The sequence below is a fragment of the Cornus florida genome, unplaced genomic scaffold (genome assembly GCF_030987335.1).
Source record: "Cornus florida cultivar Cherokee Brave unplaced genomic scaffold, ASM3098733v1 CherokeeBrave_3.0.0_Hap2_Chr02, whole genome shotgun sequence".
NCBI classification, from domain to species: Eukaryota; Viridiplantae; Streptophyta; class Magnoliopsida; order Cornales; family Cornaceae; genus Cornus; species Cornus florida.
Genome location: NW_026775572.1, coordinates 97583121 through 97867790, shown reverse-complemented (window position 1 = coordinate 97867790; position 284670 = coordinate 97583121). Strand labels below are relative to the sequence as shown.

The 284670-nt window shown below is 37.4% G+C and overlaps 28 non-coding genes and 116 pseudogenes across 28 annotated transcripts; all 144 read right to left on the bottom strand.

The window, feature by feature from the left end:
* Positions 1 to 162793: 162793 nt before the first annotated feature.
* On the bottom strand, positions 162794 to 162912 carry LOC132297352 (5S ribosomal RNA). The gene has a single exon (XR_009479210.1). It is a non-coding gene; the product is annotated as a 5S ribosomal RNA (ribosomal RNA).
* Positions 162913 to 163059: 147 nt separating this feature from the next.
* LOC132297370 (5S ribosomal RNA) lies at positions 163060 to 163178 on the bottom strand (annotated as a pseudogene).
* A 146-nt stretch (positions 163179 to 163324) lies between these two features.
* LOC132297353 (5S ribosomal RNA) lies at positions 163325 to 163443 on the bottom strand. Its single transcript, XR_009479211.1, has one exon. It is a non-coding gene; the product is annotated as a 5S ribosomal RNA (ribosomal RNA).
* A 145-nt stretch (positions 163444 to 163588) lies between these two features.
* Positions 163589 to 163706, bottom strand: LOC132297530 (5S ribosomal RNA; annotated as a pseudogene).
* A 147-nt stretch (positions 163707 to 163853) lies between these two features.
* LOC132297377 (5S ribosomal RNA) lies at positions 163854 to 163972 on the bottom strand (annotated as a pseudogene).
* Positions 163973 to 164119: 147 nt separating this feature from the next.
* On the bottom strand, positions 164120 to 164238 carry LOC132297312 (5S ribosomal RNA). Its single transcript, XR_009479173.1, has one exon. It is a non-coding gene; the product is annotated as a 5S ribosomal RNA (ribosomal RNA).
* A 146-nt stretch (positions 164239 to 164384) lies between these two features.
* LOC132297386 (5S ribosomal RNA) lies at positions 164385 to 164503 on the bottom strand (annotated as a pseudogene).
* Positions 164504 to 164651: 148 nt separating this feature from the next.
* Positions 164652 to 164770, bottom strand: LOC132297400 (5S ribosomal RNA; annotated as a pseudogene).
* A 144-nt stretch (positions 164771 to 164914) lies between these two features.
* Positions 164915 to 165033, bottom strand: LOC132297371 (5S ribosomal RNA; annotated as a pseudogene).
* A 147-nt stretch (positions 165034 to 165180) lies between these two features.
* On the bottom strand, positions 165181 to 165304 carry LOC132297531 (5S ribosomal RNA; annotated as a pseudogene).
* Positions 165305 to 165451: 147 nt separating this feature from the next.
* Positions 165452 to 165569, bottom strand: LOC132297521 (5S ribosomal RNA; annotated as a pseudogene).
* Positions 165570 to 165716: 147 nt separating this feature from the next.
* Positions 165717 to 165835, bottom strand: LOC132297477 (5S ribosomal RNA; annotated as a pseudogene).
* A 147-nt stretch (positions 165836 to 165982) lies between these two features.
* On the bottom strand, positions 165983 to 166101 carry LOC132297409 (5S ribosomal RNA; annotated as a pseudogene).
* Positions 166102 to 166247: 146 nt separating this feature from the next.
* Positions 166248 to 166366, bottom strand: LOC132297430 (5S ribosomal RNA; annotated as a pseudogene).
* A 147-nt stretch (positions 166367 to 166513) lies between these two features.
* On the bottom strand, positions 166514 to 166632 carry LOC132297410 (5S ribosomal RNA; annotated as a pseudogene).
* A 4150-nt stretch (positions 166633 to 170782) lies between these two features.
* On the bottom strand, positions 170783 to 170901 carry LOC132297429 (5S ribosomal RNA; annotated as a pseudogene).
* Positions 170902 to 171313: 412 nt separating this feature from the next.
* Positions 171314 to 171432, bottom strand: LOC132297463 (5S ribosomal RNA; annotated as a pseudogene).
* Positions 171433 to 171579: 147 nt separating this feature from the next.
* Positions 171580 to 171698, bottom strand: LOC132297297 (5S ribosomal RNA). Its single transcript, XR_009479159.1, has one exon. It is a non-coding gene; the product is annotated as a 5S ribosomal RNA (ribosomal RNA).
* Positions 171699 to 171845: 147 nt separating this feature from the next.
* On the bottom strand, positions 171846 to 171979 carry LOC132297486 (5S ribosomal RNA; annotated as a pseudogene).
* Positions 171980 to 172124: 145 nt separating this feature from the next.
* On the bottom strand, positions 172125 to 172242 carry LOC132297471 (5S ribosomal RNA; annotated as a pseudogene).
* A 148-nt stretch (positions 172243 to 172390) lies between these two features.
* LOC132297360 (5S ribosomal RNA) lies at positions 172391 to 172509 on the bottom strand. The gene has a single exon (XR_009479217.1). It is a non-coding gene; the product is annotated as a 5S ribosomal RNA (ribosomal RNA).
* Positions 172510 to 172923: 414 nt separating this feature from the next.
* Positions 172924 to 173042, bottom strand: LOC132297442 (5S ribosomal RNA; annotated as a pseudogene).
* A 148-nt stretch (positions 173043 to 173190) lies between these two features.
* On the bottom strand, positions 173191 to 173308 carry LOC132297406 (5S ribosomal RNA; annotated as a pseudogene).
* A 419-nt stretch (positions 173309 to 173727) lies between these two features.
* LOC132297350 (5S ribosomal RNA) lies at positions 173728 to 173846 on the bottom strand. Its single transcript, XR_009479208.1, has one exon. It is a non-coding gene; the product is annotated as a 5S ribosomal RNA (ribosomal RNA).
* A 420-nt stretch (positions 173847 to 174266) lies between these two features.
* Positions 174267 to 174385, bottom strand: LOC132297435 (5S ribosomal RNA; annotated as a pseudogene).
* Positions 174386 to 174532: 147 nt separating this feature from the next.
* Positions 174533 to 174651, bottom strand: LOC132297336 (5S ribosomal RNA). The gene has a single exon (XR_009479196.1). It is a non-coding gene; the product is annotated as a 5S ribosomal RNA (ribosomal RNA).
* Positions 174652 to 189765: 15114 nt separating this feature from the next.
* LOC132297498 (5S ribosomal RNA) lies at positions 189766 to 189884 on the bottom strand (annotated as a pseudogene).
* Positions 189885 to 190031: 147 nt separating this feature from the next.
* LOC132297439 (5S ribosomal RNA) lies at positions 190032 to 190150 on the bottom strand (annotated as a pseudogene).
* A 146-nt stretch (positions 190151 to 190296) lies between these two features.
* Positions 190297 to 190415, bottom strand: LOC132297414 (5S ribosomal RNA; annotated as a pseudogene).
* A 147-nt stretch (positions 190416 to 190562) lies between these two features.
* Positions 190563 to 190681, bottom strand: LOC132297510 (5S ribosomal RNA; annotated as a pseudogene).
* Positions 190682 to 190828: 147 nt separating this feature from the next.
* LOC132297348 (5S ribosomal RNA) lies at positions 190829 to 190947 on the bottom strand. The gene has a single exon (XR_009479207.1). It is a non-coding gene; the product is annotated as a 5S ribosomal RNA (ribosomal RNA).
* Positions 190948 to 191094: 147 nt separating this feature from the next.
* Positions 191095 to 191213, bottom strand: LOC132297425 (5S ribosomal RNA; annotated as a pseudogene).
* A 148-nt stretch (positions 191214 to 191361) lies between these two features.
* Positions 191362 to 191480, bottom strand: LOC132297528 (5S ribosomal RNA; annotated as a pseudogene).
* Positions 191481 to 191609: 129 nt separating this feature from the next.
* LOC132297342 (5S ribosomal RNA) lies at positions 191610 to 191728 on the bottom strand. Its single transcript, XR_009479201.1, has one exon. It is a non-coding gene; the product is annotated as a 5S ribosomal RNA (ribosomal RNA).
* A 145-nt stretch (positions 191729 to 191873) lies between these two features.
* Positions 191874 to 191992, bottom strand: LOC132297389 (5S ribosomal RNA; annotated as a pseudogene).
* An 87-nt stretch (positions 191993 to 192079) lies between these two features.
* Positions 192080 to 192198, bottom strand: LOC132297428 (5S ribosomal RNA; annotated as a pseudogene).
* Positions 192199 to 192345: 147 nt separating this feature from the next.
* LOC132297536 (5S ribosomal RNA) lies at positions 192346 to 192464 on the bottom strand (annotated as a pseudogene).
* A 147-nt stretch (positions 192465 to 192611) lies between these two features.
* On the bottom strand, positions 192612 to 192730 carry LOC132297453 (5S ribosomal RNA; annotated as a pseudogene).
* A 147-nt stretch (positions 192731 to 192877) lies between these two features.
* LOC132297330 (5S ribosomal RNA) lies at positions 192878 to 192996 on the bottom strand. Its single transcript, XR_009479190.1, has one exon. It is a non-coding gene; the product is annotated as a 5S ribosomal RNA (ribosomal RNA).
* A 147-nt stretch (positions 192997 to 193143) lies between these two features.
* On the bottom strand, positions 193144 to 193262 carry LOC132297468 (5S ribosomal RNA; annotated as a pseudogene).
* Positions 193263 to 193411: 149 nt separating this feature from the next.
* LOC132297524 (5S ribosomal RNA) lies at positions 193412 to 193529 on the bottom strand (annotated as a pseudogene).
* Positions 193530 to 193676: 147 nt separating this feature from the next.
* LOC132297454 (5S ribosomal RNA) lies at positions 193677 to 193795 on the bottom strand (annotated as a pseudogene).
* Positions 193796 to 194208: 413 nt separating this feature from the next.
* Positions 194209 to 194327, bottom strand: LOC132297308 (5S ribosomal RNA). The gene has a single exon (XR_009479170.1). It is a non-coding gene; the product is annotated as a 5S ribosomal RNA (ribosomal RNA).
* A 147-nt stretch (positions 194328 to 194474) lies between these two features.
* Positions 194475 to 194593, bottom strand: LOC132297408 (5S ribosomal RNA; annotated as a pseudogene).
* Positions 194594 to 194741: 148 nt separating this feature from the next.
* Positions 194742 to 194860, bottom strand: LOC132297333 (5S ribosomal RNA). The gene has a single exon (XR_009479193.1). It is a non-coding gene; the product is annotated as a 5S ribosomal RNA (ribosomal RNA).
* A 147-nt stretch (positions 194861 to 195007) lies between these two features.
* On the bottom strand, positions 195008 to 195126 carry LOC132297506 (5S ribosomal RNA; annotated as a pseudogene).
* A 147-nt stretch (positions 195127 to 195273) lies between these two features.
* Positions 195274 to 195392, bottom strand: LOC132297318 (5S ribosomal RNA). The gene has a single exon (XR_009479179.1). It is a non-coding gene; the product is annotated as a 5S ribosomal RNA (ribosomal RNA).
* Positions 195393 to 195739: 347 nt separating this feature from the next.
* On the bottom strand, positions 195740 to 195858 carry LOC132297534 (5S ribosomal RNA; annotated as a pseudogene).
* Positions 195859 to 196005: 147 nt separating this feature from the next.
* On the bottom strand, positions 196006 to 196124 carry LOC132297404 (5S ribosomal RNA; annotated as a pseudogene).
* A 147-nt stretch (positions 196125 to 196271) lies between these two features.
* Positions 196272 to 196390, bottom strand: LOC132297436 (5S ribosomal RNA; annotated as a pseudogene).
* A 147-nt stretch (positions 196391 to 196537) lies between these two features.
* On the bottom strand, positions 196538 to 196656 carry LOC132297392 (5S ribosomal RNA; annotated as a pseudogene).
* A 364-nt stretch (positions 196657 to 197020) lies between these two features.
* Positions 197021 to 197139, bottom strand: LOC132297515 (5S ribosomal RNA; annotated as a pseudogene).
* Positions 197140 to 197532: 393 nt separating this feature from the next.
* On the bottom strand, positions 197533 to 197651 carry LOC132297487 (5S ribosomal RNA; annotated as a pseudogene).
* A 147-nt stretch (positions 197652 to 197798) lies between these two features.
* Positions 197799 to 197917, bottom strand: LOC132297459 (5S ribosomal RNA; annotated as a pseudogene).
* A 146-nt stretch (positions 197918 to 198063) lies between these two features.
* On the bottom strand, positions 198064 to 198182 carry LOC132297517 (5S ribosomal RNA; annotated as a pseudogene).
* A 146-nt stretch (positions 198183 to 198328) lies between these two features.
* LOC132297322 (5S ribosomal RNA) lies at positions 198329 to 198447 on the bottom strand. Its single transcript, XR_009479183.1, has one exon. It is a non-coding gene; the product is annotated as a 5S ribosomal RNA (ribosomal RNA).
* Positions 198448 to 198594: 147 nt separating this feature from the next.
* On the bottom strand, positions 198595 to 198713 carry LOC132297452 (5S ribosomal RNA; annotated as a pseudogene).
* A 147-nt stretch (positions 198714 to 198860) lies between these two features.
* Positions 198861 to 198979, bottom strand: LOC132297509 (5S ribosomal RNA; annotated as a pseudogene).
* Positions 198980 to 199124: 145 nt separating this feature from the next.
* On the bottom strand, positions 199125 to 199243 carry LOC132297494 (5S ribosomal RNA; annotated as a pseudogene).
* A 148-nt stretch (positions 199244 to 199391) lies between these two features.
* LOC132297508 (5S ribosomal RNA) lies at positions 199392 to 199510 on the bottom strand (annotated as a pseudogene).
* A 147-nt stretch (positions 199511 to 199657) lies between these two features.
* Positions 199658 to 199776, bottom strand: LOC132297448 (5S ribosomal RNA; annotated as a pseudogene).
* Positions 199777 to 199923: 147 nt separating this feature from the next.
* On the bottom strand, positions 199924 to 200042 carry LOC132297368 (5S ribosomal RNA; annotated as a pseudogene).
* A 180-nt stretch (positions 200043 to 200222) lies between these two features.
* Positions 200223 to 200341, bottom strand: LOC132297443 (5S ribosomal RNA; annotated as a pseudogene).
* A 137-nt stretch (positions 200342 to 200478) lies between these two features.
* On the bottom strand, positions 200479 to 200597 carry LOC132297513 (5S ribosomal RNA; annotated as a pseudogene).
* Positions 200598 to 200660: 63 nt separating this feature from the next.
* LOC132297538 (5S ribosomal RNA) lies at positions 200661 to 200779 on the bottom strand (annotated as a pseudogene).
* A 147-nt stretch (positions 200780 to 200926) lies between these two features.
* Positions 200927 to 201045, bottom strand: LOC132297324 (5S ribosomal RNA). Its single transcript, XR_009479185.1, has one exon. It is a non-coding gene; the product is annotated as a 5S ribosomal RNA (ribosomal RNA).
* Positions 201046 to 201192: 147 nt separating this feature from the next.
* Positions 201193 to 201311, bottom strand: LOC132297516 (5S ribosomal RNA; annotated as a pseudogene).
* A 147-nt stretch (positions 201312 to 201458) lies between these two features.
* On the bottom strand, positions 201459 to 201577 carry LOC132297440 (5S ribosomal RNA; annotated as a pseudogene).
* Positions 201578 to 201724: 147 nt separating this feature from the next.
* On the bottom strand, positions 201725 to 201843 carry LOC132297397 (5S ribosomal RNA; annotated as a pseudogene).
* Positions 201844 to 201990: 147 nt separating this feature from the next.
* On the bottom strand, positions 201991 to 202108 carry LOC132297346 (5S ribosomal RNA). Its single transcript, XR_009479205.1, has one exon. It is a non-coding gene; the product is annotated as a 5S ribosomal RNA (ribosomal RNA).
* A 147-nt stretch (positions 202109 to 202255) lies between these two features.
* LOC132297383 (5S ribosomal RNA) lies at positions 202256 to 202374 on the bottom strand (annotated as a pseudogene).
* Positions 202375 to 202523: 149 nt separating this feature from the next.
* LOC132297446 (5S ribosomal RNA) lies at positions 202524 to 202642 on the bottom strand (annotated as a pseudogene).
* Positions 202643 to 202789: 147 nt separating this feature from the next.
* Positions 202790 to 202908, bottom strand: LOC132297519 (5S ribosomal RNA; annotated as a pseudogene).
* Positions 202909 to 203054: 146 nt separating this feature from the next.
* Positions 203055 to 203173, bottom strand: LOC132297407 (5S ribosomal RNA; annotated as a pseudogene).
* A 15272-nt stretch (positions 203174 to 218445) lies between these two features.
* On the bottom strand, positions 218446 to 218564 carry LOC132297316 (5S ribosomal RNA). The gene has a single exon (XR_009479177.1). It is a non-coding gene; the product is annotated as a 5S ribosomal RNA (ribosomal RNA).
* A 147-nt stretch (positions 218565 to 218711) lies between these two features.
* Positions 218712 to 218830, bottom strand: LOC132297412 (5S ribosomal RNA; annotated as a pseudogene).
* Positions 218831 to 218978: 148 nt separating this feature from the next.
* Positions 218979 to 219097, bottom strand: LOC132297401 (5S ribosomal RNA; annotated as a pseudogene).
* Positions 219098 to 219243: 146 nt separating this feature from the next.
* LOC132297522 (5S ribosomal RNA) lies at positions 219244 to 219362 on the bottom strand (annotated as a pseudogene).
* Positions 219363 to 219509: 147 nt separating this feature from the next.
* Positions 219510 to 219628, bottom strand: LOC132297310 (5S ribosomal RNA). The gene has a single exon (XR_009479171.1). It is a non-coding gene; the product is annotated as a 5S ribosomal RNA (ribosomal RNA).
* A 147-nt stretch (positions 219629 to 219775) lies between these two features.
* On the bottom strand, positions 219776 to 219894 carry LOC132297490 (5S ribosomal RNA; annotated as a pseudogene).
* Positions 219895 to 220597: 703 nt separating this feature from the next.
* LOC132297393 (5S ribosomal RNA) lies at positions 220598 to 220716 on the bottom strand (annotated as a pseudogene).
* A 147-nt stretch (positions 220717 to 220863) lies between these two features.
* LOC132297484 (5S ribosomal RNA) lies at positions 220864 to 220982 on the bottom strand (annotated as a pseudogene).
* A 147-nt stretch (positions 220983 to 221129) lies between these two features.
* On the bottom strand, positions 221130 to 221248 carry LOC132297427 (5S ribosomal RNA; annotated as a pseudogene).
* A 148-nt stretch (positions 221249 to 221396) lies between these two features.
* Positions 221397 to 221515, bottom strand: LOC132297366 (5S ribosomal RNA; annotated as a pseudogene).
* A 404-nt stretch (positions 221516 to 221919) lies between these two features.
* On the bottom strand, positions 221920 to 222038 carry LOC132297451 (5S ribosomal RNA; annotated as a pseudogene).
* Positions 222039 to 222186: 148 nt separating this feature from the next.
* LOC132297520 (5S ribosomal RNA) lies at positions 222187 to 222304 on the bottom strand (annotated as a pseudogene).
* A 130-nt stretch (positions 222305 to 222434) lies between these two features.
* On the bottom strand, positions 222435 to 222553 carry LOC132297476 (5S ribosomal RNA; annotated as a pseudogene).
* Positions 222554 to 222700: 147 nt separating this feature from the next.
* Positions 222701 to 222819, bottom strand: LOC132297365 (5S ribosomal RNA; annotated as a pseudogene).
* A 413-nt stretch (positions 222820 to 223232) lies between these two features.
* On the bottom strand, positions 223233 to 223351 carry LOC132297373 (5S ribosomal RNA; annotated as a pseudogene).
* A 147-nt stretch (positions 223352 to 223498) lies between these two features.
* LOC132297405 (5S ribosomal RNA) lies at positions 223499 to 223617 on the bottom strand (annotated as a pseudogene).
* Positions 223618 to 224537: 920 nt separating this feature from the next.
* Positions 224538 to 224656, bottom strand: LOC132297514 (5S ribosomal RNA; annotated as a pseudogene).
* A 63-nt stretch (positions 224657 to 224719) lies between these two features.
* Positions 224720 to 224838, bottom strand: LOC132297488 (5S ribosomal RNA; annotated as a pseudogene).
* Positions 224839 to 224986: 148 nt separating this feature from the next.
* Positions 224987 to 225105, bottom strand: LOC132297399 (5S ribosomal RNA; annotated as a pseudogene).
* A 147-nt stretch (positions 225106 to 225252) lies between these two features.
* LOC132297394 (5S ribosomal RNA) lies at positions 225253 to 225371 on the bottom strand (annotated as a pseudogene).
* A 149-nt stretch (positions 225372 to 225520) lies between these two features.
* LOC132297533 (5S ribosomal RNA) lies at positions 225521 to 225639 on the bottom strand (annotated as a pseudogene).
* Positions 225640 to 225786: 147 nt separating this feature from the next.
* On the bottom strand, positions 225787 to 225905 carry LOC132297283 (5S ribosomal RNA). Its single transcript, XR_009479146.1, has one exon. It is a non-coding gene; the product is annotated as a 5S ribosomal RNA (ribosomal RNA).
* Positions 225906 to 226052: 147 nt separating this feature from the next.
* LOC132297503 (5S ribosomal RNA) lies at positions 226053 to 226171 on the bottom strand (annotated as a pseudogene).
* A 149-nt stretch (positions 226172 to 226320) lies between these two features.
* Positions 226321 to 226439, bottom strand: LOC132297532 (5S ribosomal RNA; annotated as a pseudogene).
* Positions 226440 to 226853: 414 nt separating this feature from the next.
* LOC132297523 (5S ribosomal RNA) lies at positions 226854 to 226972 on the bottom strand (annotated as a pseudogene).
* Positions 226973 to 227119: 147 nt separating this feature from the next.
* On the bottom strand, positions 227120 to 227238 carry LOC132297492 (5S ribosomal RNA; annotated as a pseudogene).
* Positions 227239 to 227385: 147 nt separating this feature from the next.
* Positions 227386 to 227504, bottom strand: LOC132297329 (5S ribosomal RNA). The gene has a single exon (XR_009479189.1). It is a non-coding gene; the product is annotated as a 5S ribosomal RNA (ribosomal RNA).
* A 147-nt stretch (positions 227505 to 227651) lies between these two features.
* LOC132297381 (5S ribosomal RNA) lies at positions 227652 to 227770 on the bottom strand (annotated as a pseudogene).
* A 150-nt stretch (positions 227771 to 227920) lies between these two features.
* On the bottom strand, positions 227921 to 228039 carry LOC132297500 (5S ribosomal RNA; annotated as a pseudogene).
* A 413-nt stretch (positions 228040 to 228452) lies between these two features.
* On the bottom strand, positions 228453 to 228571 carry LOC132297356 (5S ribosomal RNA). Its single transcript, XR_009479214.1, has one exon. It is a non-coding gene; the product is annotated as a 5S ribosomal RNA (ribosomal RNA).
* Positions 228572 to 228718: 147 nt separating this feature from the next.
* On the bottom strand, positions 228719 to 228837 carry LOC132297457 (5S ribosomal RNA; annotated as a pseudogene).
* A 147-nt stretch (positions 228838 to 228984) lies between these two features.
* On the bottom strand, positions 228985 to 229103 carry LOC132297493 (5S ribosomal RNA; annotated as a pseudogene).
* Positions 229104 to 229516: 413 nt separating this feature from the next.
* LOC132297469 (5S ribosomal RNA) lies at positions 229517 to 229635 on the bottom strand (annotated as a pseudogene).
* A 142-nt stretch (positions 229636 to 229777) lies between these two features.
* Positions 229778 to 229896, bottom strand: LOC132297441 (5S ribosomal RNA; annotated as a pseudogene).
* A 147-nt stretch (positions 229897 to 230043) lies between these two features.
* Positions 230044 to 230162, bottom strand: LOC132297483 (5S ribosomal RNA; annotated as a pseudogene).
* A 147-nt stretch (positions 230163 to 230309) lies between these two features.
* LOC132297343 (5S ribosomal RNA) lies at positions 230310 to 230428 on the bottom strand. The gene has a single exon (XR_009479202.1). It is a non-coding gene; the product is annotated as a 5S ribosomal RNA (ribosomal RNA).
* A 146-nt stretch (positions 230429 to 230574) lies between these two features.
* LOC132297497 (5S ribosomal RNA) lies at positions 230575 to 230693 on the bottom strand (annotated as a pseudogene).
* Positions 230694 to 230840: 147 nt separating this feature from the next.
* LOC132297437 (5S ribosomal RNA) lies at positions 230841 to 230959 on the bottom strand (annotated as a pseudogene).
* A 147-nt stretch (positions 230960 to 231106) lies between these two features.
* LOC132297424 (5S ribosomal RNA) lies at positions 231107 to 231225 on the bottom strand (annotated as a pseudogene).
* Positions 231226 to 231373: 148 nt separating this feature from the next.
* On the bottom strand, positions 231374 to 231492 carry LOC132297499 (5S ribosomal RNA; annotated as a pseudogene).
* A 147-nt stretch (positions 231493 to 231639) lies between these two features.
* On the bottom strand, positions 231640 to 231758 carry LOC132297185 (5S ribosomal RNA). Its single transcript, XR_009479054.1, has one exon. It is a non-coding gene; the product is annotated as a 5S ribosomal RNA (ribosomal RNA).
* A 147-nt stretch (positions 231759 to 231905) lies between these two features.
* Positions 231906 to 232024, bottom strand: LOC132297527 (5S ribosomal RNA; annotated as a pseudogene).
* A 147-nt stretch (positions 232025 to 232171) lies between these two features.
* Positions 232172 to 232290, bottom strand: LOC132297491 (5S ribosomal RNA; annotated as a pseudogene).
* Positions 232291 to 232688: 398 nt separating this feature from the next.
* LOC132297433 (5S ribosomal RNA) lies at positions 232689 to 232807 on the bottom strand (annotated as a pseudogene).
* Positions 232808 to 232952: 145 nt separating this feature from the next.
* LOC132297525 (5S ribosomal RNA) lies at positions 232953 to 233074 on the bottom strand (annotated as a pseudogene).
* Positions 233075 to 233659: 585 nt separating this feature from the next.
* On the bottom strand, positions 233660 to 233778 carry LOC132297456 (5S ribosomal RNA; annotated as a pseudogene).
* A 147-nt stretch (positions 233779 to 233925) lies between these two features.
* On the bottom strand, positions 233926 to 234044 carry LOC132297511 (5S ribosomal RNA; annotated as a pseudogene).
* A 146-nt stretch (positions 234045 to 234190) lies between these two features.
* On the bottom strand, positions 234191 to 234309 carry LOC132297380 (5S ribosomal RNA; annotated as a pseudogene).
* A 145-nt stretch (positions 234310 to 234454) lies between these two features.
* LOC132297413 (5S ribosomal RNA) lies at positions 234455 to 234573 on the bottom strand (annotated as a pseudogene).
* A 147-nt stretch (positions 234574 to 234720) lies between these two features.
* On the bottom strand, positions 234721 to 234839 carry LOC132297512 (5S ribosomal RNA; annotated as a pseudogene).
* A 147-nt stretch (positions 234840 to 234986) lies between these two features.
* Positions 234987 to 235105, bottom strand: LOC132297382 (5S ribosomal RNA; annotated as a pseudogene).
* A 164-nt stretch (positions 235106 to 235269) lies between these two features.
* Positions 235270 to 235388, bottom strand: LOC132297291 (5S ribosomal RNA). The gene has a single exon (XR_009479154.1). It is a non-coding gene; the product is annotated as a 5S ribosomal RNA (ribosomal RNA).
* Positions 235389 to 235535: 147 nt separating this feature from the next.
* On the bottom strand, positions 235536 to 235654 carry LOC132297475 (5S ribosomal RNA; annotated as a pseudogene).
* A 148-nt stretch (positions 235655 to 235802) lies between these two features.
* Positions 235803 to 235921, bottom strand: LOC132297465 (5S ribosomal RNA; annotated as a pseudogene).
* Positions 235922 to 236068: 147 nt separating this feature from the next.
* Positions 236069 to 236187, bottom strand: LOC132297416 (5S ribosomal RNA; annotated as a pseudogene).
* Positions 236188 to 236335: 148 nt separating this feature from the next.
* LOC132297450 (5S ribosomal RNA) lies at positions 236336 to 236454 on the bottom strand (annotated as a pseudogene).
* A 147-nt stretch (positions 236455 to 236601) lies between these two features.
* Positions 236602 to 236720, bottom strand: LOC132297479 (5S ribosomal RNA; annotated as a pseudogene).
* Positions 236721 to 236867: 147 nt separating this feature from the next.
* On the bottom strand, positions 236868 to 236985 carry LOC132297472 (5S ribosomal RNA; annotated as a pseudogene).
* Positions 236986 to 237132: 147 nt separating this feature from the next.
* LOC132297305 (5S ribosomal RNA) lies at positions 237133 to 237251 on the bottom strand. Its single transcript, XR_009479167.1, has one exon. It is a non-coding gene; the product is annotated as a 5S ribosomal RNA (ribosomal RNA).
* Positions 237252 to 237398: 147 nt separating this feature from the next.
* Positions 237399 to 237517, bottom strand: LOC132297385 (5S ribosomal RNA; annotated as a pseudogene).
* Positions 237518 to 237664: 147 nt separating this feature from the next.
* On the bottom strand, positions 237665 to 237783 carry LOC132297431 (5S ribosomal RNA; annotated as a pseudogene).
* A 146-nt stretch (positions 237784 to 237929) lies between these two features.
* Positions 237930 to 238047, bottom strand: LOC132297478 (5S ribosomal RNA; annotated as a pseudogene).
* A 549-nt stretch (positions 238048 to 238596) lies between these two features.
* LOC132297470 (5S ribosomal RNA) lies at positions 238597 to 238715 on the bottom strand (annotated as a pseudogene).
* Positions 238716 to 238862: 147 nt separating this feature from the next.
* On the bottom strand, positions 238863 to 238981 carry LOC132297467 (5S ribosomal RNA; annotated as a pseudogene).
* A 147-nt stretch (positions 238982 to 239128) lies between these two features.
* Positions 239129 to 239247, bottom strand: LOC132297421 (5S ribosomal RNA; annotated as a pseudogene).
* Positions 239248 to 239394: 147 nt separating this feature from the next.
* Positions 239395 to 239513, bottom strand: LOC132297489 (5S ribosomal RNA; annotated as a pseudogene).
* Positions 239514 to 239657: 144 nt separating this feature from the next.
* On the bottom strand, positions 239658 to 239776 carry LOC132297332 (5S ribosomal RNA). The gene has a single exon (XR_009479192.1). It is a non-coding gene; the product is annotated as a 5S ribosomal RNA (ribosomal RNA).
* Positions 239777 to 239922: 146 nt separating this feature from the next.
* Positions 239923 to 240041, bottom strand: LOC132297304 (5S ribosomal RNA). The gene has a single exon (XR_009479166.1). It is a non-coding gene; the product is annotated as a 5S ribosomal RNA (ribosomal RNA).
* Positions 240042 to 240189: 148 nt separating this feature from the next.
* Positions 240190 to 240308, bottom strand: LOC132297135 (5S ribosomal RNA). The gene has a single exon (XR_009479007.1). It is a non-coding gene; the product is annotated as a 5S ribosomal RNA (ribosomal RNA).
* A 146-nt stretch (positions 240309 to 240454) lies between these two features.
* Positions 240455 to 240573, bottom strand: LOC132297369 (5S ribosomal RNA; annotated as a pseudogene).
* Between the last annotated feature and the right edge of the window lie 44097 nt (positions 240574 to 284670).

The window sequence follows — 284670 nt, the reverse complement described above, 5'->3', positions numbered from 1 at the left end:
TGACGCATAAAGATTGAATCTTTGAAAGAAAATGAGAGTTTTGAGTTACAGTTATTCGAGTTCCCTTTGACGTCACAAAGAGTGTTTTAATGAGTAAGGATTGAATATTTGAATGAAAATACCTCAATCAAGGTACCTGTTATGTCACTTGACCTTTTTAATGCGGAAAGATTGAATCACTGAAAGAAAATGAGAGTTTTGAGTCAAGCTTATTCGAGTTCCGTTTGACGTCACAAAGAGTGTTTTAATGAGTAGAGATTGAATCTTTGAATGAAAATACCTCAATTAGGGTACCTATTATGTCACTAGACTTTTTAAATGTATAAGAATTAAATATTTGAAAGAAATTTAGAGTTTTGAGCTAAACTTATTCGAGTTCCCTTTGACGTCACAAATAGTGTAATAATGAGTAAAGATTGAATGTTTGAAAGAAAATACCTCAATCAAGGTACCTTTTATGTCAGTAGACCTTTTTAATGTATAAAGACTGAATGTTTGAAAGAATATGAGAGTTTTGAGTTAAATTTATTCGAGTTACCTTTGACGTCACAAAGAGTTTTTTAATGAGTAAAGATATAATCTTTTAATGAAAATGCCTCAATCAAGGTACCTGTCTTGTCACGTGACCTTTTTAATGTATAAAGATTGAATCATTGAAAGAAAATTAGAGGTTTGAGTTAAATTTATTCGAGTTCCCTTTAACATCACAAAGAGTGTTTGAATAAGTAAAGATTGAATTCTTGAATGAAAATACCTCAATCAGGGTACCTGTTATGTCACTAGAACTTTTTAACGTATAAAGATTGAATCTTTGACAGAAATTGAGAGTTTTGAGTTAAACTTATTCGGTTTCCCTTTGACGTCCCAAAGAGTGTTTTAATGAGTAAAGATTGAATCTTTGAATCAAAATACCTCAATCAACTTACCTGTTATGTCACTTGACCTTTTTAATGCGGAAAGATTGAATCATTGAAAGAAAATGAGGGTTTTGAGTTAAACTTATTCGAGTTCCGTTTGACGTCACAAAGAATGTTTTAATGAGTAGAGATTGAATCTTTGAATGAAAATGCCTCGATTGGGGTACCTATTATGTCACTAGGCTTTTTAAATGTATAAGAATTAAATATTTAAAAGAAATTTAGAGTTTTAAGCTAAACTTATTCGAGTTCCCTTTGACGTCACAAAGAGTGTAATAATGAGTAAAGATTAAATCTTTGAAAGAAAATACCTCAATCAAGATACCTGCTATGCCAGTAGACCTTTTTAATGTATAAAGACTGAATCCTTGAAAGAAAATGAGAGTTTTGAGTTAAATTTATTTGAGTTCCCTTCGACGTCACAAAGAGTGTTTTAATGAGTAAAGATATAATCTTTGAATGAAAATACCTCAATCAAGGTACCTGTCATGTCACGTGACCTTTTTAATGTATAAAGATTGAATCATTGAAGGAAAATGAGAGGTTTGAGTTAAACTTATGCGAGTTCCCTATGACGTCACAAAGAGTGTTTGAATAAGTAAAGATTGAATTCTTGAATGAAAATACCACAATCAGGGTACCTGTTATGTCACTTGAACTTTTTAATGTATAAAGATTGAATCTTCGATAGAAATCGAGAGTTTTGAGTTAAACTTATTCGGTTTCCCTTTGACGTCCCAAAGAGTGTTTTAATGAGCAAAGATTGAATCTTTGAATGAAAATACCTCAATCAACTTACCTGTTATGTCACCTGACCTTTTTAATGCATAAAGTAATAATCTTTGAAAGAAAGTGAGAGTTTTGAGTTAAACTTATTCGAGTTCCATTTCATATCACAAAGAGTGTTTTAATGAGTAGCGATTGAATCTTTGAATGAAAATAACCTAATTATGGTAACTATTATGTCACTCGACTTTTTTAAGGTATAAGGATTGAATCTTCGAAAGAAATTGAGAGTTTTGAGCTAAACTTATTCGAATTCCCTTTGACGTCACAAAGAGTGTTTTAATGAGTAAAGATTGAATCTTTGAATGAAAATACCTCAATCAAGGCACCTGTTAAGTCACTAGACATTTTTAGTGTATAAATATTGAATCTTGGAATAAAAATAAGAGTCGAGTTCCCTTTGACGTCACACAAAGTGTTTGAATGAGTAAAGAGTGAATCTTTGTGTGAAAATACCTCAATCAAGGTACCTGTTATGCCACTTGACCTTTTTGACGCGTAATGATTGAATCTTTGAAAGAAAATCAGAGTTTTGAGTTTCAGTTATTCGACTTCCCTTCGACGTCACAAAGAGTGTTTCAATGAGTAAAGATTGAATCTTTGAATGAAAGTACCTCAATCAAGGTACCTGTTATGTCACTTGACCTATTTAATGTATAAAGATTGAATCTTTGAAAGAAAATGAGAGTTTTGAGTTAAACATATTCGAGTTCGCTTTGGAGTCACAAAGAGTGTTTTAATGAGTAAAGGTTGAATCTTTGAATGAAAATAGCTCACTCAAGGTGCTTGTTGTGCCACTTGACCTTTTCAATGTATAAAGATTGAATCTTTGAAAGAAAATAAGAGTTTTGAGTTAAACTTATTCGAGTTACCTTAGACGTCACAAAGAGTGTTTTAATGAGTAAAGATTGAATCTTTTAATGAAAATAGCTCAATCAGGGTAGCTGTTATGTCACTTGACCTTTTTGACGCATAAAGATTGAATCTTTGAAAGAAAATGAGAGTTTTGAGTTAAAGTTATTCGAGTTCCCTTTGACGTCACAAAGAGTGTTTTAATGAGTAAGGATTGAATATTTGAATGAAAATACCTCAATCAAGGTACCTGTTATGTCACTTGACCTTTTTAATGCGGAAATATTGAATCACTGAAAGAAAATGAGAGTTTTGAGTCAAGCTTATCCGAGTTCCGTTTGACGTCACAAAGAGTGTTTTAATGAGTAGAGATTGAATCTTTGAATGAAAATACCTCAATTAGGGTACCTATTATGTCACTAGACTTTTTAAATGTATAAGAATTAAATATTTGAAAGAAATTTAGAGTTTTGAGCTAAACTTATTCGAGTTCCCTTTGACGTCACAAATAGTGTAATAATGAGTAAAGATTGAATGTTTGAAAGAAAATACCTCAATCAAGGTACCTGTTATGTCAGTAGACCTTTTTAATGTATAAAGACTGAATCTTTCAAAGAATATGAGAGTTTTGAGTTAAATTTATTCGAGTTCCCTTTAACATCACAAAGAGTGTTTGAATAAGTAAAGATTGAATTCTTGAATTAAAATACCTCAATCAGGGTACCTGTTATGTCACTAAAACTTTTTAACGTTTAAAGATTGAATCTTTGACAGAAATTGAGAGTTTTGAGTTAAACTTATTCGGTTTCCCTTTGACGTCCCAAAGAGTGTTTTAATGAGTAAAGATTGAATCTTTGAATGAAAATACCTCAATCAACTTACCTGTTATGTCACTTGACCTTTTTAATGCGGAAAGATTGAATCATTGAAAGAAAATGAGGGTTTTGAGTTAAACTTATTCGAGTTCCGTTTGACGTCACAAAGAATGTTTTAATGAGTAGAGATTGAATCTTTGAATGAAAATGCCTCGATTGGGGTACCTATTATGTCACTAGGCTTTTTAAATGTATAAGAATTAAATATTTAAAAGAAATTTAGAGTTTTGAGCTAAACTTATTCGAGTTCCCTTTGACGTCACAAAGAGTGTAATAATGAGTAAAGATTAAATCTTTGAAAGAAAATACCTCAATCAAGATACCTGCTATGCCAGTAGACCTTTTTAATGTATAAAGACTGAATCCTTGAAAGAAAATGAGAGTTTTGAGTTAAATTTATTTGAGTTCCCTTCGACGTCTCAAAGAGTGTTTTAATGAGTAAAGATATAATCTTTGAATGAAAATACCTCAATCAAGGTACCTGTCATGTCACGTGACCTTTTTAATGTATAAAGATTGAATCATTGAAGGAAAATGAGAGGTTTGAGTTAAACTTATGCGAGTTCCCTATGACGTCACAAAGAGTGTTTGAATAAGTAAAGATTGAATTCTTGAATGAAAATACCACAATCAGGGTACCTGTTATGTCACTTGAACTTTTTAATGTATAAAGATTGAATCTTTGATAGAAATCGAGAGTTTTGAGTTAAACTTATTCGGTTTCCCTTTGACGTCCCAAAGAGTGTTTTAATGAGCAAAGATTGAATCTTTGAATGAAAATACCTCAATCAACTTACCTGTTATGTCACCTGACCTTTTTAATGCATAAAGATTGAATCTTTGAAAGAAAGTGAGAGTTTTGAGTTAAACTTATTCGAGTTCCATTTCATATCACAAAGAGTGTTTTAATGAGTAGCGATTGAATCTTTGAATGAAAATATCCTAATTATGGTAACTATTATGTCACTCGACTTTTTTAAGGTATAAGGATTGAATCTTCGAAAGAAATTGAGAGTTTTGAGCTAAACTTATTCGAATTCCCTTTGACGTCACAAAGAGTGTTTTAATGAGTAAAGACTGAATCTTTGAATGAAAATATCTCAATCAAGGCACCTGTTAAGTCACTAGACATTTTTAGTGTATAAATATTGAATCTTGGAATAAAAATAAGAGTCGAGTTCCCTTTGACGTCACACAGAGTGTTTGATTGAGTAAAGAGTGAATCTTTGTGTGAAAATACCTCAATCAAGGTACCTGTTATGCCACTTGACCTTTTTGACGCGTAATGATTGAATCTTTGAAAGAAAATCAGAGTTTTGAGTTTCAGTTATTCGACTTCCCTTCGACGTCACAAAGAGTGTTTCAATGAGTAAAGATTGAATCTTTGAATGAAAGTACCTCAATCAAGGTTCCTGTTATGTCACTTGACCTATTTAATGCATAAAGATTGAATCTTTGAAAGAAAATGAGAGTTTTGAGTTAAACATATTCGAGTTCGCTTTGGAGTCACAAAGAGTGTTTTAATGAGTAAAGGTTGAATCTTTGAATGAAAATAGCTCACTCAAGGTGCCTGTTGTGTCACTTGACCTTTTCAATGTATAAAGATTGAATCTTTGAAAGAAAATAAGAGTTTTGAGTTAAACTTATTCGAGTTCCCTTAGACGTCACAAAGAGTGTTTTAATGAGTAAAGATTGAATCTTTTAATGAAAATAGCTCAATCAGGGTAGCTGTTATGTCACTTGACCTTTTTGACGCATAAAGATTGAATCTTTGAAAGAAAATGAGAGTTTTGAGTTACAGTTGTTCGAGTTCCCTTTGACGTCACAAAGAGTGTTTTAATGAGTAAGGATTGAATATTTGAATGAAAATACCTCAATCAAGGTACCTGTTATGTCACTTGACCTTTTTAATGCGGAAAGATTGAATCACTGAAAGAAAATGAGAGTTTTGAGTCAAGCTTATTCGAGTTCCGTTTGACGTCACAAAGAGTGTTTTAATGAGTAGAGATTGAATCTTTGAATGAAAATACCTCAATTAGGGTACCTATTATGTCACTAGACTTTTTAAATGTATAAGAATTAAATATTTGAAAGAAATTTAGAGTTTTGTGCTAAACTTATTCGAGTTCCCTTTGACGTCACAAATAGTGTAATAATGAGTAAAGATTGAATGTTTGAAAGAAAATACCTCAATCAAGGTACCTGTTATGTCAGTAGACCTTTTTAATGTATAAAGACTGAATCTTTGAAAGAATATGAGAGTTTTGAGTTAAATTTATTCGAGTTACCTTTGACGTCACAAAGAGTTTTTTAATGAGTAAAGATATAATCTTTTAATGAAAATGCCTCAATCAAGGTACCTGTCTTGTCACGTGACCTTTTTAATGTATAAAGATTGAATCATTGAAAGAAAATGAGAGGTTTGAGTTAAATTTATTCGAGTTCCCTTTAACATCACAAAGAGTGTTTGAATAAGTAAAGATTGAATTCTTGAATGAAAATACCTCAATCAGGGTACCTGTTATGTCACTAGAGCTTTTTAACGTATAAAGATTGAATCTTTGACAGATATTGAGAGTTTTGAGTTAAACTTATTCGGTTTCCCTTTGACGTCCCAAAGAGTGTTTTAATGAGTAAAGATTGAATCTTTGAATGAAAATACCTCAATCAACTTACCTGTTATGTCACTTGACCTTTTTAATGCGGAAAGATTGAATCATTGAAAGAAAATGAGGGTTTTGAGTTAAACTTATTCGAGTTCCGTTTGACGTCACAAAGAATGTTTTAATGAGTAGAGATTGAATCTTTGAATGAAAATGCCTCGATTGGGGTACCTATTATGTCGCTAGGCTTTTTAAATGTATAAGAATTAAATATTTAAAAGAAATTTAGAGTTTTGAGCTAAACTTATTCGAGTTCCCTTTGACGTCACAAAGAGTGTAATAATGAGTAAAGATTAAATCTTTGAAAGAAAATACCTCAATCAAGATACCTGCTATGCTAGTAGACCTTTTTAATGTATAAAGACTGAATCCTTGAAAGAAAATGAGAGTTTTGAGTTAAATTTATTTGAGTTCCCTTCGACGTCACAAAGAGTGTTTTAATGAGTAAAGATATAATCTTTGAATGAAAATACCTCAATCAAGGTACCTGTCATGTCACGTGACCTTTTTAATGTATAAAGATTGAATCATTGAAGGAAAATGAGAGGTTTGAGTTAAACTTAAGCGAGTTCCCTATGACGTCACAAAGAGTGTTTGAATAAGTAAAGATTGAATTCTTGAATGAAAATACCACAATCAGGGTACCTGTTATGTCACTTGAACTTTTTAATGTATAAAGATTGAATCTTTGATAGAAATCGAGAGTTTTGAGTTAAACTTATTCGGTTTCCCTTTGACGTCCCAAAGAGTGTTTTAATGAGCAAAGATTGAATCTTTGAATGAAAATACCTCAATCAACTTACCTGTTATGTCACCTGACCTTTTTAATGCATAAAGATTGAATCTTTGAAAGAAAGTGAGAGTTTTGAGTTAAACTTATTCGAGTTCCATTTCATATCACAAAGAGTATTTTAATGAGTAGCGATTGAATCTTTGAATGAAAATACCCTAATTATGGTAACTATTATGTCACTCGACTTTTTTAAGGTATAAGGATTGAATCTTCGAAAGAAATTGAGAGTTTTGAGCTAAACTTATTCGAATTCCCTTTGACGTCACAAAGAGTGTTTTAATGAGTAAAGATTGAATCTTTGAATGAAAATACCTCAATCAAGGCACCTGTTAAGTCACTAGACATTTTTAGTGTATAAATATTGAATCTTGGAATAAAAATAAGAGTCGAGTTCCCTTTGACGTCACACAAAGTGTTTGAATGAGTAAAGAGTGAATCTTTGTGTGAAAATACCTCAATCAAGGTACCTGTTATGCCACTTGACCTTTTTGACGCGTAATGATTGAATCTTTGAAAGAAAATCAGAGTTTTGAGTTTCAGTTATTCGACTTCCCTTCGACGTCACAAAGAGTGTTTCAATGAGTAAAGATTGAATCTTTGAATGAAAGTACCTCAATCAAGGTACCTGTTATGTCACTTGACCTATTTAATGCATAAAGATTGAATCTTTGAAAGAAAATGAGAGTTTTGAGTTAAACATATTCGAGTTCGGTTTGGAGTCACAAAGAGTGTTTTAATGAGTAAAGGTTGAATCTTTGAATGAAAATAGCTCACTCAAGGTGCCTGTTGTGTCACTTGACCTTTTCAATGTATAAAGATTGAATCTTTGAAAGAAAATAAGAGTTTTGAGTTAAACTTATTCGAGTTACCTTAGACGTCACAAAGAGTGTTTTAATGAGTAAAGATTGAATCTTTTAATGAAAATAGCTCAATCAGGGTAGCTGTTATGTCACTTGACCTTTTTGACGCATAAAGATTGAATCTTTGAAAGAAAATGAGAGTTTTGAGTTACAGTTATTCGAGTTCCCTTTGACGTCACAAAGAGTGTTTTAATGAGTAAGGATTGAATATTTGAATGAAAATACCTCAATCAAGGTACCTGTTATGTCACTTGACCTTTTTAATGCGGAAATATTGAATCACTGAAAGAAAATGAGAGTTTTGAGTCAAGCTTATCCGAGTTCCGTTTGACGTCACAAAGAGTGTTTTAATGAGTAGAGATTGAATCTTTGAATGAAAATACCTCAATTAGGGTACCTATTATGTCACTAGACTTTTTAAATGTATAAGAATTAAATATTTGAAAGAAATTTAGAGTTTTGAGCTAAACTTATTCGAGTTCCCTTTGACGTCACAAATAGTGTAATAATGAGTAAAGATTGAATGTTTGAAAGAAAATACCTCAATCAAGGTACCTGTTATGTCAGTAGACCTTTTTAATGTATAAAGACTGAATCTTTCAAAGAATATGAGAGTTTTGAGTTAAATTTATTCGAGTTCCCTTTAACATCACAAAGAGTGTTTGAATAAGTAAAGATTGAATTCTTGAATGAAAATACCTCAATCAGGGTACCTGTTATGTCACTAGAACTTTTTAACGTATAAAGATTGAATCTTTGACAGAAATTGAGAGTTTTGAGTTAAACTTATTCGGTTTCCCTTTGACGTCCCAAAGAGTGTTTTAATGAGTAAAGATTGAATCTTTGAATGAAAATACCTCAATCAACTTACCTGTTATGTCACTTGACCTTTTTAATGCGGAAAGATTGAATCATTGAAAGAAAATGAGGGTTTTGAGTTAAACTTATTCGAGTTCCGTTTGACGTCACAAAGAATGTTTTAATGAGTAGAGATTGAATCTTTGAATGAAAATGCCTCGATTGGGGTACCTATTATGTCACTAGGCTTTTTAAATGTATAAGAATTAAATATTTAAAAGAAATTTAGAGTTTTGAGCTAAACTTATTCGAGTTCCCTTTGACGTCGCAAAGAGTGTAATAATGAGTAAAGATTAAATCTTTGAAAGAAAATACCTCAATCAAGATACCTGCTATGCCAGTAGACCTTTTTAATGTATAAAGACTGAATCCTTGAAAGAAAATGAGAGTTTTGAGTTAAATTTATTTGAGTTCCCTTCGACGTCTCAAAGAGTGTTTTAATGAGTAAAGATATAATCTTTGAATGAAAATACCTCAATCAAGGTACCTGTCATGTCACGTGACCTTTTTAATGTATAAAGATTGAATCATTGAAGGAAAATGAGAGGTTTGAGTTAAACTTATGCGAGTTCCCTATGACGTCACAAAGAGTGTTTGAATAAGTAAAGATTGAATTCTTGAATGAAAATACCACAATCAGGGTACCTGTTATGTCACTTGAACTTTTTAATGTATAAAGATTGAATCTTTGATAGAAATCGAGAGTTTTGAGTTAAACTTATTCGGTTTCCCTTTGACGTCCCAAAGAGTGTTTTAATGAGCAAAGATTGAATCTTTGAATGAAAATACCTCAATCAACTTACCTGTTATGTCACCTGACCTTTTTAATGCATAAAGATTGAATCTTTGAAAGAAAGTGAGAGTTTTGAGTTAAACTTATTCGAGTTCCATTTCATATCACAAAGAGTGTTTTAATGAGTAGCGATTGAATCTTTGAATGAAAATACCCTAATTATGGTAACTATTATGTCACTCGACTTTTTTAAGGTATAAGGATTGAATCTTCGGAAGAAATTGAGAGTTTTGAGCTAAACTTATTCGAATTCCCTTTGACGTCACAAAGGGTGTTTTAATGAGTAAAGATTGAATCTTTGAATGAAAATACCTCAATCAAGGCACCTGTTAAGTCACTAGACATTTTTAGTGTATAAATATTGAATCTTGGAATAAAAATAAGAGTCGAGTTCCCTTTGACGTCACACAAAGTGTTTGAATGAGTAAAGAGTGAATCTTTGTGCGAAAATACCTCAATCAAGGTACCTGTTATGCCACTTGACCTTTTTGACGCGTAATGATTGAATCTTTGAAAGAAAATCAGAGTTTTGAGTTTCAGTTATTCGACTTCCCTTCGACGTCACAAAGAGTGTTTCAATGAGTAAAGATTGAATCTTTGAATGAAAGTACCTCAATCAAGGTACCTGTTATGTCACTTGACCTATTTAATGCATAAAGATTGAATCTTTGAAAGAAAATGAGAGTTTTGAGTTAAACATATTCGAGTTCGCTTTGGAGTCACAAAGAGTGTTTTAATGAGTAAAGGTTGAATCTTTGAATGAAAATAGCTCACTCAAGGTGCCTGTTGTGTCACTTGACCTTTTCAATGTATAAAGATTGAATCTTTGAAAGAAAATAAGAGTTTTGAGTTAAACTTATTCGAGTTACCTTAGACGTCACAAAGAGTGTTTCAATGAGTAAAGATTGAATCTTTTAATGAAAATAGCTCAATCAGGGTAGCTGTTATGTCACTTGACCTTTTTGACGCATAAAGATTGAATCTTTGAAAGAAAATGAGAGTTTTGAGTTACAGTTATTCGAGTTCCCTTTGACGTCACAAAGAGTGTTTTAATGAGTAAGGATTGAATATTTGAATGAAAATACCTCAATCAAGGTACCTGTTATGTCACTTGACCTTTTTAATGCGGAAAGATTGAATCACTGAAAGAAAATGAGAGTTTTGAGTCAAGCTTATTCGAGTTTCGTTTGACGTCACAAAGAGTGTTTTAATGAGTAGAGATTGAATCTTTGAATGAAAATACCTCAATTAGGGTACCTATTATGTCACTAGACTTTTTAAATGTATAAGAATTAAATATTTGAAAGAAATTTAGAGTTTTGAGCTAAACTTATTCGAGTTCCCTTTGACGTCACAAATAGTGTAATAATGAGTAAAGATTGAATGTTTGAAAGAAAATACCTCAATCAAGGTACCTGTTATGTCAGTAGACCTTTTTAATGTATAAAGACTGAATCTTTGAAAGAATATGAGAGTTTTGAGTTAAATTTATTCGAGTTACCTTTGACGTCACAAAGAGTTTTTTAATGAGTAAAGATATAATCTTTTAATGAAAATGCCTCAATCAAGGTACCTGTCTTGTCACGTGACCTTTTTAATGTATAAAGATTGAATCATTGAAAGAAAATGAGAGGTTTGAGTTAAATTTATTCGAGTTCCCTTTAACATCACAAAGAGTGTTTGAATAAGTAAAGATTGAATTCTTGAATGAAAATACCTCCATCAGGGTACCTGTTATGTCACTAGAACTTTTTAACGTATAAAGATTGAATCTTTGACAGAAATTGAGAGTTTTGAGTTAAACTTATTCGGTTTCCCTTTGACGTCCCAAAGAGTGTTTTAATGAGTAAAGATTGAATCTTTGAATGAAAATACCTCAATCAACTTACCTGTTATGTCACTTGACCTTTTTAATGCGGAAAGATTGAATCATTGAAAGAAAATGAGGGTTTTGAGTTAAACTTATTCGAGTTCCGTTTGACGTCACAAAGAATGTTTTAATGAGTAGAGATTGAATCTTTGAATGAAAATGCCTCGATTGGGGTACCTATTATGTCACTAGGCTTTTTAAATGTATAAGAATTAAATATTTAAAAGAAATTTAGAGTTTTGAGCTAAACTTATTCGAGTTCCCTTTGACGTCACAAAGAGTGTAATAATGAGTAAAGATTAAATCTTTGAAAGAAAATACCTCAATCAAGATACCTGCTATGCCAGTAGACCTTTTTAATGTATAAAGACTGAATCCTTGAAAGAAAATGAGAGTTTTGAGTTAAATTTATTTGAGTTCCCTTCGACGTCACAAAGAGTGTTTTAATGAGTAAAGATATAATCTTTGAATGAAAATACCTCAATCAAGGTACCTGTCATGTCACGTGACCTTTTTAATGTATAAAGATTGAATCATTGAAGGAAAATGAGAGGTTTGAGTTAAACTTATGCGAGTTCCCTATGACGTCACAAAGAGTGTTTGAATAAGTAAAGATTGAATTCTTGAATGAAAATACCACAATCAGGGTACCTGTTATGTCACTTGAACTTTTTAATGTATAAAGATTGAATCTTTGATAGAAATCGAGAGTTTTGAGTTAAACTTATTCGGTTTCCCTTTGACGTCCCAAAGAGTGTTTTAATGAGCAAAGATTGAATCTTTGAATGAAAATACCTCAATCAACTTACCTGTTATGTCACCTGACCTTTTTAATGCATAAAGATTGAATCTTTGAAAGAAAGTGAGAGTTTTGAGTTAAACTTATTCGAGTTCCATTTCATATCACAAAGAGTGTTTTAATGAGTAGCGATTGAATCTTTGAATGAAAATACCCTAATTATGGTAACTATTATGTCACTCGACTTTTTTAAGGTATAAGGATTGAATCTTCGAAAGAAATTGAGAGTTTTGAGCTAAACTTATTCGAATTCCCTTTGACGTCACAAAGAGTGTTTTAATGAGTAAAGATTGAATCTTTGAATGAAAATACCTCAATCAAGGCACCTGTTAAGTCACTAGACATTTTTAGTGTATAAATATTGAATCTTGGAATAAATATAAGAGTCGAGTTCCCTTTGACGTCACACAAAGTGTTTGAATGAGTAAAGAGTGAATCTTTGTGTGAAAATACCTCAATCAAGGTACCTGTTATGCCACTTGACCTTTTTGACGCGTAATGATTGAATCTTTGAAAGAAAATCAGAGTTTTGAGTTTCAGTTATTCGACTTCCCTTCGTCGTCAGAAAGAGTGTTTCAATGAGTAAAGATTGAATCTTTGAATGAAAGTACCTCAATCAAGGTACCTGTTATGTCACCTGACCTATTTAATGCATAAAGATTGAATCTTTGAAAGAAAATGAGAGTTTTGAGTTAAACATATTCGAGTTCGCTTTGGAGTCACAAAGAGTGTTTTAATGAGTAAAGGTTGAATCTTTGAATGAAAATAGCTCACTCAAGGTGCCTGTTGTGTCACTTGACCTTTTCAATGTATAAAGATTGAATCTTTGAAAGAAAATAAGAGTTTTGAGTTAAACTTATTCGAGTTCCCTTAGACGTCACAAAGAGTGTTTTAATGAGTAAAGATGAAATCTTTTAATGAAAATAGCTCAATCAGGGTAGCTGTTATGTCACTTGACCATTTTGACGCATAAAGATTGAATCTTTGAAAGAAAATGAGAGTTTTGAGTTACAGTTATTCGAGTTCCCTTTGACGTCACAAAGAGTGTTTTAATGAGTAAGGATTGAATATTTGAATGAAAATACCTCAATCAAGGTACCTGTTATGTCACTTGACCTTTTTAATGCGGAAAGATTGAATCACTGAAAGAAAATGAGAGTTTTGAGTCAAGCTTGTTCGAGTTCCGTTTGACGTCACAAAGAGTGTTTTAATGAGTAGAGATTGAATCTTTGAATGAAAATACCTCAATTAGGGTACCTATTATGTCACTAGACTTTTTAAATGTATAAGAATTAAATATTTGAAAGAAATTTAGAGTTTTGAGCTAAACTTATTCGAGTTCCCTTTGACGTCACAAATAGTGTAATAATGAGTAAAGATTGAATGTTTGAAAGAAAATACCTCAATCAAGGTACCTGTTATGTCAGTAGACCTTTTTAATGTATAAAGACTGAATCTTTGAAAGAATATGAGAGTTTTGAGTTAAATTTATTCGAGTTACCTTTGACGTCACAAAGAGTTTTTTAATGAGTAAAGATATAATCTTCTAATGAAAATGCCTCAATCAAGGTACCTGTCTTGTCACGTGACCTTTTTAATGTATAAAGATTGAATCATTGAAAGAAAATGAGAGGTTTGAATTAAATTTATTCGAGTTCCCTTTAACATCACAAAGAGTGTTTGAATAAGTAAAGATTGAATTCTTGAATGAAAATACCTCAATCAGGGTACCTGTTATGTCACTAGAACTTTTTAACGTATAAAGATTGAATCTTTGACAGAAATTGAGAGTTTTGAGTTAAACTTATTCGGTTTCCCTTTGACGTCCCAAAGAGTGTTTTAATGAGTAAAGATTGAATCTTTGAATGAAAATACCTCAATCAACTTACCTGTTATGTCACTTGACCTTTTTAATGCGGAAAGATTGAATCATTGAAAGAAAATGAGGGTTTTGAGTTAAACTTATTCGAGTTCCGTTTGACGTCACAAAGAATGTTTTAATGAGTAGAGATTGAATCTTTGAATGAAAATGCCTCGATTGGGGTACCTATTATGTCACTAGGCTTTTTAAATGTATAAGAATTAAATATTTAAAAGAAATTTAGAGTTTTGAGCTAAACTTATTCGAGTTCCCTTTGACGTCACAAAGAGTGTAATAATGAGTAAAGATTAAATCTTTGAAAGAAAATACCTCAATCAAGATACCTGCTATGCCAGTAGACCTTTTTAATGTATAAAGACTGAATCCTTGAAAGAAAATGAGAGTTTTGAGTTAAATTTATTTGAGTTCCCTTCGACGTCACAAAGAGTGTTTTAATGAGTAAAGATATAATCTTTGAATGAAAATACCTCAATCAAGGTACCTGTCATGTCACGTGACCTTTTTAATGTATAAAGATTGAATCATTGAAGGAAAATGAGAGGTTTGAGTTAAACTTATTCGAGTTCCCTATGACGTCACAAAGTGTGTTTGAATAAGTAAAGATTGAATTCTTGAATGAAAATACCACAATCAGGGTACCTGTTATGTCACTTGAACTTTTTAATGTATAAAGATTGAATCTTTGATAGAAATCGAGAGTTTTGAGTTAAACTTATTCGGTTTCCCTTCGACGTCCCAAAGAGTGTTTTAATGAGCAAAGATTGAATCTTTGAATGAAAATACCTCAATCAACTTACCTGTTATGTCACCTGACCTTTTTAATGCATAAAGATTGAATCTTTGAAAGAAAGTGAGAGTTTTGAGTTAAACTTATTCGAGTTCCATTTCATATCACAAAGAGTGTTTTAATGAGTAGCGATTGAATCTTTGAATGAAAATACCCTAATTATGGTAACTATTATGTCACTCGACTTTTTTAAGGTATAAGGATTGAATCTTCGAAAGAAATTGAGAGTTTTGAGCTAAACTTATTCGAATTCCCTTTGACGTCACAAAGAGTGTTTTAATGAGTAAAGATTGAATCTTTGATTGAAAATACCTCATTCAAGGCACCTGCTAAGTCACTAGACATTTTTAGTTTATAAATATTGAATCTTGGAATAAAAATAAGAGTCGAGTTCCCTTTGACGTCACACAAAGTGTTTGAATGAGTAAAGAGTGAATCTTTGTGTGAAAATACCTCAATCAAGGTACCTGTTATGCCACTTGACCTTTTTGACGCGTAATGATTGAATCTTTGAAAGAAAATCAGAGTTTTGAGTTTCAGTTATTCGACTTCCCTTCGACGTCACAAAGAGTGTTTCAATGAGTAAAGATTGAATCTTTGAATGAAAGTACCTCAATTAAGGTACCTGTTATGTCACTTGACCTATTTAATGCATAAAGATTGAATCTTTGAAAGAAAATGAGAGTTTTGAGTTAAACATATTCGAGTTCGCTTTGGAGTCACAAAGAGTGTTTTAATGAGTAAAGGTTGAATCTTTGAATGAAAATAGCTCACTCAAGGTGCCTGTTGTGTCACTTAACCTTTTCAATGTATAAAGATTGAATCTTTGAAAGAAAATAAGAGTTTTGAGTTAAACTTATTCGAGTTCCCTTAGACGTCACAAAGAGTGTTTTAATGAGTAAAGATTGAATCTTTTAATGAAAATAGCCCAATCAGGGTAGCTGTTATGTCACTTGACCTTTTTGACGTATAAAGATTGAATCTTTGAAAGAAAATGAGAGTTTTGAGTTACAGTTATTCGAGTTCCCTTTGACGTCACAAAGAGTGTTTTAATGAGTAAGGATTGAATATTTGAATGAAAATACCTCAATCAAGGTACCTGTTATGTCACTTGACCTTTTTAATGCGGAAAGATTGAATCACTGAAAGAAAATGAGAGTTTTGAGTCAAGCTTATTCGAGTTCCGTTTGACGTCACAAAGAGTGTTTTAATGAGTAGAGATTGAATCTTTGAATGAAAATACCTCAATTAGGGTACCTATTATGTCACTAGACTTTTTAAATGTATAAGAATTAAATATTTGAAAGAAATTTAGAGTTTTGAGCTAAACTTATTCGAGTTCCCTTTGACGTCACAAATAGTGTAATAATGAGTAAAGATTGAATGTTTGAAAGAAAATACCTCAATCAAGGTACCTGTTATGTCAGTAGACCTTTTTAATGTTTAAAGACTGAATCTTTGAAAGAATATGAGAGTTTTGAGTTAAATTTATTCGAGTTACCTTTGACGTCACAAAGAGTGTTTTAATGAGTAAAGATATAATCTTTTAATGAAAATGCCTCAATCAAGGTTCCTGTCTTGTCACGTGACCTTTTTAATGTATAAAGATTGAATCATTGAAAGAAAATGAGAGGTTTGAGTTAAATTTATTCGAGCTCCCTTTAACATCACAAAGAGTGTTTGAATAAGTAAAGATTGAATTCTTGAATGAAAATACCTCAATCAGGGTACCTATTATGTCACTAGAACTTTTTAACGTATAAAGATTGAATCTTTGACAGAAATTGAGAGTTTTGAGTTAAACTTATTCGGTTTCCCTTTGACGTCCCAAAGAGTGTTTTAATGAGTAAAGATTGAATCTTTGAATGAAAATACCTCAATCAACTTACCTGTTATGTCACTTGACCTTTTTAATGCGGAAAGATTGAATTATTGAAATAAAATGAGGGTTTTGAGTTAAACTTATTCGAGTACCGTTTGACGTCACAAAGAATGTTTTAATGAGTAGAGATTGAATCTTTGAATGAAAATGCCTCGATTGGGGTACCTATTATGTCACTAGGCTTTTTAAATGTATAAGAATTAAATATTTAAAAGAAATTTAGAGTTTTGAGCTAAACTTATTCGAGTTCCCTTTGACGTCACAAAGAGTGTAATAATGAGTAAAGATTAAATCTTTGAAAGAAAATACCTCAATCAAGATACCTGCTATGCCAGTAGACCTTTTTAATGTATAAAGACTGAATCCTTGAAAGAAAATGAGAGTTTTGAGTTAAATTTATTTGAGTTCCCTTCGACGTCACAAAGAGTGTTTTAATGAGTAAAGATATAATCTTTGAATGAAAATACCTCAATCAAGGTACCTGTCATGTCACGTGACCTTTTTAATGTATAAAGATTGAATCATTGAAGGAAAATGAGAGGTTTGAGTTAAACTTATGCGAGTTCCCTATGACGTCACAAAGAGTGTTTGAATAAGTAAAGATTGAATTCTTGAATGAAAATACCACAATCAGGGTACCTGTTATGTCACTTGAACTTTTTAATGTATAAAGATTGAATCTTTTTGATAGAAATCGAGAGTTTTGAGTTAAACTTATTCGGTTTCCCTTTGACGTCCCAAAGAGTGTTTTAATGAGCAAAGATTGAATCTTTGAATGAAAATACCTCAATCAACTTACCTGTTATGTCACCTGACCTTTTTAATGCATAAAGATTGAATCTTTGAAAGAAAGTGAGAGTTTTGAGTTAAACTTATTCGAGTTCCATTTCATATCACAAGGAGTGTTTTAATGAGTAGCGATTGAATCTTTGAATGAAAATTCCCTAATTATGGTAACTATTATGTCACTCGACTTTTTTAAGGTATAAGGATTGAATCTTCGAAAGAAATTGAGAGTTTTGAGCTAAACTTATTCGAATTCCCTTTGACGTCACAAAGAGTGTTTTAATGAGTAAAGATTGAATCTTTGAATGAAAATACCTCAATCAAGGCACCTGTTAAGTCACTAGACATTTTTAGTGTATAAATATTGAATCTTGGAATAAAAATAAGAGTCGAGTTCCCTTTGACGTCACACAAAGTGTTTGAATGAGTAAAGAGTGAATCTTTGTGTGAAAATACCTCAATCAAGGTACCTGTTATGCCACTTGACCTTTTTGACGCGTAATGATTGAATCTTTGAAAGAAAATCAGAGTTTTGAGTTTCAGTTATTCGACTTCCCTTCGACGTCACAAAGAGTGTTTCAATGAGTAAAGATTGAATCTTTGAATGAAAGTACCTCAATCAAGGTACCTGTTATGTCACTTGACCTATTTAATGCATAAAGATTGAATCTTTGAAAGAAAATGAGAGTTTTGAGTTAAACATATTCGAGTTCGCTTTGGAGTCACAAAGAGTGTTTTAATGAGTAAAGGTTGAATCTTTGAATGAAAATAGCTCACTCAAGGTGCCTGTTGTGTCACTTAACCTTTTCAATGTATAAAGATTGAATCTTTGAAAGAAAATAAGAGTTTTGAGTTAAACTTATTCGAGTTCCCTTAGACGTCACAAAGAGTGTTTTAATGAGTAAAGATTGAATCTTTTAATGAAAATAGCTCAATCAGGGTAGCTGTTATGTCACTTGACCTTTTTGACGCATAAAGATTGAATCTTTGAAAGAAAATGAGAGTTTTGAGTTACAGTTATTCGAGTTCCCTTTGACGTCAGAAAGAGTGTTTTAATGAGTAAGGATTGAATATTTGAATGAAAATACCTCAATCAAGGTACCTGTTATGTCACTTGACCTTTTTAATGCGGAAAGATTGAATCACTGAAAGAAAATGAGAGTTTTGAGTCAAGCTTATTCGAGTTCCGTTTGACGTCACAAAGAGTGTTTTAATGAGTAGAGATTGAATCTTTGAATGAAAATACCTCAATTAGGGTACCTATTATGTCACTAGACTTTTTAAATGTATAAGAATTAAATATTTGAAAGAAATTTAGAGTTTTGAGCTAAACTTATTCGAGTTCCCTTTGACGTCACAAATAGTGTAATAATGAGTAAAGATTGAATGTTTGAAAGAAAATACCTCAATCAAGGTACCTGTTATGTCAGTAGACCTTTTTAATGTATAAAGACTGAATCTTTGAAAGAATATGAGAGTTTTGAGTTAAATTTATTCGAGTTACCTTTGACGTCACAAAGAGTTTTTTAATGAGTAAAGATATAATCTTTTAATGAAAATGCCTCAATCAAGGTACCTGTCTTGTCACGTGACCTTTTTAATGTATAAAGATTGAATCATTGAAAGAAAATGAGAGGTTTGAGTTAAATTTATTCGAGTTCCCTTTAACATCACAAAGAGTGTTTGAATAAGTAAAGATTGAATTCTTGAATGAAAATACCTCAATCAGGGTACCTGTTATGTCACTAGAACTTTTTAACGTATAAAGATTGAATCTTTGACAGAAATTGAGAGTTTTGAGTTAAACTTATTCGGTTTCCCTTTGACGTCCCAAAGAGTGTTTTAATGAGTAAAGATTGAATCTTTGAATGAAAATACCTCAATCAACTTACCTGTTATGTCACTTGACCTTTTTAATGCGGAAAGATTGAATCATTGAAATAAAATGAGGGTTTTGAGTTAAACTTATTCGAGTTCCGTTTGACGTCACAAAGAATGTTTTAATGAGTAGAGATTGAATCTTTGAATGAAAATGCCTCGATTGGGGTACCTATTATGTCACTAGGCTTTTTAAATGTATAAGAATTAAATATTTAAAAGAAATTTAGAGTTTTGAGCTAAACTTATTCGAGTTCCCTTTGACGTCACAAAGAGTGTAATAATGAGTAAAGATTAAATCTTTGAAAGAAAATACCTCAATCAAGATACCTGCTATGCCAGTAGACCTTTTTAATGTATAAAGACTGAATCCTTGAAAGAAAATGAGAGTTTTGAGTTAAATTTATTTGAGTTCCCTTCGACGTCACAAAGAGTGTTTTAATGAGTAAAGATATAATCTTTGAATGAAAATACCTCAATCAAGATACCTGTCATGTCACGTGACCTTTTTAATGTATAAAGATTGAATCATTGAAGGAAAATGAGAGGTTTGAGTTAAACTTATGCGAGTTCCCTATGACGTCACAAAGAGTGTTTAAATAAGTAAAGATTGAATTCTTGAATGAAAATACCACAATCAGGGTACCTGTTATGTCACTTGAACTTTTTAATGTATAAAGATTGAATCTTTGATAGAAATCGAGAGTTTTGAGTTAAACTTATTTGGTTTCCCTTTGACGTCCCAAAGAGTGTTTTAATGAGCAAAGATTGAATCTTTGAATGAAAATACCTCAATCAACTTACCTGTTATGTCACCTGACCTTTTTAATGCATAAAGATTGAATCTTTGAAAGAAAGTGAGAGTTTTGAGTTAAACTTATTCGAGTTCCATTTCATATCACAAAGAGTGTTTTAATGAGTAGCGATTGAATCTTTGAATGAAAATACCCTAATTATGGTAACTATTATGTCACTCGACTTTTTTAAGGTATAAGGATTGAATCTTCGAAAGAAATTGAGAGTTTTGAGCTAAACTTATTCGAATTCCCTTTGACGTCACAAAGAGTGTTTTAATGAGTAAAGATTGAATCTTTGAATGAAAATACCTCAATCAAGGCACCTGTTAAGTCACTAGACATTTTTAGTGTATAAATATTGAATCTTGGAATAAAAATAAGAGTCGAGTTCCCTTTGACGTCACACAAAGTGTTTGAATGAGTAAAGAGTGAATCTTTGTGTGAAAATACCTCAATCAAGGTACCTGTTATGCCACTTGACCTTTTTGACGCGTAATGATTGAATCTTTGAAAGAAAATCAGAGTTTTGAGTTTCAGTTATTCGACTTCCCTTCGACGTCACAAAGAGTGTTTCAATGAGTAAAGATTGAATCTTTGAATGAAAGTACCTCAATCAAGGTACCTGTTATGTCACTTGACCTATTTAATGCATAAAGATTGAATCTTTGAAAGAAAATGAGAGTTTTGAGTTAAACATATTCGAGTTCGCTTTGGAGTCACAAAGAGTGTTTTAATGAGTAAAGGTTGAATCTTTGAATGAAAATAGCTCACTCAAGGTGCCTGTTGTGTCACTTGACCTTTTCAATGTATAAAGATTGAATCTTTGAAAGAAAATAAGAGTTTTGAGTTAAACTTATTCGAGTTCCCTTAGACGTCACAAAGAGTGTTTTAATGAGTAAAGATTGAATCTTTTAATGAAAATAGCTCAATCAGGGTAGCTGTTATGTCACTTGACCTTTTTGACGCATAAAGATTGAATCTTTGAAAGAAAATGAGAGTTTTGAGTTCCAGTTATTCGAGTTCCCTTTGACGTCACAAAGAGTGTTTTAATGAGTAAGGATTGAATATTTGAATGAAAATACCTCAATCAAGGTACCTGTTATGTCACTTGACCTTTTTAATGCGGAAAGATTGAATCACTGAAAGAAAATGAGAGTTTTGAGTCAAGCTTATTCGAGTTCCGTTTGACGTCACAAAGAGTGTTTTAATGAGTAGAGATTGAATCTTTGAATGAAAATACCTCAATTAGGGTACCTATTATGTCACTAGACTTTTTAAATGTATAAGAATTAAATATTTGAAAGAAATTTAGAGTTTTGAGCTAAACTTATTCGACTTCCCTTTGACGTCACAAATAGTGTAATAATGAGTAAAGATTGAATGTTTGAAAGAAAATACCTCAATCAAGGTACCTGTTATGTCAGTAGACCTTTTTAATGTATAAAGACTGAATCTTTGAAAGAATATGAGAGTTTTGAGTTAAATTTATTCGAGTTACCTTTGACGTCACAAAGAGTTTTTTAATGAGTAAAGATATAATCTTTTAATGAAAATGCCTCAATCAAGGTACCTGTCTTGTCACGTGACCTTTTTAATGTATAAATATTGAATCATTGAAAGAAAATGAGAGGTTTGAGTTAAATTTATTCGAGTTCCCTTTAACATCACAAAGAGTGTTTGAATAAGTAAAGATTGAATTCTTGAATGAAAATACCTCAATCAGGGTACCTGTTATGTCACTAGAACTTTTTAACGTATAAAGATTGAATCTTTGACAGAAATTGAGAGTTTTGAGTTAAACTTATTCGGTTTCCCTTTGACGTCCCAAAGAGTGTTTTAATGAGTAAAGATTGAATCTTTGAATGAAAATACCTCAATCAACTTACCTGTTATGTCACTTGACCTTTTTAATGCGGAAAGATTGAATCATTGAAATAAAATGAGGGTTTTGAGTTAAACTTATTCGAGTTCCGTTTGACGTCACAAAGAATGTTTTAATGAGTAGAGATTGAATCTTTGAATGAAAATGCCTCGATTGGGGTACCTATTATGTCACTAGGCTTTTTAAATGTATAAGAATTAAATATTTAAAAGAAATTTAGAGTTTTGAGCTAAACTTATTCGAGTTCCCTTTGACGTCACAAAGAGTGTAATAATGAGTAAAGATTAAATCTTTGAAAGAAAATACCTCAATCAAGATACCTGCTATGCCAGTAGACCTTTTTAATGTATAAAGACTGAATCCTTGAAAGAAAATGAGAGTTTTGAGTTAAATTTATTTAAGTTCCCTTCGACGTCACAAAGAGTGTTTTAATGAGTAAAGATATAATCTTTGAATGAAAATACCTCAATCAAGGTACCTGTCATGTCACGTGACCTTTTTAATGTATAAAGATTGAATCATTGAAGGAAAATGAGAGGTTTGAGTTAAACTTATGCGAGTTCCCTATGACGTCACAAAGAGTGTTTGAATAAGTAAAGATTGAATTCTTGAATGAAAATACCACAATCAGGGTACCTGTTATGTCACTTGAACTTTTTAATGTATAAAGATTGAATCTTTGATAGAAATCGAGAGTTTTGAGTTAAACTTATTCGGTTTCCCTTTGACGTCCCAAAGAGTGTTTTAATGAGCAAAGATTGAATCTTTGAATGAAAATACCTCAATCAACTTACCTGTTATGTCACCTGACCTTTTTAATGCATAAAGATTGAATCTTTGAAAGAAAGTGAGAGTTTTTAGTTAAACTTATTCGAGTTCCATTTCATATCACAAAGAGTGTTTTAATGAGTAGCGATTGAATCTTTGAATGAAAATACCCTAATTATGGTAACTATTATGTCACTCGACTTTTTTAAGGTATAAGGATTGAATCTTCGAAAGAAATTGAGAGTTTTGAGCTAAACTTATTCGAATTCCCTTTGACGTCACAAAGAGTGTTTTAATGAGTAAAGATTGAATCTTTGAATGAAAATACCTCAATCAAGGCACCTGTTAAGTCACTAGACATTTTTAGTGTATAAATATTGAATCTTGGAATAAAAATAAGAGTCGAGTTCCCTTTGACGTCACACAAAGTGTTTGAATGAGTAAAGAGTGAATCTTTGTGTGAAAATACCTCAATCAAGGTACCTGTTATGCCACTTGACCTTTTTGACGCGTAATGATTGAATCTTTGAAAGAAAATCAGAGTTTTGAGTTTCAGTTATTCGACTTCCCTTCGACGTCACAAAGAGTGTTTCAATGAGTAAAGATTGAATCTTTGAATGAAAGTACCTCAATCAAGGTACCTGTTATGTCACTTGACCTATTTAATGCATAAAGATTGAATCTTTGAAAGAAAATGAGGGTTTTGAGTTAAACATATTCGAGTTCGCTTTGGAGTCACAAAGAGTGTTTTAATGAGTAAAGGTTGAATCTTTGAATGAAAATAGCTCACTCAAGGTGCCTGTTGTGTCACTTGACCTTTTCAATGTATAAAGATTGAATCTTTGAAAGAAAATAAGAGTTTTGAGTTAAACTTATTCGAGTTCCCTTAGACGTCACAAAGAGTGTTTTAATGAGTAAAGATTGAATCTTTTAATGAAAATAGCTCAATCAGGGTAGCTGTTATGTCACTTGACCTTTTTGACGCATAAAGATTGAATCTTTGAAAGAAAATGAGAGTTTTGAGTTACAGTTATTCGAGTTCCCTTTGACGTCACAAAGAGTGTTTTAATGAGTAAGGATTGAATATTTGAATGAAAATACCTCAATCAAGGTACCTGTTATGTCACTTGACCTTTTTAATGCGGAAAGATTGAATCACTGAAAGAAAATGAGAGTTTTGAGTCAAGCTTATTCGAGTTCCGTTTGACGTCACAAAGAGTGTTTTAATGAGTAGAGATTGAATCTTTGAATGAAAATACCTCAATTAGGGTACCTATTATGTCACTAGACTTTTTAAATGTATAAGAATTAAATATTTGAAAGAAATTTAGAGTTTTGAGCTAAACTTATTCGAGTTCCCTTTGACGTCACAAATAGTGTAATAATGAGTAAAGATTGAATGTTTCAAAGAAAATACCTCAATCAAGGTACCTGTTATGTCAGTAGACCTTTTTAATGTATAAAGACTGAATCTTTGAAAGAATATGAGAGTTTTGAGTTAAATTTATTCGAGTTACCTTTGACGTCACAAAGAGTTTTTTAATGAGTAAAGATATAATCTTTTAATGAAAATGCCTCAATCAAGGTACCTGTCTTGTCACGTGACCTTTTTAATGTATAAAGATTGAATCATTGAAAGAAAATGAGAGGTTTGAGTTAAATTTATTCGAGTTCCCTTTAACATCACAAAGAGTGTTTGAATAAGTAAAGATTGAATTCTTGAATGAAAATACCTCAATCAGGGTACCTGTTATGTCACTAGAACTTTTTAACGTATAAAGATTGAATCTTTGACAGAAATTGAGAGTTTTGAGTTAAACTTATTCGGTTTCCCTTTGACGTCCCAAAGAGTGTTTTAATGAGTAAAGATTGAATCTTTGAATGAAAATACCTCAATCAACTTACCTGTTATGTCACTTGACCTTTTTAATGCGGAAAGATTGAATCATTGAAATAAAATGAGGGTTTTGAGTTAAACTTATTCGAGTTCCGTTTGACGTCACAAAGAATGTTTTAATGAGTAGAGATTGAATCTTTGAATGAAAATGCCTCGATTGGGGTACCTATTATGTCACTAGGCTTTTTAAATGTATAAGAATTAAATATTTAAAAGAAATTTAGAGTTTTGAGCTAAACTTATTCGAGTTCCCTTTGACGTCACAAAGAGTGTAATAATGAGTAAAGATTAAATCTTTGAAAGAAAATACCTCAATCAAGATACCTGCTATGCCAGTAGACCTTTTTAATGTATAAAGACTGAATCCTTGAAAGAAAATGAGAGTTTTGAGTTAAATTTATTTGAGTTCCCTTCGACGTCACAAAGAGTGTTTTAATGAGTAAAGATATAATCTTTGAATGAAAATACCTCAATCAAGGTACCTGTCATGTCACGTGACCTTTTTAATGTATAAAGATTGAATCATTGAAGGAAAATGAGAGGTTTGAGTTAAACTTATGCGAGTTCCCTATGACGTCACAAAGAGTGTTTAAATAAGTAAAGATTGAATTCTTGAATGAAAATACCACAATCAGGGTACCTGTTATGTCACTTGAACTTTTTAATGTATAAAGATTGAATCTTTGATAGAAATCGAGAGTTTTGAGTTAAACTTATTTGGTTTCCCTTTGACGTCCCAAAAAGTGTTTTAATGAGCAAAGATTGAATCTTTGAATGAAAATACCTCAATCAACTTACCTGTTATGTCACCTGACCTTTTTAATGCATAAAGATTGAATCTTTGAAAGAAAGTGAGAGTTTTGAGTTAAACTTATTCGAGTTCCATTTCATATCACGAAGAGTGTTTTAATGAGTAGCGATTGAATCTTTGAATGAAAATACCCTAATTATGGTAACTATTATGTCACTCGACTTTTTTAAGGTATAAGGATTGAATCTTCGAAAGAAATTGAGAGTTTTGAGCTAAACTTATTCGAATTCCCTTTGACGTCACAAAGAGTGTTTTAATGAGTAAAGATTGAATCTTTGAATGAAAATACCTCAATCAAGGCACCTGTTAAGTCACTAGACATTTTTAGTGTATAAATATTGAATCTTGGAATAAAAATAAGAGTCGAGTTCCCTTTGACGTCACACAAAGTGTTTGAATGAGTAAAGAGTGAATCTTTGTGTGAAAATACCTCAATCAAGGTACCTGTTATGCCACTTGACCTTTTTGACGCGTAATGATTGAATCTTTGAAAGAAAATCAGAGTTTTGAGTTTCAGTTATTCGACTTCCCTTCGACGTCACAAAGAGTGTTTCAATGAGTAAAGATTGAATCTTTGAATGAAAGTACCTCAATCAAGGTACCTGTTATGTCACTTGACCTATTTAATGCATAAAGATTGAATCTTTGAAAGAAAATGAGAGTTTTGAGTTAAACATATTCGAGTTCGCTTTGGAGTCACAAAGAGTGTTTTAATGAGTAAAGGTTGAATCTTTGAATGAAAATAGCTCACTCAAGGTGCCTGTTGTGTCACTTGACCTTTTCAATGTATAAAGATTGAATCTTTGAAAGAAAATAAGAGTTTTGAGTTAAACTTATTCGAGTTCCCTTAGACGTCACAAAGAGTGTTTTAATGAGTAAAGATTGAATCTTTTAATGAAAATAGCTCAATCAGGGTAGCTGTTATGTCACTTGACCTTTTTGACGCATAAAGATTGAATCTTTGAAAGAAAATGAGAGTTTTGAGTTACAGTTATTCGAGTTCCCTTTGACGTCACAAAGAGTGTTTTAATGAGTAAGGATTGAATATTTGAATGAAAATACCTCAATCAAGGTACCTGTTATGTCACTTGACCTTTTTAATGCGGAAAGATTGAATCACTGAAAGAAAATGAGAGTTTTGAGTCAAGCTTATTCGAGTTCCGTTTGACGTCACAAAGAGTGTTTTAATGAGTAGAGATTGAATCTTTGAATGAAAATACCTCAATTAGGGTACCTATTATGTCACTAGACTTTTTAAATGTAAAAGAATTAAATATTTGAAAGAAATTTAGAGTTTTGAGCTAAACTTATTCGAGTTCCCTTTGACGTCACAAATAGTGTAATAATGAGTAAAGATTGAATGTTTGAAAGAAAATACCTCAATCAAGGTACCTGTTATGTCAGTAGACCTTTTTAATGTATAAAGACTGAATCTTTGAAAGAATATGAGAGTTTTGAGTTAAATTTATTCGAGTTACCTTTGACGTCACAAAGAGTTTTTTAATGAGTAAAGATATAATCTTTTAATGAAAATGCCTCAATCAAGGTACCTGTCTTGTCACGTGACCTTTTTAATGTATAAAGATTGAATCATTGAAAGAAAATGAGAGGTTTGAGTTAAATTTATTCGAGTTCCCTTTAACATCACAAAGAGTGTTTGAATAAGTAAAGATTGAATTCTTGAATGAAAATACCTCAATCAGGGTACCTGTTATGTCACTAGAACTTTTTAACGTATAAAGATTGAATCTTTGACAGAAATTGAGAGTTTTGAGTTAAACTTATTCGGTTTCCCTTTGACGTCCCAAAGAGTGTTTTAATGAGTAAAGATTGAATCTTTGAATGAAAATACCTCAATCAACTTACCTGTTATGTCACTTGACCTTTTTAATGCGGAAAGATTGAATCATTGAAATAAAATGAGGGTTTTGAGTTAAACTTATTCGAGTTCCGTTTGACGTCACAAAGAATGTTTTAATGAGTAGAGATTGAATCTTTGAATGAAAATGCCTCGATTGGGGTACCTATTATGTCACTAGGCTTTTTAAATGTATAAGAATTAAATATTTAAAAGAAATTTAGAGTTTTGAGCTAAACTTATTCGAGTTCCCTTTGACGTCACAAAGAGTGTAATAATGAGTAAAGATTAAATCTTTGAAAGAAAATACCTCAATCAAGATACCTGCTATGCCAGTAGACCTTTTTAATGTATAAAGACTGAATCCTTGAAAGAAAATGAGAGTTTTGAGTTAAATTTATTTAAGTTCCCTTCGACGTCACAAAGAGTGTTTTAATGAGTAAAGATATAATCTTTGAATGAAAATACCTCAATCAAGGTACCTGTCATGTCACGTGACCTTTTTAATGTATAAAGATTGAATCATTGAAGGAAAATGAGAGGTTTGAGTTAAACTTATGCGAGTTCCCTATGACGTCACAAAGAGTGTTTGAATAAGTAAAGATTGAATTCTTGAATGAAAATACCACAATCAGGGTACCTGTTATGTCACTTGAACTTTTTAATGTATAAAGATTGAATCTTTGATAGAAATCGAGAGTTTTGAGTTAAACTTATTCGGTTTCCCTTTGACGTCCCAAAGAGTGTTTTAATGAGCAAAGATTGAATCTTTGAATGAAAATACCTCAATCAACTTACCTGTTATGTCACCTGACCTTTTTAATGCATAAAGATTGAATCTTTGAAAGAAAGTGAGAGTTTTTAGTTAAACTTATTCGAGTTCCATTTCATATCACAAAGAGTGTTTTAATGAGTAGCGATTGAATCTTTGAATGAAAATACCCTAATTATGGTAACTATTATGTCACTCGACTTTTTTAAGGTATAAGGATTGAATCTTCGAAAGAAATTGAGAGTTTTGAGCTAAACTTATTCGAATTCCCTTTGACGTCACAAAGAGTGTTTTAATGAGTAAAGATTGAATCTTTGAATGAAAATACCTCAATCAAGGCACCTGTTAAGTCACTAGACATTTTTAGTGTATAAATATTGAATCTTGGAATAAAAATAAGAGTCGAGTTCCCTTTGATGTCACACAAAGTGTTTGAATGAGTAAAGAGTGAATCATTGTGTGAAAATACCTCAATCAAGGTACCTGTTATGCCACTTGACCTTTTTGACGCGTAATGATTGAATCTTTGAAAGAAAATCAGAGTTTTGAGTTTCAGTTATTCGACTTCCCTTCGACGTCACAAAGAGTGTTTCAATGAGTAAAGATTGAATCTTTGAATGAAAGTACCTCAATCAAGGTACCTGTTATGTCACTTGACCTATTTAATGCATAAAGATTGAATCTTTGAAAGAAAATGAGGGTTTTGAGTTAAACATATTCGAGTTCGCTTTGGAGTCACAAAGAGTGTTTTAATGAGTAAAGGTTGAATCTTTGAATGAAAATAGCTCACTCAAGGTGCCTGTTGTGTCACTTGACCTTTTCAATGTATAAAGATTGAATCTTTGAAAGAAAATAAGAGTTTTGAGTTAAACTTATTCGAGTTCCCTTAGACGTCACAAAGAGTGTTTTAATGAGTAAAGATTGAATCTTTTAATGAAAATAGCTCAATCAGGGTAGCTGTTATGTCACTTGACCTTTTTGACGCATAAAGATTGAATCTTTGAAAGAAAATGAGAGTTTTGAGTTACAGTTATTCGAGTTCCCTTTGACGTCAGAAAGAGTGTTTTAATGAGTAAGGATTGAATATTTGAATGAAAATACCTCAATCAAGGTACCTGTTATGTCACTTGACCTTTTTAATGCGGAAAGATTGAATCACTGAAAGAAAATGAGAGTTTTGAGTCAAGCTTATTCGAGTTCCGTTTGACGTCACAAAGAGTGTTTTAATGAGTAGAGATTGAATCTTTGAATGAAAATACCTCAATTAGGGTACCTATTATGTCACTAGACTTTTTAAATGTATAAGAATTAAATATTTGAAAGAAATTTAGAGTTTTGAGCTAAACTTATTCGAGTTCCCTTTGACGTCACAAATAGTGTAATAATGAGTAAAGATTGAATGTTTGAAAGAAAATACCTCAATCAAGATAACTGTTATGTCAGTAGACCTTTTTAATGTATAAAGACTGAATCTTTGAAAGAATATGAGAGTTTTGAGTTAAATATATTCGAGTTACCTTTGACGTCACAAAGAGTTTTTAATGAGTAAAGATATAATCTTTTAATGAAAATGCCTCAATCAAGGTACCTGTCTTGTCACGTGACCTTTTTAATGTATAAAGATTGAATCATTGAAAGAAAATGAGAGGTTTGAGTTAAATTTATTCGAGTTCCCTTTAACATCACAAAGAGTGTTTGAATAAGTAAAGATTGAATTCTTGAATGAAAATACCTCAATCAGGGTACCTGTTATGTCACTAGAACTTTTTAACGTATAAAGATTGAATCTTTGACAGAAATTGAGAGTTTTGAGTTAAACTTATTCGGTTTCCCTTTGACGTCCCAAAGAGTGTTTTAATGAGTAAAGATTGAATCTTTGAATGAAAATACCTCAATCAACTTACCTGTTATGTCACTTGACCTTTTTAATGCGGAAAGATTGAATCATTGAAATAAAATGAGGGTTTTGAGTTAAACTTATTCGAGTTCCGTTTGACGTCACAAAGAATGTTTTAATGAGTAGAGATTGAATCTTTGATTGAAAATGCCTCGATTGGGGTACCTATTATGTCACTAGGCTTTTTAAATGTATAAGAATTAAATATTTAAAAGAAATTTAGAGTTTTGAGCTAAACTTATTCGAGTTCCCTTTGACGTCACAAAGAGTGTAATAATGAGTAAAGATTAAATCTTTGAAAGAAAATACCTCAATCAAGATACCTGCTATGCCAGTAGACCTTTTTAATGTATAAAGACTGAATCCTTGAAAGAAAATGAGAGTTTTGAGTTAAATTTATTTGAGTTCCCTTCGACGTCACAAAGAGTGTTTTAATGAGTAAAGATATAATCTTTGAATGAAAATACCTCAATCAAGGTACCTGTCATGTCACGTGACCTTTTTAATGTATAAAGATTGAATCATTGAAGGAAAATGAAAGGTTTGAGTAAAACTTATGCGAGTTCCCTATGACGTCACAAAGAGTGTTTGAATAAGTAAAGATTGAATTCTTGAATGAAAATACCACAATCAGGGTACCTGTTATGTCACTTGAACTTTTTAATGTATAAAGATTGAATCTTTGATAGAAATCGAGAGTTTTGAGTTAAACTTATTCGGTTTCCCTTTGACGTCCCAAAAAGTGTTTTAATGAGCAAAGATTGAATCTTTGAATGAAAATACCTCAATCAACTTACCTGTTATGTCACCTGACCTTTTTAAAGCATAAAGATTGAATCTTTGAAAGAAAGTGAGAGTTTTGAGTTAAACTTATTCGAGTTCCATTTCATATCACAAAGAGTGTTTTAATGAGTAGCGATTGAATCTTTGAATGAAAATACCCTAATTATGGTAACTATTATGTCACTCGACTTTTTTAAGGTATAAGGATTGAATCTTCGAAAGAAATTGAGAGTTTTGAGCTAAACTTATTCGAATTCCCTTTGACGTCACAAAGAGTGTTTTAATGAGTAAAGATTGAATCTTTGAATGAAAATACCTCAATCAAGGCACCTGTTAAGTCACTAGACATTTTTAGTGTATAAATATTGAATCTTGGAATAAAAATAAGAGTCGAGTTCCCTTTGACGTCACACAAAGTGTTTGAATGAGTAAAGAGTGAATCTTTGTGTGATAATACCTCAATCAAGGTACCTGTTATGCCACTTGACCTTTTTGACGCGTAATGATTGAATCTTTGAAAGAAAATCAGAGTTTTGAGTTTCAGTTATTCGACTTCCCTTCGACGTCACAAAGAGTGTTTCAATGAGTAAAGATTGAATCTTTGAATGAAAGTACCTCAATCAAGGTACCTGTTATGTCACTTGACCTATTTAATGCATAAAGATTGAATCTTTGAAAGAAAATGAAAGTTTTGAGTTAAACATATTCGAGTTCGCTTTGGAGTCACAAAGAGTGTTTTAATGAGTAAAGGTTGAATCTTTGAATGAAAATAGCTCACTCAAGGTGCCTGTTGTGTCACTTGACCTTTTCAATGTATAAAGATTGAATCTTTGAAAGAAAATAAGAGTTTTGAGTTAAACTTATTCGAGTTCCCTTAGACGTCACAAAGAGTGTTTTAATGAGTAAAGATTAAATCTTTTAATGAAAATAGCTCAATCAGGGTAGCTGTTATGTCACTTGACCATTTTGACGCATAAAGATTGAATCTTTGAAAGAAAATGAGAGTTTTGAGTTACAGTTATTCGAGTTCCCTTTGACGTCACAAAGAGTGTTTTAATGAGTAAGGATTGAATATTTGAATGAAAATACCTCAATCAAGGTACCTGTTATGTCACTTGACCTTTTTAATGCGGAAAGATTGAATCACTGAAAGAAAATGAGAGTTTTGAGTCAAGCTTATTCGAGTTCCGTTTGACGTCACAAAGAGTGTTTTAATGAGTAGAGATTGAATCTTTGAATGAAAATACCTCAATTAGGGTACCTATTATGTCACTAGACTTTTTAAATGTATAAGAATTAAATATTTGAAAGAAATTTAGAGTTTTGAGCTAAACTTATTCGAGTTCCCTTTGACGTCACAAATAGTGTAATAATGAGTAAAGATTGAATGTTTGAAAGAAAATACCTCAATCAAGGTACCTGTTATGTCAGTAGACCTTTTTAATGTATAAAGACTGAATCTTTGAAAGAATATGAGAGTTTTGAGTTAAATTTATTCGAGTTACCTTTGACGTCACAAAGAGTTTTTTAATGAGTAAAGATATAATCTTTTAATGAAAATGCCTCAATCAAGGTACCTGTCTTGTCACGTGACCTTTTTAATGTATAAAGATTGAATCATTGAAAGAAAATGAGAGGTTTGAGTTAAATTTATTCGAGTTCCCTTTAATATCACAAAGAGTGTTTGAATAAGTAAAGATTGAATTCTTGAATGAAAATACCTCAATCAGGGTACCTGTTTTGTCACTAGAACTTTTTAACGTATAAAGATTGAATCTTTGACAGAAATTGAGAGTTTTGAGTTAAACTTATTCGGTTTCCCTTTGACGTCCCAAAGAGTGTTTTAATGAGTAAAGATTGAATCTTTGAATGAAAATACCTCAATCAACTTACCTGTTATGTCACTTGACCTTTTTAATGCGGAAAGATTGAATCATTGAAAGAAAATGAGGGTTTTGAGTTAAACTTATTCGAGTTCCGTTTGACGTCACAAAGAATGTTTTAATGAGTAGAGATTGAATCTTTGAATGAAAATGCCTCGATTGGGGTACCTATTATGTCACTAGGCTTTTTAAATGTATAAGAATTAAATATTTAAAAGAAATTTAGAGTTTTGAGCTAAACTTATTCGAGTTCCCTTTGACGTCACAAAGAGTGTAATAATGAGTAAAGATTAAATCTTTGAAAGAAAATACCTCAATCAAGATACCTGCTATGCCAGTAGACCTTTTTAATGTATAAAGACTGAATCCTTGAAAGAAAATGAGAGTTTTGAGTTAAATTTATTTGAGTTCCCTTCGACGTCACAAAGAGTGTTTTAATGAGTAAAGATATAATCTTTGAATGAAAATACCTCAATCAAGGTACCTGTCATGTCACGTGACCTTTTTAATGTATAAAGATTGAATCATTGAAGGAAAATGAGAGGTTTGAGTTAAACTTATGCGAGTTCCCTATGACGTCACAAAGTGTGTTTGAATAAGTAAAGATTGAATTCTTGAATGAAAATACCACAATCAGGGTACCTGTTATGTCACTTGAACTTTTTAATGTATAAAGATTGAATCTTTGATAGAAATCGAGAGTTTTGAGTTAAACTTATTCGGTTTCCCTTTGACGTCCCAAAGAGTGTTTTAATGAGCAAAGATTGAATCTTTGAATGAAAATACCTCAATCAACTTACCTGTTATGTCACCTGACCTTTTTAAAGCATAAAGATTGAATCTTTGAAAGAAAGTGAGAGTTTTGAGTTAAACTTATTCGAGTTCCATTTCATATCACAAAGAGTGTTTTAATGAGTAGCGATTGAATCTTTGAATGAAAATACCCTAATTATGGTAACTATTATGTCACTCGACTTTTTTAAGGTATAAGGATTGAATCTTCGAAAGAAATTGAGAGTTTTGAGCTAAACTTATTCGAATTCCCTTTGACGTCACAAAGAGTGTTTTAATGAGTAAAGATTGAATCTTTGAATGAAAATACCTCAATCAAGGCACCTGTTAAGTCACTAGACATTTTTAGTGTATAAATATTGAATCTTGGAATAAAAATAAGAGTCGAGTTCCCTTTGACGTCACACAAAGTGTTTGAATGAGTAAAGAGTGAATCTTTGTGTGATAATACCTCAATCAAGGTACCTGTTATGCCACTTGACCTTTTTGACGCGTAATGATTGAATCTTTGAAAGAAAATCAGAGTTTTGAGTTTCAGTTATTCGACTTCCCTTCGACGTCACAAAGAGTGTTTCAATGAGTAAAGATTGAATCTTTGAATGAAAGTACCTCAATCAAGGTACCTGTTATGTCACTTGACCTATTTAATGCATAAAGATTGAATCTTTGAAAGAAAATGAGAGTTTTGAGTTAAACATATTCGAGTTCGCTTTGGAGTCACAAAGAGTGTTTTAATGAGTAAAGGTTGAATCTTTGAATGAAAATAGCTCACTCAAGGTGCCTGTTGTGTCACTTGACCTTTTCAATGTATAAAGATTGAATCTTTGAAAGAAAATAAGAGTTTTGAGTTAAACTTATTCGAGTTCCCTTAGACGTCACAAAGAGTGTTTTAATGAGTAAAGATTAAATCTTTTAATGAAAATAGCTCAATCAGGGTAGCTGTTATGTCACTTGACCATTTTGACGCATAAAGATTGAATCTTTGAAAGAAAATGAGAGTTTTGAGTTACAGTTATTCGAGTTCCCTTTGACGTCACAAAGAGTGTTTTAATGAGTAAGGATTGAATATTTGAATGAAAATACCTCAATCAAGGTACCTGTTATGTCACTTGACCTTTTTAATGCGGAAAGATTGAATCACTGAAAGAAAATGAGAGTTTTGAGTCAAGCTTATTCGAGTTCCGTTTGACGTCACAAAGAGTGTTTTAATGAGTAGAGATTGAATCTTTGAATGAAAATACCTCAATTAGGGTACCTATTATGTCACTAGACTTTTTAAATGTATAAGAATTAAATATTTGAAAGAAATTTAGAGTTTTGAGCTAAACTTATTCGAGTTCCCTTTGACGTCACAAATAGTGTAATAATGAGTAAAGATTGAATGTTTGAAAGAAAATACCTCAATCAAGGTACCTGTTATGTCAGTAGACCTTTTTAATGTATAAAGACTGAATCTTTGAAAGAATATGAGAGTTTTGAGTTAAATTTATTCGAGTTACCTTTGACGTCACAAAGAGTTTTTTAATGAGTAAAGATATAATCTTTTAATGAAAATGCCTCAATCAAGGTACCTGTCTTGTCACGTGACCTTTTTAATGTATAAAGATTGAATCATTGAAAGAAAATGAGAGGTTTGAGTTAAATTTATTCGAGTTCCCTTTAATATCACAAAGAGTGTTTGAATAAGTAAAGATTGAATTCTTGAATGAAAATACCTCAATCAGGGTACCTGTTTTGTCACTAGAACTTTTTAACGTATAAAGATTGAATCTTTGACAGAAATTGAGAGTTTTGAGTTAAACTTATTCGGTTTCCCTTTGACGTCCCAAAGAGTGTTTTAATGAGTAAAGATTGAATCTTTGAATGAAAATACCTCAATCAACTTACCTGTTATGTCACTTGACCTTTTTAATGCGGAAAGATTGAATCATTGAAAGAAAATGAGGGTTTTGAGTTAAACTTATTCGAGTTCCGTTTGACGTCACAAAGAATGTTTTAATGAGTAGAGATTGAATCTTTGAATGAAAATGCCTCGATTGGGGTACCTATTATGTCACTAGGCTTTTTAAATGTATAAGAATTAAATATTTAAAAGAAATTTAGAGTTTTGAGCTAAACTTATTCGAGTTCCCTTTGACGTCACAAAGAGTGTAATAATGAGTAAAGATTAAATCTTTGAAAGAAAATACCTCAATCAAGATACCTGCTATGCCAGTAGACCTTTTTAATGTATAAAGACTGAATCCTTGAAAGAAAATGAGAGTTTTGAGTTAAATTTATTTGAGTTCCCTTCGACGTCACAAAGAGTGTTTTAATGAGTAAAGATATAATCTTTGAATGAAAATACCTCAATCAAGGTACCTGTCATGTCACGTGACCTTTTTAATGTATAAAGATTGAATCATTGAAGGAAAATGAGAGGTTTGAGTTAAACTTATGCGAGTTCCCTATGACGTCACAAAGTGTGTTTGAATAAGTAAAGATTGAATTCTTGAATGAAAATACCACAATCAGGGTACCTGTTATGTCACTTGAACTTTTTAATGTATAAAGATTGAATCTTTGATAGAAATCGAGAGTTTTGAGTTAAACTTATTCGGTTTCCCTTTGACGTCCCAAAGAGTGTTTTAATGAGCAAAGATTGAATCTTTGAATGAAAATACCTCAATCAACTTACCTGTTATGTCACCTGACCTTTTTAAAGCATAAAGATTGAATCTTTGAAAGAAAGTGAGAGTTTTGAGTTAAACTTATTCGAGTTCCATTTCATATCACAAAGAGTGTTTTAATGAGTAGCGATTGAATCTTTGAATGAAAATACCCTAATTATGGTAACTATTATGTCACTCGACTTTTTTAAGGTATAAGGATTGAATCTTCGAAAGAAATTGAGAGTTTTGAGCTAAACTTATTCGAATTCCCTTTGACGTCACAAAGAGTGTTTTAATGAGTAAAGATTGAATCTTTGAATGAAAATACCTCAATCAAGGCACCTGTTAAGTCACTAGACATTTTTAGTGTATAAATATTGAATCTTGGAATAAAAATAAGAGTCGAGTTCCCTTTGACGTCACACAAAGTGTTTGAATGAGTAAAGAGTGAATCTTTGTGTGATAATACCTCAATCAAGGTACCTGTTATGCCACTTGACCTTTTTGACGCGTAATGATTGAATCTTTGAAAGAAAATCAGAGTTTTGAGTTTCAGTTATTCGACTTCCCTTCGACGTCACAAAGAGTGTTTCAATGAGTAAAGATTGAATCTTTGAATGAAAGTACCTCAATCAAGGTACCTGTTATGTCACTTGACCTATTTAATGCATAAAGATTGAATCTTTGAAAGAAAATGAGAGTTTTGAGTTAAACATATTCGAGTTCGCTTTGGAGTCACAAAGAGTGTTTTAATGAGTAAAGGTTGAATCTTTGAATGAAAATAGCTCACTCAAGGTGCCTGTTGTGTCACTTGACCTTTTCAATGTATAAAGATTGAATCTTTGAAAGAAAATAAGAGTTTTGAGTTAAACTTATTCGAGTTCCCTTAGACGTCACAAAGAGTGTTTTAATGAGTAAAGATTAAATCTTTTAATGAAAATAGCTCAATCAGGGTAGCTGTTATGTCACTTGACCATTTTGACGCATAAAGATTGAATCTTTGAAAGAAAATGAGAGTTTTGAGTTACAGTTATTCGAGTTCCCTTTGACGTCACAAAGAGTGTTTTAATGAGTAAGGATTGAATATTTGAATGAAAATACCTCAATCAAGGTACCTGTTATGTCACTTGACCTTTTTAATGCGGAAAGATTGAATCACTGAAAGAAAATGAGAGTTTTGAGTCAAGCTTATTCGAGTTCCGTTTGACGTCACAAAGAGTGTTTTAATGAGTAGAGATTGAATCTTTGAATGAAAATACCTCAATTAGGGTACCTATTATGTCACTAGACTTTTTAAATGTATAAGAATTAAATATTTGAAAGAAATTTAGAGTTTTGAGCTAAACTTATTCGAGTTCCCTTTGACGTCACAAATAGTGTAATAATGAGTAAAGATTGAATGTTTGAAAGAAAATACCTCAATCAAGGTACCTGTTATGTCAGTAGACCTTTTTAATGTATAAAGACTGAATCTTTGAAAGAATATGAGAGTTTTGAGTTAAATTTATTCGAGTTACCTTTGACGTCACAAAGAGTTTTTTAATGAGTAAAGATATAATCTTTTAATGAAAATGCCTCAATCAAGGTACCTGTCTTGTCACGTGACCTTTTTAATGTATAAAGATTGAATCATTGAAAGAAAATGAGAGGTTTGAGTTAAATTTATTCGAGTTCCCTTTAATATCACAAAGAGTGTTTGAATAAGTAAAGATTGAATTCTTGAATGAAAATACCTCAATCAGGGTACCTGTTTTGTCACTAGAACTTTTTAACGTATAAAGATTGAATCTTTGACAGAAATTGAGAGTTTTGAGTTAAACTTATTCGGTTTCCCTTTGACGTCCCAAAGAGTGTTTTAATGAGTAAAGATTGAATCTTTGAATGAAAATACCTCAATCAACTTACCTGTTATGTCACTTGACCTTTTTAATGCGGAAAGATTGAATCATTGAAAGAAAATGAGGGTTTTGAGTTAAACTTATTCGAGTTCCGTTTGACGTCACAAAGAATGTTTTAATGAGTAGAGATTGAATCTTTGAATGAAAATGCCTCGATTGGGGTACCTATTATGTCACTAGGCTTTTTAAATGTATAAGAATTAAATATTTAAAAGAAATTTAGAGTTTTGAGCTAAACTTATTCGAGTTCCCTTTGACGTCACAAAGAGTGTAATAATGAGTAAAGATTAAATCTTTGAAAGAAAATACCTCAATCAAGATACCTGCTATGCCAGTAGACCTTTTTAATGTATAAAGACTGAATCCTTGAAAGAAAATGAGAGTTTTGAGTTAAATTTATTTGAGTTCCCTTCGACGTCACAAAGAGTGTTTTAATGAGTAAAGATATAATCTTTGAATGAAAATACCTCAATCAAGGTACCTGTCATGTCACGTGACCTTTTTAATGTATAAAGATTGAATCATTGAAGGAAAATGAGAGGTTTGAGTAAAACTTATGCGAGTTCCCTATGACGTCACAAAGAGTGTTTGAATAAGTAAAGATTGAATTCTTGAATGAAAATACCACAATCAGGGTACCTGTTATGTCACTTGAACTTTTTAATGTATAAAGATTGAATCTTTGATAGAAATCGAGAGTTTTGAGTTAAACTTATTCGGTTTCCCTTTGACGTCCCAAAGAGTGTTTTAATGAGCAAAGATTGAATCTTTGAATGAAAATACCTCAATCAACTTACCTGTTATGTCACCTGACCTTTTTAAAGCATAAAGATTGAATCTTTGAAAGAAAGTGAGAGTTTTGAGTTAAACTTATTCGAGTTCCATTTCATATCACAAAGAGTGTTTTAATGAGTAGCGATTGAATCTTTGAATGAAAATACCCTAATTATGGTAACTATTATGTCACTCGACTTTTTTAAGGTATAAGGATTGAATCTTCGAAAGAAATTGAGAGTTTTGAGCTAAACTTATTCGAATTCCCTTTGACGTCACAAAGAGTGTTTTAATGAGTAAAGATTGAATCTTTGAATGAAAATACCTCAATCAAGGCACCTGTTAAGTCACTAGACATTTTTAGTGTATAAATATTGAATCTTGGAATAAAAATAAGAGTCGAGTTCCCTTTGACGTCACACAAAGTGTTTGAATGAGTAAAGAGTGAATCTTTGTGTGATAATACCTCAATCAAGGTACCTGTTATGCCACTTGACCTTTTTGACGCGTAATGATTGAATCTTTGAAAGAAAATCAGAGTTTTGAGTTTCAGTTATTCGACTTCCCTTCGACGTCACAAAGAGTGTTTCAATGAGTAAAGATTGAATCATTGAATGAAAGTACCTCAATCAAGGTACCTGTTATGTCACTTGACCTATTTAATGCATAAAGATTGAATCTTTGAAAGAAAATGAGAGTTTTGAGTTAAACATATTCGAGTTCGCTTTGGAGTCACAAAGAGTGTTTTAATGAGTAAAGGTTGAATCTTTGAATGAAAATAGCTCACTCAAGGTGCCTGTTGTGTCACTTGACCTTTTCAATGTATAAAGATTGAATCTTTGAAAGAAAATAAGAGTTTTGAGTTAAACTTATTCGAGTTCCCTTAGACGTCACAAAGAGTGTTTTAATGAGTAAAGATTAAATCTTTTAATGAAAATAGCTCAATCAGGGTAGCTGTTATGTCACTTGACCATTTTGACGCATAAAGATTGAATCTTTGAAAGAAAATGAGAGTTTTGAGTTACAGTTATTCGAGTTCCCTTTGACGTCACAAAGAGTGTTTTAATGAGTAAGGATTGAATATTTGAATGAAAATACCTCAATCAAGGTACCTGTTATGTCACTTGACCTTTTTAATGCGGAAAGATTGAATCACTGAAAGAAAATGAGAGTTTTGAGTCAAGCTTATTCGAGTTCCGTTTGACGTCACAAAGAGTGTTTTAATGAGTAGAGATTGAATCTTTGAATGAAAATACCTCAATTAGGGTACCTATTATGTCACTAGACTTTTTAAATGTATAAGAATTAAATATTTGAAAGAAATTTAGAGTTTTGAGCTAAACTTATTCGAGTTCCCTTTGACGTCACAAATAGTGTAATAATGAGTAAAGATTGAATGTTTGAAAGAAAATACCTCAATCAAGGTACCTGTTATGTCAGTAGACCTTTTTAATGTATAAAGACTGAATCTTTGAAAGAATATGAGAGTTTTGAGTTAAATTTATTCGAGTTACCTTTGACGTCACAAAGAGTTTTTTAATGAGTAAAGATATAATCTTTTAATGAAAATGCCTCAATCAAGGTACCTGTCTTGTCACGTGACCTTTTTAATGTATAAAGATTGAATCATTGAAAGAAAATGAGAGGTTTGAGTTAAATTTATTCGAGTTCCCTTTAATATCACAAAGAGTGTTTGAATAAGTAAAGATTGAATTCTTGAATGAAAATACCTCAATCAGGGTACCTGTTTTGTCACTAGAACTTTTTAACGTATAAAGATTGAATCTTTGACAGAAATTGAGAGTTTTGAGTTAAACTTATTCGGTTTCCCTTTGACGTCCCAAAGAGTGTTTTAATGAGTAAAGATTGAATCTTTGAATGAAAATACCTCAATCAACTTACCTGTTATGTCACTTGACCTTTTTAATGCGGAAAGATTGAATCATTGAAAGAAAATGAGGGTTTTGAGTTAAACTTATTCGAGTTCCGTTTGACGTCACAAAGAATGTTTTAATGAGTAGAGATTGAATCTTTGAATGAAAATGCCTCGATTGGGGTACCTATTATGTCACTAGGCTTTTTAAATGTATAAGAATTAAATATTTAAAAGAAATTTAGAGTTTTGAGCTAAACTTATTCGAGTTCCCTTTGACGTCACAAAGAGTGTAATAATGAGTAAAGATTAAATCTTTGAAAGAAAATACCTCAATCAAGATACCTGCTATGCCAGTAGACCTTTTTAATGTATAAAGACTGAATCCTTGAAAGAAAATGAGAGTTTTGAGTTAAATTTATTTGAGTTCCCTTCGACGTCACAAAGAGTGTTTTAATGAGTAAAGATATAATCTTTGAATGAAAATACCTCAATCAAGGTACCTGTCATGTCACGTGACCTTTTTAATGTATAAAGATTGAATCATTGAAGGAAAATGAGAGGTTTGAGTAAAACTTATGCGAGTTCCCTATGACGTCACAAAGAGTGTTTGAATAAGTAAAGATTGAATTCTTGAATGAAAATACCACAATCAGGGTACCTGTTATGTCACTTGAACTTTTTAATGTATAAAGATTGAATCTTTGATAGAAATCGAGAGTTTTGAGTTAAACTTATTCGGTTTCCCTTTGACGTCCCAAAGAGTGTTTTAATGAGCAAAGATTGAATCTTTGAATGAAAATACCTCAATCAACTTACCTGTTATGTCACCTGACCTTTTTAAAGCATAAAGATTGAATCTTTGAAAGAAAGTGAGAGTTTTGAGTTAAACTTATTCGAGTTCCATTTCATATCACAAAGAGTGTTTTAATGAGTAGCGATTGAATCTTTGAATGAAAATACCCTAATTATGGTAACTATTATGTCACTCGACTTTTTTAAGGTATAAGGATTGAATCTTCGAAAGAAATTGAGAGTTTTGAGCTAAACTTATTCGAATTCCCTTTGACGTCACAAAGAGTGTTTTAATGAGTAAAGATTGAATCTTTGAATGAAAATACCTCAATCAAGGCACCTGTTAAGTCACTAGACATTTTTAGTGTATAAATATTGAATCTTGGAATAAAAATAAGAGTCGAGTTCCCTTTGACGTCACACAAAGTGTTTGAATGAGTAAAGAGTGAATCTTTGTGTGATAATACCTCAATCAAGGTACCTGTTATGCCACTTGACCTTTTTGACGCGTAATGATTGAATCTTTGAAAGAAAATCAGAGTTTTGAGTTTCAGTTATTCGACTTCCCTTCGACGTCACAAAGAGTGTTTCAATGAGTAAAGATTGAATCATTGAATGAAAGTACCTCAATCAAGGTACCTGTTATGTCACTTGACCTATTTAATGCATAAAGATTGAATCTTTGAAAGAAAATGAGAGTTTTGAGTTAAACATATTCGAGTTCGCTTTGGAGTCACAAAGAGTGTTTTAATGAGTAAAGGTTGAATCTTTGAATGAAAATAGCTCACTCAAGGTGCCTGTTGTGTCACTTGACCTTTTCAATGTATAAAGATTGAATCTTTGAAAGAAAATAAGAGTTTTGAGTTAAACTTATTCGAGTTCCCTTAGACGTCACAAAGAGTGTTTTAATGAGTAAAGATTAAATCTTTTAATGAAAATAGCTCAATCAGGGTAGCTGTTATGTCACTTGACCATTTTGACGCATAAAGATTGAATCTTTGAAAGAAAATGAGAGTTTTGAGTTACAGTTATTCGAGTTCCCTTTGACGTCACAAAGAGTGTTTTAATGAGTAAGGATTGAATATTTGAATGAAAATACCTCAATCAAGGTACCTGTTATGTCACTTGACCTTTTTAATGCGGAAAGATTGAATCACTGAAAGAAAATGAGAGTTTTGAGTCAAGCTTATTCGAGTTCCGTTTGACGTCACAAAGAGTGTTTTAATGAGTAGAGATTGAATCTTTGAATGAAAATACCTCAATTAGGGTACCTATTATGTCACTAGACTTTTTAAATGTATAAGAATTAAATATTTGAAAGAAATTTAGAGTTTTGAGCTAAACTTATTCGAGTTCCCTTTGACGTCACAAATAGTGTAATAATGAGTAAAGATTGAATGTTTGAAAGAAAATACCTCAATCAAGGTACCTGTTATGTCAGTAGACCTTTTTAATGTATAAAGACTGAATCTTTGAAAGAATATGAGAGTTTTGAGTTAAATTTATTCGAGTTACCTTTGACGTCACAAAGAGTTTTTTAATGAGTAAAGATATAATCTTTTAATGAAAATGCCTCAATCAAGGTACCTGTCTTGTCACGTGACCTTTTTAATGTATAAAGATTGAATCATTGAAAGAAAATGAGAGGTTTGAGTTAAATTTATTCGAGTTCCCTTTAATATCACAAAGAGTGTTTGAATAAGTAAAGATTGAATTCTTGAATGAAAATACCTCAATCAGGGTACCTGTTTTGTCACTAGAACTTTTTAACGTATAAAGATTGAATCTTTGACAGAAATTGAGAGTTTTGAGTTAAACTTATTCGGTTTCCCTTTGACGTCCCAAAGAGTGTTTTAATGAGTAAAGATTGAATCTTTGAATGAAAATACCTCAATCAACTTACCTGTTATGTCACTTGACCTTTTTAATGCGGAAAGATTGAATCATTGAAAGAAAATGAGGGTTTTGAGTTAAACTTATTCGAGTTCCGTTTGACGTCACAAAGAATGTTTTAATGAGTAGAGATTGAATCTTTGAATGAAAATGCCTCGATTGGGGTACCTATTATGTCACTAGGCTTTTTAAATGTATAAGAATTAAATATTTAAAAGAAATTTAGAGTTTTGAGCTAAACTTATTCGAGTTCCCTTTGACGTCACAAAGAGTGTAATAATGAGTAAAGATTAAATCTTTGAAAGAAAATACCTCAATCAAGATACCTGCTATGCCAGTAGACCTTTTTAATGTATAAAGACTGAATCCTTGAAAGAAAATGAGAGTTTTGAGTTAAATTTATTTGAGTTCCCTTCGACGTCACAAAGAGTGTTTTAATGAGTAAAGATATAATCTTTGAATGAAAATACCTCAATCAAGGTACCTGTCATGTCACGTGACCTTTTTAATGTATAAAGATTGAATCATTGAAGGAAAATGAGAGGTTTGAGTAAAACTTATGCGAGTTCCCTATGACGTCACAAAGAGTGTTTGAATAAGTAAAGATTGAATTCTTGAATGAAAATACCACAATCAGGGTACCTGTTATGTCACTTGAACTTTTTAATGTATAAAGATTGAATCTTTGATAGAAATCGAGAGTTTTGAGTTAAACTTATTCGGTTTCCCTTTGACGTCCCAAAGAGTGTTTTAATGAGCAAAGATTGAATCTTTGAATGAAAATACCTCAATCAACTTACCTGTTATGTCACCTGACCTTTTTAAAGCATAAAGATTGAATCTTTGAAAGAAAGTGAGAGTTTTGAGTTAAACTTATTCGAGTTCCATTTCATATCACAAAGAGTGTTTTAATGAGTAGCGATTGAATCTTTGAATGAAAATACCCTAATTATGGTAACTATTATGTCACTCGACTTTTTTAAGGTATAAGGATTGAATCTTCGAAAGAAATTGAGAGTTTTGAGCTAAACTTATTCGAATTCCCTTTGACGTCACAAAGAGTGTTTTAATGAGTAAAGATTGAATCTTTGAATGAAAATACCTCAATCAAGGCACCTGTTAAGTCACTAGACATTTTTAGTGTATAAATATTGAATCTTGGAATAAAAATAAGAGTCGAGTTCCCTTTGACGTCACACAAAGTGTTTGAATGAGTAAAGAGTGAATCTTTGTGTGATAATACCTCAATCAAGGTACCTGTTATGCCACTTGACCTTTTTGACGCGTAATGATTGAATCTTTGAAAGAAAATCAGAGTTTTGAGTTTCAGTTATTCGACTTCCCTTCGACGTCACAAAGAGTGTTTCAATGAGTAAAGATTGAATCTTTGAATGAAAGTACCTCAATCAAGGTACCTGTTATGTCACTTGACCTATTTAATGCATAAAGATTGAATCTTTGAAAGAAAATGAGAGTTTTGAGTTAAACATATTCGAGTTCGCTTTGGAGTCACAAAGAGTGTTTTAATGAGTAAAGGTTGAATCTTTGAATGAAAATAGCTCACTCAAGGTGCCTGTTGTGTCACTTGACCTTTTCAATGTATAAAGATTGAATCTTTGAAAGAAAATAAGAGTTTTGAGTTAAACTTATTCGAGTTCCCTTAGACGTCACAAAGAGTGTTTTAATGAGTAAAGATTAAATCTTTTAATGAAAATAGCTCAATCAGGGTAGCTGTTATGTCACTTGACCATTTTGACGCATAAAGATTGAATCTTTGAAAGAAAATGAGAGTTTTGAGTTACAGTTATTCGAGTTCCCTTTGACGTCACAAAGAGTGTTTTAATGAGTAAGGATTGAATATTTGAATGAAAATACCTCAATCAAGGTACCTGTTATGTCACTTGACCTTTTTAATGCGGAAAGATTGAATCACTGAAAGAAAATGAGAGTTTTGAGTCAAGCTTATTCGAGTTCCGTTTGACGTCACAAAGAGTGTTTTAATGAGTAGAGATTGAATCTTTGAATGAAAATACCTCAATTAGGGTACCTATTATGTCACTAGACTTTTTAAATGTATAAGAATTAAATATTTGAAAGAAATTTAGAGTTTTGAGCTAAACTTATTCGAGTTCCCTTTGACGTCACAAATAGTGTAATAATGAGTAAAGATTGAATGTTTGAAAGAAAATACCTCAATCAAGGTACCTGTTATGTCAGTAGACCTTTTTAATGTATAAAGACTGAATGTTTGAAAGAATATGAGAGTTTTGAGTTAAATTTATTCGAGTTACCTTTGACGTCACAAAGAGTTTTTTAATGAGTAAAGATATAATCTTTTAATGAAAATGCCTCAATCAAGGTACCTGTCTTGTCACGTGACCTTTTTAATGTATAAAGATTGAATCATTGAAAGAAAATGAGAGGTTTGAGTTAAATTTATTCGAGTTCCCTTTACTATCACAAAGAGTGTTTGAATAAGTAAAGATTGAATTCTTGAATGAAAATACCTCAATCAGGGTACCTGTTTTGTCACTAGAACTTTTTAACGTATAAAGATTGAATCTTTGACAGAAATTGAGAGTTTTGAGTTAAACTTATTCGGTTTCCCTTTGACGTCCCAAAGAGTGTTTTAATGAGTAAAGATTGAATCTTTGAATGAAAATACCTCAATCAACTTACCTGTTATGTCACTTGACCTTTTTAATGCGGAAAGATTGAATCATTGAAAGAAAATGAGGGTTTTGAGTTAAACTTATTCGAGTTCCGTTTGACGTCACAAAGAATGTTTTAATGAGTAGAGATTGAATCTTTGAATGAAAATGCCTCGATTGGGGTACCTATTATGTCACTAGGCTTTTTAAATGTATAAGAATTAAATATTTAAAAGAAATTTAGAGTTTTGAGCTAAACTTATTCGAGTTCCCTTTGACGTCACAAAGAGTGTAATAATGAGTAAAGATTAAATCTTTGAAAGAAAATACCTCAATCAAGATACCTGCTATGCCAGTAGACCTTTTTAATGTATAAAGACTGAATCCTTGAAAGAAAATGAGAGTTTTGAGTTAAATTTATTTGAGTTCCCTTCGACGTCACAAAGAGTGTTTTAATGAGTAAAGATATAATCTTTGAATGAAAATACCTCAATCAAGGTACCTGTCATGTCACGTGACCTTTTTAATGTATAAAGATTGAATCATTGAAGGAAAATGAGAGGTTTGAGTTAAACTTATGCGAGTTCCCTATGACGTCACAAAGTGTGTTTGAATAAGTAAAGATTGAATTCTTGAATGAAAATACCACAATCAGGGTACCTGTTATGTCACTTGAACTTTTTAATGTATAAAGATTGAATCTTTGATAGAAATCGAGAGTTTTGAGTTAAACTTATTCGGTTTCCCTTTGACGTCCCAAAGAGTGTTTTAATGAGCAAAGATTGAATCTTTGAATGAAAATACCTCAATCAACTTACCTGTTATGTCACCTGACCTTTTTAATGCATAAAGATTGAATCTTTAAAAGAAAGTGAGAGTTTTGAGTTAAACTTATTCGAGTATCATTTCATATCACAAAGAGTGTTTTAATGAGTAGCGATTGAATCTTTGAATGAAAATACCCTAATTATGGTAACTATTATGTCACTCGACTTTTTTAAGGTATAAGGATTGAATCTTCGAAAGAAATTGAGAGTTTTGAGCTAAACTTATTCGAATTCCCTTTGACGTCACAAAGAGTGTTTTAATGAGTAAAGATTGAATCTTTGATTGAAAATACCTCATTCAAGGCACCTGTTAAGTCACTAGACATTTTTAGTTTATAAATATTGAATCTTGGAATAAAAATAAGAGTCGAGTTCCCTTTGACGTCACACAAAGTGTTTGAATGAGTAAAGAGTGAATCTTTGTGTGAAAATACCTCAATCAAGGTACCTGTTATGCCACTTGACCTTTTTGACGCGTAATGATTGAATCTTTGAAAGAAAATCAGAGTTTTGAGTTTCAGTTATTCGACTTCCCTTCGACGTCACAAAGAGTGTTTCAATGAGTAAAGATTGAATCTTTGAATGAAAGTACCTCAATCAAGGTACCTGTTATGTCACTTGACCTATTTAATGCATAAAGATTGAATCTTTGAAAGAAAATGAGAGTTTTGAGTTAAACATATTCGAGTTCGCTTTGGAGTCACAAAGAGTGTTTTAATGAGTAAAGGTTTAATCTTTGAATGAAAATAGCTCACTCAAGGTGCCTGTTGTGTCACTTAACCTTTTCAATGTATAAAGATTGAATCTTTGAAAGAAAATAAGAGTTTTGAGTTAAACTTATTCGAGTTCCCTTAGACGTCACAAAGAGTGTTTTAATGAGTAAAGATTGAATCTTTTAATGAAAATAGCTCAATCAGGGTAGCTGTTATGTCACTTGACCTTTTTGACGCATAAAGATTGAATCTTTGAAAGAAAATGAGAGTTTTGAGTTACAGTTATTCGAGTTCCCTTTGACGTCACAAAGAGTGTTTTAATGAGTAAGGATTGAATATTTGAATGAAAATACCTCAATCAAGGTACCTGTTATGTCACTTGACCTTTTTAATGCGGAAAGATTGAATCACTGAAAGAAAATGAGAGTTTTGAGTCAAGCTTATTCGAGTTCCGTTTGACGTCACAAAGAGTGTTTTAATGAGTAGAGATTGAATCTTTAAATGAAAATACCTCAATTAGGGTACCTATTATGTCACTAGACTTTTTAAATGTATAAGAATTAAATATTTGAAAGAAATTTAGAGTTTTGAGCTAAACTTATTCGAGTTCCCTTTGACGTCACAAATAGTGTAATAATGAGTAAAGATTGAATGTTTGAAAGAAAATACCTCAATCAAGGTACCTGTTATGTCAGTAGACCTTTTTAATGTATAAAGACTGAATCTTTGAAAGAATATGAGAGTTTTGAGTTAAATTTATTCGAGTTACCTTTGACGTCACAAAGAGTGTTTTAATGAGTAAAAATATAATCTTTTAATGAAAATGCCTCAATCAAGGTACCTGTCTTGTCACGTGACCTTTTTAATGTATAAAGATTGAATCATTGAAAGAAAATGAGAGGTTTGAGTTAAATTTATTCGAGTTCCCTTTAACATCACAAAGAGTGTTTGAATAAGTAAAGATTGAATTCTTGAACGAAAATACCTCAATCAGGGTACCTATTATGTCACTAGAACTTTTTAACGTATAAAGATTGAATCTTTGACAGAAATTGAGAGTTTTGAGTTAAACTTATTCGGTTTCCCTTTGACGTCCCAAAGAGTGTTTTAATGAGTAAAGATTGAATCTTTGAATGAAAATACCTCAATCAACTTACCTGTTATGTCACTTGACCTTTTTAATGCGGAAAGATTGAATTATTGAAATAAAATGAGGGTTTTGAGTTAAACTTATTCGAGTACCGTTTGACGTCACAAAGAATGTTTTAATGAGTAGAGATTGAATCTTTGAATGAAAATGCCTCGATTGGGGTACCTATTATGTCTCTAGGCTTTTTAAATGTATAAGAATTAAATATTTAAAAGAAATTTAGAGTTTTGAGCTAAACTTATTCGAGTTCCCTTTGACGTCACAAAGAGTGTAATAATGAGTAAAGATTAAATCTTTGAAAGAAAATACCTCAATCAAGATACCTGCTATGCCAGTAGACCTTTTTAATGTATAAAGACTGAATCCTTGAAAGAAAATGAGAGTTTTGAGTTAAATTTATTTGAGTTCCCTTCGACGTCACAAAGAGTGTTTTAATGAGTAAAGATATAATCTTTGAATGAAAATACCTCAATCAAGGTACCTGTCATGTCACGTGACCTTTTTAATGTATAAAGATTGAATCATTGAAGGAAAATGAGAGGTTTGAGTTAAACTTATGCGAGTTCCCTATGACGTCACAAAGAGTGTTTGAATAAGTAAAGATTGAATTCTTGAATGAAAATACCACAATCAGGGTACCTGTTATGTCACTTGAACTTTTTAATGTATAAAGATTGAATCTTTGATAGAAATCGAGAGTTTTGAGTTAAACTTATTCGGTTTCCCTTTGACGTCCCAAAGAGTGTTTTAATGAGCAAAGATTGAATCTTTGAATGAAAATACCTCAATCAACTTACCTGTTATGTCACCTGACCTTTTTAATGCATAAAGATTGAATCTTTGAAAGAAAGTGAGAGTTTTGAGTTAAACTTATTCGAGTTCCATTTCATATCACAAAGAGTGTTTTAATGAGTAGCGATTGAATCTTTGAATGAAAATACCCTAATTATGGTAACTATTATGTCACTCGACTTTTTTAAGGTATAAGGATTGAATCTTCGAAAGAAATTGAGAGTTTTGAGCTAAACTTATTCGAATTCCCTTTGACGTCACAAAGAGTGTTTTAATGAGTAAAGATTGAATCTTTGCTTGAAAATACCTCATTCAAGGCACCTGTTAAGTCACTAGACATTTTTAGTTTATAAATATTGAATCTTGGAATAAAAATAAGAGTCGAGTTCCCTTTGACGTCACACAAAGTGTTTGAATGAGTAAAGAGTGAATCTTTGTGTGAAAATACCTCAATCAAGGTACCTGTTATGCCACTTGACCTTTTTGACGCGTAATGATTGAATCTTTGAAAGAAAATCAGAGTTTTGAGTTTCAGTTATTCGACTTCCCTTCGACGTCACAAAGAGTGTTTCAATGAGTAAAGATTGAATCTTTGAATGAAAGTACCTCAGTCAAGGTACCTGTTATGTCACTTGACCTATTTAATGCATAAAGATTGAATCTTTGAAAGAAAATGAGAGTTTTGAGTTAAACATATTCGAGTTCGCTTTGGAGTCACAAAGAGTGTTTTAGTGAGTAAAGGTTGAATCTTTGAATGAAAATAGCTCACTCAAGGTGCCTGTTGTGTCACTTGACCTTTTCAATGTATAAAGATTGAATCTTTGAAAGAAAATAAGAGTTTTGAGTTAAACTTATTCGAGTTCCCTTAGACGTCACAAAGAGTGTTTTAATGAGTAAAGATTGAATCTTTTAATGAAAATAGCTCAATCAGGGTAGCTGTTATGTCACTTGACCTTTTTGACGCATAAAGATTGAATCTTTGAAAGAAAATGAGAGTTTTGAGTTACAGTTATTCGAGTTCCCTTTGACGTCACAAAGAGTGTTTTAATGAGTAAGGATTGAATATTTGAATGAAAATACCTCAATCAAGGTACCTGTTATGTCACTTGACCTTTTTAATGCGGAAAGATTGAATCACTGAAAGAAAATGAGAGTTTTGAGTCAAGCTTATTCGAGTTCCGTTTGACGTCACAAAGAGTGTTTTAATGAGTAGAGATTGAATCTTTGAATGAAAATACTTCAATTAGGGTACCTATTATGTCACTAGACTTTTTAAATGTATAAGAATTAAATATTTGAAAGAAATTTAGAGTTTTGAGCTAAACTTATTCGAGTTCCCTTTGACATCACAAATAGTGTAATAATGAGTAAAGATTGAATGTTTGAAAGAAAATACCTCAATCAAGGTACCTGTTACGTCAGTAGACCTTTTCAATGTATAAAGACTGAATCTTTGAAAGAATATGAGAGTTTTGAGTTAAATTTATTCGAGTTACCTTTGACGTCACAAAGAGTGTTTTAATGAGTAAAGATATAATCTTTTAATGAAAATGCCTCAATCAAGGTACCTGTCTTGTCACGTGACCTTTTTAATGTATAAAGATTGAATCATTGAAAGAAAATGAGAGGTTTGAGTTAAATTTATTCGAGTTCCCTTTAACATCACAAAGAGTGTTTGAATAAGTAAAGATTGAATTCTTGAATGAAAATACCTCAATCAGGGTACCTGTTATGTCACTAGAACTTTTTAACGTATAAAGATTGAATCTTTGACAGAAATTGAGAGTTTTGAGTTAAACTTATTCGGTTTCCCTTTGACGTCCCAAAGAGTGTTTTAATGAGTAAAGATTGAATCTTTGAATGAAAATACCTCAATCAACTTACCTGTTATGTCACTTGACCTTTTTAATGCGGAAAGATTGAATCATTGAAAGAAAATGAGGGTTTTGAGTTAAACTTATTCGAGTTCCGTTTGACGTCACAAAGAATGTTTTAATGAGTAGAGATTGAATCTTTGAATGAAAATGCCTCGATTGGGGTACCTATTATGTCACTAGGCTTTTTAAATGTATAAGAATTAAATATTTAAAAGAAATTTAGAGTTTTGAGCTAAACTTATTCGAGTTCCCTTTGACGTAACAAAGAGTGTAATAATGAGTAAAGATTACATCTTTGAAAGAAAATACCTCAATCAAGATACCTGCTATGCCAGTAGACCTTTTTAATGTATAAAGACTGAATCCTTGAAAGAAAATGAGAGTTTTGAGTTAAATTTATTTGAGTTCCCTTCGACGTCACAAAGAGTGTTTTAATGAGTAAAGATATAATCTTTGAATGAAAATACCTCAATCAAGGTACCTGTCATGTCACATGACCTTTTTAATGTATAAAGATTGAATCATTGAAGGAAAATGAGAGGTTTGAGTTAAACTTATGCGAGTTCCCTATGACGTCACAAAGAGTGTTTGAATAAGTAAAGATTGAATTCTTGAATGAAAATACCACAATCAGGGTACCTGTTATGTCACTTGAACTTTTTAATGTATAAAGATTGAATCTTTGATAGAAATCGAGAGTTTTGAGTTAAACTTATTCGGTTTCCCTTTGACGTCCCAAAGAGTGTTTTAATGAGCAAAGATTGAATCTTTGAATGAAAATACCTCAATCAACTTACCTGTTATGTCACCTGACCTTTTTAATGCATAAAGATTGAATCTTTGAAAGAAAGTGAGAGTTTTGAGTTAAACTTATTCGAGTTCCATTTCATATCACAAAGAGTGTTTTAATGAGTAGCGATTGAATCTTTGAATGAAAATACCCTAATTATGGTAACTATTATGTCACTCGACTTTTTTAAGGTATAAGGATTGAATCTTCGAAAGAAATTGAGAGTTTTGAGCTAAACTTATTCGAATTCCCTTTGACGTCACAAAGAGTGTTTTAATGAGTAAAGATTGAATCTTTGAATGAAAATACCTCAATCAAGGCACCTGTTAAGTCACTATACATTTTTAGTGTATAAATATCGAATCTTGGAATAAAAATAAGAGTCGAGTTCCCTTTGACGTCACACAAAGTGTTTGAATGAGTAAAGAGTGAATCTTTGTGTGAAAGTACCTCAATCAAGGTACTTGTTATGCCACTTGACCTTTTTGACGCGTAATGATTGAATCTTTGAAAGAAAATCAGAGTTTTGAGTTTCAGTTATTCGACTTCCCTTCGGCGTCACAAAGAGTGTTTCAATGAGTAAAGATTGAATCTTTGAATGAAAGTACCTCAATCAAGGTACCTGTTATGTCACTTGACCTATTTAATGCATAAAGATTGAATCTTTGAAAGAAAATGAGAGTTTTGAGTTAAACATATTCGAGTTCGCTTTGGAGTCACAAAGAGTGTTTTAATGAGTAAAGGTTGAATCTTTGAATGAAAATAGCTCACTCAAGGTGCCTGTTGTGTCACTTGACCTTTTCAATGTATAAAGATTGAATCTTTGAAAGAAAATAAGAGTTTTGAGTTAAACTTATTCGAGTTCCCTTAGACGTCACAAAGAGTGTTTTAATGAGTAAAGATTGAATCTTTTAAGGAAAATACCTCAATCAGGGTAGCTGTTATGTCACTTGACCTTTTTGACGCATAAAGATTGAATCTTTGAAAGAAAATGAGAGTTTTGAGTTACAGTTATTCGAGTTCCCTTTGACGTCACAAAGAGTGTTTTAATGAGTAAGGATTGAATATTTGAATGAAAATACCTCAATCAAGGTACCTGTTATGTCACTTGACCTTTTTAATGCGGAAAGATTGAATCACTGAAAGAAAATGAGAGTTTTGAGTCAAGCTTATTCGAGTTCCGTTTGACGTCACAAAGAGTGTTTTAATGAGTAGAGATTGAATCGTTGAATGAAAATACCTCAATTAGGGTACCTATTATGTCACTAGACTTTTTAAATGTATAAGAATTAAATATTTGAAAGAAATTTAGAGTTTTGAGCTAAACTTATTCGAGTTCCCTTTGACGTCACAAATAGTGTAATAATGAGTAAAGATTGAATGTTTGAAAGAAAATACCTCAATCAAGGTACCTGTTATGTCAGTAGACCTTTTTAATGTATAAAGACTGAATGTTTGAAAGAATATGAGAGTTTTGAGTTAAATTTATTCGAGTTACCTTTGACGTCACAAAGAGTTTTCTAATGAGTAAAGATATAATCTTTTAATGAAAATGCCTCAATCAAGGTACCTGTCTTGTCACGTGACCTTTTTAATGTATAAAGATTGAATCATTGAAAGAAAATGAGAGGTTTGAGTTAAATTTTTTCGAGTTCCCTTTAACATCACAAAGAGTGTTTGAATAAGTAAAGATTGAATTCTTGAATGAAAATACCTCAATCAGGGTACCTGTTATGTCACTAGAACTTTTTAACGTATAAAGATTGAATCTTTGACAGAAATTGAGAGTTTTGAGTTAAACTTATTCGGTTTCCCTTTGACGTCCCAAAGAGTGTTTTAATGAGTAAAGATTGAATCTTTGAATGAAAATACCTCAATCAACTTACCTGTTATGTCACTTGACCTTTTTAATGCGGAAAGATTGAATCATTGAAAGAAAATGAGGGTTTTGAGTTAAACTTATTCGAGTTCCGTTTGACGTCACAAAGAATGTTTTAATGAGTAGAGATTGAATCTTTGAATGAAAATGCCTCGATTGGGGTACCTATTATGTCACTAGGCTTTTTAAATGTATAAGAATTAAATATTTAAAAGAAATTTAGAGTTTTGAGCTAAACTTATTCGAGTTCCCTTTGACGTCACAAAGAGTGTAATAATGAGTAAAGATTAAATCTTTGAAAGAAAATACCTCAATCAAGATACCTGCTATGCCAGTAGACCTTTTTAATGTATAAAGACTGAATCCTTGAAAGAAAATGAGAGTTTTGAGTTAAATTTATTTGAGTTCCCTTCGACGTCACAAAGAGTGTTTTAATGAGTAAAGATATAATCTTTGAATGAAAATACCTCAATCAAGGTACCTGTCATGTCACGTGACCTTTTTAATGTATAAAGATTGAATCATTGAAGGAAAATGAGAGGTTTGAGTTAAACTTATGCGAGTTCCCTATGACGTCACAAAGAGTGTTTGAATAAGTAAAGATTGAATTCTTGAATGAAAATACCACAATCAGGGTACCTGTTATGTCACTTGAACTTTTTAATGTATAAAGATTGAATCTTTGATAGAAATCGAGAGTTTTGAGTTAAACTTATTCGGTTTCCCTTTGACGTCCCAAAGAGTGTTTTAATGAGCAAAGATTGAATCTTTGAATGAAAATACCTCAATCAACTTACCTGTTATGTCACCTGACCTTTTTAATGCATAAAGATTGAACCTTTGAAAGAAAGTGAGAGTTTTGAGTTAAACTTATTCGAGTTTCATTTCATATGACAAAGAGTGTTTTAATGAGTAGCGATTGAATCTTTGAATGAAAATACCCTAATTATGGTAACTATTATGTCACTCGACTTTTTTAAGGTATAAGGATTGAATCTTCGAAAGAAATTGAGAGTTTTGAGCTAAACTTATTTGAATTCCCTTTGACGTCACAAAGAGTGTTTTAATGAGTAAAGATTGAATCTTTGAATGAAAATACCTCAATCAAGGCACCTGTTAAGTCACTAGACATTTTTAGTGTATAAATATTGAATCTTGGAATAAAAATAAGAGTCGAGTTCCCTTTGACATCACACAAAGTGTTTGAATGAGTAAAGAGTGAATCTTTGTGTGAAAATACCTCAATCAAGGTACCTGTTATGCCACTTGACCTTTTTGACGCGTAATGATTGAATCTTTGAAAGAAAATCAAAGTTTTGAGTTTCAGTTATTCGACTTCCCTTCGACGTCACAAAGAGTGTTTCAATGAGTAAAGATTGAATCTTTGAATGAAAGTACCTCAATCAAGGTACCTGTTATGTCACTTGACCTATTTAATGCATAAAGATTGAATCTTTGAAAGAAAATGAGAGTTTTGAGTTAAACATATTCGAGTTCGCTTTGGAGTCACAAAGAGTGTTTTAATGAGTAAAGGTTGAATCTTTGAATGAAAATAGCTCACTCAAGGTGCCTGTTGTGTCACTTGACCTTTTCAATGTATAAAGATTGAATCTTTGAAAGAAAATAAGAGTTTTGAGTTAAACTTATTCGAGTTCCCTTAGACGTCACAAAGAGTGTTTTAATGAGTAAAGATTGAATCTTTTAATGAAAATAGCTCAATCAGGGTAGCTGTTATGTCACTTGACCTTTTTGACGCATAAAGATTGAATCTTTGAAAGAAAATGAGAGTTTTGAGTTACAGTTATTCGAGTTCCCTTTGACGTCACAAAGAGTGTTTTAATGAGTAAGGATTGAATATTTGAATGAAAATACCTCAATCAAGGTACCTGTTATGTCACTTGACCTTTTTAATGCGGAAAGATTGAATCACTGAAAGAAAATGAGAGTTTTGAGTCAAGCTTATTCGAGTTCCGTTTGACGTCACAAAGAGTGTTTTAATGAGTAGAGATTGAATCTTTGAATGAAAATACGTCAATTAGGGTACCTATTATGTCACTAGACTTTTTAAATGTATAAGAATTAAATATTTGAAAGAAATTTAGAGTTTTGAGCTAAACTTATTCGAGTTCCCTTTGACGTCACAAATAGTGTAATAATGAGTAAAGATTGAATGTTTGAAAGAAAATACCTCAATCAAGGTACCTGTTATGTCAGTAGACCTTTTTAATGTATAAAGACTGAATCTTTGAAAGAATATGAGAGTTTTGAGTTAAATTTATTCGAGTTACCTTTGACGTCACAAAGAGTGTTTTAATGAGTAAAGATATAATCTTTTAATGAAAATGCCTCAATCAAAGTACCTGTCTTGTCACGTGACCTTTTTAATGTATTAAGATTGAATCATTAAAAGAAAATGAGAGATTTGAGTTAAATTTATTCGAGTTCCCTTTAACATCACAAAGAGTGTTTGAATAAGTAAAGATTGAATTCTTGAATGAAAATACCTCAATCAGGGTACCTGTTATGTCACTAGAACTTTTTAACGTATAAAGATTGAATCTTTGACAGAAATTGAGAGTTTTGAGTTAAACTTATTCGGTTTCCCTTTGACGTCCCAAAGAGTGTTTTAATGAGTAAAGATTGAATCTTTGAATGAAAGTACCTCAATCAACTTACCTGTTATGTCGCTTGACCTTTTTAATGCGGAAACATTGAATCATTGAAAGAAAATGAGGGTTTTGAGTTAAACTTATTCGAGTTCCGTTTGACGTCACAAAGAATATTTTAATGAGTAGAGATTGAATCTTTGAATGAAAATGCCTCGATTGGGGTACCTATTATGTCACTAGGCTTTTTAAATGTATAAGAATTAAATATTTAAAAGAAATTTAGAGTTTTGAGCTAAAGTTATTCGAGTTCCCTTTGACGTAACAAAGAGTGTAATAATGAGTAAAGATTACATCTTTGAAAGAAAATACCTCAATCAAGATACCTGCTATGCCAGTAGACCTTTTTAATGTATAAAGACTGAATCCTTGAAAGAAAATGAGAGTTTTGAGTTAAATTTATTTGAGTTCCCTTCGACGTCACAAAGAGTGTTTTAATGAGTAAAGATATAATCTTTGAATGAAAATACCTCAATCAAGGTACCTGTCATGTCACGTGACCTTTTTAATGTATAAAGATTGAATCATTGAAGGAAAATGAGAGGTTTGAGTTAAACTTATGCGAGTTCCCTATGACGTCACAAAGAGTGTTTGAATAAGTAAAGATTGAATTCTTGAATGAAAATACCACAATCAGGGTACCTGTTATGTCACTTGAACTTTTTAATGTATAAAGATTGAATCTTTGATAGAAATCGAGAGTTTTGAGTTAAACTTATTCGGTTTCCCTTTGACGTCCCAAAGAGTGTTTTAATGAGCAAAGATTGAATCTTTGAATGAAAATACCTCAATCAACTTACCTGTTATGTCACCTGACCTTTTTAATGTATAAAGATTGAATCTTTGAAAGAAAGTGAGAGTTTTGAGTTAAACTTATTCGAGTTCCATTTCATATCACAAAGAGTGTTTTAATGAGTAGCGATTGAATCTTTGAATGAAAATACCCTAATTATGGTAACTATTATGTCACTCGACTTTTTTAAGGTATAAGGATTGAATCTTCGAAAGAAATTGAGAGTTTTGAGCTAAACTTATTCGAATTCCCTTTGACGTCACAAAGAGTGTTTTAATGAGTAAAGATTGAATCTTTGAATGAAAATACCTCAATCAAGGCACCTGTTAAGTCACTAGACATTTTTAGTGTATAAATATCGAATCTTGGAATAAAAATAAGAGTCGAGTTCCCTTTGACGTCACACAAAGTGTTTGAATGAGTAAAGAGTGAATCTTTGTGTGAAAGTACCTCAATCAAGGTACCTGTTATGCCACTTGACCTTTTTGACGCGTAATGATTGAATCTTTGAAAGAAAATCAGAGTTTTGAGTTTCAGTTATTCGACTTCCCTTCGGCGTCACAAAGAGTGTTTCAATGAGTAAAGATTGAATCTTTGAATGAAAGTACCTCAATTAAGGTACCTGTTATGTCACTTGACCTATTTAATGCATAAAGATTGAATCTTTGAAAGAAAATGAGAGTTTTGAGTTAAACATATTCGAGTTCGCTTTGGAGTCAGAAAGAGTGTTTTAATGAGTAAAGGTTGAATCTTTGAATGAAAATAGCTCACTCAAGGTGCCTGTTGTGTCACTTGACCTTTTCAATGTATAAAGATTGAATCTTTGAAAGAAAATAAGAGTTTTGAGTTAAACTTATTCGAGTTCCCTTAGACGTCACAAAGAGTGTTTTAATGAGTAAAGATTGAATCTTTTAATGAAAATAGCTCAATCAGGGTAGCTGTTATGTCACTTGACCTTTTTGACGCATAAAGATTGAATCTTTGAAAGAAAATGAGAGTTTTGAGTTACAGTTATTCGAGTTCCCTTTGACGTCACAAAGAGTGTTTTAATGAGTAAGGATTGAATATTTGTATGAAAATACCTCAATCAAGGTACCTGTTATGTCACTTGACCTTTTTAATGCGGAAAGATTGAATCACTGAAAGAAAATGAGAGTTTTGAGTCAAGCTTATTCGAGTTCCGTTTGACGTCACAAAGAGTGTTTTAATGAGTAGAGATTGAATCTTTGAATGAAAATACCTCAATTAGGGTACCTATTATGTCACTAGACTTTTTAAATGTATAAGAATTAAATATTTGAAAGAAATTTAGAGTTTTGAGCTACACTTATTCGAGTTCCCTTTGACGTCACAAAGAGTGTAATAATGAGTAAAGATTGAATGTTTGAAAGAAAATACCTCAATCAAGGTACCTGTTATGTCAGTAGACCTTTTTAATGTATAAAGACTGAATCTTTGAAAGAATATGAGAGTTTTGAGTTAGATTTATTCGAGTTACCTTTGACGTCACAAAGAGTGTTTTAATGAGTAAAGATATAATCTTTTAATGAAAATACCTCAATCAAGGTACCTGTCTTGTCACGTGACCTTTTTAATGTATAAAGATTGAATCATTGAAAGAAAATGAGAGATTTGAGTTAAATTTATTCGAGTTCCCTTTAACATCACAAAGAGTGTTTGAATAAGTAAAGATTGAATTCTTGAATGAAAATACCTCAATCAGGGTACCTGTTATGTCACTAGAACTTTTTAACGTATAAAGATTGAATCTTTGACAGAAATTGAGAGTTTTGAGTTAAACTTATTCGGTTTCCCTTTGACGTCCCAAAGAGTGTTTTAATGAGTAAAGATTGAATCTTTGAATGAAAATACCTCAATCAACTTACCTGTTATCTCACTTGACCTTTTTAATGCGGAAAGATTGAATCATTGAAAGAAAATGAGGGTTTTGAGTTAAACTTATTCGAGTTCCGTTTGACGTCACAAAGAATGTTTTAATGAGTAGAGATTGAATCTTTGAATGAAAATGCCTCGATTGGGTACCTATTATGTCACTAGGCTTTTTAAATGTATAAGAATTAAATATTTAAAAGAAATTTAGAGTTTTGAGCTAAACTTATTCGAGTTCCCTTTGACGTCACAAAGAGTGTAATAATGAGTAAAGATTAAATCTTTGAAAGAAAATACCTCAATCAAGATACCTGCTATGCCAGTAGACCTTTTTAATGTATAAAGACTGAATCCTTGAAAGAAAATGAGAGTTTTGAGTTAAATTTATTTGAGTTCCCTTCGACGTCACAAAGAGTGTTTTAATGAGTAAAGTTATAATCTTTGAATGAAAATACCTCAATCAAGGTACCTGTCATGTCACGTGACCTTTTTAATGTATAAAGATTGAATCATTGAAGGAAAATGAGAGGTTTGAGTTAAACTTATGCGAGTTCCCTATGACGTCACAAAGAGTGTTTGAATAAGTAAAGATTGAATTCTTGAATGAAAATACCACAATCAGGGTACCTGTTATGTCACTTGAACTTTTTAATGTATAAAGATTGAATCTTTGATAGAAATCGAGAGTTTTGAGTTAAACTTATTCGGTTTCCCTTTGACGTCCCAAAGAGTGTTTTAATGAGCAAAGATTGAATCTTTGAATGAAAATACCTCAATCAACTTACCTGTTATGTCACCTGACCTTTTTAATGCATAAAGATTGAATCTTTGAAAGAAAGTGAGAGTTTTGAGTTAAACTTATTCGAGTTCCATTTCATATCACAAAGAGTGTTTTAATGAGTAGCGATTGAATCTTTGAATGAAAATACCCTAATTATGGTAACTATTATGTCACTCGACTTTTTTAAGGTATAAGGATTGAATCTTCGAAAGAAATTGAGAGTTTTGAGCTAAACTTATTCGAATTCCCTTTGACGTCACAAAGAGTGTTTTAATGAGTAAAGATTGAATCTTTGAATGAAAATACCTCAATCAAGGCACCTGTTAAGTCACTAGACATTTTTAGTGTATAAATAATGAATCTTGGAATAAAAATAAGAGTCGAGTTCCCTTTGACGTCACACAAAGTGTTTGAATGAGTAAAGAGTGAATCTTTGTGTGAAAATACCTCAATCAAGGTACCTGTTATGCCACTTGACCTTTTTGACGCGTAATGATTGTATCTTTGAAAGAAAATCAGAGTTTTGAGTTTCAGTTATTCGACTTCCCTTCGACGTCACAAAGAGTGTTTCAATGAGTAAAGATTGAATCTTTGAATGAAAGTACCTCAATCAAGGTACCTGTTATGTCACTTGACCTATTTAATGCATAAAGATTGAATCTTTGAAAGAAAATGAGAGTTTTGAGTTAAACATATTCGAGTTCGCTTTGGAGTCACAAAGAGTGTTTTAATGAGTAAAGGTTGAATCTTTGAATAAAAATAGCTCACTCAAGGTGCCTGTTGTGTCACTTGACCTTTTCAATGTATAAAGATTGAATCTTTGAAAGAAAATAAGAGTTTTGAGTTGAACTTATTCGAGTTCCCTTAGACGTCACAAAGAGTGTTTTAATGAGTAAAGATTGAATCTTTTAATGAAAATAGCTCAATCAGGGTAGCTGTTATGTCACTTGACCTTTTTGACGCATAAAGATTAAATCTTTGAAAGAAAATGAGAGTTTTGAGTTACAGTTATTCGAGTTCCCTTTGACGTCACAAAGAGTGTTTTAATGAGTAAGGATTGAATATTTGAATGAAAATACCTCAATCAAGGTACCTGTTATGTCACTTGACCTTTTTAATGCGGAAAGATTGAATCACTGAAAGAAAATGAGAGTTTTGAGTCAAGCTTATTCGAGTTCCGTTTGACGTCACAAAGAGTATTTTAATGAGTAGAGATTGAATCTTTGAATGAAAATACCTCAATTAGGGTACCTATTATGTCACTAGACTTTTTAAATGTATAAGAATTAAATATTTGAAAGAAATTTAGAGTTTTGAGCTACACTTATTCGAGTTCCCTTTGACGTCACAAATAGTGTAATAATGAGTAAAGATTGAATGTTTGAAAGAAAATACCTCAATCAAGGTACCTGTTATGTCAGTAGACCTTTTTAATGTATAAAGACTGAATCTTTGAAAGAATATGAGAGTTTTGAGTTAGATTTATTCGAGTTACCTTTGACGTCACAAAGAGTGTTTTAATGAGTAAAGATATAATCTTTTAATGAAAATGCCTCAATCAAGGCACCTGTCTTGTCACGTGACCTTTTTAATGTATAAAGATTGAATCATTGAAAGAAAATGAGAGATTTGAGTTAAATTTATTCGAGTTCCCTTTAACATCACAAAGAGTGTTTGAATAAGTAAAGATTGAATTCTTGAATGAAAATACCTCAATCAGGGTACCTGTTATGTCACTAGAACTTTTTAACGTATAAAGATTGAATCTTTGACAGAAATTGAGAGTTTTGAGTTAAACTTATTCGGTTTCCCTTTGACGTCCCAAAGAGTGTTTTAATGAGTAAAGATTGAATCTTTGAATGAAAATACCTCAATCAACTTACCTGTTATCTCACTTGACCTTTTTAATGCGGAAAGATTGAATCATTGAAAGAAAATGAGGGTTTTGAGTTAAACTTATTCGAGTTCCGTTTGACGTCACAAAGAATGTTTTAATGAGTAGAGATTGAATCTTTGAATGAAAATGCCTCGATTGGGTACCTATTATGTCACTAGGCTTTTTAAATGTATAAGAATTAAATATTTAAAAGAAATTTAGAGTTTTGAGCTAAACTTATTCGAGTTCCCTTTGACGTCACAAAGAGTGTAATAATGAGTAAAGATTAAATCTTTGAAAGAAAATACCTCAATCAAGATACCTGCTATGCCAGTAGACCTTTTTAATGTATAAAGACTGAATCCTTGAAAGAAAATGAGAGTTTTGAGTTAAATTTATTTGAGTTCCCTTCGACGTCACAAAGAGTGTTTTAATGAGTAAAGATATAATCTTTGAATGAAAATACCTCAATCAAGGTACCTGTCATGTCACGTGACCTTTTTAATGTATAAAGATTGAATCATTGAAGGAAAATGAGAGGTTTGAGTTAAACTTATGCGAGTTCCCTATGACGTCACAAAGAGTGTTTGAATAAGTAAAGATTGAATTCTTGAATGAAAATACCACAATCAGGGTACCTGTTATGTCACTTGAACTTTTTAATGTATAAAGATTGAATCTTTGATAGAAATCGAGAGTTTTGAGTTAAATTTATTCGGTTTCCCTTTGACGTCCCAAAGAGTGTTTTAATGAGCAAAGATTGAATCTTTGAATGAAAATACCTCAATCAACTTACCTGTTATGTCACCTGACCTTTTTAATGCATAAAGATTGAATCTTTGAAAGAAAGTGAGAGTTTTGAGTTAAACTTATTCGAGTTCCATTTCATATCACAAAGAGTGTTTTAATGAGTAGCGATTGAATCTTTGAATGAAAATACCCTAATTATGATAACTATTATGTCACTCGACTTTTTTAAGGTATAAGGATTGAATCTTCGAAAGAAATTGAGAGTTTTGAGCTAAACTTATTCGAATTCCCTTTGACGTCACAAAGAGTGTTTTAATGAGTAAAGATTGAATCTTTGAATGAAAATACCTCAATCAAGGCACCTGTTAAGTCACTAGACATTTTTAGTGTATAAATATTGAATCTTGGAATAAAAATAAGAGTCGAGTTCCCTTTGACGTCACACAAAGTGTTTGAATGAGTAAAGAGTGAATCTTTGTGTGAAAATACCTCAATCAAGGTACCTGTTATGCCACTTGACCTTTTTGACGCGTAATGATTGTATCTTTGAAAGAAAATCAGAGTTTTGAGTTTCAGTTATTCGACTTCCCTTCGACGTCACAAAGAGTGTTTCAATGAGTAAAGATTGAATCTTTGAATGAAAGTACCTCAATCAAGGTACCTGTTATGTCACTTGACCTATTTAATGCATAAAGATTGAATCTTTGAAAGAAAATGAGAGTTTTGAGTTAAACATATTCGAGTTCGCTTTGGAGTCACAAAGAGTGTTTTAATGAGTAAAGGTTGAATCTTTGAATGAAAATAGCTCACTCAAGGTGCCTGTTGTGTCACTTGACCTTTTCAATGTATAAAGATTGAATCTTTGAAAGAAAATAAGAGTTTTGAGTTAAACTTATTCGAGTTCCCTTAGACGTCACAAAGAGTGTTTTAATGAGTAAAGATTGAATCTTTTAATGAAAATAGCTCAATCAGGGTAGCTGTTATGTCACTTGACCTTTTTGACGCATAAAGATTAAATCTTTGAAAGAAAATGAGAGTTTTGAGTTACAGTTATTCGAGTTCCCTTTGACGTCACAAAGAGTGTTTTAATGAGTAAGGATTGAATATTTGAATGAAAATACCTCAATCAAGGTACCTGTTATGTCACTTGACCTTTTTAATGCAGAAAGATTGAATCACTGAAAGAAAATGAGAGTTTTGAGTCAAGCTTATTCGAGTTCCGTTTGACGTCACAAAGAGTATTTTAATGAGTAGAGATTGAATCTTTGAATGAAAATACCTCAATTAGGGTACCTATTATGTCACTAGACTTTTTAAATGTATAAGAATTAAATATTTGAAAGAAATTTAGAGTTTTGAGCTACACTTATTCGAGTTCCCTTTGACGTCACAAATAGTGTAATAATGAGTAAAGATTGAATGTTTGAAAGAAAATACCTCAATCAAGGTACCTGTTATGTCAGTAGACCTTTTTAATGTATAAAGACTGAATCTTTGAAAGAATATGAGAGTTTTGAGTTAGATTTATTCGAGTTACCTTTGACGTCACAAAGAGTGTTTTAATGAGTAAAGATATAATCTTTTAATGAAAATGCCTCAATCAAGGTACCTGTCTTGTCACGTGACCTTTTTAATGTATAAAGATTGAATCATTGAAAGAAAATGAGAGATTTGAGTTAAATTTATTCGAGTTCCCTTTAACATCACAAAGAGTGTTTGAATAAGTAAAGATTGAATTCTTGAATGAAAATACCTCAATCAGGGTACCTGTTATGTCACTAGAACTTTTTAACGTATAAAGATTGAATCTTTGACAGAAATTGAGAGTTTTGAGTTAAACTTATTCGGTTTCCCTTTGACGTCCCAAAGAGTGTTTTAATGAGTAAAGATTGAATCTTTGAATGAAAATACCTCAATCAACTTACCTGTTATCTCACTTGACCTTTTTAATGCGGAAAGATTGAATCATTGAAAGAAAATGAGGGTTTTGAGTTAAACTTATTCGAGTTCCGTTTGACGTCACAAAGAATGTTTTAATGAGTAGAGATTGAATCTTTGAATGAAAATGCCTCGATTGGGTACCTATTATGTCACTAGGCTTTTTAAATGTATAAGAATTAAATATTTAAAAGAAATTTAGAGTTTTGAGCTAAACTTATTCGAGTTCCCTTTGACGTCACAAAGAGTGTAATAATGAGTAAAGATTAAATCTTTGAAAGAAAATACCTCAATCAAGATACCTGCTATGCCAGTAGACCTTTTTAATGTATAAAGACTGAATCCTTGAAAGAAAATGAGAGTTTTGAGTTAAATTTATTTGAGTTCCCTTCGACGTCACAAAGAGTGTTTTAATGAGTAAAGATATAATCTTTGAAAGAAAATACCTCAATCAAGGTACCTGTCATGTCACGTGACCTTTTTAATGTATAAAGATTGAATCATTGAAGGAAAATGAGAGGTTTGAGTAAAACTTATGCGAGTTCCCTATGACGTCACAAAGAGTGTTTGAATAAGTAAAGATTGAATTCTTGAATGAAAATACCACAATCAGGGTACCTGTTATGTCACTTGAACTTTTTAATGTATAAAGATTGAATCTTTGATAGAAATCGAGAGTTTTGAGTTAAACTTATTCGGTTTCCCTTTGACGTCCCAAAGAGTGTTTTAATGAGCAAAGATTGAATCTTTGAATGAAAATACCTCAATCAACTTACCTGTTATGTCACCTGACCTTTTTAATGCATAAAGATTGAATCTTTGAAAGAAAGTGAGAGTTTTGAGTTAAACTTATTCGAGTTCCATTTCATATCACAAAGAGTGTTTTAATGAGTAGCGATTGAATCTTTGAATGAAAATACCCTAATTATGGTAACTATTATGTCACTCGACTTTTTTAAGGTATAAGGATTGAATCTTCGAAAGAAATTGAGAGTTTTGAGCTAAACTTATTCGAATTCCCTTTGACGTCACAAAGAGTGTTTTAATGAGTAAAGATTGAATCTTTGAATGAAAATACCTCAATCAAGGCACCTGTTAAGTCACTAGACATTTTTAGTGTATAAATATTGAATCTTGGAATAAAAATAAGAGTCGAGTTCCCTTTGACGTCACACAAAGTGTTTGAATGAGTAAAGAGTGAATCTTTGTGTGAAAATACCTCAATCAAGGTACCTGTTATGCCACTTGACCTTTTTGACGCGTAATGATTGTATCTTTGAAAGAAAGTCAGAGTTTTGAGTTTCAGTTATTCGACTTCCCTTCGACGTCACAAAGAGTGTTTCAATGAGTAAAGATTGAATCTTTGAATGAAAGTACCTCAATCAAGGTACCTGTTATGTCACTTGACCTATTTAATGCATAAAGATTGAATCTTTGAAAGAAAATGAGAGTTTTGAGTTAAACATATTCGAGTTCGCTTTGGAGTCACAAAGAGTGTTTTAATGAGTAAAGGTTGAATCTTTGAATGAAAATAGCTCACTCAAGGTGCCTGTTGTGTCACTTGACCTTTTCAATGTATAAAGATTGAATCTTTGAAAGAAAATAAGAGTTTTGAGTTAAACTTATTCGAGTTCCCTTAGACGTCACAAAGAGTGTTTTAATGAGTAAAGATTGAATCTTTTAATGAAAATAGCTCAATCAGGGTAGCTGTTATGTCACTTGACCTTTTTGACGCATAAAGATTGAATCTTTGAAAGAAAATGAGAGTTTTGAGTTACAGTTATTCGAGTTCCCTTTGACGTCACAAAGAGTGTTTTAATGAGTAAGGATTGAATATTTGAATGAAAATACCTCAATCAAGGTACCTGTTATGTCACTTGACCTTTTTAATGCGGAAAGATTGAATCACTGAAAGAAAATGAGAGTTTTGAGTCAAGCTTATTCGAGTTCCGTTTGACGTCACAAAGAGTATTTTAATGAGTAGAGATTGAATCTTTGAATGAAAATACCTCAATTAGGGTACCTATTATGTCACTAGACTTTTTAAATGTATAAGAATTAAATATTTGAAAGAAATTTAGAGTTTTGAGCTACACTTATTCGAGTTCCCTTTGACGTCACAAATAGTGTAATAATGAGTAAAGATTGAATGTTTGAAAGAAAATACCTCAATCAAGGTACCTGTTATGTCAGTAGACCTTTTTAATGTATAAAGACTGAATCTTTGAAAGAATATGAGAGTTTTGAGTTAGATTTATTCGAGTTACCTTTGACGTCACAAAGAGTGTTTTAATGAGTAAAGATATAATCTTTTAATGAAAATGCCTCAATCAAGGTACCTGTCTTGTCACGTGACCTTTTTAATGTATAAAGATTGAATCATTGAAAGAAAATGAGAGATTTGAGTTAAATTTATTCGAGTTCCCTTTAACATCACAAAGAGTGTTTGAATAAGTAAAGATTGAATTCTTGAATGAAAATACCTCAATCAGGGTACCTGTTATGTCACTAGAACTTTTTAACGTATAAAGATTGAATCTTTGACAGAAATTGAGAGTTTTGAGTTAAACTTATTCGGTTTCCCTTTGACGTCCCAAAGAGTGTTTTAATGAGTAAAGATTGAATCTTTGAATGAAAATACCTCAATCAACTTACCTGTTATCTCACTTGACCTTTTTAATGCGGAAAGATTGAATCATTGAAAGAAAATGAGGGTTTTGAGTTAAACTTATTCGAGTTCCGTTTGACGTCACAAAGAATGTTTTAATGAGTAGAGATTGAATCTTTGAATGAAAATGCCTCGATTGGGTACCTATTATGTCACTAGGCTTTTTAAATGTATAAGAATTAAATATTTAAAAGAAATTTAGAGTTTTGAGCTAAACTTATTCGAGTTCCCTTTGACGTCACAAAGAGTGTAATAATGAGTAAAGATTAAATCTTTGAAAGAAAATACCTCAATCAAGATACCTGCTATGCCAGTAGACCTTTTTAATGTATAAAGACTGAATCCTTGAAAGAAAATGAGAGTTTTGAGTTAAATTTATTTGAGTTCCCTTCGACGTCACAAAGAGTGTTTTAATGAGTAAAGATATAATCTTTGAATGAAAATACCTCAATCAAGGTACCTGTCATGTCACGTGACCTTTTTAATGTATAAAGATTGAATCATTGAAGGAAAATGAGAGGTTTGAGTTAAACTTATGCGAGTTCCCTATGACGTCACAAAGAGTGTTTGAATAAGTAAAGATTGAATTCTTGAATGAAAATACCACAATCAGGGTACCTGTTATGTCACTTGAACTTTTTAATGTATAAAGATTGAATCTTTGATAGAAATCGAGAGTTTTGAGTTAAATTTATTCGGTTTCCCTTTGACGTCCCAAAGAGTGTTTTAATGAGCAAAGATTGAATCTTTGAATGAAAATACCTCAATCAACTTACCTGTTATGTCACCTGACCTTTTTAATGCATAAAGATTGAATCTTTGAAAGAAAGTGAGAGTTTTGAGTTAAACTTATTCGAGTTCCATTTCATATCACAAAGAGTGTTTTAATGAGTAGCGATTGAATCTTTGAATGAAAATACCCTAATTATGGTAACTATTATGTCACTCGACTTTTTTAAGGTATAAGGATTGAATCTTCGAAAGAAATTGAGAGTTTTGAGCTAAACTTATTCGAATTCCCTTTGACGTCACAAAGAGTGTTTTAATGAGTAAAGATTGAATCTTTGAATGAAAATACCTCAATCAAGGCACCTGTTAAGTCACTAGACATTTTTAGTGTATAAATATTGAATCTTGGAATAAAAATAAGAGTCGAGTTCCCTTTGACGTCACACAAAGTGTTTGAATGAGTAAAGAGTGAATCTTTGTGTGAAAATACCTCAATCAAGGTACCTGTTATGCCACTTGACCTTTTTGACGCGTAATGATTGTATCTTTGAAAGAAAATCAGAGTTTTGAGTTTCAGTTATTCGACTTCCCTTCGACGTCACAAAGAGTGTTTCAATGAGTAAAGATTGAATCTTTGAATGAAAGTACCTCAATCAAGGTACCTGTTATGTCACTTGACCTATTTAATGCATAAAGATTGAATCTTTGAAAGAAAATGAGAGTTTTGAGTTAAACATATTCGAGTTCGCTTTGGAGTCACAAAGAGTGTTTTAATGAGTAAAGGTTGAATCTTTGAATGAAAATAGCTCACTCAAGGTGCCTGTTGTGTCACTTGACCTTTTCAATGTATAAAGATTGAATCTTTGAAAGAAAATAAGAGTTTTGAGTTAAACTTATTCGAGTTCCCTTAGACGTCACAAAGAGTGTTTTAATGAGTAAAGATTGAATCTTTTAATGAAAATAGCTCAATCAGGGTAGCTGTTATGTCACTTGACCTTTTTGACGCATAAAGATTGAATCTTTGAAAGAAAATTAGAGTTTTGAGTTACAGTTATTCGAGTTCCCTTTGACGTCACAAAGAGTGTTTTAATGAGTAAGGATTGAATATTTGTATGAAAATACCTCAATCAAGGTACCTGTTATGTCACTTGACCTTTTTAATGCGGAAAGATTGAATCACTGAAAGAAAATGAGAGTTTTGAGTCAAGCTTATTCGAGTTCCGTTTGACGTCACAAAGAGTGTTTTAATGAGTAGAGATTGAATCTTTGAATGAAAATACCTCAATTAGGGTACCTATTATGTCACTAGACTTTTTAAATGTATAAGAATTAAATATTTGAAAGAAATTTAGAGTTTTGAGCTACACTTATTCGAGTTCCCTTTGACGTCACAAAGAGTGTAATAATGAGTAAAGATTGAATGTTTGAAAGAAAATACCTCAATCAAGGTACCTGTTATGTCAGTAGACCTTTTTAATGTATAAAGACTGAATCTTTGAAAGAATATGAGAGTTTTGAGTTAGATTTATTCGAGTTACCTTTGACGTCACAAAGAGTGTTTTAATGAGTAAAGATATAATCTTTTAATGAAAATGCCTCAATCAAGGTACCTGTCTTGTCACGTGACCTTTTTAATGTATAAAGATTGAATCATTGAAAGAAAATGAGAGATTTGAGTTAAATTTATTCGAGTTCCCTTTAACATCACAAAGAGTGTTTGAATAAGTAAAGATTGAATTCTTGAATGAAAATACCTCAATCAGGGTACCTGTTATGTCACTAGAACTTTTTAACGTATAAAGATTGAATCTTTGACAGAAATTGAGAGTTTTGAGTTAAACTTATTCGGTTTCCCTTTGACGTCCCAAAGAGTGTTTTAATGAGTAAAGATTGAATCTTTGAATGAAAATACCTCAATCAACTTACCTGTTATCTCACTTGACCTTTTTAATGCGGAAAGATTGAATCATTGAAAGAAAATGAGGGTTTTGAGTTAAACTTATTCGAGTTCCGTTTGACGTCACAAAGAATGTTTTAATGAGTAGAGATTGAATCTTTGAATGAAAATGCCTCGATTGGGTACCTATTATGTCACTAGGCTTTTTAAATGTATAAGAATTAAATATTTAAAAGAAATTTAGAGTTTTGAGCTAAACTTATTCGAGTTCCCTTTGACGTCACAAAGAGTGTAATAATGAGTAAAGATTAAATCTTTGAAAGAAAATACCTCAATCAAGATACCTGCTATGCCAGTAGACCTTTTTAATGTATAAAGACTGAATCCTTGAAAGAAAATGAGAGTTTTGAGTTAAATTTATTTGAGTTCCCTTCGACGTCACAAAGAGTGTTTTAATGAGTAAAGATATAATCTTTGAATGAAAATACCTCAATCAAGGTACCTGTCATGTCACGTGACCTTTTTAATGTATAAAGATTGAATCATTGAAGGAAAATGAGAGGTTTGAGTAAAACTTATGCGAGTTCCCTATGACGTCACAAAGAGTGTTTGAATAAGTAAAGATTGAATTCTTGAATGAAAATACCACAATCAGGGTACCTGTTATGTCACTTGAACTTTTTAATGTATAAAGATTGAATCTTTGATAGAAATCGAGAGTTTTGAGTTAAACTTATTCGGTTTCCCTTTGACGTCCCAAAGAGTGTTTTAATGAGCAAAGATTGAATCTTTGAATGAAAATACCTCAATCAACTTACCTGTTATGTCACCTGACCTTTTTAATGCATAAAGATTGAATCTTTGAAAGAAAGTGAGAGTTTTGAGTTAAACTTATTCGAGTTCCATTTCATATCACAAAGAGTGTTTTAATGAGTAGCGATTGAATCTTTGAATGAAAATACCCTAATTATGGTAACTATTATGTCACTCGACTTTTTTAAGGTATAAGGATTGAATCTTCGAAAGAAATTGAGAGTTTTGAGCTAAACTTATTCGAATTCCCTTTGACGTCACAAAGAGTGTTTTAATGAGTAAAGATTGAATCTTTGAATGAAAATACCTCAATCAAGGCACCTGTTAAGTCACTAGACATTTTTAGCGTATAAATATTGAATCTTGGAATAAAAATAAGAGTCGAGTTCCCTTTGACGTCACACAAAGTGTTTGAATGAGTAAAGAGTGAATCTTTGTGTGAAAATACCTCAATCAAGGTACCTGTTATGCCACTTGACCTTTTTGACGCGTAATGATTGTATCTTTGAAAGAAAATCAGAGTTTTGAGTTTCAGTTATTCGACTTCCCTTCGACGTCACAAAGAGTGTTTCAATGAGTAAAGATTGAATCTTTGAATGAAAGTACCTCAATCAAGGTACCTGTTATGTCACTTGACCTATTTAATGCATAAAGATTGAATCTTTGAAAGAAAATGAGAGTTTTGAGTTAAACATATTCGAGTTCGCTTTGGAGTCACAAAGAGTGTTTTAATGAGTAAAGGTTGAATCTTTGAATGAAAATAGCTCACTCAAGGTGCCTGTTGTGTCACTTGACCTTTTCAATGTATAAAGATTGAATCTTTGAAAGAAAATAAGAGTTTTGAGTTAAACTTATTCGAGTTCCCTTAGACGTCACAAAGAGTGTTTTAATGAGTAAAGATTGAATCTTTTAATGAAAATAGCTCAATCAGGGTAGCTGTTATGTCACTTGACCTTTTTGACGCATAAAGATTGAATCTTTGAAAGAAAATGAGAGTTTTGAGTTACAGTTATTCGAGTTCCCTTTGACGTCACAAAGAGTGTTTTAATGAGTAAGGTTGAATATTTGAATGAAAATACCTCAATCAAGGTACCTGTTATGTCACTTGACCTTTTTAATGCGGAAAGATTGAATCACTAAAAGAAAATGAGAGTTTTGAGTCAAGCTTATTCGAGTTCCGTTTGACGTCACAAAGAGTATTTTAATGAGTAGAGATTGAATCTTTGAATGAAAATACCTCAATTAGGGTACCTATTATGTCACTAGACTTTTTAAATGTATAAGAATTAAATATTTGAAAGAAATTTAGAGTTTTGAGCTACACTTATTCGAGTTCCCTTTGACGTCACAAATAGTGTAATAATGAGTAAAGATTGAATGTTTGAAAGAAAGTACCTCAATCAAGGTACCTGTTATGTCAGTAGACCTTTTTAATGTATAAAGACTGAATCTTTGAAAGAATATGAGAGTTTTGAGTTAGATTTATTCGAGTTACCTTTGACGTCACAAAGAGTGTTTTAATGAGTAAAGATATAATCTTTTAATGAAAATGCCTCAATCAAGGTACCTGTCTTGTCACGTGACCTTTTTAATGTATAAAGATTGAATCATTGAAAGAAAATGAGAGATTTGAGTTAAATTTATTCGAGTTCCCTTTAACATCACAAAGAGTGTTTGAATAAGTAAAGATTGAATTCTTGAATGAAAATACCTCAATCAGGGTACCTGTTATGTCACTAGAACTTTTTAACGTATAAAGATTGAATCTTTGACAGAAATTGAGAGTTTTGAGTTAAACTTATTCGGTTTCCCTTTGACGTCCCAAAGAGTGTTTTAATGAGTAAAGATTGAATCTTTGAATGAAAATACCTCAATCAACTTACCTGTTATCTCACTTGACCTTTTTAATGCGGAAAGATTGAATCATTGAAAGAAAATGAGGGTTTTGAGTTAAACTTATTCGAGTTCCGTTTGACGTCACAAAGAATGTTTTAATGAGTAGAGATTGAATCTTTGAATGAAAATGCCTCGATTGGGTACCTATTATGTCACTAGGCTTTTTAAATGTATAAGAATTAAATATTTAAAAGAAATTTAGAGTTTTGAGCTAAACTTATTCGAGTTCCCTTTGACGTCACAAAGAGTGTAATAATGAGTAAAGATTAAATCTTTGAAAGAAAATACCTCAATCAAGATACCTGCTATGCCAGTAGACCTTTTTAATGTATAAAGACTGAATCCTTGAAAGAAAATGAGAGTTTTGAGTTAAATTTATTTGAGTTCCCTTCGACGTCACAAAGAGTGTTTTAATGAGTAAAGATATAATCTTTGAATGAAAATACCTCAATCAAGGTACCTGTCATGTCACGTGACCTTTTTAATGTATAAAGATTGAATCATTGAAGGAAAATGAGAGGTTTGAGTTAAACTTATGCGAGTTCCCTATGACGTCACAAAGAGTGTTTGAATAAGTAAAGATTGAATTCTTGAATGAAAATACCACAATCAGGGTACCTGTTATGTCACTTGAACTTTTTAATGTATAAAGATTGAATCTTTGATAGAAATCGAGAGTTTTGAGTTAAACTTATTCGGTTTCCCTTTGACGTCCCAAAGAGTGTTTTAATGAGCAAAGATTGAATCTTTGAATGAAAATACCTCAATCAACTTACCTGTTATGTCACCTGACCTTTTTAATGCATAAAGATTGAATCTTTGAAAGAAAGTGAGAGTTTTGAGTTAAACTTATTCGAGTTCCATTTCATATCCCAAAGAGTGTTTTAATGAGTAGCGATTGAATCTTTGAATGAAAATACCCTAATTATGGTAACTATTATGTCACTCGACTTTTTTAAGGTATAAGGATTGAATCTTCGAAAGAAATTGAGAGTTTTGAGCTAAACTTATTCGAATTCCCTTTGACGTCACAAAGAGTGTTTTAATGAGTAAAGATTGAATCTTTGAATGAAAATACCTCAATCAAGGCACCTGTTAAGTCACTAGACCTTTTTAGTGTATAAATATTGAATCTTGGAATAAAAATAAGAGTCGAGTTCCCTTTGACATCACACAAAGTGTTTGAATGAGTAAAGAGTGAATCTTTGTGTGAAAATACCTCAATCAAGGTACCTGTTATGCCACTTGACCTTTTTGACGCGTAATGATTGAATCTTTGAAAGAAAATCAGAGTTTTGAGTTTCAGTTATTCGACTTCCCTTCGACGTCACAAAGAGTGTTTCAATGAGTAAAGATTGAATCTTTGAATGAAAGTACCTCAATCAAGGTACCTGTTATGTCACTTGACCTATTTAATGCATAAAGATTGAATCTTTGAAAGAAAATGAGAGTTTTGAGTTAAACATATTCGAGTTCGCTTTGGAGTCACAAAGAGTGTTTTAATGAGCAAAGGTTGAATCTTTGGATGAAAATAGCTCACTCAAGGTGCCTGTTCTGTCACTTGACCTTTTCAATGTATAAAGATTGAATCTTTGAAAGAAAATAAGAGTTTTGAGTTAAACTTATTCGAGTTCCCTTAGACGTCACAAAGAGTGTTTTAATGAGTAAAGATTGAATCTTTTAATGAAAATAGCTCAATCGGGGTAGCTGTTATGTCACTTGACCTTTTTGACGCATAAAGATTGAATCTTTGAAAGAAAATGAGAGTTTTGAGTTACAGTTATTCGAGTTCCCTTTGACGTCACAAAGAGCGTTTTAATGAGTAAGGATTGAATATTTGAATGAAAATAGCTCAATCAAGGTACCTGTTATGTCACTTGACCTTTTTAATGCGGAAAGATTGAATCATTGAAAGAAAATGAGAGTTTTGAGTCAAGCTTATTCGAGTTCCGTTTGACGTCACAAAGGGTGTTTTAATGAGTAGAGATTGAATCTTTGAATGAAAATACCTCAATTAGGGTAGCTATTATGTCACTAGACTTTTTAAATGTATAAGAATTAAATATTTGAAAGAAATTTAGAGTTTTGAGCTAAACTTATTCGAGTTCCCTTTGACGTCACAAAGAGTGTAATAATGAGTAAAGATTGAATGTTTGAAAGAAAATACCTCAATCAAGGTACCTGTTATGTCAGTAGACCTTTTTAATGTATAAAGACTGAATCTTTGAAAGAATATGAGAGTTTTGAGTTAAATTTATTCGAGTTACCTTTGACGTCACAAAGAGTGTTTTAATGAGTAAAGATATAATCTTTTAATGAAAATGCCTCAATCAAGGTAGCTGTCTTGTCACGTGACCTTTTTAATGTATAAAGATTGAATCATTGAAAGAAAATGAGAGGTTTGAGTTAAATTTATTCGAGTTCCCTTTAACATCACAAAGAGTGTTTGAATAAGTAAAGATTGAATTCTTGAATGAAAATACCTCAATCAGGGTACCTGTTATGTCGCTAGAACTTTTTAACGTATAAAGATTGAATCTTTGACAGAAATTGAGAGTTTTGAGTTAAACTTATTCGGTTTCCCTTTGACGTCCCAAAGAGTGTTTTAATGAGTAAAGATTGAATCTTTGAATGAAAATACCTCAATCAACTTACCTGTTATGTCACTTGACCTTTTTAATGCGGAAAGATTGAATCATTGAAAGAAAATGAGGGTTTTGAGTTAAACTTATTCGAGTTCCGTTTGACGTCACAAAGAATGTTTTAATGAGCAGAGATTGAATCTTTGAATGAAAATGCCTCGATTGGGGTACCTATTATGTCACTAGGCTTTTTAAATGTATAAGAATTAAATATTTAAAAGAAATTTAGAGTTTTGAGCTAAACTTATTCGAGTTCCCTTTGACGTCACAAAGAGTGTAATAATGAGTAAAGATTAAATCTTTGAAAGAAAATACCTCAATCAAGATACCTGCTATGCCAGTAGACCTTTTTAATGTATAAAGACTGAATCCTTGAAAGAAAATGAGAGTTTTGAGTTAAATTTATTTGAGTTCCCTTCGACGTCACAAAGAGTGTTTTAATGAGTAAAGATATAATCTTTGAATGAAAATACCTCAATCAAGGTACCTGTCATGTCACGTGACCTTTTTAATGTATAAAGATTGAATCATTGAAGGAAAATGAGAGGTTTGAGTTAAACTTATGCGAGTTCCCTATGACGTCACAAAGAGTGTTTGAGTAAGTAAAGATTGAATTCTTGAATGAAAATACCACAATCAGGGTACCTGTTATGTCACTTGAACTTTTTAATGTATAAAGATTGAATCTTTGATAGAAATTGAGAGTTATGAGTTAAACTTATTCGGTTTCCCTTTGACGTCCCAAAGAGTGTTTCAATGAGCAAAGATTGAATCTTTGAATGAAAATACCTCAATCAACTTACCTGTTATGTCACCTGACCTTTTTAATGCATAAAGATTGAATCTTTGAAAGAAAGTGAGAGTTTTGAGTTAATCTTATTCGAGTTCCATTTCATATCACAAAGAGTGTTTTAATGAGTAGCGATTGAATCTTTGAATGAAAATACCCTAATTATGGTAACTATTATGTCACTCGACTTTTTTAAGGTATAAGGATTGAATCTTCGAAAGAAATTGAGAGTTTTGAGCTAAACTTATTCGAATTCCCTTTGACGTCACAAAGAGTGTTTTAATGAGTAAAGATTGAATCTTTGAATGAAAATACCTCAATCAAGGCACCTGTTAAGTCACTAGACATTTTTAGTGTATAAATATTGAATCTTGGAATAAAAATAAGAGTCGAGTTCCCTTTGACGTCACACAAAGTGTTTGAATGAGTAAAGAGTGAATCTTTGTGTGAAAATACCTCAATCAAGGTACCTGTTATGCCACTTGACCTTTTTGACGCGTAATGATTGAATCTTTGAAAGAAAATCAGAGTTTTGAGTTTCAGTTATTCGACTTCCCTTCGACGTCACAAAGAGTGTTTCAATGAGTAAAGATTGAATCTTTGAATGAAAGTACCTCAATCAAGGTACCTGTTATGTCACTTGACCTATTTAATGCATAAAGATTGAATCTTTGAAAGAAAATGAGAGTTTTGAGTTAAACATATTCGAGTTCGCTTTGGAGTCACAAAGAGTGTTTTAATGAGTAAAGGTTGAATCTTTGAATGAAAATAGCTCACTCAAGGTGCCTGTTGTGTCACTTGACCTTTTCAATGTATAAAGATTGAATCTTTGAAAGAAAATAAGAGTTTTGAGTTAAACTTATTCGAGTTCCCTTAGACGTCACAAAGAGTGTTTTAATGAGTAAAGATTGAATCTTTTAATGAAAATAGCTCAATCAGGGTAGCTGTTATGTCACTTGACCTTTTTGACGCATAAAGATTGAATCTTTGAAAGAAAATGAGAGTTTTGAGTTACAGTTATTCGAGTTCCCTTTGACGTCACAAAGAGTGTTTTAATGAGTAAGGATTGAATATTTGAATGAAAATACCTCAATCAAGGTACCTGTTATGTCACTTGACCTTTTTAATGCGGAAAGATTGAATCACTGAAAGAAAATGAGAGTTTTGAGTCAAGCTTATTCGAGTTCCGTTTGACGTCACAAAGAGTGTTTTAATGAGCAGAGATTGAATCTTTGAATGAAAATACCTCAATTAGGGTACCTATTATGTCACTAGACTTTTTAAATGTATAAGAATTAAATATTTGAAAGAAATTTAGAGTTTTGAGCTAAACTTATTCGTGTTCCCTTTGACGTCACAAATAGTGTAATAATGAGTAAAGATTGAATGTTTGAAAGAAAATACCTCAATCAAGGTACCTGTTATGTCAGTAGACCTTTTTAATGTATAAAGACTGAATCTTTGAAAGAATATGAGAGTTTTGAGTTAAATTTATTCGAGTTACCTTTGACGTCACAAAGAGTGTTTTAATGAGTAAAGATATAATCTTTTAATGAAAATGCCTCAATCAAGGTACCTGTCTTGTCACGTGACCTTTTTAATGTATAAAGATTGAATCATTGAAAGAAAATGAGAGGTTTGAGTTAAATTTATTCGAGTTCCCTTTAACATCACAAAGAGTGTTTGAATAAGTAAAGATTGAATTCTTGAATGAAAATACCTCAATCAGGGTACCTGTTATGTCACTAGAACTTTTTAACGTATAAAGATTGAATCTTTGACAGAAATTGAGAGTTTTGAGTTAAACTTATTCGGTTTCCCTTTGACGTCCCAAAGAGTGTTTTAATGAGTAAAGATTGAATCTTTAAATGAAAATACCTCAATCAACTTACCTGTTATGTCACTTGACCTTTTTAATGCGGAAAGATTGAATCATTGAAAGAAAATGAGGGTTTTGAGTTAAACTTATTCGAGTTCCGTTTGACGTCACAAAGAATGTTTTAATGAGTAGAGATTGAATCTTTGAATGAAAATGCCTCGATTGGGGTACCTATTATGTCACTTGGCTTTTTAAATGTATAAGAATTAAATATTTAAAAGAAATTTAGAGTTTTGAGCTAAACTTATTCGAGTTCCCTTTGACGTCACAAAGAGTGTAATAATGAGTAAAGATTACATCTTTGAAAGAAAATACCTCAATCAAGATACCTGCTATGCCAGTAGACCTTTTTAATGTATAAAGACTGAATCCTTGAAAGAAAATGAGAGTTTTGAGTTAAATTTATTTGAGTTCCCTTCGACGTCACAAAGAGTGTTTTAATGAGTAAAGATATAATCTTTGAATGAAAATACCTCAATCAAGGTACCTGTCATGTCACGTGACCTTTTTAATGTATAAAGATTGAATCATTGAAGGAAAATGAGAGGTTTGAGTAAAACTTATGCGAGTTCCCTATGACGTCACAAAGAGTGTTTGAATAAGTAAAGATTGAATTCTTGAATGAAAATACCACAATCAGGGTACCTGTTATGTCACTTGAACTTTTTAATGTATAAAGATTGAATCTTTGATAGAAATCGAGAGTTTTGAGTTAAACTTATTCGGTTTCCCTTTGACGTCCCAAAGAGTGTTTTAATGAGCAAAGATTGAATCTTTGAATGAAAATACCTCAATCAACTTACCTGTTATGTCACCTGACCTTTTTAATGCATAAAGATTGAATCTTTGAAAGAAAGTGAGAGTTTTGAGTTAAACTTATTCGAGTTCCATTTCATATCACAAAGAGTGTTTTAATGAGTAGCAATTGAATCTTTGAATGAAAATACCCTAATTATGGTAACTATTATGTCACTCGACTTTTTTAAGGTATAAGGATTGAATCTTCGAAAGAAATTGAGAGTTTTGAGCTAAACTTATTCGAATTCCCTTTGACGTCACAAAGAGTGTTTTAATGAGTAAAGATTGAATCTTTGAATGAAAATACCTCAATCAAGGCACCTGTTAAGTCACTAGACATTTTTAGCGTATAAATATCGAATCTTGGAATAAAAATAAGAGTCGAGTTCCCTTTGACGTCACACAAAGTGTTTGAATGAGTAAAGAGTGAATCTTTGTGTGAAAGTACCTCAATCAAGGTACCTGTTATGCCACTTGACCTTTTTGACGCGTAATGATTGAATCTTTGAAAGAAAATCAGAGTTTTGAGTTTCAGTTATTCGACTTCCCTTCGGCGTCACAAAGAGTGTTTCAATGAGTAAAGATTGAATCTTTGAATGAAAGTACCTCAATTAAGGTACCTGTTATGTCACTTGACCTATTTAATGCATAAAGATTGAATCTTTGAAAGAAAATGAGAGTTTTGAGTTAAACATATTCGAGTTCGCTTTGGAGTCACAAAGAGTGTTTTAATGAGTAAAGGTTGAATCTTTGAATGAAAATAGCTCACTCAAGGTGCCTGTTGTGTCACTTGACCTTTTCAATGTATAAAGATTGAATCTTTGAAAGAAAATAAGAGTTTTGAGTTAAACTTATTCGAGTTCCCTTAGACGTCACAAAGAGTGTTTTAATGAGTAAAGATTGAATCTTTTAATGAAAATAGCTCAATCAGGGTAGCTGTTATGTCACTTGACCTTTTTGACGCATAAAGATTAAATCTTTGAAAGAAAATGAGAGTTTTGAGTTACAGTTATTCGAGTTCCCTTTGACGTCACAAAGAGTGTTTTAATGAGTAAGGATTGAATATTTGTATGAAAATACCTCAATCAAGGTACCTGTTATGTCACTTGACCTTTTTAATGCGGAAAGATTGAATCACTGAAAGAAAATGAGAGTTTTGAGTCAAGCTTATTCGAGTTCCGTTTGACGTCACAAAGAGTGTTTTAATGAGTAGAGATTGAATCTTTGAATGAAAATACCTCAATTAGGGTACCTATTATGTCACTAGACTTTTTAAATGTATAAGAATTAAATATTTGAAAGAAATTTAGAGTTTTGAGCTACACTTATTCGAGTTCCCTTTGACGTCACAAAGAGTGTAATAATGAGTAAAGATTGAATGTTTGAAAGAAAATACCTCAATCAAGGTACCTGTTATGTCAGTAGACCTTTTTAATGTATAAAGACTGAATCTTTGAAAGAATATGAGAGTTTTGAGTTAGATTTATTCGAGTTACCTTTGACGTCACAAAGAGTGTTTTAATGAGTAAAGATATAATCTTTTAATGAAAATGCCTCAATCAAGGTACCTGTCTTGTCACGTGACCTTTTTAATGTATAAAGATTGAATCATTGAAAGAAAATGAGAGGTTTGAGTTAAATTTATTCGAGTTCCCTTTAACATCACAAAGAGTGTTTGAATAAGTAAAGATTGAATTCTTGAATGAAAATACCTCAATCAGGGTACCTGTTATGTCACTAGAACTTTTTAACGTATAAAGATTGAATCTTTGACAGAAATTGAGAGTTTTGAGTTAAACTTATTCGGTTTCCCTTTGACGTCCCAAAGAGTGTTTTAATGAGTAAAGATTGAATCTTTAAATGAAAATACCTCAATCAACTTACCTGTTATGTCACTTGACCTTTTTAATGCGGAAAGATTGAATCATTGAAAGAAAATGAGGGTTTTGAGTTAAACTTATTCGAGTTCCGTTTGACGTCACAAAGAATGTTTTAATGAGTAGAGATTGAATCTTTGAATGAAAATGCCTCGATTGGGGTACCTATTATGTCACTAGGCTTTTTAAATGTATAAGAATTAAATATTTAAAAGAAATTTAGAGTTTTGAGCTAAACTTATTCGAGTTCCCTTTGACGTCACAAAGAGTGTAATAATGAGTAAAGATTACATCTTTGAAAGAAAATACCTCAATCAAGATACCTGCTATGCCAGTAGACCTTTTTAATGTATAAAGACTGAATCCTTGAAAGAAAATGAGAGTTTTGAGTTAAATTTATTTGAGTTCCCTTCGACGTCACAAAGAGTGTTTTAATGAGTAAAGATATAATCTTTGAATGAAAATACCTCAATCAAGGTACCTGTCATGTCACGTGACCTTTTTAATGTATAAAGATTGAATCATTGAAGGAAAATGAGAGGTTTGAGTAAAACTTATGCGAGTTCCCTATGACGTCACAAAGAGTGTTTGAATAAGTAAAGATTGAATTCTTGAATGAAAATACCACAATCAGGGTACCTGTTATGTCACTTGAACTTTTTAATGTATAAAGATTGAATCTTTGATAGAAATCGAGAGTTTTGAGTTAAACTTATTCGGTTTCCCTTTGACGTCCCAAAGAGTGTTTTAATGAGCAAAGATTGAATCTTTGAATGAAAATACCTCAATCAACTTACCTGTTATGTCACCTGACCTTTTTAATGCATAAAGATTGAATCTTTGAAAGAAAGTGAGAGTTTTGAGTTAAACTTATTCGAGTTCCATTTCATATCACAAAGAGTGTTTTAATGAGTAGCGATTGAATCTTTGAATGAAAATACCCTAATTATGGTAACTATTATGTCACTCGACTTTTTTAAGGTATAAGGATTGAATCTTCGAAAGAAATTGAGAGTTTTGAGCTAAACTTATTCGAATTCCCTTTGACGTCACAAAGAGTGTTTTAATGAGTAAAGATTGAATCTTTGAATGAAAATACCTCAATCAAGGCACCTGTTAAGTCACTAGACATTTTTAGTGTATAAATATTGAATCTTGGAATAAAAATAAGAGTCGAGTTCCCTTTGACGTCACACAAAGTGTTTGAATGAGTAAAGAGTGAATCTTTGTGTGAAAATACCTCAATCAAGGTACCTGTTATGCCACTTGACCTTTTTGACGCGTAATGATTGTATCTTTGAAAGAAAATCAGAGTTTTGAGTTTCAGTTATTCGACTTCCCTTCGACGTCACAAAGAGTGTTTCAATGAGTAAAGATTGAATCTTTGAATGAAAGTACCTCAATCAAGGTACCTGTTATGTCACTTGACCTATTTAATGCATAAAGATTGAATCTTTGAAAGAAAATGAGAGTTTTGAGTTAAACATATTCGAGTTCGCTTTGGAGTCACAAAGAGTGTTTTAATGAGTAAAGGTTGAATCTTTGAATGAAAATAGCTCACTCAAGGTGCCTGTTGTGTCACTTGACCTTTTCAATGTATAAAGATTGAATCTTTGAAAGAAAATAAGAGTTTTGAGTTAAACTTATTCGAGTTCCCTTAGACGTCACAAAGAGTGTTTTAATGAGTAAAGATTGAATCTTTTAATGAAAATAGCTCAATCAGGGTAGCTGTTATGTCACTTGACCTTTTTGACGCATAAAGATTGAATCTTTGAAAGAAAATGAGAGTTTTGAGTTACAGTTATTCGAGTTCCCTTTGACGTCACAAAGAGTGTTTTAATGAGTAAGGATTGAATATTTGAATGAAAATACCTCAATCAAGGTACCTGTTATGTCACTTGACCTTTTTAATGCGGAAAGATTGAATCACTGAAAGAAAATGAGAGTTTTGAGTCAAGCTTATTCGAGTTCCGTTTGACGTCACAAAGAGTATTTTAATGAGTAGAGATTGAATCTTTGAATGAAAATACCTCAATTAGGGTACCTATTATGTCACTAGACTTTTTAAATGTATAAGAATTAAATATTTGAAAGAAATTTAGAGTTTTGAGCTACACTTATTCGAGTTCCCTTTGACGTCACAAATAGTGTAATAATGAGTAAAGATTGAATGTTTGAAAGAAAATACCTCAATCAAGGTACCTGTTATGTCAGTAGACCTTTTTAATGTATAAAGACTGAATCTTTGAAAGAATATGAGAGTTTTGAGTTAGATTTATTCGAGTTACCTTTGACGTCACAAAGAGTGTTTTAATGAGTAAAGATATAATCTTTTAATGAAAATGCCTCAATCAAGGTACCTGTCTTGTCACGTGACCTTTTTAATGTATAAAGATTGAATCATTGAAAGAAAATGAGAGATTTGAGTTAAATTTATTCGAGTTCCCTTTAACATCACAAAGAGTGTTTGAATAAGTAAAGATTGAATTCTTGAATGAAAATACCTCAATCAGGGTACCTGTTATGTCACTAGAACTTTTTAACGTATAAAGATTGAATCTTTGACAGAAATTGAGAGTTTTGAGTTAAACTTATTCGGTTTCCCTTTGACGTCCCAAAGAGTGTTTTAATGAGTAAAGATTGAATCTTTGAATGAAAATACCTCAATCAACTTACCTGTTATCTCACTTGACCTTTTTAATGCGGAAAGATTGAATCATTGAAAGAAAATGAGGGTTTTGAGTTAAATTTATTCGAGTTCCGTTTGACGTCACAAAGAATGTTTTAATGAGTAGAGATTGAATCTTTGAATGAAAATGCCTCGATTGGGTACCTATTATGTCACTAGGCTTTTTAAATGTATAAGAATTAAATATTTAAAAGAAATTTAGAGTTTTGAGCTAAACTTATTCGAGTTCCCTTTGACGTCACAAAGAGTGTAATAATGAGTAAAGATTAAATCTTTGAAAGAAAATACCTCAATCAAGATACCTGCTATGCCAGTAGGCCTTTTTAATGTATAAAGACTGAATCCTTGAAAGAAAATGAGAGTTTTGAGTTAAATTTATTTGAGTTCCCTTCGACGTCACAAAGAGTGTTTTAATGAGTAAAGATATAATCTTTGAATGAAAATACCTCAATCAAGGTACCTGTCATGTCACGTGACCTTTTTAATGTATAAAGATTGAATCATTGAAGGAAAATGAGAGGTTTGAGTTAAACTTATGCGAGTTCCCTATGACGTCACAAAGAGTGTTTGAATAAGTAAAGATTGAATTCTTGAATGAAAATACCACAATCAGGGTACCTGTTATGTCACTTGAACTTTTTAATGTATAAAGATTGAATCTTTGATAGAAATCGAGAGTTTTGAGTTAAACTTATTCGGTTTCCCTTTGACGTCCCAAAGAGTGTTTTAATGAGCAAAGATTGAATCTTTGAATGAAAATACCTCAATCAACTTACCTGTTATGTCACCTGACCTTTTTAATGCATAAAGATTGAATCTTTGAAAGAAAGTGAGAGTTTTGAGTTAAACTTATTCGAGTTCCATTTCATATCACAAAGAGTGTTTTAATGAGTAGCGATTGAATCTTTGAATGAAAATACCCTAATTATGGTAACTATTATGTCACTCGACTTTTTTAAGGTATAAGGATTGAATCTTCGAAAGAAATTGAGAGTTTTGAGCTAAACTTATTCGAATTCCCTTTGACGTCACAAAGAGTGTTTTAATGAGTAAAGATTGAATCTTTGAATGAAAATACCTCAATCAAGGCACCTGTTAAGTCACTAGACATTTTTAGTGTATAAATATTGAATCTTGGAATAAAAATAAGAGTCGAGTTCCCTTTGACGTCACACAAAGTGTTTGAATGAGTAAAGAGTGAATCTTTGTGTGAAAATACCTCAATCAAGGTACCTGTTATGCCACTTGACCTTTTTGACGCGTAATGATTGTATCTTTGAAAGAAAATCAGAGTTTTGAGTTTCAGTTATTCGACTTCCCTTCGACGTCACAAAGAGTGTTTCAATGAGTAAAGATTGAATCTTTGAATGAAAGTACCTCAATCAAGGTACCTGTTATGTCACTTGACCTATTTAATGCATAAAGATTGAATCTTTGAAAGAAAATGAGAGTTTTGAGTTAAACATATTCGAGTTCGCTTTGGAGTCACAAAGAGTGTTTTAATGAGTAAAGGTTGAATCTTTGAATGAAAATAGCTCACTCAAGGTGCCTGTTGTGTCACTTGACCTTTTCAATGTATAAAGATTGAATCTTTGAAAGAAAATAAGAGTTTTGAGTTAAACTTATTCGAGTTCCCTTAGACGTCACAAAGAGTGTTTTAATGAGTAAAGATTGAATCTTTTAATGAAAATAGCTCAATCAGGGTAGCTGTTATGTCACTTGACCTTTTTGACGCATAAAGATTGAATCTTTGAAAGAAAATGAGAGTTTTGAGTTACAGTTATTCGAGTTCCCTTTGACGTCACAAAGAGTGTTTTAATGAGTAAGGATTGAATATTTGAATGAAAATACCTCAATCAAGGTACCTGTTATGTCACTTGACCTTTTTAATGCGGAAAGATTGAATCACTGAAAGAAAATGAGAGTTTTGAGTCAAGCTTATTCGAGTTCCGTTTGACGTCACAAAGAGTATTTTAATGAGTAGAGATTGAATCTTTGAATGAAAATACCTCAATTAGGGTACCTATTATGTCACTAGACTTTTTAAATGTATAAGAATTAAATATTTGAAAGAAATTTAGAGTTTTGAGCTACACTTATTCGAGTTCCCTTTGACGTCACAAATAGTGTAATAATGAGTAAAGATTGAATGTTTGAAAGAAAATACCTCAATCAAGGTACCTGTTATGTCAGTAGACCTTTTTAATGTATAAAGACTGAATCTTTGAAAGAATATGAGAGTTTTGAGTTAGATTTATTCGAGTTACCTTTGACGTCACAAAGAGTGTTTTAATGAGTAAAGATATAATCTTTTAATGAAAATGCCTCAATCAAGGTACCTGTCTTGTCACGTGACCTTTTTAATGTATAAAGATTGAATCATTGAAAGAAAATGAGAGATTTGAGTTAAATTTATTCGAGTTCCCTTTAACATCACAAAGAGTGTTTGAATAAGTAAAGATTGAATTCTTGAATGAAAATACCTCAATCAGGGTACCTGTTATGTCACTAGAACTTTTTAACGTATAAAGATTGAATCTTTGACAGAAATTGAGAGTTTTGAGTTAAACTTATTCGGTTTCCCTTTGACGTCCCAAAGAGTGTTTTAATGAGTAAAGATTGAATCTTTGAATGAAAATACCTCAATCAACTTACCTGTTATCTCACTTGACCTTTTTAATGCGGAAAGATTGAATCATTGAAAGAAAATGAGGGTTTTGAGTTAAATTTATTCGAGTTCCGTTTGACGTCACAAAGAATGTTTTAATGAGTAGAGATTGAATCTTTGAATGAAAATGCCTCGATTGGGTACCTATTATGTCACTAGGCTTTTTAAATGTATAAGAATTAAATATTTAAAAGAAATTTAGAGTTTTGAGCTAAACTTATTCGAGTTCCCTTTGACGTCACAAAGAGTGTAATAATGAGTAAAGATTAAATCTTTGAAAGAAAATACCTCAATCAAGATACCTGCTATGCCAGTAGGCCTTTTTAATGTATAAAGACTGAATCCTTGAAAGAAAATGAGAGTTTTGAGTTAAATTTATTTGAGTTCCCTTCGACGTCACAAAGAGTGTTTTAATGAGTAAAGATATAATCTTTGAATGAAAATACCTCAATCAAGGTACCTGTCATGTCACGTGACCTTTTTAATGTATAAAGATTGAATCATTGAAGGAAAATGAGAGGTTTGAGTTAAACTTATGCGAGTTCCCTATGACGTCACAAAGAGTGTTTGAATAAGTAAAGATTGAATTCTTGAATGAAAATACCACAATCAGGGTACCTGTTATGTCACTTGAACTTTTTAATGTATAAAGATTGAATCTTTGATAGAAATCGAGAGTTTTGAGTTAAACTTATTCGGTTTCCCTTTGACGTCCCAAAGAGTGTTTTAATGAGCAAAGATTGAATCTTTGAATGAAAATACCTCAATCAACTTACCTGTTATGTCACCTGACCTTTTTAATGCATAAAGATTGAATCTTTGAAAGAAAGTGAGAGTTTTGAGTTAAACTTATTCGAGTTCCATTTCATATCACAAAGAGTGTTTTAATGAGTAGCGATTGAATCTTTGAATGAAAATACCCTAATTATGGTAACTATTATGTCACTCGACTTTTTTAAGGTATAAGGATTGAATCTTCGAAAGAAATTGAGAGTTTTGAGCTAAACTTATTCGAATTCCCTTTGACGTCACAAAGAGTGTTTTAATGAGTAAAGATTGAATCTTTGAATGAAAATACCTCAATCAAGGCACCTGTTAAGTCACTAGACATTTTTAGTGTATAAATATTGAATCTTGGAATAAAAATAAGAGTCGAGTTCCCTTTGACGTCACACAAAGTGTTTGAATGAGTAAAGAGTGAATCTTTGTGTGAAAATACCTCAATCAAGGTACCTGTTATGCCACTTGACCTTTTTGACGCGTAATGATTGTATCTTTGAAAGAAAATCAAAGTTTTGAGTTTCAGTTATTCGACTTCCCTTCGACGTCACAAAGAGTGTTTCAATGAGTAAAGATTGAATCTTTGAATGAAAGTACCTCAATCAAGGTACCTGTTATGTCACTTGACCTATTTAATGCATAAAGATTGAATCTTTGAAAGAAAATGAGAGTTTTGAGTTAAACATATTCGAATTCGCTTTGGAGTCACAAAGAGTGTTTTAATGAGTAAAGGTTGAATCTTTGAATGAAAATAGCTCACTCAAGGTGCCTGTTGTGTCACTTGACCTTTTCAATGTATAAAGATTGAATCTTTGAAAGAAAATAAGAGTTTTGAGTTAAACTTATACGAGTTCCCTTATTCGTCACAAAGAGTGTTTTAATGAGTAAAGATTGAATCTTTTAATGAAAATAGCTCAATCAGGGTAGCTGTTATGTCACTTGACCTTTTTGACGCATAAAAATTGAATCTTTGAAAGAAAATGAGAGTTTTGAGTTACAGTTATTCGAGTTCCCTTTGACGTCACAAAGAGTGTTTTAATGAGTAAGGATTGAATATTTGAATGAAAATACCTCAATCAAGGTACCTGTTATGTCACTTGACCTTTTTAATGCGGAAAGATTGAATCACTGAAAGAAAATGAGAGTTTTGAGTCAAGTTTATTCGAGTTCCGTTTGACGTCACAAAGAGTGTTTTAATGAGTAGAGATTGAATCTTTGAATGAAAATACCTCAATTAGGGTACCTATTATGTCACTAGACTTTTTAAATGTATAAGAATTAAATATTTGAAAGAAATTTAGAGTTTTGAGCTAAACTTATTCGTGTTCCCTTTGACGTCACAAATAGTGTAATAATGAGTAAAGATTGAATGTTTGAAAGAAAATACCTCAATCAAGGTACCTGTTATGTCAGTAGACCTTTTTAATGTATAAAGACTGAATCTTTGAAAGAATATGAGAGTTTTGAGTTAAATTTATTCGAGTTACCTTTGACGTCACAAAGAGTGTTTTAATGAGTAAAGATATAATCTTTTAATGAAAATGCCTCAATCAAGGTACCTGTCTTGTCACGTGACCTTTTTAATGTATAAAGATTGAATCATTGAAAGAAAATGAGAGGTTTGAGTTAAATTTATTCGAGTTCCCTTTAACATCACAAAGAGTGTTTGAATAAGTAAAGATTGAATTCTTGAATGAAAATACCTCAATCAGGGTACCTGTTATGTCACTAGAACTTTTTAACGTATAAAGATTGAATCTTTGACAGAAATTGAGAGTTTTGAGTTAAACTTATTCGGTTTCCCTTTGACGTCCCAAAGAGTGTTTTAATGAGTAAAGATTGAATCTTTAAATGAAAATACCTCAATCAACTTACCTGTTATGTCACTTGACCTTTTTAATGCGGAAAGATTGAATCATTGAAAGAAAATGAGGGTTTTGAGTTAAACTTATTCGAGTTCCGTTTGACGTCACAAAGAATGTTTTAATGAGTAGAGATTGAATCTTTGAATGAAAATGCCTCGATTGGGGTACCTATTATGTCACTAGGCTTTTTAAATGTATAAGAATTAAATATTTAAAAGAAATTTAGAGTTTTGAGCTAAACTTATTCGAGTTCCCTTTGACGTCACAAAGAGTGTAATAATGAGTAAAGATTACATCTTTGAAAGAAAATACCTCAATCAAGATACCTGCTATGCCAGTAGACCTTTTTAATGTATAAAGGCTGAATCCTTGAAAGAAAATGAGAGTTTTGAGTTAAATTTATTTGAGTTCCCTTCGACGTCACACAGAGTGTTTTAATGAGTAAAGATATAATCTTTGAATGAAAATACCTCAATCAAGGTACCTGTCATGTCACGTGACCTTTTTAATGTATAAAGATTGAATCATTGAAGGAAAATGAGAGGTTTGAGTAAAACTTATGCGAGTTCCCTATGACGTCACAAAGAGTGTTTGAATAAGTAAAGATTGAATTCTTGAATGAAAATACCACAATCAGGGTACCTGTTATGTCACTTGAACTTTTTAATGTATAAAGATTGAATCTTTGATAGAAATCGAGAGTTTTGAGTTAAACTTATTCGGTTTCCCTTTGACGTCCCAAAGAGTGTTTTAATGAGCAAAGATTGAATCTTTGAATGAAAATACCTCAATCAACTTACCTGTTATGTCACCTGACCTTTTTAATGCATAAAGATTGAATCTTTGAAAGAAAGTGAGAGTTTTGAGTTAAACTTATTCGAGTTCCATTTCATATCACAAAGAGTGTTTTAATGAGTAGCGATTGAATCTTTGAATGAAAATACCCTAATTATGGTAACTATTATGTCACTCGACTTTTTTAAGGTATAAGGATTGAATCTTCGAAAGAAATTGAGAGTTTTGAGCTAAACTTATTCGAATTCCCTTTGACGTCACAAAGAGTGTTTTAATGAGTAAAGATTGAATCTTTGAATGAAAATACCTCAATCAAGGCACCTGTTAAGTCACTAGACATTTTTAGCGTATAAATATCGAATCTTGGAATAAAAATAAGAGTCGAGTTCCCTTTGACGTCACACAAAGTGTTTGAATGAGTAAAGAGTGAATCTTTGTGTGAAAGTACCTCAATCAAGGTACCTGTTATGCCACTTGACCTTTTTGACGCGTAATGATTGAATCTTTGAAAGAAAATCAGAGTTTTGAGTTTCAGTTATTCGACTTCCCTTCGGCGTCACAAAGAGTGTTTCAATGAGTAAAGATTGAATCTTTGAATGAAAGTACCTCAATTAAGGTACCTGTTATGTCACTTGACCTATTTAATGCATAAAGATTGAATCTTTGAAAGAAAATGAGAGTTTTGAGTTAAACATATTCGAGTTCGCTTTGGAGTCACAAAGAGTGTTTTAATGAGTAAAGGTTGAATCTTTGAATGAAAATAGCTCACTCAAGGTGCCTGTTGTGTCACTTGACCTTTTCAATGTATAAAGATTGAATCTTTGAAAGAAAATAAGAGTTTTGAGTTAAACTTATTCGAGTTCCCTTAGACGTCACAAAGAGTGTTTTAATGAGTAAAGATTGAATCTTTTAATGAAAATAGCTCAATCAGGGTAGCTGTTATGTCACTTGACCTTTTTGACGCATAAAGATTAAATCTTTGAAAGAAAATGAGAGTTTTGAGTTACAGTTATTCGAGTTCCCTTTGACGTCACAAAGAGTGTTTTAATGAGTAAGGATTGAATATTTGTATGAAAATACCTCAATCAAGGTACCTGTTATGTCACTTGACCTTTTTAATGCGGAAAGATTGAATCACTGAAAGAAAATGAGAGTTTTGAGTCAAGCTTATTCGAGTTCCGTTTGACGTCACAAAGAGTGTTTTAATGAGTAGAGATTGAATCTTTGAATGAAAATACCTCAATTAGGGTACCTATTATGTCACTAGACTTTTTAAATGTATAAGAATTAAATATTTGAAAGAAATTTAGAGTTTTGAGCTACACTTATTCGAGTTCCCTTTGACGTCACAAAGAGTGTAATAATGAGTAAAGATTGAATGTTTGAAAGAAAATACCTCAATCAAGGTACCTGTTATGTCAGTAGACCTTTTTAATGTATAAAGACTGAATCTTTGAAAGAATATGAGAGTTTTGAGTTAGATTTATTCGAGTTACCTTTGACGTCACAAAGAGTGTTTTAATGAGTAAAGATATAATCTTTTAATGAAAATGCCTCAATCAAGGTACCTGTCTTGTCACGTGACCTTTTTAATGTATAAAGATTGAATCATTGAAAGAAAATGAGAGGTTTGAGTTAAATTTATTCGAGTTCCCTTTAACATCACAAAGAGTGTTTGAATAAGTAAAGATTGAATTCTTGAATGAAAATACCTCAATCAGGGTACCTGTTATGTCACTAGAACTTTTTAACGTATAAAGATTGAATCTTTGACAGAAATTGAGAGTTTTGAGTTAAACTTATTCGGTTTCCCTTTGACGTCCCAAAGAGTGTTTTAATGAGTAAAGATTGAATCTTTAAATGAAAATACCTCAATCAACTTACCTGTTATGTCACTTGACCTTTTTAATGCGGAAAGATTGAATCATTGAAAGAAAATGAGGGTTTTGAGTTAAACTTATTCGAGTTCCGTTTGACGTCACAAAGAATGTTTTAATGAGTAGAGATTGAATCTTTGAATGAAAATGCCTCGATTGGGGTACCTATTATGTCACTAGGCTTTTTAAATGTATAAGAATTAAATATTTAAAAGAAATTTAGAGTTTTGAGCTAAACTTATTCGAGTTCCCTTTGACGTCACAAAGAGTGTAATAATGAGTAAAGATTACATCTTTGAAAGAAAATACCTCAATCAAGATACCTGCTATGCCAGTAGACCTTTTTAATGTATAAAGACTGAATCCTTGAAAGAAAATGAGAGTTTTGAGTTAAATTTATTTGAGTTCCCTTCGACGTCACAAAGAGTGTTTTAATGAGTAAAGATATAATCTTTGAATGAAAATACCTCAATCAAGGTACCTGTCATGTCACGTGACCTTTTTAATGTATAAAGATTGAATCATTGAAGGAAAATGAGAGGTTTGAGTAAAACTTATGCGAGTTCCCTATGACGTCACAAAGAGTGTTTGAATAAGTAAAGATTGAATTCTTGAATGAAAATACCACAATCAGGGTACCTGTTATGTCACTTGAACTTTTTAATGTATAAAGATTGAATCTTTGATAGAAATCGAGAGTTTTGAGTTAAACTTATTCGGTTTCCCTTTGACGTCCCAAAGAGTGTTTTAATGAGCAAAGATTGAATCTTTGAATGAAAATACCTCAATCAACTTACCTGTTATGTCACCTGACCTTTTTAATGCATAAAGATTGAATCTTTGAAAGAAAGTGAGAGTTTTGAGTTAAACTTATTCGAGTTCCATTTCATATCACAAAGAGTGTTTTAATGAGTAGCGATTGAATCTTTGAATGAAAATACCCTAATTATGGTAACTATTATGTCACTCGACTTTTTTAAGGTATAAGGATTGAATCTTCGAAAGAAATTGAGAGTTTTGAGCTAAACTTATTCGAATTCCCTTTGACGTCACAAAGAGTGTTTTAATGAGTAAAGATTGAATCTTTGAATGAAAATACCTCAATCAAGGCACCTGTTAAGTCACTAGACATTTTTAGTGTATAAATATTGAATCTTGGAATAAAAATAAGAGTCGAGTTCCCTTTGACGTCACACAAAGTGTTTGAATGAGTAAAGAGTGAATCTTTGTGTGAAAATACCTCAATCAAGGTACCTGTTATGCCACTTGACCTTTTTGACGCGTAATGATTGTATCTTTGAAAGAAAATCAGAGTTTTGAGTTTCAGTTATTCGACTTCCCTTCGACGTCACAAAGAGTGTTTCAATGAGTAAAGATTGAATCTTTGAATGAAAGTACCTCAATCAAGGTACCTGTTATGTCACTTGACCTATTTAATGCATAAAGATTGAATCTTTGAAAGAAAATGAGAGTTTTGAGTTAAACATATTCGAGTTCGCTTTGGAGTCACAAAGAGTGTTTTAATGAGTAAAGGTTGAATCTTTGAATGAAAATAGCTCACTCAAGGTGCCTGTTGTGTCACTTGACCTTTTCAATGTATAAAGATTGAATCTTTGAAAGAAAATAAGAGTTTTGAGTTAAACTTATTCGAGTTCCCTTAGACGTCACAAAGAGTGTTTTAATGAGTAAAGATTGAATCTTTTAATGAAAATAGCTCAATCAGGGTAGCTGTTATGTCACTTGACCTTTTTGACGCATAAAGATTGAATCTTTGAAAGAAAATGAGAGTTTTGAGTTACAGTTATTCGAGTTCCCTTTGACGTCACAAAGAGTGTTTTAATGAGTAAGGATTGAATATTTGAATGAAAATACCTCAATCAAGGTACCTGTTATGTCACTTGACCTTTTTAATGCGGAAAGATTGAATCACTGAAAGAAAATGAGAGTTTTGAGTCAAGCTTATTCGAGTTCCGTTTGACGTCACAAAGAGTATTTTAATGAGTAGAGATTGAATCTTTGAATGAAAATACCTCAATTAGGGTACCTATTATGTCACTAGACTTTTTAAATGTATAAGAATTAAATATTTGAAAGAAATTTAGAGTTTTGAGCTACACTTATTCGAGTTCCCTTTGACGTCACAAATAGTGTAATAATGAGTAAAGATTGAATGTTTGAAAGAAAATACCTCAATCAAGGTACCTGTTATGTCAGTAGACCTTTTTAATGTATAAAGACTGAATCTTTGAAAGAATATGAGAGTTTTGAGTTAGATTTATTCGAGTTACCTTTGACGTCACAAAGAGTGTTTTAATGAGTAAAGATATAATCTTTTAATGAAAATGCCTCAATCAAGGTACCTGTCTTGTCACGTGACCTTTTTAATGTATAAAGATTGAATCATTGAAAGAAAATGAGAGATTTGAGTTAAATTTATTCGAGTTCCCTTTAACATCACAAAGAGTGTTTGAATAAGTAAAGATTGAATTCTTGAATGAAAATACCTCAATCAGGGTACCTGTTATGTCACTAGAACTTTTTAACGTATAAAGATTGAATCTTTGACAGAAATTGAGAGTTTTGAGTTAAACTTATTCGGTTTCCCTTTGACGTCCCAAAGAGTGTTTTAATGAGTAAAGATTGAATCTTTGAATGAAAATACCTCAATCAACTTACCTGTTATCTCACTTGACCTTTTTAATGCGGAAAGATTGAATCATTGAAAGAAAATGAGGGTTTTGAGTTAAATTTATTCGAGTTCCGTTTGACGTCACAAAGAATGTTTTAATGAGTAGAGATTGAATCTTTGAATGAAAATGCCTCGATTGGGTACCTATTATGTCACTAGGCTTTTTAAATGTATAAGAATTAAATATTTAAAAGAAATTTAGAGTTTTGAGCTAAACTTATTCGAGTTCCCTTTGACGTCACAAAGAGTGTAATAATGAGTAAAGATTAAATCTTTGAAAGAAAATACCTCAATCAAGATACCTGCTATGCCAGTAGGCCTTTTTAATGTATAAAGACTGAATCCTTGAAAGAAAATGAGAGTTTTGAGTTAAATTTATTTGAGTTCCCTTCGACGTCACAAAGAGTGTTTTAATGAGTAAAGATATAATCTTTGAATGAAAATACCTCAATCAAGGTACCTGTCATGTCACGTGACCTTTTTAATGTATAAAGATTGAATCATTGAAGGAAAATGAGAGGTTTGAGTTAAACTTATGCGAGTTCCCTATGACGTCACAAAGAGTGTTTGAATAAGTAAAGATTGAATTCTTGAATGAAAATACCACAATCAGGGTACCTGTTATGTCACTTGAACTTTTTAATGTATAAAGATTGAATCTTTGATAGAAATCGAGAGTTTTGAGTTAAACTTATTCGGTTTCCCTTTGACGTCCCAAAGAGTGTTTTAATGAGCAAAGATTGAATCTTTGAATGAAAATACCTCAATCAACTTACCTGTTATGTCACCTGACCTTTTTAATGCATAAAGATTGAATCTTTGAAAGAAAGTGAGAGTTTTGAGTTAAACTTATTCGAGTTCCATTTCATATCACAAAGAGTGTTTTAATGAGTAGCGATTGAATCTTTGAATGAAAATACCCTAATTATGGTAACTATTATGTCACTCGACTTTTTTAAGGTATAAGGATTGAATCTTCGAAAGAAATTGAGAGTTTTGAGCTAAACTTATTCGAATTCCCTTTGACGTCACAAAGAGTGTTTTAATGAGTAAAGATTGAATCTTTGAATGAAAATACCTCAATCAAGGCACCTGTTAAGTCACTAGACATTTTTAGTGTATAAATATTGAATCTTGGAATAAAAATAAGAGTCGAGTTCCCTTTGACGTCACACAAAGTGTTTGAATGAGTAAAGAGTGAATCTTTGTGTGAAAATACCTCAATCAAGGTACCTGTTATGCCACTTGACCTTTTTGACGCGTAATGATTGTATCTTTGAAAGAAAATCAAAGTTTTGAGTTTCAGTTATTCGACTTCCCTTCGACGTCACAAAGAGTGTTTCAATGAGTAAAGATTGAATCTTTGAATGAAAGTACCTCAATCAAGGTACCTGTTATGTCACTTGACCTATTTAATGCATAAAGATTGAATCTTTGAAAGAAAATGAGAGTTTTGAGTTAAACATATTCGAATTCGCTTTGGAGTCACAAAGAGTGTTTTAATGAGTAAAGGTTGAATCTTTGAATGAAAATAGCTCACTCAAGGTGCCTGTTGTGTCACTTGACCTTTTCAATGTATAAAGATTGAATCTTTGAAAGAAAATAAGAGTTTTGAGTTAAACTTATACGAGTTCCCTTATTCGTCACAAAGAGTGTTTTAATGAGTAAAGATTGAATCTTTTAATGAAAATAGCTCAATCAGGGTAGCTGTTATGTCACTTGACCTTTTTGACGCATAAAGATTGAATCTTTGAAAGAAAATGAGAGTTTTGAGTTACAGTTATTCGAGTTCCCTTTGACGTCACAAAGAGTGTTTTAATGAGTAAGGATTGAATATTTGAATGAAAATACCTCAATCAAGGTACCTGTTATGTCACTTGACCTTTTTAATGCGGAAAGATTGAATCACTGAAAGAAAATGAGAGTTTTGAGTCAAGTTTATTCGAGTTCCGTTTGACGTCACAAAGAGTGTTTTAATGAGTAGAGATTGAATCTTTGAATGAAAATACCTCAATTAGGGTACCTATTATGTCACTAGACTTTTTAAATGTATAAGAATTAAATATTTGAAAGAAATTTAGAGTTTTGAGCTAAACTTATTCGTGTTCCCTTTGACGTCACAAATAGTGTAATAATGAGTAAAGATTGAATGTTTGAAAGAAAATACCTCAATCAAGGTACCTGTTATGTCAGTAGACCTTTTTAATGTATAAAGACTGAATCTTTGAAAGAATATGAGAGTTTTGAGTTAAATTTATTCGAGTTACCTTTGACGTCACAAAGAGTGTTTTAATGAGTAAAGATATAATCTTTTAATGAAAATGCCTCAATCAAGGTACCTGTCTTGTCACGTGACCTTTTTAATGTATAAAGATTGAATCATTGAAAGAAAATGAGAGGTTTGAGTTAAATTTATTCGAGTTCCCTTTAACATCACAAAGAGTGTTTGAATAAGTAAAGATTGAATTCTTGAATGAAAATACCTCAATCAGGGTACCTGTTATGTCACTAGAACTTTTTAACGTATAAAGATTGAATCTTTGACAGAAATTGAGAGTTTTGAGTTAAACTTATTCGGTTTCCCTTTGACGTCCCAAAGAGTGTTTTAATGAGTAAAGATTGAATCTTTAAATGAAAATACCTCAATCAACTTACCTGTTATGTCACTTGACCTTTTTAATGCGGAAAGATTGAATCATTGAAAGAAAATGAGGGTTTTGAGTTAAACTTATTCGAGTTCCGTTTGACGTCACAAAGAATGTTTTAATGAGTAGAGATTGAATCTTTGAATGAAAATGCCTCGATTGGGGTACCTATTATGTCACTAGGCTTTTTAAATGTATAAGAATTAAATATTTAAAAGAAATTTAGAGTTTTGAGCTAAACTTATTCGAGTTCCCTTTGACGTCACAAAGAGTGTAATAATGAGTAAAGATTACATCTTTGAAAGAAAATACCTCAATCAAGATACCTGCTATGCCAGTAGACCTTTTTAATGTATAAAGGCTGAATCCTTGAAAGAAAATGAGAGTTTTGAGTTAAATTTATTTGAGTTCCCTTCGACGTCACACAGAGTGTTTTAATGAGTAAAGATATAATCTTTGAATGAAAATACCTCAATCAAGGTACCTGTCATGTCACGTGACCTTTTTAATGTATAAAGATTGAATCATTGAAGGAAAATGAGAGGTTTGAGTAAAACTTATGCGAGTTCCCTATGACGTCACAAAGAGTGTTTGAATAAGTAAAGATTGAATTCTTGAATGAAAATACCACAATCAGGGTACCTGTTATGTCACTTGAACTTTTTAATGTATAAAGATTGAATCTTTGATAGAAATCGAGAGTTTTGAGTTAAACTTATTCGGTTTCCCTTTGACGTCCCAAAGAGTGTTTTAATGAGCAAAGATTGAATCTTTGAATGAAAATACCTCAATCAACTTACCTGTTATGTCACCTGACCTTTTTAATGCATAAAGATTGAATCTTTGAAAGAAAGTGAGAGTTTTGAGTTAAACTTATTCGAGTTCCATTTCATATCACAAAGAGTGTTTTAATGAGTAGCGATTGAATCTTTGAATGAAAATACCCTAATTATGGTAACTATTATGTCACTCGACTTTTTTAAGGTATAAGGATTGAATCTTCGAAAGAAATTGAGAGTTTTGAGCTAAACTTATTCGAATTCCCTTTGACGTCACAAAGAGTGTTTTAATGAGTAAAGATTGAATCTTTGAATGAAAATACCTCAATCAAGGCACCTGTTAAGTCACTAGACATTTTTAGCGTATAAATATCGAATCTTGGAATAAAAATAAGAGTCGAGTTCCCTTTGACGTCACACAAAGTGTTTGAATGAGTAAAGAGTGAATCTTTGTGTGAAAGTACCTCAATCAAGGTACCTGTTATGCCACTTGACCTTTTTGACGCGTAATGATTGAATCTTTGAAAGAAAATCAGAGTTTTGAGTTTCAGTTATTCGACTTCCCTTCGGCGTCACAAAGAGTGTTTCAATGAGTAAAGATTGAATCTTTGAATGAAAGTACCTCAATTAAGGTACCTGTTATGTCACTTGACCTATTTAATGCATAAAGATTGAATCTTTGAAAGAAAATGAGAGTTTTGAGTTAAACATATTCGAGTTCGCTTTGGAGTCACAAAGAGTGTTTTAATGAGTAAAGGTTGAATCTTTGAATGAAAATAGCTCACTCAAGGTGCCTGTTGTGTCACTTGACCTTTTCAATGTATAAAGATTGAATCTTTGAAAGAAAATAAGAGTTTTGAGTTAAACTTATTCGAGTTCCCTTAGACGTCACAAAGAGTGTTTTAATGAGTAAAGATTGAATCTTTTAATGAAAATAGCTCAATCAGGGTAGCTGTTATGTCACTTGACCTTTTTGACGCATAAAGATTGAATCTTTGAAAGAAAATGAGAGTTTTGAGTTACAGTTATTCGAGTTCCCTTTGACGTCACAAAGAGTGTTTTAATGAGTAAGGATTGAATATTTGTATGAAAATACCTCAATCAAGGTACCTGTTATGTCACTTGACCTTTTTAATGCGGAAAGATTGAATCACTGAAAGAAAATGAGAGTTTTGAGTCAAGCTTATTCGAGTTCCGTTTGACGTCACAAAGAGTGTTTTAATGAGTAGAGATTGAATCTTTGAATGAAAATACCTCAATTAGGGTACCTATTATGTCACTAGACTTTTTAAATGTATAAGAATTAAATATTTGAAAGAAATTTAGAGTTTTGAGCTACACTTATTCGAGTTCCCTTTGACGTCACAAAGAGTGTAATAATGAGTAAAGATTGAATGTTTGAAAGAAAATACCTCAATCAAGGTACCTGTTATGTCAGTAGACCTTTTTAATGTATAAAGACTGAATCTTTGAAAGAATATGAGAGTTTTGAGTTAGATTTATTCGAGTTACCTTTGACGTCACAAAGAGTGTTTTAATGAGTAAAGATATAATCTTTTAATGAAAATGCCTCAATCAAGGTACCTGTCTTGTCACGTGACCTTTTTAATGTATAAAGATTGAATCATTGAAAGAAAATGAGAGATTTGAGTTAAATTTATTCGAGTTCCCTTTAACATCACAAAGAGTGTTTGAATAAGTAAAGATTGAATTCTTGAATGAAAATACCTCAATCAGGGTACCTGTTATGTCACTAGAACTTTTTAACGTATAAAGATTGAATCTTTGACAGAAATTGAGAGTTTTGAGTTAAACTTATTCGGTTTCCCTTTGACGTCCCAAAGAGTGTTTTAATGAGTAAAGATTGAATCTTTGAATGAAAATACCTCAATCCACTTACCTGTTATCTCACTTGACCTTTTTAATGCGGAAAGATTGAATCATTGAAAGAAAATGAGGGTTTTGAGTTAAACTTATTCGAGTTCCGTTTGACGTCACAAAGAATGTTTTAATGAGTAGAGATTGAATCTTTGAATGAAAATGCCTCGATTGGGTACCTATTATGTCACTAGGCTTTTTAAATGTATAAGAATTAAATATTTAAAAGAAATTTAGAGTTTTGAGCTAAACTTATTCGAGTTCCCTTTGACGTCACAAAGAGTGTAATAATGAGTAAAGATTAAATCTTTGAAAGAAAATACCTCAATCAAGATACCTGCTATGCCAGTAGACCTTTTTAATGTATAAAGACTGAATCCTTGAAAGAAAATGAGAGTTTTGAGGTAAATTTATTTGAGTTCCCTTCGACGTCACAAAGAGTGTTTTAATGAGTAAAGATATAATCTTTGAATGAAAATACCTCAATCAAGGTACCTGTCATGTCACGTGACCTTTTTAATGTATAAAGATTGAATCATTGAAGGAAAACGAGAGGTTTGAGTTAAACTTATGCGAGTTCCCTATGACGTTACAAATAGTGTTTGAATAAGTAAAGATTGAATTCTTGAATCAAAATACCACAATCAGGGTACCTGTTATGTCACTTGAACTTTTTAATGTATAAAGATTGAATCTTTGATAGAAATCGAGAGTTTTGAGTTAAACTTATTCGGTTTCCCTTTGACGTCCCAAAGAGTGTTTTAATGAGCAAAGATTGAATCTTTGAATTAAAATACCTCAATCAACTTACCTGTTATGTCACCTGACCTTTTTAATGCATAAAGATTGAATCTTTGAAAGAAAGTGAGAGTTTTGAGTTAAACTTATTCGAGTTCCATTTCATATCACAAAGAGTGTTTTAATGAGTAGCGATTGAATCTTTGAATGAAAATACCCTAATTATGGTAACTATTATGTCACTCGACTTTTTTAAGGTATAAGGATTGAATCTTCGAAAGAAATTGAGAGTTTTGAGCTAAACTTATTCGAATTCCCTTTGACGTCACAAAGAGTGTTTTAATGAGTAAAGATTGAATCTTTGAATGAAAATACCTCAATCAAGGCACCTGTTAAGTCACTAGACATTTTTAGTGTATAAATATTGAATCTTGGAATAAAAATAAGAGTCGAGTTCCCTTTGACGTCACACAAAGTGTTTGAATGAGTAAAGAGTGAATCTTTGTGTGAAAATACCTCAATCAAGGTACCTGTTATGCCACTTGACCTTTTTGACGCGTAATGATTGTATCTTTGAAAGAAAATCAGAGTTTTGAGTTTCAGTTATTCGACTTCCCTTCGACGTCACAAAGAGTGTTTCAATGAGTAAAGATTGAATCTTTGAATGAAAGTACCTCAATCAAGGTACCTGTTATGTCACTTGACCTATTTAATGCATAAAGATTGAATCTTTGAAAGAAAATGAGAGTTTTGAGTTAAACATATTCGAGTTCGCTTTGGAGTCACAAAGAGTGTTTTAATGAGTAAAGGTTGAATCTTTGAATGAAAATAGCTCACTCAAGGTGCCTGTTGTGTCACTTGACCTTTTCAATGTATAAAGATTGAATCTTTGAAAGAAAATAAGAGTTTTGAGTTAAACTTATTCGAGTTCCCTTAGACGTCACAAAGAGTGTTTTAATGAGTAAAGATTGAATCTTTTAATGAAAATAGCTCAATCAGGGTAGCTGTTATGTCACTTGACCTTTTTGACGCATAAAGATTGAATCTTTGAAAGAAAATGAGAGTTTTGAGTTACAGTTATTCGAGTTCCCTTTGACGTCACAAAGAGTGTTTTAATGAGTAAGGATTGAATATTTGTATGAAAATACCTCAATCAAGGTACCTGTTATGTCACTTGACCTTTTTAATGCGGAAAGATTGAATCACTGAAAGAAAATGAGAGTTTTGAGTCAAGCTTATTCGAGTTCTGTTTGACGTCACAAAGAGTGTTTTAATGAGTAGAGATAGAATCTTCGAATGAAAATACCTCAATTAGGGTACCTATTATGTCACTAGACTTTTTAAATGTATAAGAATTAAATATTTGAAAGAAATTTAGAGTTTTGAGCTAAACTTATTCGAGCTCCCTTTGACGTCACAAAGAGTGTAATAATGAGTAAAGATTGAATGTTTGAAAGAAAATACCTCAATCAAGGTACCTGTTATGTCAGTAGACCTTTTTAATGTATAAAGACTGAATCTTTGAAAGAATATGAGAGTTTTGAGTTACAGTTATTCGAGTTCCCTTTGACGTCACAAAGAGTGTTTTAATGAGTAAGGATTGAATATTTGTATGAAAATACCTCAATCAAGGTACCTGTTATGTCACTTGACCTTTTTAATGCGGAAAGATTGAATCACTGAAAGAAAATGAGAGTTTTGAGTCAAGCTTATTCGAGTTCCGTTTGACGTCACAAAGAGTGTTTTAATGAGTAGAGATTGAATCTTTGAATGAAAATACCTCAATTAGGGTACCTATTATGTCACTAGACTTTTTAAATGTATAAGAATTAAATATTTGAAAGAAATTTAGAGTTTTGAGCTACACTTATTCGAGTTCCCTTTGACGTCACAAAGAGTGTAATAATGAGTAAAGATTGAATGTTTGAAAGAAAATACCTCAATCAAGGTACCTGTTATGTCAGTAGACCTTTTTAATGTATAAAGACTGAATCTTTGAAAGAATATGAGAGTTTTGAGTTAGATTTATTCGAGTTACCTTTGACGTCACAAAGAGTGTTTTAATGAGTAAAGATATAATCTTTTAATGAAAATGCCTCAATCAAGGTACCTGTCTTGTCACGTGACCTTTTTAATGTATAAAGATTGAATCATTGAAAGAAAATGAGAGATTTGAGTTAAATTTATTCGAGTTCCCTTTAACATCACAAAGAGTGTTTGAATAAGTAAAGATTGAATTCTTGAATGAAAATACCTCAATCAGGGTACCTGTTATGTCACTAGAACTTTTTAACGTATAAAGATTGAATCTTTGACAGAAATTGAGAGTTTTGAGTTAAACTTATTCGGTTTCCCTTTGACGTCCCAAAGAGTGTTTTAATGAGTAAAGATTGAATCTTTGAATGAAAATACCTCAATCAACTTACCTGTTATGTCACTTGACCTTTTTAATGCGGAAACATTGAATCATTGAAAGAAAATGAGGGTTTTGAGTTAAACTTATTCGAGTTCCGTTTGACGTCACAAAGAATGTTTTAATGAGTAGAGATTGAATATTTGAATGAAAATGCCTCGATTGGGGTACCTATTATGTCACTAGGCTTTTTAAATGTATAAGAATTAAATATTTAAAAGAAATTTAGAGTTTTGAGCTAAACTTATTCGAGTTCCCTTTGACGTCACAAAGAGTGTAATAATGAGTAAAGATTACATCTTTGAAAGAAAATACCTCAATCAAGATACCTGCTATGCCAGTAGACCTTTTTAATGTATAGAGACTGAATCCTTGAAAGAAAATGAGAGTTTTGAGTTAAATTTATTTGAGTTCCCTTCGACGTCACAAAGAGTGTTTTAATGAGTAAAGATATAATCTTTGAATGAAAATACCTCAATCAAGGTACCTGTCATGTCACGTGACCTTTTTAATGTATAAAGATTGAATCATTGAAGGAAAATGAGAGGTTTGAGTTAAACTTATGCGAGTTCCCTATGACGTCACAAAGAGTGTTTGAATAAGTAAAGATTGAATTCTTGAATGAAAATACCACAATCAGGGTACCTGTTATGTCACTTGAACTTTTTAATGTATAAAGATTGAATCTTTGATAGAAATCGAGAGTTTTGAGTTAAACTTATTCGGTTTCCCTTTGACGTCCCAAAGAGTGTTTTAATGAGCAAAGATTGAATCTTTGAATGAAAATACCTCAATCAACTTACCTGTTATGTCACCTGACCTTTTTAATGCATAAAGATTGAATCTTTGAAAGAAAGTGAGAGTTTTGAGTTAAACTTATTCGAGTTCCATTTCATATCACAAAGAGTGTTTTAATGAGTAGCGATTGAATCTTTGAATGAAAATACCCTAATTATGGTAACTATTATGTCACTCGACTTTTTTAAGGTATAAGGATTGAATCTTCGAAAGAAATTGAGAGTTTTGAGCTAAACTTATTCGAATTCCCTTTGACGTCACAAAGAGTGTTTTAATGAGTAAAGATTGAATCTTAGACCTCTGTTGGGGATGCGTCTTAAAAGCCATTCCTCAAGAAAAATGGACTGATGATACTCCCTCATCTCCCCTGATTCGAGCTCGCAAAGCTCCTATCCCCAAGAATCTTCAAAAAGAAGAACTCATTTGTGGATATAATTCTGGAAAATTTAAACCCAATGAACAGAATTATATTATTTATGAAAAGGAACTTCTGGCTATCAAGTTAGCAATCAAACGATTTCATATCTATCTTGCTCCAGAAGATTTTATTATTCGAACAGACAACCAAGCTGTCAAAGATTTTCTAATCAATAAAAGAAATTGTTTAGATGGTCGTCGCTTAAAATGGTATAATGTTATTGCCCAATATTCTTTTGCTATTGAACATATCAAAGGAACTAATAATTTTCTTGCAGATTTCTTAAGCAGACCTACAGAGGTATCTAACAAGGATATTTCTTCTCTCCTTCTAACAGATGGATGAGTATCCTCAGCCTATACCTGACAAAGAAGGTTGGATCACTGTTGCTAAAAAGGCAACCTCCAAACCCTCCCCATCACAACCACAAAAATGGTTCGTGGTTTTTGCAGGTCACCAGCCTGGTATCTACGCGAACTGGACAGACTGTCACAAGCAGCTTCGTTCATTCAACGGTTCTTGTTTCAAGGCATATGACACACTTATAGAAGCCCAAACCGTTTTCTATAATGCGGGTCAAGCCTCTCTCAAAATGTTTTCAAAAACCCCAGACGTTGTAGAGATTAACAATTTCTATGATCCTGGTCTTCCAAACAATTTGTATAATGAACTTAACACTGTTTGGAAAGCACATAAACTTGGTGCTAATAAAAAATTCAGACAACATCTGAGTTCTCTTGCTGCTCTCATGGCTGAACAAACAGCTATGACGACTGAGCTTAAACAGCTCTGCATACAAAGCTGTCTTTCTATCGACTGGGAAAATGATTTTTCGCTTTCTCAAATTAATTGTTTTCTTAAGCTTGCCCAGTTAATAGGAGAACAAGACTTTCCTGCAAATACGTTTGCCAAAATTAACCGTATCTGCCTCCTGGAAAAAGCCAGAGCACTCTTACCTTCAGATATTTTTCGGTTTATCTACCGACAAATTGAAAATCATTATGATATAATAAAGACATATTATACCACCTATCATGAAGATATCAATACCTTTGATACTCTTTATAATGGGAAAAAGGTCCTTAAACTTGACTTTTTTATCATCCCAGGCCTTGAATGGTCCATGGATCCTATTGATTGGGGACTAGTTAATAAACTTACCTTTTCCTCCCATGACTCCTACCAGAATTTTCCAGCAATGATCCGATCGATGATTTACAAAGTGAGTCATCTTTGGCAATACAGTCGACATCTGACTTTCTGGATTTCTAGTTCAATTGGAAGTTTCGAAAAAACTCGCTTCTTCCAACCATACCAGATTTGGTTCCTCAAATTCACTGGTCAAGACAATGATTCAGATTATGAGCATCATAAACTGATAAATTCTGAAGAGCTTGCTGCCAGCATAGAACCTTATTATTTGGAAAGTTACAGTTTCTTACACCTACAAGAGACCGCTCGCCGCATTCTTGATGGCTCATATTACCACCAAGAACCAATTTTTTATTGCTGTGATGGACGCAGACTCTTCATCACTACCATTCGTTGTTACTATACAGACGTTGCCGAAGGAGAACACAATATCCAGATGGCCAAGACCTTCCTAAAAGATGTTGTTCATTATGCCAATACCATGGACATACCTTCTCGCGTCAAAACTGAGACTGAACGGCTTAACCTTGAATGGGATATTGCTGATGCTCAGTCACCAGATAGTCCTCCCTCACTTGATGAATATGAACTCCATAATCTCATCAATGCTATGGAAGGATAACCGACTCTCTTCTCTGCTCGACTGCCATCGTATCCAGCACACGACAGAAGACCGTCTTGTCTGCTTTTCCAAAAAGAAAAGTAGCCGAAAGTTGCCGACAGACTATTCATCCACAGTGAAAGTTGCCGACACTCTTTTTAAACAGTAAAAGAAAGATTCCTTCTTATCTTCGCGGATACTGTTTCAATCACTTTTAAATGTTATTTAATCCAGAACTCCCAAACGTTTTTGGATATCTGTTTTTCATTATCTCTTTTCCTCTCTTGTTTTGAGGATTCTTCATGTAAAGTTTCTGCTTGTAAACTGTTTTCCGCATTTCTGTAATTGGTATCAGAGCTCTCTTCGTTTCTGGACCACTGTAAGTTTTCTGTAATAAAGTTTTCAGTTTACGTTTGTGCTTATGATTTATCTTTGATGTTTGTTTACTGTTAAAAGCCCAGATTATCCTGTCTTTGCTTATTGTCACGTTATAAAACTTGTGACTTTGTTAAGCTGCTTACAGGACCCTTTGGTTTTAGGCACCAGGACAGTTCTCAAATATCTACGACATAATCACTATGGCACACACAACCTCTGTTAACTGTATCAGAAACCTAGCAGGTCAAGATACGCCTACCGAAAATTATCGGCATATAGCCCACTTTAACACTACTGAACCAGTATCTTTCCCCCACGTCGGAGCAGGACTTAACTTTCTCGTCGACATGGTTACCGATTGGAAGATCGACTTCCAACATAATTTAGAGGCAACCAATACCCATATGGCTTCCTCTTTTGATGATGTCCAGCAAGGCTTACTCTCCTTGAATGACAAACTTGAAACTCTTACCCAGATTTTCACCCTTTCTCATAATCCTGAAACAGCCCTTCAGGAACAATTAAATCAAATGAAGATCGACTTAGCTAAGCTTCAAAAGATTAAGCTATCCGACCTTTATCCACCGGATCCACCTGATCCTCCGCCTACCGAGCCGACCCTTTCTGAAGAATCGCCACCTCTATCCACAGACCAAACCTCTGTGAAACAACCAACCCGTTACAAAGTTAAGCCTTTGTTTTACGGCCATGAAGACACTGTTGAAACCATAAAAGTTTTCTCAGCACCATCTTCTTCCTCCTATCGCAGAGATGACTATGATAGCATCATAGATCAGCTTAATTGCCTTCAAGCATTATACGTCGATCCCCACCTTACGTTCGATGAAAGCGCTCATATCATCACACGTATGCGACAGATCTCCCTACAAAATGAGAATCTTCTCACTCACTTTGGATACACCCCAAATGAGAGTTCAAGTTCTTCAGACGAAGAAAATACTTCTGACGACGAACAGATCTACGCTCTTTCAGAACATTCTGATTCTACCGAAGAATTAGATGAAACAATAGAAGCTGACCCTCTCCCAGTTTCTTCCTCTTCTTCTGATACACCTATCGAAGAAGCTCCCAAACCTTCTAAACGAAAAAGCAAAAAACGTCGGTCTGATTCCGTTCTTAACGAATCTTTCTATGGCGATTTTCCTACAGAAGACTTTCTTCCTGCTGAAGAAGTCTCTGGTTCCGGTCAAAAAACTGATGAAGAAAAATCAAAAAAAGCCGATGAACCTAAAATTTATACTTCTTCGTATAAATACGACTTTTCTACCGTCCCGTCTACCGTCCCCACTTGGACCCGCAAAGATGACCTTAATAAGTTCCCCATTTCCCAAAATGGCACTTATCTTGATCTCACACATGTTCCTTACAAGGATCATTTAAAAACAATTGACGAATGGGCTCAATCGTTAGCTATTCTTGTTAATAATTACAAAGGAACCTGGGAACGTCCCCGCTTTCTTGATTACCTTTCAGCAACCCTCCAAGGCGATGCCCTTGACTGGTTACGACAATGGGACCAAACTCCCCAAGGTAAACAGCAAAAAGATGCCCTGTTAAATAACTTCGATAAAATCGATGGTGTTTTACGCGGTTTCGTTAAAATTCTGAAAGAAGAATTAGTTGGCCATACCGGTGAGCAACTCCTCACGGATGATGCAACATGTGCTCTTTCGAAAATCGAATTATGCAACATATGCCAATTTCCCGAATACGTCAAGCTATTTACCAAATACTTTCGACGACTCCCACCTTCTGCGATCGAACATTGGTTACCCCAGTTCTTTCACAAACTTCCTAGTCCTTGGGATGAACTTGCTGCAAAAGGCTATCCCGATTTCCTCGTTCGCATCCAAAAGAACGATAATATTGGTTTTCGCACCAACTTCGTCTACCGTCTCATTAACGAAAAATGTCTTGAGACAAAAGCCAAAAAACAGGTCAAAAACCAAATTAATGGCACTGCAGAAGGACAACGATGCTGTGACAAGATTCTCCAGGAAACCTGGAAAATTGGTTGTGCTCCTTATAGAGCAACCACCTCCAAGCGACCCAAACGAAAAAATTTCCGATGGAAAAAATGGAAAGGTCGCAAGCCTAAAGCCTCTAAAAAATACGTCACTCAGGCTTCTCCTCCTTCAAAGCCTGCCAAAGGTCGAAAAAAAGGATCCAAAAAATCCTCCAAAGCACTTGAAACCAAAAAAGATTGCAAGTGTTATATTTGTAATGAAGCTGGTCACTACGCCACGAATTGCCCTCAAAAGGGTAAGAAGGCCTCCAAAATGGTTAAGCGTTTACAAACCGATAACCTTTGTGTTGCCTATGGTAGCGAAATAACCGATCCATCTACCATTCTTTACGAACTCTCCAGCAGTCTATACTCTAGCGATGCTTCCACATCCGAACCCACTTCTGATGAGGATTCCACCGATATTGAAAGTATTTGTATGATGAACGTCACTCCTTCCAATCCGGAAGAAACTACGAACATCAAACTTAGTGACATCATTGGAGAAGAAGTCCAGTTCACTAATGAACAGTTGATTCAGTTTGATAAACTCCAACGAATCAAAAAAGAAGAAGTCTACAAAACTTCCCGATTTGCCATCTTTTCTAAACGAATCTTAGAACAATTTAGTGGCAATACAACAATTGACCATACAGCCAATGGTCAATGTGGTTTTAATATCCTCAGCAAGGACAAAATCAATCGATGGAAACAACAAAATCCTCTTGCTCGTTATATCCATATCGGCCTTATCCAGATCAAGATCACCTCACTATTTCGTCGAGGAACAGATCAACCTGTCATTGCTCTCCTAATGGATAATCGCTTCCATAAACCTGTTGATGCACTAATTGGCGGTGTTCAATCCAACTTAGTCAATAATCTTATTTGGTTTAAAATCAAACCAAATTATTTCATCTCACTTTCCGATCCAAATATCGAAAAGGTCCTCCAAGTCAAACTCCAATTGTCCAAACTACAAATGGATTACGATTCCCCTAGCCTCGGAATCCAGTGGAAAGTCCTCTATGAACTCACTAGAGAACCTGAAACTGCCACCGTTCCTACACTTGACTCTAAACTCGTCACTCTGTTTGAACCTAGACCATTCGATACAATAATTGAGCCTAAACTACTCAATTGGACGGATCTAGAGATCCCTAAGACTTGGCTATTTGACAACATTAATTCTGTTCCCAAGCTACGTATCACAGAACCCACTGTGGCTACAATACATGCTTCTGGTTCAAATCTTTATGTTACCAATAAAGCTAAACCACCTCAGTTGCAACGTTCTGTATCTGCACGACACCATGGTTGGGAAAAAATCCTTCCTCCTCGTAAATCGTTTGAGTTACCCCCTCGACGTCGCTTTACATGGACCGAAAAGGGAAAAGCCCCTATCGATCCTCAGGATGCCCCTTTTTTGCCTGGATCAACCCACAAGGTAAATTCTGCAAAGTTCTTTCATTTTCACACCGGTAAAGATGAAATCCTAATTGCTCCCTCACAGGGCAAAAAACGGAAATATACTTATGTTAACGGTATTCTAAATTTCAAGGGTTATAAACCATATGGCCTTTGTGTTCTTATTGATACCGGCGCAACTACTAGTTGCTGCAGGTACAATGCTCTACCATCCGAAAAATGGCAACAGATGAAACATCCCATTGGTGTTCAAGGTATTGACGCTGAAGCTCCCTTAAATGTGATTCAGTTCAAAGCCAAGGATGTAGCCATATGGCTTAATGAAAAAAAATTCATTATCCCCAAAATCCTATGTTTTCCATATATGCATGGTGATTTTATTTTAGGATGTAACTTCATTTATAGCTATCTTCCTTTGCAGTTAAACGAAAAAACAATTTCGTTAACACTAAAAGATAAAACCGTTGTTGAAATTCCTATACAGGAAAATTTAGCTTCCGTTTGTAACGAAAAATTCTCTCCACCTAAAAGAGAATCTGATGCTCTGGTATTACAAGATACCCATTGGCTCTATAACTCTCTTCGACAAAACTTCTCCGAAAATCCACTCACCCTGTGGAAACGAAGTCCTCGTTTTTGTCGTCTTCAACTAAAAAACCAAAATATTGTCATTCGTGTTAAACCCATGATTTACCTCCGCCGTGACATTGATGAATTCGATGCTCAACTTCAAGACCTCCTTGAGAAAAAACTCATTGAGAAAACTCGCAGTCCCCATAGCAGCCCTGCTTTTATGGTTAGAAACCATAGTGAAGTTAAACGCGGAAAAGCCCGAATGGTCATCAACTATAAAAGGCTCAATGAACATCTGATCTTCGATGGATACTTTATTCCGAGAAAAGACGTTCTTATTAATCAAACACGAGGATCAACAATCTTTAGCAAGTTTGATTGTAAAGCTGGTTTCTGGCAGATTAAACTGCGCAAGAAATCCAAACCTTTAACCGCGTTCAGTACGCCTCATGGCCATTATCAATGGACCGTTATGCCTTTTGGCCTTAACACTGCCCCCCAGATATACCAACGCTGGATGGACTCCATCTTTAATGACCTTAAAGAATTTATTGTTGTCTATATTGATGATATTTTAGTTTTCTCTAAAACTAGAGAAGAACATAAAAAACATCTTATATGTCTCTCAGAAAAACTGAAACAATATGGCATCATTTTATCACCTACCAAAATCGATGTTGAGCAAGAATCCATTGATTTTCTCGGATTAGTTTTAACCCACAAAGGTATAAAACTACAGGATCATATCATCATTAAGATCCGTGACTTTCCCGATGTCCTTCAAGATAAAAAGCAACTCCAAAGCTTTTTAGGAATCTTGAATTATGGCCGTTCCTTTATTAAAGGATTAGCCCAAATGGAACTCCCTTTATTAAAGAAGCTCCAAAAGAATGCCCCTTTTTCTTGGACTAATAATGACACCACCATTATCCAACGAATTAAAGCCCATGGTATTGGCATAATGAACAACATCTTTTAGGAAGGTCTTGGCCATCTGGATATTGTGTTCTCCTTCGGCAACGTCTGTATAGTAACAACGAATGGTAGTGATGAAGAGTCTGCGTCCATCACAGCAATAAAAAATTGGTTCTTGGTGGTAATATGAGCCATCAAGAATGCGGCGAGCGGTCTCTTGTAGGTGTAAGAAACTGTAACTTTCCAAATAATAAGGTTCTATGCTGGCAGCAAGCTCTTCAGAATTTATCAGTTTATGATGCTCATAATCTGAATCATTGTCTTGACCAGTGAATTTGAGGAACCAAATCTGGTATGGTTGGAAGAAGCGAGTTTTTTCGAAACTTCCAATTGAACTAGAAATCCAGAAAGTCAGATGTCGACTGTATTGCCAAAGATGACTCACTTTGTAAATCATCGATCGGATCATTGCTGGAAAATTCTGGTAGGAGTCATGGGAGGAAAAGGTAAGTTTATTAACTAGTCCCCAATCAATAGGATCCATGGACCATTCAAGGCCTGGGATGATAAAAAAGTCAAGTTTAAGGACCTTTTTCCCATTATAAAGAGTATCAAAGGTATTGATATCTTCATGATAGGTGGTATAATATGTCTTTATTATATCATAATGATTTTCAATTTGTCGGTAGATAAACCGAAAAATATCTGAAGGTAAGAGTGCTCTGGCTTTTTCCAGGAGGCAGATACGGTTAATTTTGGCAAACGTATTTGCAGGAAAGTCTTGTTCTCCTATTAACTGGGCAAGCTTAAGAAAACAATTAATTTGAGAAAGCGAAAAATCATTTTCCCAGTCGATAGAAAGACAGCTTTGTATGCAGAGCTGTTTAAGCTCAGTCGTCATAGCTGTTTGTTCAGCCATGAGAGCAGCAAGAGAACTCAGATGTTGTCTGAATTTTTTATTAGCACCAAGTTTATGTGCTTTCCAAACAGTGTTAAGTTCATTATACAAATTGTTTGGAAGACCAGGATCATAGAAATTGTTAATCTCTACAACGTCTGGGGTTTTTGAAAACATTTTGAGAGAGGCTTGACCCGCATTATAGAAAACGGTTTGGGCTTCTATAAGTGTGTCATATGCCTTGAAACAAGAACCGTTGAATGAACGAAGCTGCTTGTGACAGTCTGTCCAGTTCGCGTAGATACCAGGCTGGTGACCTGCAAAAACCACGAACCATTTTTGTGGTTGTGATGGGGAGGGTTTGGAGGTTGCCTTTTTAGCAACAGTGATCCAACCTTCTTTGTCAGGTATAGGCTGAGGATACTCATCCATCTGTTAGAAGGAGAGAAGAAATATCCTTGTTAGATACCTCTGTAGGTCTGCTTAAGAAATCTGCAAGAAAATTATTAGTTCCTTTGATATGTTCAATAGCAAAAGAATATTGGGCAATAACATTATACCATTTTAAGCGACGACCATCTAAACAATTTCTTTTATTGATTAGAAAATCTTTGACAGCTTGGTTGTCTGTTCGAATAATAAAATCTTCTGGAGCAAGATAGATATGAAATCGTTTGATTGCTAACTTGATAGCCAGAAGTTCCTTTTCATAAATAATATAATTCTGTTCATTGGGTTTAAATTTTCCAGAATTATATCCACAAATGAGTTCTTCTTTTTGAAGATTCTTGGGGATAGGAGCTTTGCGAGCTCGAATCAGGGGAGATGAGGGAGTATCATCAGTCCATTTTTCTTGAGGAATGGCTTTTAAGACGCATCCCCAACAGAGGTCTGAAGCATCTGTTTCAAGAATAAGTTTATCACCATTCTGAGGAAAATAAACTTCAGGGATCTGTACCAGATCAGCTTTAATTCGTTGGATAATGGTGGTGTCATTATTAGTCCAAGAAAAAGGGGCATTCTTTTGGAGCTTCTTTAATAAAGGGAGTTCCATTTGGGCTAATCCTTTAATAAAGGAACGGCCATAATTCAAGATTCCTAAAAAGCTTTGGAGTTGCTTTTTATCTTGAAGGACATCGGGAAAGTCACGGATCTTAATGATGATATGATCCTGTAGTTTTATACCTTTGTGGGTTAAAACTAATCCGAGAAAATCAATGGATTCTTGCTCAACATCGATTTTGGTAGGTGATAAAATGATGCCATATTGTTTCAGTTTTTCTGAGAGACATATAAGATGTTTTTTATGTTCTTCTCTAGTTTTAGAGAAAACTAAAATATCATCAATATAGACAACAATAAATTCTTTAAGGTCATTAAAGATGGAGTCCATCCAGCGTTGGTATATCTGGGGGGCAGTGTTAAGGCCAAAAGGCATAACGGTCCATTGATAATGGCCATGAGGCGTACTGAACGCGGTTAAAGGTTTGGATTTCTTGCGCAGTTTAATCTGCCAGAAACCAGCTTTACAATCAAACTTGCTAAAGATTGTTGATCCTCGTGTTTGATTAATAAGAACGTCTTTTCTCGGAATAAAGTATCCATCGAAGATCAGATGTTCATTGAGCCTTTTATAGTTGATGACCATTCGGGCTTTTCCGCGTTTAACTTCACTATGGTTTCTAACCATAAAAGCAGGGCTGCTATGGGGACTGCGAGTTTTCTCAATGAGTTTTTTCTCAAGGAGGTCTTGAAGTTGAGCATCGAATTCATCAATGTCACGGCGGAGGTAAATCATGGGTTTAACACGAATGACAATATTTTGGTTTTTTAGTTGAAGACGACAAAAACGAGGACTTCGTTTCCACAGGGTGAGTGGATTTTCGGAGAAGTTTTGTCGAAGAGAGTTATAGAGCCAATGGGTATCTTGTAATACCAGAGCATCAGATTCTCTTTTAGGTGGAGAGAATTTTTCGTTACAAACGGAAGCTAAATTTTCCTGTATAGGAATTTCAACAACGGTTTTATCTTTTAGTGTTAACGAAATTGTTTTTTCGTTTAACTGCAAAGGAAGATAGCTATAAATGAAGTTACATCCTAAAATAAAATCACCATGCATATATGGAAAACATAGGATTTTGGGGATAATGAATTTTTTTTCATTAAGCCATATGGCTACATCCTTGGCTTTGAACTGAATCACATTTAAGGGAGCTTCAGCGTCAATACCTTGAACACCAATGGGATGTTTCATCTGTTGCCATTTTTCGGATGGTAGAGCATTGTACCTGCAGCAACTAGTAGTTGCGCCGGTATCAATAAGAACACAAAGGCCATATGGTTTATAACCCTTGAAATTTAGAATACCGTTAACATAAGTATATTTCCGTTTTTTGCCCTGTGAGGGAGCAATTAGGATTTCATCTTTACCGGTGTGAAAATGAAAGAACTTTGCAGAATTTACCTTGTGGGTTGATCCAGGCAAAAAAGGGGCATCCTGAGGATCGATAGGGGCTTTTCCCTTTTCGGTCCATGTAAAGCGACGTCGAGGGGGTAACTCAAACGATTTACGAGGAGGAAGGATTTTTTCCCAACCATGGTGTCGTGCAGATACAGAACGTTGCAACTGAGGTGGTTTAGCTTTATTGGTAACATAAAGATTTGAACCAGAAGCATGTATTGTAGCCACAGTGGGTTCTGTGATACGTAGCTTGGGAACAGAATTAATGTTGTCAAATAGCCAAGTCTTAGGGATCTCTAGATCCGTCCAATTGAGTAGTTTAGGCTCAATTATTGTATCGAATGGTCTAGGTTCAAACAGAGTGACGAGTTTAGAGTCAAGTGTAGGAACGGTGGCAGTTTCAGGTTCTCTAGTGAGTTCATAGAGGACTTTCCACTGGATTCCGAGGCTAGGGGAATCGTAATCCATTTGTAGTTTGGACAATTGGAGTTTGACTTGGAGGACCTTTTCGATATTTGGATCGGAAAGTGAGATGAAATAATTTGGTTTGATTTTAAACCAAATAAGATTATTGACTAAGTTGGATTGAACACCGCCAATTAGTGCATCAACAGGTTTATGGAAGCGATTATCCATTAGGAGAGCAATGACAGGTTGATCTGTTCCTCGACGAAATAGTGAGGTGATCTTGATCTGGATAAGGCCGATATGGATATAACGAGCAAGAGGATTTTGTTGTTTCCATCGATTGATTTTGATCGCAGAAGGTGGGAGTCGTCGAAAGTATTTGGTAAATAGCTTGACGTATTCGGGAAATTGGCATATGTTGCATAATTCGATTTTCGAAAGAGCACATGTTGCATCATCCGTGAGGAGTTGCTCACCGGTATGGCCAACTAATTCTTCTTTCAGAATTTTAACGAAACCGCGTAAAACACCATCGATTTTATCGAAGTTATTTAACAGGGCATCTTTTTGCTGTTTACCTTGGGGAGTTTGGTCCCATTGTCGTAACCAGTCAAGGGCATCGCCTTGGAGGGTTGCTGAAAGGTAATCAAGAAAGCGGGGACGTTCCCAGGTTCCTTTGTAATTATTAACAAGAATAGCTAACGATTGAGCCCATTCGTCAATTGTTTTTAAATGATCCTTGTAAGGAACATGTGTGAGATCAAGATAAGTGCCATTTTGGGAAATGGGGAACTTATTAAGGTCATCTTTGCGGGTCCAAGTGGGGACGGTAGACGGGACGGTAGAAAAGTCGTATTTATACGAAGAAGTATAAATTTTAGGTTCATCGGCTTTTTTTGATTTTTCTTCATCAGTTTTTTGACCGGAACCAGAGACTTCTTCAGCAGGAAGAAAGTCTTCTGTAGGAAAATCGCCATAGAAAGATTCGTTAAGAACGGAATCAGACCGACGTTTTTTGCTTTTTCGTTTAGAAGGTTTGGGAGCTTCTTCGATAGGTGTATCAGAAGAAGAGGAAGAAACTGGGAGAGGGTCAGCTTCTATTGTTTCATCTAATTCTTCGGTAGAATCAGAATGTTCTGAAAGAGCGTAGATCTGTTCGTCGTCAGAAGTATTTTCTTCGTCTGAAGAACTTGAACTCTCATTTGGGGTGTATCCAAAGTGAGTGAGAAGATTCTCATTTTGTAGGGAGATCTGTCGCATACGTGTGATGATATGAGCGCTTTCATCGAACGTAAGGTGGGGATCGACGTATAATGCTTGAAGGCAATTAAGCTGATCTATGATGCTATCATAGTCATCTCTGCGATAGGAGGAAGAAGATGGTGCTGAGAAAACTTTTATGGTTTCAACAGTGTCTTCATGGCCGTAAAACAAAGGCTTAACTTTGTAACGGGTTGGTTGTTTCACAGAGGTTTGGTCTGTGGATAGAGGTGGCGATTCTTCAGAAAGGGTCGGCTCGGTAGGCGGAGGATCAGGTGGATCCGGTGGATAAAGGTCGGATAGCTTAATCTTTTGAAGCTTAGCTAAGTCGATCTTCATTTGATTTAATTGTTCCTGAAGGGCTGTTTCAGGATTATGAGAAAGGGTGAAAATCTGGGTAAGAGTTTCAAGTTTGTCATTCAAGGAGAGTAAGCCTTGCTGGACATCATCAAAAGAGGAAGCCATATGGGTATTGGTTGCCTCTAAATTATGTTGGAAGTCGATCTTCCAATCGGTAACCATGTCGACGAGAAAGTTAAGTCCTGCTCCGACGTGGGGGAAAGATACTGGTTCAGTAGTGTTAAAGTGGGCTATATGCCGATAATTTTCGGTAGGCGTATCTTGACCTGCTAGGTTTCTGATACAGTTAACAGAGGTTGTGTGTGCCATAGTGATTATGTCGTAGATATTTGAGAACTGTCCTGGTGCCTAAAACCAAAGGGTCCTGTAAGCAGCTTAACAAAGTCACAAGTTTTATAACGTGACAATAAGCAAAGACAGGATAATCTGGGCTTTTAACAGTAAACAAACATCAAAGATAAATCATAAGCACAAACGTAAACTGAAAACTTTATTACAGAAAACTTACAGTGGTCCAGAAACGAAGAGGGCTCTGATACCAATTACAGAAATGCGGAAAACAGTTTACAAGCAGAAACTTTACATGAAGAATCCTCAAAACAAGAGAGGAAAAGAGATAATGAAAAACAGATATCCAAAAACGTTTGGGAGTTCTGGATTAAATAACATTTAAAAGTGATTGAAACAGTATCTGCGAAGATAAGAAGGAATCTTTCTTTTACTGTTTAAAAAGAGTGTCGGCAACTTTCACTGTGGATGAATAGTCTGTCGGCAACTTTCGGCTACTTTTCTTTTTGGAAAAGCAGACAAGACGGTCTTCTGTCGTGTGCTGGATACGATGGCAGTCGAGCAGAGAAGAGAGTCGGTTATCCTTCCATAGCATTGATGAGATTATGGAGTTCATATTCATCAAGTGAGGGAGGACTATCTGGTGACTGAGCATCAGCAATATCCCATTCAAGGTTAAGCCGTTCAGTCTCAGTTTTGACGCGAGAAGGTATGTCCATGGTATTGGCATAATGAACAACATCTTTTAGGAAGGTCTTGGCCATCTGGATATTGTGTTCTCCTTCGGCAACGTCTGTATAGTAACAACGAATGGTAGTGATGAAGAGTCTGCGTCCATCACAGCAATAAAAAATTGGTTCTTGGTGGTAATATGAGCCATCAAGAATGCGGCGAGCGGTCTCTTGTAGGTGTAAGAAACTGTAACTTTCCAAATAATAAGGTTCTATGCTGGCAGCAAGCTCTTCAGAATTTATCAGTTTATGATGCTCATAATCTGAATCATTGTCTTGACCAGTGAATTTGAGGAACCAAATCTGGTATGGTTGGAAGAAGCGAGTTTTTTCGAAACTTCCAATTGAACTAGAAATCCAGAAAGTCAGATGTCGACTGTATTGCCAAAGATGACTCACTTTGTAAATCATCGATCGGATCATTGCTGGAAAATTCTGGTAGGAGTCATGGGAGGAAAAGGTAAGTTTATTAACTAGTCCCCAATCAATAGGATCCATGGACCATTCAAGGCCTGGGATGATAAAAAAGTCAAGTTTAAGGACCTTTTTCCCATTATAAAGAGTATCAAAGGTATTGATATCTTCATGATAGGTGGTATAATATGTCTTTATTATATCATAATGATTTTCAATTTGTCGGTAGATAAACCGAAAAATATCTGAAGGTAAGAGTGCTCTGGCTTTTTCCAGGAGGCAGATACGGTTAATTTTGGCAAACGTATTTGCAGGAAAGTCTTGTTCTCCTATTAACTGGGCAAGCTTAAGAAAACAATTAATTTGAGAAAGCGAAAAATCATTTTCCCAGTCGATAGAAAGACAGCTTTGTATGCAGAGCTGTTTAAGCTCAGTCGTCATAGCTGTTTGTTCAGCCATGAGAGCAGCAAGAGAACTCAGATGTTGTCTGAATTTTTTATTAGCACCAAGTTTATGTGCTTTCCAAACAGTGTTAAGTTCATTATACAAATTGTTTGGAAGACCAGGATCATAGAAATTGTTAATCTCTACAACGTCTGGGGTTTTTGAAAACATTTTGAGAGAGGCTTGACCCGCATTATAGAAAACGGTTTGGGCTTCTATAAGTGTGTCATATGCCTTGAAACAAGAACCGTTGAATGAACGAAGCTGCTTGTGACAGTCTGTCCAGTTCGCGTAGATACCAGGCTGGTGACCTGCAAAAACCACGAACCATTTTTGTGGTTGTGATGGGGAGGGTTTGGAGGTTGCCTTTTTAGCAACAGTGATCCAACCTTCTTTGTCAGGTATAGGCTGAGGATACTCATCCATCTGTTAGAAGGAGAGAAGAAATATCCTTGTTAGATACCTCTGTAGGTCTGCTTAAGAAATCTGCAAGAAAATTATTAGTTCCTTTGATATGTTCAATAGCAAAAGAATATTGGGCAATAACATTATACCATTTTAAGCGACGACCATCTAAACAATTTCTTTTATTGATTAGAAAATCTTTGACAGCTTGGTTGTCTGTTCGAATAATAAAATCTTCTGGAGCAAGATAGATATGAAATCGTTTGATTGCTAACTTGATAGCCAGAAGTTCCTTTTCATAAATAATATAATTCTGTTCATTGGGTTTAAATTTTCCAGAATTATATCCACAAATGAGTTCTTCTTTTTGAAGATTCTTGGGGATAGGAGCTTTGCGAGCTCGAATCAGGGGAGATGAGGGAGTATCATCAGTCCATTTTTCTTGAGGAATGGCTTTTAAGACGCATCCCCAACAGAGGTCTGAAGCATCTGTTTCAAGAATAAGTTTATCACCATTCTGAGGAAAATAAACTTCAGGGATCTGTACCAGATCAGCTTTAATTCGTTGGATAATGGTGGTGTCATTATTAGTCCAAGAAAAAGGGGCATTCTTTTGGAGCTTCTTTAATAAAGGGAGTTCCATTTGGGCTAATCCTTTAATAAAGGAACGGCCATAATTCAAGATTCCTAAAAAGCTTTGGAGTTGCTTTTTATCTTGAAGGACATCGGGAAAGTCACGGATCTTAATGATGATATGATCCTGTAGTTTTATACTTTTGTGGGTTAAAACTAATCCGAGAAAATCAATGGATTCTTGCTCAACATCGATTTTGGTAGGTGATAAAATGATGCCATATTGTTTCAGTTTTTCTGAGAGACATATAAGATGTTTTTTATGTTCTTCTCTAGTTTTAGAGAAAACTAAAATATCATCAATATAGACAACAATAAATTCTTTAAGGTCATTAAAGATGGAGTCCATCCAGCGTTGGTATATCTGGGGGGCAGTGTTAAGGCCAAAAGGCATAACGGTCCATTGATAATGGCCATGAGGCGTACTGAACGCGGTTAAAGGTTTGGATTTCTTGCGCAGTTTAATCTGCCAGAAACCAGCTTTACAATCAAACTTGCTAAAGATTGTTGATCCTCGTGTTTGATTAATAAGAACGTCTTTTCTCGGAATAAAGTATCCATCGAAGATCAGATGTTCATTGAGCCTTTTATAGTTGATGACCATTCGGGCTTTTCCGCGTTTAACTTCACTATGGTTTCTAACCATAAAAGCAGGGCTGCTATGGGGACTGCGAGTTTTCTCAATGAGTTTTTTCTCAAGGAGGTCTTGAAGTTGAGCATCGAATTCATCAATGTCACGGCGGAGGTAAATCATGGGTTTAACACGAATGACAATATTTTGGTTTTTTAGTTGAAGACGACAAAAACGAGGACTTCGTTTCCACAGGGTGAGTGGATTTTCGGAGAAGTTTTGTCGAAGAGAGTTATAGAGCCAATGGGTATCTTGTAATACCAGAGCATCAGATTCTCTTTTAGGTGGAGAGAATTTTTCGTTACAAACGGAAGCTAAATTTTCCTGTATAGGAATTTCAACAACGGTTTTATCTTTTAGTGTTAACGAAATTGTTTTTTCGTTTAACTGCAAAGGAAGATAGCTATAAATGAAGTTACATCCTAAAATAAAATCACCATGCATATATGGAAAACATAGGATTTTGGGGATAATGAATTTTTTTTCATTAAGCCATATGGCTACATCCTTGGCTTTGAACTGAATCACATTTAAGGGAGCTTCAGCGTCAATACCTTGAACACCAATGGGATGTTTCATCTGTTGCCATTTTTCGGATGGTAGAGCATTGTACCTGCAGCAACTAGTAGTTGCGCCGGTATCAATAAGAACACAAAGGCCATATGGTTTATAACCCTTGAAATTTAGAATACCGTTAACATAAGTATATTTCCGTTTTTTGCCCTGTGAGGGAGCAATTAGGATTTCATCTTTACCGGTGTGAAAATGAAAGAACTTTGCAGAATTTACCTTGTGGGTTGATCCAGGCAAAAAAGGGGCATCCTGAGGATCGATAGGGGCTTTTCCCTTTTCGGTCCATGTAAAGCGACGTCGAGGGGGTAACTCAAACGATTTACGAGGAGGAAGGATTTTTTCCCAACCATGGTGTCGTGCAGATACAGAACGTTGCAACTGAGGTGGTTTAGCTTTATTGGTAACATAAAGATTTGAACCAGAAGCATGTATTGTAGCCACAGTGGGTTCTGTGATACGTAGCTTGGGAACAGAATTAATGTTGTCAAATAGCCAAGTCTTAGGGATCTCTAGATCCGTCCAATTGAGTAGTTTAGGCTCAATTATTGTATCGAATGGTCTAGGTTCAAACAGAGTGACGAGTTTAGAGTCAAGTGTAGGAACGGTGGCAGTTTCAGGTTCTCTAGTGAGTTCATAGAGGACTTTCCACTGGATTCCGAGGCTAGGGGAATCGTAATCCATTTGTAGTTTGGACAATTGGAGTTTGACTTGGAGGACCTTTTCGATATTTGGATCGGAAAGTGAGATGAAATAATTTGGTTTGATTTTAAACCAAATAAGATTATTGACTAAGTTGGATTGAACACCGCCAATTAGTGCATCAACAGGTTTATGGAAGCGATTATCCATTAGGAGAGCAATGACAGGTTGATCTGTTCCTCGACGAAATAGTGAGGTGATCTTGATCTGGATAAGGCCGATATGGATATAACGAGCAAGAGGATTTTGTTGTTTCCATCGATTGATTTTGTCCTTGCTGAGGATATTAAAACCACATTGACCATTGGCTGTATGGTCAATTGTTGTATTGCCACTAAATTGTTCTAAGATTCGTTTAGAAAAGATGGCAAATCGGGAAGTTTTGTAGACTTCTTCTTTTTTGATTCGTTGGAGTTTATCAAACTGAATCAACTGTTCATTAGTGAACTGGACTTCTTCTCCAATGATGTCACTAAGTTTGATGTTCGTAGTTTCTTCCGGATTGGAAGGAGTGACGTTCATCATACAAATACTTTCAATATCGGTGGAATCCTCATCAGAAGTGGGTTCGGATGTGGAAGCATCGCTAGAGTATAGACTGCTGGAGAGTTCGTAAAGAATGGTAGATGGATCGGTTATTTCGCTACCATAGGCAACACAAAGGTTATCGGTTTGTAAACGCTTAACCATTTTGGAGGCCTTCTTACCCTTTTGAGGGCAATTCGTGGCGTAGTGACCAGCTTCATTACAAATATAACACTTGCAATCTTTTTTGGTTTCAAGTGCTTTGGAGGATTTTTTGGATCCTTTTTTTCGACCTTTGGCAGGCTTTGAAGGAGGAGAAGCCTGAGTGACGTATTTTTTAGAGGCTTTAGGCTTGCGACCTTTCCATTTTTTCCATCGGAAATTTTTTCGTTTGGGTCGCTTGGAGGTGGTTGCTCTATAAGGAGCACAACCAATTTTCCAGGTTTCCTGGAGAATCTTGTCACAGCATCGTTGTCCTTCTGCAGTGCCATTAATTTGGATGTTATTGCCCAATATTCTTTTGCTATTGAACATATCAAAGGAACTAATAATTTTCTTGCAGATTTCTTAAGCAGACCTACAGAGGTATCTAACAAGGATATTTCTTCTCTCCTTCTAACAGATGGATGAGTATCCTCAGCCTATACCTGACAAAGAAGGTTGGATCACTGTTGCTAAAAAGGCAACCTCCAAACCCTCCCCATCACAACCACAAAAATGGTTCGTGGTTTTTGCAGGTCACCAGCCTGGTATCTACGCGAACTGGACAGACTGTCACAAGCAGCTTCGTTCATTCAACGGTTCTTGTTTCAAGGCATATGACACACTTATAGAAGCCCAAACCGTTTTCTATAATGCGGGTCAAGCCTCTCTCAAAATGTTTTCAAAAACCCCAGACGTTGTAGAGATTAACAATTTCTATGATCCTGGTCTTCCAAACAATTTGTATAATGAACTTAACACTGTTTGGAAAGCACATAAACTTGGTGCTAATAAAAAATTCAGACAACATCTGAGTTCTCTTGCTGCTCTCATGGCTGAACAAACAGCTATGACGACTGAGCTTAAACAGCTCTGCATACAAAGCTGTCTTTCTATCGACTGGGAAAATGATTTTTCGCTTTCTCAAATTAATTGTTTTCTTAAGCTTGCCCAGTTAATAGGAGAACAAGACTTTCCTGCAAATACGTTTGCCAAAATTAACCGTATCTGCCTCCTGGAAAAAGCCAGAGCACTCTTACCTTCAGATATTTTTCGGTTTATCTACCGACAAATTGAAAATCATTATGATATAATAAAGACATATTATACCACCTATCATGAAGATATCAATACCTTTGATACTCTTTATAATGGGAAAAAGGTCCTTAAACTTGACTTTTTTATCATCCCAGGCCTTGAATGGTCCATGGATCCTATTGATTGGGGACTAGTTAATAAACTTACCTTTTCCTCCCATGACTCCTACCAGAATTTTCCAGCAATGATCCGATCGATGATTTACAAAGTGAGTCATCTTTGGCAATACAGTCGACATCTGACTTTCTGGATTTCTAGTTCAATTGGAAGTTTCGAAAAAACTCGCTTCTTCCAACCATACCAGATTTGGTTCCTCAAATTCACTGGTCAAGACAATGATTCAGATTATGAGCATCATAAACTGATAAATTCTGAAGAGCTTGCTGCCAGCATAGAACCTTATTATTTGGAAAGTTACAGTTTCTTACACCTACAAGAGACCGCTCGCCGCATTCTTGATGGCTCATATTACCACCAAGAACCAATTTTTTATTGCTGTGATGGACGCAGACTCTTCATCACTACCATTCGTTGTTACTATACAGACGTTGCCGAAGGAGAACACAATATCCAGATGGCCAAGACCTTCCTAAAAGATGTTGTTCATTATGCCAATACCATGGACATACCTTCTCGCGTCAAAACTGAGACTGAACGGCTTAACCTTGAATGGGATATTGCTGATGCTCAGTCACCAGATAGTCCTCCCTCACTTGATGAATATGAACTCCATAATCTCATCAATGCTATGGAAGGATAACCGACTCTCTTCTCTGCTCGACTGCCATCGTATCCAGCACACGACAGAAGACCGTCTTGTCTGCTTTTCCAAAAAGAAAAGTAGCCGAAAGTTGCCGACAGACTATTCATCCACAGTGAAAGTTGCCGACACTCTTTTTAAACAGTAAAAGAAAGATTCCTTCTTATCTTCGCGGATACTGTTTCAATCACTTTTAAATGTTATTTAATCCAGAACTCCCAAACGTTTTTGGATATCTGTTTTTCATTATCTCTTTTCCTCTCTTGTTTTGAGGATTCTTCATGTAAAGTTTCTGCTTGTAAACTGTTTTCCGCATTTCTGTAATTGGTATCAGAGCCCTCTTCGTTTCTGGACCACTGTAAGTTTTCTGTAATAAAGTTTTCAGTTTACGTTTGTGCTTATGATTTATCTTTGATGTTTGTTTACTGTTAAAAGCCCAGATTATCCTGTCTTTGCTTATTGTCACGTTATAAAACTTGTGACTTTGTTAAGCTGCTTACAGGACCCTTTGGTTTTAGGCACCAGGACAGTTCTCAAATATCTACGACATAATCACTATGGCACACACAACCTCTGTTAACTGTATCAGAAACCTAGCAGGTCAAGATACGCCTACCGAAAATTATCGGCATATAGCCCACTTTAACACTACTGAACCAGTATCTTTCCCCCACGTCGGAGCAGGACTTAACTTTCTCGTCGACATGGTTACCGATTGGAAGATCGACTTCCAACATAATTTAGAGGCAACCAATACCCATATGGCTTCCTCTTTTGATGATGTCCAGCAAGGCTTACTCTCCTTGAATGACAAACTTGAAACTCTTACCCAGATTTTCACCCTTTCTCATAATCCTGAAACAGCCCTTCAGGAACAATTAAATCAAATGAAGATCGACTTAGCTAAGCTTCAAAAGATTAAGCTATCCGACCTTTATCCACCGGATCCACCTGATCCTCCGCCTACCGAGCCGACCCTTTCTGAAGAATCGCCACCTCTATCCACAGACCAAACCTCTGTGAAACAACCAACCCGTTACAAAGTTAAGCCTTTGTTTTACGGCCATGAAGACACTGTTGAAACCATAAAAGTTTTCTCAGCACCATCTTCTTCCTCCTATCGCAGAGATGACTATGATAGCATCATAGATCAGCTTAATTGCCTTCAAGCATTATACGTCGATCCCCACCTTACGTTCGATGAAAGCGCTCATATCATCACACGTATGCGACAGATCTCCCTACAAAATGAGAATCTTCTCACTCACTTTGGATACACCCCAAATGAGAGTTCAAGTTCTTCAGACGAAGAAAATACTTCTGACGACGAACAGATCTACGCTCTTTCAGAACATTCTGATTCTACCGAAGAATTAGATGAAACAATAGAAGCTGACCCTCTCCCAGTTTCTTCCTCTTCTTCTGATACACCTATCGAAGAAGCTCCCAAACCTTCTAAACGAAAAAGCAAAAAACGTCGGTCTGATTCCGTTCTTAACGAATCTTTCTATGGCGATTTTCCTACAGAAGACTTTCTTCCTGCTGAAGAAGTCTCTGGTTCCGGTCAAAAAACTGATGAAGAAAAATCAAAAAAAGCCGATGAACCTAAAATTTATACTTCTTCGTATAAATACGACTTTTCTACCGTCCCGTCTACCGTCCCCACTTGGACCCGCAAAGATGACCTTAATAAGTTCCCCATTTCCCAAAATGGCACTTATCTTGATCTCACACATGTTCCTTACAAGGATCATTTAAAAACAATTGACGAATGGGCTCAATCGTTAGCTATTCTTGTTAATAATTACAAAGGAACCTGGGAACGTCCCCGCTTTCTTGATTACCTTTCAGCAACCCTCCAAGGCGATGCCCTTGACTGGTTACGACAATGGGACCAAACTCCCCAAGGTAAACAGCAAAAAGATGCCCTGTTAAATAACTTCGATAAAATCGATGGTGTTTTACGCGGTTTCGTTAAAATTCTGAAAGAAGAATTAGTTGGCCATACCGGTGAGCAACTCCTCACGGATGATGCAACATGTGCTCTTTCGAAAATCGAATTATGCAACATATGCCAATTTCCCGAATACGTCAAGCTATTTACCAAATACTTTCGACGACTCCCACCTTCTGCGATCGAACATTGGTTACCCCAGTTCTTTCACAAACTTCCTAGTCCTTGGGATGAACTTGCTGCAAAAGGCTATCCCGATTTCCTCGTTCGCATCCAAAAGAACGATAATATTGGTTTTCGCACCAACTTCGTCTACCGTCTCATTAACGAAAAATGTCTTGAGACAAAAGCCAAAAAACAGGTCAAAAACCAAATTAATGGCACTGCAGAAGGACAACGATGCTGTGACAAGATTCTCCAGGAAACCTGGAAAATTGGTTGTGCTCCTTATAGAGCAACCACCTCCAAGCGACCCAAACGAAAAAATTTCCGATGGAAAAAATGGAAAGGTCGCAAGCCTAAAGCCTCTAAAAAATACGTCACTCAGGCTTCTCCTCCTTCAAAGCCTGCCAAAGGTCGAAAAAAAGGATCCAAAAAATCCTCCAAAGCACTTGAAACCAAAAAAGATTGCAAGTGTTATATTTGTAATGAAGCTGGTCACTACGCCACGAATTGCCCTCAAAAGGGTAAGAAGGCCTCCAAAATGGTTAAGCGTTTACAAACCGATAACCTTTGTGTTGCCTATGGTAGCGAAATAACCGATCCATCTACCATTCTTTACGAACTCTCCAGCAGTCTATACTCTAGCGATGCTTCCACATCCGAACCCACTTCTGATGAGGATTCCACCGATATTGAAAGTATTTGTATGATGAACGTCACTCCTTCCAATCCGGAAGAAACTACGAACATCAAACTTAGTGACATCATTGGAGAAGAAGTCCAGTTCACTAATGAACAGTTGATTCAGTTTGATAAACTCCAACGAATCAAAAAAGAAGAAGTCTACAAAACTTCCCGATTTGCCATCTTTTCTAAACGAATCTTAGAACAATTTAGTGGCAATACAACAATTGACCATACAGCCAATGGTCAATGTGGTTTTAATATCCTCAGCAAGGACAAAATCAATCGATGGAAACAACAAAATCCTCTTGCTCGTTATATCCATATCGGCCTTATCCAGATCAAGATCACCTCACTATTTCGTCGAGGAACAGATCAACCTGTCATTGCTCTCCTAATGGATAATCGCTTCCATAAACCTGTTGATGCACTAATTGGCGGTGTTCAATCCAACTTAGTCAATAATCTTATTTGGTTTAAAATCAAACCAAATTATTTCATCTCACTTTCCGATCCAAATATCGAAAAGGTCCTCCAAGTCAAACTCCAATTGTCCAAACTACAAATGGATTACGATTCCCCTAGCCTCGGAATCCAGTGGAAAGTCCTCTATGAACTCACTAGAGAACCTGAAACTGCCACCGTTCCTACACTTGACTCTAAACTCGTCACTCTGTTTGAACCTAGACCATTCGATACAATAATTGAGCCTAAACTACTCAATTGGACGGATCTAGAGATCCCTAAGACTTGGCTATTTGACAACATTAATTCTGTTCCCAAGCTACGTATCACAGAACCCACTGTGGCTACAATACATATATGTTTCAAGTTTGTCATTCAAGGAGAGTAAGCCTTGCTGGACATCATCAAAGAGTAAGATTCTCCAGGAAACCTGGAAAATTGGTTGTGCTCCTTATAGAGCAACCACCTCCAAGCGACCCAAACGAAAAAATTTCCGATGGAAAAAATGGAAAGGTCGCAAGCCTAAAGCCTCTAAAAAATACGTCACTCAGGCTTCTCCTCCTTCAAAGCCTGCCAAAGGTCGAAAAAAAGGATCCAAAAAATCCTCCAAAGCACTTGAAACCAAAAAAGATTGCAAGTGTTATATTTGTAATGAAGCTGGTCACTACGCCACGAATTGCCCTCAAAAGGGTAAGAAGGCCTCCAAAATGGTTAAGCGTTTACAAACCGATAACCTTTGTGTTGCCTATGGTAGCGAAATAACCGATCCATCTACCATTCTTTACGAACTCTCCAGCAGTCTATACTCTAGCGATGCTTCCACATCCGAACCCACTTCTGATGAGGATTCCACCGATATTGAAAGTATTTGTATGATGAACGTCACTCCTTCCAATCCGGAAGAAACTACGAACATCAAACTTAGTGACATCATTGGAGAAGAAGTCCAGTTCACTAATGAACAGTTGATTCAGTTTGATAAACTCCAACGAATCAAAAAAGAAGAAGTCTACAAAACTTCCCGATTTGCCATCTTTTCTAAACGAATCTTAGAACAATTTAGTGGCAATACAACAATTGACCATACAGCCAATGGTCAATGTGGTTTTAATATCCTCAGCAAGGACAAAATCAATCGATGGAAACAACAAAATCCTCTTGCTCGTTATATCCATATCGGCCTTATCCAGATCAAGATCACCTCACTATTTCGTCGAGGAACAGATCAACCTGTCATTGCTCTCCTAATGGATAATCGCTTCCATAAACCTGTTGATGCACTAATTGGCGGTGTTCAATCCAACTTAGTCAATAATCTTATTTGGTTTAAAATCAAACCAAATTATTTCATCTCACTTTCCGATCCAAATATCGAAAAGGTCCTCCAAGTCAAACTCCAATTGTCCAAACTACAAATGGATTACGATTCCCCTAGCCTCGGAATCCAGTGGAAAGTCCTCTATGAACTCACTAGAGAACCTGAAACTGCCACCGTTCCTACACTTGACTCTAAACTCGTCACTCTGTTTGAACCTAGACCATTCGATACAATAATTGAGCCTAAACTACTCAATTGGACGGATCTAGAGATCCTTAAGACTTGGCTATTTGACAACATTAATTCTGTTCCCAAGCTACGTATCACAGAACCCACTGTGGCTACAATACATGCTTCTGGTTCAAATCTTTATGTTACCAATAAAGCTAAACCACCTCAGTTGCAACGTTCTGTATCTGCACGACACCATGGTTGGGAAAAAATCCTTCCTCCTCGTAAATCGTTTGAGTTACCCCCTCGACGTCGCTTTACATGGACCGAAAAGGGAAAAGCCCCTATCGATCCTCAGGATGCCCCTTTTTTGCCTGGATCAACCCACAAGGTAAATTCTGCAAAGTTCTTTCATTTTCACACCGGTAAAGATGAAATCCTAATTGCTCCCTCACAGGGCAAAAAACGGAAATATACTTATGTTAACGGTATTCTAAATTTCAAGGGTTATAAACCATATGGCCTTTGTGTTCTTATTGATACCGGCGCAACTACTAGTTGCTGCAGGTACAATGCTCTACCATCCGAAAAATGGCAACAGATGAAACATCCCATTGGTGTTCAAGGTATTGACGCTGAAGCTCCCTTAAATGTGATTCAGTTCAAAGCCAAGGATGTAGCCATATGGCTTAATGAAAAAAAATTCATTATCCCCAAAATCCTATGTTTTCCATATATGCATGGTGATTTTATTTTAGGATGTAACTTCATTTATAGCTATCTTCCTTTGCAGTTAAACGAAAAAACAATTTCGTTAACACTAAAAGATAAAACCGTTGTTGAAATTCCTATACAGGAAAATTTAGCTTCCGTTTGTAACGAAAAATTCTCTCCACCTAAAAGAGAATCTGATGCTCTGGTATTACAAGATACCCATTGGCTCTATAACTCTCTTCGACAAAACTTCTCCGAAAATCCACTCACCCTGTGGAAACGAAGTCCTCGTTTTTGTCGTCTTCAACTAAAAAACCAAAATATTGTCATTCGTGTTAAACCCATGATTTACCTCCGCCGTGACATTGATGAATTCGATGCTCAACTTCAAGACCTCCTTGAGAAAAAACTCATTGAGAAAACTCGCAGTCCCCATAGCAGCCCTGCTTTTATGGTTAGAAACCATAGTGAAGTTAAACGCGGAAAAGCCCGAATGGTCATCAACTATAAAAGGCTCAATGAACATCTGATCTTCGATGGATACTTTATTCCGAGAAAAGACGTTCTTATTAATCAAACACGAGGATCAACAATCTTTAGCAAGTTTGATTGTAAAGCTGGTTTCTGGCAGATTAAACTGCGCAAGAAATCCAAACCTTTAACCGCGTTCAGTACGCCTCATGGCCATTATCAATGGACCGTTATGCCTTTTGGCCTTAACACTGCCCCCCAGATATACCAACGCTGGATGGACTCCATCTTTAATGACCTTAAAGAATTTATTGTTGTCTATATTGATGATATTTTAGTTTTCTCTAAAACTAGAGAAGAACATAAAAAACATCTTATATGTCTCTCAGAAAAACTGAAACAATATGGCATCATTTTATCACCTACCAAAATCGATGTTGAGCAAGAATCCATTGATTTTCTCGGATTAGTTTTAACCCACAAAGGTATAAAACTACAGGATCATATCATCATTAAGATCCGTGACTTTCCCGATGTCCTTCAAGATAAAAAGCAACTCCAAAGCTTTTTAGGAATCTTGAATTATGGCCGTTCCTTTATTAAAGGATTAGCCCAAATGGAACTCCCTTTATTAAAGAAGCTCCAAAAGAATGCCCCTTTTTCTTGGACTAATAATGACACCACCATTATCCAACGAATTAAAGCTGATCTGGTACAGATCCCTGAAGTTTATTTTCCTCAGAATGGTGATAAACTTATTCTTGAAACAGATGCTTCAGACCTCTGTTGGGGATGCGTCTTAAAAGCCATTCCTCAAGAAAAATGGACTGATGATACTCCCTCATCTCCCCTGATTCGAGCTCGCAAAGCTCCTATCCCCAAGAATCTTCAAAAAGAAGAACTCATTTGTGGATATAATTCTGGAAAATTTAAACCCAATGAACAGAATTATATTATTTATGAAAAGGAACTTCTGGCTATCAAGTTAGCAATCAAACGATTTCATATCTATCTTGCTCCAGAAGATTTTATTATTCGAACAGACAACCAAGCTGTCAAAGATTTTCTAATCAATAAAAGAAATTGTTTAGATGGTCGTCGCTTAAAATGGTATAATGTTATTGCCCAATATTCTTTTGCTATTGAACATATCAAAGGAACTAATAATTTTCTTGCAGATTTCTTAAGCAGACCTACAGAGGTATCTAACAAGGATATTTCTTCTCTCCTTCTAACAGATGGATGAGTATCCTCAGCCTATACCTGACAAAGAAGGTTGGATCACTGTTGCTAAAAAGGCAACCTCCAAACCCTCCCCATCACAACCACAAAAATGGTTCGTGGTTTTTGCAGGTCACCAGCCTGGTATCTACGCGAACTGGACAGACTGTCACAAGCAGCTTCGTTCATTCAACGGTTCTTGTTTCAAGGCATATGACACACTTATAGAAGCCCAAACCGTTTTCTATAATGCGGGTCAAGCCTCTCTCAAAATGTTTTCAAAAACCCCAGACGTTGTAGAGATTAACAATTTCTATGATCCTGGTCTTCCAAACAATTTGTATAATGAACTTAACACTGTTTGGAAAGCACATAAACTTGGTGCTAATAAAAAATTCAGACAACATCTGAGTTCTCTTGCTGCTCTCATGGCTGAACAAACAGCTATGACGACTGAGCTTAAACAGCTCTGCATACAAAGCTGTCTTTCTATCGACTGGGAAAATGATTTTTCGCTTTCTCAAATTAATTGTTTTCTTAAGCTTGCCCAGTTAATAGGAGAACAAGACTTTCCTGCAAATACGTTTGCCAAAATTAACCGTATCTGCCTCCTGGAAAAAGCCAGAGCACTCTTACCTTCAGATATTTTTCGGTTTATCTACCGACAAATTGAAAATCATTATGATATAATAAAGACATATTATACCACCTATCATGAAGATATCAATACCTTTGATACTCTTTATAATGGGAAAAAGGTCCTTAAACTTGACTTTTTTATCATCCCAGGCCTTGAATGGTCCATGGATCCTATTGATTGGGGACTAGTTAATAAACTTACCTTTTCCTCCCATGACTCCTACCAGAATTTTCCAGCAATGATCCGATCGATGATTTACAAAGTGAGTCATCTTTGGCAATACAGTCGACATCTGACTTTCTGGATTTCTAGTTCAATTGGAAGTTTCGAAAAAACTCGCTTCTTCCAACCATACCAGATTTGGTTCCTCAAATTCACTGGTCAAGACAATGATTCAGATTATGAGCATCATAAACTGATAAATTCTGAAGAGCTTGCTGCCAGCATAGAACCTTATTATTTGGAAAGTTACAGTTTCTTACACCTACAAGAGACCGCTCGCCGCATTCTTGATGGCTCATATTACCACCAAGAACCAATTTTTTATTGCTGTGATGGACGCAGACTCTTCATCACTACCATTCGTTGTTACTATACAGACGTTGCCGAAGGAGAACACAATATCCAGATGGCCAAGACCTTCCTAAAAGATGTTGTTCATTATGCCAATACCATGGACATACCTTCTCGCGTCAAAACTGAGACTGAACGGCTTAACCTTGAATGGGATATTGCTGATGCTCAGTCACCAGATAGTCCTCCCTCACTTGATGAATATGAACTCCATAATCTCATCAATGCTATGGAAGGATAACCGACTCTCTTCTCTGCTCGACTGCCATCGTATCCAGCACACGACAGAAGACCGTCTTGTCTGCTTTTCCAAAAAGAAAAGTAGCCGAAAGTTGCCGACAGACTATTCATCCACAGTGAAAGTTGCCGACACTCTTTTTAAACAGTAAAAGAAAGATTCCTTCTTATCTTCGCGGATACTGTTTCAATCACTTTTAAATGTTATTTAATCCAGAACTCCCAAACGTTTTTGGATATCTGTTTTTCATTATCTCTTTTCCTCTCTTGTTTTGAGGATTCTTCATGTAAAGTTTCTGCTTGTAAACTGTTTTCCGCATTTCTGTAATTGGTATCAGAGCCATCGTATCCAGCACACGACAGAAGACCGTCTTGTCTGCTTTTCCAAAAAGAAAAGTAGCCGAAAGTTGCCGACAGACTATTCATCCACAGTGAAAGTTGCCGACACTCTTTTTAAACAGTAAAAGAAAGATTCCTTCTTATCTTCGCGGATACTGTTTCAATCACTTTTAAATGTTATTTAATCCAGAACTCCCAAACGTTTTTGGATATCTGTTTTTCATTATCTCTTTTCCTCTCTTGTTTTGAGGATTCTTCATGTAAAGTTTCTGCTTGTAAACTGTTTTCCGCATTTCTGTAATTGGTATCAGAGCCCTCTTCGTTTCTGGACCACTGTAAGTTTTCTGTAATAAAGTTTTCAGTTTACGTTTGTGCTTATGATTTATCTTTGATGTTTGTTTACTGTTAAAAGCCCAGATTATCCTGTCTTTGCTTATTGTCACGTTATAAAACTTGTGACTTTGTTAAGCTGCTTACAGGACCCTTTGGTTTTAGGCACCAGGACAGTTCTCAAATATCTACGACATAATCACTATGGCACACACAACCTCTGTTAACTGTATCAGAAACCTAGCAGGTCAAGATACGCCTACCGAAAATTATCGGCATATAGCCCACTTTAACACTACTGAACCAGTATCTTTCCCCCACGTCGGAGCAGGACTTAACTTTCTCGTCGACATGGTTACCGATTGGAAGATCGACTTCCAACATAATTTAGAGGCAACCAATACCCATATGGCTTCCTCTTTTGATGATGTCCAGCAAGGCTTACTCTCCTTGAATGACAAACTTGAAACTCTTACCCAGATTTTCACCCTTTCTCATAATCCTGAAACAGCCCTTCAGGAACAATTAAATCAAATGAAGATCGACTTAGCTAAGCTTCAAAAGATTAAGCTATCCGACCTTTATCCACCGGATCCACCTGATCCTCCGCCTACCGAGCCGACCCTTTCTGAAGAATCGCCACCTCTATCCACAGACCAAACCTCTGTGAAACAACCAACCCGTTACAAAGTTAAGCCTTTGTTTTACGGCCATGAAGACACTGTTGAAACCATAAAAGTTTTCTCAGCACCATCTTCTTCCTCCTATCGCAGAGATGACTATGATAGCATCATAGATCAGCTTAATTGCCTTCAAGCATTATACGTCGATCCCCACCTTACGTTCGATGAAAGCGCTCATATCATCACACGTATGCGACAGATCTCCCTACAAAATGAGAATCTTCTCACTCACTTTGGATACACCCCAAATGAGAGTTCAAGTTCTTCAGACGAAGAAAATACTTCTGACGACGAACAGATCTACGCTCTTTCAGAACATTCTGATTCTACCGAAGAATTAGATGAAACAATAGAAGCTGACCCTCTCCCAGTTTCTTCCTCTTCTTCTGATACACCTATCGAAGAAGCTCCCAAACCTTCTAAACGAAAAAGCAAAAAACGTCGGTCTGATTCCGTTCTTAACGAATCTTTCTATGGCGATTTTCCTACAGAAGACTTTCTTCCTGCTGAAGAAGTCTCTGGTTCCGGTCAAAAAACTGATGAAGAAAAATCAAAAAAAGCCGATGAACCTAAAATTTATACTTCTTCGTATAAATACGACTTTTCTACCGTCCCGTCTACCGTCCCCACTTGGACCCGCAAAGATGACCTTAATAAGTTCCCCATTTCCCAAAATGGCACTTATCTTGATCTCACACATGTTCCTTACAAGGATCATTTAAAAACAATTGACGAATGGGCTCAATCGTTAGCTATTCTTGTTAATAATTACAAAGGAACCTGGGAACGTCCCCGCTTTCTTGATTACCTTTCAGCAACCCTCCAAGGCGATGCCCTTGACTGGTTACGACAATGGGACCAAACTCCCCAAGGTAAACAGCAAAAAGATGCCCTGTTAAATAACTTCGATAAAATCGATGGTGTTTTACGCGGTTTCGTTAAAATTCTGAAAGAAGAATTAGTTGGCCATACCGGTGAGCAACTCCTCACGGATGATGCAACATGTGCTCTTTCGAAAATCGAATTATGCAACATATGCCAATTTCCCGAATACGTCAAGCTATTTACCAAATACTTTCGACGACTCCCACCTTCTGCGATCGAACATTGGTTACCCCAGTTCTTTCACAAACTTCCTAGTCCTTGGGATGAACTTGCTGCAAAAGGCTATCCCGATTTCCTCGTTCGCATCCAAAAGAACGATAATATTGGTTTTCGCACCAACTTCGTCTACCGTCTCATTAACGAAAAATGTCTTGAGACAAAAGCCAAAAAACAGGTCAAAAACCAAATTAATGGCACTGCAGAAGGACAACGATGCTGTGACAAGATTCTCCAGGAAACCTGGAAAATTGGTTGTGCTCCTTATAGAGCAACCACCTCCAAGCGACCCAAACGAAAAAATTTCCGATGGAAAAAATGGAAAGGTCGCAAGCCTAAAGCCTCTAAAAAATACGTCACTCAGGCTTCTCCTCCTTCAAAGCCTGCCAAAGGTCGAAAAAAAGGATCCAAAAAATCCTCCAAAGCACTTGAAACCAAAAAAGATTGCAAGTGTTATATTTGTAATGAAGCTGGTCACTACGCCACGAATTGCCCTCAAAAGGGTAAGAAGGCCTCCAAAATGGTTAAGCGTTTACAAACCGATAACCTTTGTGTTGCCTATGGTAGCGAAATAACCGATCCATCTACCATTCTTTACGAACTCTCCAGCAGTCTATACTCTAGCGATGCTTCCACATCCGAACCCACTTCTGATGAGGATTCCACCGATATTGAAAGTATTTGTATGATGAACGTCACTCCTTCCAATCCGGAAGAAACTACGAACATCAAACTTAGTGACATCATTGGAGAAGAAGTCCAGTTCACTAATGAACAGTTGATTCAGTTTGATAAACTCCAACGAATCAAAAAAGAAGAAGTCTACAAAACTTCCCGATTTGCCATCTTTTCTAAACGAATCTTAGAACAATTTAGTGGCAATACAACAATTGACCATACAGCCAATGGTCAATGTGGTTTTAATATCCTCAGCAAGGACAAAATCAATCGATGGAAACAACAAAATCCTCTTGCTCGTTATATCCATATCGGCCTTATCCAGATCAAGATCACCTCACTATTTCGTCGAGGAACAGATCAACCTGTCATTGCTCTCCTAATGGATAATCGCTTCCATAAACCTGTTGATGCACTAATTGGCGGTGTTCAATCCAACTTAGTCAATAATCTTATTTGGTTTAAAATCAAACCAAATTATTTCATCTCACTTTCCGATCCAAATATCGAAAAGGTCCTCCAAGTCAAACTCCAATTGTCCAAACTACAAATGGATTACGATTCCCCTAGCCTCGGAATCCAGTGGAAAGTCCTCTATGAACTCACTAGAGAACCTGAAACTGCCACCGTTCCTACACTTGACTCTAAACTCGTCACTCTGTTTGAACCTAGACCATTCGATACAATAATTGAGCCTAAACTACTCAATTGGACGGATCTAGAGATCCCTAAGACTTGGCTATTTGACAACATTAATTCTGTTCCCAAGCTACGTATCACAGAACCCACTGTGGCTACAATACATGCTTCTGGTTCAAATCTTTATGTTACCAATAAAGCTAAACCACCTCAGTTGCAACGTTCTGTATCTGCACGACACCATGGTTGGGAAAAAATCCTTCCTCCTCGTAAATCGTTTGAGTTACCCCCTCGACGTCGCTTTACATGGACCGAAAAGGGAAAAGCCCCTATCGATCCTCAGGATGCCCCTTTTTTGCCTGGATCAACCCACAAGGTAAATTCTGCAAAGTTCTTTCATTTTCACACCGGTAAAGATGAAATCCTAATTGCTCCCTCACAGGGCAAAAAACGGAAATATACTTATGTTAACGGTATTCTAAATTTCAAGGGTTATAAACCATATGGCCTTTGTGTTCTTATTGATACCGGCGCAACTACTAGTTGCTGCAGGTACAATGCTCTACCATCCGAAAAATGGCAACAGATGAAACATCCCATTGGTGTTCAAGGTATTGACGCTGAAGCTCCCTTAAATGTGATTCAGTTCAAAGCCAAGGATGTAGCCATATGGCTTAATGAAAAAAAATTCATTATCCCCAAAATCCTATGTTTTCCATATATGCATGGTGATTTTATTTTAGGATGTAACTTCATTTATAGCTATCTTCCTTTGCAGTTAAACGAAAAAACAATTTCGTTAACACTAAAAGATAAAACCGTTGTTGAAATTCCTATACAGGAAAATTTAGCTTCCGTTTGTAACGAAAAATTCTCTCCACCTAAAAGAGAATCTGATGCTCTGGTATTACAAGATACCCATTGGCTCTATAACTCTCTTCGACAAAACTTCTCCGAAAATCCACTCACCCTGTGGAAACGAAGTCCTCGTTTTTGTCGTCTTCAACTAAAAAACCAAAATATTGTCATTCGTGTTAAACCCATGATTTACCTCCGCCGTGACATTGATGAATTCGATGCTCAACTTCAAGACCTCCTTGAGAAAAAACTCATTGAGAAAACTCGCAGTCCCCATAGCAGCCCTGCTTTTATGGTTAGAAACCATAGTGAAGTTAAACGCGGAAAAGCCCGAATGGTCATCAACTATAAAAGGCTCAATGAACATCTGATCTTCGATGGATACTTTATTCCGAGAAAAGACGTTCTTATTAATCAAACACGAGGATCAACAATCTTTAGCAAGTTTGATTGTAAAGCTGGTTTCTGGCAGATTAAACTGCGCAAGAAATCCAAACCTTTAACCGCGTTCAGTACGCCTCATGGCCATTATCAATGGACCGTTATGCCTTTTGGCCTTAACACTGCCCCCCAGATATACCAACGCTGGATGGACTCCATCTTTAATGACCTTAAAGAATTTATTGTTGTCTATATTGATGATATTTTAGTTTTCTCTAAAACTAGAGAAGAACATAAAAAACATCTTATATGTCTCTCAGAAAAACTGAAACAATATGGCATCATTTTATCACCTACCAAAATCGATGTTGAGCAAGAATCCATTGATTTTCTCGGATTAGTTTTAACCCACAAAGGTATAAAACTACAGGATCATATCATCATTAAGATCCGTGACTTTCCCGATGTCCTTCAAGATAAAAAGCAACTCCAAAGCTTTTTAGGAATCTTGAATTATGGCCGTTCCTTTATTAAAGGATTAGCCCAAATGGAACTCCCTTTATTAAAGAAGCTCCAAAAGAATGCCCCTTTTTCTTGGACTAATAATGACACCACCATTATCCAACGAATTAAAGCTGATCTGGTACAGATCCCTGAAGTTTATTTTCCTCAGAATGGTGATAAACTTATTCTTGAAACAGATGCTTCAGACCTCTGTTGGGGATGCGTCTTAAAAGCCATTCCTCAAGAAAAATGGACTGATGATACTCCCTCATCTCCCCTGATTCGAGCTCGCAAAGCTCCTATCCCCAAGAATCTTCAAAAAGAAGAACTCATTTGTGGATATAATTCTGGAAAATTTAAACCCAATGAACAGAATTATATTATTTATGAAAAGGAACTTCTGGCTATCAAGTTAGCAATCAAACGATTTCATATCTATCTTGCTCCAGAAGATTTTATTATTCGAACAGACAACCAAGCTGTCAAAGATTTTCTAATCAATAAAAGAAATTGTTTAGATGGTCGTCGCTTAAAATGGTATAATGTTATTGCCCAATATTCTTTTGCTATTGAACATATCAAAGGAACTAATAATTTTCTTGCAGATTTCTTAAGCAGACCTACAGAGGTATCTAACAAGGATATTTCTTCTCTCCTTCTAACAGATGGATGAGTATCCTCAGCCTATACCTGACAAAGAAGGTTGGATCACTGTTGCTAAAAAGGCAACCTCCAAACCCTCCCCATCACAACCACAAAAATGGTTCGTGGTTTTTGCAGGTCACCAGCCTGGTATCTACGCGAACTGGACAGACTGTCACAAGCAGCTTCGTTCATTCAACGGTTCTTGTTTCAAGGCATATGACACACTTATAGAAGCCCAAACCGTTTTCTATAATGCGGGTCAAGCCTCTCTCAAAATGTTTTCAAAAACCCCAGACGTTGTAGAGATTAACAATTTCTATGATCCTGGTCTTCCAAACAATTTGTATAATGAACTTAACACTGTTTGGAAAGCACATAAACTTGGTGCTAATAAAAAATTCAGACAACATCTGAGTTCTCTTGCTGCTCTCATGGCTGAACAAACAGCTATGACGACTGAGCTTAAACAGCTCTGCATACAAAGCTGTCTTTCTATCGACTGGGAAAATGATTTTTCGCTTTCTCAAATTAATTGTTTTCTTAAGCTTGCCCAGTTAATAGGAGAACAAGACTTTCCTGCAAATACGTTTGCCAAAATTAACCGTATCTGCCTCCTGGAAAAAGCCAGAGCACTCTTACCTTCAGATATTTTTCGGTTTATCTACCGACAAATTGAAAATCATTATGATATAATAAAGACATATTATACCACCTATCATGAAGATATCAATACCTTTGATACTCTTTATAATGGGAAAAAGGTCCTTAAACTTGACTTTTTTATCATCCCAGGCCTTGAATGGTCCATGGATCCTATTGATTGGGGACTAGTTAATAAACTTACCTTTTCCTCCCATGACTCCTACCAGAATTTTCCAGCAATGATCCGATCGATGATTTACAAAGTGAGTCATCTTTGGCAATACAGTCGACATCTGACTTTCTGGATTTCTAGTTCAATTGGAAGTTTCGAAAAAACTCGCTTCTTCCAACCATACCAGATTTGGTTCCTCAAATTCACTGGTCAAGACAATGATTCAGATTATGAGCATCATAAACTGATAAATTCTGAAGAGCTTGCTGCCAGCATAGAACCTTATTATTTGGAAAGTTACAGTTTCTTACACCTACAAGAGACCGCTCGCCGCATTCTTGATGGCTCATATTACCACCAAGAACCAATTTTTTATTGCTGTGATGGACGCAGACTCTTCATCACTACCATTCGTTGTTACTATACAGACGTTGCCGAAGGAGAACACAATATCCAGATGGCCAAGACCTTCCTAAAAGATGTTGTTCATTATGCCAATACCATGGACATACCTTCTCGCGTCAAAACTGAGACTGAACGGCTTAACCTTGAATGGGATATTGCTGATGCTCAGTCACCAGATAGTCCTCCCTCACTTGATGAATATGAACTCCATAATCTCATCAATGCTATGGAAGGATAACCGACTCTCTTCTCTGCTCGACTGCCATCGTATCCAGCACACGACAGAAGACCGTCTTGTCTGCTTTTCCAAAAAGAAAAGTAGCCGAAAGTTGCCGACAGACTATTCATCCACAGTGAAAGTTGCCGACACTCTTTTTAAACAGTAAAAGAAAGATTCCTTCTTATCTTCGCGGATACTGTTTCAATCACTTTTAAATGTTATTTAATCCAGAACTCCCAAACGTTTTTGGATATCTGTTTTTCATTATCTCTTTTCCTCTCTTGTTTTGAGGATTCTTCATGTAAAGTTTCTGCTTGTAAACTGTTTTCCGCATTTCTGTAATTGCTCTCCTAATGGATAATCGCTTCCATAAACCTGTTGATGCACTAATTGGCGGTGTTCAATCCAACTTAGTCAATAATCTTATTTGGTTTAAAATCAAACCAAATTATTTCATCTCACTTTCCGATCCAAATATCGAAAAGGTCCTCCAAGTCAAACTCCAATTGTCCAAACTACAAATGGATTACGATTCCCCTAGCCTCGGAATCCAGTGGAAAGTCCTCTATGAACTCACTAGAGAACCTGAAACTGCCACCGTTCCTACACTTGACTCTAAACTCGTCACTCTGTTTGAACCTAGACCATTCGATACAATAATTGAGCCTAAACTACTCAATTGGACGGATCTAGAGATCCCTAAGACTTGGCTATTTGACAACATTAATTCTGTTCCCAAGCTACGTATCACAGAACCCACTGTGGCTACAATACATGCTTCTGGTTCAAATCTTTATGTTACCAATAAAGCTAAACCACCTCAGTTGCAACGTTCTGTATCTGCACGACACCATGGTTGGGAAAAAATCCTTCCTCCTCGTAAATCGTTTGAGTTACCCCCTCGACGTCGCTTTACATGGACCGAAAAGGGAAAAGCCCCTATCGATCCTCAGGATGCCCCTTTTTTGCCTGGATCAACCCACAAGGTAAATTCTGCAAAGTTCTTTCATTTTCACACCGGTAAAGATGAAATCCTAATTGCTCCCTCACAGGGCAAAAAACGGAAATATACTTATGTTAACGGTATTCTAAATTTCAAGGGTTATAAACCATATGGCCTTTGTGTTCTTATTGATACCGGCGCAACTACTAGTTGCTGCAGGTACAATGCTCTACCATCCGAAAAATGGCAACAGATGAAACATCCCATTGGTGTTCAAGGTATTGACGCTGAAGCTCCCTTAAATGTGATTCAGTTCAAAGCCAAGGATGTAGCCATATGGCTTAATGAAAAAAAATTCATTATCCCCAAAATCCTATGTTTTCCATATATGCATGGTGATTTTATTTTAGGATGTAACTTCATTTATAGCTATCTTCCTTTGCAGTTAAACGAAAAAACAATTTCGTTAACACTAAAAGATAAAACCGTTGTTGAAATTCCTATACAGGAAAATTTAGCTTCCGTTTGTAACGAAAAATTCTCTCCACCTAAAAGAGAATCTGATGCTCTGGTATTACAAGATACCCATTGGCTCTATAACTCTCTTCGACAAAACTTCTCCGAAAATCCACTCACCCTGTGGAAACGAAGTCCTCGTTTTTGTCGTCTTCAACTAAAAAACCAAAATATTGTCATTCGTGTTAAACCCATGATTTACCTCCGCCGTGACATTGATGAATTCGATGCTCAACTTCAAGACCTCCTTGAGAAAAAACTCATTGAGAAAACTCGCAGTCCCCATAGCAGCCCTGCTTTTATGGTTAGAAACCATAGTGAAGTTAAACGCGGAAAAGCCCGAATGGTCATCAACTATAAAAGGCTCAATGAACATCTGATCTTCGATGGATACTTTATTCCGAGAAAAGACGTTCTTATTAATCAAACACGAGGATCAACAATCTTTAGCAAGTTTGATTGTAAAGCTGGTTTCTGGCAGATTAAACTGCGCAAGAAATCCAAACCTTTAACCGCGTTCAGTACGCCTCATGGCCATTATCAATGGACCGTTATGCCTTTTGGCCTTAACACTGCCCCCCAGATATACCAACGCTGGATGGACTCCATCTTTAATGACCTTAAAGAATTTATTGTTGTCTATATTGATGATATTTTAGTTTTCTCTAAAACTAGAGAAGAACATAAAAAACATCTTATATGTCTCTCAGAAAAACTGAAACAATATGGCATCATTTTATCACCTACCAAAATCGATGTTGAGCAAGAATCCATTGATTTTCTCGGATTAGTTTTAACCCACAAAGGTATAAAACTACAGGATCATATCATCATTAAGATCCGTGACTTTCCCGATGTCCTTCAAGATAAAAAGCAACTCCAAAGCTTTTTAGGAATCTTGAATTATGGCCGTTCCTTTATTAAAGGATTAGCCCAAATGGAACTCCCTTTATTAAAGAAGCTCCAAAAGAATGCCCCTTTTTCTTGGACTAATAATGACACCACCATTATCCAACGAATTAAAGCTGATCTGGTACAGATCCCTGAAGTTTATTTTCCTCAGAATGGTGATAAACTTATTCTTGAAACAGATGCTTCAGACCTCTGTTGGGGATGCGTCTTAAAAGCCATTCCTCAAGAAAAATGGACTGATGATACTCCCTCATCTCCCCTGATTCGAGCTCGCAAAGCTCCTATCCCCAAGAATCTTCAAAAAGAAGAACTCATTTGTGGATATAATTCTGGAAAATTTAAACCCAATGAACAGAATTATATTATTTATGAAAAGGAACTTCTGGCTATCAAGTTAGCAATCAAACGATTTCATATCTATCTTGCTCCAGAAGATTTTATTATTCGAACAGACAACCAAGCTGTCAAAGATTTTCTAATCAATAAAAGAAATTGTTTAGATGGTCGTCGCTTAAAATGGTATAATGTTATTGCCCAATATTCTTTTGCTATTGAACATATCAAAGGAACTAATAATTTTCTTGCAGATTTCTTAAGCAGACCTACAGAGGTATCTAACAAGGATATTTCTTCTCTCCTTCTAACAGATGGATGAGTATCCTCAGCCTATACCTGACAAAGAAGGTTGGATCACTGTTGCTAAAAAGGCAACCTCCAAACCCTCCCCATCACAACCACAAAAATGGTTCGTGGTTTTTGCAGGTCACCAGCCTGGTATCTACGCGAACTGGACAGACTGTCACAAGCAGCTTCGTTCATTCAACGGTTCTTGTTTCAAGGCATATGACACACTTATAGAAGCCCAAACCGTTTTCTATAATGCGGGTCAAGCCTCTCTCAAAATGTTTTCAAAAACCCCAGACGTTGTAGAGATTAACAATTTCTATGATCCTGGTCTTCCAAACAATTTGTATAATGAACTTAACACTGTTTGGAAAGCACATAAACTTGGTGCTAATAAAAAATTCAGACAACATCTGAGTTCTCTTGCTGCTCTCATGGCTGAACAAACAGCTATGACGACTGAGCTTAAACAGCTCTGCATACAAAGCTGTCTTTCTATCGACTGGGAAAATGATTTTTCGCTTTCTCAAATTAATTGTTTTCTTAAGCTTGCCCAGTTAATAGGAGAACAAGACTTTCCTGCAAATACGTTTGCCAAAATTAACCGTATCTGCCTCCTGGAAAAAGCCAGAGCACTCTTACCTTCAGATATTTTTCGGTTTATCTACCGACAAATTGAAAATCATTATGATATAATAAAGACATATTATACCACCTATCATGAAGATATCAATACCTTTGATACTCTTTATAATGGGAAAAAGGTCCTTAAACTTGACTTTTTTATCATCCCAGGCCTTGAATGGTCCATGGATCCTATTGATTGGGGACTAGTTAATAAACTTACCTTTTCCTCCCATGACTCCTACCAGAATTTTCCAGCAATGATCCGATCGATGATTTACAAAGTGAGTCATCTTTGGCAATACAGTCGACATCTGACTTTCTGGATTTCTAGTTCAATTGGAAGTTTCGAAAAAACTCGCTTCTTCCAACCATACCAGATTTGGTTCCTCAAATTCACTGGTCAAGACAATGATTCAGATTATGAGCATCATAAACTGATAAATTCTGAAGAGCTTGCTGCCAGCATAGAACCTTATTATTTGGAAAGTTACAGTTTCTTACACCTACAAGAGACCGCTCGCCGCATTCTTGATGGCTCATATTACCACCAAGAACCAATTTTTTATTGCTGTGATGGACGCAGACTCTTCATCACTACCATTCGTTGTTACTATACAGACGTTGCCGAAGGAGAACACAATATCCAGATGGCCAAGACCTTCCTAAAAGATGTTGTTCATTATGCCAATACCATGGACATACCTTCTCGCGTCAAAACTGAGACTGAACGGCTTAACCTTGAATGGGATATTGCTGATGCTCAGTCACCAGATAGTCCTCCCTCACTTGATGAATATGAACTCCATAATCTCATCAATGCTATGGAAGGATAACCGACTCTCTTCTCTGCTCGACTGCCATCGTATCCAGCACACGACAGAAGACCGTCTTGTCTGCTTTTCCAAAAAGAAAAGTAGCCGAAAGTTGCCGACAGACTATTCATCCACAGTGAAAGTTGCCGACACTCTTTTTAAACAGTAAAAGAAAGATTCCTTCTTATCTTCGCGGATACTGTTTCAATCACTTTTAAATGTTATTTAATCCAGAACTCCCAAACGTTTTTGGATATCTGTTTTTCATTATCTCTTTTCCTCTCTTGTTTTGAGGATTCTTCATGTAAAGTTTCTGCTTGTAAACTGTTTTCCGCATTTCTGTAATTGGGATAGGAGCTTTGCGAGCTCGAATCAGGGGAGATGAGGGAGTATCATCAGTCCATTTTTCTTGAGGAATGGCTTTTAAGACGCATCCCCAACAGAGGTCTGAAGCATCTGTTTCAAGAATAAGTTTATCACCATTCTGAGGAAAATAAACTTCAGGGATCTGTACCAGATCAGCTTTAATTCGTTGGATAATGGTGGTGTCATTATTAGTCCAAGAAAAAGGGGCATTCTTTTGGAGCTTCTTTAATAAAGGGAGTTCCATTTGGGCTAATCCTTTAATAAAGGAACGGCCATAATTCAAGATTCCTAAAAAGCTTTGGAGTTGCTTTTTATCTTGAAGGACATCGGGAAAGTCACGGATCTTAATGATGATATGATCCTGTAGTTTTATACCTTTGTGGGTTAAAACTAATCCGAGAAAATCAATGGATTCTTGCTCAACATCGATTTTGGTAGGTGATAAAATGATGCCATATTGTTTCAGTTTTTCTGAGAGACATATAAGATGTTTTTTATGTTCTTCTCTAGTTTTAGAGAAAACTAAAATATCATCAATATAGACAACAATAAATTCTTTAAGGTCATTAAAGATGGAGTCCATCCAGCGTTGGTATATCTGGGGGGCAGTGTTAAGGCCAAAAGGCATAACGGTCCATTGATAATGGCCATGAGGCGTACTGAACGCGGTTAAAGGTTTGGATTTCTTGCGCAGTTTAATCTGCCAGAAACCAGCTTTACAATCAAACTTGCTAAAGATTGTTGATCCTCGTGTTTGATTAATAAGAACGTCTTTTCTCGGAATAAAGTATCCATCGAAGATCAGATGTTCATTGAGCCTTTTATAGTTGATGACCATTCGGGCTTTTCCGCGTTTAACTTCACTATGGTTTCTAACCATAAAAGCAGGGCTGCTATGGGGACTGCGAGTTTTCTCAATGAGTTTTTTCTCAAGGAGGTCTTGAAGTTGAGCATCGAATTCATCAATGTCACGGCGGAGGTAAATCATGGGTTTAACACGAATGACAATATTTTGGTTTTTTAGTTGAAGACGACAAAAACGAGGACTTCGTTTCCACAGGGTGAGTGGATTTTCGGAGAAGTTTTGTCGAAGAGAGTTATAGAGCCAATGGGTATCTTGTAATACCAGAGCATCAGATTCTCTTTTAGGTGGAGAGAATTTTTCGTTACAAACGGAAGCTAAATTTTCCTGTATAGGAATTTCAACAACGGTTTTATCTTTTAGTGTTAACGAAATTGTTTTTTCGTTTAACTGCAAAGGAAGATAGCTATAAATGAAGTTACATCCTAAAATAAAATCACCATGCATATATGGAAAACATAGGATTTTGGGGATAATGAATTTTTTTTTCATTAAGCCATATGGCTACATCCTTGGCTTTGAACTGAATCACATTTAAGGGAGCTTCAGCGTCAATACCTTGAACACCAATGGGATGTTTCATCTGTTGCCATTTTTCGGATGGTAGAGCATTGTACCTGCAGCAACTAGTAGTTGCGCCGGTATCAATAAGAACACAAAGGCCATATGGTTTATAACCCTTGAAATTTAGAATACCGTTAACATAAGTATATTTCCGTTTTTTGCCCTGTGAGGGAGCAATTAGGATTTCATCTTTACCGGTGTGAAAATGAAAGAACTTTGCAGAATTTACCTTGTGGGTTGATCCAGGCAAAAAAGGGGCATCCTGAGGATCGATAGGGGCTTTTCCCTTTTCGGTCCATGTAAAGCGACGTCGAGGGGGTAACTCAAACGATTTACGAGGAGGAAGGATTTTTTCCCAACCATGGTGTCGTGCAGATACAGAACGTTGCAACTGAGGTGGTTTAGCTTTATTGGTAACATAAAGATTTGAACCAGAAGCATGTATTGTAGCCACAGTGGGTTCTGTGATACGTAGCTTGGGAACAGAATTAATGTTGTCAAATAGCCAAGTCTTAGGGATCTCTAGATCCGTCCAATTGAGTAGTTTAGGCTCAATTATTGTATCGAATGGTCTAGGTTCAAACAGAGTGACGAGTTTAGAGTCAAGTGTAGGAACGGTGGCAGTTTCAGGTTCTCTAGTGAGTTCATAGAGGACTTTCCACTGGATTCCGAGGCTAGGGGAATCGTAATCCATTTGTAGTTTGGACAATTGGAGTTTGACTTGGAGGACCTTTTCGATATTTGGATCGGAAAGTGAGATGAAATAATTTGGTTTGATTTTAAACCAAATAAGATTATTGACTAAGTTGGATTGAACACCGCCAATTAGTGCATCAACAGGTTTATGGAAGCGATTATCCATTAGGAGAGCAATGACAGGTTGATCTGTTCCTCGACGAAATAGTGAGGTGATCTTGATCTGGATAAGGCCGATATGGATATAACGAGCAAGAGGATTTTGTTGTTTCCATCGATTGATTTTGTCCTTGCTGAGGATATTAAAACCACATTGACCATTGGCTGTATGGTCAATTGTTGTATTGCCACTAAATTGTTCTAAGATTCGTTTAGAAAAGATGGCAAATCGGGAAGTTTTGTAGACTTCTTCTTTTTTGATTCGTTGGAGTTTATCAAACTGAATCAACTGTTCATTAGTGAACTGGACTTCTTCTCCAATGATGTCACTAAACAACGGTTTTATCTTTTAGTGTTAACGAAATTGTTTTTTCGTTTAACTGCAAAGGAAGATAGCTATAAATGAAGTTACATCCTAAAATAAAATCACCGCATTTCTGTAATTGGTATCAGAGCCCTCTTCGTTTCTGGACCACTGTAAGTTTTCTGTAATAAAGTTTTCAGTTTACGTTTGTGCTTATGATTTATCTTTGATGTTTGTTTACTGTTAAAAGCCCAGATTATCCTGTCTTTGCTTATTGTCACGTTATAAAACTTGTGACTTTGTTAAGCTGCTTACAGGACCCTTTGGTTTTAGGCACCAGGACAGTTCTCAAATATCTACGACATAATCACTATGGCACACACAACCTCTGTTAACTGTATCAGAAACCTAGCAGGTCAAGATACGCCTACCGAAAATTATCGGCATATAGCCCACTTTAACACTACTGAACCAGTATCTTTCCCCCACGTCGGAGCAGGACTTAACTTTCTCGTCGACATGGTTACCGATTGGAAGATCGACTTCCAACATAATTTAGAGGCAACCAATACCCATATGGCTTCCTCTTTTGATGATGTCCAGCAAGGCTTACTCTCCTTGAATGACAAACTTGAAACTCTTACCCAGATTTTCACCCTTTCTCATAATCCTGAAACAGCCCTTCAGGAACAATTAAATCAAATGAAGATCGACTTAGCTAAGCTTCAAAAGATTAAGCTATCCGACCTTTATCCACCGGATCCACCTGATCCTCCGCCTACCGAGCCGACCCTTTCTGAAGAATCGCCACCTCTATCCACAGACCAAACCTCTGTGAAACAACCAACCCGTTACAAAGTTAAGCCTTTGTTTTACGGCCATGAAGACACTGTTGAAACCATAAAAGTTTTCTCAGCACCATCTTCTTCCTCCTATCGCAGAGATGACTATGATAGCATCATAGATCAGCTTAATTGCCTTCAAGCATTATACGTCGATCCCCACCTTACGTTCGATGAAAGCGCTCATATCATCACACGTATGCGACAGATCTCCCTACAAAATGAGAATCTTCTCACTCACTTTGGATACACCCCAAATGAGAGTTCAAGTTCTTCAGACGAAGAAAATACTTCTGACGACGAACAGATCTACGCTCTTTCAGAACATTCTGATTCTACCGAAGAATTAGATGAAACAATAGAAGCTGACCCTCTCCCAGTTTCTTCCTCTTCTTCTGATACACCTATCGAAGAAGCTCCCAAACCTTCTAAACGAAAAAGCAAAAAACGTCGGTCTGATTCCGTTCTTAACGAATCTTTCTATGGCGATTTTCCTACAGAAGACTTTCTTCCTGCTGAAGAAGTCTCTGGTTCCGGTCAAAAAACTGATGAAGAAAAATCAAAAAAAGCCGATGAACCTAAAATTTATACTTCTTCGTATAAATACGACTTTTCTACCGTCCCGTCTACCGTCCCCACTTGGACCCGCAAAGATGACCTTAATAAGTTCCCCATTTCCCAAAATGGCACTTATCTTGATCTCACACATGTTCCTTACAAGGATCATTTAAAAACAATTGACGAATGGGCTCAATCGTTAGCTATTCTTGTTAATAATTACAAAGGAACCTGGGAACGTCCCCGCTTTCTTGATTACCTTTCAGCAACCCTCCAAGGCGATGCCCTTGACTGGTTACGACAATGGGACCAAACTCCCCAAGGTAAACAGCAAAAAGATGCCCTGTTAAATAACTTCGATAAAATCGATGGTGTTTTACGCGGTTTCGTTAAAATTCTGAAAGAAGAATTAGTTGGCCATACCGGTGAGCAACTCCTCACGGATGATGCAACATGTGCTCTTTCGAAAATCGAATTATGCAACATATGCCAATTTCCCGAATACGTCAAGCTATTTACCAAATACTTTCGACGACTCCCACCTTCTGCGATCGAACATTGGTTACCCCAGTTCTTTCACAAACTTCCTAGTCCTTGGGATGAACTTGCTGCAAAAGGCTATCCCGATTTCCTCGTTCGCATCCAAAAGAACGATAATATTGGTTTTCGCACCAACTTCGTCTACCGTCTCATTAACGAAAAATGTCTTGAGACAAAAGCCAAAAAACAGGTCAAAAACCAAATTAATGGCACTGCAGAAGGACAACGATGCTGTGACAAGATTCTCCAGGAAACCTGGAAAATTGGTTGTGCTCCTTATAGAGCAACCACCTCCAAGCGACCCAAACGAAAAAATTTCCGATGGAAAAAATGGAAAGGTCGCAAGCCTAAAGCCTCTAAAAAATACGTCACTCAGGCTTCTCCTCCTTCAAAGCCTGCCAAAGGTCGAAAAAAAGGATCCAAAAAATCCTCCAAAGCACTTGAAACCAAAAACGATTGCAAGTGTTATATTTGTAATGAAGCTGGTCACTACGCCACGAATTGCCCTCAAAAGGGTAAGAAGGCCTCCAAAATGGTTAAGCGTTTACAAACCGATAACCTTTGTGTTGCCTATGGTAGCGAAATAACCGATCCATCTACCATTCTTTACGAACTCTCCAGCAGTCTATACTCTAGCGATGCTTCCACATCCGAACCCACTTCTGATGAGGATTCCACCGATATTGAAAGTATTTGTATGATGAACGTCACTCCTTCCAATCCGGAAGAAACTACGAACATCAAACTTAGTGACATCATTGGAGAAGAAGTCCAGTTCACTAATGAACAGTTGATTCAGTTTGATAAACTCCAACGAATCAAAAAAGAAGAAGTCTACAAAACTTCCCGATTTGCCATCTTTTCTAAACGAATCTTAGAACAATTTAGTGGCAATACAACAATTGACCATACAGCCAATGGTCAATGTGGTTTTAATATCCTCAGCAAGGACAAAATCAATCGATGGAAACAACAAAATCCTCTTGCTCGTTATATCCATATCGGCCTTATCCAGATCAAGATCACCTCACTATTTCGTCGAGGAACAGATCAACCTGTCATTGCTCTCCTAATGGATAATCGCTTCCATAAACCTGTTGATGCACTAATTGGCGGTGTTCAATCCAACTTAGTCAATAATCTTATTTGGTTTAAAATCAAACCAAATTATTTCATCTCACTTTCCGATCCAAATATCGAAAAGGTCCTCCAAGTCAAACTCCAATTGTCCAAACTACAAATGGATTACGATTCCCCTAGCCTCGGAATCCAGTGGAAAGTCCTCTATGAACTCACTAGAGAACCTGAAACTGCCACCGTTCCTACACTTGACTCTAAACTCGTCACTCTGTTTGAACCTAGACCATTCGATACAATAATTGAGCCTAAACTACTCAATTGGACGGATCTAGAGATCCCTAAGACTTGGCTATTTGACAACATTAATTCTGTTCCCAAGCTACGTATCACAGAACCCACTGTGGCTACAATACATGCTTCTGGTTCAAATCTTTATGTTACCAATAAAGCTAAACCACCTCAGTTGCAACGTTCTGTATCTGCACGACACCATGGTTGGGAAAAAATCCTTCCTCCTCGTAAATCGTTTGAGTTACCCCCTCGACGTCGCTTTACATGGACCGAAAAGGGAAAAGCCCCTATCGATCCTCAGGATGCCCCTTTTTTGCCTGGATCAACCCACAAGGTAAATTCTGCAAAGTTCTTTCATTTTCACACCGGTAAAGATGGATTTTCGAAAGAGCACATGTTGCATCATCCGTGAGGAGTTGCTCACCGGTATGGCCAACTAATTCTTCTTTCAGAATTTTAACGAAACCGCGTAAAACACCATCGATTTTATCGAAGTTATTTAACAGGGCATCTTTTTGCTGTTTACCTTGGGGAGTTTGGTCCCATTGTCGTAACCAGTCAAGGGCATCGCCTTGGAGGGTTGCTGAAAGGTAATCAAGAAAGCGGGGACGTTCCCAGGTTCCTTTGTAATTATTAACAAGAATAGCTAACGATTGAGCCCATTCGTCAATTGTTTTTAAATGATCCTTGTAAGGAACATGTGTGAGATCAAGATAAGTGCCATTTTGGGAAATGGGGAACTTATTAAGGTCATCTTTGCGGGTCCAAGTGGGGACGGTAGACGGGACGGTAGAAAAGTCGTATTTATACGAAGAAGTATAAATTTTAGGTTCATCGGCTTTTTTTGATTTTTCTTCATCAGTTTTTTGACCGGAACCAGAGACTTCTTCAGCAGGAAGAAAGTCTTCTGTAGGAAAATCGCCATAGAAAGATTCGTTAAGAACGGAATCAGACCGACGTTTTTTGCTTTTTCGTTTAGAAGGTTTGGGAGCTTCTTCGATAGGTGTATCAGAAGAAGAGGAAGAAACTGGGAGAGGGTCAGCTTCTATTGTTTCATCTAATTCTTCGGTAGAATCAGAATGTTCTGAAAGAGCGTAGATCTGTTCGTCGTCAGAAGTATTTTCTTCACAAGTTTTCAAAATGTGTAATTATTTCAAGTTGTAAAGGATTAGCAGGTCTTATAACAGCATTTTGAGGTGTTTTGGTCGACTGAAACTCTATTTCTATCGACTGATAGCTTTTGGTAGCTTCATTGTACAGTAATTAATTAATTCCAGTAGCCATTTTCAGCTTTCAGGGCCATTTCGGTCGACTGATGGCCTATTTCAGTCGACCGATGGTTCAATTCGGTCTACCAAACCAAACTCACTTTAAAAATCAAGATTCTAGTAAGTCTCTATGAGTTTCGGTCAATCGAAACTCTATTTCAGTCGACTGAATAGCTTAAACATGCACAGCCTCCCTATTGGGTTTCAACACTGAAGTTCCAACTTCAAAAGAGCATAACTCCTTCATTTCTAACCGAAATGGGGTGATTCTTGAGCCTAAATTCATGAATTTTGAGTCATATTTCCAATGGTAGCATTTCCATCCTCAGATTCCAAACATAGTGGGAGTTATTCATATTTTAGTGAGGTAGTGTCAGTTTTCACTTAAACCGGGAAAGGGCATTTTGTAGGATTCTTGTCCAAAGTTCTTAGAACCTCTTGGGATGTTGTGAACTGATTAGATTAGGTTGTATTAACCTTGTTTGACTTGTTTAGAGTCACTTTTCTCTTCTCAATTATGAATTGACCATTTTGCCTTCCATTAATGGATTTTGCCCGTTTTAACTCTCGTTCGCCCTTTTGCTCTCTTAAAGTTCTGTGACCTCATGGAAGGTCACATTGGTGTCTTAGGGGTGACTTCTATCAATAGAGACCTTGGTTTATCTTTTGCTTTCGCATTTCGGATCTGTTAACGGGTCAACATTCGGGTCATCGCTGACGTATCGGGTTGAAAAACTCGGGTCACGACATAATCATTCTTCGTCTTAGAGACCATTTTGTAATTTAATTTGGAAGATATTTTCTAAAATGACCTTTTTGCAATTTTTGAGAAATGTGACAAGTGTCACACTCTCATGGTGCCAATTGTTGATCTTGTGGTGGAACCATTTAGAAGCCTTGTTAGATGACACATAGAGGGTAAAGATTCACCCATTTGTTGGCCTAGGACAGGAGCACTTGTTGGCATGGATGGTTGACAAGTGTAGGCTTGACATTAAATCATGGAAGTTTACTTAGATTCATGACAAGTGTAGGTCTCACCTTTAGTCTTACAAGTGTGTGTGTGTGAGATAGTGCAAGAGCACCTAGTGAGTAGAGATTCCCACCACATTTAACTTAGGGTTTCCACATTTTATTTCATTCATCCCTTTCCTCTCATGAACCCTAACTTGGCCACCATTGGAGCAAAGCTTGATCCAAGGTTTTAAGCTTCATTTTGGTGCCCTTCCACTCACCTTAGACCCATAAGCTTGGAATACTTTATCTTCCTCTCACTCTCCTCTATAAAATCCTAGCTTGGTTTCCCATTTTTAACTTGGTTGCTTTGGTTTATAGAGATTCAATTCTTTAGTGAGGTAGGGGGTGTTCTAAACTATGTTTTTGAAGTTTTATATGTTTTATAACTTGGTATAAATGAGCTACATGTCTTTAATCTAAATCTTTAAATTGATAGTCAATGCTACCTTGCATGAAATTAAGCTAAGACATGATTTTTGGAAAGGCCATGACTTGATTCATAACTTATGTTAAATTGAAGTTATTTAAGGATATTTTGAAATCTAGAGGAATTAAATTAATTTAATTAATTTTCATTTATATGTTCTTATGACTTAAATCAAATTTTGAAGTAATATATGTAATGATCTTGATAGGTTCTTGAACATATATTAAATTGAGCATGTGTGGATGCGAAATGAAATTTAGAGAAATTTATTGTTTTGTCTAATTAATTTCTATCCTTGTTGTATTAAAGATTTGAGTATGTATTTTATGCCAATTGCATGTTTAAATTATGATTCTAAACTTGTACTATAATTATGGGATTGTATTCTTTATATTGAAGGACATTGTTATAAAGAGCAACAAGTTGCATAATGATTATTTAACATTCTTCATGCCATGGTAGTCCTGAACTTAGGGCATGTATTGTGTTTCCAAAATTGGTTTGTGCATGGTAGATGGCTTTACATTATATATATATGTTATGTTAATACATATATATTGTTGCACAAATTGTTGATTTTGGAAACTTGGGATGTCATTGTTATGACTAAGGCTAGGGCATGGTTCTAGTATGTGGGATTGTCCCTCTACAAGTCTAGTGCGCACATAGGGAGGTTACCCATGGGCTAGTAACCCTAAAGTACCTATGGTGTTGGTCTGATCTGACGTGATGTCCAAGTATCCACTTTAGTTTGATTTCGCATTTAAATTCCAAAGTTGATAACCTTGTGATATTGCATCTCATTGTGCTATATTAAAAGTTTAAATGTCATTTTAATAGCATGAACTAATTCTATTGAATTGCAAACTTTGTAATAAGTTAAACTTACGCGTGCTCATTCCTTATGAGTAAACTTGTTTTCCCACCCCGAAGTTACTAGGTGTTTTTCAGGTAAATTAGCATTATTGTGGGATGCACAACACTCTTAAGGATTGCTTGATTACTTGGAGTATTTTTGTTATATTGGAATATGCACTTGTTGGCATATCATGCTCCATTTTGGTTTATTTTGACAAAACTTGTATTTATTGTCTAAGCTATGTAATGTGCACTTAAGTGCACCTTTTGCCACTCTTTAGATGTATATATAATGAAGCTAAGGGCCCAAGGACACTTATACGACATGTATGCTAGTTTAACTTCATAGCTTGTTTAGGGACTATAAGGGATTTCATGCATTAAAGGGTCATATTTTTCATATGACATGCCATGAGGCCGTAGGCCATTGCAACGCGTTTACTTTATCATTTTATGTATGCGTGCATGTTTACATTTGACAAAACTCTTAAGTTCCAACTTTTAAACTATTTTTGGATGATTTATGAGAATTTAAGCAAAATTCATGCATCGGGGTATCATTTTAAGCTTCATTATATTTAGCATGTTTTAGATGCTTGTATGAGGCTAGGGAACGTTTTAAAACTTGTTCGGATCAAATCAGAAGCATGCATAGCCTTAGAAATGGACCAAGCACCTTCCCCATTCTTTACAGCAGCTTTTTCTGCTGCAGAAGGGTGCATCAGTCGGCTGATAGCAGAAATCAGCCAGCTAACACATATCGAGTTTTCATTCCAGTAGCCTTTTTAGGATTTTTGGCATTTTTGGTTTCGGTCGGCTGATGATGAGGGTTCAGCCGGCTGATCCTTCCTGGAACCTTCCCCTTCTGATTTTTTTTGGATAGCATTGTTATAGCAACTTCAGAGAGCCATAACTCTTTCATTTCTAGTCAAAATTAGGTCATTCTTGAGTCCAAATTGAAGATCTTGAAGTTAGCTTTCCAATGATACCAACAATGACTCAAAAATCTAACGGTAGTGAGAGTTATTGCAGTTTTAGTGAGATAGGGTCGTAGTATCTCTAAATCAGAGAATGCCGTTTTGTTCTTATTTTCATATCTTTTCCGTCTGGACTCCAAATCAGGTGATTCTTGAGTCTGACTTCATTAATTTTTCACTGTCTTTCCAATAGTATGCTTAGTAGCATCCATTTCTCTATGAAATGGCCATTTTGCCCCTAGGTTCATTCTTGTCCATTTTTAAGACGTCGTTTCTGCATTCGTTTGCTTTGGGCTTCGTGATCTCACTGAGGATCACATTGGTGTTTTATAAATGTATAATATCTCTAGAGACCATTGTTTTACCTTTTGTTTCCGCATTCTGGATTCAATATTGGATTTACGTTCGGTTTATAATAAGATGTACTGGCCTAAAAACTAGGGCCGTCACAGGTGGTATCAAAGCTCCTAGGTTTGAAAACCCTAGGACGACGGGTTTTGGGTGCATATCATGCTTTTGCTAATCTACTTTGATAAATACATATGCTTTTGATAACATGTTTTGGCATTATAACATGTTTATATGTTTCTTGGTGACACGCTTGGTATTATAACATTTCTTTATACTTATATGGTTATGTATTAAAAAGCATTCTTGTTTGACATGTATACTTAATTGCTTAAGTGCTGAACTGTTAAAAAGGGCTTTTCTTTTTCTACTTTAGCATGACCCTATGTTGCATACCTTGTTTTGCTTTGTGTTTCATGCTTTCATAGTGTGAGTTGCATCCGGTCATAATTGCTTGTGTTATTGTTGACCTCTTCCCTTGCGTACATTTAGCATCATGGTTGTCACTCGTGGAAAGTCTTCACATCAGGGCATTGAGGAGTAAGTGGGTGACATTGAGTTTACGAGGGGTCTGGGAAGGCCTAGGATTCCAGTTCGTGGCGTGGGTCCTAATTTACCACGAGTGCCGACTTATGAAGAGCAAATCGTACAGGGAGTGGCTCTGGGGATGTCAGAGTCCATTCTGCAAATGTTTCATCAGCATATTGTAGGGATGCAGATTCTTGTACTGGCACCAGCACCGGCACCAGTTGCTAATGAGGCATTGGACTACTTCATGAAGTTACAGCGGGTTAAGATCAACTAATTTGCAGAGAGAATGGATCCGCTTGTATTAGAGGCTTAGTTTGATCTCATAGTACGCAAGCTCGATAATATACCTACAGACCGATTAAGGATCTCTTTGACATCCTCTATGTTCATGGGAGATGCCGATATCCGGTGGAGGTCCATGACCAATATCACAATGTGGAAGTGATAACATGGGAGGAGTTCAGGACATTGTTCTTCAACCACTTCTTTTCGAGGGCTATGAGGCAGGACATAAGAGTACAGTTCACAGGTCTCTATCAGGGTAGGATGAGTGTCATTGGGTATAAGATACGCTTCACTTCTCTTCCCACTATGCACCGGAGATAGTAGCTACCGAAGAGCTCAGGGGTATAAGATACGCTTCAATTGTAGCGGAGTTTTTTGATGTTTCTCCAGAGGAGTTGACAGAGCTTCCTCCTCTTGGGAAGTTATTTTTGCCATTGACGTCATTCCCAGTACTGCGCCGATCTCTATGGCACCGTACTGTATGGCACTAGTAGATGATTTGAAAGCTAAAGGCTTTATTCATCCTAGTGCTTCACCCTAGGGAGCACCGGTTCTTTTTGCAAAAAAGAAGGATGGGTCTTTAAGACTTTGCATCGATTATGACAAGTTGAACCTTGCTATGATCAAGAGCAGGTATCCTTTACCTAGGATTGATGACTTGTTTAATCAGTTGAAGGGAGCCACTTGTTTTTTAAAAATTAATTTGAGATCGAGTTACTATCAGTTGAGGGTTAAGGATGAGGATATATCCAAGACCGCTTTCTGCACACGTTATGGCCATTATGAGTTTCTGGTGATGCTATTTGGTTTGACCAATGCTCCACCAACTTTTATGGACTTAATGAACCGTGTATTCAGTGACCATCTTGATTAATTCGTTGTGGTTTTTGTTGACAACATTCTCATATACTCAGCTTCGATAGAGGAACATGAGTATCATTTGAGGACAGTGTTGTAGATCTTTAGGGATAATCGGTTGTACGCCAAGTTCGAGAAACGTGAATTTTGGCTACGGAAAGTGAAGTTCCTTAGGCATGTTGTGCCAAGGGGCAGTGTTACAGTGGATCCATCGAAGATAGAGTCAGTGATGGATTGGGAGCGTCCGAAGACAGTGTTTGAGATTCAGAGTTTTCTTGGCCTAGCTGGCTACTACCAAAGATTTGTTCAGGATTTCTCTCATTTAGCAGCACCTATGACTCGACTTACCAGCAAGGGGGTCAAGTTCGTATGGAACAAGGCATGTGAGTTTGCTTTCCAGGAGTTGAAGGTCAGGTTGACATTGGCTCCAGTTTTGATCATTCTTGAACATGGTTTAGATTATGTAATCTTTTGTGATGCTTCGCGGGAAGGTTTGGATTACGTCTTGATGCAGACGAAGCGGGTGGTTGCTTATGGGTCTCGACAGTTGAAGACTCACGAGTTGAACTATCCGACATATGATTTAGAGTTAGTAGTAGTTATCTTTTCCCTGAAGTAGTGGAGACACTATTTGTACGGGGAGAAGTTTGAGGTTTTCTCTGATCACAAAAGTCTCAAGTATCGCTTCTCTCAGAAGTATTTGAACTTGAAACAGCGTAGATGGGTCGAGTTCATAGAAGACTATGACTTCAAGTTACAGTACCATCCAGGTAAGGCCAACGTAATGGCCGATGGATTGAGTAGGAAGTCACGAGGAACTCTTTCTAGCATTTCCGTTCATAGATGGAAGATGCTAGAAAAGCTTGCAGATCTTGGTTTATAGTCTTATGAGGATGTTGCACTGACTATTTTATTAGTCTTGTGGCTCAACTGGCACTTGTTAGTAGAGTTATTGAGGCACAGTTGGAGGATGGGGAGATGAAGGCCATCCATGTTTGGATTTCAGGTGGCGAGAATGTAAAGGGTTGGACCTTACATTCAGACGGTGGTCTCAGGTACAGGGGGATGATGTTTATTCCTTTGTCTTGTCATGAAGACGTCTTTCGGGATTTTCACTACTCTTGGCTCGTAGTTCATCCTGGTGGTACAAAAATGTATCACAATCTACAATGGTAGTTTTGGTGGCAGGGTATGAAATGAGTTGTTTCACAGTTTGTGGCTCGATGCCTTACTTGTTAGCAAATGAAGGCAGAGCATTAGCGACAGTTGCAAGTATTACCAGTAGCTGAGTGGAAATGGGAGCATATCACTATGCATTTTGTAACGAGACTTCCGAGGTATTAGGCAGGGAATGATGCCGTTTGGGTCATAATTAACAGGTTGACTAAGACGGCACACTTCTTGCCCATGGTAGTGACAGACAGTGTAGAAAGATTGAGTGGACTGTATATGAGGCAGATCGTCAGGCTTCACGTAGTTCCTCTATCCATTGTTTCGGATAGGGATCCGCGGTTCACATCTCACTTTTGGCAGGGCTTTTAGGAGGCTCTTGATACAAGGCTTCATTTCAGCACAGCATTCCATCCTCGGACTGATGGTCTGTCGGAGCGCAGCATTCGGATATTGGAGGATATGTTACGAGCTTACATCTTGGATTTCGGGGTAGTTGGGAGGACTACTTACCTTTGGTTGAGTTTGCCTAGAAAAACAGTTACCAGGCCAGTATTAGCATGGCACCTTTTGAGGCGTGGTATGACATACCTTACAGATCTCCAGTTTGTTGGACTGAGGTCGATGATACCGTTGCCTTAGGTCATGACATTGTCATTGAGACTACAGAGAAAATCAAGTTGATTTGGCAACGGTTGGCTACTGCACAGAGTAAGCAAAAGAGTTACGCTGATAGGAGGAGGCGATCATTGTCTTTTGAGGTAGGGGACCATGTCTTTCTTAAGATTTCTCCGTGCTAGGGGCTTCTGAGATTTTGACAAACTGGCAAGTTGTCTCTTAGGTTCATTAGACCATTTGAGATTTTGGAGCGCGTCGGTGAAGTAGCTTATCGTTTTGCTTTGTCGCCAGACCTAGATAGGGTTCATAACGTCTTTCATGTCTTTATGCTGAGGAAGAACGAGCCGGATCCATCACATGTTTTGCGTTGGACTGATGTGGTTGTTGATGAGGACATGACCTACGAGGAAGGTCCGGTTCAAATTCTTGATTCACGGGAGCAGGTCTTGCGAACCATGATCATTCCATTGGTCAAGGTCTTATGGAGACACCACGGCATTGAAGAGGCTACCTGGGAGTTCAAGCTGGAGGTTTGCTCCCGGTATCCCCATTTGTTCTCTCTTTCAGGTACGGCTTGATTTCGGGGACGAAATCCCTTTAAGGTGGGGAGGTTGTAATGACCCAGTCTTTTCCATCCTTCCCTTTATTCGGCATTTTTCTTTTCTTTCCATTTTTGTCTTTTTTCCTATTTTATTTTTTTTCCCGTTTCTTGTTTTTGTTGCATAACCTCACTTTTGGTGCTCGGATTTGACTCCGGCTTTGCATACATCCATGATATTTAATTTTCATGATATCTACATTTTTAATTTTGTAGAAAAGCATGTTAAATGTTTACTTTTCTTATAAAGGGCATGGATGTATAACTTTTGGTAATTTTCTTAAACTTTTGGGGTTTTAGTGTAACTATGTAAAGTAATTATTTTTCGACTTAAGGACCATTTTGTAATTTAATTTGGAAGATATTTTTAAAAAGGACCTTTTTGTAATTTCTGGGAAATCTGACAAGTGTCACACTCTCATGGTGCGACTTGTTGATCTTATGGTGGAACCACTTGGAAGCCTTGTTAGATGACACATGAAGGGTGGAGATTCACCCATTTGTTGGCCTAGGATAGGAGCACTTGCTAGCATGGATGGTTGACAAGTGTAGGCTTGATATTAAATCTTGGAAGTTTACTTAGATTCATGACAAGTATAGGTCTCACCTTTAGTCTTACAAGTGTGTGTGTCTGAGATAGTTCAAGAGCACCTAGTGAGTAGAGATTCCCACCACATTTAACTTAGGGTTTCCACATTTTATTTCATTCATCCCTTTCCTCTCATGAACCCTAACTTGGCCACCATTGGAGCAAAGCTTGATCCAAGGTTTTAAGCTTCATTTTGGTGCCCTTCCACTCACCTTAGATCCATAAGCTTGGAATACTTTATCTTCCTCTCACTCTCCTCTATAAAATCCTAGCTTGGTTTCCCATTTTGAGCTTAGTTGCTTTGGTTTATAGAGATTCAATTCTTTAGTGAGGTAGGGGGTGTTCTAAACTATGTTTTTGAAGTTTTATATGTTTTATAACTTGGTACAAATGAACTACATGTCTTTAATCTAAATCTTTAAATTGATAGTCAATGATACCTTGCATGAAATTAAGCTAAGACATGATTTTTGGAAAGGCCATGACTTGATTCATAACTTATGTTAAATTGAAGTTATTTAAGGATATTTTGAAATCTAGAGGAATTAAATTAATTTAATTAATTTTCATTTATATGTTCTTATGACTTAAATCAAATTTTGAAGTAATATATGTAATGATCTAGATAGGTTCTTGAACATATATTAAATTGAGCATCTGTGGAAGCGAAATGAAATTTAGAGAAATTTATTGTTTTGTTTAATTAATTTCTATCCTTGTTGTATTAAAGATTTGAGTATGTATTTTATGCCAATTGCATGTTTAAATTATGATTCTAGACTTGTACTATAATTATGGGATTGTATTCTTTGTATTGAAGGACATTGTTATAAAGAGTAAAAAGTTGCATAATGATTATTTAACATTCTTCATGCCATGGTAGTCGTGAACATAGGGCATATATTGTGTTTCCAAAATTGGTTTGTGCATAGTAGATGGCTTTACATTGTATATATATGTTATGTTAATACATTTATATTGTTGCATAAATTGTTGATTTTGGAAACTTGGGATGTCATTGTTATGACTAAGGCTAGGGCATGGTTCTAGTACGTGGGATTGTCCCTCTACAAGTCTAGTGCGCATATAGGGAGGTTACCCATGGGCTAGTAACCCTAAAGTAACTATGGTGTTGGTCTGATCTGACGTGATGTCCAAGTATCCACTTTAGTTTGATTTCGCATTTAAATTCCAAAGTTGATAACCTTGTGATATTGCATCTCATTGTTCTATATTAAAAGTTCCAATGTCATTTTATTAGCATGGACTAAATTCTATTGAATTGCAAAATTTGTAATAAGTTAAACTTACGCATGCTCATTCCCTACGAGTAAACTTGTTTACTCACCCCGAAGTTACTGAGTGTTTTTTAGGTAAAGAAGCATTATTGTGGGATGCACAACACTCTTAGGATTGCTTGATTACTTGGAGTATTTTTGTTGTGTTAGAATATGCACTTGTTGGCATATCATGCTCCATTTTGGTTTATTTTAACCAAACTTGTATTTATTTTCTAAGCTATGTAATGTGCACTTAAGTGCACCTTTTGCCACTCTTTGGATGTATATATAATGAGGACAAGGGCCCGAGGACACTTATATGACATGTATGCTAGTTTAACTTCATAGCTTGTTTAGGGACTATAAGGGATTTCATGAATTGAACGGTCATATTTTGCATATGACATGCTATGAGGCCGTAGGCCATAGTAGCTCGTTTACTTTATCATTTTACGTATGCGTGCATGTTTACATTTGACAAAACTCTTAAGTTCCAACTTTTGAAATATTTTTTGATGATTTATGAGAATTTAAGCAAAATTCATGCATTGGGGTATCATTTTTATGCTTCATTTTGATTTAGCATGTTTTAGATGATTGCATGAGGCTAGGGAATGTTTTAAAACTTATTCGGATCAAGTGGGAAGCATGCATATTCTTAGAAATGGACCAAGCACCTTCCCCATTCTTTACAGCAGCTTTTTCTGCTGCAGTAGGGTGCATCGGTCGGTTGATAGCAGAAATCAGCCGGCTGACACTTATCGAGTTTGCATTCCAGTAACCTTTTTGGGATTTTTGGCATTTTAGCTGGCTGATCGTTGGGGTTCGACCGGCCGATGGTTGGGGTTCAGTCGGCTAATGATAGGGGTTCAGCTAGCTGATCCTCCCTGGAACCTACCTCTTTTGATTTTTCTTGAACAACATTGTTACAGCAAATTCAGAGAGCCATAACGCTTTCATTTGTAATCCAAATCAGGTCATTCTTGAGTCTAAATTCAAGAGCTTGAAGTCAGATTTGCAATGATACCAACAATGAATCAAAAATCCAACCATGGTGAGAGTTATTCTAGTTTTAGTTAGATAGGGTAGCGATATCTCTAAATCGGAGAATGTCGTTTTGTTCTTATTTTCATATCTTTTCAATCTGGACTCCAAATCAGGTGATTCTTGAGTCTAACTTCATTAAATTTTCAATGTATTTCCAATGGTATGTTTAGTAGCATCCATTTCTCTATGAAATGACCATTTTGCCCCTAGGTTCATTCTTATCCGTTTTTGAGACGTCGTTTCTGCATTCATTTTCTTTGTGCTTCCGATCTCATTGGAGATTGCACTGGTTTTTTATAAATGTGTAGTATCTCTAGAGACCATTGTTTTACCTTTGTTTCTGCATTCTGGATTCATTATTGGATTTATATTCAGTTTATAATAGGATGTACTGGCCTAAAGCCAGGGCTGTCACACGCACATTAATGAAATTAAAAATTTGAAACCGGCCAAAAAATGGGGTGCAACACGAGGACTTCTCAAGGGGTCACCCATCCTAGTACTACTCTCGCCCAAGCACGCTTCACTGTAGAGTTCTGATGGGGTCCGGTGCATTAGTGTTGATACGATCGCACTCGACAAACTCTCGCCTCCATTTCCCTTTAAACCAATTCCCACCACATTCTATTGCCCTAGCCGACGCATTCGCTCGCCATAAATAAATAAACTAATAAAAATATACACACACATTAATGAAATTAAAAATCCGAAATTGGACAAAAAAGGAGTGCAACACGAGGACTACCTAGGGGGTCACCCATCCTAGTACTACTCTCGCCCAAGCACGTTTAACTGCGAAGTTTTGATGGGATCCGGTGTATTTGTGTTGGTACAATTGCACTCGACAAACTCACTACTCCATTTCCCTTTAAACCCATTCCCACTCTATTCTATTGCCCTTGCCAACGCATTCGCTCGCATAAATAAATAAACTAATAAAAATATATACACACATTAATAATATTAAAAATCCGAAGCTGGACAAAAAAGAGGTGCAACACGAGGACTTCCCAAGGGGTCACCCATCCTAGTACTCCTCTTGCCCAAGCGCGCTTAACTGTAGAGTTCTGAAGGGATCCGGTGCATTAGTGCTGGTATGATCGCAATCGACAAACTCTAACCGCCATTTCCCTTTAAACCCATTCCCACACCGTTCTATGGCCCTTGCCGACACGATCTCGCGCCATAAATAAATAAACTAATAAAAATATACACACGTTAATCAAATTAAAAAGCCAAAAACGGACAAAAAAGGGGTGGAACATTAGGACTTCCCAGGGGGTCACCTTCTTAGTACTACTCCCGCCCAAGCGTGTTTAACTGTGGAGTTCTGATGGGTTCCAATGCATTAGTACTTGTATGATCACACCCGGCAAATTCTTGGCTCCATTTCCCTTTAAACCGATTCCCACCCCATTTTATTGCCCTTGCCAATCCGTTCGCTCACCAAAAATGAATAAACTAATAATAATATACACACACGTTAATGAAATTAAAAATCCGAAATCGGACAAAAAAAGGGTGCAACACGAGGACTTCCCAGGAGGTCACACATCCTAGTACTACTCTGGCCTAACCACATTTCACAGCGGAGTTCTGATGGGATCCGGTGCATTAGTGCTAGTATAATCGCACCCGATAAACTCTCGCCTCCATTTCCCTTTAAACCCATTCCCACCTCGTTCTATTGCCCTTGCTGACGCGTTCGCTCGCCACAAATAAATAAACGAATAAAAATATACACACACATTAATGAAATTAAAAATCCGAAACCGAACAAAAAAGGGGTGCAACATGAGGAGTTCCCAGGGGGTAACCCATCCTAGTACTACTCTCACCCAAGCACGCCTAACTGCAGAATTCTGATGGAATCCGGTGCATTAGTGCTGGTATGATCACACCCAAAAAACTCTCACCTCCATTTCCATTTAACCCATTCCCACCCCGTTCTATTGCCCTTGCCGATGCGTTTGCTCGCTATTAATAAATAGACTACTAAAAATATACACACACATTAATGAAATTAGAAATCCGAAACTAGACAAAAAAAGGGTGCAGCACGAGGACTTCCCAGGGGGTCACCCATCCTAGTACTACTCTCACCCAAGAACGCTTAACTGGGTCGTTCTGATGGGATCCAGTGCATTAGTGCTGGTATGATCCCACCCGATAAGCTCTTACCTCCATTTCCCTTTAAACCTATTCCCACCCTATTCTATTGCCATTGTCGACGTTTTCACTCGTCATAAATAAATTAACTAATAAAACTATACACACACATTCATGAAATTAAAAGTCCGATGCGCGAAAAAAAAAGGGATGCAACACTAGGACTTCCAAGGGGGTCACCCATCCTAGTACTACTCTCGCCCAAGCACGCTTAACTGCAGAGTTGTGATGGGATACGGTGCATTAGTGCTGGTATGATCGCCCTCGACAAACGCTCGCCTACATTTACCTTTAAACCCATTCCCACCCCATTCTATTGCCCTTACTGACGCATTCAATCGCCATAAATAAATATACTACAAATATAAACACACATTAATGAAATTAAAACTCCAAAACCGGACAAAAAAGAGGTGCAACACGAGGACTTCCAAGGGGGTCTCCCATCCTAGTACTACTCTCTCCCAAGCATGCTTCACTGCGGAGTTCTGATGGGATCAGGTGAATTAGTGCTGGTATGATCGCCCCCGACAAACTCTTGCCTACATTTCCCTTTAAACCCATTCCCACCCCGTTCTATTGCCCTTGCCGACGCATTCGCTCGCCATAAATAAATAAACTAATAAAAATTTACACACACATTAATAAAATTAAAAATCAGAAATTGTACAAAAAAGGGGTACAACACGAGGACTTCGGGGTGCAATCGGTCACCCATCCTAGTATTACTCTCGCCCAAGAACGCTTAACTGTAGAGTTCTGATGGGATTCGATGCATTAATACTGGTATGATCACACCTGACAAACTCTCGCCTCCATTTCCCTCTAAACCCATTCCCACCCCGTTCTATTGCCCTTACTGACGCGTTTGCTCGCCATAAATAAATAGACTAATAAAAATACACACACACATTAATGAAATTAAAATTTCATAACTGGACAAAAAAAAGGTGCAATAAGTGGACTTCCCAAGGGGTCTCCCATCCTAGTACTACTCTCGCCAATAACGCTTAACTGGGGCGTTCTGATTGGATCTAGTGCATTAGTGCTGGTATGATCGCACCCGACAAACTCTCACCTTCATTTCCCTTTAAACCCATTCCCACCCCGTTCTATTGCCCTAGCTGACGTTTTCGCAAGCCATAAATAAATAAACTAATAAAAATATACACATACATTACTGAAACTAAAAATCCGATGTCGGAAAAAAAAGGGATAGAACACGAGGACTTCCCAGGGTGTCACCCATCCTAGTACTACTCTCGCCCAAGCACGCTTAACTACATAGTTGTGATGGGATCCGATGCATTAGTGCTGGTATGATCGCACTCGACAAACTCTCGTCTCCATTTCCCTTTAAACCCATTCCCACTCCGTTCTTTTGCCCTTACTGACAAATTCGCTTGCTATAAATAAATAAACTAATGAAAATATACTCACACATTAATGAAATTAAAAATCCGAAACATGACAAAAAAAGGGTGCAACACGAGGACTTCCCAAGGGTTCACCCATCTTAGTAGTACTCTCGCCCAAGCACGCTTAACTGCGAAGTTCTGATGGGATCCGGTGCATTGGTGCTGGTATGATCGTTCGGGACAAACTCACGCCTCCATTTCCCTTTAAACCCATTCCCACCCCGTTCTATTGCCCTTGCCGACGCGTTCGCTTGCATAAATAAATAAACTAATAAAAATCTACAAACACATTAATGAAATTAAAAATCTGAAGCCCGACAAAAAAGGGGTGCAACACAAGGACTTCCCAGGGGGTCACCCATCCTAGTACTCCTCTCGCCCAAGCGCACTTAACTGTAGAGTTCTGAAGGAATCCGTTGCATTAGTGTTAGTATGATCGCAACCGACAAACTCTAGCCGCCATTTCCCTTTAAACCCATTCCCACCCCGTTCTATGGCCCTTGTCGATGCGTTCTCTCGCCATAAATAAATAAACTAATGAAACTATACACGCACATTAATGAAATTAAAAATCTGAAATCGAATAAAAAAGGGGTGCAACACGAGGATTTCCTAGGGGGTCACCCTTCCAAGTACTACTCTAGCCCAAGCGCACTTAACTGCGGAGTTTTGATACGTTCCGGTGCATTAGGGCTGGTATGATTGCACCCGATAAATTCTCGCCTCCATTTCCCTTTAAACCCATTCCCACCCCGTTCTATTACTCTTTCTGACGTGTTCAGTCTATGACGACCCTGGATTTTTCAACCCAGTGTGTCCTATGATGACCCGAAACGGATCCAAGAATGCGGAAGCAAGAAACAAGACAATTATGATGGCCCTGGTTTTTAGGCTAATGCGTCCTATAACAAACCGAACGTAAATCCAATGATGAGTCCCGAATACAGAAACAAAAGGTGTAACAATGGTCTCTAGAGATACTACACATTTATAAAACACCAATGTGATCCTCAATGAGATCACAAAACCCTCAGAATGCGAATACGAAAACGACATCTTAAAAATGGACAAGAATGAACCTAGGGGAAAAATGGTCATTTCATAGATAAATGGATGCTACCAAGCATACCATTGGAAAGACAACGAAAAATTAATAAAAATGGACTCAATAATGACTTGATTTGGAGTTTGAACGAAGAAGATATCAAGTCTTGAAGTTAAGGAAAGAAAACCCATTTTCTGGTTCAAACCAAATCCTAACACTACCTCACTAAAACTTGAATAACTTGAGCTACAAATGGAATCTTAAGCTCTAATTAGTACCATTGGAAAGCTTATTTTGACACGGTCAGTTTAGACTCAAGAACGGACCAATTCAAGGCTGAAACGAGTGAGATATAGCCCTCTGAATGAAGATGTTTGGAGTAGGAGGCCATGCACAGACCCATGTGGGTGCCCGCCAAAATCCCGTGGGGGCTCACTAAATGCAGCAGATCCTAGCGGGCGCTCGCCAAAATTTCGCAGGGGCCCACCAAATGCAGCAGTGGCATGGATACTGGAACCCCAAAATGTAGAAACAAGGTAAAAAAGACAAATCTTAAGAACAAGCCAACATGAATGATCATTTAAAAGTGTGTGCAACATACGTATGAGTGAGCTTTAATCAACAAAAAGAAATTAAGCAAAGGATGGCTTTAAGGCCTCATGGCATGTCATTTACAAATTAGGTTCAATCCTTGAAATTCCATGTATTCTATAAACAACTATGAAGTTAAACCAACATACATGTCATATAAGTGTCTTTGGCCCTTGGCCTTATTACATATACATCCAAAGAGTTTCAAAAGGTGAACTTAAGTGCACATTACATAGTTTAGACAACAAATACAAGTTTTGACATAAAGGCCTACAAATGGTATTTCAAGCCATCTTTTATAAGAATTGAAACCTTCTAGTCTACAATCATCCATGCAATGGTGAACATCACGAACCAAGTCTTTGTACCGGCACAAAACCTCCAGTAACTTCGGGGTGAGTAAACAAGTTTACTCGTAGGGAATGAGCATGCATAGACTTAATTTCTTTAAAGATTTTTATGATAACTAGAAACAATTCAAAAGGATCATGCCACCTAACGTCTATGTCAATGGTGAGACTCAGGGATCATCCTAGGCTACTTCAAAGCATTCCAAGCATAAACTATAATATTTATGTAATTAAACAATATATAAGCATGCTATACAATGCAACAAGATACAGATTCCCAAGGTCATCAACTTGAAATCTAAAGTATAAAAACCACTAAATATAACCATTTAGCATAATTAGAATTTCAAATACAATGCATCAAGACATAGATTCTCAAAGCTATCAACTTGAAATCTAAGATACGAAAACAACCAAGGGGGTCATGCCACCTAGCATCTATGTTCCAAATGAGTCTAAGGAATCGTCCTAGGCTACATTAGAACAACAAAACACAAATCACAATATTGATGCAATTTAACCAACGTTGGAACTTCCAATACAACGCATAAAGCATGAATTCTCAAAGTTAACACCTTGAGACTTAAAACGGGAAATCAAATAAGGAACAACAAGTTACAACATCATCTAGTTATAAACTTGGAATTGAAATGCGAAATCAAACAAGGTGGATACTTAGACATCACGCCAGATTAGACCGACACCATAGTTACTTTAAGGTTATTAGCCCACGGGTAACCGCCCATGTGCGCACTAGACTATAGAGGGACATTCCCTCGTACTAGAATCATGTCATAGCCGTAGTCAAACAACGACATCCCCAAGTTTCCAAAATCAACAAGTTGTGCAACAACATATATAGCAACATGTATATACAAGATAATCAACTATCTACCACGCACAACCAAATTTGGAAACACATACAATACATGCTCTAAGTCCACAACTACTATGGCATGAAAGATGTCAAGATCAAAGTGTGTAACTCATTACACAAGGCAACAATATAATCCATAAGGAGAACATGCTCTCATGAATATAAATATAACAATAATGTTATCCTATGCTCAAAACATAACTAAGTGATATACAACAAGTCCAAGTCCATGATTTGAATATAGAAACAACTTCTAAAACACAATTAGATCCATAGAGCCATTAGATAGAATTTAATTAAACAAAAATAATTAAATTCTCTAGATTTCAAATCAAATTCAAATAACCTCAAATTTTTATATGTTAAACAACATAGCATGCTCATTACATATATCAAATCAAAAGAGCAAAATGAGCAAGACATCATCATGTAGAATTTAATTAATTTAAATTAATTAAATCTCTAATTTTCAAAAGTCATTCAAATGACCCCAAATTAATATATATTAAGCACTAAGTCATGGTCACACCATATCTTAAGTTTAAAATGGAATACAAGTAAAACACAATTTTCTAGAATTTAAATTAAATTAATTCATTTAATCTCTAGATTTGAAAACTCATCTAAATCATCTCAAATTAATATATACCAAAGATCAAGCTATGGCTATGCCATAAACCAAGTCTAAAATGAGTTATAAGCAACTATGATACATTATTTATTTCTCAAATTAACAAAAAAAACATGCTTACAACTTATATATTCATACAAAAGCAAATAAAGCCACTTAGAAAATAAATTATAACACCCCCTACCTCACAAGAGGATTGTTCCTCTTGAATCCAAGGCTAGTAGTCACAAAATGGTAAACCCTTCTAGGGTTATGAAGAGGAAGATAAGGGGAACAAAAAGTATTCCCAAGGTCAAGCTTGGAAATCAATAGAAGGCCCTCAAAATCAAGGTCAAAGCTTAAGGCTTCAAGCTCCATCCATGGAGGCTAGGGTTTTCTTTACTAGAGAGGGAGGAGATAGAAATTAAGTGTGATAGAAAGTGAATGGAGGAAATAGAAATTCTCCACTCACTATATGGTCTTACACCAAGGTCAACACACACAAGTATTGGTCAATTGCACAAAAACCCCTCTTTAAAACCATAATCCAAAAGTGGCCCAAAAATAATTGCAAGACTTAATTTAGAGCGTGCACTTGTCACTCATCCAAGCATCCATTGTAGGCTTAATCCTAAGCCTACACTTGTCAACCATCCAAGCTAACAAGTGCACCAATCTTAGGTCAACAAGTGGATGAATCTCCACCCTCCATGTGTCATCATCCAAGGCATCAAAGTGTCCCCACACAAATGTCAACAAGTGGACCAATGAGAGTGTGACACTTGTCACACTTTCCAAAAATTGCAAAAAGGTCCTTTTCCAAAATATCTTCCAAATTAAATTGCAAAATGGCCCCTAAGACGAAACACAATTACTTTATTTAATTACATTAAAAATCCCATAAGTTAAGAATATTTACAAAAAGATTATGCATTCATACCCTTTACAAGAAAAGTAAACACTTAGCATGTTTTTCTACAAAACTAAAAATACACATAGTATGGAATTTAAATATCGTGGATGCATGCAAAACTAGAATCAAATCCAAACACGAAAAGTGAGGTTGTGCCAACAAAGTGACAAACAGGAAAAAGACGAAAAGTGAATAGTGTCACAAAAGTGAAAATGACTCGATCCTCAAAGGAAGTCAATAATCCAAGGAAAAGAGTTTCAGAAACCATTCTCAAGTACTCGAGATGACACCAAGAAATGAAAAACTGAACTCAGAAAAGAAAAGACAATGGAAAAAACATTTATCCGAAAAATTTGAGGAAAAAGGAAAAGAAGGAAAATGACCGGGTCATTACACGCTCGCCATAAATAAATAAAAACTAATAAAAATATACACACACATTAATGAAATTAAATTTTGAAATCGAACAAAAAAGGGGTGCAACACGAGGACTTCCCAGGGGGTCACACATCCTAGTACTACTCTCACCCAAGCACGCTTCACTGTTGAACTTTGATAGGATCCAGTGCATTAGTGCTGGCATGATCGCACCCGACAAACTCTCACCTCCATTTCCTTTTAAACCCATTCACACCCCATTCTATTGCCCTTGCCGACGCGTTCGCTTGCCATAAATAAATAGACTAATAAAAATATACACGCACATTACTGAAATTAAAAATCCGAAACTGGACAAAAAAGCGGTGGAACATGAGAACTTTCCAATGGGTCACCCATCCTAGTACTAATCTCGCCCAAGAACGTTTAACTAGGGATTTCGGAGGAATCCGGTACATTAGTGCTGGTATGATCGCACCCGATAAACTCTCGCTTCTATTTCCCTTTAAACCCATTCCTACCCCATTCTATTGCCCTTGTCGATGCGTTCACTCGCTATAAATAAATAAAATAATAAAAATATACACACACAATAATGAAATTAAAAATCTGATGCAGGACAAACAAGGGGTGCAACACGAGGACTTCCCAGGGGGTCACCTATCCAAGTACCACTCTCGCACAAGCGCGATTAACTGCGGAGTTGTGATGGGATCCGGTGCATTAGTGCTTGTATGATCGCCCTCGATAAACTCGAGCCTCCATTTCCTTTAAACCCATTCCCACCCCGTTCTATTGCCCTTGACGACACATTCACTCGCCGTAAATAAATAAACTAATAAAAATATACACACACATTAATGAAATTAAAATTTTCGAAACCGGACAAAAAAGTGGTGCAACACGAGGACTTCCCAAGGGGTCTCCCGTCCTAGTACTACTCTCGCCCAAGCACGCTTCACTGCGGAGTTCTGATGGGATCCGGTGCATTAGTGCTGCTATGATCGCCCTAGACAAACTCTCGCCTCCATTTCCCTTTAAACGCATTCCCACCCCATTCTATTGCCCTTCCCGATGCGATTGCTCGCCATAAATAAATAGACCAATAAAAATATACATACACATTAATGAAATTAAAAATCCGAAACCGGACAAAAAAGGGGTGCAACATGATGACTTCCCAGGGGGTCACCCATCATACTACTACTCTCGCACTAGTACTACTCTCGCACTAGCGCTTAACTACGGTGTTCTGATGGGATCCGGTGCATTAGTGCTGGTATGATCGCACCTTACAAACTCTCACCTCCGTTACCCTTTAAACCCATACCCACCCCTTTCTATTGCCCTTGCCGACGCGTTCCCTCGCCATAAATAAATAAACTAATAAAAATATACACACATTAATAAAACTAAAAATTTGAAATCGGACAAAAAAGGGGTGCAACACGAGGACTTCCCAGGGGGTTTACATCCTAGTACTACTCTCGCCCAAGCGCGCTTCACAGCGGAGTTCTAACAGGATCCAGTAAATTACTGCTGGTATGATCGCACCCGATAAGCTCTTGCCTCCATTTCCCTTTAAACCCATTCCCACCCCGTTTAATAGCCCTTGCTGACTCGTTCGCTCGCCATAAATAAATAAACTAATGAAAATATACACGTACATTAATGAAATTAAAAATAAAAAATCGGACAAAAAAAGTGGTGGAACACGAGGACTTCCCAGGGGGTCACCCATCGTAGTACTATTCTTGCCCAAGCGCGCTTAACTATGGAGTTCTGATGGGATCCGGAGCATTAGTGCTGGTACGATCGCACCCTACAAACTCTCACCTCCATTTCCCTTTAAACCCATTTGCACCTCGTTCTATTGCCCTTGCCAAAGCGTTCGCTCACCGGAAGTAAATAAACTAAAAAAAATATACTCACACATTAATGGAATTAAAAATCCAAAACCAAACAAAAAAAGGATGCAACATGAGGACTTCCCCGGGGCTCAGCCATCCTAATATAACACTTGCCCAAGCGCGCATAACTGCGGAGTTCTGATGGGATCCGGAGCATTTATGCTAGTACGATCGCACCCAACAAACTATCGCCTCCATTTCCCTTTAAACCCATTCCCTCCCCGTTCTGTTTCCCTTGCCGACGCGTTCGCTCGCCATAAATGAATAAACTAATAAACAAATACACACACATTAATGAAATTAAAAATCCGAAACCGGACAAAAAAAATGGTGCAACACGAGGACTTCCCAGGGGGTCGCCCACCCTAGTAGAACTCGCGCCCAAGCATGCTTAACTATAGAGTTCTGATGGGATCCGGTGCATTAGTGTTGGTATAATCAGACCCGACAAACTTTCACCTCCATTTCCCTTTTAAACCCATTCCCACCCCTTTCTTTTGCCCTTGCTGACACGTTCGCTTGCCATGAACAAATAAACAAATAAAAATATACAAATATATTAATGAAATTAAAAATCCGAAATCAGACAAAAAAGGGGTGCAACACGAGCAGTTCCAGGGGGTCACCCATCCTAGTACTACTCTCGCCCAAGCGTGCTTCACTATGGAGTTCTAATGGGAACCGGTGCATTAGTGCTGGTATGATCGCACCGGACAAACTCTCAACTCCATTTCTCTTTAAACCAATTCCCACCCCGTTCTATTGCCCTTGCCGACGCATTCGCTTGCCATTAATAAATGAACGAATAAAAATATACACAGACATTAATCAAATTAAAAATCCGAAACCGGAAAAAAAAAAAAAATGGGGGAACGACAGGAGGACTTCCCAGGGGTAACCCATCCTAGTACTACTTTCGCCCAAGCGCGCTTATCTGCGGAGTTCTAATGAGATTCGGTGCATTAGTGCGCATATGATCGTAACAGACAAATTCTCGCCTCCATTTCCCTTTAAATCCATTCCCACCTCGTTCTATTGCCCTTGCAGACACGTTCGCTAGCCATAAATAAATAAACTACTAAAAATATAAATACACATTAATGAAATAAAAAATTCAAAATCGGACAAAAACGGGTGCAACACGAGGACTTCCGATGGGGTCACCCATCCAAGTAGTATTCTCGCCCAAGCACGCATCACTACGGAGTTCTGATGGGATCTGGTGCATTAGTACGGGTATGATTGCACCCAACAAACTCTCACCTCCATTTCCCTTTAAACCCATTCCCACCCCATTTTATTACCCTTGCCAACGCGTTCGCACGCCATAAATAAATAAACTTATAAAGATATACACACACATTAATGAAACTAAAAATCCAAAATTGGAAAAAAAAAAAAAAAAGGGTGCAACATGAGGACATCCCAGGGGGTCACCCATCCTAGTATTACTCTCGCCGAAGCACACTTCACCGCGGAGTTCTGAATAGATGCGGTGCATTAGTGCTGGTATGATCGCAGCTGAAAAACTCTCGCTTCCATTTCCCTTTAAACCCATTCCCACCCCATTCTATTGCCCTTGCCGACACGTTCACTCGCCACAAATAAATAAACTAATAAAAATATACACTCACATTAATGAAATTAAAAATCCGAAACTGGACAAAAAAGGTGCGCAACATGAGGACTTCTCAGGGGGTCACCCATCCTAGTACTACTCTCGTCCTAGCATGCTTAACTGCGAAGTTTTGATGGGATACAGTGCATTAGTGCTGGTATGACCGTACCCAACAAACTCTTGCCTCCATTTCCCTGTAAACCCATTCCAACCCCGTTCTATTGCCCATGCCGACACGTTCGCTCGCTATTAAAAAATAAACTAATTAAAATATACGCACACTTTAATGAAATTAAAAATCCGAAACCAAACAAAAAAAGGGTGTAGCACGAGGACTTCCCAGGGGGTCACCCATCCTAGTACTACTCTCGCCCAAGCACGCTTCACTGCGGAGTTCTGAAGGGATCCGGTGCATTAGTGTTGGTATGATCGAACCCAACAAACTCTCACCTCCTTTTCCCTCTAAACCCATTCCCACCTGATAAGCGCTGAATACTGTATATTCAAGCGCCCTAAAGTACATTAACAAAGTCCACTAATTGATTATTTTATGTAGATTAACTCCACTTGCATGTTTTTATGCATTTTCAGGTTAAAGTGCAAAAATGAAGCAAAATAATGCCTTGTGGAATTTTGAACAAAAAGGATGCCATTTCTGAATTTCTGGCAACAGTGATCCTGACTTTTGTCGCCATTTTTGACCTAGCAAACTCAAGAACTGGACTTCCCTCACAACATAAAAGATTTAGAGCTCTTAATCAGCTTTCCAAATCTTCAAACGGTTTGTCATTTGGAGCTTGGAGCAGAGAGTTATGGCCTTGTTACCAGAGGTGCGCAGAACTGCCTGGCAGCAATGCAATTCTGCCTTGATCTTCATTTTCGACCAACCAGACTTGAGAATTGGGTCTTCATCAAAACATGAAATTTTTAAAGCACTGAATCGGCTCTCCAAATCTTCAAACAGGTCATCATTCGGAGTTCGGGGCACAAAGTTATAGCAGTTTTACCAAAATAGGTCAGCGCTGAGCAAGAGGAGCATGTTGCACATTGCACTAAGTTAGAGTGCTCGAGATCACTTTTCGAGTGCTCGAAAATCAGGCAGATTGCACTCGGAAATGGCTCAATTTCGGCCACTTGCACATTGGTTTCCTCAATGCCATCTTCCTTCTTTATGAAGTGGTTGGAGGTGTTCCTTGGAGGAGAGAGAGAGGGTGTTGTTGGAGAATAAAAAGCTACCAAAGGCCACACATTTGCTATCTTTGATTTTAGCAAGATTAGAGGAGAGAGAAGAGAGCAAGGAGGAGGGTGTTCTTGAGTGCTACAGTAGGAGCACGAAAATGGAGTCTTGGATGGAGCTTCTTCCTTCTTCTAGCTTAGCAATGGGTAACTAATTCTTTCTCTAGGGAGGTGATGAAGTCCCCTCCTTGTAAGCATGTCCTAGGATAGTCTATTTTGGGGATTTGCCATGTATATTTTATGGTCTTTTCATAACCAAGAGCACCTCATTTGTTGTAATGAATGTTGATACATGTATGGATGATTTCTTTAAGTTGATTATCTTGTCTTAGATGATGTCTTAGAGTAATCATATTGCTTGAGTTTTTCATGGTGAGAGTGGAAGCAAGGTTATGAAATGGTTTCATGGCATGTTGATAGGTGACTTTGATAGACCATTGCTTAGGAAATCCTTTGATGGTGTATGCTTAATCTCTAACTCCATGTGCTTTATCATTTTGTCAAAAACTTGATAGTCTCTCATTTAAGTAAATGTGTATAAGCTACACCTTAGTTAGGTAGTCTAAGCATGTTTATCTTTTGATGGATTATACTTGTTTGAGACCTAATGTACCTCTTGATTACTTATTTGGCAATCATGTGTTGCTATGTAAGTCTTGACCATCATATGTTGTTTTTCCCCCAATTTAGGTCTAATCTAGCATATGTATAGGGATGGAGGCGGATTCACTTCCCTAGTCTCCTCTTCTTAATCTTTTCATCCTAAATTCCTTGCAAATTAGTGTTTTATGCACTTTGAATTCCTAATTTAAGTGACAACAAACAAAACCTCTATGAACACCCCTTTATCAGCCTAAGAATGACTCTAAACACTTAGGTTGCCTTAGACTAGCGCAGTCCCAGTGGTTCGACTTACCCGACCAATAGCCCTATTTTACAATGATTCGTGCTATTGCGAAGAGGGTTGATTTATAATTGATTTCGACCGTCGATCAATTTTTGGTGCCGTTGCCGGGGATTTGCAAACGGTTTAGCAACCAAAGTTTAGGGTTAAATTTAGTTTGATTGTGCATACTGTGTCTTGTGAATATTCCTTGTGTGTTTTGATCATCTTCGTGTTGCAAGATTCTAGGGACTCGAAGCTCGCCGTGGGATTGCTAGCAAATTGTAAGTCTAGAGGACCCCAGGTAAGTCTCGTGACTTCTAGTTTCAAATTGTGAATATCGTGCATGTGTTAAGCCTAGAAGTAGATAAATTGCAAGCCCTTGTCGAGGCTATTTTAATTGTGTATTTTCAATTCCAAGCATCGGTCCTTGTCGTGGCCATTTATTTTCTGTCTTGATAATTGAGGAGAAAGGGAACATCGTATGTGGAGTTGATGATAAAGATTTGTTGTGATGATGTTGTTGTGAATTGTTGATGTTTGGCCGGAGGTCACTCTCTCTACCCACACTTGACTCGCCTATTGATATAAATTCACTTGAAAGAACTCTTAGACGGAACCTTAGGGAACCCACTCTTACAAGGGACCTTGAAACTGAATTCAATATAATGGGGGATAACGTAGGAAATCCGGGGAATGAAAGGGCTGAAATTCCTAATGTAGAACCAATGACTCTTAGAGATCATTTCATTCCTACCACCTATGCTTCTCCTTCTTGTATAGTGATGCCAAACATCGATGCAGCTCAATATAAGATCAAGTCTAGTACCATTCAAATGCTTCCATCATTTCATGGCTTTGATAATGCAGATCCATATAAGCATCTTGATGAGTTCCTTGAAATCTGTTCGACCATTCGGTTGAGAGGTTTTCCGGACAATGCACTTCATCTCCATCTTTTCCCATTCTCCCTGAAGGATAGGGCAAAATATTGGTTGAACTCCCTCGGTCCCAACTCTATTACTTCTTGGGCTCAATTGCAACAAGAATTTCTTAAGAAGTATTATCCGGTGAGTAAAACCAACCAAATGAGGCGTTCCATTCTAAGCTTTTCTCAAGTTGATGGAGAACAACTCCATGAGACTTGGGAAAGGCTACAAGATCTTCTTCGAAAATGTCCTCATCATTTGATCCCAAAATGGCAATTAGTGTAAGCTTTCATTGCTGGCTTGACCGAAACCCATAGATTCATGGTTGATTCTTCTTGTGGTGGGATGTTCATGTCCAAGAATGCAGATGAGGCTTGGACCTTACTTGAGAATTTGAGTGAAAATTCACTTCAACACAATTCTCGTAGGGCTCCAACCGCAACCACTCCAAACAACACCAACCCTTGTCAACCAAAGTCAATAAGGGAGGAATCATCTCAAGTGGATGCCATCGCTCATAAATTCTACCAATTGATGGCACCACATCTTCCCCCTTCATTGTCTCAAAATTTGGCAAGTTCAGTTTGTGCCTCATGTACTAGTCCATTCCATCTCTCGGAAGATTGCCCCACACCGAAGCAATTTCCCAATCCCAACCAAGAGCAAGCTAATGCCATGTTCTCGCGGACCGGGAACAATCCATATTCCAACACCTACAATCCGGGTTGGCGAGATCATCCGAATTTCTCGTGGCAGCAACAAGCCCCACAAAATTCCCAATTCCAAAACCAAGGGCGGCAAAATCAGACCTCTTCTCAATTTCAAGGTAGACCTTTCCAAGCCTCTTCAAGCTACCGTCCTCCTTACAATCCAAATGTCTCCAATCAACCTCCTGTGTGTCCAACTGACGAGATAGTAGCTGCAAATAAGCAAATGATGGAATCATTAAATAAGCAAATAATGGATGCCAACAAGCAACTCTTGACATCCTTGCAGCCTACTCTCCAAATGGTTCACTCTCATACTCAATCCATAGCTAATCTCGAAAATCAAGTGGGCTAAATAGCTAAATCGGTGAATAAATTGCTTCAAAAGGACAAGGGCAAGCTTCCCTCTTAACCTTTTGAAAATCCTAGAGGAATGCATGTGATTGACGAAACCCCTCCTCCGAGTGGGCCGACTCATGAACAAGTTCAAGCTATCACCACCCTTCGGAGTGGTAGAGTGGTTGACAACAAGGTCGATGGACACAAAAGTGAGGAAGTTTCTCCTTTGAAAAATCCAAATTCAAGCTCTTCTAATCCAAATTCTTGTCCAAATACCATTCACGGAAATCCCACACATGTCACCCCAAATGTGGAAACTACTTATGAGCCAAAAGTTCCGTTTCCTCAACGTCTTTAAGAGTCGACACATTTTGGGAACAAGAATTGTAAAATTCAAGACATGTGGGAAGTTTTCAAGCAAGTGAAGATTAACTTGCCCCTCTTGGATGCTATCAAGCAAATCCCTCCCTATGCGAAATTTCTCAAAGATTTGTGCACTCAAAAGCGCACTTCTAAAAATCATTTGCCAAAAAAAGTGAGGTTGACTGAAAATGTTAGTGCTATCATTCAGCACAGCACTCCTCCGAAGTATAAGGATCCGGGTGCCCCCACAATCTCTTGCGTCATTGGTGACAACAAAATCGAGAGGGCCCTCCTTGACCTAGGAGCTAGTGTGAATTTAATTCCATACTCAGTCTACCTACAACTTGGTTTGGGAGATCTTAAGCCGACTTCCGTGGTTTTGCAACTTGCCGATAGATCGGTCAAGCATCCACGGGGTATTCTCGAGGACGTTATCATCAAAGTGGACAAATTCTACTTCCCGGTAGATTTTGTGGTTCTTGATACGGAACCGGTCCATGACCCAAAAAAGCATATTCCCGTGATCCTTGGTAGGCCATTTTTAGCCACGGCTAATGCATCAATTAATTGCCGAACCGGGGTGATGGACATTGCTTTTGGAAACATGCAAGTCAAACTCCACATCTTTCATGCAACTCAACATCCCTCCAATGAGGATAATTGTTTTCTTGTGGATGTTATTGATGAAGTGGTCGAAGAATCTCTCCCCTTCATTCTAAGCAAAGATCCTCTTGAAACTTGCATGTCCCATTTTGACTTCCCAAACTTTGATGTTGATCAAGCCATTCAAGAAGTCAATTTCTTGCTTGATATTAATGCTATCATGGATGTACCTCCTTGGAAAATTCCAAAAGAACCACTTCCCCAACTTTCCACCACTCCTCCGGTCCCATCATTGTTATCTCCGCCGCAACTTGAGCTTAAGCCGCTCCCGGCCCATCTCAAGTATGTGTTCCTTGGTCCAAAGCAAACCCTTCCGGTTATTATTGCCTCGGACCTTCAAAAAGACCAAGAGATCAACCTTTTAGCGGTGCTCCAAGAGCATAAAGAAGCTATTGGTTGGACAGTGGCAGATTTGAAAGGAATTGACCCCTCCATTTGTATGCATCGCATTCATATGGAGGATGATGCAAAGCCTACTAGAGAGGTCCAGCGCCGGTTAAATCCAAACATGAAGGAAGTGGTAATGAAAGAGGTGATCAAATTGCTAGATGCGGGAATCATCTATCCTATCTCTGATAGCAAGTGGGTGAGCCCCACACAAGTTGTCCCCAAGAAATCCGGGCTCACCGTTGTTGAAAATTCAGCGGGTGAGCTCGTGCCACAACGAACCACCACCGGGTGGCGTGTGTGCATTGACTATCGTAAACTCAATTCATCAACTAGGAAGGATCATTTCCCACTCCCATTTATTGATCAAATCCTAGAAAGGTTAGCCGACCAAAGCTTCTATTGTTTTCTTGATGGTTATTCCGGCTATAACCAAGTGGCAATCGCCCTCCAAGATCAAGAGAAAACAACATTCACATGTCCATTTGGTACTTTTGCCTATCGACGCATGCCTTTTGGTCTATGCAATGCACCAGCAACGTTCCAAAGGTGCATGATGTCCATATTCTCCGATATGGTTGAAAGGTTCTTGGAAGTTTTCATGGACGATTTTTCCGTATTTGGCTCCTCCTTTGACTCGTGTCTCAAAAATTTATCTCTTGTGCTCCAAAGATGCAAAGAGACGAATCTCATTCTAAGTTGGGAGAAAAGCCACTTCATGGTCCAAGAAGGCATTGTCTTAGGACATGTCATTTCTAAGCGGGGAATCGAGGTAGACAAGGCAAAAGTTGAGTTAATCTCTAATCTTCCTCCTCCGAATTCCGTCCGTCAAATCCGTTTTTTTCTTGGCCATGCCGGATTCTATCGTCGTTTCATCAAAGATTTTAGCAAAATCTCACGGCCCTTGTGTAATCTCTTAGCCAAGGATGTTCCGTTCAATTTTGATGACGCTTGCATGGAAGCTTTCATCAAACTTCGCATTCTCCTCTCCTCCGCCCCAATCATGAAACCCCCTAATTGGTCTCTTCCTTTTGAGATCATGTGTGATGCATCCGACTATGCATTAGGGGTGGTTTTGGGCCAACGTGTGGATAAACTTCCGCATGTCATTTATTATGCTAGCAAAACTCTCTGCGATGCCCAACTGAACTACACCACCACTGAAAAAGAATTGCTAGCTGTGGTGTACGCCTTGGATAAATTTCGCTCTTATCTTCTTGGCTCCAAGGTCATCGTCTTTTCAGATCATGCCGCTCTTAGGCATTTGTTAGCGAAAAAAGAGACAAAACCCCGTTTAATTCGATGGATCCTCTTACTTCAAGAGTTTGACATTGACATCCGGGACAAAAAAGGGACTGATAATGTTGTCACCGATCATCTCTCTCGCTTACTTATTGAGAAATCTTCAGAATTCGCAGCCATCCGTGATTCCTTTCCGGATGAGCAACTTCTTCAAGTTTCACATTCTACTCTTCCATGGTTTGCAGATATTGTCAATTATCTTGCAGTTGGCAAAATTCCAGCTCATTGGTCCAAATAAGAGAGGGACCGGTTTTTCTCCTAAGTCAAGCATTTCTTTTGGGAAGATCCGGAACTATTCAAGTATTGCCCGGACCAAATCATACGGTGATGCATTCCTGAAACCGAGGCCACAAGCATTCTAAATTTTTGCCATACTCTTGCTTGTGGAGGCCATTTTAGTGCCAAAAAGACCACTAACAAAGTTCTTCAAAGTGGGTTCTTTTGGCCTACCTTGTTTCGGGATGCATACAATTTTTGCAAATCGTGTGAACGATGTCAAAAACTTGGATCCATGTCCCGAAGAGACATGATGCCCCTCACCAACATTTTAATTGTTGAAATTTTTGATGTGTGGGGGATTGACTTCATGGGACCATTTCCATCTTCTTATAGCTATGAGTACATCCTTGTAGCGGTGGATTATGTGTCTAAATGGGTTGAAGCCGAGGCTACCAAAACCGATGATCATAAAGTCGTGATCCATTTCATTCAGTCTCACATCTTTAGTCGTTTTGGTACGCCCCGAGCAATCATTAGTGATGGCGGATCTCATTTCCGAAATCGTTATCTAAAATCCGTCCTTGCTAGGTATTCCGTCATTCATAAGGTTGCTACACCTTACCACCCTCAAACGAGTGGTCAAGTAGAGATTTCTAACCGGGAGATTAAGCACATTTTGGAAAAAACGGTTAGACCGGACCGCAAAGATTGGTCAGTAAAGCTAAATGATGCGCTTTGGGCTTACCGGACAGCTTATAAGACACCCATTGGCATGTCACCATATCGACTTGTCTTTGGCAAAGCATGTCATCTCCCGGTAGAATTAGAGCACCGTGCTTATTGGGCCATAAAAAGGTTCAATTTTGATCTCAAACAAGCCGGCTCTAATCGTGCATTGCAATTAAATGAACTTGAGGAATTGCGTAATGACGCGTATGAAAGTGCAAAAATTTACAAGGCAAAGACTAAAGCTTTTCATGACAAACACATCGTCAAGAAGTCTTTTGCCCCGGGACAAAAGGTCTGGCTTTTCAATTCCCGCTTGAAACTCTTTCCCGGTAAACTCCGGTCAAGATGGGATGGTCCATACATTGTCACTACCGTCTTTCCTCATGGAGCAATCGAACTTCATGATCCTGCAAGTGGATCACTCTTCAAGGTAAACGGCCAACGGCTTAAGCCTTGCATTGACGGCACAATTCTAACCCGAAAAGTTGAGGAAGTCCTCTTGACGGATCCAATTTATGAGGATTAGTGCCTACTCTAGCTTTGTCTAGCTATCGACATTAAATTTAGCAAAGCAAGGGAATAAATTCTTTCGATGTTCCAAGCTTCCTTCTCTTTGAAATTGCTCGTGCCTTGCAAATTTTCTGGGAAACGGTTTAGAAAAGCCAAAAATTTGATTTTTCTTAGACCTTCTCAACTCTAATTTTCATTCCCGGAAGTCTCCATCGCTTTCTAGCAATTTCATTAGATTTTTCAAATGCGACTCATGTGCATATTTTCTCATTTTTACTAAAAAGTTTGAAAATTTTCTCAAAATTCTTCATGCATTTGAGATGATTAAAAAGTTGAAAAATTGCAAGGTTTCAAAACAACACTTTCAAAATTTCCCATGCATTGGAATGGAATGAATTTGCAAGTTTAAAATCTTCTCCAGAAATTTCATTCATGCATTGTGTGATGTTCTGAAAGTTGGCAATTTTTCCATGCATTAGAAATTGCAAAGTTTGAAAAGTAAAAAAAAAAATATATATATATATATATATAAAATATATATATATTTCATTTTGTCCCAAGGCCTTCATCATTTCCATGTTGAATCCATGCAAAAATTTCAATCCATTTCATCCATGCAAAATTCTTCAAATTCAATCCATGCATAGGAAAAATGCATGCATTCCATACATATCTATATTGCATGCCTTCTTTCATATCCGAGCCACTGTGGGTTGCATGCATTCCTTTATCTTGCTTGCATGGCCACACATTGCAACATTCATTTTCCATGTTGCCTTATGTTGAATAATGATGCCCGCTGTCAACTAAGCTCTTCTCATAATGTTGCTCACACTGCATAATTCGAGTGCTCGCAGCTGCTCGAAGCTTCATCCAACTCTTCTCACCTCACAGCCGAGCTCTCTGTCAACACTTTGAGCACTCCAATTTCCAGTTTGAGTGCTCGAAAATCCCTCCCATCATTCGGTTGCTTCTGCCTCCAGTTCGAGCAATCATAACTACCCTTTGGAGTGCTCGCGGTCCATGCATTAAACCACCGAACCTACTGCTCTCAATTCGAGCACTCGCAATACCATTTCGAGTGCTCGACATTGCTTTCACCAAACACCCGAGACACTGCCTTCATTTCGAGTGCTCGCACGCTCATTTTCGAGCACTCGAAGTTAACCCCATCTCCTCTCATCACCCTAACATGAACCATCTCTCTCTCGGCCACACAAACCCACACCTCAACTTCCCATGCAAGCCTCTCCTCTCGGCACCCCAACTACACCCACACCACCCCACCATTCCAAACCCACAACCATCCTCCACTCTCATCCACTTCCCCAAACCATCTTCTTCTTTCTCCCACCCCCAAGCTCACCACCCTCTCGGCACTTCCACAAACCCACCACCAACCTTCAATCACCCCCACCTAGCGAGCAACAACCCATGCAATACCAACGCACCACCACACTCACTCTATCTCTCTCTTCAATATCACAAACCATACACCATCCCCACAATCAACTTCCTGCATGCATCAACCTCAAATCACCCTCCACCCCATCAACCATGCATGACCATACAAACCCACCACCCCACAACCATGCAACCAACTCCCATGCACAACCCCACCCCCAAGCTAACCACCCTCTCGGCCTCCACCATCAACACAACCATCCCAGCAACCCCCATGCACCAAAACCTCTCTCAGCCATTTCATCACCCCTTCACGCTCAACCTTCTCACCACCCTACCCTTCACCATCCTTGCTCTCGGCATCACCTAACCAACAACCCAACCACGACCCTCACCCCCTCATCCAACCTCACCTCTCTGCCAAATTTTCGAGCACTCGAAGCCAAGCTTCGAGTGCTCGCAACTGCTTGGGTCCTCTCACCCCTCGGCTCCCAACTCTCTGCCCATCTTTCGAGCACTCGAAGTCCAACTTCGAGTGCTCGAACCAAGCTTACCCCCTCTCATTTAAAAACCCCGAAGCCCCACCAATCTCACTCAACCTCAACTCCCCTCCTCGGCTGCCAACTCCCTCTCCTCCACCATCAACCCAACCTGCTGCAACACCCCAACACCCTTCCTCAAGCTTCACCAACTTCTCACACCCTCTCGGTCTCTCTCTCATCAACCCACCCCCTTCCCAAACCATCATTCCCTCGACCTTACACCTTCCTCTCTCTCGCACCAATTCCAAAACCAAACCACCCTCAAACCTCACCACCCCATGCAAACCCAACTTCACCTCCTTCACCTTATTCCCCACTCTCCTCTAACCCAAGCACCATCACCCACCTCCCACCCCTCCCCACCACTTATCCCACGCACAAAGGGCCTTTGGTTCTCCATTGTGGGGTAAGTTTCTTCCTTCTCTTTCTCTTTCACATTTTTGGTATCAATGGAGGATGGGCTTGCATGCAATGGAGATTTGTGATTGTTTGGGAGTAGTTATTACAATTGCAGGGCCAAAAATTTTTGGGTTTCATCATCCATCCCACTCATTTTCACCTTCTCCTTTTTGTGGTGCACGCCAGGTGTTCGCCAAAATTCCTCAACCAAGTCCACCTCTCTAAATGTCTCATGCCGGTCATTCTCGCCCTCCTAGACCCTCTGCAGGTGCCCGTGCTATCAATCGTGAGCGACCACGTGATCCTTGGGATCGAAAACAACTCAACTACGAGCTTTCTTTTCCGCTCACCGATGCCTTTGATATTCTACCCACAACTTCGTGGGCTGTAGCCGAATTGACTAACCGGCGTCTGCAGCACATTTGCGCGCCCCTTGCCAGGGTTGCCTACCCCCGTGTAGTGCGCCTTTTCTACCAGAATCTCCAATGCCCTGAAGAGCCACCCATTTCTCTCACTACATCCATTGATGGCACCACCTATGCTTTCACTATGACTGACATCATTCAGGTTTCTGGTTGCCCCATTGAGTGCCCCGATGACATTGTCAATCGTGAGAATCTCCCTTTATATGAGGAGCCGGATACATTAACTGTGGAGCAGATTGCCGCTGCCATTTGCACTATTGACGATCCTACTAGGCCCCGGTCTTTTATCCGCAAAACCAATCTTCCAGAACGCCTATGGTTCATTGACACTGTCTTCAAGCACAATGTCTGCCCTTTAGTGCATAGCACCGAGCGTCGGGGCCTCCTTCTGCAAGCCTTATATGCCATGGACCAAGGCCAATGGTTCTCCATCCTAGAGCTCATTTGGACCACATTTATGAGGTTTTGGCATGATGCTCATAATACACGGGTTCCGCGAGTTGAAAATCGGAAATTGCCTTTGCCGTTTTTCATCACTCGGCTCCTTCAGCACAAGGGTTTCGTTGTTCCTCCCCATGAACCAAAAGGCGAAAAGATTAAAATTTTTACCCAGCGCCGGTGGATCAATGTTCTTAGCCATTCTAGTACCCCTCAGCCTCCTGCTCCCCTGTTCATCCACGCTCCTCCTCCTCCTCCTTCTGAGGATGCTTCCACTGCAGTAGCCGCTGCAAGGGTAGAGCCTCCGGTCGACTCTCACCAGGACTAGGCTTTCATCCGGGCTAGCATTGCCGGTATTCATGAGCGACTGGATCGTTTTGAGAATTCTTTGTCCGCGTGCACTCAGACTCTGTATGAGACTTCTTCACGTGCCGAAGAAGATCGTCGTCTTGCTGCTGAAGACCGTCGTGTCACAGCTGAGGAACGTCGTTTGGCTTCCGCTGAACGGCGTAAGACTCAATCTCTCCTCCATTCCATCCTCGCCCGTTTACCCTCTGGACCATAGCTTGTTGCGAGTGTGGACCTTATCTTTTTGTTTCATATGTACCTATTTCTCTTGTATCTTTTGTTTTCCTTTTGAACTGTAAGAATTTGCTACGTATAGGTTGCTCTAGTCGACATGATCCCTGTACAGCTCTTTTTGTAATCATGTAAACTCTTTTTGCAATGCAAATTATTTCTGTTCTGTTAACTTTCGGTACATTCTTTTTCTGTATTTATGCTTGTGCTATTAATACTGTTTGTGGTTGTTTCTTTTTATTCTTCGTGATGCTCTCCAGGTTGCACAGTCCAATTCAAGTTTGGGGGTTTTTGTATCAAAATGCCGTTTCCTCCCCCTGGGTATTGTTGTTCCTTTTTATACTCTTTGTCCTTTTTGTCTCTAACTTACATCCATGTCCCACATTGAGGACACTGTGTAGTTTAAGTTTGGGGGTGCATCAAAGTATTCTTGGCATATTTTTGGTTTTATAATTTTTGCTAAGCGATGATAGTATAACTTAACACTTGTCGGAGATGAAACATATGTTTAATACCTTGTGTATAGAAGCAATTGAAATTTTTGAAAATAAAAAAAAATTTGAGTTGAAATGATTATGTAGATTCAAATTAGTCTGTATAAATGTTTCAATTAGATTCTTGCTGGATTTACACTCTTATAAGTTTCACAATGCACAGATGCACATTGGAAACTTAACTGTGAGGCATGCAACTTGATCAACCTTGACCTTGGCCTAGTTAATCTGATTTGATGAACCTGATAGATGAATATCTTTGGCATGATTTAAAAAATAAAATAAAAATAATAATAATAATAATAATAATAATAAAATAATAATAATAATAATAAAATGACCAGTTGACGTTCGTAGCCTTTCCAACTCGAGCTATTAAGCCCTTTGGAGTGTCTCTACACTTAACACCCTACAGCCGTCTGGTTTGGGAGTTGTTGGCCTAACGCTTGCTACAAGGGTTGGTTAGAAAGCTTAAAAGACTTAAACATTGCACGGTCATTCAAAAAAAATTGTAATAAATATGGTTAGCTAGAGTTCGTAGCCTTTCCAACTTGAGCTATTAAGCCCTTTGGAGTGTCTCTACACTTAACACCCTAAAGCCGTCTGGTTTGGGAGTTGTTGGCCTAATGCTTGCTACATAGGTTGGTTAGAAAGCTTAAGGGACTTTAGCATTGCACAACCATTCTATGTTTCGCTTATGAAAGTTGTCTTGAAAATAAAATCATGCCTTAGGGACTTCATGTAAAGGGGAATTCATAGATTTGAAAACTTGTGCCTTGGAATTGGAAAAGAAAGTAAAAGCCGCATCTTGAGGATTCAATTCACTTTCACTGGAGTTTGAGTTATTTCCATTTAAGAGATGACAATTGAATTATTTATATGGACTATGATGTTGATGCATGCATGTTGAAATGGTCTTTCCCATTTTTTTTGTTTTGTATCAATGCTTCATATATGGAAGGTAGTCTTCCCAATGATCCCGTCTCCAGCTCTTTATCTGTTTCAAGTTGTATTTGAGCTATGTTTATGTTTATCTTTGCCATGGTGAATATTTTTGAAATAGCATTCCCATGTTTTCATTCCATTGAGTTTTGCATTTTGGTTTTGCTAAGGGACTAGCAAAATGTAAGTTTGGGGGTGTGATAAGCGCTGAATACTGTATATTCAAGCGCCCTAAAGTACATTAACAAAGTCCATTAATTGATTATTTTATGTAGATTAACTCCATTTGCATGTTTTTATGCATTTTCAGGTGAAAGTGCAAAAAGGAAGCAAAAATGATGCCTTGTGGAATTTTGAACAAAAAGGATGCCATTTCTGAATTTCTGGCAGCAGTGATCCTGACTTTTGTCGCCATTTTTGACCTAGTAAACTCAAGAACTGGACTTCCCTCATAACATGAAAGATTTAGAGCTCTGAATCAGGTTTCCAAATCTTCAAACGGTATGTCATTCGGAACTTGGAGCAGAGAGTTATGGCCTTGTTACCAGAGGTGCGCAGAACTGCCTGGCAGCAATGCAATTCTGCCTTGATCTTCATTTTCGACCAATCAGACTTGAGAATTGGGTCTTCATCAAAACATGAAGTTTTTAAAGCACTGAATCAGCTCTCCAAATCTTCAAACAGATCATCATTCGGAGTTCGGGGCACAAAGTTATAGCAGTTTTACCAAAATAGGTCAGCGCTGAGCAAGAGGAGCATGTTGCACATTGCACTAAGTTAGAGTGCTCGAGATCACTTTTCGAGTGCTCGAAAATCAGGCAGATTGCACTCGGAAATGGCTCAATTTCGGCCACTTGCACATTGGTTTCCTCAATGCCATCTTCCTTCTTTATGAAGTGGTTGGAGGTGTTCCTTGGAGGAGAGAGAGAGGGTGTTGTTGGAGAATAAAAAGCTACCAAAGGCCACACATTTGCTATCTTTGATTTTAGCAAGATTAGAGGAGAGAGAAGAGAGCAAGGAGGAGGGTGTTCTTGAGTGCTACAGTAGGAGCACGAAAATGGAGTCTTGGATGGAGCTTCTTCCTTCTTCTAGCTTAGCAATGGGTAACTAATTCTTTCTCTAGGGAGGTGATGAAGTCCCTCCCTTGTAAGCATGTCCTAGGATAGTCTATTTTGGGGATTTGCCATGTATATTTTATGGTCTTTTCATAACCAAGAGCACCTCATTTGTTGTAATGAATGTTGATACATGTATGGATGATTTCTTTAAGTTGATTATCTTGTCTTAGATGATGTCTTAGAGTAATCATATTGCTTGAGTTTTTCATGGTGAGAGTGGAAGCAAGGTTATGAAATGGTTTCATGGCATGTTGATAGGTGACTTTGATAGACCATTGCTTAGGAAATCCTTTGATGGTGTATGCTTAATCTCTAACTCCATGTGCTTTATCATTTTGTCAAAAACTTGATAGTCTCTCATTTAAGTAAATGTGTATAAGCTACACCTTAGTTAGGTAGTCTAAGCATGTTTATCTTTTGATGGATTATACTTGTTTGAGACCTAATGTACCTCTTGATTACTTATATGGCAACCATGTGTTGCTATGTAAGTCTTGACCATCATATGTTGTTTTTCCCCCAATTTAGGTCTAATCTAGCATATGTATAGGGATGGAGGCGGATTCACTTCCCTAGTCTCCTCTTCTTAATCTTTTCATCCTAAATTCCTTGCAAATTAGTGTTTTATGCACTTTGAATTCCTAATTTAAGTGAAAACAAACAAAACCTCTATGAACACCCCTTCATCATCCTAAGAATGACTCTAAACACTTAGGTTGCCTTAGACTAGCGCAGTCCCAGTGGTTCGACTTACCCGACCAATAGCCCTATTTTACAATGATTCGTGCTATTGCGAAGAGGGTTGATTTATAATTGATTTCGACCGTCGATCACCACCCCGTTCTATTGCCGTTGCTGACGCCTTCGCTCGCCATAAATAAATAAACTAATAAAAATATACACACACATTAATGAAATTTAAAATCCGAAACTAAATAGAAACGGGGTGCAACATAAGGACTTCCTTGGGGGTCACCTATCCTAGTACTACTCTTGCCCAAGTGCACTTCACTACGGAATTTTGATTGGATCCGATGCATTAGTGCTGGTATGATCGCACCCGACAAACTATCGCCTCCATTTCTCTTTAAGGCAATTCCCACCTCGTTCTATTGCCTATGCTGACGCATTCGCTCAGCATAAGTAAATAAACTAATAAAAATATACACACATTAATGAAATTAAAAATCCAAAACTGAACAAAAAAAGGGAGTGCAACATGAAGACTTCCCAGGGAGTCAACAATCCAAGTACTACTCTCGTCCAAGCGCTCTTAACTGCGGAGTTCTGATGGTATCCGGTGCATTAATGCGGGTATGATCACACCAGACAAATTCTTGCCTCCATTTCCTTTTAAACCCATTCCCACCCCGTTATATTGCCCTTGCCGACGTGTTCACTCGCCAGAAATAAATAAACTAATAAAAATACACATACACATTAGTGAAATAGAACATTGAAATCAGACAAAAAAGGGGTGCAACACGAGGACTTCCTAGGGGGTCACCAATCCTAGTACTATTCGTGCCCAAGCACGCTTCAATGCGGAGATCTGATGGGATCCGATGCATTAGCGATGGTATGATCGCACCCGACAAACTCTCACATCCATTTCCCTTTAAACCCATTCCCATCCGGTTCTATTCCCCTTGCCGATGCATTCGCTTGCCATAAATAAATAAACTAACAAAAATATACACACATATTAAGGAAATTAAAAATCCGAAACTAGACAAAAAAGGGGTGCAACACGAGTACTTCCCAGGGGGTCGCCCATCCTAGTACTACTCTCGCCCAAGCGCGCTTAATTGGGGAGTTCTGATAGGATACGGGGCATCAACGATGGCATAATCACACTAGAAAAACTCTCGCCTCCATTTCCCTTTACACCCATTCCCACCCCGTTCTATTACCCTTGCCGACGCATTCACTCGCAATAAAAAAATAAACTAATAAAAATGTACACACACATTAATCAAATTAAAAATCGAAAACCGGACGAAAAAGGTGGGCAACCCTAGGACTTCGCAGGGGGTCACCCATCCTAGTACTACTCTCGCCCAAGCACACTTAACTGCGAAGTTCTGATGGGATACGGTGCATTAGTGCAGGTATAATCGCACCCGATAAACTCCCGCCTCCATTTCCTTTTAAACCCATTCCCACCCCGTTCTATTGCCCTTGCCGACGCGTTCATTCACCATTAATAAATAAACTAATAAAAATATACGCACACATTAATGAAATTAAAAATCCAAAACTAGACAAAAATGGGGTACACCACGTGGACTTCCCAGGGGGTCACCCATCCTAGTACTACTCTAGCCCAAGTACGCTTCACTGTAGAGTTCTGAAGGGATACGGTGCATTAGTGCTGGAATGATTGCACCCGACAAACTCTCACCTCCATTTCCCTTTTATACACATTCCCACCCCGTTCTATTGCCCTTGCTGACGCGTTCGCTCGCCATAAATAAATAAACTAATAAAAATATACACACACATTAGTGAAATTAAAAATTCAAAACCGGACAAAAATTGGGTGCAACATGAGGTCTTCCCAGGGGGTCACCCATCCTAGAACTACTCTCACCCAAGCGCGCATCACTGTGGAGTTTTGGTTGGATCCGATGCATTAGTGCTTGTATGATCGCACATGACAAACTATTGCCTCCATTTCTCTTTAAGCTAATTCCCACCCCGTTCTATTGCCCATGCCGACGCATTCACTCGCCATAACCAAATAAACTAATAAAAATATACACACAATCAAAATCAGACAAAAAAAGGATGCAGCACGCGGACTTCTTAGGTGGTCACCCATCCAAGTACTATTCTCGCCCAAGCACGCTTAACTGCGGAGTTCTGATGGGATCCGATGCTTTGTTACAGGTATGATCACACCCGACAAACTCTCGCCTCCATTTAAATTTAAACCTATTCCAACCCCGTTCTATTGCCCTTGCCGACGTGTTCGCTCGCCACAAAGGAAACTAATAAAAATATACTGACACACTAATGAAATTAAAAATCCGATATCGGATAAAAAAAGGTGTGCGACACGATAACTTCCCAGGGGGTCACCAATCTTAGTACTACTCTCGCCCAAACACGCTTAACTACGGATTTCTAATGGGATACGGTGCATTAGTGCTGGTATAATCGCACCCGATAAACTCACGCCTCCATTTAAATTTAAACTAATAAAAATATACACACACATTAATGAAATTAAAAAACTAAAACCGAACAAAAAAGGTGTGTAATACGAGGACTTCCCAGGGGTTCACCCATCCTAGTACTACTCTTGCCCAAGCTTGTTTAATTGCGGAGTTCTGTTGAGATCCGGTGCATTAGTGCTGGTATGATCGCACCCGATAAACTCTTGCCTCCATTTGCCTTTAAACCCATTCCCACCCTATTCTATTGCCTGTGCCGACGCATTCGCTAGCCATAAATAAATGAACTAATAAAAATACACACACACATTAATGAAATTAAAATTCCAAAACCTGATAAAAAAGGTGTACAACACAAGGACTTTCTAGGGGGTCACCCATCCTAGCACTACTCTCGCCCAAGCGCGCTTAACTGGGGAGTTTTGATGAGATCCAGGACATTAGTGTTGGTACGATCGCACCAGACAAACTCTCACCTCCATTTCCCTATAAACCGATTCCCACCCCATTCTATTGCCCTTGTCGACGCGTTCACTCGCCACAAAGGAATAAACTAATAAAAATATACTGACACACTAATGAAATTAAAAATCCGATATCAGATAAAAAAGGTGTGCAACACGATAACTTCCCAGGGGGTCACCAATCTTAGTACTACTCTTACCCAAACACGCTTAACTACGGATTTCTAATGGGATACGGTGCATTAGTGCTGGTATAATCGCACCCGATAAACTCACGCCTCCATTTCCCTTTAAACCCATTCCCACCCCATTCTATTGCCCTTGCCAATGCGTTCGCTCGCCATTAATAAATAAACTAATAAAAATATATGCACACATTAATGAAATGGAAAATCCAAAACCGGACAAAAAAGGGGTGCAGCACGAGGACTTCCCAAGTGGTCACCCATCCTAGTACTACTCTCGCCCAAGCGCGCTTCACTGTGGAGTTTTGATTGGATCCGGTGCATTAGGGCTGGTATGATCGCACCCGACAAACTATTGCCTCCATTACTCTTTAAGCCAATTCCCACCCCATTCTATTGCCCATGCCGACGTATTCGCTCGCTATAAGAAAATAAACTAATAAAAATATACACACACAATAATGAAATCAAAAATCCGAAACCAAACAAAAAAGGGGTGCAAATCGAAGACTACCCAAGGGGTCAACCATCCTAGTACTACTCTTGCCCAAACACGCTTAACTGTGGAGTTCTAATGGTATCCGGTGCATTAGTGCTGGTATGATCGCACTGGACAAATTCTGGCCTCCATTTCCCTTTAAACCCATTCCTACCCCATTTTGTTGCCCTTACCAATGCGTTCGCTCGCCACAAATAAATTAATTAATAAAAATATACACATACACCTTAATGAAATAAAAAATTCAAAATCTGACAAAAAAGGGGTGCTATACGCGAACTTCCTAGTTAGTGGCCATCCAAGTACTTTTCTCACCCAAGCACGCTTCCCTGCAGTGTTCTGATGGGATCTGATGCAATAGTGCTAGTATGATCGCACCCGACAAACTCTTGCCTCTATTTCACTTAAATCCTATTCCCACGCCGTTCAATTGCCCTTGCCAACGCGTTCACTCGCCACAAATAAATAAACTAATAAAAATATACACACACATTAATGAAATTAAAAATCCGAAACCGGACTAAAAAGGGGTGCAAGACAAGGACTTCCTAGGGGGTCACCCATCCTAGTACTATTCTTGGCCAAGCGTACTTAACAGCGGAGTTCTGAAGGGATCCAGAACATTAGTGCTGGTACAATCGCACCCAACAAACTCTCGCCTCCATTTCCCTTTAAACCCATTCCCACCCCGTTTTATTGCCCTTGTCGAAGCGTTCGCTCGCCATAAATAAATAAACTATTTAAAATATACACACACATTAATGAAATAAAAAATCCAAAACCAAACAAAAAAATGATGCAACACGAAGACTTCCCAGGGGGTCACCAATCCTAGTAGAACTCTCACAGAAGCGCGCATCACAGCGGAGTTCTGATGGGATTCGGAGCATTGAGGCTGGTACGATGGCACCCAACAAACTCTCACCTCCATTTCCCTTAGAACCCATTCCCTCCATGTTCTGTTGCCCTTGCCGACGCGTTCGCTCGCCATAAAGAAATAAACTAATAAAAATATACACACACATGAACGAAATTAAAAATCCGAAATCGGACAAAAAAAGGGTGCAGCACGAGGACTTCCCAAGGGGACACCCATCCTAGTACTACCCTCGCCCAAGCATGCTTCACTGCGGAGTTCTGAAGGGATCCGGTGCATTAGTGCTGGTATGATCGCATCTAACAAACTCCCACCTTCATTTCCCTTTATACCCATTCCCACCCCGTTCTATTGCCCTTGCTGGCGCATTCACTCGCCATAAATAAATAAACTAATAAAAATATGCACACACATTAATGAAATTAAAAATCCAAAACCGGACAAAAAAGGGGTGCAACATGAGGTCTTCCCAAGGGGTCAACCATCCTAGTACTACTCTCGCCCAAGCGCACTTAACAGCGGAGTTCTAATGGTATCCGGTGCATTAGTGCTGGTATGATTGTACCAGACAAATTCTGGCCTCCATTTCCCTTTAAACCCATTCCCTCCCTACTCTATTGCCCTTGCCGATGTGTTCGCTCGCCACAAATAAATAAATTAATAAAAATATACACACACCTTAATGAAATAAAAATTCAAAATCTGATAAAAAAAAGGGGTGCAACATGCGGACTTCCTAGTGGGTCACCCATCCAAGTACTACTCTCGCCCAAGCACGCTTCACTGCGGAGTTCTGATGGGATCCGATGCATTAGTGCTGGCATTATCACACCCAACAAACTCTCGCCTCTATTTCACTTTAAACCTATTCCCACGCCGTTCTATTGCCCTTGCCGACGCGTTCGCTCGTCACAAATAAATAAACTAATAAAAATATACACACACATTAATGAAATTAAAAATCCAAAACCGGACAAAAAAGGGGTGCAAGACGAGGACTTCCCAAGGGTTCACCTATCCTAGTACTACTGTCGCCCATGCTTGCTTAAATGCGTAGTTCAGATGAGATCCGGTGCATTAGTGCTGGTATGATCGCACCCGACAAACTCTCACCTCCATTACCCTTTAAACCCATTCCCATCCCGATCTATTGCCCTTGCCGTCGCGTTCACTCGCCACAAATAAATAAACTAATAAAAATATATACACACATTAATGAAATTAAAAATCAGAAATGGGACAAAAAAGGTGTGCAACACGAGGACTTCCCATGCGGTCACCCATCCTAGTACTACTCTCGCCCTTGCATGCTTAACTGCGGAGTTTTGATGGGATTCGGTGCATTAGTGCTGGTATAATCGCACCCGACAAACTCTCGCTTCCTTTTCCCTTTAAACCCATTCCCACCTTGTTCTATTGCCCTTTCCAACGCGTTCGCTTGCCATTAATAAATAAACTAATTAAAATATACGCACACATTTAAGAAAGTAAAAATCAAAAATCGAACAAAAAAATTGAATATTTTAAATGTGTGCTTTAATGTGTGCGTATATTTTAAATAAACTAATTAAAATATACGCACACATTAAAGAAACTAAAAATCGAAAATTGAACAAAAAAATCGAATACTTTAATGGGTACGTATATTTTAAATAAACTAATTAAAATATACGCACACATTAAAGAAACTAAAAATTGAAATCGAACAAAAAAGTGGTGGAACTGGAGGACTTCCAAGGGGGTCACCCATCCTAGTACTATTCTTGCCCAAGCGCGCTTAACTACGAAATTCTGATGGGATCCAGAGCATTAGTGCTGGTACGATCGTACCCAACAAACTCTCGCCTCCATTTCCCTTTAAACCCATTCCCACCCCGTTCTATTGCCCTTGCCGAAGCGTTCGCTTGCCGTAAATAAATAAACTAAAAAAAATATACACGCACATTAATGAAAATTTAAATTCGAAACCAAACAAAAAAAGGATGCAACACGAGGACTTCCCAGGGGGTCACCCATCCTAGTAGAACTCTCGCCCAAGCGCGCATAACTAGGGAGTTCTAATGGGATCCGGAGCATTAGTGCTAGTATGGTCGTACCCAACAAACTCTCGCCTTTATTTCCCTTTAAACCCATTCCCTCCCTGTTCTGTTGCCCTTGCCGACGCATTCGCACGCCATAAATAAATAAACTAATAAAAAAATACACACACATTAATGAAATTAAAAATCCAAAACTGGACAAAAAAAGGGAGCAACACGAGGACTTCCCAGGGGGTTGCCCATCCTAGTAGAACTCTTGCCCAAGCGTGCTTAACTGCAGAGTTCTGATGGGATCGGGTGCATTAGTGTTGGTATGAACGCACCCGACCAACTTTCGCCTCCATTTCCCTTTAAACCCATTCCCACCCCATTCTATTGCCCTTTCCAACATGTTTGCTCGCCATATATAAATAAACTAATAAAAATATACACATACATTAAAGAAATTAAAAATCCAAAACTGGACAAAAAAGGGGTGTGACACGAGGAGTTCCCAGGGGGTCACCCATCCTAGTACTACTCTTGCCAAAGCATAGTTCACTGTGGAGTTCTAATGGGATCTGGTGCATCAGTGCTGGTATGATCACACCAGACAAACTCTCGCCACCATTTTCTCTTTAAACCAATTCCCACCCCCTTCTATTGCCCTTGCAGACGCATTCGCTCGCTATAAATAAATAAACTAATAAAAATATACACACACATTAATGAAATTAAAAATCCGGAACCGGACTAAAAAGGGGTCCAAGTGCACTTTTCTGCGGAGTTCGAATGAGATCCAGTGCATTAATGCTCGTATAATCGCACCAGACAAATCCTCGCCTCCATTTCCCTTTAAATCCATTCCCACCCCATTCTATTGCCCTTGCTAACGCGTTCGCTCACCATAAATAAATAAACTAATAAAGATATGCACACACATTAATGAAATTAAAATCCAAAACCAGACAAAAAAGGGGTGCAACAAGAGGACATCCCAAGGGGTCACCCATCCTAGTACCACTCTCGCCCAAGCACGATTCACCGTGGAATTCTGAAGGGATCTGGTGTAGTAGTTCTGGTATGATCGCACCTGACAAACTCTCGCCTCCATTTCCCTTTAAACCCATTCCCACCCCATTCTATTGCCCTTGCTGACACGTTCGCTCACCACTAATAAATAAGCTAATAAAAATACACACACGCATTAATGAAATTAAAAATCCGAAACCGAACAAAAAAAGGGGTACAACATGAGGTCTTCCCAGGGGATCACCAATTGCGTGCTTCACTGCGGAGTTTTGATTGGATCCGGTGCATTAGTGCTGCTATGATCGCACCCGACAAACTATTGCCTCCATTTCTCTTTAAGCCAATTCCCAACCCATTCTATTGCCCAAGCCGACGCATTCACTTGCCATAAGAAAATAAACTAATAAAAATATACACACACATTAATGAAATTAAAAATCCGAAACCGAACAAAAAAGGGTGCAACATGAAGACTTCCCAAGGGGTCAACCTTCCTAGTACTACTCTCGTCCAAGCGCACTTAACTGCGGAGTTCTGATAGTATCCGGTGCATTAATGCGGGTATGATCGCAACAGACAAATTCTGGCCTCCATTTCCCTTGAAACCTATTCCCACCCCGTTCGATTGCCCTTGCCGACGCGTTCGCTCGCAAAAAATAAATAAACTAAAAAAAATATACACACACATTAATGAAATAAAAAAATCAAAATCGGACACAAAAGGGGTACAACACGCGGATTTCCTAGGAGGTCACTCATCCAAGTACTATTCTCTCTCAAGCACGCTTCACTGCGGAGTTCTGTTGGGATCCGATGCATTAGTACTGGTATGATCGCACCGGACAAACTCTCAGCTCCATTTCACTTTAAACCTATTCCCACCCCGTTTATTTCCTTTTCCGAAGTGTTCGCTCGCCACTAATAAATAAACTAATAAAAATATACACACACATTAATGAAATTAAAAATCCGAAACTCGACAAAAAAGGGGTTCAATGCGAGGACTTCCCAGGGGTTCACCCATCCTTGTACTACTCTCGCCCAAGCTTGCTTAACTGCGGACTTCTGATGAGATTTGGTGCATTACTACTGGTATAATCGCACCCGACAAACTCTCGCCTCCATTTTCCATTAAACCCATTCCCACACTATTCTATTGCCCTTACCGACGCATTCGATAGCCATAAATAAATAAAATAATAAAAAAATACACACACATTAATGAAATTAAAAATCCAAAACAAGACAAAAAGGGGTGCAACACGAGGACTTCCCAGGGGGTCACCCATCCTAGTACTACTCTCGCCCAAGCGCACTTAAATGGGGAGTTTTGATGGGATCCGGTGCATTAACGCTGGTATGATCGCACCAGACAAACTCTCGCCTTCATTTCCCTTTAAATCCATTCCCACCCCATTCTATAGCCCATGCCGACGCTTTCGGCCACCACAAATAAATAAACTAATAAAAATATACACACACATTAATGAAATTAAAAATCTGAAATCAGAAAATAAAGGTGTGCAACATGAGGACTTCCTAGGGGGACACCCATCCTAGTACCACTCTCTCCCTAGCACGCTTAACGGCGGAGTTTTGATGGGATAGGGTGCATTAGTGCTGGTATAATCGCACCCGACAAACTCTCGCCTCCATTTCCCTTTCAACCCATTCCCACCCCGTTCTATTGCCCTTGCCGACGCATTCACTCGCCATTAATAAATAAACTAATTAAAATATACACACACATTAATGAAATTAAAAATCCGAAACCGGAAAAATAAGGGGTGCAACATGAGGAGTTCCCAGGGGTTCACCCATCCTATTACAATAGTCGCCTAAGCACGCTTCACTGCGGAGTTCTGAAGGGATCCGGTGCATTAGTGCTGGTATGATCGAACCCGACAAACTCTTGCCTCCTTTTCCCTTTAAACCCATTCCCACCCCGTTTAATTGCCTTTGCCGACGCGTTCGCTCAACATAAATAAATAAACTACTAAAAATTTGCACACATTAAGGAAATTTAAAATCCGAAACTAGACAAAAATGGGGTGCAACTTGAGGACTTCCCAGGGGGTCACCCATCCTAGTACTACTCTCGCCCAAGCGTGTTGCACTGCGGAGTTTTGATTGGATCCGGTGCATTAGTGCTGGAATGATCGAACCCAACAAACTATCACCTCCATTTCTCTTGAAGCCAATTCCCACCCCGTTCTATTACCCATTCCGACGCATTTGCTCGCCATAAGTAAATAAACTAAGAAAAATTTACACACACATTAATGAAATTAAAAACCCGAAACCGAACAAAAAAAGGGGTACGACACGAAGATTTCCCAGGGGGTCAACCATCCTACTACTAGTCTTGCCAAAATGCGCTTAACTGCGGAGTTCTGATGGTATCCGGTGCATTAGTGCTGGTATAATCGTACAAGATAAATTATCGCCTCCATTTCCTTTCAAACCCATTCCCACCCCATTCTATTGCCCTTGCCGACGCGTTCGCTCGCCACAAATAAATAAACTAATAAAAATATACACACACATTAATGAAATAAAGAATTCAAAATCAGATAAAAAGGGGGAGTAACCCGAAGACTTCCTAGGGGGTCACCCAGCCTACTACTATTCTCGCCCAGGCACGCTTCACTGCGGAGTTCTGATGGGATCAGATGCGTTAGTGATGGTATGATCGCACCCGACAAACTCTCGCCTCTATTTCCCTTTTAACCTATTCCCACCCCATTCTGTTGCCCTTGCCGGTGCGTTCGCTCGCCACAAATAAATAAACTTATAAAAATATACATACACATTAATGAAATTAAAAATCTGAAACCGGACAAAAAAGGGGTGCAATACGAAGACTTCCCAGGGGTTTACCTATCCTAGTACTACTCTCACCCAAGCACGCTTAACTACGGAATTCTGATGAGATCCGGTGCATTAGTGTTGGTATGATCGCACCCGACAAACTTTCACCACCATTTTCCTTTAAACCCATTCCCACCCTGTTCTATTGCCCCAGCTGACACGTTCACTCGGCATAAAAAAATAATAAAAAAATAAAAAATAAAAAAAAATAAAAAAAACTAACAAAAATATGCATACACATTAATGAAATTAAAAATCCGAAACTGGACAAAAAAGGGGTGTAACACGAGTAATTCTTAGGGGGTCACCCATCCTAGTACTACTCTCGCCCAAACGCGTTTAACTGGGGAGTTCTGATGGGTTCCTGGACATTGACGCTGCTATGATCGCACCAGACAAACTCTCGCCTCCATTTCCCTTTACACCCATTCCCACCCCGTTCTATTGCCCTTGCCGACGTTTTCGCTCGCCATAAATAAATAAAGTAATAAAAATATACTCATACATTAGTAAATGAAAAATCCGAAAAAGGGGGTGCAACATAAGGACATCGCATGGGGTCACCCATCCTAGAACTATTGTCACCCAAGCGCGTTTAACTATGGAGTTCTGGTGGGATCCGGTGCATTAGTGTTGGTATGATCGCCCCCGACAAACTAACAAAAATATACACACACATTAATGAAATTAAAAATCCAAAACCGGACAAAAAAGCGGTGCAGCACGACGACTTTCTAGGGTGTCTCCCATCCTAGTACTATTCTCGCCCAAGCACGCAAAAATGTGGAGTTTTGATGGGATCCAGTGCATTAGTGCTGGAATGATCGCACCCGACAAACTCTCGCCTCCATTTCCCATTAAACCCATTCCCACCCCATTCTATTGCCCTTACCGACGCGTTCGCTCGCCATAAATAAATAAAATAATAAAGATATACACACACATTAATGAAATTAAAAATCCAAAACTGGACAAAAAAGGGATGCAACACAAGGACTTCCCAAGGGGTCACCCATCCTAGTACTATTCTCGCCCAAGCACGCTTAACTGTAGAGTTCTGATGGGATACAGTGTATTAGTGCAGGTATAATCGCACCAAATAAACTCTCGCCTCCATTTCCCTTTAAACCTATTCCCACCCCGTTCTATTACCCTTGCCCACGCGTTCGCTCACCATTAATAAATATAATAATAAAAATATACACACACATTAATGAAATTAAAAATCCCAAACCGAACAAAAAAAGGGTGCAGCACGAGGACTTTCCAGGGTGTCTCCCATCCTAGTACTACCCTCGCCTAAGCATGTTTAATTGCGGAGTTCTGATGGGATTCGGAGCATTAGTGTTGGAATGATCGCACCTGACAAATTCTCGCCTCCATTTCCCATTACACCCATTCCCACCCCGTTATGTTGCCCGTGCCGACGCGTTCGCTTGCCAAAAATAAATAAACTAATAAAGATATACACACACATTAATGAAATTAAAAATCCAAAACAAGACAAAAAAAGGGTGCAACAAGAGGACCTCCAAAGGGGTCACCCATCCTAATACTACTCTCGCCCAAGCACACTTAACTGCGGAGTTATGATGGGATACAGTGTATTAGTGCTGGTATAATCGCACCAGATAAACTCCTGCCTTCATTTCCCTTTAAACCAATTCCTACCCCGTTCTATTGTCCTTGCGGACACGTTCGCTCGCCATTGATAAATAAACTGATAAAAATATACACACACATTAATGAAATTTAAAATCCAAAACCGGACAAAAAAGGGGTACAACACGAGGACTTCCCAGGGGGTCACGCATCCTAGTACTACTCTCACCCAAGCACGCTGCACAATGGAGTTCTGAAGGGATCCAGTGCATTAGTTCTGGTATGATCGCACCCAACAAACTCTCGCCTCCATTTCCCTTTATACAGATTCCCACCCAGTTCTATTGCCCTTGCCGACGCATTCGCTGGTCATAAATAAATAAACTAATAAAAATATACACACACATTAACGAAATTAAAAATTTGAAACAGGACGAAAAAGGGATGCAACACGAGGACTTCCGAGGGGTCACCCATGTTAGTACTAATCCCGCCAAAGCACGCTTCACTACGGAGTTCTGAAGGGATCCGGTGCATTAGTGCTGGTATGATCGCACCCGACAAACTCGCACCTCCATTTCCATTTATACCCAATCCCACCCCACTCTATTGCCCTTGCCGACGCGTTCGCTCGCTATAAATAAATAAACTAATAAAAATATACACACACATTAATGAAATTAAAAATCCAAAACCGGACAAAAAAGGGGTGTAACATGAGGTCTTCTTAGGGGGTCACCCATCCTAGTACTACTCTCGCCCAAGCGCGCTTCACTGCGGAGTTTTGATTTGATCCGGTGCATTAGTGCTGGTATGATCGCACCCGATAAACTATTGCCTCCATTTCTCTTTAAGCCAATTCCCACCCCGTTCTATTGCCCATGCCGACGCATTCGCTCCCCATAAGTAAATAAACTAAAAAAAATATTTGCACACACATTAATGAAAATAAAATTTTGAAACCTAACAAAAATGGGGTGCAACAAGAATAGTTCCCAGGGGGTAAACCTTCTTAGTACTACTCTCACCCAAGCGCACTTAACTGAGGAGTTCTGATGGTATCCAGTGCATTAGTGCTGGTATGATCGCACCAAATAAATTCTCGCCTCCATTTCCCTTTAAACCCATTCCCACCCCATTCTATTGCCCTTGCCAACGCGTTCGCTCGCCATAAATTAATAAACTAACAAAAATATACACACACATTAATGAAATAAAAAAATCAGAATTGGACAAAAAAGGGGTGCAACACGCAGACTTTCTTGGGGGTCACCCATCCAAAGACTATTCGCACCCAAGCACGCTTCATTGCGGAGTTTTGATGGGATCCGGTGCATTAGTGTTGGTACAATCGCCCCCGACAAACTCTCACCTCCATTTCCCTTTCAACCCATTTCCACCCCGCTCCTTTGCCCTTGCCGACGGGTTCGTTCGCCATAAATAAATAAACTAATAAAAATATACACACACATTAATGAAATTAAAAATCCCAAATCGTACAAAAAATGGTGCAGCACGAGGACTTTCCAGGGTGTCTCCCATCCTAGTACTACTCTCGCCTAAGCATGCTTAACTGCGGAGTTCTGATGAGATCCGGAGCATTAGTGCTGGAATGATCGCACCCGACAAACTCTCGCCTCCATTTCCCATTACACCCATTCCTATCCCGTTCTATTACCCTTGTCGATGCGTTCACTCGCCATAAATAAATAAACTAATAAAGATATACACAAACATTAATGAGATTAAAAATCCAAAACCAGACAAAAAAGGGGTGCAACGTGAGGACTTCTATGGGGGTCACCCGTCCTAAAACTACTCTCACCCAAGCAAACTTAAGTGCGGAGTTATGATGGGATACAGTGCATTAGTACTGGTATAATCGAACCCGATAAACTCGCGCTTTCATTTCCCTTTAAACCCATTCCTACACCGTTCTATTGTCCTTACCGACGCGTTCGCTTGCCATTAATAAATAAACTAATAAAAATATACACACACTGATAAGCGCCGAATAATGTATATTCAAGCGCCCTAAATTACATTAACAAAGTCCAGTTATTGATTATTTTATGTAGATTAACTCCAATTCTATGTTTTTATGCATTTTCAGGTTCATTGGCCAAAATGGAACAAGAATAAGGCCTTGTGGAATCTTGAGCAACAAAAGGTGCCAATGCTGAATTCTGGCAGCAGTAGAGCCTGGACTTTGCTTGCCATTTTGACCTTCCAAACTCGAGAACTGGACTTCCCTCATAACATGAAAGATTTAGAGCTCTGAATAAGCTTTCCAAATCTTCAAGTGATTCATCATTCGGAGTTCGGAGCAGAGAGTTATGATCTTCACAACAGAGGTGCGCAGAACTGCCTAGCAGCACTGATGTACTTCCTTTCTCCCCATTTTCGACCAACCAGACTTGAGATTTGGGTCTTCATCAAAACATGAAGTTTTTAAAGCACTGAATCAGCTCTCCAAAGCTTCAAACAGATCGTCATTCGGAGTTCGGGGCACAAAGTTATAGCAGTTTTCCCAAAATAGGTCAGCACTGAGCAAGAGGAGCATGTTGCACATTGCACTAAGTTAGAGTGCTCGATGTCACCAAGCGTGTGCTCGAAAATCAGGCAGAATGCCCTTCGGAAATGGCTCATTTCAGCCCACTTGCACATTGGTTTCCTCAATGCCATCTTCCTTCTTTATGAAGTGGTTGGAGGTGTTCCTTGGAGGAGAGAGGGTATTGTTGGAGCATAAAAGGCTACCCAAAGGCCACATATATCATTAAGCTTTATCTTGAGCAAGAGAAAGGAGAGAGAAGAGAGCAAGGAGAAGGGTGTTCTTGAGTGCTACAGTAGGAGCTCGAAAATGGAGATGAGGATGATGCTTCTTCCTTCTTCTAGTTCACCAATGGGTAACTAAACCTCATCTAGGGAGGTGATGAAACCCCTCCCTTGTAAGCATGTGTTAGTATAGTTTATTTTTGGGGATCACAATGTATTTTTGATAGTCTTTCCATGGTCAAGAGCCTCATTTTTGTTGTAATGAATGTTGAATGTTTTAAATGATTATTGTGAGTTATTCATCTTGTCTTGGATGGTTGCTTTTCTTAATCATATTGCTTGCACTTCCATGGTGACAATGGAAGTTAGATCACGGAATGGTTTTAATGGCATGGAGTTGGAGAACCTAGATAGTTCATGGCTTAGGGTTTCCCTTTGATGGGCTATACTTGATTCTTAGCTTTATGTGCATTCACCATTTAAATTAGGGCTTGATAATCCTTGGCTTAGTAAGCATGTTCTAAGCTACATTTTAGTTTAGGTAGTTGATCATGTGAACCTTTGATGGTTTATTCTTGCCTTTCTAATTAAATGAACTTCTTAAGGATATTATAGCAACCTAGTATTGTTATGTATCATGACTATCATATATGTTGTTTTCCCCTTAAATTAATCTTAACCTAGCATGTGTATAGGGATGGAGGTGGATTCATTTCCCTAGCCTTCTTTACTTGTACTTCGCTCCCTTGAATTCTTGCAATTTATTGTTTTATGCACTTTTAATTTCCTAGCTTAAGTGACATCCAACAAAACCTCTATACACCCTTCATCATTCTAAGAGTGATTCTAGACATTTAGGTTGTATTAGACTAGCGTAGTCCCTGTGGTTCGACTTACCCGACCAATAGCCCTATTTTACAATGATTCGTGCTATTGCGAAGGTTGATGTTAATTGACCAACCGATCAATTTTTGGCGCCGTTGCCGGGGACTGCAAACGGTTTAGCAACCGAAGTTTCTAGGGTTAAATTTAGTTTGATTGTGAATATTGTGTCTTGTGAATATTCCTTGTGTGTTTTGACCACCTTTGTGTTTTAAGTGTTGTAAGATTCTAGGGACTCGAAGCTCGCCGTGGGAATGCTAGCAAATTGTAAGTCTAGAGGACCCCAGGTAAGTCTCGTGACTTCTAGTTTCGAGTTGTGAATATTGTGCATGTGTTAAATTTAGTTTTAGTTTAGTTGTGAAGCCCTTGTTGAGGCTCTTATCCTGTTTAAATTTTGTATTAAAGCATCGGTCCTTGTCGTGGCCATTTACATTTTCCGTCTTGATAATTGAGGAGAAAGGGAACATCGTATGTGGAGTTGTGGTTGATGAATTGCTTTGTTGAGTTTATGCTTTATTGTTGATGTTCGGTCGTAGGTCACTTTCCTTACCCACAATCGATTCGCCCATTGATATCAATTCTCTTGAAAGAACTCTTAGACGGAACCTTAGGGAACCCACTCTTACAAGGGACCTTGAAACTGGATTCAATATAATGGGGGATAACGTAGGAAATCCGGGGAATGAAAGGGCTGAAATTCCTAATATCGAGCCAATGACTCTTAGAGATCATTTCATCCCTACCACCTATGCTTCTCCATCTTGCATAGTGATGCCAAACATCGATGCAGCTCAATATGAGATCAAGTCTAGTACCATTCAAATGCTTCCATCATTTCATGGCTTTGATAATGAAGATCCATACAAGCATCTTGATGAGTTCCTTGAAATCTGTTCAACCATCCGGTTGAGAGGTTTTCCGGACAATGCACTTCATCTCCATCTCTTCCCATTCTCCCTAAAGGATAGGGCAAAATATTGGTTGAACTCCCTCGCTCCCAACTCTATTACTTCTTGGGCTCAATTGCAATAAGAATTTCTTAAGAAGTATTATCCGGTGAGTAAAACCAACCAAATGAGGCGTTCCATTCTAAGCTTTTCTCAAGTTGATGGAGAACAACTCCACGAGAGTTGGGAAAGGTTACAAGATCTTCTTCGGAAGTGTCCTCATCATTTGATCCCAAAATGGCAATTAGTGCAAGCTTTCTATGCCGGCTTGACCGAAACCCATAGATTCATGGTTGATTCTTCTTGTGGTGGGATGTTCATGTCCAAGAATGCGGATGAGGCTTGGACCTTACTTGAGAATTTGAGTGAAAATTCACTTCAACACAATTCTCGTAGGGCTCCGACCGCAACCACTCCAAACAACACCAACCCTTGTCAACCAAAGTCAATAAGGGAGGAATCATCTCAAGTGGATGCCATCGCTCATAAATTCTATCAATTGATGGCACCACATCTTCCTCCTTCATTGTCTCAAAATTCGGCAAGTTCAGTTTGTGCTTCATGTACTAGTCCATTCCATCTCTCGGAAGATTGCCCCACATCGGAGCAATTTCCTAGTCCCAACCAAGAGCAAGCTAATGCCATGTTCTCGCGGCCCGGGAACAATCCATATTCCAACACCTACAATCCGGGTTGGCGTGATCATCCGAATTTCTCATGGCGGCAACAAGCCCCACAGAATTCCCAATTCCAAAACCAAGGGCGGCAAAATCAGCCCTCTTCTCAATATCAAGGTAGACCTTTCCAAGCCTCTTCAAGCTACCGTCCTCCTTACAATCCAAATGTCTCCAATCAACCTCCTGTGTGTCCAACTGACGAGATAGTAGCTGCAAACAAGCAAATGATGGAATCATTAAATAAGCAAATAATGGATGCCAACAAGCAACTCTTGACATCCTTGCAGCCTACTCTCCAAATGGTTCACTCTCATACTCAATCCATAGCTAATCTCGAAAATCAAGTAGGCCAAATAGCTAACTCGGTGAATCAATTGCTTCAAAAGGACAAGGGCAAGCTTCCCTCTCAACCTTTTGAAAATCCTAGAGGAATGCATGTGATTGACGAAACCCCTCCTCCGAGTGGGCCGACTCATGAACAAGTTCAAGCTATCACCACCCTTCGGAGTGGTAGAGTGGTGGACAACAAGGTCGATGGAGACAAAAGTGAAGAAGTTTCGCCGTTGAAAAATCCAAATTCAAGCTCTTCTAATCCAAATTCTTGTCCCAATACCATTCACGGATATCCCACACATGTCTCCCCAAATGTGGAAACTACTTATGAGCCAAAAGCTCCGTTTCCTCAACGTCTTCAAGAGTCGACACACTTTGGGAACAAGAATTGTAAAATTCAAGACATGTGGGAAGTCTTCAAGCAAGTGAAGATTAACTTGCCCCTGTTGGATGCTATCAAGCAAATCCCCCCCTATGCAAAATTTCTCAAAGATTTGTGCACTCAAAAGCGCACTTCTAAAAATCATTTGCCAAAAAAAGTGAGGTTGACTGAAAATGTTAGTGCTATTATTCAGCACAGCACTCCCCCGAAGTATAAGGATCCGGGTGCCCCCACAATCTCGTGCGTCATTGGTGACAGCAAAATCGAGAGGGCCCTCCTTGACTTAGGAGCTAGTGTGAATTTAATTCCATACTCGGTCTACCTACAACTTGGTTTGGGCGATCTTAAGCCGACTTCCGTGGTTTTGCAACTTGCCGATAGATCGGTCAAGCATCCACGAGGTATTCTTGAGGACGTCATCATCAAAGTGGACAAATTCTACTTCCCGGTAGATTTTGTGGTTCTTGATACGGAACCAGTCCATGACCCAAAAAAGCACATTCCCGTGATCCTTGGTAGACCATTTTTAGCTACGGCTAATGCATCAATTAATTGCCGAACCGGGGTGATGGACATTGCTTTTGGAAACATGCAAGTCAAACTCCACATCTTTCATGCAACTCAACATCCCTCCAATGAGGATGATTGTTTTCTTGTGGATGTCATTGATGAAGTGGTCGAAGAATCTCTCCCCTTCATCCTAAGCAAAGATCCCCTTGAAACTTGTATGTCTCATTTTGACTTCTCAAACTTTGATGTTGATCAAGCCATTCAAGAAGTCAATTCCTTGCTTGATATTAATGCTATCATGGATGTACCTCCTTGGAAAATTCCAAAAGAACCACTTCCCCAACTTTCCACCACTCCTCCGGTCCCATCATTGTTATCTCCGCCACAACTTGAGCTTAAGCCGCTCCCGGCCCATCTCAAGTATGTGTTCCTTGGTCCAAAGCAAACCCTTCCGGTCATTATTGCCTCGGACCTTCAAAAAGACCAAGAGACCAACCTTTTAGCGGTGCTCCAAGAGCATAAAGAAGCTATTGGTTGGACAGTGGCAGATTTGAAAGGAATTGACCCCTCCATTTGTATGCACCGCATTCATATGGAGGATGACGCAAAGCCTACTAGAGAGGTCCAGCGCCGGTTAAATCCAAACATGAAGGAAGTGGTCATGAAAGAGGTGATCAAATTGCTAGATGCGGGAATCATCTATCCTATCTCTGATAGCAAGTGGGTGAGCCCCACAGAAGTTGTCCCCAAGAAATCCGGGCTCACCGTTGTTGAAAATTCAGCGGGCGAGCTCGTGCCACAACGAACCACTACTGGGTGGCGTGTGTGCATTGACTATCGTAAACTCAACTCATCAACTAGGAAGGATCATTTCCCACTCCCATTTATTGATCAAATCCTAGAAAGGTTAGCCGGACAAAGCTTCTATTGTTTTCTTGATAGTTATTCCGGCTATAACCAAGTGGCCATCGCCCCCCAAGATCAAGAGAAAACAACATTCACATGTCCCTTTGGTACTTTTGCCTATCGACGCATGCCTTTTGGTCTATGCAATGCACCGGCAACGTTCCAAAGGTGCATGATGTCCATATTCTCCGATATGGTTGAAAGGTTCTTGGAAGTTTTCATGGATGACTTTTCCGTATTTGGCTCCTCCTTTGACTCGTGTCTCAAAAATTTATCTCTTGTGCTCCAAAGATGCAAAGAGACGAATCTCATTCTAAGTTGGGAGAAAAGCCACTTTATGGTCCAAGAAGGCATTGTTTTAGGACATGTCATTTCTAAGCGGGGAATCGAGGTAGACAAGGCAAAAGTTGAGTTAATCTCTAATCTTCCTCCTCCGAATTCCGTCCGTCAAATCCGTTCTTTTCTTGGCCATGCCGGATTCTATCGTCGCTTCATCAAAGATTTTAGCAAAATCTCACGGCCCTTATGTAATCTCTTAGCCAAGGATGTTCCGTTCAATTTTGATGACGCTTGCATGGAAGCTTTCATCAAACTTCGCATTCTCCTCTCCTCTGCCCTGATCATGAAACCCCCTAATTGGTCTCTTCCCTTTGAGATCATGTGTGATGCATCCGATTATGCATTAGGGGCGGTTTTGGGCCAACGTGTGGATAAACTTCCGCATGTCATTTATTATGCTAGCAAAACTCTCTGCGATGCCCAATTGAACTACACCACCACTGAAAAAGAATTGCTAGCTGTGGTGTATGCCTTGGATAAATTTCGCTCCTATCTTCTTGGCTCCAAGGTCATCGTCTTTTCAGATCATGCCGTTCTTAGGCATTTGTTAGCGAAAAAAGAGACAAAACCCCGCTTAATTCGATGGATCCTCTTACTTCAAGAGTTTGACATTGACATCCGGGACAAAAAAGGGACCGACAATGTTGTCGCCGATCATCTCTCTCGCTTACTTATTGAGAAATCTTCAGAATTTGCAGCCATCCGTGATTCCTTTCCGGATGAGCAACTTCTTCAAGTTTCACATTCTACTCTTCCGTGGTTTGCGGATATTGTCAATTATCTTGCGGTTGGCAAAATTCCAGCTCATTGGTCCAAACAAGAGAGGGACCGGTTTTTCTCCCAAGTCAAGCATTTCTTTTGGGAAGATCCGGAATTATTCAAGTATTGCCCGGACCAAATCATCCGGCGATGTATTCCTGAAACCGAGGCCACAAGCATTTTAAATTTTTGCCATACTCTTGCTTGTGGAGGCCATTTCAGTGCCAAAAAGACCGCTAACAAAATCCTTCAAAGCGGATTCTTTTGGCCTACCTTGTTCCGGGATGCATACAATTTTTGCAAATCGTGTGAACGATGTCAAAAACTTGGATCCATGTCCCGAAGAGACATGATGCCCCTCACCAACATTTTAATTGTTGAAATATTTGATGTGTGGGGGATTGACTTCATGGGACCATTTCCATCTTCTTATGGCTATGAGTACATCCTTGTAGCGGTGGATTATGTGTCTAAATGGGTTGAAGCCGCGGCTACCAAAACCGATGATCATAAAGTCGTGATCCATTTCATTCAATCTCACATCTTTAGTCGTTTTGGTACACCCCGAGCAATCATTAGTGATGGCGGATCTCATTTCTGAAATCGTTATCTCAAATCCGTCCTTGCTAAGTATTCAGTCATTCATAAGGTTGCTACACCTTACCACCCTCAAACGAGTGGTCAAGTAGAGATTTCTAACCGGGAGATTAAGCACATTTTAGAAAAAACGGTTAGACCGGACCGCAAAGATTGGTCATTACGGCTAAACGATGCACTTTGGGCTTACCGGACAGCTTATAAGACACCCATTGGCATGTCACCATATCGACTTGTCTTTGGCAAAGCATGTCATCTCCCGGTAGAATTAGAGCACCGTGCTTATTGGGCCGTAAAAAGGTTCAATTTTGATCTCAAACAAGCCGGCTCTAATCGTGCGTTGCAATTGAATGAACTTGAGGAATTGCGTAATGACGCGTATGAAAATGCAAAAATTTACAAGGCAAAGACTAAAGCTTTCCATGACAAACACATCGTCAAAAAGTCTTTTGCCCCGGGACAAAAGGTCTGGCTTTTCAATTCCCGCTTGAAACTCTTTCCCGGTAAACTCCGGTCAAGATGGGATGGTCCATACATTGTCACTACCGTCTTTCCTCATGGAGCAATCGAACTTCATGATCCTGCAAGTGGATCACTCTTCAAGGTAAATGGCCAGAGGCTTAAGCCTTGCATTGACAGCACAATTCTAACCCGAAAAGTTGAGGAAGTCCCCTTGACGGACCCCATTTATGAGGAGTAGTGCCTGCTCTAGCTTGGTCTAGCTATCGACATTAAATTTAGCAAAGCAAGGGAAGCAATTCTTTCAATTTCCAAGCTTGCTTCTTTTTGAAATTGCTCGTGCCTTGCAAAATTTTCTGGGAAATGGTTTAGAAAAGCCAAAAATTTGATTTTTCTTAGACCTTCTCAACTCTAATTTTCATTCCCGGAAATTTCCATCGCTTCCTAGCAATTTCATCGGATCTTGGGAATGCTACTCATGTGCATAATGTCTCATTTGTAATACATTCTTGAAAATTTTCGCAAAATCATCCATGCATTGAAATTCTTGCACTGTTTAAAATTTTTTCCATGCATTTGCAATGTTTGAAAATTTTTCAAAATTCCCCATGCATTGTCCCATGCAAAATTTCAATTTCTTTCCATGCATGCAAAGCTTCAAAAATCCATCCATGCATTAGATTGGAATAATGTGCAACGTTTTAAAATTTTCCATGCATGGCTTGAATTGAAGCTGCTGCTTGCAATGATTTTTCGATGCATGGGAATGACATGAAAAATTTTCGATGCATGGAATGGCATGCAAAGTTTTCAAATATTTTTCCAACTGCCATGCAAAGCTTCAAAAATCTTTCGATGCATGGGAATGGCATGCCAAATTTAAAAATTTTTACATCCATGCATTGGAATGGAATGAATTTGCAAAGTTCAAAATTCATCCATACATTGGAAATGTGTTACATTTAAAAAAAAAAAATAAATAAAAAAAATAAAATAAAAAAAAAAAAAATTTCCAATTATATTCATGCATTAGCAAGATGTTGCAAAGTTTGACACATTTGTTTCAGCACTTGCATCCATTCAAAATGCTCACTGGGCCAAGATTCTAGTGCTCGAATGATCTAATCAAAATTCCATGAGCTACTACCCATTTTGGAGCACTCTAAATTCCATTTGGATTGCTCCAGATGTCTTCACCATCAATCCCATGCTCACTGCCCATTTTTGGAGCACTCTAGCTTCCAATTTGAGTGCTCCAAATTCTCCCATCCATACTGCCGAACCTACTGCCCTCATTTCGAGCACTCTCAATTCTGGTATGAGTGCTCGAATTCCATGCCCCAGCCAACCCTCACTCTCTGCCACAATATCGAGCACTCGACAAGGCCATTTCGAGTGCTCCAACTCCCATCCTCGCAGCCAACTCCCCATCCACACACCAAACCCACCTCCCTCACCACCCAGCTCACCACACTGCATGCATGCATGCACGCCCATGCATGCATGCCAAACCCACCACTCAGCAATCACCTTCCATCTGCAACCCTCCCCAAATGCATGAGCCACCATGCAAGAATCAACTCACCCTTCTTACCAACCTACACCAGCTTCTCTCACACCATCTCTCGGCCACTATGCCATCAACATATCAATACACACCATGCACCATACCAACCCCCACATCCAAACCCACCATCTCTCTCTCTCTCTAAACGACCATCACCACCCTGCATGCATGCATGCACGTCCATGCATGCATGCCACCCCTCACACCCTCACTACTCTCGGCTTCCTCACAAAACACCATTTCCTCCCCAACAACAACCCCATTTCCTGCAACCTACCCAAACCATCCCTCTCAAACCCACATTCTCTCTCTCGGCAACACAACAACAACCCACCATCCCACACCATGCAACACTACCACCTCTCGGCCATGCATGCATGCACGCCCATGCATGCATGCCACCCCTCACACCCTCACCAACCATAACCACCTACCATGCAACACCCTCACCACCCCTCACCCTTCCCTGCAACCCACTGCTCAAAGTTCGAGCACTCGAAGACCAAGCTTCGAGTGCTCGAACTCCTCCTGCCCACACCCTATGCCAAACCCAACTCTCTGCCCCCATTTCGAGCACTCGAAGTGGGCCTTCGAGTGCTCGAACCAAGCTCTCTTTTCTCTCTTTTAAAACCCTTTCTCTCTCTCGCAGCTCCCTCCCTCTCAACCCACAAAACAAACCAACCAACCTCCCCACTCCATTTCCCTCTCAACCCACCAAACTCCCACACCCTCACCCCCTCACACCACCCAGCTCTCGGCACCCCACCCACCAACCCCTCCATGCACCAAATGCATGCAACCACTTCCTCTCTCTACCCAAACCACCCAATCCATCTCTCATCCACCACCATCCCACCCACATTGCCACCACCCCTACATCTCTGCAGTTCCCATTTCCTATTCTGTCCCAAGGTATGTGAGCTTCCTATTTTTCTCCTTTCCTTGTCTTTATTTCATCATAAGGAGGATGGGATTGCATGTCGGTGATTTTGTTGATGCTTGGGTTGCTTGTTGTTGATGTTGCTCTATGCTAGAGCTTGTTATCTTGCCAAATTTTTTGGGTTTGCTCCTCCATCCCACTCACTTCCATCTTCTCCTTTTTGTGGTGCACGCCAGGTGTTCGCTGAAATTCCTCAACCGAGTCCACCTCTCTAAATGTCTCGTGCCGGTCCTTCTCGCCCTCCTCGACCCTCTTCAGGTGCCCGTGCTGTCACTCGTGAGCGACCACGTGATCCTTGGGATCGCAAACAACTCAACTACGAACTCTCATTTCCGCTCACGGATGCCTTTGACATTCTACCCACAACTTCGTGGGCTGTCGCCGAATTGACTAACCGGCGTCTGCAACACATTTGCGCACCCCTTGCCAGGGTTGCCTACCCCCGTGTAGTGCGCCTCTTCTACCAGAATCTCCAGTGCCCTGAAGAGCCACCCATTTCTCTCACTACATCCATTGATGGCACCGCCTATGCTTTCACTATGACCGACATCATTCAGGTTTCTGGTTGCCCCATTGAGTGCCCCGATGACATTGTCAATCGTGAGAATCTCCCTTTATATGAGGAGCCGGATACATTAACTGTAGCGCAGATTGCCGCTGCCATTTGCCCTATTGACGATCCTACTCGGCCCCGGTCTTTTATCCGCAAGACCAATCTTCCGGAACGCCTATGGTTCATTGACACTGTCTTCAAGCACAATGTTTGCCCTTTGGTGCACAGCACCGAGCGTCGGGGCCTCTTTCTGCAAGCCTTATATGCCATGGACCAAGGCCAATGGTTCTCCATCCCAGAGCTCATTTGGTCCACCTTTATGAAGTTTTGGCATGATGCTCATAATGCACGGGCTCCGCGAGTTGAAAATCGGAAATTGCCTTTGCCGTTTTTCATCACTCGACTCCTTCAGCACAAGGGTTTCGTTGTTCCTCCCCACGAACCAAAAGGCGACAAAATTAAAATTTTTACCCAGCGCCGGTGGATCAATGTTCTGAGCCATTCTAGTACCCCTCCGCCTCCGGCCCCCCTGTTCATCCACGCTCCACCTCCTCCTCCTTCTGAGGCAGTTTCCACCGCCGCAGCCACTGCGCGGGTAGAGCCTTCGGTCGACTCTCACCAGGACTAGGCTTTCATCCGGGCTTCCATTGCCGGTATTCATGCGCGACTCGATCGTTTTGAGCATTCTTTGTCCGCGTGCACTCAGGCTCTGTGTGAGTCTTCTTCACGTGCTGAAGAAGATCGTCGTCTTGCTGCTGAAGATCGCCGTGTTGCTACTGAGGACCGTCGTTTGGCTTCCGCTGAACGGCGTAAGACTCAATCTCTCCTCCATTCCATCCTCGCCCGTTTACCTTCTGGCCAGTAGCTTGTTGCGCGTGTGGACCTTCTCTTTTGTTTCCTCTGTAACTATTTCTCTTGTATATTTTGTTTTCCTTTTACACTGTAAGAATTTGCTATGTATAGGTTGCTCTGGTCGACATGATCCCTGTACAGCTCTTTTTGTCATCATGTAAACTCTTTTTGCAATGCAAATTCTTTATGTTCTGTTAACTTTCGATACATTCGTTTTCTGTCTTTATGCTTGTGCTATTAATGCTGTTTGTGGTTGTTTCTTTTGGTTCTTCATGTTGCTTTCCAGGTTGCGCAGTCCAGTTCAAGTTTGGGGGTTTTTGTCTCCAAATGCCGTTCCCTCCCCCTGGGTATTGTTGTTCCTTTTATACTCGTTGTCATTTTTGTCTCTCACTTGCATCCATGTCCACATTGAGGACACTGTGTCGTTTAAGTTTGGGGGTGCATCAAGCATTCTTGGCATATTTTTGGTTCCATAATTTTTGCTAAGCAATGATAGTATAACTTGACACTTGTCGGAGATGAAACATATGTTTAATACCTTGTGTATAGAAGCAATTGAAAAATTTTGAAAATAAAGAAAAATTTGAGTTGAAATGATCATGTAAATACAATGTAGTCTGTATAAATGCCTCAATTAGATTCTTGCTGGATTTACACTCTTATAAGCTTCACAATGCACAGATGCACATTGGAAACTTAACTGTGAGGCATGCAACTTGATTGACCTTGACCTTGGCCTAGTTAATCTGATTTGATGAACCTGATAGATGGATACCTTTGGCATGTATCTTTTATTAAAAAAAAAAAAAATGATGACCAGTTGACGTTCGTAGCCTTTCCAACTCGAGCTATTAAGCCCTAGGAGTGTCTCTACACTTAGCACCCTAAAGCCATCTGGTTTGGGAGTTGTTGGCCTACGCTTGCTACAAGGGTTGGTTAGAAAGCTTAAGGGACTTAAACATTGCACGGTCATTCAAAAAAAAATTAAACTAGTAATAAACATGGTTCGTTGGAGTTCGTAGCCTTTCCAACTTGAGCTATTAAGCCCTATGGAGTGTCTCTACACTTAGCACCCTAAAGCCATCTGGTTTGGGAGTTGTTGGCCTAACGCTTGCTACAAGGGTTGGTTAGAAAGCTTAAGGGACTTCAGCATTGCACAACCATTCTATGTTTCGCTTATGTGTTGAAATAAATTGTTAACAAGCAACAAAAATTGTCTTGAAAATAAAATCATGCCTTAGGGACTTCATGTAAAAGGGAATTCATTGACTTGAAAACTTGTGCCTTGGAATTGGAAAAGAAAGTAAAAGCCGCATGTTGAGAATCCAATTCACTTTCACTGAAGCTAGAGTTGATTTCCATTCAAGAGATGATAATTGAGTTATTTATATAGACTTTGATGTTGATGCATGTATGTAGAAAAGTATTTAGCCAATTTTTGTATCAATGCTTCATATATGCAAGGTAGTTTTCCCAATGACCCCATCTCCAGTTTTTGTCTGTTTCAAGTTGTATTTGAGCTATGTTTCTATCTCATTTTACCATGGAGGATATTTTTGTAGTAGCATGCCCATGGTTGTCTTTTCTTTATGTTTTTCATTGTAGTTTTGCTAAGGGACTAGCAAAATGTAAGTTTGGGGGTGTGATAAGCGCCGAATAATGTATATTCAAGCGCCCTAAATTACATTAACAAAGTCCAGTTATTGATTATTTTATGTAGATTAACTCCAATTCTATGTTTTTATGCATTTTCAGGTTCATTGGCCAAAATGGAACAAGAATAAGGCCTTGTGGAATCTTGAGCAACAAAAGGTGCCAATGCTGAATTCTGGCAGCAGTAGAGCCTGGACTTTGCTTGCCATTTTGACCTTCCAAACTCGAGAACTGGACTTCCCTCATAACATGAAAGATTTAGAGCTCTGAATCAGCTTTCCAAATCTTCAAGTGATTCATCATTCGGAGTTCGGAGCAGAGAGTTATGATCTTCACAACAGAGGTGCGCAGAACTGCCTAGCAGCACTGATGTACTTCCTTTCTCCCCATTTTCGACCAACCAGACTTCAGATTTGGGTCTTCATCAAAACATGAAGTTTTTAAAGCACTGAATCAGCTCTCCAAATCTTCAAACAGATCGTCATTCGGAGTTCGGGGCACAAAGTTATAGCAGTTTTCCCAAAATAGGTCAGCACTGAGCAAGAGGAGCATGTTGCACATTGCACTAAGTTAGAGTGCTCGATGTCACCAAGCGTGTGCTCGAAAATCAGGCAGAATGCCCTTCGGAAATGGCTCATTTCAGCCCACTTGCACATTGGTTTCCTCAATGCCATCTTCCTTCTTTATGAAGTGGTTGGAGGTGTTCCTTGGAGGAGAGAGGGTATTGTTGGAGCATAAAAGGCTACCCAAAGGCCACATATATCATTAAGCTTTATCTTGAGCAAGAGAAAGGAGAGAGAAGAGAGCAAGGAGAAGGGTGTTCTTGAGTGCTACAGTAGGAGCTCAAAAATGGAGATGAGGATGATGCTTCTTCCTTCTTCTAGTTCACCAATGGGTAACTAAACCTCATCTAGGGAGGTGATGAAACCCCTCCCTTGTAAGCATGTGTTAGTATAGTTTATTTTTGGGGATCACAATGTATTTTTGATAGTCTTTCCATGGTCAAGAGCCTCATTTTTGTTGTAATGAATGTTGAATGTTTTAAATGATTATTGTGAGTTATTCATCTTGTCTTGGATGGTTGCTTTTCTTAATCATATTGCTTGCACTTCCATGGTGACAATGGAAGTTAGATCATGGAATGGTTTTAATGGCATGGAGTTGGAGAACCTAGATAGTTCATGGCTTAGGGTTTCCCTTTGATGGGCTATACTTGATTCTTAGCTTTATGTGCATTCACCATTTAAATTAGGGCTTGATAATCCTTGGCTTAGTAAGCATGTTCTAAGCTACATTTTAGTTTAGGTAGTTGATCATGTGAACCTTTGATGGTTTATTCTTGCCTTTCTAATTAAATGAACTTCTTAAGGATATTATAGCAACCTAGTATTGTTATGTATCATGACTATCATATATGTTGTTTTCCCCTTAAATTAATCTTAACCTAGCATGTGTATAGGGATGGAGGTGGATTCATTTCCCTAGCCTTCTTTACTTGTACTTCGCTCCCTTGAATTCTTGCAATTTATTGTTTTATGCACTTTTAATTTCCTAGCTTAAGTGACATCCAACAAAACCTCTATACACCCTTCATCATTCTAAGAGTGATTCTAGACATTTTGGTTGTATTAGACTAGCGTAGTCCCTGTGGTTCGACTTACCCGACCAATAGCCCTATTTTACAATGATTCGTGCTATTGCGAAGGTTGATGTTAATTGACCAACCGATCACACACATCAATGAAATTTAAAATCGGACAAAAAAGGGGTACAACACGAGGACTTCCCATGGGGTCACCCATCATAGTACTACTCTCGCCCAAGCACGCTTCATTGTGGAGTTCTGAAGGGATCCGGTGCATTAGTGCTGGCATGATCACACCCGAAAAACTCTCGCCTCCATTTTCCTTTATACACATTCCCACCCCGTTCGATTGCCCTTGTCGATGCGCTCGCTGGCCTTAAATAAATAAACTAATAAAAATATACACACATATTAATGAAATTAAAAATCCGAAACTGTACAAAAGAGGGGTGCAACATGAGGTCTTCCCAGGGGGTCACCCATCCTAGTACTACTCTCGCCCAAGCGCGCTTCACTACGGAGTATTGATTCGATCCGGTGCATTAGTGCTGCTATGATCGCACCCGATAAACTATTGCCTCCATTTCTCTTTAAGCCAATTCCCACCCCGCTCTATTGCCCATGCTGACGCATTCGCTCGCCATAAGTAAATAAACTAAAAAAATATATACACACACATTAATGAAATTAAAATTTTGAAACCGAACAAAAAAGGGGCGCAACACGAATACTTCCCAGGGGGTAAACCTTCCTAGTACTACTCTCGCCCAAGCACACTTAACTGCGGAGTTCTGATTGTATCCGGTGCATTAATGCTGGTATGATCGCACCAAATAAATTCTCGCCTCCATTTCCCTTTAAACCCATTCCCACCCCGTTCTATTGCCCTTGCCAACGTGTTCGCTCGCCATAAATTAATAAACTAATAAAAATATACACACATATTAATGAAAAAAAAATTCAAAATCGGACAAAAAAGGGGTGCAATACGCAGACTTCCTAGGGGGTCACCCATCCAAAGACTATTCTCACCCAAGCACGCTTTATTGCGGAGTTTTGATGGGATCCGGTGCATTAGTGTTGGTATGATCACCATCGACAAACTCTCGCCTCCATTTCACTTTTAACCCATTGCCACCCCGCACTTTTGCCCTTGCTGACGCGTTCGCTCGCCACAAATAAATAAACTAATAAAAATATACACACACATTAATGAAATTAAAAATCTGAAACCAGGCAAAAAAGGGGTGCAACACGAGGACTTTCCAGGGTGTCTCCCATCCTAGTACTACTCTCGTCCAAGCACGCTTAACTTCGGAGTTCTGATGGGATCTGGTGCATTAGTGCTAGAATGATCGCACCCGACAAACTCTCGCCTCCATTTCCCATTCAACCCATTCCCACCCCGTTCTATTGCCCTTGCCGACGCGTTCGCTCGCAATTAATAAATAAACTAACAAAGATATACGCACACATTAAAGAAATTAAAAATCCAAAACTGGACAAAAAAGGTGTGCAGTTCGAGGACTTCCCAGGGGGTCACCCATCCTAGTACAACTATCGCCCAAGCACGCTTTACTGCGGAGTTCCGATATGATATGTTACATTAGTGCTGGTATAATCGCACACAAATAACTCTCGCCATCATTTCCCTCTAACCCCATTCCTACCCAGTTCTATTGCCCTTGCCGACGCGTTCACTCGCCATTAGCAAATAAACTAATAAAAACATGGACACACATTAATGAAATTAAAAATCCAAACCAGACAAAAAAGGGATGCAGCAAGAGGACTTACCATGGGGTAACCCATCCTAGTACTACTCTCACCCAAGTGCGTTTAAACTGGGGAGTTCTGATGGGTTCCGAGGCATTAACGCTGCTATAATCGCACTAGACAAACTCTCGCCTCCATTTCCCTTTAAACACATTCCCACCCCATTCTTTTGCCTTTACAGACGTGTTCGCTCGCCACAAATAAATAAACTAATAAAAATATATACACACATTAATGAAATGAAAAATCTAAAACTGGAAAAAAAAAGGGGGTGCAACATGAGGAAATCCCAGGGGGTCACCAATCCTAGTACTATTGCCGCCCAATCCTAGTACTATTGCCGCCCAAGCGCATTTAACTGCGCAGTTCTGATGGGATCCGGTGCATTAGTGTTGGTATGATCGCCCCCGACAAACTCTCGCCTCCATTTCCCTTTAAACCCAATGCCACCCCGCTTTTTTACCCTTGCCGACATGTTCGTACGCCATAAATAAATAAACTAATAAAAATATGCACACACATTAATAAAATTAAAAATCCAAAACTGGGTAAAAAAGGGGTGCAACACGAGGACTTTCCAGGGTGTCTCCCATCCTAGTACTACTCTCACCCAAGCACGCTTAACTGTGGAATTCTGATGGGATCTGGTAAATTAGTGCTGGAATGATCGCACCCGAAAAACACTCGCCTCCATTTCCCATTAAACCCATTCCCACCACTTTCTATTGCCCTTGCCGACATGTTCTCTCGCCATAAATAAATAAACTAACAAAGATATACACACACATTAATGAAATTTAAAATCCAAAACCGAACAAAAAAGGTGTGCAATACGAGGACTTCCCAGGGGTTCACCCATCCCAGTACCACTATCGCCCAAGTACGCTTTACTGCGGAGTTCTGATGGGATATGGTGCATTTGTGCTAGTATAATCGCAACCGATAAACTCTCGCCTCCATTTCCCTTTAAAACCTTTCCCACCCAGTTCTATTGCCCTTGCCGATGCGTTCGCTCCCCATTAATAAATAAACTAATAAAAATATAAACACACATTAATGAAATTAAAAATCCAAAAAAGGACAAAAAAGGGGTGCAGCAAGAGGACTTACCAGGGGGTTACCCATCCTAGTACTACTCTCGCCCAATCACGCTTCACTGCGGAGTTCTGAAGGGATCTAGTGCATTAGTACAGGTATGATCGCACCCGACAAACTCTAGCCTCCATTTCCTTGTATACACATTCCCACCCCGTTCTATTGCCCTTGCCGACGCGTTCGATCGCCATAAATAAATAAACCTATAAAAATAAACGCACACATTAATGAAATTAAAAATCCGAAATCGGGCAAAAAAGAGGGTGCAACATGAGGTCTTCCCAGGGGGTCACCCATCCTAGTACTACTCTCGCCTATGCACGTTTCACTGCGGAGTTTTGATTAGATCCGGTGCATTAGTGCTTGTATGATCGCACCCGACAAACTATTGCCTCCATTTCTCTTTAAGCCAATTCCTACCCCGTTCTATTTCCCATGCCGACGCATTCGCTCGCCAAAAGTAAATAAACTAATAAAAACATACACACACATTAATGAAATTAAAAATCTGAAACCGAACAAAAAAGGGGTGCAACACGAAGACTTCCCAGGGGGTCAACCTTCCTAGTACCACTCTCGCCCAAGCGCGCTTAACTACGGAGTTCTGATGGTATTAGTACGGGTATGATCGCAATAGATAAATTCTGGCCTCCATTTCCCTTTAAACCCATTCCCACCCCGTTCTACCGCCCTTGTCGACGCGTTCGCTCGCCACAAATAAAAAAACTAATAAAAATATACACACACATTAATGAAATAAAAAATTCAAAATCGGATACAAAAGAGGTACAACACGCGGACTTCCAAAGGGGTCACCCATCCAAGTACTATTCTCTCTCAAGCACGCTTCACTGCGGAGTTCTGTTGGGATCCAATGCATTAGTGCTGGTATGATCGCAACGGACAAACTCTTAGCTCCATTTCACTTTAAACCTATTCCCACCTCGTTCTATTGCCTTTGCCGAAGCGTTCACTCGCCACAAATAAATAAACTAATAAAAATATACACACACATTAATGAAATTAAAAATCTGAAACTAGACAAAAAAAGTGGTACAATACGAGGACTTCTCAGGGGTTCACCCATTCTTGTACTACTCTCGCCAAGCTTGCTTAACTGCGGAGTTCTGATGAGATTTGGTGCATTACTGCTGGTATGATCGCACCCAACAAACTCTCGCCTCCATTTTCCCACACCGTTCTATTGCCCTTACCGACGCATTCGATACCAATAAATAAATAAACTAATAAAAATATACACACATTAATGAAATTAAAAATCCAAAACCAGACAAAAAGGGGTGCAACACGAGGACTTCCCAGGGGGTCACTCATCCTAGTACTACTCTTGCCCAAGCGCATTTAAACGGGGAATTCTGATGGGATCCAGGGCATTAGTGCTGGTATGATCGCACTAGACAAACTCTCGCCTCCATTTCCCTTTTAACCCATTCCGACCCCATTCGATAGCCCATGCTGACACGTTTGGTCACCACAAATAAATAAACTAATACAAATATACACACACATTAAAGAAATTCAAAATCTGAAATCGAACAATAAAGGTGTGCAACACGAGGACTTCCCAAGGGGTCACCCATCCTAGTACCACTCTCGCCCTAGCACGCTTAACGGCGGAGTTTTGATGGGATAAGGTGCATTAGTGCTGGTATAATCGCACCCGACAAACTCTTGCCTCCATTTCCCTTTCAACCCATTCCTACCCAGTTCTATTGCCCTTGCCGATGCACTCGCTCGCCATTAATAAATAAACTAATTAAAATATACACACACATTAATGAAATTAAAAATCCGAAACCGGGCAAATAAAGGGTGCTACATGAGGAGTTCCCAGGGGGTCACCCATCCTATAACACAAGTCGCCCAAGCACGCTTCATAGCAGAGTTCTGAAGGCATCCGGTGCATTAGTGCTGGTATGATCGCACCCGACAAACTCTTGCCTCCTTTTCCCTTTAAACCCATTCCCACCCTGTTCAATTGCCCTTGCCGATGTGTTCGCTCGGCATAAATAAATAAACTATTAAAAATATGCACACACATTAATGAAATTTAAAATCCGAAACTAGACAAAAATGGGGTGCAACTTGAGGACTTCCTAGGGGGTCACCCATCCTAGTACTACTCTCGCCCAAGCCCGTTTCACTGCGGAGTTTTGATTGGATCCGGTGCATTAGTGCTGGTATGATTGCACCCAACAAACTATCACCTCTATTTCTCTTGAAGCGAATTCCCACCCCGTTCTATTACCCATGCCGATGCATTCGCTCGCCATAAGTAAATAAACTAATAAAAATTTACACACACATTAATGAAATTAAAAATCCGAAACCGAACAAAAAAGGGGTACGACACGAAAAATTCCCAGGGGATCAACCATCCTAGTACTAGTCTCGCCAAAGCCCGCTTAACTGCGGAGTTCTTATGGTATCCGGTGCATTAGTGCTGGTATAATCGCACCCGATAAATTATCGCCTCCATTTCCCTTCAAAACCATTCCCACCCCATTCTATTGCCCTTGCCGATGCGTTCGTTTGCCACAAATCAATAAACTAATAAAAATATACACACACATTAATGAAGTAAAGAATTCAAAATAAGATAAAAAGGGGGAACAACACGAGGACTTCCTAGGGGGTCACCCAGCCTACTACTATTCTCTCCCAAGCACGCTCACTGCGGAGTTCTAATGGGATCAGATACATTAGAGATGGTATGATCGCACCCGACAAAATCTCGCCTCTATTTCCCTTTTTACCCATTCCCACCCCGTAATGTTGCCCTTGCTAGCGCGTTCGCTCGCCACAAATAAATAAACTAATAAAAATATTCATACACATTAATGAAATTAAAAATCCGAAACCGGACAAAAAAGGGGTGCAATACGAAGACTTCCCAGGGGTTTACCTAACCACGCTTAACTACGGAATTCTGATGAGATCCGGTGCATTAGTGCTGGTATGATCGCACCCGACAAACTCTCGCCACCATTTTTCTTTAAACCCATTCCCACCCTGTTCTATTGCCCCTGCCGACGCGTTCGCTTGCCACAAAAAAAAAAAAAAAAAACTAACAAAAATATGCACACACATTAATGAAATTAAAAATCCAAAACCGGACAAAAAAGGGGTGGAACACGAGTACTTCATAGGGGGTCACCCATCCTAGTACTACTCTCGCCCAAGCGCGTTTAACTGGGTAGTTCTGATGGGTTCGGAGACATTAATGCTGCTATGATCACACCAGACAAACTCTCGCCTCCATTTCCCTTTAAACCCATTCCTACCCCATTCTATTGCCTTTGCCGACGTGTTTGCTCGCCATAAATAAATAAAGTAATTAAAATATACACACACATTAGTAAATCAAAAATCCGAAAAAGGGGGTGCAACATGAGGACATCGCAGGGGGTCACCCATCCTAAAACTATTGTCGCCCAAGCGCGTTTAACTATGGAGTTCTGATGGGATCCGGTGCATTAGTGTTGGTATGATCGCCCCCGACAAACTAACAAAAATATACACACACATTAATGAAATTAAAAATCCGAAACCAGATAAAAAAGGGGTGCAGCACGAGGACTTTCTAGGGTATCTCCCATCCTAGTACTATTCTCGCCCAAGCACGCTAAAATGTGGAGTTCTGATGGGATTCGGTGCATTAGTGCTGGAATGATCGCACCCGACAAACTCTCGCCTCCATTTCCCATAAAAACCCATTCCCACCCCGTTCTATTGCCCTTACCGACGTGTTCACTCGCCATAAAGATATAAAGAAATAAAGATATACACACACATTCATGAAATTAAAAATCCAAAACCGGATAAAAAAGGGATGCAACACAAGGACTTCCCAGGGGGTCACCCATTCTAGTACTATTCTCGCCCAAGCATGCTTAACTGTAGAATTCTGATGGGATACGGTGCATTAGTGCTGGTATAATCACACTCGATAAACTCTCCCCTCCATTTCCCTTTAAACCTATTCCCACCCCATTCTATTGCCCTTGCCCACGCGTTCGCTCACCATTAATAAATACAATAACAAAAATATACACACACATTAATGAAATTAAAAATCCCAAACCGGACAAAAAAAGGGTGCAGCACGAGGAATTTCCAGGGTGTCTCCCATCCTAGCACTACTCTCGCCTAAGCATGCTTAACTGCGGACTTCTGATGGGATCCGGAGCATTAATGCTAGAATGATCGCACCCGACAAACTCTCGCCTCCATTTCCCATTACACCCATTCCCACCCCGTTATATTGCCCTTGGCGACGCGTTCGCTCGCCATAAATAAATAAACTAATAAAGATATACACACACATTAATGAAATTAAAAATCCAAAACAAGACAAAAAAAAAGGGTGCAACATGGGGACTTCCAACGGGATCACCCATCCTAATACTACTCTCGTCCACGCACACTTAACTGCGGAGTTATGATGGGATACAATGCATTAGTGCTAGTATAATCGCACCAGATAAACTCTCGCCTTCATTTCCCTTTAAACCCATTCCTACCCCGTTCTATTGTCCTTGCCGACGCGTTCGCTTGCCATTGATAAGTAAACTGATAAAAATATACACACACATTAATGAAATTTAAAATCCAAAACCGGACAAAAAAGGGGTACAACACTAGGACTTCCCAGGGGGTCACCCATCCTAGTACTACTCTCGCCCAAACACGCTTCACTGCGGAGTTCTGAAGGGATCCGGTGCATTAGTGCTAGTATGATCGCACCCGACAAACTCTCACCTCCATTTCCCTTTATACCCATTCCCACCCCACTCTATTGCCCTTGCCGACGCGTTCACTCGCCATAAGTAAATAAACTAATAAAAATATACACACACATTAATGAAATTAAAAATCCGAAACCGGATGAAAAAGGAGTTCAACATGAGGTCTTTCCAGGGGGTCACCCATCCTAGTACTACTCTCGCCTAAGCGCGCTTCACTGCGGAATTTAGATTCAATCCGGTGGATTAGTGCTGGTATGATCGCACCCGACAAACTATTGGCTCCATTTCTCTTTAAGCCAATTCCCACCCCGTTCTATTGCCCATGCCGACGCATTCGCTCGCCATAAGTAAATAAACTAAAAAATATATATGCACACACATTAATGAAATCAAAAATTTGAAGCCAAACAAAAAAGGGGTGCAACAAGAGTACTTCCCAGGGGGTAAACCTTCTTAGTACTACTCTTGCCCAAGCGCATTTAACTGCGGAGTTCTGATGGTATCTTGCGCATTAGTGCTGGTATAATCACACCAAATAAATTCTCGCCTCCATTTCCCTTTAAACCCCTTCCCACCCCGTTCTATTGCCCTTGCCAACGTGTTCGCTCGCCATAAATTAATAGACTAATAAAAATATACACACACATTAATGAAATAAAAAATTCAAAATCGAAAAAAAAAAGGGTTGCGACACGCAGACTTCCTAGGGGGTCACCCGTCCAAAGACTATTCTCACCCAAGCACGCTTCATTGCGTAGTTTTGATGGGATCCGGTGCATTAGTGTTGGTATGATCGCCCCTGACAAACTCTCGCCTCCATTTCCCTTTAAACCCATTGCCACCCCGCTCTTTTGCCCTTGCCGACGTGTTCCTTTGCCATAAATAAATAAACTAATAAAAATATACACACACATTAATGAAATTAAAAATCCCAAACCGTACAAAAAAAGGGTGCATCACGAAGACTTTCCAGGGTGTCTCCCATCCTAGTACTACTCTCACCTAAGCATGCATAACTGCGGAGTTCTGATGGGATCCGGACCATTAGTGCTGGAATGATCGCACTCGACAAACTCTCGCCTCCATTTCCCATTACACCCATTCCCACCCCATTCTATTGCCCTTGCCGAAGCGTTCACTTGCCGTAAATAAATAAACTAATAAAGATATATACACACATTAATGAAATTAAAAATCCAAAACCAGACAAAAAAGGGTTGTAGCATGAGGACTTCCAAGAGGGTCACCCATCCTAAAACTACTCTCACCCAAGCACACTTAACTACGGAGTTATGATGGGATACAGTGCATTAGTGCTGGTATAATCGCACCCGATAAACTCTCACCTTCATTTCCTTTTAAACCCATTCCTACACCACTCTATTGTCCTTGCCGACGCATTTGCTCACCATTGATAAATAAACTAATAAAAATATACACACACATCAATGAAATTTTAAATCCAAAACTGGACAAAAAAGGGATACAACACGAGGACTTCCCATAGAGTCACCCATCTTAGTACTACTCTTGCCCAAGCACGCTTCACTGCGGAGTTCTGAAGGGATCCGGTGCATTAGTGCTGGTACGATTGCACCCGATAAACTCTCACCTCCATTTCCCTTTATACCCATTCCCACCCTGCTCTATTGCCCTTGCCGACACGTTTGCTGGCCATAAATAAACAAACTAATAAAAATGTACACACACATTAATGAAATTAAAAATCCGAAATCGGACAAAAAAGGGATGCAACACGAGGACTTCCCAGGGGGTCACCCATCTTAGTACTACTCTTACCCAAGCGCGCTTCACTGCGGAGTTTTGACTTGATCCGGTGCATTAGTGCTGGTATGATCGCACCCGATAAACTATTGCCTCCATTTCTCTTTAAGCCAATTCACACCCCGTTCTATTGCCCATGCCGACGCATTCGCTCGCCATAAGTAAATAAACTAAAAAATATATATACACACACATTAATGAAATTAAAAATTCGTAACAGAACAAAAAAAGGGGTGCAACATGAATACTTCCCAGGAGGTAAACCTTTCTAGTACTACTCTCACCCAAGCGCACTTAACGGCGGAGTTCTGATAGTATCCGGTGCATTAGTTCTGGTATGATCGCTCCAAATAAATTCTCGCCTCCATTTCCCTTTAAACCCATTCCCACCCCGTTCTATTGTCCTTGCCAACGTGTTCGCTCGCCATAAATTAATAAACTAATAAAAATATACACACACATTAAAAAAATAAAAAATTTCTAAATCGGACAAAAAAAGGGTGCAACAGGCAGACTTCCTAGGGGGTCACTCATCCAAAGACTATTCTCACCCAAGCATGCTTCATTGCGGAGTTTTGTTGGGATCCGGTGCATTAGTGTTGGTATGATCGCCCCCGACAAACTCTCGCCTCCATTTCCCTTTAAACCCATTGCCACCCCGCTCTTTTGCCCTTGCCGACGGATTCGCTCGCCATAAATAAATAAACTAATAAAAATATACACACACATTAATGAAATTAAAAATCCAAAACCGGGCAAAAAAGGGTGCAGCACGAAGACTTTCCAGGGTGTCTCCCATCCTAGTACAACTCTCGCCCAAGCACGCTTAATTGCGGAGTTCTGATGGGATCCGGTGCATTAGTGCTGGAATGATCGCACCCGACAAACTCTCACCTCCATTTCCCGTTAAACCCATTCCCACCCCGTTCTATTGCCCTTGCCGACGCGTTTGCTTGCCATAAATAAATAAACTAACAAAGATATACGCACACATTAATGAAATTAAAAATCCAAAACCGAACAAAAAAGGTGTGCAGTTCGAGGACTTCCCAGCGGGTTACCCATCCTAGTACAACTATCGCCCAAGCACGCTTTACTGCGGAGTTCTGATGGGATATGTTGCATTAGTGCTGGTATAATCGCACCCGATAAACTCTCGCCTCCATTTCCCTCTAAACCCGTTCCCACCCAGTTCTATTGCCCTTGCCGACACGTTCGCTCGCCATTAACAAATAAACTAATAAAAATATAGACACACATTAATGAAATTAAAAATCCAAAACTAGACAAAAAAGGGGTGCAGCAAGAGGACTTACCAGGGGGCCACCCATCATAGTACTACTCTCGCTCAAGCGCGTTTAACTGGGGAGTTCTGATGGGTTCCGGGGCATTAACGCTGGTATGATCGCACTAGACAAACTCTCGCCTCCATTTCCGTTTAAACACATTCCCACCTCGTTATTTTGCCTTTGCCGACGTATTCGCTCGCCATAAATAAATAAACAAATAAAAATATACACACACATTAATGAAAGGAAAAATCCGAAACTGGAAAAAAAAGGGGTGCAACATGAGGAAATCCCAGGGGGTCACCGATCCTACTACTATTGCCGCCCAAGCGCGTTTAACTGCGGAGTTTTGATGAGATCCAGTGCATTAGTGTTGGTACGATCGCCCCCGACAAACTCTCGCCTCCATTTCCCTTTAAACCCATTGCCACCCCGCTCTTTTGCCCTTGCAGACGTGTCCGCACGCCATAAATAAATAAACTAATACAATTATACACACACATTAATAAAATTAAAAATCCAAAACTGGGCAAAAAAGGGGTGCAGCACGAGGACTTTCCAGGGTATCTCCCATCCTAGTACTACTCTCGCCCAAGCACACTTAAGTGTGGAGTTCGGATGGAATCCGGTAAATTAGTGCTAGAATGATCGCACTCGACACTCGCATCCATTTCCCATTAAACCTACTCCCACCTTTTCTATTGTCCTTGCCGACGCGTTCTCTCGCCATAAATAAATAAACTAACAAAGATATACACACACATTAATGAAATTAAAAATCCAAAATAGGACAAAAAAGGTGTGCCATACGAGGAATTCCCAGGGGGTCACCCACCCTAGTACTACTATCGCCCAAGCACGCTTTACTGCGGAGTTCAGATGGGATATGGTGCATTTGTGTAGGTATAATCGCAACCGATAAACTCTCGCCTCTATTTCCCTTTAAAACCGTTCCCACCCAGTTCTATTGCCCTTGCCGACGCGTTCGCTCACCATTGAAAAATAAACTAATAAAAATATAAACACACATTAATGAAATTAAAAATCCAAAACCGGACAAAAAAGGGGTGCAGCAAAAGGACTTACCCGGGGGTCACCCATCCTAGTACTACTCTCGCCCAATCACACTTCACGGCAGAGTTCTGAAGGGATCCAGTGCATTAGTGCTGGTATGATCGCACTCGACAAACTCTCGCCTCCATTTCCTTTTATACCCATTCCCACCCCATTCTATTGCCCTTGCCGACGCGTTCGATCACCATAAATAAATAAACTAATAAAAATATACACACACATTAATGAAATTAAAAATCCAAAACCGGGCAAAAAGGGGGTGCAACATGAGGTCTTCCCAGGGGGTCACCCATCCTAGTACTACTCTCGCCTATGCACGCTTCACTGCGGAGTTTTGATTGGATCCGGTGCATTAGTGCTTGTATGATCGCACCCGACAAACTATTGCCTCCATTTCTCTTTAAGCCAATTCCCACCCGTTCTATTGCCCATGCCGACGCATTCGCTCGCCATAAGTAAATAAACTAATAAAAATATACACACACATTAATGAAATTAAAAATCCAAAACCGAACAAAAAAGGGGTGCAACACGAAGACTTCCCAGGGGGTCAACCTTCCAAGTACTACTCTCGCCTAAAAGCGCTTAACTACGGAGTTCTGATGGTATCCGGTGCATTACTGCGGGTATGATCGCAACAGACAAATTCTGGCCTCCATTTACCTTTAAACCCATTCCCACCCCGTTCTATTGCCCTTGCCGACGCGTTCGCTCGCCACAAATAAATAAACTAATAAAAATATACACACACATTAATGAAATAAAAAATTCAAAATCGAACAAAAAAGGGGTACAACACGCAGACTTCCTAGGGGGTCACCCATCCAAGTACTATTCTGGCCCAAGCACGCTTCACTGCAGAGTTCTGTTGGGATCTGATGCATTAGTGCTGGTATTATCACACTGGACAAACTCTCACCTCCATTTCACTTTAAACCTATTCCCACCCCGTTCTATTGCATTTGCCGAAGCGTTCGCTCGCCAGAAATAAATAAACTAATAAAAATATACACACACATTAATGAAAATAAAAATCCGAAACTAGACAAAAAAGGGGTACAATACAAGGACTTCCTAGGGGTTCACCCATCCTTGTACCACTCTCGCCCAAGCTTGCTTAACTGCGGAGTTCTGATGAGATTCGGTGCATTAGTGCTGGTATGATCGCACCCGACAAACTCTCGCCTCCATTTTCCATTAAACCCATTCCCACCCTGTTCTATTACCCTTGCCGACGCATTCGATAGCCATAAATATAATAAACTAATAAAAATATACACACACATTAATGAAATTAAAAATCTGAAACTAGACAGAAAAGGGGTACAATACGAGGACTTCCTAGGGGTTCACCCATCCTTGTACTACTCTCGCCCAAGCTTGCTTAACTGAGGAGTTCTGATGAGATTCGGTGCATTAGTGATGGTATGATCGCACCTAACAAACTCTCACATCCATTTCACTTTAAACCTATTCCCACCCCGTTCTATTACCCTTGCCGACGCGTTCGCTCGTCACAAATAAATAAACTAATAAAAATATACACACAGATTAAAGAAATTAAAAATCTGAAACCGGACAAAAAAAGGGTGCAATACGAGGACTTCCCAGGGGGTCATCCATCCTAGTACTACTCTCGCCCAAGCACGCTTCACTGCGGAGTTCTGAAGGGATCCGGTGCCTTAGTGCTGGTATGATCACACCCGACAAACTCTCGCCACCATTACCCTTTAAACCCACTCCCACCCCGTTCTATTGCCCATGCCGACGCATTCACTCGCCTTAAATAAATAAACTAATAAAAATATACACACACATTAATGAAATTAAAAATCCGAAACTGGATGAAAAAGGAGTTCAACATGAGGTCTTCCCAGGGCGTCACCCATCCTAGTACTACTCTCGCCCAAGCGCGCTTCACTGCGGAGTTTAAATTCAATCCGGTGTATTAGTGTTGGTATGATCGCCGCCGACATACTCTCGCCTCCATTTCCCTTTAAACCCATTCCCACCCCATTTTTTCGCCCTTGCCGACGCGTTTGCTCGTCATAAATAAATAAACTAATAAAAATATACACACACATTAATGAAATTAAAAATCAGAAAACAGACAAAAAGGGGATGCAACATGAGGACTTCCCAAGGGGTCACCCATCCTAGTACTATTCTCGCCTAACAGCGTTTATCTCAGGAGTTCTGATGAGATCCAGTGCATTAGTGCTCGTATGATCGCACCAGACAAATTCTCTCCTCCATTTCCCTTTAAATCCATTCCTAGCACGTTCTATTGTCCTCCCCAATACGTTCGCTTGCCATAAATAAATAAACTAATAAAAATATACACGCACATTAATGAAATAAAAAAATCAAAATCGAACAAAAAAGGGGTTCAACACGAGGACTTCCCAGGGGGTCACCCATCCTAGTACTATTCTCCCCCAAGCACGCTTCACTATAGAGTTCTAATGGGATCTGGTGCATTGGTCACCCGACAAACCCTCGCCTCCATTTCCCTTTAAACCAATTCCACCCCATTCTATTGCCGTTGCCGACGCGTTCGCTCGCCACAAATAAATAAACTAATAAAAATATACACACACATTAATGAAATTAAAATCTGAAACTGGACAAAAAAGGTGTGCAACACGAGGACTTCCCTGGGGGTCACCCAACCTAGTACCACTCTCGACCAAGCACGCTTAACGGTAGAGTTCTGATGGGATACAGTGCATTATTGCTGGTAATATCGCACCCGACAAACTCTCGCATCCATTTCCCTTTAAACACATTCCCACCCCGTTCTATTACCCTTGCCGACGCGTTCGCTCGCCCTTAATAAATAAACTAATAAAAATATACACACACATTAATGAAATTAAAAATCCAAAACCAGATAAAAAAATGGGTTCAGCACGAGGACTTCCTAGTGGGTCACCCATCCTAGTACTACTCTCACCCAAGCGCACTTTAATGCGGAGTTCTGGCGGGATCTGGTGCATTAGTGCTGGTATGATCGCAATTCCACCCCGTTCCGTAGCCCTTGCCGACGCGTTCGCTCGTCATAAATAGATAAACTAATAAAAGTATACACACACATTAATGAAATCAAAAATCCGAAAAAGGACAAAAAAGGGTTGCAACATGTGGTGTTCCAGGGGGTCACCATCTTAGTACTACTCTCGCCCAAGCGCTTCACTGCAGAGTTTTGATTAGATCCAGTGTATTACTGCTGGTATGATCGCACCCGACAAACAATCGCCTCCATTTCTGTTTAAGCCAATTCGCACCCCTTTCTATTACCTATGCCGACACATTCACTCGCCATAAGTAAATAAACTATGAAATATATACAAACACATTAATGAAATTACCCATCCTAGTACTACTCTCGCCCAAGTGCGCTTCACTGCGGAGTTTTGATTCGATCCAGTGCATTAGTGCTAGTATGATCGCACACGACAAACTATTGCCTCCATTTTTCTTTAAGCCAATTCCCAAACCGTTCTATTGCCCACACCGACGCATTCACTCGCCATAAGTAAATAAACTAGAAAATATATATACACACACATTAATGAAATTAAAACTTAGAAACCGAACAAAAAAAGGGTGCAACACGAAGACTTCCCAGAGGGTTAACAATCCTAGTACTACTCTCGCCCAAGCAAGCTTAACTACGGAGTTCTTATGGTATCTGCTGCATTAGTGCTGGTATGATCGCACCAGACAAATTCTCACCTCCATTTCCCTTCAAACCCATTTCCACCCTGTTCCATTGCCCTTGCCGATGCGTGCACTCGACACAAATAAAAAAACAAATAAAAATATACACACACATTAATGAAATACAAAAGTCAAAATTAGACAAAATAGGGGTGCAACATGAGGTCTTCCTAGGGGGTCACCCATCCTAGTACTGTTTTCGCCTAAGCACGCTGAACTGCGCAATTCTGATGGGATCAGATGCATTAATGCTGGTATGATCGCACCCGACAAACTCTCGCCTCCATTTCTCTTTAAACCCATTCCCACCCCATTCTATTGCCCTTGCCGACGCGTTCGCTCGCCAAAAATAAATAAAATAATAAAGATATACACACACATTAATGAAATTAAAAATCCAAAACCAAACAAAAAAGGGTGCAACACGAGGACTTCCCAGGGGGTCACCCATCCTAGTACAACTCTCGCGCAAGCACGCTTCACCGCGGACTTTTAAAGGGATCCGGTGCATTAGTGCTGGTATGATCGCACCCGACAAATCTCGCCTCTATTTCCCTTCAAACCAATTCCACCCCATTCTATTGCCCTTGCTGACATGTTCGCCCGCCACAAATAAATAAACTAATAAAAATATACACACACATTAAAGAAATTAAAAATCCGAAACCGGACAACAAAGGTCTGCAACACGAGGACATCCCAGGGAGTCACCCATCCTATTACTACTCTCGCCCAAGCACGCTTAACAGCGGAGTTCTGATGGGATACGGTGTAGTAGTGCTGGTATAATCGCACCCGACAAACTCTCGCCTACATTTCCCTTAAAACCCATTCCCACCCTGTTATATTGCCCTTGCCGACGCGTTTGCTCATCATTAATAAATAAACTAATAAAAATATACACACACATTAATGAAATTAAAATTTTGAAACCGGACAAAAAAGGTATGCAACATGAGGACTTCCCAGGGGGTCACCCATCCTAGTACAACTCTCGCCCAAGCGCGCTTCATTGCAAAGTTTTGATTGGATCTGGTGCATTACTACTGGTATGATCGCTCTCGACAAACTATCACCTCCATTTCTCTTTAAGCCGATTCCCACCCCGTTCTATTGCCCATGCCGACGCATTCGCTCGCCATAAGTAAATAAACTAATAAAAATATACACACACATTAATAAAATTAAAAATCCAAAGCCGAACAAAAAAGGGGTGCAACACGAAAACTTCCCAGGGGGTCAACCATCCTAGCACTACTCTCACCCAAGTGCGCTTAACTGCGGAGTTCTGATGGTATCCGGTGCATTAGTGCTGGTATGATCGCACCAGACAAATTCTCGCCTACATTTCCCTTTAAGCCCATTCCCACCCCATTCTATTGCCCTGGCCAACGCGTTCGCTCACCACAAAAAAAAAAAATATATATATATATATATATATATTTATATACACACACATTAATGAAATAAAAAATTCGAAATCGGACAAAAAAGGGGTGCAACATGAGGACTTCCTAGGAGGTCACCCATCCTAGTACTATTCTCGCCCAAGCACGCTTCACTGAGGAGTTCTGATGGGATCCGATGCATTAGTGCTGGTATGATCGCACCCGACAAACTCTCGCCTCCATTTCTCTTTAAACCCATTCCTACCCCATTCTATTGTCCTTGCTGATGCGTTCGCTGGCCACAAATAAATAAACTTATTAAAATATACATACACATTATTGAAATTAAAGATCCGAAACTGGACAAAAAAGGGGTGCAGTACGAGGACTTCCCTTGGGTTCACCTATCCTAGCATTACTCTTGCCCAAGCACGCTTAACTACAGTGGTCTGATGAGATCCGGTGCATTAGTGCTGGTATGATCGCACCCGACAAACTCTCGCCTCTATTTCCCTTTAAACCCATTCCCACCCCGTTCTATTGCCCTTGCCAAGAGATGTTCGCTCGCCATAAATAAATAAACTAATAAAAATATGCACACACATTAATGAAATTAAAAATCCAAACCGGACAAAAAAGGGGTGCAACACGAAGACTTCCCAAGGGGTCACCCATCTTAGAACTACTCTCGCCCAAGTGCGCTGAACTAGGGAATTCTGATGGGATCCAGGGCATTAAGGCGGGTATGATCGCACCAGACAAACTCTCGCCTCCATTTCCCTTTAAACCCATTTACACCCCATTCTATTGGCCTTGCCGACACGTTCACTCACCATAACTAAATAAACTAATAAAAATATACACATACAGTAATGAAATTAAAAATCTGAAACTGAACAACAAAGGGGTGCAACACGAGGACTTCCCTGGGTGTCTCCCATCTAAGTACTACTCTCGCCCACGCAAGCTTAATTGCAGAGTTCTGATGGGATCCGGTGTATTAGTGCTGGAATGATCGTACCCGATAAACTCTCACCTCCATTTCCCATTAAACCCATTCTCACCCTGTTCTATTGCACTTGCCGACGCATTTCACCCGCCATAAATAAATAAACTAGTAAAGATATACACACACATTAATGAAATTGAAAATCCAAAACCGGAGATAAAAAGGGTGCACCATGAGGACATACCAGGGGGTCACCCATCCAAGTATTACTCTCGCCCAAGCACTCTTCACTGTGGAATTCTGAAGGGATCTGGTGTATTAGTGCTGGTATGATCGCACCCGACAAACTCTTGCCTCCATTTCCCTTTAAACCCATTCCCACCCCATTCTATTGCCCTTGCCAATGCATTCGCTCGCCATAATTAAATAAACTAATAAAAATATATACGCACATTAATGAAATTAAAAATTCGAAACTAGACAAAAAAGGGTTACAACATGAGGACTTCCCAGGGGGTCACCCATCCTTGTACAACTCTTACCCAAGCGCGCTTCACTGTGAAGTTTTGACTGGATCCGGTGTATTAGTGCTGGTATGATCGCACCCGATAAACAATCGACTCCATTTTTTTTTAAGCCAATTCCCACCCTGTTCTATTGCCCATGCCGACACATTCGCTCGCCATAAGTAAATAAACTAATAAAAATAAACACACACATTAATGAAATTAAAAATCCGAAACCGAACAAAAATGGGGTGCAACACGAAGACTTTCCAAGGTTCAACCATCCTAGTACTACACTCGCCCAAGCTCCCTTAACCGTGGAGTTCTGATGGTATCCAGTGCCTTAGTGCTGGTATGATTGCACCCGACAAATTCTAGCCTCCATTTCCCTTTAAACCCATTCCCACCCCATTCTATTGCCCTTGCCGACGTGTTCGCTCGCCGCAAATAAATAAACTAATAAAAAAATACACACACATTAATGAAATTAAAAATCTGAAACCGAACAAAAAAGGTGTGCAACACGAGGACTTCCCAAGAGGTCACCCATCCTAGTACTACTCTCGCCCAAGCAAGCTTAACTGCGGAGTTCTGATGGGATGCGGTGCATCAGTGCTGGTATAATTGCACCTGACAAACTCTCGCCTCCACTTCCCTTTAAACCCATTCCCACCCCGTTATATTGCCCTTGCCGACACGTTCGCTCGCCATTAATAAATAAACTGATAAAAATATATAGTCACATTAATGAAATTAAAAATCTAAAATCAGACAAAAAAGAGGAGCCGTACGAGGACTTCCCAGGGTGTCACCCATCCTAGTACTACTCTCGCCCAAGCACGCTTCACTACGGAGTTCTGAAGGGATCCGGTGTATTAGTGCTGGTATGATCGTACCGGACAAACTATCACCTCCATTTCCCTTTATACCCATTGCCACCCCGTTCTATTACCCTTGCAGACGCGTTCGCTCGCAATGAATAAATAAACTAAAAAGTATATATACATACGTTAATTAAATTAAAAATCCGAAACCGGTCAAAAACGGGATGCAACATGAGGACTTCCCTGGGGGTCACCCATCCATGTACTTCTCTCGCCCAAGCTCGCTTCACTGCGGAGTTTTGATTGGATCCGGTGCATTAGTGCTCGTATGATCGCACCCGACAAGCTATCGCCTCCATTTCTCTTTAATTCAATTCCCACCCCGTTCTATTGCCTGTGCCGATGCATTCGCTCGCCAGAAGTAAATAAACTAATAAAATATAAACACACATTAATGAAATTAAAAATCCGAAACCGAACAAAAAAGGGGTGCAACACGATGACTTCCCAGGGGGTCAACCATCCTAGTACTACTCTCGCCCAAGTGCGCTTAACTGCGGAGTTCTGATGGTATCGGTGCATTAGTGCTGGTATGATCGTACCAGACAAATTCTTGCCTCCATTTCCAATTAACCCATTCCCACCCCGTTTTATTGCCCTTGCCGATGCGTTCGATCGCCACAAATAAATAAACTAATAAAAATATATACACACATTAATGAAATAAAAAATTCAAAATCAGACAAACTCTCGCCTCCAATTCCCTTTAAACCCATTCCCACCCCGTTCTATTGCCCTTGCCGATGCCTTCGCTCGCCATAAACAAATAAACTAATAAGATATACACACACATTAATGAAATTAAAAATCCAAAATTGGATAGAAAAGGGGTGCAATACGAGGACTTCCTGGGGATCACCCGTCCTAGTTCTACTCTTGCCCAAGTGCACTTAACTAGGGAGTTTTGATGGGAACCGGGGTATTAGCGCTGGTTTGATCGCACCAGACAAAATCTCGCCTTCATTCCCCTTTAAACCCTTTCCCACCCCGTTCTATAGCCCTTGCTGACGTGTTCCCTCACTATAATTAAAAAAGATAATAAAAAAAATACAAACACATTAATTAAATTAAAAATTCGAAACTGGACAAAAAGGGGATGCAGCATGAGGACTTCCCAAGGGGTCACCCATCCTAGTGCTATTGTTGCCCAAGCGCGTTTAACTGCAGAGTTCTGAAAGGATCCGGTGCATTAGCGCTGGTATGATCACACCCGACAAACTCTCACCTCCATTTCCCTTTATACCCATTCCCACACCGTTTTATTGCCCTCATCGACGCATTCGCTCGCCATAAATAAATAAACTAATAAAAATATACACACACATGAATGAAATTAAAAATCCTAAAACCGACAAAAAATGGGTAAAACATGAGGACTTCCCAGGGGGTCACCCATCCTGGTACTACTCTCGCCCAAGCGCACTTCACTGCGGAGATTTGATTGGATCCGATGAATTAGTGCTGGTATGATCGCACCCACCAAACTATCATCTCCATTTCTCTTTAAGCCAATCCCCACCCTGTTCTATTGCCCATGCCGACGCATTCGCTCACCATAAGTAAATAAACTAATAAAAATATACTCACACTTTAATGAAATTAAAAATCTGAAACTGAACAAAAAATGGGTGCAACACGAAGACTTCATAGGTTGTCAACCATCCCAGTACTACTCTCGCCCAAGCGCATTTAACTACGGAGTTCTGATGGGATCCAATGCATTAGGGCTGGTATGATCGCACCTGACAAACTCTAGCCTCCATTTCCCTTTAAACCCATTCCCACCCCATTCCATTGCCCTTGCCGACGCGTTTGCTCGCCACAAATAAATAAACTAATAAAAATATACACACACATTAATGAAATTAAAAATCCTAAACTGAACCAAAAAGGGGTGCAATATGAGGACTATCCACGGATTCACCCATCCTAGTACTACACTTGCCCAAGCATGCTTAACTGCGGAGTTCTGATGAGATCCGGTGCATTAGTACTGGTATAATCGTACCCGATAAACTCTCACGTCCATTTCCCTTTAAACCCATTCCCACCCCGTTCTGTTGCCCTTGCCGACACGTTCTCTCTCCATAAATAAATAAATGAATAAAAATATACACACATTAATGAAATTAAAAATCTAAAACCGGACAAAAAGGGGTGTAACACAAGGACTTCCCAGGGGGTCACCCATCCTAGTACTACTCTCGCCTAAGCGCGCTTAACTAGGGAGTTCTAATGGGATCCGGGGCATTAGCGCAGGTATGATCGCACCAGACAAACTCTCACCTCCATTTCCCTTTAAACCCATTCCCACCCCACTCTTTTTCCATTACCGACGCATTCACTCGCCATAAATAAATATACTAATAAAAATATCCACACGCATTAATGAAATTAAAAATCCAAACCGAACAAAAAAGGGGTGCAACACGTGGACTTCCTAGAGTGTCCCCTATCCTTGTACTACTCTCGCCCAAGCACGTTTAACTACGGAGTTCTGATGGGATCCGGTGCATTAGTGCTGGAATGATCGCACCCGACAAACTCTCGCCTCCATTTCCCATTAAACCCATTCCCACCCCATTCTATTGCCCTTGCCGACACGTTCGCTCGTTGTAAATAAATAAACTAATAAAGATATACACACACCTTAATGAAATTAAAAATCCAAAACGGGATAAAAAAATGGGTGCAATACGAGGACTTCCCAAGGGGTCACCCATCCTAGTACTACTCTCGCCCAAGCACGCTTCACTACGGAGTTCTGATTGGATCCGGTGCATTAGTGCTGGTATGATCGCACCCGACAAACTCTCGCCTCCATTTTTCTTTAAACCAATTTCAACCCCGTTCTATTGCCCTTTCCGACGGATTCGCTAGCCGTAAATAAATAAAATATGAAAAATATACACACACATTAATGAATTAAAAATTTGAAACCGGACAAAAAAGGGGTGCAACACGAGGACTTCGCAGGGGGTCACCCATCCTAGTACTATTCTCACTTAAGCATGCTTCACTACGAAGTTCTGATGGGATCTGGTGCATTAGTGCTTATATGATTACACCCAACAAACTCTCTCCTCCATTTCCCTTTAAACCCATTCCCACCCCGTTCTATTGCCCTTGCCGACGCGCTCGCTCGCCACAAATAAATAAACTAATAAAAATATACACACACATTAATGAAATTAAAAATCCGAAATCGGACAAAAAAAGTGTGCAACACGAGGACTTAAATTCTATCTTGTTGTTCCATGGATTTAATTTTGTTGTAGAAGTTGTTTCTATATATAAATCATGGATTTGGACTTTTGTGTATTCACATAGTTGAGTTTTGAGCATTAGATAGCATTGTGGTTATATTTATATTCATGTGAACACGTTTTCTTTATGGAATATATTGTTGCCTTATGTAATGAATTGCACACTTTGTAATTGACATTATGTATGTAATTTTAGAATTTAAACTCTAAGGCATGGATTGTGTGGTTTGAACCTATTTGCATATGGATGGTGTTTTCGTGCATTATATAAATTATGTATAAGTTGTGAACTTATTTGGATTATTTTGGAGTCTTGGGACATTGTTGTTACAAGTGATATGGCTAGAGTTTGGCTCTAGTGTGGGAGGTATGAGTTCTCCCTAATTGAGATAGTGCACACTGGGGTGGTCTTCCCAGGGGGTTAATTCCCAGAATAACCATTGAGGTCTCAGCAGAATTCTGAGCTTGATGTCCAAGTCTTCCACTATTTGATTTCGCATTCAATTCCAAGTTGACAATCATTTTTAATTGTGACTTGTGATTTTGGCTATTGGCGATTTGATATTGTTAAGTACATCCATACTAAATTGCTATATTTAGTTGTTTGCACACTTTTAGATTTCAAGTTGATAACTTAAAGAATCTATGTTTTGATGTGTGGTATTAGAAATTCTAATTATACTAAATTGTTATATTTAGTTGTTATTGCATTTTAGATTTCAAGGTGATGGCTTTGAGAATCTATGTCTTGATGTTTTGTATAGCATGCACCTATGTTGTTGAAATTGCATAAAGAATGTGTTTTATGCTAGAAATGATTTAAGATAGCTTAGGATGCTCCCTGAGTCTAACCTTTGACATAGTCGTTAGGTGGCATGACCTGATAAGCGCCGAATATTGTATATTCAAGCGCCCTAAATTGCATTAGTAAAGTCCGTTGTATGTTAATTTATGTAGATTATCTTCATTTCTATGTTTTTATGCATTTTCAGGTTCATTGGCCAAAATGGAACAAGAATAAGGCCTTGTGGAATCTTGAGCAACAAAAGGTGCCAATGCTGAATTCTGGCAGCAGTAGAACCTGGACTTTACTTGCCATTTTGACCTTCCAAACTCGAGAACTGGACTTCCCTCATAACATTAAAGATTTAGAGCTCTGAATTAGCTTTCTAAATCTTCAAACGGTTTGTCATTCGGAGCTCGGAGTAGAGAGTTATGGCCTTGTTACCAGAGGTGCGCAGAACTGCCTGGCAGCAATGAAATTCTGCCTTGATCTTCATTTTCGACCAACCATCCTTGAGAATTGGATCTCCACTAAAACATGAAATATTTAGAGCTCTGAATTAGCTTTCTAAATATTCAAACAGTTCATCATTCGGAGTTCGTAGCGCAAAGTTATGGCTGTTTAACCAAAGTAGGTCTGGGCGGAGCAAGTGAAGCATGGAGCTTTTTACACTAAATTCGAGTGCTCGAGGCCTTGCTTAGAGTGCTCGAATTTTGGGCAGAATGCCCTTCGGAAATGGTTCATTTCAGCCCACTTGCACCTTGGTTTCTTCATTTTGTTTTCCTCTTTAATGAAGTGGTTGGAGATGTTGGTCGGTGGCCTTTTGGTGGTAGATAAGAGGGATAAGAGCCACACAATACATTAAGCTTCATTTTGGCAAGTTAGAGGAGAGAGAAGGGAGCAAGAAGGAGGAGTTCTTGAAGCTTCAAGGAGGGTGCACGAAAATGGAGATGAGGATCAAGCTTCTTCTTCAATCTAGGGCCACCATGGGTAACTAAACCCCCTTCTAGGGAGGTGATGAAGCCCTCTCTAGTAAGCATGTTCTAGCCTTAGTTTATTTTGGGGAAAATGATGTATATATGTGATTATTTCACAATCTAGAGTTACACTTGATGTAATGAACCTAATTTCTTATAAATGATTATGATGAATGTATTATCTTGTCTTAGATCATCTTTTCTCATGATTGTATGCCTTGCATTTCTATAGTGACATTGGAAATGAGATTGTGAAATGGGTTTCTTGGCATGTTGTATGAGAATCTTGATATTCCATAGCTTAGGACCCTCCTTTAATGGACTATTCTTGACTCTTGACTTCATGTGCTCCTATCATGTGATTAAAGGCTTGATAATCTCTAACTTAGTAAGCATGTCCAAGGCTACACACTAGTTTAGGTAGTTCAAACATGTGCATCTTTGATAGGTTATACTTGCCATTGATTTCATGAATTTCTTGAAGGAATGTAGCAATTTTGGTTGTAGCATTCCATGGTCACATATTTATGTTGTTTCCCCAATTTAGCTCTAATCTAGCATGTGTTTAGGGATGGAGCGGATTCATTTCCTTAGGCTTCTCTACTTGTATTATATCTCTTTACTTCCTAGCACATTACTATTTTATGCATTCTAAGTTCTAAGTTTAAGTGACAAACAACCAAAACCCTCTATAAACCCCTTATCATTCTAAGAACAATTCTAGACACTTAGGTTGCCATAGACTAGCGCAGTCCCAGTGGTTCGACTTACCCGACCAATAGCCCTATTTTACAATGATTCGTGCTATTGCGAAGGTTGATGTTTAGTTGATCAACCGATCAATTTTTTGCGCCGTTGCCTGGGACTGCAAACGGTTTAGCGACCAAAGTTCTAGGGTTAATTTTAGTTTGATTATGAATATTGTGTCTTGTGAATATTTCTTGTGTGTTTTGACCATCTCAATGTTTTAAGTGTTGTAAGTGAGATCCTAGGGACTCGAATCTCGCCGTGGGAACGCTAGCAAAGCGTAAGTCTAGAGGACCCCAGGTAAGTTTCTTGACCTTTTAGTTTCACATTGTAAGATATTGTGCATGTGTTAAGTTTAGAAGTAGTTAATTTATTTGCAAGCCCTTGTTGAGGCTATATTATTGTTTTAATTCTGTGTATAAGCATCGGTCCTTGTCGTGGCCATTTATTTTCTGTCTTGATAATTGAGGAGAAAGGGAACATCGTATGTGGAGTTGTGGATAATGAATTGCTTTGTTGATTATATGTTGTGCTGTTGATGTTCGGTCGTAGGTCACTCTCTCTACCCACAATCGATTCGCCCATTGATATCAATTCTCTTGAAAGAACTCTTAGAAGAAACCTTAGGGAATTTACTCTTACAAGGGATCTTGAAACTGAATTTAATACAATGGGAGATAATATAGGAAATCCGGGGAATGAAAGGGCTGAAATTCCTAATATCGAGCCAATGACTCTTAGAGATCATTTCATCCCTACCACCTATGCTTCTCCTTCTTGCATAGTAATGCCAAACATCGATGCAGCTCAATATGAGATCAAATCTAGTACCATCCAAATGCTTCCATCTTTTCATGGTTTTGATAATGAAGATCCATATAAGCATCTCGATGAGTTCCTTGAAATCTGTTCGACCATCCGGTTGAGAGGATTTTCTGAAAATGCACTCCACTTACATCTTTTCCCATTCTCCCTAAAGGATAGGGCAAAATATTGGTTAAACTCCCTCGCTCCCAACTCTATTACTTCTTGGGCTCAATTGCAACAAGAATTTCTTAAGAAGTATTATCTGGTGAGTAAAACCAACCAAATGAGGCGTTCCATTCTAAGCTTTTCTCAAGTTGATGGAGAACAACTCCACGAGACTTGGGAAAGGTTACAAGATCTTCTTCGGAAGTGTCCTCATCATTTGATCCCAAAATGGCAATTAGTGCAAGCTTTCTATGCCGGTTTGACCGACACCCATAGATTTATGGTTGACTCTTCTTGTGGTGGGATGTTCATGTCCAAGAATGCGGATGAGGCTTGGACCTTACTTGAGAATTTGAGTGAAAATTCACTTCAACACAATTCTCGTAGGGCTCCGACCTCAACCACTCCAAAGAACACCAATCCTTGTCAACAAAAATCAATAAGGGAGGAATCATCTTAAGTGGATGCCATTGCTTATAAATTCTACCAATTGATGGCACCACATCTTCCCCCTTCATTGTCTCAAAATTCGGCAAGTTCGGTTTGAGCTTCATGTACTAGTCCATTCCATCTTTCGGAAGATTGCCCTACACCGGAGCAATTTCCCAATCCCAACCAAGAGCAAGCTAATGCCATGTTCTCAAGGCCCGGGCATAACCCGTATTCCAATACATATAATCCAGGTTGGAGGGACCATCCGAATTTTTCGTGGAGGCAACAAGCCCCACAAAATTCCCAACTTCAAAATCAAGGGCCTCAAAATCAGCCCTCTTCTCAATATCAAGGTAGGCCTTTCCAAGCCTCTTCAAGCTACCAACCTCCATACAATCCAAATGTCTCCACTCAACCTCCTGTGAATCCAATTGATGAGATAGTGGCTGCAAACAAGTAAATGATGGAATCATTAAATGTGCAAATGATGGAATCATTAAACAAGCAAATCATGGATTCCAACAAGCATCTCTTGACATCCTTGCAACCTACTCTCCAAATGGTTCACTCCCATACTCAATCCATAGCTAGGCTCGAAAATCAAATGGGACAAATAGCTAACCAAGTGAACCAACTTCTTCAAAAAGACAAGGGTAAGCTTCCCGCTCAACCATTTGAAAATCCTGGAGGAATGCATGTGATTGATGAAACCCCTCCTCCGAGTGGGCCGACTCATGAACAAGTTCAAGCTATCACCACCCTTCGGAGTGGTAGAGTGGTTGACAACAACGTTGATGGAGACACAAGTGAGAAAAACCCTCCTTCGAAAAATCCAAATTCAAGCTCTTCAAGTCCAAATTCAAGCTCTTCTTGTCCAAATACCATTCACGGAAAGCCCACTCATGTCACCCCAAATGTGGAAACTTCTTATGAGCCAAAAGCTCCGTTTCCTCAACGTCTCCAAGAGTTGACACATTTTGGGAATAAGAATTGCAAAATTCAAGACATGTGGGAAGTTTTCAAGCAAGTAAAGATCAATCTTCCTCTCTTGGATGCTATCAAGCAAATTCCTCCCTATGCAAAATTCCTTAAGGATTTGTGCACTCAAAAGCGCACTTCCAGAAGTCATTTACCAAAGAAAGTGAGATTAACCGAAAATGTTAGTGCGATCATTCAGTACAGCACTCCTCCGAAGTATAAGGATCCGGGTGCCCCCACAATCTCTTGTGTCATTGGTGACAACAAAATCGAGAGGGCCCTCCTTGACTTAGGAGCTAGTGTGAATTTGATCCCATACTCGGTTTACTTACAACTTGGGTTAGGAGATCTAAAGCCAACTCCGATAGTGTTGCAATTTGCTGATCGATCTATTAAGCAACCACGGGGAATTATTGAAGATGTGATCATAAAAGTGGACAAATTCTACTTCCCGGTAGACTTCGTGGTTCTTGATACGGAACCAGTCCATGATCCAAGAAAACACATTCCCATAATTCTCGGACGTCCTTTTCTAGCTACAGCTAATGCTTCCATTAACTGTAGATCCGGATTGATGGATATCTCTTTTGGGAATATGAATGTTAAGCTCAATATTTTTAATGCTATGCATCTTTCTCTGGATGAGAGTGAGTGTTTTGCAATCACTATTGCTGATGAACTCATTGAAAATCCAATTCCACCTCCTTCAACGGAGGATCCCCTACAAGCTTGCTTGGTCCACTCTGATTTTGAGGATTTTGGTGTGGACAAATCCATTCGGGAAGTCAACTCCTTGCTTGATATTCCATCACCATTTTCCTCTCCTTTATGGGAAGCACCAAATCCATCTCTATCTTGGGATTGTCCATCTCCTTCCATTTCTTCACCGGAGTTACCTCAACATTTTGAAGGTGAACCACCAGACAAGGGTAAGGAGAATGTTGGCAAGTTGCTGGAAATTCTTCCAATCATTCCGGCCCAATCTAGAATCATTGTCCATGATACTCAACCTATGAACAAACCATTTGAGTACAATGAGGTATATGACTTGGAGATTGCAAATATGAAAGGTCATGATCCTCCCATTGTTAGTCAAGATAGTGACATTCAACGAGCCTCCATAATCTCGAACAAGCAACACCTTTGCTTAAATCTGAAAATAAAAGAAATGAGATTAAAAGCGATGCTCAAATCCTCTAAGGCCAAACTTGTTTCTCTTCGGAAGGATCAATATCCTTCACCATTCATTGATCCAAGTTTGAGACCATATGAAGAAGGCAAGTTGCATACGGAGCGTTAAGGATCCATCTCTCCAATGGATCCCGATCCTGGTTCGTCTAGCTATCGACATTAAATTTAGCAAAGCAAGGGAAGAAATTCTTTCGATATTCTAAGCTTCCCTACCTTCTCAAATTGCTCGTGCCTTGAAATTTTCTGGGAAACGGTTTAGAAAAGCCAAAAATTTGATTTTTCTTAGACCTTCTCAACTCTAATTTTCATTCCCGGAAACTTCATCGCTTCCTAGCAATTTCATCAGATCTTGGGAATGCTACTCATGTGCATAATGTCTCATTTGTAATACATTCTTGAAAATTTTCGCAAAATCATCCATGCATTGAAATTCTTGCACTGTTTAAAATTTTTCCATGCATTTGCAATGTTTGAAAATTTTTCAAAATTCCCCATGCATTGTCCCATGCAAAATTTCAATTTCTTTCCATGCATGCAAAGCTTCAAAAATCCATCCATGCATTAGATTGGAATAATGTGCAAAGTTTTAAAATTTTCCATGCATGGCTTGAATTGAAGCTGCTGCTTGCAATGATTTTTCAATGCATGGGAATGACATGAAAAATTTTCGATGCATGGAATGGCATGCAAAGTTTTCAAATATTTTTCCCACTGCCATGCAAAGCTTTAAAAATCTTTCTATGCATGGGAATGGCATACCAAGTTTAAAAATTTTCCATCCATGCATTGGAATGGAATGAATTTGCAAAGTTCAAAATTCATCCATACATTGGAAATGTATTACATTTTGAAAAATTTTCCAATTATATTCATGCATTAGCAAGATGTTGCAAAGTTTGACACATTTGTTTCAGCAATTGCATCCACTCAAAATGCTCACTGGGCCAAGATTCTAGTGCTCGAATGATCTAACCAAAATTCCATGAGCTACTACCCATTTTGGAGCACTCTAAATTCCATTTGGATTGCTCCAAATGTCTTCACCATCAATCCCAAGCTCACTACCCATTTTTGGAGCACTCTAGCTTCCATTTGGATTGCTCCAAATTACCACACCAACTTGCCAAAGTCACTGCCTTCATTTCGAGCAATCTAGATCCATTTTAGAGTGCTCCAATTGTGAACCAATCTTGCATGCACCACTGCCCAATTTTAGAGCGCTCTAAATTCCATTTGGATTGCTCCAAATTTCAGTCCTCACAGCCGAGCTCACCCCCTAGCCTACTGAGCCATTTTCGAGCACTCTAAATTCTAGTTTGAGTGCTCGAATTTCATGCACCAACCCACCCAACTCACTGCTCTCAGTTCGAGCACTCGTCGATCCTATTTGGAGTGCTCGAACTCCACCTTCTTTCTCTCTCCATAGCCAACCCCAACATACCGAACCTACTGGCTCCATTTTGAGCACTCGAGCTCCCCCTAGCGAGTGCTCGAACACCTCATGCCAACGCCCCGAGCACTCGTTGCCTCACCCTCATCGCCTTCTCTTCCTCTCGGCCATCTCATCCAGGCCAACCCAAGCATGCAACCACCCCTGCATGCCAACTAACCACCACCCTGCCACCAACCTACCCACACCAAGCAACCCAACTCCATCACTCCTCTCGGTTCACACCACCCTCCTCCAAAACCTCAACCATCCTCACCCCAACCTAACCAACTCTCGGCAACTCCTCCATTAACTATCCTCACTCCAACAACCCACTTCCACAACCCACCTTCCCAACCCAATCAACTCCAAACCATCACCTCTTAACAAACCCCAACTCAACCCAACCCTTCCCTCGGCCCTCCTCACCTCACCACTCTAACCAAACTACAACACCCCCCACAACCCCCACACATCCAACCCTCATGCATGTTTTCATATAAAAAAATAAAAAAAAAAAAAAAAATGAAAAAAAAGAAGAAGAGTAAAATGGCATACTTTTGGCATTCTTTTGCTATCCATTTTAAACTTGTGGCTAATGTGTGCCAATTTATGTTTTTGTATAGATTTCTATCTTTCAATAACATTCATGTTCGTATTATTTTTTCTGTTCCTGTTTTTCTTAAGAGACCTATGCTTTTACATGTATATTTTAGTTGTATTTTGATAGGTCTTCATGTCCAAGTTTGGGGGACGCAGTTGCGCACTCACATAGCTGAACATCTTCGCCTGTGTCACTCCACTTGGTATTATTGTTCCTTTCCCCCCTTTTTGCTCTTATTTTGATTTACTTGTCTTCTCACATTAAGGACAATGTGACATTTAAGTTTGGGGGTGCATTTATGCATTTTTGGTTTTACATTTTTGCTAAGCAATGATAATGGAATTTGAAACCTGTTGAAGATGAAAGCATATGTTTAAAACTTTGTGTATAGAAGCAGCTGATATTTTTGAAAATAAAGAAAATTTGAGTTGAAATGATCATGTAGATTCAAATTAGTCTGTATAAATGTCTCAATTAAATTCTCGCTGGATTTGACACTCTTTTAAACTTCACAATGCACAGATGCACATTGGAAACTTAACTGTGAGGCATGCAACATGATTGACCTTGACCTTGCCCTAGTTAATCTAATTTGATGAACCTAATGGATGAATACTTTTGGCATGAATCTAAAAAAAAAAAAAAAAAAAAAAAAAAACTCAGAAAGAAAGAAAATAATGATCAGTTGACGTTCGTAGCCTTTCCAACTCGAGTTATTAAGCCCTAGGAGTGTCTCTACACTTAGCACCCTAAAACCGTCTGGTTTGGGAGTTGTTGGCCTAACGCTTGCTACAGGGGTTGGTTAGAAAGCTTAAGGGACTTAAATATTGCACGGTCATTCAAAAAATAAACATGGTTCGTTGGAGTTCGTAGCCTTTCCAACTTGAGCTATTAAGCCCTATGGAGTGTCTCTACACTTAACACCCTAAAGCCATCTGGTTTGGGAGTTGTTGGCCTAACGTTTGCTACATAGGTTGGTTAGAAAGCTTAAGGGACTTCAGCATTGTACAACCATTCTATGTTTCGCTTATGAGTTACAACAAATTGTCAACAAGCAACAAAAGTTGTCTTGTAAATAAAATCATGCCTTAGGAACCTCATTTAAAGGGGAATTCAATGATTTGAAAACTTGTGCTTTGGAATTGGAAAAGAAAGTAAAAGCCGCATGTTGAGAATCTAATTCACTTTCACTGAAGCTAGAGTTGATTTCCATTCAAGAGATGATAATTGAGTTATTTATATAGACTTTGATGTTGATGCATGTATGTGGAAATGTATTTAGCCAATTTTTGTATCAATGCTTCATATATGCAAGGTAGTCTTCCCAATGACCCCATCTCCAGCTCTTTTTCTATTTCAAGTTATTTTTGAGCAATGTATATATCTTATTTTACCATGGATGATATTTTTGTAGTAGCAAGCCCAGGGTTGTCTTTTCATTAAATTTTTCATTGTAGTTTTGCTAAGGGACTAGCAAAATGTAAGTTTGGGGGTGTGATAAGCGTCGAATATTGTATATTCAAGCGCCCTAAATTGCATTAGTAAAGTCCGTTGTATGTTAATTTATGTAGATTATCTTCATTTCTATGTTTTTATGCATTTTCAGGTTCATTGGCCAAAATGGAACAAGAATAAGGCCTTGTGGAATCTTGAGCAACAAAAGGTGCCAATGCTGAATTCTGGCGGCAGTAGAACCTGGACTTTGCTTGCCATTTTGACCTTCCAAACTCGAGAACTTGACTTCCCTCATAACATGAAATATTTAGAGCTCTGAATTAGCTTTCTAAATCTTCAAACGGTTTGTCATTTGGAGCTCGGAGCAGAGAGTTATGGCCTTGTTACCAGAGGTGCGCAGAACTGCCTGGCAGCAATGAAATTCTGCCATGATCTTCATTTTCGACCAACCATCCTTGAGAATTGGATCTCCACTAAAACATGAAATATTTATAGCTCTGAATTAGCTTTCTAAATCTTCAAACGGTTCATCATTCTTAGTTCGGAGCGTAAAGTTATGGCTGTTTAACCAAAGTAGGTCTGGGCGGAGCAAGTGAAGCATGGAGCTTTTTACACTAAATTCGAGTGCTCGAGGCCTTGCTTAGAGTGCTCGAATTTTGGGCAGAATGCCCTTCGGAAATGGCTCATTTCAGCCCACTTGCACCTTGGTTTCTTCATTTTGTTTTCCTCTTTAATGAAGTGGTTGGAGATGTTGGTTGGTGGCCTTTTGGTGGTAGATAAGAGGGATAAGAGCCACACAATACATTAAGCTTCATTTTGGCAAGTTAGAGGAGAGAGAAGGGAGCAAGAAGGAGGAGTTCTTGAAGCTTCAAGGAGGGTGCACGAAAATGGAGATGAGGATCAAGCTTCTTCTTCAATCTAGGGCCACCATGGGTAACTAAACCCCCTTCTAGGGAGGTGATGAAGCCCTCTCTAGTAAGCATGTTCTAGCCTTAGTTTATTTTGGGGAAAATGATGTATATATGTGATTATTTCACAATCTAGAGTTACACTTGATGTAATGAACCTAATTTCTTATAAATGATTATGATGAATGTATTATCTTGTCTTAGATCATCTTTTCTCATGATTGTATGCCTTGCATTTCTATAGTGACATTGGAAATGAGATTGTGAAATGGGTTTCTTGGCATGTTGTATGAGAATCTTGATATTCCATAGCTTAGGACCCTCCTTTGATGGACTATTCTTGACTCTTGACTTCATGTGCTCCTATCATGTGATTAAAGGCTTGATAATCTCTAACTTAGTAAGCATGTCCAAGGCTACACACTAGTTTAGGTAGTTCAAACATGTGCATCTTTGATAGGTTATACTTGCCATTGATTTCATGAATTTCTTGAAGGAATGTAGCAATTTTGGTTGTAGCATTCCATGGTCACATATTTATGTTGTTTTCCCAATTTAGCTCTAATCTAGCATGTGTTTAGGGATGGAGCGAATTCATTTCCTTAGGCTTCTCTACTTGTATTATATCTCTTTACTTCCTAGCACATTACTATTTTATGCATTCTAAGTTCTAAGTTTAAGTGACAAACAACCAAAACCCTCTATAAACCCCTTATCATTCTAAGAACAATTCTAGACACTTAGGTTGCCATAGACTAGCGCAGTCCCAGTGGTTCGACTTACCTGACCAATAGCCCTATTTTACAATGATTCGTGCTATTACGAAGGTTGATGTTTAGTTGATCAACCGATCATGGCCCTTTTACATTGTTTTAAGTTGATGTATAAATCTATAAGAAATTGAGTCGATGCATGCTCATTCTCTACGAGTAAACTTGTTTACTCACCCTGAAGTTACTGGGGGATTTGTTCAGGTACAGGATTCAAGATTTGGAGATTGCACTTGCCTTGGGTGGTTTAGAGATTTGAAGTTTCTTTTAAAGCATTCTTGTTCACATGCAAGTGTTAGCATGTTTAAGTTTCACTTTTGACGTTGTAATACTTAGTTAGGTGCAATTATGTCATTTTTGTCTTATAACATGTAAAGTGTACTTGGATACACTATTTGGAACCTAATTGATATGTATGACATAAGGCCAAGGGCCACAAGCTTCTAAGTTCAAGTGTATGCATTTAAATTCTAAGTTTTGCCTTTGAAATGTAATTTTTCTAACTTTGAGGTTTGGTATGTCAAATCTTGTAAATGTGATATAATGAGGCCGTAGGCCATTGTAATATGTTTAAAATGTCATACTACATTTGCATGTATGTTCACATCATCACACAATAGAACATTATTAAATTTGATCATACCATAAGGGATTCAAATAACGCTTAGGGGTTTTTTCTTTATTTTGGTGCATAATAGGTTCATAGGCACTTTCTCGAGCCATTTCAGTCGACCGAAATGCTAGTTTGGTCGACCAATTCCCTTTTTGGTTTCATTTGAACAGTAAAAACATGCATTCCAATAGCCAAATTTGAGTTTCAGGTCCATTTTGGTCGACCAATAGTTCATTCCGGTCGAATGAAGTGATTTTTCTTCACCTTCAGGATTTAGAAGAGTTTTTGGTCATTTTGGTTGACCGAATTGGCTATTTTAGTCGACCTAAATAGCTTCCACACTCCAGCTTCTTTAGTTCTATTTCAGCACTATCATTCCAACTTCAAACGGTCATATCTCCTTCATTTCTAATCCAAATGGGGTGATTCTTGAGCCTAAATTCATGGATTTTGAGTCAAATTTCTAATGGTACCAATGCCATTCCCATATTAAAATCGCAGTGGGAGGTATTCATATTTTAGTGAGGTAGTGTTAGTTTTTCGCTTAAACCGGGAAAGGGCATTTGGTGGGATTCTTGTCCAAAGTTCTTGGAACCTCTTGGAATGTTGTGAAATGGTTAGATTTGGTTGTATTCACCTTGTTTGACTTGTTTAGAGTCAATTCTCTCTTTTTATTTGTGAATTGACCATTTTGCCCCTTGGTTAATAGATTTTGCCCGTTTTGACCTTTGTTTCCGCTTTCGTTCTCTTTGAGTTTCATGACTTCATGGAAAGTCACTTGGATGTCTTAGGGATGATTTATATCTCTAGAGACCTTGGTTTATCTTTTGCTTCCGCATTTAGGACCCGTTACCGGGTCAACTTTTGGGTCATCACTGACGCACCGGGTTGAAAAACTTGGGCTGTCACAAGTGGTATCAGAGCTCCTAGGTTCAAAAACCTTAGGACGATGGGTTTTGGGTGCATATCATGCTTGTGTTGCCATGCTCTATATGTTTATATGCTTCATGATAACATGTTTTGGTCTGATAAAATGTTTATGTGCTTATGTGCTACATGTGGTGTGCCGTTTGTTTAGCATAATTTAAATTTTAATGTAAAGAGTATGACATATGATGTATGCTAGATTTGATTTGTATATGCATGGCTGAGTTGCATATTTGGCAGGACTTGGGATTAGTCATGGGATGTTCGAGTTGAGGTTGAGTCGTTTGGTGAGTTTTCACTTCATACGATGGTTGGTGTGTTTGGTTTTGTTTAGGCACTCTTCCTTGAGGTTGTTGGTCATTGTCCACATGGTTTTATGGTAGTGTAGGTTGTTGTTGACCTAGCATTGGTTTTGAGGTAGGTGGTGAGACACCTTTTGTTTAGGCTCTCGTGAGGTGAGTCATTTGGCGTTGCCATAGTGCTGGATTTGTTGGTTTTGAGCCATGATGAGGTTATGGACCTCTTAGGATCCTTGGTTGATTGGGATGATTCCTCAGAGATTGCAATTTTCATTGGCGGGTACGTTTTGGGCGGGTGTTTGGCACTGTCATGCTACCGTACTAGCTAGCTACAAATGGAGTTTGGATAGAATCGATGTTGGTTTTGTTTTGATAGGCGTTATCCTTTTGATCGATGATGGTGATGATTGTTTTGGGGATTAGTCGTAGTGATTGATTTGGGTGTTGTTGATATGGTTATAGTTGCCATTTTCCTGGAGTTCTCTTGCGTGAAAACGCATTTGGGATTAAGTCGATTGATTGATGCTTTGGGCAGAGAGAGCATTGCACTGTTAGTGTCACTTGTAGTGTCACCTTTAGATTCAGAGAAGGATTATTAGAGTCTTACCATTGTGGTAAGGGCTCACATTTGTTTGTAGACAAGTTGTTGTTGCATTGGTTTTTAGAGTCAGTTTATGGCTAGGACTGGTCTTTCCTTTCACCTAGACACTCTAGGACACGATGTCCAAAGGGTTCATTGTTGCATCATTTTTATCTTATGCAGTTTTGTTTACTACCATATTAGTAGTAAGATTTATGTTATTGTGATGCGTGAGTAGGTGAAGGTCTATCCACATTTGCCTTCTATTGTGTGGCATTAGCATGCCTTCTTTATATGCTTAGAGATGTCATGTTGTTACTGTACTTTAGTGACATAATTTTGTGCTTACGTGGAGACGTGCTGCATATACCCTTGATTTTGTCTATGTGAGTAGATTTACCTTCTTGGTAGTTGCATTTCCTTGTTATTTGTATGACTTCTATGTTTAGTTTTTTTTTCCCTTTTGTTTCCCTTCGGTCGCACGTAATGTGTATGTGGGTTTCTATAAGGGTTTCGTTGTGAGATTCCTTGCAGAGGAGTTGTCACATTTGTTTTGTCTTGGGCTGTCCACTTCCCTAAGGTGGGAAGGATGCTCCATTTTTGTGTTTGTCACATCAACACTTGTGGGAGAATAGAATTTCTTCCCTTTTCTTGGTTCAAGTAAGGGACTTCACAAGGAGTGAGTCTCTTCTCTTCGTTGTGTGGTGCACAGCTTTGGGGTTGGCTGGTCCGTAAGGACCACTATCGTTGTCTTGAGTCCTTGGTGAGGATTTGATGGATTTTAGTTGACTTACTTCTATGTAAAGGGTCAAGTATTTGACCTTGTTGTCTTTCATTTCAGAGATGAAGTCGTGGTGTTGTCTTTCTTAGGACTGGTGGTTCCTTTCCTTCGGGTCTTCCCTTGGGGAGTTTTGCCGTGGTTGTTGACGGAGTTGTGGTCCTCAGAGTAAGTTGATTGGTGTGAGATCATTTTTACGAGGACTTATGTCCATATCATTGAGGAATTGTTTGATTCGTGAGGTGATCTCGATACTCTTTTGAGGATGTTGATAAGGGCCGAATATTGCATATTCAAGTGCCCTTACTTGCATTAGTTCAGTCCGTTTATGGTTCATTTGTATAGATTATCACCAATTTCCGTATTTTTGTGTATTTTCAGGTTTATCCTCCAAAAGGAAGTAAAATGGAAGCTTTTGAAGGCCTTTTTGGAGATCAAGTCACTCCGAGCCTCTTTGTCTTTTGATTTCCAAGAGGAAACTGTCAAAGAGGGTTTATGAAAACTTTCTACAATGAAAAAGGAGTTAAAGATTCTCAATAAGCCAAGGATGAATGCATGAAGAAGAATTCGGAGCAGCAGAAGGAGAAGAGCATGCTGGTGTACTTTCGAGCGCTCGAAGCCCCCCCTTCGAGCACTCGAAATCTTGACAGTCTACTCCATGGCTTACTACGAGCGCTCGAAGCCCCTACTTCGAGCGCTCGAAGGAACATTGCACCCCACTTGTTCCTTGATTCCCTCAATTTTTGGTTCCCCTCTTTTATGGAGTGGTTGGAAATGTTCTTTTGGGGGGAGATGAAGCTCAGTTTTTGAGGGGTTTGGTGAGAGGATGTCTACAAAAGGAGAGGTAGAGCTTGGATATCATATATTTCATTTTGTAAGATTTGTGGAGAGAGAAAGGAGGGAGAAGATAGAGTTTTTTATGGCTACAAAGAGGGAGCTCGAAAATGTAGGTTGAAGGAAAGCTTCTTCCTTCCTCTAGGGTATCCATGGGTAACTAATTCTTCCCCTAGGGAGGTGATGAAGCCCCTCCCCCTTGTAAGCATGTTCTAGTATAATTCTATTTTGGGGATTACAATGTATTTTCTATGGTCTTTTCATGACCAAGAGCACTTCATTGGTTGTAATGGATGTTGATATTTATGTGAATGATTTTTCTAAGTTGATTATCTTGCTCTAGGTAATGTCTTACATTAATCATATTGCTTATGTTTTCATGGTGACAATGGAAATAAGGTTATGAAATGGTTTAATGGCATGTTGATAGGTGACTTTGATAGATCATTGCTTAGGAAAATCCTTTGATGGTGCATGCTTAATCTCTACCTTCATGTGCTTCATCATTTTTGTCAAGAACTTGATAATCTTTCATCCAAGTAAGTGTGTTTAAGTTGCATCCTAGTTTAAGTAGTCTAAATACATTCACCTTTGACGGATTATGCTTGTTTAAGGCTTAATGTACTTCTTGTTAATTATATGGCAACTATGTGTCACTATATAATTCTTGACCATTATATATTATTTATCCCCTAAATTAGTTCTATATCTAGCATGTGTAGAGGGATGGATGTGATACCCCCAGATTTCCGGATGCGGGTTGGCCAGGCCCACGCCCGATTACCCGAGGATATCAAAACAATTAGCAATTAACGAACACAGAGTACTATTTAAGATAAATAAGAATAAATAAAATTTGCTGAATAGAAAACTAAAATGATAATCCATTGAATGAAACCTCGAAATAAAATTTCATTAATAAATAACTTTTATGGTACAACTGATCCTCCATATACAACTCGAGAATCCATCTAGTGGACCCCTATTCAAATTCCAACTGTATTCAAAAGAACTGGAAATAAAACTCAATTCTACCACATGAAATACAATCCTATGCCATCGGTGGAGTGAATGACTGTATCTGCTCAGCACGATCAAACTCTACAGCTTGGACTGACAAACACCTGAAAAAAAAAATAATAGAGGGGTGGGTTAGGCCCACGAGCAAGTTCTAATCCAACTACAATCCATACAGTGACCCGATACGCAGATACACCATAGATACCTCACAATTGCTAGAGTAGTCCATATATGTATATAGTACACACTATAGGACGCTCGCTAGTCCAGTAGGTCTGTCTCAGCCTAAATAGAAGGCATCATGCAAATACGCACCCTAAGGTGGGCATGAGTACCTAGACCTACCAGGGAACAACACCTATGTCCAGTTATCCATCCTAGGCGATATACGCGCCCTAACCATGGTCCTGAGACTCAAGCTCATACCATAGCCCATATAATAAACATATAAAGTCCGTACTCCTAAAACAAAATATCATCCATCTGTATAGTGGTCTGATATATGTATAACAAATCCATCCTGAAACCATGGTAGGTCATTCAATTTATTTGATTAACATGACATAAATAGGTGATGGACTTAACCTTTATGATTAATCCATACCTTAATCCAATTTGGGTAGGACTTAGTGTTTTGAGCTAATCCATTCCCAATATAGGTAGGTCTTAGTGTTTTGAACTAAGCCATCCCTAATATGACACCGTACCATACCGGTTCATATACATCCATTTTAGTAAGAATTAACCTTTGTATGGTTAATCCAACTCCTTCCAAATTAGGTAGGATTAGTGTTTTAACTAATCCTTACCTAGTATGTCACCGTCCCATACCGGTACATACAATCCTCCATATCCATGTAAATTACCACATATATATAATAAGCAAGTAATTTGAATCCAAAACCAAAGCCAAGTAATTGCAGCATCGTTTATACAATATTATAGCAATTTCAGTTCAAAACCCTAATCCAGTTGATTACAGAATAATATATAAGATTTCACAATTGACATCCAAACCATGTAAATTACAACACCTAAATTAAAGTTTAGCAATTTACAGTCCAAACCAATATCCAAACAATTGCAGCAAAATATATAAAGTTCCAGCAATTTAAATCCAAACAGTTAACCATATAGTTGTAGGAGATGATTTAATACCTCAACAACTAACATCCAGAGCATGGATAGAGCAAATCCAATATGTATCCATGATTCAACCATGCATGTAAAATAGGTTATAAACTCCTATTATTATCCAATTAATTGCTAAAACAAATATATAACATTTGATCAATCTTTTGGCAACTTATATCCAACTTCAAACCAAATAGTTGCAGGGAACGATTTATCAACTTGAGCAACTAACCTCCAAAGCATGTATACCTCCAAGCTAATACATCAATGGCCTTAAAATATAATTAAAACAATGTTATAAATATATTAGAACCCACTGGAACACCCAGGGAAAAACCTAAGCGTATAATCTCCATCCCTCTCTTAACCGTACATAATGCGCCCAGGCTTTAAACAGATTGCTTCATGAATTTTGTTTTAAACTTTAATCAATTTAAAAGTCTTATTAACATCCAAAATTAACTTCTTAAACACTCTGTAGTGTCCCAGAATTTTTCCAAAGCAGTTCAGACACTCACAGCTTCAAAACTGCATCAAAAATAAATCCAGGAAGCACTTTTTGGGGTGGAGCCGGCTCCAGAACTTTGGGAGCCGGCTCCAATCAGCCTAGATCCGGCTCCAATAACCTAGGAGCTGGATCTCCATGTGTGGGAGCCGGCTCCCACTTCTGTGGAGCCGGCTCTCACCTCCTTGAGAGCCGTCGGTCCCCGTTTTGCTCCGTTCCGACCTTCTACTTCTTTTCCGGTATGTTTCTACCCTTCAGTTGATTCCTAAACCTGGTCCTAAGGGTCTTATTAATACTAATAAGCATGCTAATGGTTTGATAACACAATTTGGAACAATTACAGAGCTTTAAACAAAGCCATAGAACTTGCAGGTTAGAACACAACATTGAACTGATTTACAACGCCAGTTCTATTTCACTCCCTCTGTTCCTCTTTACCACTGAACCTAAGGATCTTATATCACCCCAGTAACACCCAGTAACATCCCAAGGATCCGTTTGCAGTGGTTGAAATCAATTAACAAGCTTAAAATTACAATAGAGTTAACACACTTACAGAAATAAAACTGAAACATGCCATGCAGAAATTGTAACAATTTTTGATTTCAATACAAACATATCATTTATATAATATATATTAAACATATAAATCCCAGTTACTGGTTGATTAAACCCTAGAGAATATCTAGGTGCACAGAACACGAACCAAAGGGAAAGAGGAAGAGAAGAACTTGCCTGTACAGACTTTACTTGTTCCGGTAATATAACCCACTGTCAAGCCTCCTCTGATTCTAGTTAGTCCACCACCATACCTCCTTGATCCTCCCTATTCTTCCCTTTACAGACCTTACCATGCTCTGTCCTTACAAGCCCTCTCTATTTTCACTCTATATTTCACGGTCCTATTTTTACAGGATTCACGTTTATTTTTCTCAAAACCCTAAACCTCAGTTACTGATATTTATAGGGGTATAATAATAAGCCTAGCCCATGAATGATTAGAGACTAAACCCTAATTCCACTTTACCAATAATAAAACCCACAGAGAAACAGTACTAAAAAAAATAATAAAACTAAATTAACCCAATTAAAGCAAATACAAAATTAATCCAATTACATAAACAATTAATTCAAATAAATAAATAAAATAAAATTAAACATGCAAACAATTAATTAAATAGCCAATTTGACACATAAGCACATAGCCACAAAAATCAACAGACAAAAATGCACATAGAATGAAATTTAAATCCTAATTTTATCCTTTTTAAACTAGGGGTATTACATTCTTCCCCCCTAACAAACGGAATTCCATCCTCGGAATTCACGAAACCTTGAATTTATTTTAAAAATCCATTTTCATTTCGTTGTGGACTTTGCCGCTGTGTATTGGCTCCACCACATTCCAAATCCTCCAAGAACAATTTATGGGTTCAATATAGGAAACACAAAAATTATTCAACAGTGAAGTTTTATTTTACACAATACAACGTAAAAATTGACCATCCTCAATAACGCACCTTGCTTCTAATATAGAAGACATCCCAAGCAACTGTTTCCTAAGAGGAAAACTGTAGTGAACAAGTTGAATTAGTTACCACATCCTACTACCGCCTCCAAACTACCCGCAATCCAATACAAAAAAAAAAAAAATTCCACATTTTATACAGTGTAAAAAAACTTTGGTTCCTCCCCTAAGTGCAACACCAGCAACCCCTCCAAATAATACCCTTGTGAAAAATGTCTTAATTACAAATAGTCTGATGAATATTTAATCAATCCACCATCCTTTCTCGACGATATTCTCATAAATACCTAAATCAGTACAAAATCCTACTTCCGTGTTGGTGATCATCTCAGAAATTTCCCTGAAGAGATTTTGCACCTCCCACACCCTTTTACAAGCCATTGTAGCATTACAGTGGTCTTTATCTACCACAACCCCATGAATACAATCATAATGATATCCACCAATCCTAGGGTGTTGTAAAAACGAATCCCTATCTAGTGTGAAGCATTTCAAACTAATCATTTTAAGATAGCTGACACATATTGAGAGTTTAACTATCCCATCCTATGTAACATACCATACTGTTACATGTCCAAGTCCAAAAGATTGGCTAGACTCCTAGATATCTACCAAATCCTATGACACTATATCCACAAATCCTAGAGCATATAGCGCTATTACTCCTGGTTATTACAATAATAGTTGGCTGATATACTTGTGACCCTACCAAATCTTATTCCAAATCTGTAGCCAATTAATAGAAATGAAACATATAACTATCAACGATAACACAGGTAACAACAAATTGTAACACAAAATAACAAAAGCAACCACATAGATACACACAATGCAACAAAACAACCAAAATACAATTCCTAATTAAAACATTCTCCATTCCAGAGAAGAAAACCTCCTTTGAACTCAAGTTTGCAAAAGTCCGTTCCATAGTTTCGTTGGTAATTATCTAACCCTAAAACTGATCATTAACCGTAGCTTAACAACACAATCTCTTGCTTAAGAAAATATCAAATGGCTTAACCCTCATCCACCTAATATGCAAACCGTCTATCGTGGCTTTATAAAGCAATGTAGAATGTCACAACCTAATCCCCATATCCTCCGAATGTGATATAAAATCACATCTTTGTTCTGACAAGAACTCCATCCGATTCCCAAACTCCTAAAGAGTACTTTTTCAATTAACTCCTTAAGACATGATACGAAAATTCATCCATATGTAGATTAGTTCACACCAACTCTACTAGTATCATTCACTATACTACTGGTGAATGAAAACACAATTATGCGATTCGTCATCCTCAAATTTCAGTATCCCCTTTCTTGGATACGCCAAAATCTCCTTCCTTAGGATCCTCTTCAGAATCCTACTCTTCGCTTCTCTCCTCTTTGAACACAACTGAAATTGTGTTGGTCCCAATAAACGGTGACCTACTACCTACACCTAAATCCTTCCTTGGCGTATACTTTCTAAGTAATGCTACTCTTAGAACTAAACCTTCGATCCTAAGTTCTGTTTCTTGCAAAGAACTCGACAACACACTCCTTTACTCCGTTAGGTCCATATTGCTTTCGTCGTGGACCCCATCCTCCTCCTAGTGTCAACCATTCCATAACTATGGAATATAATTGACATCCGTTCCTCCTAACGAACCGTAAGTAGAGTACAACCAATCCTAATATGGCACTAAGTTTTTTAAGAGACGCAACGCGAAAGTCTTATAACGAAAACACTCCTAAGGGCACTAGAACCTGGAGTTCTGATACCAACTGTGATACCCCCAGATTTCCGGATGCGGGTTGGCCAGGCCCTCGCCCGATTACCCGAGGATATCAAAACAATTAGCAATTAATGAACACAGAGTACTATTTAAGATAAATAAGAATAAATAAAATTTGCTGAATAGAAAACTAAAATGATAATCCATTGAATGAAACCTCGAAATAAAATTTCATTAATAAATAACTTTTATGGTACAACTGATCCTCCATATACAACTCGAGAATCCATCTAGTGGACCCCTATTCAAATTCCAACTGTATTCAAAAGAACTGGAAATAAAACTCAATTCTACCACTTGAAATACAATCCTATGCCATCGGTGGAGTGAATGACTGTATCTGCTCAGCACGATCAAACTCTACAGCTTGAACTGACGAACACCTGAAAAAAAAATAATAGAAGGGTGGGTCAGGCCCACGAGCAAGTTCTAATCTAACTACAATCCATACAGTGACCCGATACGCAGATACACCATAGATACCTCACAATAGCTAGAGTAGTCCATATATGTATATAGTACACACTATAGGACGCTCGCTAGTCCAGTAGGTCTGTCTCAGCCTGAATAGAAGGCATCATGTAAATACGCACCCTAAGGTGGGCATGAGTACCTAGACCTACCAGGGAACAACACCTATGTCCAGTTATCCATCCTAGGCGATATACGCGCCCTAACCATGGTCTTGAGACTCAAGCTCATACCATGGCCCATATAATAAATATATAAAGTCCGTACTCCTAAAACAAAATATCATCCATCTGTATAGTGGTCTGATATATATATAACAAATCCATCATGAAACCATGGTAGGTCATTCAATTTATTTGATTGACATGACATAAATAGGTGATGGACTTAACCTTTATGATTAATCCATACCTTAATCCAATTTGGGTAGGACTTAGTGTTTTGAGCTAATCCATTCCCAATATAGGTAGGTCTTAGTGTTTTGAACAAAGCCATCCCTAATATGACACCGTCCTATACCGGTTCATATACATCCATTTAAGTAGGAATTAACCTTTGTATGGTTAATCCAACTCATTCCAAATTAGGTAGGATTAGTGTTTTAACTAATCCTTACCTAGTATGTCACCGTCCCATACCGGTACATACAATCCTCCATATCCATGTAAATTACCACATATATATAATAAGCAAGTAATTTGAATCCAAAACCAAAGCCAAGTAATTGCAGCATCGTTTATACAATATTATAGCAATTTCAGTTCAAAACCCTAATCTAGTTGATTGCAGAATAATATATAAGATTTCACAATTGACATCCAAACCATGTAAATTACAACACCTAAATTAAATTTTAGCAATTTACAGTCCAAACCAATATCCAAACAATTGCAGCAAAATATATAAAGTTCCAGCAATTTAAATCCAAACAGTTAACCATATAGTTGCAGGAGATGATTTAATACCTCAACAACTAACATCCAGAGCATGCATAGAGCAAATCCAATATGTATCCATGATTCAACCATGCATGTAAAATAGGTTATAAACTCCTATTATTATCCAATATATTGCTAAAACAAATATATGACATTTGATCAATCTTTTAGCAACTTATATCCAACTTCAAACCAAATAGTTGCAGGGAACGATTTATCAACTTGAGCAACTAACCTCCAAAGCATGTATACCTCCAAGCTAATACATAAATGGCCTTAAAATATATTTAGAACAATGTTATAAATATATTAGAACCCACTGGAACACCCAGAGAAAAACCTAAGCGTATAATCTCCATCCCTCTCTTAACCGTACACAATGCGCCCAGGCTTTAAACAGATTGCTTCATGAATTTTGTTTTAAACTTTAATCAATTTAAAAGTCTTATTAACATCCAAAATTAACTTCTTAAACACTCTGTAGTGTCCCAGAATTTTTCCAAAGCAGTTCAGACACTCGCAGCGTCAAAACTACATCAAAAATAAATCCAGGAAGCACTTTTTGGGGTGGAGCCGGCTCCAGAACTTTGGGAGCCGGCTCCAATCAGCCTAGAGCCGGCTCCAATAACCTAGGAGCCGGATCTCCATGTGTGGGAGCCGGCTCCCACTTCTGTGGAGCCGGCTCTCACCTCCTTGAGAGTCGTCTATCCCCGTTTTGCTCCGTTCTGACCTTCTGCTTCTTTTCCGGTATGTTTCTACCCTTCAATTGATTCCTAAACCTGGCCCTAAGGGTCTTATTAATACTAAGAAGCATGTTAATGGTTTGATAACACAATTTGGAACAATTACAGAGCTTTAAACAAAGCCATAGAACCTGCAGGTTAGAACACAACACTGAACTGATTTACAACGCCAGTTCTATTTCACTCCCTCTGTTCCTCTTTGCCACTGAACCTAAGGATCTTATATCACCCCAGTAACACCCAGTAACATCCCAAGGATCCATTTGCAGTGGTTGAAATCAATTAACAAGCTTAAAATTACAATAGAGTTAACACACTTACAGAAATAAAACTGAAACGTGCCATGTAGAAATTGTAACAATTTTTGATTTCAATGCAAACATATCATTTATATAATATATATTAAACATATAAATCCCAGTTACTGGTTGATTAAACCCTAGAGAATATCTAGGTGCACAAAACACGAACCAAAGGGAAGGAGGAAGAGAAGAACTTGCCTGTACAGACTTTACTTGTTCCGGTAATATAACCCACTGTCAAGCCTCCTCTAATTCTAGTTAGTCCACCACCATACCTCCTTGATCCTCCCTATTCTTCCCTTTACAGACCCTACCATGCTCTGTCCTTACAACCCCTCTCTGTTTTCACTCTATATTCCACAGTCCTATTTTTACAGGATTCACGTTTATTTTTCTCAAAACCTTAAACCTCAGTTACTGATATTTATAGGGGTATAATAATAACCCTAGCCCATGAATGATTAGAGACTAAACCCTAATTCCACTTTACCAATAATAAAACCCACAGAGAAACAATACTAAAAAAAATAATAAAACTAAATTAACCCAATTAAAGCAAATACAAAATTAATCCAATTACATAAACAATTAATTCAAATAAATAAATAAAATAAATTAAACATGCAAACAATTAATTAAATAGCCAATTTGACACATAAGCACATAGCCACAAAAATCAACAGACAAAAATGCACATAGAATGAAATTTAAATCCTAATTTTATCCTTTTTAAACTAGGGGTATTACAATGGAGGCAGATTCACTTCCCTAGTTGTCTTTACTCGTATTTTATCTCGCTTTAATTCTCGCAAGCTTTATTTTATGAGCCTCACATTTTAGTTTTAGTGACAATCCAATAAATCCTTTATAAACCCCCTTATCATTCTAAAAGATGATCCTAGATACCTAAGTTGCCATAAACTAGCAGTCCCAGTGGTTCGACTTACCCGGCCAATAGCCCTATTTTACAGTGATTTGTGCTATTGCAAAACAGGTTGATTTATAATTGGTAATCTATCCGTCGATCAATTTTTGGCGCCGTTACCGGGGACTGCAAGCGGTTTTGCAACCGAAGTTCTAGGGTTAATTTTGGTTTGATTGTTAATATTGTGATTTGTGAATATTTCTTGTGTGGTTTTGACTATCTTTGTGTTGTAAGTTTTTTGTGAGACACTAGGGACTTGATGCTCGCCAAGGGAACGCTAGCAAATTTGTAAGTCTAGGGGACTCCATGTAAGTCTCTTGATCTTCTAGTTTCGAAGTTGCTAATATCTTGTATGTGATTAGAATCTAGTGATAATTTAGTTATGAAGCCCTTGTCAAGGCTATCATCTTGTTTATTTTCAATTACAAAGCATCGGTCCTTGTCGTGGCCATTTACTTTCTATCTTTGATAATTGAGGAGAAAGTGATCATTGCATGTGGATGTTTTGGTGAAGGGTTGTTGTGTATCTTGTTTGTGTTGTATATATTTTGTGTGAATTTATCTTAATGTATCTAAACAAGTGGCTGAATTAGTCCTAGATGGAGGGTCATTATCTTCCAACTCAATTCTACACACCACATGAATTTTGTGCATTTTGCTCTAGTCATACACATCATACAAGAGATTGTCCTTCACCGGGACAATTCTTAGATTTTTATCTAGAGCAACCAACTGAAAATTTCTTTGAACCGGGTAATAATCCATACTTCAATGGTTATGACTCGGGTTGGGGAGATCATCAAAACTTCTTGGGGCATGACATAGGAAATTCAGCCCCACAATCTCATGGGCAACATTTTCATGCCAATTTTCAACCCAATGATCATTATTTCCAGCCCTCTTCTCTCTTTCCACCATCTCAATTGGATGAGTTCATTGCTGCCAATAAACAAATGATAGAGTCTATCAATAAGCAAATGATGGATTCCAACAAGCAAATGTTAGATGACACTGTTAGCATGCAATCCACCAACTATTCTCATTCCCAATCTAGAGTTGAGTTAGATGACCAAATTGCTCAAATTCAACAAATGGTTAATGCTCTAAATCATGAAAAGGAAGAAGAATTTCCCATTGAACTTGTGGCCAATCCAAAAGAAAATTCTATGAATGATGAGATTACTCCTAGTAACTTTTATCATGAGAATGATCAAATGGTTACCACATGTGAAAATGAAGAAATTATGATTGAAGATCAAATTGTTGCCACACAAAAAATTGAAGAATTTGTGGTTCAAAATGAGGAAAATAATGATGAAGAGATTGTCTCCTTTAAAAATCCAAAACAGCCCCTAAAGAATCCTTCGCTTGATATACCTCCTTTAATGGAGGATCCCCTAAAGGCTTGCTTGGCTCATTTCAATTGTGAGGATTTTGATGTTGACAATTCTATTTGGGAGGTAAATTCTTTGCTTGATATTCCTTCCCCCATTCACTCTCTTCCTTGGGCAACATCAAATGTATCTTTTTCTTGGGAGCTTGCATCTCCTTCCATTCCCTCACTTGAGTTGTCTCAAACTGTTGAGCTCGAACCACCAGATAAGTGTGAGGAGGATGTTGAAAGTTTGAAGGATAATTTTCCGGGCAATCCCGTGCTAAATATGATCTTTCAAAAACCTTTGCTAGGTGTGCCCTCACTTGATCCATCTTCCCATAATCCAAATCAGCCCCATAATGCAAAGTTCTTCATTGAGGAAGAAGAGTGGGTTAAGGTCTTTCCTTTACCCCTTTTCATTTTTTTCTTCAAGCTCTTTTTCTTCCGCTTCTAAAAGAACTTTCTTATTTAGGGAAGTATAACTTTCTAGAGAGACTTGGTGTAGGGTAAACCCTACTTTGAGATTCGTCTAGCTATTGACATTAAATTTAGCACTCATGGGAAGCAATTCTTTTAATTCCAAAGCTTCCCTCCTTTAAGTTGCCTTGGCCATGAATTTTCTGGAAATTAGCTAAGTATAACCAAAATGTGACTTTTTCCAGAATTGTCTTGAATTGCATTCCAAAAGTCACATTTGGTTTTCTTAGTCATTTTAAGGTCTCAGTACCATTTTCAGAATTTTTCAAGGTCATTCCGGCAATTTTCTCGAAAAATCCAAAAATCACCAGAAATTCGAGCCTCAAACAAAGCGCTTCTTGCAAATGAACTCCGAACCCCGTTCCGAAGGTTTTACAAGGTGTCCCGGGTCCATTAGATCTTAAGTTCTAATTGACAAATTCTTGGACCCTGGTACTAATCCCATTCGGCTAAGAATGAAAATCCAACACTCAAGGGAAGAAAATTTCCAATTGCCTGAGCCTTGAAATTTTCTGGGAAATGGTTAAGAAAAGCCAAAACTTTAACCTTATCTGGAACTATCTTAAATTGTGTCCAAATATTCAGACTAGTTTTCTTAGACCTTCTTAACCCTTGTCTTCATTCCCGGATGTTTTCAGCTCTATCCAGCAATTTCATCGAACCTTCAGAATGGTACTCTTGTGCATAACCTCCTATTTTCAATGCACTGGTTGAACATGGTTTCCCAAGTCCATCCGAGCATTTAAGTCCAACATTGGCACACTCTCTGACCTTGTTACCATTACTGTGAAGCAAAGATTGTAATCCAAGTGCTCATAGGACTTAGAGAAATTTTATACTGCAGTTCGAGTGTTTGAAGGTGCCTAAATGCATACTGCCTGGTTTTTGCACTCGAAACCTTCCTTCGAGCACTCGAAGGTTGCAAAATGCTCACTGCCCACTCTTCGAACGCTCGAAGAAGGACCTTCGAGCACTCGAAGCCTGCATACCACGGCTCAAAGCCCTCTGCCCAATCTTCAAGCGCTCGAAGATCCTCCTTCGAGCGCTCGAACTGACTCCCACCTTTTTAAACCTGCCTTTCCCTCTCCCATTTGTTTCGGTTACCTCATTCACTCCCTTCATCCCCACGACCCCCCATGCATGCACCCTCTCCTAACTTCTCCACCCCTTCCTCTTCCTTACTTTTTCATCTCCAACCTTCTCCCATCTCCATCACTCTCTTATCCATATCACCACCACTTACCACCAAGCACAAGGGGCCTTTGGTTCTCCATTTTTGGGTAAGTTTCTTCTTTCTCTTTCTCTTTCACGTTTTTGGTATAAATGGAGGATGAGATTGATTGTGTAGAGGTATAGTATGTGTTTGGGGCTTGTATATTGTCAATTGCAGGTAAAAAATTTTGGGTTTTCAAGAACCATTCAGTGTCTTTGCCTCTAATTTTTACAGAGTGCACACCACCTGCTCGACAAAATTCTTGAACCAACTTCATCTCTCTAAATGGCACCGCTTTTGGCATTATTTTATTATCCATTTTAAATTTGTGGCTAATGTATGCATATTGGTGTTTTGTATGGATTTTTATCTTTCAATAAAATTTATGTTAGTGTTATTATCTCTGTTTTGGTTTTTCTTAAGAGACCTATGCTTTTACATGTGTATATTAGTTATGTTTTGACAGGTCTTCATGTCCAAGTTTGGGGGAAACATTTGTGCATTCGCATAGATGGAAACCTTTGCCTTCGGCACTCCACTTGGTATTATTGTTCTTTAACCCTCTTTGCTCTTATTTTGATTTACTTATTGTCCCACATTGAGGACAATGTGTCATTCAAGTTTGGGGGTGCAATATTGCATTTTTGGTAGTACATTTTTGTAAAGCAATGATAGTGTAATTTGAAACTTGTCAGAGATGAAGCATATGTTTAATACCCTGTGTATAGAAGCAATTGTTAAGTTTTGAAAATAAAGAAAAAAGTGAATTTGAAATGATCATATGGATGCAATTTAGTCTGTATAAATGTTTCAATTAGATTCTCGCTAGATTTTATACTCTTTTATGCTTCACAATGCACAGATGCACATCGGAAACTTAACTGTGAGGCATGCAACTTGATTGACCCTGATATTGACCTAGTTGATCTGAATTGATGAACCTAATGGATAGATACCTTTGGCATGATTTTTCTAAGTTAAAAAAAAAAAAAAAAAAAAAAAAAAAAAAAAAAAAAAAGACCGGTTTGAGTTTGTAACCTTTCCAACTTAAGTTATTAAGCCCTAGGAGTGTCTCTACGCTTAACACCCTAAAGCCATCTGGTTTGGGAGTTGTTGGCCTAACGCTTGTTACATGGGTTGGTTAGAAAGCTTAAGAGACTTAGACATTGCACGGCCATTCAAAAATAATAATAATAATAATAATAATAATAATAATAATAATAATATTAAATTAGTAATAAACATGGTCCGTTGGAGTTCGTAATCTTGCCAATTTGAGCTATTAAGCCCAAGGAGTGTCTCTACACTTAGCACCTTAAAGCCATCTGGTTTGGGAGTTGTTGGCCTAAAGCTTGCTACATGGGTTGGTTAGAAAGCTTAAAGGACTTCAGCATTGCACAACCATTTTTTGCTTTATTTTGGGTTCTAATAAATTGTCAACAAGCAACAAAAGTTGTTTTGTAAATAAATTCATGCCTTAGTGACTTCATTTAAAGGGGAATTCAATTATTTGAAGACTTGTGTCTTGGAATTGGAAAAGAAAGTAAAAGCCGCATGTTGAGAATCTAATCCACTTTCACTGAAGTTAGAGTTGATTTCCATTCAAGAGATGACAATTGAGTTATTTATATAAACTTGGATGCTGATGCAAGTATGTTAAAACGTGTTTAGCAAACTTTTGTATCAATGCTTCCTATATGCATGGTAGTCTGCTTAATGACCCCATCTCCAGGCCTTTGTTTGTTTCAAGTTGTATTTGAGCTATGTATGTATTTCATTTTGGTTTTGCTATGGGACTAGCAAAATGTAAGTTTGGGGGTGTGATAAGCGCCGAATATTGCATATTCAAGCGCCCTAACTTGCATTAGTTAAGTCCGTTTATGGTTTATTTGTATAGATTATCTCCAATTTTCGTATTTTTGTGTATTTTCAGGTTTATCCTCCAAAAGGAAGTAAAATGGAAGCTTTTGAAGGCCTTTTTGAAGATCAAGTCACTCCGAGCCTTTTTGTCTTTTGATTTCCAAGAGGAAACCGTCAAAGAGGGTTTATGAAAACTTCCTACAATGAAAAAGGAGTTAAAGATTCTCAATAAGCCAGGAATGAATGCATGAAGAAGAATTCAGAGCAGCAGAAGGAGAAGAGCATGCTAGTGTATTTTCGAGCACTCGAAGCCCCCCCTTCGAGCTCTCGAAATCTTGACAGTCTACTCCACGGCTTACTTACTGCACTTGAACCCCCTTCTTCGAGCGCTCGAAGGAACATTGCAGCCCACTTGTTCCTTGATTCCCTCAATTTTTGGTTCCCCTCTTTTATGGAGTGGTTGGAAATGTTCTTTTGGGGGGAGATGAAGCTTGGTTTTTAAGGGGTTTGGTGAGAGGATGTCTACAAAAGGAGAGGTAAAGCTTGGATATCATATATTTAATTTTGCAAGATTTGTAGAGAGAGAAAGGAGGGAGAAGATAGAGTTTTTTGTGGCTACAAAGAGGGAGCTCGAAAATGGAGGTTGAAGGAAAGCTTCTTCCTTCCTCTAGGGTATCCATGGGTAACTAATTCTTCCTCTAGGGAGGTGATAAAGCCCCTCCCCCTTGTAAGCATGTTCTAGTATAGTTCTATTTTAGGGATTACAATGTATTTTTTATGGTCTTTTCATGACCAAGAGCACTTCATTGGTTGTAATGGATGTTAATATTTATATGAATGATTTTTCTAAGTTGATTATCTTGCTCTAAGTAATGTCTTACATTAATCATATTGCTTATGTTTTCATGGTGACAATGGAAATAAGGTTATGAAATGGTTTAATGGTATGTTGATAGGTGATTTTGATAGATCATTGCTTAGGAAAATCCTTTGATGGTGTATACTTAATCTCTACCTTCATGTGCTTCATCATTTTTGTCAAAAACTTGATAATCTTTCATCCAAGTGTGTTTAAGTTGCATCCTAGTTTAAGTAGTCTAAATACATTCACCTTTGATGGATTATACTTGTTTAAGGCTTAATGTACTTCTTATTAATTATATGGCAACTATGTATCGCTATATAATTCTTGACCATTATATATTGTTTATCCCCTAAATTAGTTCTATATCTAGCATATGTAGAGGGATGGAGGCAAATTCACTTCCCTAGTTGTCTTTACTCGTATTTTATCTCGCTTGAATTCTCGCAAGCTTTATTTTATGAGCCTCACATTTTAGTTTTAGTGACAATCCAATAAATCCTTTATAAACCCCCTTATCATTCTGAAAGATGATCCTAGATACCTAAGTTGCCATAAAGTAGCAGTCCCAGTGGTTTGACTTACCCGACCAATAGCCCTATTTTACATTGATTTCTACTATTGCAAAACGGGTTGATTTATAATTGGTAATCGATCCGACGATCAGATGTCTTTTGGAGACTTGCTTTGGTTTTGGAGATCTAAATGTGGTTGACTCTTAGGAGAAGTTTTGGAGGATCGCTGTTGGATATGGCTTGTTTGTGGAGTTTTCTCGTCCTAGCTATGGCTAGGCGTAGTTTTGAGGAATCGTTGCTCTGATGATTGGTTGTGGATCGAAATTGAGGAATTTTAACTTAGCTTGGTGTTGTCAAGTACAGTTTCGAGAGTTTCATTTTGTTACCTTAGTTGTCGAGATTTTGATATGTGCGCCATTTAGTTGGCTTGTATTTTGAGGATTTAGTTATCAATGATAGGGATGTAGATCCGATGTTTGATTTCGGTGTAGTCTTGTAGTTGATTTGTTTCAGGGAGATATGTAGAACTTTCGATGAAATGTCTTATAATGAGGTTCATTTTGCTTTCTGGAGGTTTTAACTTGTTTTTTAGGCTTGGGACTCTTGATTGATGTTGTTATGGAAGTATTTTGAAACATTGGAGTTGTCAGTTTTGTTATATTGAGGATCTAAGGCCTCAAGCATAGCGGTACCTATGGCTTTGTTGTCAGAGTTTGGGATTAGCCAGGATGGTCCGGCCGGACATCTTTGGACCATATCTCAACTCTCACAAAATGTCCAGCCTCCGTGGTGCTTTTGGTAATGATCATTTTTGACATTGATGTTTCATGGGTAGACCTAGTGAGGGCAGGTTATGAACTAGTGCCTTATATTGTCATGCTACTGTACAAGTTGTGTGTTGTGGGCGAGTGTTAGTTGCCGTCGATGCTACCTTACTGACGAGTAAGTGTGGGCGGGCACTAGGCACTGTCATTGCTACCACACATTTGAGTACGTCGTGGGCAGGTTCTGGCCGCTATTCGTACTGCCACGTTGTCCTTGTTCAGTACCTTGATTCGATATGTGGGGATTTTAGAGTTCTTTTGGTGGTTATTTTTGCATCTGTGTGATGGTTTGTTAGGAGGGATGCTATGGTGGTTGTTTTCCGTTCCCTCGTCTGATTTTGCATCCGGTCATTTTCATTCCTTTCCCTTTTCTCAGATTTTCACAGTTATTTTTTTTTCTGTTGATCTTTTCCTTTCAGAGTTCAGTTTCTCATCACTTAGTGTCATCTTGAGTGCTCGGGGATGGTTTTCAAGACTCTTTTCTTTGGATTGACAATTTCCTTTGAGGACTGAATCATTTCCATATTTTCATTTTTCGGACACTGTTCACTTTTTCGTCCTTTTCCCTATTTTGTCCTTTCCCCATTTGTCACCTTGTTGGCATAACCTCACTTCTTGTGTTCGAAGTTGGTTTTTGACTTCATGTATCTTCATTCTAAGTGGCTTCCACGAAATACGTGTCTTTACTTTTGCAGAAAAGTACTCTGGTTGCTCCCGGTGTCCATAGGGATATGGATGCACAATTTTTTAGAAATATTTCCATTTCTTGGGGTGTTTTTCGTAAATATCTTTTGAAGATATTTTATTTTAGGGGTTTTTAAGAAAATATTTTTGAAAGATATTTTCATTCTGGGCCAGTTGTGCAATTTTCACTTTTTAGAGGGGCCATTGTGTAATTAATGAAAGTTATTGCTAAATGCCTTGTTTTGAGCCTGGATCCTCATACGGGATTCATTTTCACTTTTCGTCGAGTCGTGTACTCATGGAATTTCCTTCTGGTTGTTTTTCTCCAGTTTCAGGGTTTCTGAACCCGGTTTGCGCCAAACTTTTTGGTACATATCTTTCTGCTCGGGACTTAGTTTTCGACGCCGTTTCTCCTGTTGTTCATATTTTCTCATTTTGGTTCTTTTTTGTTCACGATATTTTGCCGTTTGAGCGCGTCTGCTCAAATTTCACTTTTCCGGACCTGGCGGGGCCCGTTCGGAACACTTTTAGGGTTTTTCTATAAATAGGAGGCCTTAGGAAGAAAAATAAGATTTTTCTCTCTCTCTCCTCTCTCTTGGCCGGCAGCCATGGCAGCCAAGGGGCTGCCACCTGATAAGCGCTGAATACTGTATATTCAAGCGCCCTAAAGTACATTAACAAAGTCCATTAATTGATTATTTTATGTAGATTAACTCCATTTGCATGTTTTTATGCATTTTCAGGTTAAAGTGCAAAAAGGAAGCAAAAATGATGCCTTGTGGAATTTTGAACAAAAAGGATGCCATTTCTGAATTTCTGGCAGCAGTGATCATGACTTTTGTCACCATTTTCGACCTAGTAAACTCAAGAACTGGACTTCCCTCATAACATGAAAGATTTAGAGCTCTGAATCAGCTTTCCAAATCTTCAAACAGTTTGTCATTCGGAGCTCGGAGCAGAGAGTTATGGCCTTGTTACCAGAGGTGCGCAGAACTGCCTGGCAGCAATGCAATTCTGCCTTGATCTTCATTTTCGACAAACCAGACTTAAGAATTGGGTCTTCATCAAAACATGAAGTTTTTAAAGCACTGAATCAGCTCTCCAAATCTTCAAACAGATCATCATTTGGAGTTCGGGGCACAAAGTTATAGCAGTTTTACCAAAAATAGGTCAGCGCTAAGCAAGAGGAGCATGTTGCACATTGCACTAAGTTAGAGTGCTCGAGATCACTTTTCGAGTGCTCGAAAATCAGGCAGATTGCACTCGGAAATGGCTCAATTTCAGTCACTTGCACATTGGTTTCCTCAATGCCATCTTCCTTCTTTATGAAGTGGTTGGAGGTGTTCCTTGGAGGAGAGAGAGAGGGTGTTGTTGGAGAATAAAAAGCTACCAAAGGCCACACATTTGCTATCTTTGATTTTAGCAAGATTAGAGGAGAGAAAAGAGAGCAAGGAGGAGGGTGTTCTTGAGTGCTACAGTAGGAGCATGAAAATGGAGTCTTGGATGGAGCTTCTTGCTTCTTCTAGCTTAGCAATGGGTAACTAATTCTTTCTCTAGGGAGGTGATGAAGTCCCTCCCTTGTAAGCATGTCCTAGGATAGTCTATTTTGGGGATTTGCCATGTATATTTTATGGTCTTTTCATAACCAAGAGCACCTTATTTGTTGTAATGAATGTTGATAAATGTATGGATGATTTCTTTAAGTTGATTATCTTGTCTTAGATGATGTCTTAGAGTAATCATATTGCTTGAGTTTTTCATGGTGAGAGTGGAAGCAAGGTTATGAAATGGTTTCATGGCATGTTGATAGGTGACTTTGATAGACCATTGCTTAGGAAATCCTTTGATGGTGTATGCTTAATCTCTAACTCCATGTGCTTTATCATTTTGTCAAAAACTTGATAGTCTCTCATTTAAGTAAATGTGTATAAGCTACACCTTAGTTAGGTAGTCTAAGCATGTTTATCTTTTGATGGATTATACTTGTTTGAGACCTAATGTACCTCTTGATTACTTATATGGCAACCATGTGTTGCTATGTAAGTCTTGACCATCAAATGTTGTTTTTCCCTCAATTTAGGTCTAATCTAGCATATGTATAGGGATGGAGGCGAATTCACTTCCCTAGTCTCCTCTTCTTAATCTTTTCATCCTAAATTCCTTGCAAATTAGTGTTTTATGCACTTTGAATTCCTAATTTAAGTGACAACAAACAAAACCTCTATGAACACCCCTTCATCAGCCTAAGAATGACTCTAAACGCTTAGGTTGCCTTAGACTAGCGCAGTCCCAGTGGTTCGACATACCCGACCAATAGCCCTATTTTACAATGATTCGTGCTATTGCGAAGAGGGTTGATTTATAATTGATTTCGACCGTCGATCAATTTTTGGCGCCGTTGCCGGGGATTTGCAAACGGTTTAGCAACCAAAGTTTAGGGTTAAATTTAGTTTGATTGTGCATATTGTGTCTTGTGAATATTCCTTGTGTGTTTTGATCATCTTCGTGTTGCAAGATTCTAGGGACTCGAAGCTCGCCGTGGGATTGCTAGCAAATTGTAAGTCTAGAGGACCCCAGGTAAGTCTCGTGACTTCTAGTTTCAAATTGTGAATATCGTGCATGTGTTAAGCCTAGAAGTAGATAAATTGCAAGCCCTTGTCGAGGCTATTTTAATTGTGTATTTTCAATTCCAAGCATCGGTCCTTGTCGTGGCCATTTATTTTCTGTCTTGATAATTGAGGAGAAAGGGAACATCGTATGTGGAGTTGATGATAAAGATTTGTTGTGATGATGTTGTTGTGAATTGTTGATGTTTGGCCGGAGGTCACTCTCTCTACCCACACTTGACTCGCCTATTGATATAAATTCACTTGAAAGAACTCTTAGACGGAACCTTAGGGAACCCACTCTTACAAGGGACCTTGAAACTGAATTCAATATAATGGGGGATAACGTAGGAAATCCGGGGAATGAAAGGGCTGAAATTCCTAATGTAGAACCAATGACTCTTAGAGATCATTTCATTCCTACCACCTATGCTTCTCCTTCTTGTATAGTGATGCCAAACATCGATGCAGCTCAATATGAGATCAAGTCTAGTACCATTCAAATGCTTCCATCATTTCATGGCTTTGATAATGAAGATCCATATAAGCATCTTGATGAGTTCCTTGAAATCTGTTCGACCATCCGGTTGAGAGGTTTTCCGGACAATGCACTTCATCTCCATCTTTTCCCATTCTCCCTGAAGGATAGGGCAAAATATTGGTTGAACTCCCTCGCTCCCAACTCTATTACTTGTTGGGCTCAATTGCAACAAGAATTTCTTAAGAAGTATTATCCATTGAGTAAAACCAACCAAATGAGGCGTTCCATTCTAAGCTTTTCTCAAGTTGATGGAAAACAACTCCACGAGACTTGGGAAAGGCTACAAGATCTTCTTCGAAAATGTCCTCACCATTTGATCCCAAAATGGCAATTAGTGCAAGCTTTCTATGCTGGCTTGACCGAAACCCATAAATTCATGGTTGATTCTTCTTGTGGTGGGATGTTCATGTCCAAGAATGCGGATGAGGCTTGGACCTGACTTGAGAATTTGAGTGAAAATTCACTTCAACACAATTCTCGTAGGGCTCCGACCGCAACCACTCCAAACAACACCAACCCTTGTCAACCAAAGTCAATAAGGGAGGAATCATCTCAAGTGGATGCCATCGCTCATAAATTCTACCAATTGATGGCACCACATCTTCCTCCTTCATTGTCTCAAAATTCGGTAAGTTCAGTTTGTGCCTCATGTACTAGTCAATTCCATCTCTCGGAAGATTGCCCCACACCGGAGCAATTTCCCAATCCCAACCAAGAGCAAGCTAATGCCATGTTCTCGCGGTCCGGGAACAATCCATATTCCAACACCTACAATCCGGGTTGGCGAGATCATCCGAATTTCTCGTGGCGGCAACAAGCCCCACAAAATTCCCAATTCCAAAACCAAGGGCGGCAAAATCAGCCCTCTTCTCAATTTCAAAATTCCACAAGGCAAAAATGATGCCTTGTGGAATTTTCAACAAAAAGGATGCCATTTCTGAATTTCTGGCAGCAGTGATCCTGACTTTTGTCACCATTTTCGACCTAGAAAACTCAAGAACTGGACTTCCCTCATAAGATGAAAGATTTAGATATCTGAATCAGCTTTCCAAATCTTTAAACGGTTTGTCATTCGGAGCTCGGAGGAGAGAGTTATGGCCTTGTTACCAGAGGTGCGCAGAACTGCATGGCAGCAATGCAATTCTGCCTTGATCTTCATTTTCGACCAACCAGACTTGAGAATTGGGTCTTCATCAAAACATGAAGTTTTTAAAGCACTGAATCAGCTCTCGAAATCTTCAAACAGATCATCATTCGGAGTTCAAGGCACAAAGTTATAGCAGTTTTACCAAAAATAGGTCAGCGCTGAGCAAGAGGAGCATGTTGCACATTGCACTAAGTTAGAGTGCTCGAGATCACTTTTCGAGTGCTCGAAAATCAGGCAGATTGCACTCAGAAATGGCTCAATTTTAGCTACTTGCACATTGGTTTCCTCAATGCCATCTTCCTTCTTTATGAAGTGGTTGGAGGTGTTCCTTGGAGGAGAGAGAGAGGGTGTTGTTGGAGAATAAAAAGCTACCAAAGGCCACACATTTGCTATCTTTGATTTTAGCAAGATTAGAGGAGAGAGAAGAGAGCAAGGAGGAGGGTGTTCTTGAGTGCTACAGTAGGAGCACAAAAATGGAGTCTTGGATGGAGCTTCTTCCTTCTTCTAGCTTAGCAATGGGTAACTAATTCTTTCTCTAGGGAGGTGATGAAGTCCCTCCCTTGTAAGCATGTCCTAGGATAGTCTATTTTGGGGATTTGCCATGTATATTTTATGGTCTTTTCATAACCAAGAGCACCTTATTTGTTGTAATGAATGTTGATACATGTATGGATGATTTCTTTAAGTTGATTATCTTGTCTTAGATGATGTCTTAGAGTAATCATATTGCTTGAGTTTTTCATGGTGAGAGTGGAAGCAAGGTTATGAAATGGTTTCATGGCATGTTGATAGGTGACTTTGATAGACCATTGCTTAGGAAATCCTTTGATGGTGTATGCTTAATCTCTAACTCCATGTGCTTTATCATTTTGTCAAAAACTTGATAGTCTCTCATTTAAGTAAATGTGTATAAGCTACACCTTAGTTAGGTAGTCTAAGCATGTTTATCTTTTGATGGATTATACTTGTTTGAGACCTAATGTACCTCTTGATTACTTATATGGCAACCATGTGTTGCTATGTAAGTCTTGACCATCGTATGTTGTTTTTCCCCCAATTTAGGTCTAATCTAGCATATGTATTGGGATGGAGGCGAATTCACTTCCCTAGTCTCCTCTTCTTAATCTTTTCATCCTAAATTCCTTGCAAATTAGTGTTTTATGCACTTTGAATTCCTAATTTAAGTGACAACAAACAAAACCTCTATGAACACCCCTTCATCAGCCTAAGAATGACTCTAAACGCTTAGGTTGCCTTAGACTAGCGCAGTCCCAGTGGTTCGACTTACCCGACCAATAGCCCTATTTTACAATGATTCGTGCTATTGCGAAGAGGGTTGATTTATAATTGATTTCGACCGTCGATCAATTTTTGGCGCCGTTGCCGGGGATTTGCAAACGGTTTAGCAACCAAAGTTTAGGGTTAAATTTAGTTTGATTGTGCATATTGTGTCTTGTGAATATTCCTTGTGTGTTTTGATCATCTTCGTGTTGCAAGATTCTAGGGACTCGAAGCTCGCCGTGGGATTGCTAGCAAATTGTAAGTCTAGAGGACCCCAGGTAAGTCTCGTGACTTCTAGTTTCAAATTGTGAATATCGTGCATGTGTTAAGCCTAGAAGTAGATAAATTGCAAGCCCTTGTCGAGGCTATTTTAATTGTGTATTTTCAATTCCAAGCATCGGTCCTTGTCGTGGCCATTTATTTTCTGTCTTGATAATTGAGGAGAAAGGGAACATCGTATGTGGAGTTGATGATAAAGATTTGTTGTGATGATGTTGTTGTGAATTGTTGATGTTTGGCCGGAGGTCACTCTCTCTACCCACACTTGACTCGCCTATTGATATAAATTCACTTGAAAGAACTCTTAGACGGAACCTTAGGGAACCCACTCTTACAAGGGACCTTGAAACTGAATTCAATATAATGGGGGATAACGTAGGAAATCCGGGGAATGAAAGGGCTGAAATTCCTAATGTAGAACCAATGACTCTTAGAGATCATTTCATTCCTACCACCTATGCTTTTCCTTCTTGTATAGTGATGCCAAACATCGATGCAGCTCAATATGAGATCAAGTCTAGTACCATTTAAATGCTTCCATCATTTCATGGCTTTGATAATGAAGATCCATATAAGCATCTTGATGAGTTCCTTGAAATCTGTTCGACCATCCGGTTGAGAGGTTTTCCGGACAATGCACTTCATCTCCATCTTTTCCTATTCTCCCTTAAGGATAGGGCAAAATATTGGTTGAACTCCCTCGCTCCCAACTCTATTACTTCTTGGGCTCAATTACAACAAGAATTTCTTAAGAAGTATTATCCATTGAGTAAAACCAACCAAATGAGGCGTTCCATTCTAAGCTTTTCTCAAGTTGATGCAGAACAACTCCACGAGACTTGGGAAAGGCTACAAGATCTTCTTCGAAAATGTCCTCATCATTTGATCCCAAAATGGCAATTAGTGCAAGCTTTCTATGCTGGCTTGACCGAAACCCATAGATTCATGGTTGATTCTTCTTGTGGTGGGATGTTCATGTCCAAGAATGCGGATGAGGCTTGGACTTTACTTGAGAATTTGAGTGAAAATTCACTTCAACACAATTCTCGTAGGGCTCCGACCGCAACCACTCCAAACAACACCAACCCTTGTCAACCAAAGTCAATAAGGGAGGAATCATCTCAAGTGGATGCCATCGCTCATAAATTCTACCAATTGATGGCACCACATCTTCCTCCTTCATTGTCTCAAAATTCGGCAAGTTCAGTTTGTGCCTCATGTACTAGTCCATTCCATCTCTCGGAAGATTGCCCCACACCGGAGCAATTTCCCAATCCCAACCAAGAGCAAGCTAATGCCATGTTCTCGCGGCCCGGGAACAATCCATATTCCAACACCTACAATCCGGGTTGGCGAGATCATCCGAATTTCTCGTGGCGGCAACAAGCCCCACAAAATTCCCAATTCCAAAACCAAGGGCGGCAAAATCAGCCCTCTTCTCAATTTCAAGGTAGACCTTTCCAAGCCTCTTCAAGCTACCGTCCTCCTTACAATCCAAATGTCTCCAATCAACCTCCTGTGTGTCCAACTGACGAGATAGTAGCTGCAAACAAGCAAATGATGGAATCATTAAATAAGCAAATAATGGATGCCAAAAAGCAACTCTTGACATCCTTGCAGCCTACTCTCCAAATGGTTCACTCTCATACTCAATCCATAGCTAATCTCAAAAATCAAGTGGGCCAAATAGCTAACTCGGTGAATCAATTGCTTCAAAAGGACAAGGGCAAGCTTCCCTCTCAACCTTTTGAAAATCCCAGAGGAATGCATGTGATTGACGAAACCCCTCCTCCGAGTGGGCCGACTCATGAACAAGTTCAAGCTATCACCACCCTTCGGAGTGGTAGAGTGGTTGACAACAAGGTCGATGGAGACAAAAGTGAGGAAGTTTCTCCATTGAAAAATCCAAATTCAAGCTATTCTAATCCAAATTCTTGTCCAAATACCATTCACGAAAATCCCACACATGTCACCCCAAATGTGGAAACTACTTATGAGCCAAAAGCTCCGTTTCCTCAACGTCTTCAAGAGTCGACACATTTTGGGAACAAGAATTGTAAAATTCAAGACATGTGGGAAGTTTTCAAGCAAGTGAAGATTAACTTGCCCCTCTTGGATGCTATCAAGCAAATCCCTCCCTATGCGAAATTTCTCAAAGATTTGTGCACTCAAAAGCGCACTTCTAAAAATCATTTGCCAAAAAAAGTGAGGTTGACTGAAAATGTTAATGCTATCATTCAGCACAGCACTCCTCCGAAGTATAAGGATCCGGGTGCCCCCACAATCTCTTGCGTCATTGGTGACAGCAAAATCGAGAGGGCCCTCCTTGACTTAGGAGCTAGTGTGAATTTAATTCCATACTCAGTCTACCTACAACTTGGTTTGGGAGATCTTAAGCCGACTTCCGTGGTTTTGCAACTTGCCGATAGATCGGTCAAGCATCCACGGGGTATTCTCGAGGACGTTATCATCAAAGTGGACAAATTCTACTTCCCGGTAGATTTTGTGGTTCTTGATACGGAACCGGTCCATGACCCAAAAAAGCACATTCCCGTGATCCTTGGTAGGCCATTTTTAGCCACGGCTAATGCATTAATTAATTGCCGAACCGGGGTGATGGACATTGTTTTTGGAAACATGCAAGTCAAACTCCACATCTTTCATGCAACTCAACATCCCTCCAATGAGGATGATTGTTTTCTTGTGGATGTCATTGATGAAGTGGTCGAAGAATCTCTCCCCTTCATTCTAAGCAAAGATCCTCTTGAAACTTGCATGTCCCATTTTGACTTCTCAAACTTTGATGTTGATCAAGCCATTCAAGAAGTCAATTCCTTGCTTGATATTAATGCTATCATGGATGTACCTCCTTGGAAAATTCCAAAAGAACCACTTCCCCAACTTTCCACCAGTCCTCCGGTCCCATCATTGTTATCTCCGCCACAACTTGAGCTTAAGCCGCTCCCGGCCCATCTCAAGTATGTGTTCCTTGGTCCAAAGCAAACCCTTCCGGTCATTATTGCCTCGGACCTTCAAAAAGACCAAGAGACCAACCTTTTAGCGGTGCTCCAAGAGCATAAAGAAGCTATTGGTTGGACAGTGGCAGATTTGAAAGGAATTGACCCCTCCATTTGTATGCATCGCATTCATATGGAGGATGACGCAAAGCCTACTAGAGAGGTCCAGCGCCGGTTAAATCCAAACATGAAGGAAGTGGTAATGAAAGAGGTGATCAAATTGCTAGATGCGGGAATCATCTATCCTATCTCTGATAGCAAGTGGGTGAGCCCCACACAAGTTGTCCCCAAGAAATCCGGGCTCACCGTTGTTGAAAATTCAGCGGGTGAGCTCGTGCCACAACGAACCACCACTGGGTGGCGTGTGTGCATTGACTATCGTAAACTCAATTCATCAACTAGGAAGGATCATTTCCCACTCCCATTTATTGATCAAATCCTAGAAAGGTTAGCCGGCCAAAGCTTCTATTGTTTTCTTGATGGTTATTCCGGCTATAACCAAGTGGCAATCGCCCCCCAAGATCAAGAGAAAACAACATTCATATGTCCCTTTGGTACTTTTGCCTATCGACGCATGCCTTTTGGTCTATGCAATGCACCGGCAACGTTCCAAAGGTGCATGATGTCCATATTCTCCGATATGGTTGAAAAGTTCTTGGAAGTTTTCATGGACGATTTTTCCGTATTTGGCTCCTCCTTTGACTCGTGTCTCAAAAATTTATCTCTTGTGCTCCAAAGATGCAAAGAGACGAATCTCATTCTAAGTTGGGAGAAAAGCCACTTCATGGTCCAAGAAGGCATTGTCTTAGGACATGTCATTTCTAAGCGGGGAATCGAGGTAGACAAGGCAAAAGTTGAGTTAATCTCTAATCTTCCTCCTCCGAATTCCGTCCGTCAAATCCGTTCTTTTCTTGGCCATGCCGGATTCTATCGTCGCTTCATCAAAGATTTTAGCAAAATCTCACGGCCCTTGTGTAATCTCTTAGCCAAGGATGTTCCGTTCAATTTTGATGACGCTTGCATGGAAGCTTTCATCAAACTTCGCATTCTCCTCTCCTCCACCCCAATCATGAAACCCCCTAATTGGTCTCTTCCCTTTGAGATCATGTGTGATGCATCCGACTATGCATTAGGGGCGGTTTTGGGCCAACGTGTGGATAAACTTCCGCATATCATTTATTATGCTAGCAAAACTCTCTGCGATGCCCAACTGAACTACACCACCACTGAAAAAGAATTGCTAGCTGTGGTGTACGCCTTGGATAAATTTCGCTCTTATCTTCTTGGCTCCAAGGTCATCGTCTTTTCAGATCATGCCGGTCTTAGGCATTTGTTAGCGAAAAAAGAGACAAAACCCCGTTTAATTCGATGGATCCTCTTACTTCAAGAGTTTGACATTGACATCCGGGACAAAAAAGGGACCGACAATGTTATCGCCGATCATCTCTCTCGCTTACTTATTGAGAAATCTTCAGAATTCGCAGCCATCCGTGATTCCTTTCTGGATGAGCAACTTCTTCAAGTTTCACATTCTACTCTTCCATGGTTTGCGGATATTGTCAATTATCTTGCGGTTGGCAAAATTCCAGCTCATTGGTCCAAACAACAGAGGGACCGGTTTTTCTCCCAAGTCAAGCATTTCTTTTGGGAAGATCCGGAACTATTCAAGTATTGCCCAGACCAAATCATACGGCGATGCATTCCTGAAACCGAGGCCACAAGCATTCTAAATTTTTGCCATACTCTTGCTTGTGGAGGCCATTTTAGTGCCAAAAAGACCGCTAACAAAGTTCTTCAAAGCGGGTTCTTTTGGCCTACCTTGTTTCGGGATGCATACAATTTTTGCAAATCGTGTGAACGATGTCAAAAACTTGGATCCATGTCCCGAAGAGACATGATGCCCCTCACCAACATTTTAATTGTTGAAATTTTTGATGTGTGGGGGATTGACTTCATGGGACCATTTCCATCTTCTTATGGCTATGAGTACATCCTTGTAGCGGTGGATTATGTGTCTAAATGGGTTGAAGCCGAGGCTACCAAAACCGATGATCATAACGTCGTGATCCATTTCATTCAGTCTCACATCTTTAGTCATTTTGGTACGCCCTGAGCAATCATTAGTGATGGCGGATCTCATTTCTGAAATCGTTATCTAAAATCCGTCCTTGCTAGGTATTCCGTCATTCATAAGGTTGCTACACCTTACCACCCTCAAACGAGTGGTCAAGTTGAGATTTCTAACCGGGAGATTAAGCACATTTTGGAAAAAACGGTTAGACTAGACCGCAAAGATTGGTCAGTAAGGCTAAACGATGCGCTTTGGGCTTACCGGACAGCTTATAAGACACCCATTGGCATGTCACCATATCGACTTGTCTTTGGCAAAGCATGTCATCTCCCGGTAGAATTAAAGCACCGTGCTTATTGGGCCATAAAAAGGTTCAATTTTGATCTCAAACAAGCCGGCTCTAATCGTGCATTATAATTAAATGAACTTGAGGAATTGCGTAATGACGCGTATGAAAGCGCAAAAATTTACAAGGCAAACACATCATCAAGAAGTCTTTTGCCCCGGGACAAAAGGTCTGGCTT